The 206,933-nt window shown below is 39.6% G+C and overlaps 7 protein-coding genes across 14 annotated transcripts; 4 read left to right on the top strand and 3 right to left on the bottom strand.

Annotated features, from left to right (window-relative positions):
- The first annotated feature begins 9,029 nt into the window (after positions 1 to 9,029).
- Positions 9,030 to 34,337, top strand: ppp1cc (protein phosphatase 1, catalytic subunit, gamma isozyme). The gene is made up of 7 exons (XM_073065639.1): positions 9,030 to 9,258; positions 21,855 to 21,986; positions 23,786 to 24,016; positions 25,710 to 25,814; positions 26,019 to 26,242; positions 27,660 to 27,794; positions 32,745 to 34,337. Exons 1-7 carry the CDS (start codon positions 9,039 to 9,041, stop codon positions 32,832 to 32,834), a joined length of 1,137 nt encoding a protein of 378 aa, XP_072921740.1. The 5' UTR covers positions 9,030 to 9,038; the 3' UTR covers positions 32,835 to 34,337.
- A 7,957-nt stretch (positions 34,338 to 42,294) lies between these two features.
- Positions 42,295 to 53,652, top strand: hvcn1 (hydrogen voltage-gated channel 1). Of its 5 annotated transcripts, none has more exons than XM_073065633.1 (6): positions 42,295 to 42,562; positions 43,712 to 43,906; positions 49,708 to 49,812; positions 51,836 to 52,067; positions 53,222 to 53,334; positions 53,408 to 53,652. In XM_073065633.1, exons 2-6 carry the CDS (start codon positions 43,745 to 43,747, stop codon positions 53,495 to 53,497), a joined length of 702 nt encoding a protein of 233 aa, XP_072921734.1. In that variant the 5' UTR covers positions 42,295 to 42,562; positions 43,712 to 43,744; the 3' UTR covers positions 53,498 to 53,652. The 5 variants fall into 5 exon arrangements, with proteins under 5 accessions (XP_072921734.1, XP_072921733.1, XP_072921738.1 ...); XM_073065632.1 differs by lacking the exon at positions 42,295 to 42,562 and adding an exon at positions 42,713 to 42,912; XM_073065637.1 differs by lacking the exon at positions 42,295 to 42,562 and adding an exon at positions 42,973 to 43,298.
- LOC140738390 (tectonic-1-like) lies at positions 53,603 to 96,246 on the bottom strand. 2 transcript variants are annotated; one of them, XM_073065629.1, is made up of 15 exons: positions 95,727 to 96,246; positions 93,758 to 93,878; positions 91,464 to 91,570; positions 89,887 to 90,044; positions 88,262 to 88,349; positions 80,039 to 80,151; positions 77,861 to 77,887; positions 76,451 to 76,579; positions 76,159 to 76,284; positions 71,972 to 72,053; positions 70,292 to 70,436; positions 63,901 to 64,057; positions 62,225 to 62,350; positions 60,560 to 60,650; positions 58,538 to 58,653 (listed from the first exon to the last, which is right to left on the bottom strand). In XM_073065629.1, exons 1-14 carry the CDS (start codon positions 95,956 to 95,958, stop codon positions 60,588 to 60,590), a joined length of 1,674 nt encoding a protein of 557 aa, XP_072921730.1. In that variant the 5' UTR covers positions 95,959 to 96,246; the 3' UTR covers positions 58,538 to 58,653; positions 60,560 to 60,587. The 2 variants fall into 2 exon arrangements, with proteins under 2 accessions (XP_072921729.1, XP_072921730.1); XM_073065628.1 differs by lacking the exon at positions 60,560 to 60,650 and having other exon boundaries at positions 53,603 to 58,653.
- A 130-nt stretch (positions 96,247 to 96,376) lies between these two features.
- LOC140738394 (protein phosphatase PTC7 homolog) lies at positions 96,377 to 126,802 on the top strand. The gene is made up of 6 exons (XM_073065631.1): positions 96,377 to 96,927; positions 110,358 to 110,537; positions 113,480 to 113,678; positions 120,295 to 120,418; positions 123,345 to 123,474; positions 124,246 to 126,802. The coding sequence occupies exons 1-6, from the start codon at positions 96,726 to 96,728 to the stop codon at positions 124,302 to 124,304; spliced, it is 894 nt and encodes a 297-aa protein (XP_072921732.1). The 5' UTR covers positions 96,377 to 96,725; the 3' UTR covers positions 124,305 to 126,802.
- Positions 126,803 to 128,237: 1,435 nt separating this feature from the next.
- Positions 128,238 to 153,426, bottom strand: LOC140738391 (cell cycle checkpoint control protein RAD9A-like). The gene is made up of 11 exons (XM_073065630.1): positions 153,307 to 153,426; positions 151,935 to 152,005; positions 150,932 to 151,084; positions 149,928 to 150,042; positions 145,853 to 145,952; positions 144,157 to 144,263; positions 143,952 to 144,058; positions 138,260 to 138,324; positions 136,821 to 136,946; positions 134,305 to 134,563; positions 128,238 to 130,414 (listed from the first exon to the last, which is right to left on the bottom strand). Exons 1-11 carry the CDS (start codon positions 153,326 to 153,328, stop codon positions 130,250 to 130,252), a joined length of 1,290 nt encoding a protein of 429 aa, XP_072921731.1. The 5' UTR covers positions 153,329 to 153,426; the 3' UTR covers positions 128,238 to 130,249.
- Positions 153,427 to 157,282: 3,856 nt separating this feature from the next.
- On the top strand, positions 157,283 to 173,749 carry vps29 (VPS29 retromer complex component). The gene is made up of 4 exons (XM_073065638.1): positions 157,283 to 157,353; positions 162,582 to 162,773; positions 166,461 to 166,696; positions 173,224 to 173,749. Exons 1-4 carry the CDS (start codon positions 157,351 to 157,353, stop codon positions 173,339 to 173,341), a joined length of 549 nt encoding a protein of 182 aa, XP_072921739.1. The 5' UTR covers positions 157,283 to 157,350; the 3' UTR covers positions 173,342 to 173,749.
- A 3,614-nt stretch (positions 173,750 to 177,363) lies between these two features.
- On the bottom strand, positions 177,364 to 205,694 carry LOC140738389 (protein FAM216A). Of its 3 annotated transcripts, none has more exons than XM_073065625.1 (6): positions 205,512 to 205,694; positions 203,416 to 203,456; positions 189,337 to 189,485; positions 183,338 to 183,464; positions 182,402 to 182,582; positions 177,364 to 180,395 (listed from the first exon to the last, which is right to left on the bottom strand). In XM_073065625.1, the coding sequence occupies exons 1-6, from the start codon at positions 205,598 to 205,600 to the stop codon at positions 180,368 to 180,370; spliced, it is 615 nt and encodes a 204-aa protein (XP_072921726.1). In that variant the 5' UTR covers positions 205,601 to 205,694; the 3' UTR covers positions 177,364 to 180,367. The 3 variants fall into 3 exon arrangements, with proteins under 3 accessions (XP_072921726.1, XP_072921727.1, XP_072921728.1); XM_073065626.1 differs by having other exon boundaries at positions 203,412 to 203,456; positions 205,512 to 205,571; XM_073065627.1 differs by lacking the exon at positions 205,512 to 205,694 and having other exon boundaries at positions 203,380 to 203,456.
- Positions 205,695 to 206,933: the final 1,239 nt, after the last annotated feature.

The raw sequence follows: 206,933 nt of genomic DNA, 5'->3' as shown, positions 1-206,933 counted from the left end.
TGCCGCCTTGATTTGGCCCGAACTGGACTTTTCCAATTTGGCACGGCACTTCTGTCCTCTCTCTCGGGGCCCTAGCTCCTCGACTCTGCCTCACTTCGGTTCTGCTGCATCGAATCACCTCCAAGTCTACTCTAGCAATGGCTCACTCGGCGGAACCTGGCAGATTTCATCAGAGCGAAACAAACACGCACACGCACACACACGCACACACAATGCTGGAGGAACTCAGCAGATCAGGCAGCTTCTAAGAAAAGGAATAAGCAAGTCGATGTTTTGAGCCGAGTCTCCTCATCAGGTCTCATGAAATCCTGCCAGGGATACCTCCCACAGCAGCTTAGAAGGCACTTGTGCAAAACCACTGTCATCCCAGTAGTCACAGACAACACAGGTGTTTCCACATTGTAAACCTGCGTCTCTAGAGATCATCCACTTTAGTGAAAACCCTCTTGCTGAAGCCAAGGAATCTGCCAGCATTAGTCACAGTTAATTTTTTAAAAAAGAATGCTCTCTAGACATCTTCTGGGGCTGTCCTCTTCCACTTCTTCTTTCTGCTCTGTCTCCTTCTTCCAAATGCAAGTCCTACTTTATATTCTTCATTTGTCAAAATGTTACACAGGGTTAGGGATAATCAGAATCAGGTTCATTGTCACTAACATATGTGTTGTTTTATAGTAGCAGTGCAGACACTTAAAAACTTTCACTAAGTTTCAAATATATTGTGCAAAAGAGCAATGACAATGCCGTGTTCATGGGTTCGTGGACTATTGAGAAATCTGGTGGTGGAGGAGGAGGAGGAGGAGGAGGAGGAGGAGGAGGAGAAGCTGTTCCTAAAATGTTGAGTGTGGGTCTTTAGGCCACAGATTAGTACCTCTAACTTTCCTTCAAATTGCTGGGCAATTCCCAATAAACCAGCTTGCGTGGGTCTGCAGGCACAAACAAACTAGGCTAAATAATTAGAAAGCAGAGGAACTGCAGATGTGGGAAAACTGAAAATAGAACAGAAATGCAGAAGTGCTCAGCAGAGCGGGCGGTATCTACGAGAACAGAAAGAGAGTTCAAATTTCTAGTCAATGATCCTTCTTGTTCATGATCACTAGTCACCTCCTTAAAATATTATCGCTCTTTCAGTTTCCACAGAGGCTATCTGACCCAGCATTTTCTGGTTTTGGACTGCATAATGGTGGCAGCTTTCTTTCCCGTGAAGGACATTAGTGAAATGGATAGGTTTTTAATAACAGTCCAATAGTTTCATGGTCATAATTATGGATGCCTACACTTTAATTCTGATTCATTTAATTACTTTAATTTAAATCTGCCAGCTACCCTAGTGAGGTTCAAACTCATCTATGGATCAACAGTTTAGGCTTCTGAATATTACACTAATAACTTCATCACTGGATAGAAAAGCTTGCATCCCATTATTTCAAAGAGCAGATCAGTTATTCTGAATGCATGGGTTAATAAGATAAAGGAGCAGAATTAGACCATTTGGCCCATTGAGACTGTTCCACCATTTCATCAGGGCTGATCCATTTTTCCTCTCAGCCCCAATCTTCCGCCTTTCCCCATGTATCCCTTCATGCCCTGACTGATCAAGAATCTGTCACTCTCTGCTTTAAATATACATAAAAACTTGGCCTCCACAGCTGCCTGTGGCAATGAATTCCGCAGTTTCACCACTAGTCTAAATAAATTCCTCCTCATCCCCATTCTAAAAGGACACACCTCAGGTCTTAACCTCCCCCACCATAGGAAACCTCCACATCCACTCGATCGAGGCCTTTCACCATTCGATAAGTTTCAATTAGGTCACCCCTCATTCTTCTGAATTCTAGTAAATGCAGGCCCAGAGCCATCAAACACATGAAAAGCCGTTCAATCCTGGTGTGCTGTTAATTCGCACTGATGATGTCTCCTGGTATGGTGACAAAACATTTGCAAACAGATCACCAACGCTGGAGAACAACTCAACCCAACCATCAACTCCCCGAGTTATATCCACCGTTAGTTAGTATTTATCCTTCATTCATCCTTCATTGCCTAAACATTGTCTACTATTGTGGGAGTTTGACATGCCATAAATTAGTTCAAATATTTCCTACATCACAGCCATAAATTCATTTCAAAAATTCTTTCCTGATTGTTAAACTTTGGAAACATGTATCCTAGATTTCTGACAATAGAATTCCAATGATGTCCAATGATTATATTCAAGTCTGGAATTGATTTTTGGTGGAAGATTCGAAGGATATAATGGCTGTGTGTATAAGCTTTTGAAAAGAATTGACTAGAACCTTATGGAATGCAAAACAGACTCAAGATACCTTAACGCCAATTACCAGGTCTATTTCCTATTTGTCTTTTCACTCACTCTCTTCCTCATATTTTCACTTTCATTTAACATTTATATAACATTGATCTCATCTACTCTGCATTTTCTTCACAGTGAACTGCTGTTAATTTCATGATCTTTCAATCTGACTGGTTATGGAGCTGCATGTCAATATCAGCTCACACTTTTACAATGTTTCCATTCTTAAAAATTGAGCAAGCTGAACAAGCTTATGCAAGTCACATTACCACTGTCTTACAGGATGGGAAAACTGTGGCTTTGCATCATCAGTACAGTACAAAGACAGAAAAGTACTTCATATTACAAATAAGAAGTGCGAAAATAGTGTCCATGGGTTTTGGAAATCCGATGACAGAAGGGAAGAAGTTGTTACTAAAACACAGAGTGTGGGTCTTCAGGCTCCTTCACCTGCTCCCTGACTGTAGTAATGAGAAGGCATGTCCTAGATGGTGAGAATATTTAAAGATGGACGCTGCTTTTAAGAGACACCGCCTCTTAAAGATGTCCTGGATGGCAGGGAGGGTTGTGCCCATGATCGAGCTAGTTGAGTCTACAACCCTCTGCAGCCTTTTATGATCCTGTCCAGTTGTGATGTATCCAGCCAGAATGCTCTCCATAGATATTTACAAGTCTTTGGCGACATACCAATTCTTCTCAAACTCCCAAATGACGTAGAGCTGCTGGCCTGCCTTCTTCATGACTGCATCAATGTTAGCAAAACCAAAATGCTGGTCATTGACTTTCACGTGGTCCTGTTTACATGCTGAAGGAATGGTGCTGAGGTCGAGTGGTTTGAGTGGACATGACCAATGGCCCGTCCTGGTTCAACCACGTCGGCACCATGGCCAAGAAAGCCTCCCAGCACCTTCAGGAGGCTAGAGAAATTTGGCATGTCTCCTTTGACACTCAGCAGTGTTTACAGATGCACCATGGAAAGCATTCTATCCAGATATACAGCCGCTTGGTGTGGCAATTGCTCTGCCCATGACGGGAAGAAACTGAAGAAAATTATGGACACAGCTCAGCACATCATGGAAACCAGCCTCCTCTCCATGGACTCTGTCTATGGTGCCTCAGTAAAGCAGACACCATGATCAACGATCCAACCCCATCCTCGATACTCCTGCATCTCCCCACTCTCAACGGGCAGAAGATACGTGCCATCAGGCTCGGGGACATCTCCTACCCTGCTGTTATAAGACTTTTCAATGTTTCCTAAGGGCAATAAACCACGGTGGCGTAGCCGTTAGCGCGAAGCCGTTACTGCTCAGGTGTCGGAGTTGAGAGTTCAATCCTGGCGTCCTCTGTAAGGAGTTTGTACATCCTCCCCGTGGAATGTGTGGGTTTCCTCTGGGTGCTCTGGTTTCCTCCTACAGTCCAAAGAAATACCAGTTAGTAGATGAATTGGTCATTGTAAACTGTCTCATGATTAGGCTGGGGTCAGATCAGTGGGTTGCACAGCTTGAAGGACTGGAAGGGCCGATTCCATGCTGTATCTCTAACTAAACAGATAGATTAGATAGATAAGTTGGGCTCTTGACTTCTCAGTTCACCATGCTGTGACCTTACACACTACTGTTTACCTGCACTGCACTTTCAAAGAAATGGGAACAGAAAGGGAAGCAAATTTGTGGGAGGTGTTCCAAAGCACCTGCCACGTCATATATTAAGATAAGATTAGCTTTATTTGTCACATGTACGTGGAAACGACATACAGTGATGTGCACCATTTTGCGTCAATCGCCAACACGGTCTGAGGATTGTGCCAGGGCAGCCCACAAGTGTCACCATGCTTCCAGCACTGGCATAGCATGCCCACAACTCACTAACCCTAACTCTAACCGTGTATCTCTGGGATGTGGGAGGAAACTGGAGCACCCAGAGGAAACCCATGTGGTCACAGGAGAACGGACAAACTCCTCACTGACAACAATGGGGATCAAACTCCGATCAATGATCACTGGCTTTGTGAAGTGATTGCACTAACCACTACGCTATCCTGATTTGCACACACTTCACCCATTTCTCCACAGGTTTTATGTCAAAATGCTCCGAGAATCCTGGAAGTACCACAATCACAATGTGGACTCTAGGTGTTCAAGGAGGTGACCATCCGCCATCTTCTCTGCACTGGTTGTCAGTCCCATTAACATCACCATTCACATCCTGAAAATCTTAATACTTCAGAAGAAAACACCAGAGTTCAGATAATATTTAGATTAATGTCCAGGCAGCAACCAAGCTAACAGCGTAAGCAGGATTTTCCAGTGGTCACCCATTTCAATTCAGCTTCCAATTCTGACATGTCAGTCTCCTCTACTTCCATGATGAGGTCTCACTCTTGTTGCAGGAGCAACACCTCACATTCTATCTGTGTAGTCTCCCACCTGGTAGCATAATTTCTCTAACTTCCAGTAATTTCTCTCCCCCTCTCTTTTTTTACATTCCCTATTCTGATTCCACTCTCACACCTTCTCCTCTCCTCATCCTCCCTCTGGGTGCCCCTCCTCCTTCCCGCTCTCTGGTCCACTGTCTGTTCCTATCAGATTCCTTCACCCCTTTACGTCTTCCACCTATCACCACCCAGCTTCTTACTTCAATGCCCCCCCTTTCACCACCCGCCCACCTTCCCCTTCACCTGCTTCTACCAGCTTGTACCCCTCATTCTTATACAGGTTTCTTCCCCCCTTCCTGTCTAGTTCGGATGAAGGATCTCAGCCTGAAATGAGGACTGTTTATTCCCCTCCGTAGATGCTGTCTGACCATCTGAGTTCTTCCAGCACTTTGTTTTGTTCAAGATTTCCATTATGGCACATCCTCTCCATGACCTACTGAACAAGTGGCAGAGCACCCCTTTGAACAGGCTCATTCAGCTCCGCTGTCACAAGGATCGTTACAGAAAGTCTTTCCTAACAGATGCAATAAGCATACACAACAGTACATCTCTGTGCGACAGGAGAACGCACATCATAGTAGTCTCTGTTTTAGTATTTTGTACATTATTATTGCACGTTGGTAAATATTATTGTGTATATTACTATTCTGTACTTTATCATTAGCTAATATTACTATAAATATAGTTATTATTATTGCTAAGTGTGTTTTTAAATGTTGCATTTACCACCTGGGGTGGTATTACCAGTCAGGAAAATGCTCAGTCAGGACAGACTGGAAGGCCTGCTTAGTTAGGGTGTATGGGTAGAATTGAGTTATAAGAAGGCTATAACCAAGTTAATGGGATTATATAGACCACCCAACAGTCCACAGGATTTAGAGGAGCAAATTTGAAGAGAAATCACAGACTGTTGCAAGAAACATAAGGTTGTAATAATAGGTGATTTTAACTTTCTACATATTCACTGGGACTTGAATGCCGTAAAAGAGCTGGATGAGAGATGTACATTCAGGTAAATTTCTTTATTCAGTATAGAGATGTCACAATTAGAGGGAGTGCAATTCTGTACCAGATATTCTATGTATGGGAACACTTTGCATCTAGTGGTAATAATCCCATTACTTTCTAAGTATTATGGAAGAAGATAGGTCTGGTCCTGTAGTTGCGATTCTAAGAATTGGAGAAGGAGGAACTTTGATCATATTAGAAAGGATATGGCAAGTGTGGGTTATTTTCTGGTAAAGGTGTACTTGGTAAGTGGGAGGCCTTCAAAAGTGAAATTTTGAGAGTACAATGCTCATATGTGCCTATCAGAATAAAAGGTCAAGGTAACAAGTTGTGTAACTTTGGTTTTCGAGAGATATTGAGGCTCTGGTTAAGAAAAAGAAGTAGGTGCACAGCAGCTGTAGGCAAAAAAGAACAAATGAGGTAATTGAGGATTGAAGAAATGCAGGAGAACACTTAAGAAGGAAATCAGGAGAGCTAACAGAACTTGCTCTAGCAGACAAGGCAGTAACTTTTGAAATGCGGCTTAGTTTTAAGCTGGAAGAGAGTTCAAGGAGCTTCAGTAAGGTTGCAAACTTTTGTGAGCATGAAGATCCAGAATCTAACTCCGTGTGCATTGTTTATTGCACGAACTTCAAATGGGAGACAAAAAGCTGCTTGTAAAAGTAGGCACAGAGGCCAAAAGGGAAGGAGTCAATGGAGATATGAAAGCAGAGGATTCATCAGATGCTGTGGATGAGGAAACCAAGAGTAGAGGTCAGATTGTAAAGGAAGCAATGGAAGGATTGATAAGAGAATACTTCAGTGAACTAAATGCACCTTCCCGAGATCAAGACGCACAAAGTAGAAGAAGAAAATGGCAGGAGGAGGAGAAAGGAGTCCACAGCAGTCAGAACCACTTTCTGCTGTTTCAGTGTTCCCTCCGACAACCACCGGGTAGGAAGCCCCAGATTGTTTTCACAGCCATGAGTCTCAAGCAGAATGATTCCCCCTTGTCAGGAAAGACGTTATCCCACAAGAATAAAAAACCCTCCACAGCGATTAAATCTTTAGGCCTGAATGAGACAATTTATTATGCTGTGGATGTCTGTAGGTAGTATTTGTATTATATAGCATACTGTGTATATAGTTGAGATGCATTCTCTGTTGAGTCGGAGTTTATAGCCAAGCAGGGAGAAGTCTGTTGTTCCGCCTGGCATTGGCACTTCGAATTGAGGTGTGGCCCGGGAGGGGTAGATGCGAGTTGGATCGATCTTCGTCTGGCATCTCGTCCACAGCTGCTCCAACGTGGGTGGCTCTGAGTTGGCACCGCCTGATGTTGTCCTTGAAGCACACAAGCTTCCACACGACGTGTTGATCCAGCTTGTGGAGGAGCATCGTGTATTTAATATTTCAGTAGTATTTCAGCAACCTTTTTAAAATGTAGCTGATTAAGTATTCATGTTCATTTAAACAATTCACTACGGGTTATATGTAAAAATAAGTAAATTGCATACACCATGACGCTATTACGTGTAAATGCAAAAGTAAAAGACAAAGTTCGACTCGCATCTCTCGGCTCCTTGTTTTCTTCCACTTAGGTTAATGTTTTGATATAACACTGGAGCATCAAGAGAAACTCACGCAATCAAGATTTTTCTTGTGAGTTCGAAACAACCTACCTCACCTTCTGAGACAGTGGCTCCTTGTCCAGGGAAACGTTCTTCCTGCATCCAGCCTGTTAAGATATTTAAAGTTCAATCTGATCCACCTTCAATCTTCTAAGCTCTTGGAAATAACAGTTTTATTTTATTTAAGAGGTACAACACAGTATCAGGCCTTTTTGTAACGAGTCCACGCTGCCCAGTTACACGAAGGTGAGCAAATAACTTACTAACCAGTATGACTTTCTAACGTGGGAGGAAATGGCAACAGCTGGTCATAAATACAACTTACAAACTCCTTACCCACATTGAACCTGGGTCACTGGCACTACGAAGTGTTAGGCTAACCACTATGCTATGCTGGAACTAATCTGGTAACCCTTTGCTGCATTGCTTCTAAGGCAAGTATGTCCTGCTTAAGCGAGGAATCCAAAACTGCATGATAAGCTGTCTGCCTCCATTTAATGTCCACCTGCCTCAGTTTACCAGTTCCACTTTTCCCCCCTCCAAACCCAACCTGGCTGCACCTGCCTGCCATCTTTCACCCCCCTCAGTTTACCAATCACTTACCCCTCATTAACCTCTCCCTGTATCTCCTCTTTCCACCCTTAATCCCGATACTGGTTCCTGACCAAAAACGTCACCCATTTCTATTCTCCCCACAGTCGGAGTGGAGGAGAGGCCTATCTACCCAACTCAAGAGCAAGGCTTTATCCACCTAAGTGCCAGGCCAACTTGGAAAGCTCGAATACGGGCCCCGAACATGGTGGTGGGGTCCAGGCCCAGAGCGTTTCGACGTGACAGGGCCCAGGTCCTAGTGCAAGGAACAAGCTGATGCTTGGGTGCTTTAAATGCCTGGCCAGGTGGATTGAAAAGACAGGGCTTTGAGACAAGAGGCAAGGGTTGGGCCAGTTCCACTCGGTGTTTTGTGCCAAACTGAGGCCGAGGCTGTGGCCTGCTCTGGGCTTCATGTCTACGAACTTGCTTTTGTTCTGAATGCTATTTGCCTATACTTATTATTTGCATAATTTGTTTTTTCCTCTCTCTGCAGATTGCGTGTTTGATGGTCTTTTTAATGGGTTCTTTTGGGCTTCTTTGCCTGTAAGGAGACGAATCTCATATATACCTACTTTGATTACAAACATACTTTGAACTTTGAGACACTGCTCAACTTTCTGAATTGTTTCAGAAGATTGTTGGTTCAGCTTCTAGCATCTGCAGTCCACTGCATCACCAAGTCGAACACTTGGAAGCCTTTAAGGACAAGTTGGACATTCTACAGCATCCCGAATTGCTTCACTCCACATTCTTTGTAATATGATTATCGTCCGACCCTCAGTTAAAAGTCCATTCTTTTTCAAAGCAACATGCTGGAGATACTCCACGGGTCAGGCAGCATCTATGCAGAAGAGTAATCAGTAGGCGTCTCCGGCCGAGACTCATTCTTTTTGATCACTTAACTTAGCCTACGGTGTAAGAATCTTGATACTCCTGGCACGAGAAGTGCAAAGGTTGCACAAGCAGGACAGTAAATGCTATTTAGCGGCGATAAGTACAACCACAAAACCAACACAAAGAGGGACTTTGTTCCGGTGCAGACAACTCGCCCGCGCGGATGTATAAATGCCCGTGGTAGTACGTCATGGGCCGAATAAATAGTCCGTGGGCCCGCGCTGGTACCCTTCCGCCGAGCGGTGACGCCATTTTCTGGAGGATTTTTTTTGAACAGGGAAGGGAGGCTCGGGAGGCGAGGAGGGAGACGCGGCCGAAGGCGAGGGACCGAACACCACCACCACCACCCCAAACCATGGCCGATGTCGACAAGCTCAACATCGACAGCATCATTCAGAGATTGTTAGAAGGTGAGGCCGGGGAGGGAGGGAGGGAGGGAGGGAGCAGGGGTGCGCCTCTCCCACAGCCGGCCGCTTCCTCTCACCGGTTCCCCCGGCGGTCGGCGCGGCCTACGTGTAAAATAACGCCGGCACCCCGTCGATCAGCAGGCGGGTCCTGACCTGGCTTGCCCCTCTCGCCGTCCCGTGTGAGCGCGTCGGCGGGCCCCGGCCCTGCTCGCATCCGCATCCTTCCCCGGGTCGGGCCGGCGTGCGTGCTGGGCCCGGTCCGGTCCGGCCCGGCCCGGCCCCTCCACAGAACGGGGATCTATTTTAATGTTGTGGGGGAGGGGTGGTGAGTGAGGGCGCGGGGAGTGGGGGCTGTGGTGGGATCGGGGCTGGAACTGCCACCGAAATGGCGGAGCACTTGGTGATTGGGGTAAATTTCACCACTCCGCTTGCATGAGCTCCGTATAACCCATATCTATTATCGGCAATTCTCTGCTTCCTCACCATTACCCCGTTTTCGATTATCTGTAGAATTAGATTACTTTCAAGCGCCTTAGAGACTACCGGTGTGGGTTTTTTTTGGTTAAGAAAGGTATATATATATGCCAATATATATATATATGGCTTATTACTTAACGCCCTAGAGCCACTGATGATGATGGCATTCTCACCTTTTATGTTTGGAAGACAACTGTTTCTCTTTCACCCTGTCTCTGGAAATGTAGGGCAGGCTAACTATTACTTGAAGAGTAACCATCTATTTCTTTCCGCGCCCTTTATAAAATGTAATTGATGTTTTATCGGTGGAAAGTCTATGCAATTACAGGATATAATAAAGATTGTGATTATTTTAGTTGGAATTCGTGTTGTTGAGTTACCCATCGCATTAAAGGAATTAAAATTTAACTGACTTTTATTTTTGTTGCCGCCTAGTAAATCTTTACAAGGAGTAATTTCTGAGCACATCCTTCCAAAGGGAAGGATCTTCGGAGCCCTCACACATCCTGTCCATGGAAATGTAGGTCAGCAATAAAATGTAACCTTGTGCGTTAGATAAAGTTACCCCTTTTGTGGTTGAATTACTTGGAGAGTAACCAGATAACCATGGAAGTTTCCTTTCAACTGACCTGTATAAAACTTGATCAGTTTTATGTAGTTGGAAGGTCCACACTTTTATCAGAATGATATCAGATTCTTGTATAAGGCGACCACTTTTTGTTTGAAGAGCATATTCCCTCATCAGTGTTTGGATTATTAGAGAGTTCAGCATCATCTGAATTTTGATTTCCCACTTGGATAGAAATCTTTACAGTGTGTTTATTTGTGTGCATCCTTCCAGTAGAATGTGACCATTAAATCTGTATGTGTTATTTTTCCCACATTACAGCTGTGATCAGTAGAATATGCTGTTATACAAGCCTGCTATTTAAAGGATGGGGAGGTGTCTCTCTCTCTCTCCCCCCCCCCCCCCCCCCGCTATGACCAGTACCCCTTTCTGTATCTCCCTTCCTAGTTGCACTGTTATTTGTAGTATCTTTGATCAGCCTAAGGATGCATTTTGTTTTTAACTCCTTGACCTCTTAAGGATGAAGTGATTTTAAATCTGTGCATTGAAAGATTTTGCAATGCATTGCTGAGAGTTGGATATACTTAATCTACTGCAGCTCTCTCAAGATATCTGTGGTATCTTGCTCAAAGTAAGTTACCTGTACCTGAGGAATTACTTACAAGTTGGGTGCTATAGGTCATCCCGAGAATGTGAAGAATGTACTAAAATGAGGTAATTCTACAAAATATTAGGTGCTGTGAGGTCTGAAGTAAATAATGTTTACTATGTTTAAGAAATGTGAATATTCACCCAAAGTCTCATTTAATGGAATAAATGGATGCTGATCCTGAGGTGAAAGGAAGTGAGGTAAAAATTGAAGAGAATTTCAGATTGGTAGATTATTAAAGCCTTGTAGCTAATACATGGGAGTAACATGACTTGCCAACCGATATAGAGATTTTCTTAAGCAGATCGATCAACTTTGAGAAAATAAATAATATTGCTTTGTGCAATGGGTCTGTAAATAACAAAACTGGGGATATTTCTAGATGTTGCTAAATTTCCTTAGTTTTTTATCTTGTGTTTTGAGTAAAATGGTTCCAGGGAACTGTATTGGGTTAACTTTAGTTTCAACTATCTGTTGAAATAATAATTTTTCATTAAGATTAGAAATTGGCTGCTTAAACAGCATTTAAAGTTAAAATAATGAAGTGGAAATGCCTCATCCAAATGCAGAGTGGTCACTTGTGAATCGGTGGCTGTTTGTTGAATCTGTTTTTTAAGACTAGGTTTATTGAATATTCTTTTTGGAATTTAATCACCTGTTAAACAGTGAGGGGCAACCAGTTTTTCTGTGCAAATTATTAGGTAGATAGTTTATTGATCCCAAAGGAAATTACAGTGTCACAGTAGCTTTACATGTGCACAGATATATAAGTATTAGAAGTAGAAAGAATAAAAAATAAGTTGCCTCAAACAGGAGGAGATCATCACTTCCCTGACTATAGGTTGACTCATAGAGCCGAGACTGAGAATGACCTCTTATGGTGCTCTTTGCAGCAGCACAGTTGTCTTAGTCTATTACTAAAGCTGCTCCTCTGTTCAGCCAAGGTGGCATGCAGAGGGTGAGAAACATTGTTCAGAATTGGCAAGATTTTCCATAGGATCTCTTGTTTTACCCACAGCCTCCAGAGTGTCCAGTTTGACTCCTATAACAGAGCCAGCCTTTCTGATCAGTTTGAGCCTGTTGGCATTATCTGTGTTGATGCCATTGCCCCAGCACACCACCACATAGAAGATTGCATTGGTTACAAAAGACTGGTAGAACATGTGAAGGAGAGGCCTGCATACTCCAAAGGATCTCAGTCGCCACAGGAAGTAGAGGTGACTCTTGTACACGGCCTCTATGTTGGTGCTCCACTCAAGTCTGTTGTCCAGGTGCACACCAAGGTACTTGTAGGTCCCACTAAATTGGTGTGAATATTTGACATTAAATGTACTTGTGCAGTCTGTAATCTTTGTTGATCTAATGAACTTTGATCTAATATCCATGAGGAAAACCTCTGTAATCTATTTTAGCTGTAGCCTGTATGTGCAGTCTTTTGTGAAAAAAGATTTGGGTAATTGTATTCTTGGGGGTTTAAACATGGAAATTTTCATAGATAAGTACTGAAATAAATAGCTGGCACTCTGCAGGTATTGTGGTTCAACAATAAAGTTCAATGTCACAGTTTAAGTAGGGCCAATTTTATAAGTAGCATAATCCATATTCCAAAGCTGTTTGCATCCAGTGACACGCATGCCACTGTCATGTTGGCTGGGCTTCAGATTTTTATTGCATAAACTTAGTTCAGTCTTGCACTGCATTCTGCCCTTGTATAGTAGATCAATATTTGCAAACTAATCTAGTTTCTGTCAGTCATGTTGGTCTTCCCTGACCATTTTATTGTAGTTCTAACTGAAATCCAAGCTTTGGATTTGGAGATGCCTTTTAAATCATGTTGAATGTTTTTGCTTTCCATAGAAATACTCAGGTCTTCACTTCCTCTGTTCCAAATTAGATGACTGCTGAATCGTTTGAAGCTTCGTTTGCCAGACCATGATGCACCACAGATGCCTAATGTAACAGATAATTTAATGTGAAATTTGGGAATTTGTCTTAAAACCTAAGAAATGCCCGCTTTGAGATCTAAATTAATCCAAAGTTTACAAAGTCTGATTCAATGAGTAAATCCTTGATTAATTTACTAAGTCTTTTTGTAGCTGGTAGTCTCAATTTCGTATTCTGTCATTCCAGTTAAGACTGTTATTTGCTGTTGTCCAGTAAAACTTCTGGGCAAACTAGCTCTGCACATCTTGTGTTTATTTTGGTAATGATCACATGCAGGCTGGAAACCTATAAGCCTTGGTATACCATTTGCATTTTTGAGTGCTGCATCCAAGAGCAAGTTAACTTTCTCACTGTTAATACCAGGTAATGAAGTGACATGTTATCTCAGCTGCTAATCCCTTGTGGAAAACTGCTTTGAGTTTGAAGGGCTTTGGTAGGGATGGTGTGCATCTCTTCCAAATTTTAACACGGCTGCTTTATTTGGCGTATATCCCATGAAGAGTCAGTCCAACATAAGCTCTGTAACACTAGTAGTTTGCAGGTAGTGAATTGAGTTGGAGGTGTTCATTGTGTAAGTTGGATGAAGGAATCTTGGTTGGGCCCCTCTAAGAAACAAGAAAAACTTGCGCCCACTCTGTTGTGGGATAGAGCAAGAGAGGGATCCTTAAAATCCCTTTTTTGGAAATTGTTAATGTTCTAAAGCATTACACTCACAGATGCAAGTGGAAAAAGACTAAACAATGTGAAAGAATAGACAAGGAAAGAACTGTGAGAAATAGATCAAAATGGTGATTCTATTAGAATGCTCCTGGATCTTGGGAGGAGGTGGAAGTAGGCTGGGCATATTGAGGGAGCTTAAATCAGACCATGGAGTGAAGATCTCTAGAAAAAATTAGGTCTGTGTGATAGGCTGGGTGTTGCTGGTTCTTCTGTGGGGTGTACGAAAGTGTCTTGGGAAAGCTGTTCAGCCTTTGCAAAAAAAACATCAATATTGTCTCCTGTTTTTTTTTATCTCCTTGTTTACATTTCTGGATAGACCAGCTGCTAACAAAAAGCTTTTCCCATCCCCTCTCTTCTGGCACCACCAACACTTGTCAATCAATGTCTTAGCTTTTTTCCTCCCTTACCCTCTTGCCTTGTTGCCATTTAAAACATTTCTGAAAGCTAAGCTGAAATGTAGCTTTTTATCTGTCCAGCTGCTGTCTGATTTGAAGAGTATTTCTTGCATTTTTTTTGATCAACAATATGTTGTGCCTGAACAGGATAAATTTTAATAACAACCATGGTGCTTATAATGTTAAGTGTGTGCATCAGTAAATTGTAGTAACTTGCAGAAGTTAATGTGAGGTGCACTGTGTGAAATTAATTCAGAATTAGAATCTTTAATTATTTCTAACCCTTGACTTAGCTGATTGCAACAGTGGCATTGCCAGAATAGGAAAAAATCCATTTCCATAATTCCTGCTAGCCGTGCTTTATGTGGGTCCTTTAGAACAGTAGTGGAATGGTTTGTTGAACCTCCTGAAATTTATTCAGCGCTTATTACGGAGTATAAAAGAGAACTACTTGCAAAGATCTGTGGGATTGGTTTGCTATTTCCTGCTGCAGTAGTAGGAGCAAAATGATAAGGTGAACATTGATTAGGGTAAACTAAACTGACTCACTAAAATTATGTTAGAAACCGACTTTTGTAAAGTCTTGAATCTAAAATCAATTTGTTGCAAAACCTCAAGCATGTTGTCTACAAAGCAAAAGAGATGGATGAATTTTGTTTGAATGAGAGCAACAACTGTTGTACTATAAATACCTTTCCATTGAGATTTTTGGATTCTGCTCAATTCAAGGAATAAGTCTGTTCTGTTGCTCTTAAATAACATCTATTGAACTTTGATTATCGAAAAATACAATGGGGTTGCAGATGAAATGGGCATAATTGTCCATTTTTGTAATAAGTGGTAATTCACTTCTGGAAGCTTAAACTCTAAATACTTAGTGTAAATCAAAACTCTAGATATTGGGAAAAGTGAAATAAAAATGCTAAGTGTATTCAGTATGTCAAGGTAGATCTCTGGAAAGGGGAAACAGTTAATGTTCCCTCCTGCCACCTTCTTACTCTGACTTCACTTCTCTTTTTCCCCAGTCCTGATGAAGGGTCTCAGCCCAAAACTTTGTTTATTCATTTTCATGGATAATGCCTAGCTGCCTGAGTTCCTTCAGCATTTTGGTGAATTTGCAGCATCTGTAAATTTTCTCATGTTTGTAATGTTTCTGTTGACTCTTCATCAGTGTTGCCCTAACAGTTTTATACCTTAACATTTAAGTTATGTATATAGAGCTTTGGTCTTTAGACTACCTTTTCCATATTCCAGTGTTTTCTTGGTACACTGGAATTCATTGGGTTGTAGAATGGGCTGGTGCCAAGTTCCAGGAGTGGCTAAGATGGAGGACTAATTTTATTGTACCCTTGTAACTTATTAAATATTGCATCACGGTGGTGATTTTTTTTTTGAAACTAAGCGAAGTTAGTCCTCCAGTTTAAACACTCATGGATATTTTCCTTTGTGCTTTAAAAAAATACTTGACTGACAAATCTTGCATTGATCCCTGCTCTCTACTGGTGCAATGAAATCACTGCGAAGAAGCTGTGAGTACTATTGGGTGGGCTAGCAGTATAACTACTTGGTGTTCAGTTTTATGGTGAGTGCAGGACATTACCAGGAAGTAGCAGCAACTACCCCATATGTTAGCATGTGCCCTGCAATAAATGATCAGAAATATTTTTTTAAAATCTGGGATTAATACTGGAAAATCTTAGCAGGCTAGGGAGAAACTATGGAAGGAGTTAACGTTTCAGGTTTTGACAATCTCAGTACAATGAAACCTTGCAGATTTTTTGGAACACTGCCATAACTTGAGATGATATGTTCTGAGAACTTTCTCTTACGTTAAAAAATACTTTGATAAATTACAGAACTTGTATCTATGGTTCTGTCTACTTAATTTTCCATGTTCAAAGTTTACTGCTGAAAGTCACTAACAGAACTAACTATATATGTATGCCCTTGAGTTTTCTAATTTTGTGAAGCCCTTTTAAAATATACTCTGCTTGCTCATTTCCTCTGACAAGAGTTGGCTTTTTTTACACTAAGTGTTCATTCTTGGAGAAAACTCAGTACTATTGCACTTGAATCTGTGTTTCACCATGTGCAATTAATCCTTTCTACTTGACTCCCTCTGACTGTCTTTCTGTTCATGCACTATGATAACTGTTGAAAGAACCACAGTGACTTGCTGAAGTGTGTTTTGGAGACAGTAAGTATATGCCAAGGGTTAGGCAGTTAATGTTTAGGATGATGAATAATGAACTAATCAAACAGGTTACCTTGTGCTTGATCTTTGTTGGAGTTGTATTCACTGATGAAGCTAGGAGTACTCTACCACACTGCCTTGTATAAATGGTGGACTGGCTTTATGATTGAGAATGATTTTTTAAAAAATTCTTGTTACCAGGTACCCAGGCTCTGCTCTCTAGGCATGGTGTTTAAAGTTGTTAACAAAGTTAAGGTCAGTGGTTATTGAGCCTTTCAAGGTTTTGATGGCTGGGGCCATCAAATATTGTTTTGAGTGGTTAAATTTATATTGAAGATAGTTTTTGTTTGTGAGTGCACTTGACACTTAATAGCTAAATGAATATCTAGATATTGCACAGGTGTGAACGATTAAACAAACTTTATTCCAGTGTGAAGTTAGATAATTGAAGATGGTTGAGCCTATAACATTGAAGATGTCTTGTTGTATTGTTGCGGTTCTTAGATAGTTGACTGTCAACAACCAGAGCTATCTTTAATACAAATTGTTGGAAAGTTTTTCCCCTGGATTTTTTTGACCAACACCAAGACTCTTTAATTTCTCCTTATGAGAAAATGGTGTCCAGGTAAATTTTCTTGCCTAATCTCTGGATTTCAGCTTTCAGTCTGTTTGAATTAAAACTATAGTGTTTGCAGTTGAGTAGTCCTAGCTCGATCTAGACTGAACATTGATCAAGGTTGGTACTTAATGGCACTGTTGACATCATCCATTAATTAAGAGTACACAGATAGCTTTGTGGTTAGCTGAATTGGATTTTCCTACTTTATCTGGGCTTGTATTTTTCCACATGAAACATCCATTCAATATTTCTTATGCACTCTGGCAGATACTGAGAGAACCTGCTTACCCTTGTTTTTGCCAGTCTTTAGCAGATTTACTTGTCTGTGTTGACGTTGATGTATGTCCACAATGGATCAGGAAAAAGCCCCCAACTTCACCACTGTGTCACAGCAAATGTGTTAAATAGGGAGAAATTAACAAGATCTAGGAATCGAATACTGGGCATGCTCAAGGCATGGTAAACCATCAGCTCTAGAAATGTATCTTATCTATAAATACATAACCAGGCATATTCCACTGGCTTGAATGACAATCAGGTGCGAGACTAGTGGAATACAATATAGCCAACATGTATGTTAAACAGTGTGTAATTGGTTTTTTAGCAATCCTGAAACCAGCGGATAACTTGAAACATTTCAACACTTATGCATCTGGTGGGTAATTAAACATCTAATGGGGGTTGGAGGAAGCGCCAGAATTGTGCTATTCTCAAATGATTTCTAGCGTGTGAGCTCTAAAATGACTGAGTATTTGCAGTCATGTTGCGTCAATCCTTGGGGCAGTGCCCTAGGCTGAACCATCTTCAGCTGCTTCAAAAATTTCCTGCCATAATATATTTCCTTGTAGGTTCTCCTTCATCATACACAATCCTGACTTGCAAACATATTCTTGATCCTTCATCGCTGGGTTTCAGTTTGGGAGTACTTTCGCCATGCAGTATTCAAAGGCTCTGGTGTGCTGCCACCTTCATGAGGGTTGTGAAAGATGAACAATAAATATTGGCCTTGTCAAAGTCCTGAAAATGCATTGAATTCTGGTAAATTGGGACCAGTACTTTTTGGCCCAAATAAGCAGCTGCCCCAATTAGCTGAAGTTTCATAAAAATAGCTAAGAGTATAGTGAAGAAAAATTACCATTTAACTGAGTAACAGATTATGTATTTAAATGAAATACAGAACAAATGAGAACACTATTGCTACTATAGAAGTATAAAACTAATTCTCAGTAAGGCCCATCCCATATACTGGCGTGTTCTTTTGACTGTAAATTAACAAAATCTGTACAGACACCTAGTGTAGATAATGAACTGCCTTCATAACAATGCTTTGTGATTACATGCTCCATATTTTAATTTTTTATTGTAATGATCAAGATGATTGTATCTTAATTCTTCGTAGTTCCTAACTTGAAGTAGTGAAATCATTTCATTTTCACTCCCAGTCATATCTGGCATCTAAGCCTGAATGCTTGAAACTGCAGTGAGCAAAACAGTTCTAAATTGTGTTGCTGCTTACTTCTAGCCAACCATCAATGTCAAAAATCACCACTCTTTGAATACACATAAGCAACTGACACTTTTAAAAACCGTTCACTCTAGGCACGGTGTAGTGACTAACGGCCACAAGTATATGGAAACTGGCAACACTCTCCTGTCCTAATCAAGTGGCATAATGTCCAAAATAAGCGAAGGAGATCACAGCTATTTCTTCAATTAGTTTTTCTTTTAAGAATTGTCGCAAATAAACAGCTGCCCCAGTTAACTTGTATTTCCATTGCATACTGTGATCTGTTCAATTTAGTGATGGTAGTGATACACACATGGCTTCTCAAGTACAAGGAGTTTCTGTGATGGTGTCATGGGGCAATGCGTGGACAATTGTTTTGGTTTTTCTACTGGCTGCTTTACATTCATTCTAGCAACTGTCTTTTGGGATTTAATCAACTCATTTTTGATGCCTTTGTGACTTCTGGGGATCACTATTGAGGTCTTTCCCCAATTAATGTCTTTGTACCCATATTGCTCACCTTTGGAAGAATTTTGGAAACAAGTACCATTGTTTAGGTTTCCATGTGAGTTTCTTCAATTCTCCGGTGTTTTTTTTATCAGCTTTCGTTCCCTGAGTAATTGTAGCATTTATACAAGGTCAAATTTTGATGTTTATTAATGTAAGTGGCGTTACAGGCAGGGGTGACTGACTTAGTTCCATCAGCCCAGGTTTGAATCTGACTTCTGGTGCAGTGTGGGGATTCTCTGGGATTGCTTCAATATCCCAACTACATGGTGTTTTGTAGATTAAATGGTATACCCTTGTGGTATCCCTTGTTATCCCTTGTGGTAGCTGGTGAGAGAATCTAGGACAGTGGGGATGAAGATGGTATAAGTTGGCCTGAGAGGGAATAAATTAGAGCACTAAATTAGGAATGGGGCTTTTCTAGAAGATTATCATAGACATAATGGGTCATTTCCTAATGTCATCAGAAAAGATATGAAAAAAGTGTATGAAGCTTTCATAAGTGTATACCTATAATGGATCGTTATTCACTCACCTTGAGTTGAATTACCCTCTTTTTTCTGTATGCAAATACATCTTACAAGCTTGGCTTTGTATCTCTGCATTTAAAATGTAGGTAACACATGTAGGTTTCAATAGGTACATTTAATATCAGAAAAATGTATACAATATACATCCTGAAATTCTTTTTCTTCACAAACATCCACAAAAACAGTGCCCCAAAGAACGAACTGTTAAAATGTGCCCCAAAGACTGTTAAAATGTGGCAAGCTCCCCCTCCCACATACAAGCAGCAGCAAGGCAATGACCCATTCCCCCCACAAGCAAAAAAGTATCAGCACCCTCCACCAAGCACTCAAGCATTAATAAAGACACATTTGCAGTACCCCAAGAACCACTCGCTCACCTGGTCATTTGACATACCATAGGCTCTCTGTCCCTAATAAGGGAGAAAGAGGTGTCCCTGTTTCACAGCGAGAGACGAGACCTAACAAACTGCTCACTGATTTACGATGTTAAAAGTCTGCTGCTTTGCCTTTTCTGAACTCTGCGTCCAGAGAGTTGGCACCAAAAAGGCACCGCTGTCCAGACACGCAACCCTGGCAGCTAACCCACTGCTCATGATGTTTTGCGTTCTCCCACAACGCTTCAGTCAGGGGCACCAGCCTAGAATCAGCAAGTCCCCAGAGCCACGAAAATCAAAACCATGAAGGCATGCTCACCTTCCAGGCCACGTCCTTGGGATACCAAAACCCAGTCGGTTGTGAGGCCCTGAGAGCAGGTCCCATTCCTGCAAAGAACTGAAGTCAGAGTGTAACTCCAGGTCAAGGTCTTCAAAAGAACCTTGAAAAGGAAAAAGAAAGATGTCTAGATAGATAGATACTTTATTCATCCCCATGGGGAAATTCAACTTTTTTTCCAATGTCCCATACACTTGTTGTAGCAAAACTAATTACATACAATACTTAACTCAGTAAAAAATATGATATGCATCTAAATCACTATCTCAAAAAGCATTAATAATAGCTTTTAAAAAGTTCTTAAGTCCTGGCGGTTGAATTGTAAAGCCTAATGGCATTGGGGAGTATTGACCTCTTCATCCTGTCTGAGGAGCATTGCATCGATAGTAACCTGTCGCTGAAACTGCTTCTCTGTCTCTGGATGGTGCTATGTAGAGGATGTTCAGAGTTTTCCATAATTGACCGTAGCCTACTCAGCGCCCTTCGCTCAGCTACCGATGTTAAACTCTCCAGTACTTTGCCCACGACAGAGCCCGCCTTCCTTACCAGCTTATTAAGACGTGAGGCGTCCCTCTTCTTAATGCTTCCTCCCCAACACGCCACCACAAAGAAGAGGGCGCTCTCCACAACTGACCTATACAACATCTTCAGCATCTCACTACAGACATTGAATGACGCCAACCTTCTAAGGAAGTACAGTCAACTCTGTGCCTTCCTGCACAAGGCATCTGTGTTGGCAGTCCAGTCTAGCTTCTCGTCTAACTGTACTCCCAGATACTTGTAGGTCTTAACCTGCTCCACACATTCTCCATTAATGATCACTGGCTCCATATGAGGCCTAGATCTCCTAAAGTCCACCACCATCTCCTTGGTCTTGGTGATATTGAGACGCAGGTAGTTTGAGTTGCACCATATCACAAAGTCCTGTATCAGTTTCCTATACTCCTCCTCCTGTCCATTCCTGACACACCCCACTATGGCCGTGTCATCAGCGAACTTCTGCACATGGCAGGACTCCGAGTTATATTGGAAGTCTGATGTGTACAGGGTGAACAGGACCGGAGAGAGTACGGTTCCCTGCGGCGCTCCTGTGCTGCTGACCACCGTGTCAGACCTACAGTCTGACACTATTTCTAATATTTCCAATATTTCTAATGAGTCTATTTCTAAGATAGAATTAGAGCTGTTTCTGAAGATGCAAGCAAAGGATTTGCTTTTTAATGCCCTCTTCCAGTAACACAGTGCTGTCTTGCATTTTATTAAGTGAAATTTTGTCCGGGAGAATCTTACTGACTGTAAATTCATGATTTTGTGCGTAGGAAAAATGGAAAATTTCTATGTAGCTTTTCTCTGTAACATTAAACAAGAGTAAGTTCTTTTTATAAGCCATGCTGAAAATGCTGGATGGTTGTGATATAGACCTGATTAAGTTATTTTACTTGTACTACTACTAATGGATGATGGTAAATTGAACCCGTAACTGCTGGTCATTTCAGTTGCGTATCAGCATAAATGAATACTTTTAATGTTCTGGATTTTTGTTTTCTATGGAGTTCGAAGCAGGAATAATTTTCAGCATTATCTGTCCACTTGTAGAGGACGTATAGTTGCATAGCTGTCTTTGGTGTTGCAATGTTTTCAGAAACTGCTATCTTAGTATATGTAGTGGGGGCAGAAAACTGGCAGAGCTATTCAAACAAAATGTGTTTTAGAGCTTGCACGACAAGCTCACAAATGCATACCAGCAGTTAATTAACTAATTTTCTTCCACAACTTAGTGCGAGGTTCAAAACCAGGAAAGAATGTGCAGCTGCAAGAGAATGAGATCAGAGGCTTGTGTCTCAAATCACGTGAAATCTTCCTCAGTCAACCTATTCTCCTAGAACTCGAGGCTCCATTAAAAATTTGTGGTAAGAAGCTTCGTACCTTTTGTTTGGGTTTAAGCATTTTTCTTAAGATGTCCAAACGTAACCTTTATAATTTATGCTCGAAAATTGGCCTTTTCTTTATTTGTGAAATCATATTTGAATGCACTTAGAAGCCAACAATTAACAATGAAATTTGTAGCTTAATACTGCTGTTATGATTATGGTATGTGCCCTTGATTAGAGCCAAAGTTGCTTGTTTAATATCATGTTTTATTACATTTTGGCTTATTTTTAGATGAGGCATTTGCATGCAACTTTAAAATAACAAGTGCAATTAACCTGTCTGTTAGCACAATTGTTTGAGTTATTTGAAGGTGGTGAGAAGCTTAACCTTTATTTTCCTATCATTTGGAGCATGGGTAAACTTTTTTAATTATTCTATCAGATGTGTTTGGGATTGAAATGCACCTTCTGTGATTCTGTCTTCTGTTATGCTGCATGTGGTTTTTTCGTCTACTTATTATAGAAATCTATAGGGATTTAACTTTCCATTTCTAGTAAACAGCCTTATCAATACATTCTCTGCAGATATATGGGTAAAAAGCATATTCAACTATGGATATGTTGATTGTACTATATTTTTATTGCAAGTTTTCAATAATTCAGTCCATAATGCAGATTCAGGAAATGGTGGTTTTCATGGTTTGTTCTTGATGTATATCACACCATTATTGTGTTTGTGTTTATTAGCTTTTAATTGTATGTTGTTGTTGTAGTAAGGCCATCTACAAAATTGCCCTCCCATTTCTTTCTCTCATCCTCTCTCCAACCCCACTCTTTAATATTTTTATTGAGGGGATGACACAATACAGAATACATAATGGATTACATTTTCCTCCATTTGCTTTTATATCTTGCCCCTAAACAAACCTCCCCTCACCTGCCCTCCTCGAACATACCATGGCAGCTAATGTATTTACAATACAACACTTCACAAATACAAGTACGGACATTTCACAGCCATACCCCTACACTACTTCAAGGCGAAGACCCACACACATCTACGACATGTCAGGTGATCCAGAATACACTCATACTACAATTCATCAACCACCTTGTGAGGTAAACCATATGCATTTTAAAAGGGAGGCAACTTCCTAAGTACAATCAAATGCCCTCAACTAGTAGATAATTCCTTAAGACTCCCAAAATATAACAGGAAAGGTCCCCATTTCGAATAGAACTTTTTCACAGACCCCCTCAGAGTGAATTTAATCTTTTCTAATTTCAGGAAAAACATTACGTCTTCTAACCAAGCAGTGGCAGATTTCCAGACCAGCAAGATTCTGCTACAGGCCAAAAGCGATGTAAATGCAATGATATCCGACTGGCTTGCATTTAAACCCAAAACATCATCCGCCACACCAAATACAGCTATAAGCAGGCAAGGTCTCAGTGTCACCCCAAAACCTCACTGATAATTTTAAAAACCAGTGCCCAATAGCCATCAAGCCAAGGGCAAGACCAAAGTGCATACACTAACCCAGCTGGAGAGAAGGAACACCTGTGACAGCCAGCGTCTGTCCCAGGATATATGTCAGCAAGCCTAGCTTTACTTAAATGTGTCCTGTGTAAAACTTTAAATTGTATGAGCCCCAGTCTAGCACATGATGACAAGAAATGAACCCTATTCAATGCTGTTACCCAATATTCCTCAGCCAGATCCATACCAAGGTCATCCTCCCACCCTCCAACCCCACTCTTAGAATGGTGTTAGTTATCTAGTCTGCCACTTCACTGTGATTTTTTTTCTCTCTAATTTTTCTTTTTTCTTTTTCCAGGTGATATTCATGGTCAATATTATGATTTGCTTCGACTGTTTGAATATGGTGGCTTCCCACCAGAGAGCAATTACCTGTTTCTTGGTGATTATGTGGACAGGGGGAAGCAGTCATTGGAAACTATCTGTCTTCTGTTGGCTTATAAAATTAAATATCCAGAAAATTTTTTCCTTCTGCGTGGAAACCATGAATGTGCCAGTATAAACAGAATTTATGGATTTTATGATGAATGTAAGCAAACTTTTCTAGTCTACTTTTGCAAAAACCAAGATGAATCTGCTTAGCATTGGTTTCAATTGTAATATATTTGGAAACAATTGAAGAAAACACTTAAGTACGTGGCTTAAGAATGCTTAAGTTTGTTTTCTCAAAATAATCAAAAGCATTTCACTGACTAATTTTGATTCCAGTGCTCCTGTTACGACAATTTTAGAAGATGAAGCTGCTGGGTGTTTAAGTAGCGTATAGTACATGGGACAGTCATTTAATAAACAGTGACTTGAATAATACTTAAAGGCACAGTATGAAGTTTTGTATGAAGTTAATTATTTCTTGGAAATTTTTAAATTCCAAATTGGTGCTGTGCTAAGCAAAGCCATAATAAGTTAAAATAAATAGTCTAATTTCTGTCTTTTAAAATGTGATCAATTTGGCTGGATGCTGCCTTGACTTTTTGATTGAAGCCTTAAAATGTATTCCATATATAAGGATAAATGTCAGGCTTTCCATGATAGTTGTCATACAACTAGAATTCAGAAGGTTTTTGAATATTAGATTATTGGGCTCATTTTAAGCAAATAATGTGATCAAAGTGCAGTAATTTTGCTACATTATCTACATCAACACATTCTTTTTTTCCCAGCCAAAAAAAGACTACAAACACATACAGTATAATCTGAATTGAAAAGCTTAGATTGCTAGAAATGTTTAGCAATTTGGGCTGTCACTCTGAAGAAATGTTGACTGTTCTGATGACGTTGAAATTGCTTTTACCTGAAATTCTTGAATTTGTTTTGTCCTGAGAGTAGTAATATGCCAAATCAGAAGAGCATCCTTCGGAGTTAGTTAGTGACCAGAAATGCAGAGAAAGGGTACAGTGGAGAATTAAAGTGACTGACAACAAGATCCCTATCACATTTGCATAGCAAACTGAATTATTCTGCAAAATGGCCATTCAGCTTGCTTGGTTCCAGTACCCGCGAACTAAATTGAAAGGGGAACATTTGAGTTACTGGTGTGTTTGGGTCTCTGGTGGGAATGGAAGAGGCAAGTTGTAAGTTCTGCATCTCCAGCAGACTTATTTCAGATTTACAGCATTGTTTTGTTCATTCTTCCATACCTTTCCAGTGATATGGTTAACAAGACTTTGCTCCTCTCAGCCAGCATCACTGTCACTTTGTTTTTTAGAGATACAGCAAGGTAACAGGCCCTTCTGGCTCAATGAGCCATCCCACCCAATTAACCCACTAACCTGTACCTCTTTGGAATGTGGGAGGAATCCGGAACACCTGGTGGAAACCCACACGGTCACTGGGAGAACGGTAAAAACTCCTTACGGACAGTGGTGGAATTTAAACCCAGATCACTGGCTTTGTAATAACATTAGACTAACCACTGTGCTACTGTGCCACCCAATTCAGTTTCTGTTGGTCTCTATCCTATCATGGGTGTTTGTTTTCTCTGTAGCCCTGGGAGCTTTTTCCATCTTGGTTCTGAGAGGAATTTAAACTGAAAACATTGTTTCTTTCTATACAAGCTGGCTGTCCTGAATATTTCTAGCAGATATTTTCTTCAGCTTTCCCTGCCACGTTTAGTATTTTTATTTTCAAATTACCAATACGCAAATAAAAGGCCTCAGAAATAATACTAATCCCCTATTTTGAGAGCCACGTTATCAATTAATTCTATTACTTTTCGCCTTAAGGTAAAAGGAGGTACAATATTAAATTGTGGAAGACCTTCACAGACTGTTTCAACTGCTTACCAATAGCTGCCATTGTGGATGAAAAGATATTTTGTTGCCATGGTGGTATGTATAATTTATGTACAAAGGTCACATTTCCTCTTTGACTAATCTTTTTTTTAAGTTTGTAAATGCTTGATATTTGTGGCATACCACGTCTGAAATGCTGAAGTAGAACTATATTTTTAAATTGTGCATTTATGGAATATTAGTAATCGAATGGTGGATAAAATGTGAGTACTGATCAATTTTATTTGTGGTTTTAATCAGGTTTGTCACCTGATCTTCAGTCCATGGAACAAATCAGACGAATCATGAGACCCACTGACGTGCCTGATCAAGGACTTCTTTGTGACCTTTTGTGGTCTGATCCAGACAAAGATGTATTGGGATGGGGTGAAAATGATCGAGGTGTCTCATTTACATTTGGGGCAGAAGTAGTTGCAAAGTTCCTTCATAAACATGATCTGGATCTGATATGTAGAGCCCACCAGGTATGGTATGGAGGGTTCATTTTGACAGCCTGAATTTACAGCTGGGGTTTGAAATATAAGGAATTTAAAGTTAAATATTTTAAATCTCGTGTAACATAATTCAGTCATACTGATAACTCAAGTCAAAAATAAAATTCTGTTTTTCGTAGAAAAGGATGTTATAAATGGGGCATTAGGTCAATCCTTTTGTCCTGTAGAGGACAACCTGGATTGTGGATGCAGTTCGATTGCAAAGAAAATTCAGGTCTCGGTGATCCTGTCATCGTCATCTGAACAGTAAGATTGCTGAACTACATGAGGCAGCTGTTCTCGCTGTTAGTAAACTCAAATTCAGACTACATCAGTTTACATATTGTCTGCTTGCTTTTGTTATATACTACCAGACTTATCTTTTATTTCCCAATATTCACTGTTTCTATAGCTACAGTGTTGTAATGTGAAGACATCACTTCCTTTTGAATTTGAATCTCTTGCTCAAGTTTAATGTTTTAACTTGCCCAAGGTCGGATTTATAGTCATGCCAAAAGTCATTATTTCACAATGAACATTGGTGGTTTAGCATAATGAGGAAGTCCAGTCATGTAAAGTCTATTGAACAGGGATTACTTTTAATTGGAGTAAATTTTCAATAGTTTGTTCCAGATACTCAACTTCATGATTTGAACAAATGTCCCTCATCAATAGAGCCAAGACTGAACGCAAATGTTGATGATTATTTTTATAACACAATATTATCATGCTAAATATAACCAGAAGACTTGGAATTAGGAATAGGTGTCCCATATTCCACAGTTGAATTTAACATTCTTTCATTTGGAATGTAATCATTTAAAATTACTATGTAGATGTGTAATATCAAGGTTTGTAGGGAAGCATAATTGTTGTCCTGTACACAGGCATGTAGCAGTTAGTGTAACATTATTACAGCACCAGCAAGCTGGGTTCAGTTCTGCAGCTTTGTGTACAAGTTTGTACATGTGGGATTCCTTCAGGTGGTATGGTATCCTCTCACATTCCAAAGACATTAAAGTTAGTAAGTTGTGGTGCTGAAGGTATGACTACTCTTGTGGAATGCTGCCAGCACTGTTGGTCATTGATGTAAACAACTCATTTCACTGTTACAATGTACATGTGACAAATCAAGTTAATCTTTAATCTTGCCTTACCAAATTTTGTCAACCAATAGCTGACAAAGCTGTTGATTTGAGTTGAGGCAATGGCATTTGTTACTCCATTATATGCCGTCTACTCTTAACTTTATTCAAATTAAACAGTGTTATGAAAAAGTCAAGACTTCTAATGCAGTTTAACAGATCCAGTGATTTGGAATGTGTATTAGTAAGCAATAGTCTTTAACATGAAGTACATAGTTAATATGTGAAGATTCATGTTCATTTTGTTTACTTTGCTGAAACAGGTTGTAGAAGATGGGTATGAGTTCTTTGCGAAGAGACAATTGGTGACTTTATTCTCTGCACCCAATTATTGTGGGGAGTTTGATAATGCAGGTGCTATGATGAGTGTAGATGAAACCTTGATGTGCTCTTTTCAGGTGAGACTATCATCAAATTTAATCTGCATTTTTCTGTACTGAATAAAATGTAAGGGTGTGGGTGGTACAACATTTAGTTGAGTACCTGGGTCTGCTAATCAGATTGAATTTGAAATATGCAACCTAATTTTAAACCTTGCTTTTGGTACTGTGTGGTATTGCTCAAACTTGATAGATTGTACAGGCTTGTAAGATTGGTATGTGCAGATAGTGCTTTTGCAGACACCGTCCACTTAAGTGCATAAGATTTTTGAACTGAGCACTTTATTTAGGACAACTCTTATAGAACAAAAGCTAATGGAGAAAATAACCAGTGTTTCCTTTGTTCATTTGGGGCTGTGCTGCTTAATAGGGACAGCATTCTGCTGCTGAACAGTTTCTAATTAGCATCAGTCATATGTACGTGTGGCTGGTAAACACTACAGTGTGCTTATTTGCTGACAGTCTTTAAATAGTGTCGGTTGCATATGCTTATTCTTTTGGACCAACTGATGCTGAATTTAAAAGCAGTGATATTTGACACTACTTCATGTAGGAAGGCAATGAAAAAGCAGTCCATTACCTGCGATAGGTGTCTGTGCTAGAATTTCTCTGATAACTATTAGGAACTAATAGACTGTAATATTAGTAGTGTTATAATTTGTTATGCATTTCATTTAAATACATCATTTGTTACTCAGTTAAATGTAATTTGTACTTTTAAACTACATACATGAACTAATATGGGGGGGGGGGGTGGAAGCAAGTACGATAGAGCTGAGGATGAGCCAACAGGTTTACAAGTATAATTGGATGCAACTGCAGACAGGGCAAAGAGTTCAGTTGGATCACGGAGTGGCAGAATTCATAAGGGTGCAGGATTGAGCATGCTGTATTTTAATGCATGTGGCAGGGCTAGGCAACCATGGCTGACAAGGGAAATTAAGAACTGCTTAAAAGCCAAGGAAAGGGCATATAAGGTAGCAAAAGTGAGTGGGAATTTGGAAGATTGAGAAGTTTTTAAACTCTAACAATGCAACTAAAAAAGAGCTATAAGAAGGAAAAAGATTAAATAGGAGGGCAAGTGGGTGGATAATATAAAGCAGGATACTAAAAGTTTCTCCATTTATATAAAGAATAAGAAGGGGGTGAGAGTTGATATTGGACCACTGGAAAGTGATGCTGATCAGATAGTAATGGGGGACAAAGAAATGACAGATGAATTCAATATGTACTTTGCATCTTTCTTCACTGTGAAGACACTAGCTGTGTGCCAAAGGTCTGTGAGTGTCCAGGAGTAGGAGTGAGTGCCATTGCTATTACAAAGGAAAAAGTGCTAGGCAAACTCAAAGGTCTAAAGATGGATAAGTCACCTGGGCCAGATAGATTACATCCTAGAGTCCTGAGAGAGGGTGCTGAAGAGATAACAAATGCATTGATCATGATCTTTCAGGAATCACTTAATTCTGACATGGTCCCTGAGCACTGGAAATTGCAAATGTCACTCCACTCTTTAAGGTGGGAGGAAGACAAGAGGAAATTGCAGACCAGTTAGCCTAACCTCAGTGATTGGGAAAGTGTTGGGTCTTATTAAGAATGCAAGGCTTATTGAGAATGTAAGGAAGCATGGGATCCAAGGAGACATTGCTTTGTGGATCCAGAACTGGCTTGCCTTCAGAAGGCAAAGAGTGGTTGTAGACAGGTCATATTCTGCATGGAGATCGGTGACCAGTGGTGTGCCTCAGGGATCTGTTCTGGGACCCTTACTCTTCATGATTTTTATAAATGACCTGGTTGAGGAAGTGGAGGGAAGGGTTAGTAAGTTTGCTGACGACACAAAGGTTGGAGGTGTTGTGGATCGTGTGGAGGACTGTCAGAGATTACAGCGGGACATTGATAGGATGCAAAACAGGGCTGAGAAGTGCCAGATGGAGTTCAACCCACATAAGTGTGAATTGGTTCATTTTGGTAGGTCAGATATGGTGGCAGAATACACAGTCGGCCCTCCCTATCCGCGGATTGGGAAAACCTGGAAGTTCTCTCTCCACTCATTGTTTGAGCATGTACAGACTTTTTTCTTGTCATTATTCCCTAAACAATACAGTATAACAACTATATACATAGCATTTACATTGTATTAGGTATTAAGTAATCTAGAGATGATTTAAAAGTACAGGCAGTCCCCATGTTATGAACGAGTTCCATTCCTGAGTCTGTTTTGAAGTCGGAATGGGTACATCCGGTATTGTTTAGCATCAGTTAGTTAAATGTTTTAGTATATATTTTACCTTTCTATGCATATAAAACACTTAAGAAATGTATGTATTTCAATAATTAAACCACTGTGTTGCTCAGTAATAATTGTAGCTTTCATCAGGGCAGGGCCTTTCACATGCTCCATTAAAATTGTTCAGATCATTGACCGACTGTAGCCTAACGCTTTTCCAATGACTGATGGCATTTCATCTCTTTTCGATCGCTTTATTACTTCCACTTTATTTTCAATCATGATTATTTTCGTGAGCAGAAGCACTGTGGAATCGGAGCTATGCCAGGTCCTAAAGTCAACTGCACTGAGACAGGTTAAATAAGGGACTTGAACATCCGCGTTTTTTGCAGGGAATCTTGGAATCAATCCCCCGCGGATAAGGAGGGCCAACTGTAGTATTAATGGTAGGACTTCTGGCAGTGTGGAGGATCAGAGGGATCTTGGGTTCCGAGTCATTGGGACACTCAAAGCAGCTGTGCAGGTTGACTCTTTGGTTAAGAAGGCGTATGCTGTATTGGCCTTCTTCAATCGTAGAATTGAATTTAGGAACCAAGAGGTAATGTTGCAGCTATATAGGACCCTGGTCAGACCTCACTTGGAGTACTGTGCTCAGTTCTGGTCGCCTCATTACAGGAAGGATGTGGAAACCATAGAAAGGGTGCAGAGGAGATTTACAAGGCTGTTGTCTGGATTGGGAAGCATGCCTTATGAGAATAGCTTGAATGAACTCGGCCTTTTCTCCTTGGAGTGATGAAGGATGAGAGGTGATCTGATAGAGGTGTATAAGATGATAAGAGGCATTGATCGTGTGAATAGTCAGAGGCTTTTTCCCAGGGCTGAAATGTTTTCCACAAGAGGACACAGGTTTAAGGTGCTGGGGAGTAGGTACAGAGGAGATGTCGGGGGTAAGCTTTTTACTCGGAGAGTGGTGAGTGCATGGAATGGGCTGCTGGCGATGGTGGTGGAGGTAGATACATAGGGTCTTTTAAGAGACTTTTGGATAGGTACATGGAGCTTAGAAAAATGGAGGGATATAGGTAAGCCTAGTAATTTCTACGGTAGGGACATGTTCTGCACAACTTTGTGGGCCAAAGAGCCTGTATTGTGCTGTAGATTTTCAGTTTCTATGTTAATGAATGAGGTTTCGGGGTACTTGGAAAGCCAAAGTCAGCATGGTTTCTGTAAAGGGAGATCTTGCCTGATAAATTTGTTAGTTCTTCAAGGAAGTAACAGGGTGGAAAAGGAGAGGCGGTGGATGTCATTTACTAGAATTTCCAGAAGTTATTTGATAAGGTGCCACACATGTGGCTGCTTAACAAGATAAAATCCTATGAAAAGATACTAACATGGATAGAGGAATAGTTGACAGCCAGGAGGCTGCACTTTGGAATAAAGAGGGCCTTTTCTAGTTGGCTGCCAGTGACTAGTGGTGTTCCTCAGGGATCGCTACTTTTCACATTGTCAGTGATTTAGCTAATGGAGTTGATGGCTTTGTGTCAAAGTTTACAGATGATATGAAGATAGTGGAGAGGTAGGTAGTGCTGAGGTAGCAATGCTTGAAGCAGGACTTGAACAAATTGGAAGAATGAGCAAAAAAGTGGCACATAGAATACAATGTCAGGAAATGTATGATAATGCATTTTGGTAAAAGGAACAATAGTGCAGACAATTATCTAGATGTGCAGAAAATTCAAACATCAGAGATGCAAAGGGACTTGGGAGATCTTGTGCAAGAATTCACAGGTAAAGAAGGTATGTTGGCACTTGTATCAAGGGGAATAAAGTATAAAAACAAGGAGATAATACTGAAGCTTTGTAAGACACTGCAGGCTGCACTTGGAATATTGTCAACAGTTTTGGTCCCTATATCTCAAAGAATGTGGTTGTTGCAGAGAGCACAGAGGAAGTTTGTGAGGATGATTCTGGGAACAAAGGGGTTAACATGTGAGGAGTGTTTGGCAGCTTTGGGCCTGTACTCACTGGAATTTAGACTGTGGGGATCTCATTGAAACTTACTGAATGTTGTAAGGACTAGGTAAAGGTGGGCATGGAGAGGATGTTTTCTCTGGTAGGGTATCCAGAACTAGAGGGCCTAGCCTCAAAATTGAGGGGTGACCTTTTAGAACAGAAGTAAAGAGGATTTTTTTTAAAGCTAGAGTGGTGAATCTGTGAATTACTCTGCCAGAGACTGTGGTGGAGGCCAAGTCCATCAGTATTTTTAAAGTGGAAGTTGATAAATTCCTGATTGGTCGAGGCATCAAGGGATATGGTGAGAGGGCAGGTGTATGGGGTCGAATGGGATCCAGGATCAGCCATGATGAAATAAATGGCAGAGCAGACTCGATGGACTGAATGGTCTAATTCTGCTCCTGTGTCTTAAAGTCTAAACTCCAGCTAACTGGGGCAGCCACTTAATTGAGCCAAAATATACTGGTCCTGGTGTGTCCAAGTTCACCTGAATCCACTGTACGTGAATTCTCAGTGACATGTTTATATCCAATCTATTGTTAAAGATCCTGAACTAAATGTTACATCAAATGTGAAGTTTGTAATGTGGGATAGTAATGCTGTTTTTTAATTTATTTGTGTCCTTATAAAAAAAGTAATTTATGCTGGTTAAAATCAAGTATATTTCCTGTTTCCTTGCATTAATTTACTATTGTATATTGAAAGAAATCTTTAAGTCCTGTGTTTTTTTTTAGATTTTGAAACCAGCAGAGAAAAAGAAACCCAATACAAGCCGGCCTGTAACACCACCGAGGAGCATGATCACAAAACAAGCCAAGAAATAAAACCAGGAATTCTGGTGTTGCCTATTTGGACATGTATTATACCAGATTGTTTCCATTTTTAACTTTTTTTTTGTGTAAAGTGTACCTGTCAGCTTGCTTGGGTTAGATTACTACTTGTTGACTTGTGGTTTATCTGCTGTGATATGCTGAATCGTATTTGCTGCTGCAGAGCAACAAACATGAGTCAGCCACTTGAGATGGAAAATTATTAAAAATACAGTAGCTCTCTAACCTGCACCAGTGCTCCTATTTGTTAGCACAGTCTGCTAACAATAGTGTGCACTTGATTATTCCACAGTAGGCTTCAACATGGGGAGGGTGGGGATAATTGAGGGTTAGTAGTTGAGAGAAATTTGACATTTTTGGTACAGTTCAGAAAGTATTGTAAATGAAATGTGAAGAATGTTGAGTTTTCCCTTTTTTAAAGGCCCAAAGAGGTGCTTGAGCTGGTAATTTACTTTTTTTGGAAAACAAAATTCGCTAAATGTAGGAAGTGGCATACTGTTTATAAAACCAAGTTATAGTTCAAAACTTTTTGTACTTAATGTTTTTTATTTAGAGGAATGCATCTGCTTTTTTCAAGTCTTCATGTCTGTCATATAAAGAACTGTCTTGTATAGATGTCACGATTAGAAGGATCTGCCTCTCCACTCTGCCAGCATCACTGAAAATGACGTAAATTTGATTAAGCACACTTCCTGTACTATATTTTCGATGATGAAATAAAAGCCATTATTTTACATTTGGCATTTTGATTTGTCAAATATTAAGTTCCTTGTGTTTTTAATGGCTAACACGGATTAGTTAACTTCTGGCAAAGATGGTGGAGAACAGATTAAGGAATGTCTAGCATAGAATATTAATGAACTTTTATTTGTCATTCACTCATTCCTATAATGGGATTGGGAGGTTTCCCTGTTCGTCCATGCCATTATCATCCCTGGCCTTGAAGCCAAGCAAGCAATTTGAGGATCTGTGTCATTAGACAATTGGCCACTGGGCAAAAAATAAATTGGAATGCTCAATGTTTAAACTTCCCTTCAGACGTTTCTCACCGTGTATTGGTAGCTGAGAGCATAAAGTTTTAAACTCTTCCAGGTCACTTGTATGCAATGGACATTTTGTCCCTTCATTGCGGTCAAATTTCTTGTAGGTGAATAGATATGATACTTGTTTCCCCTTACTTAGTCATCCCCTCTCCTCCTATACCCCAAGATTTTTGCCTTTTCTCACTTAATTTTTAAACTTGGTACAAAACCTTGTCCATGCTCTTTGTTTTTGACAACATTACTGCATCCAAGAGGAGATACTGATTTGGCTTCCTTCATCTCCACTACCATGCTGGGAAAGTTCAAAATTGGGCAGTCCACTTCAGCCTTGTGGCTGGTTTAAATGTGGCAGTGGCAGATCCCTGGGCATCTATTTGAATGCCTGTACTGTCAACTATGTAAGTTAATTTCATGAAGATCAAAATTGGGAAGAAAAATAAAGCCTTTTTACAAACCTAGACTCCTGTGATGTTTGTGTGTGGATGCTTCATAATTCTTCTGGAATGATTCTGAACTAGGAACAAAAGAGACATTTCGGAGACTTGGCTTTTAGCTTGGTTTGTGTAACTTGTTCTTTATCTCTAATGGCCTCTACTCTTCCTCTTCATTGCCACCAGGTCATCTATTATTACTGGGAAGGTTTAGTATCCTTTAAAGTTACAAATAAAACATTTAGAATTCCTTCCACTAATATTTTCCATGAATGATTCTGCAGTATTACCCTTAAGAAAATAAGGTATAACCTCTCTTCTATACTTGTAGAAACTCTTGCTGTCTTGTTAATTCTGCCTTTTGGTCTCTGAAGTTACCTATTCTGAGTTCCTTTATTCCACTTTTGCCAACTCTTGTCATAATGCCATTGTAATTGCTTTTATTTGATTTGGACACAATTTGAAAGATTATAATGCTATGGGGGAAAGCTTTGCATTTTGCATGTATGGATTTACTTGTGCTTATTTATATGCACATATTTTCAAGATTGCTGCTATTTTTCTGTTCCATTTCATCCAAAAATCTCCTAAATCACCATCTTGCATTTGTTATCCATAAAAGTTGCTACATTTTAGTGACCACCCATTTGATCCTTCCCAATATTTTGCAGTAAAACCTATTGGTATTATTCCTTATCATCAAGCTTCTCTGGGCTCTTCAGTGATCACCCCCTTTAATTTTCACCCTGCCTTTAGATTCTTATTTTTGGAATTGTAGAGTTGGACTCAACTGCAATTTCTCCACCTTGGGCAAATCAGATAAGATGCTACATGAAGGGCAGATTTCTAGTCTTTCTGAGCTCTTTTGGTGTCAGTCATCATTTAAATCTTTTTTCCTGTGTACATATACCATCATAATCATTTTGCTGCAGGAATTAGTTTAGCTATGGTTAGGATCAGTTGTGTGGGCAGATGAATAAATGTTTTCAGTACTGATCAACAGAAGAAAAACTTGCCAAGTGAAAACAGATCTTTATAGAGTGATCTAAATTAATTACACATATAAAACACAAAATGATTGATTGCGTAAGTATTCACCCCCTTCAAGACAGTATTTAGTAGATGCATCTTTGGCAGCAATTACAGCACGGAGTCTATGTGGATAGGTCTCTATCAGCTTTGACACTGCAATTTTTCCCCATTCTACTTTACAAAACTGCTCAAGCTCTTATCAGATTGCAAGTAAGCAGCCCTTTTCAAGTCCACCCACAATTTCACAATTGGATTGAGATCTGGACTCTGACTTGGTCACTCCAGGGCATTAACTTCATTATTTTTAAGCCATTCCTGTGTAGCTTTTGCTTTTGGGGTCATTGTATTGCTGGAATACAAAACACATCCCAAGTTGCAGTTCTCTTGCAGACTGCCTCAGGATTTTGCTGCATTCATTTTACCCTCTGCCTTCACAGGGCTTGCTGCAGTGAAGTATCCCTGCCACCATGCTTCACAATAGGGGTGGTGTGTTTTTGATGTGCTATGTCTGGCTTGTGCCAGTGTTTAGTCTGACCAATTCTGGTTTCTGGAAAGAACTTTTTTCCACCAGACTTGAGTTTCCCACGTGCTTCCTGGCAAACTAGCTGAGATTTCATGTCAATTTTTTTTTTTCAAAAGTGGCTCTCTCTCTGCCACTCTCCTTTCAGGCTGTGACTGGTGAAGCACCCGGTTGTTGTATGTGCATCTCTCCCATCTCATCTGGAAGCATGTTGTCACAGGTCTCTTAGTGGCCCCATCACTGGTCCCTTTCTTGCACAGTCACTCAGTTTTTGCGGACAGTCTGCTCTAGGCAGATTTACAGCTGTGCCATATTTCCATTTCTTGATGATTAACTGTACTCCAAGGGATATTCGGTGACTTGAGATTTTTCTTTTATCCATCTCCTGACTTGTGTTTTTCAATAACCTTTTCACAAAGTTGCTTGGTGTGTTCTTTTGTCTTCCCAGTGTAGTTTTGGCCAGGATACTGACTCACCAGCAGTTGGATCTTCTAGATACTGGTGTATTTTTTTACTACAATCAATTGAAACACCTTGGCTGCACACAGTGGTCTCAATTTAGCTAATATGTGACTTCTAAAACCAATTGGCTGCACCAATGATCATTTGGAATATCATATCAAAGGGTTTAAACCTGTGCAATTATTTTATATTTGTAATTACTTTATAGAGATCTGGTTTCACTTTGACATGAAAGTGTCTTTTCCTGTTGATCAGTGTCAAAAACAAATTCACTATGATTCAATGTTCATTTTGTTTTACAAGGGGAGGGGTGGACACATTAGAGGAACTGTACAAGGTATTCCTTTTATCCTTTCCATCTTATCCCTTTATGACTTTTATTCATGTTTCTGGATCATCATTGACCTTCTCTCCAGAAATACTGCCTGACTTGCTGAATATTTGGGGAGTTAAATACTTTCATCAGCAATATTATTTTTGCCCCCTACTTTGCATCCATTTGGGATCATCATGCTTTCTGGCTAAATTACTCAATATCTGAACTTGTAATACCCAAGTTCAACCGATGCTCCTAGAATGGGGAGTAGCAAGAGGATGTTACCTGAAGCTCTTGTCTTTTACCCATATTTGAAACTTCAAATCTGAGCATTGATTTTCTTAGCAATGTCTCAAACATTTTACCTCATGGCATTTATTTTAGTTTGTATGAATATTACAATACACAGGCATATTTCAAAAATATCACATTTGTTTCAAAGCTTTGGAAACCCTGAAGTAGAAGATTATGCCTCTCTGATCCCTGTAATTTCTTTCGAGTACTTTATTGCACCAGATACCATTTCTTCACATAAGACTTGTCTGAAACCCTTCAAAAACTTGCTTCCAGACTTCAGACACCTAACAGTTTAAACCACTCTTGCTCATCATTCTCCCTTGTCTGTTTCCTCCAGTTTGCTTAGCTCATGCTGTTTTATATTTCAAAAATAATGTACTGAAATTGCAGCTTCAATTACACCGTCTCTTATCCTGCCTGATTTTCTCAGTGTCATAGAGCATCCCTGCACTGTACGGGATTGGTGGATGAGCTGTTTTATGAAGACAGGAATTATACACCATGGAAACTATGAAGACTAAATTATTGCTTAAACAACAGGTGTACTTTGAGTTACAAAGGAGAATCGTGTCTGGTGTGCATTGGTACATTGGAAGCAGTGGAGAATCTTCACGAAAGAGCTGAAATTGGTTCTGTGATATAAAGCAAAAAATGTTAATCCAAGTATAAAAGTTTCAGAGGAGTCTATTTGTATCTTTTGGTTTTCACTCTTTAAAGTGCAGGTATTTTATAAACAATGGTTTTTCTTAAAGCTGTCAACTGATGTTGGGTTACGGCTACCACAAGCTTCTCATTGGAACTTCACAGACAATGCACATTTCTATTCATACTGACAATAATTGAAGCACAACACTCCACACAAAATTGATGTGGAACATTTCCAAATCAACTTGGCACATGTTGCACAAGTACATTGAGTTTCTTGCTGTTTAAAGGGACACCATTGACACTCAATACCCAGTTTTACAGCTTCAGTACTGAATGCAGGCCTATTAGGCAATTTCCAAAGTCCACATAGTGTAATTAAGCTTTATCTTGCATTTTAACTGCTAAGGCACCAAGTCAATAGCTAGTCACACAGAAGAGGTCTGGAACCTCATGGCTGAAGCCATGTGCCCCTCTACCTATCACCCAATCACACTTCAGAGACACCACAACCTCAATGGACCTCTGGTGAGAAATATATTTGCTAGCTCAGGTCTTCCAAAGTGGCCATCATGGGGATATGTGTGACTGGGTGTCTCATTTTATTCTGCAAACTATTCAAAGCAGGCATGACAAAAAAAAATCACAACTGTGGATGGTGGAAATCTTACAGGGATTGTAACCCCCAAAACAATCTTTCTCTTTCACAGGACCTCCTGACCTAAGGTTTTTTCTAGCTTTCCTTATCTTTTTTTTATTGCTTGGCCACTGGCACTGCCAGAGGGATGGTTCTGGTGTTCAAAGGCTCTCCTTGGCTCCTCACAGCAGTGCGCTCTCCAGCTACAGTAGCTGAGTGCCATCTCCAGGCCAAAACAATTGGAAAGCACCATGGTCCATCAGCAAGTCCACAAGTTGTCTTAACGCACCTAAAATGAAAAGGGCATCAAGTACATATTGACAGCACACCAACTTAATTTGTAAATATACATTACCCTTTCATAGATGCTATTTGATGTGCTATGTGGGGCAATTTCAGTTTTTATTACTGTTTTTTCTTCAAGTATATGCATTTGCAAATATGACTTAAATTAGGTTACCATAAACATACGTAAATTATTTTGGGTACATTTTCTGGAGTTTATGCTGTGATACTGAGACAAACCTGTAGTCTTGGGTGGTGTATATATTGATCAACTGTAGAGGACCGACTCTGCCCCTCAGCTTTCACAATCTCTGATCAATACTCCATTCACAGTCTGACCAGCATCCTTAATAGTTGTACCAAACTTTTATGCTCTGTATTGCTTGTAATAATTACCAACATTTCACTAACTTTGTATGACAACCTATTGCATTTCTTGCAATCATCCTAGGTGCCTTTGCATGATTTATAAACCATTACAAACAATAATATGCTTTTCTCTTGTTGCCCCTTCTTTCTTTTTCCATATGCTTTCCCCTTTCTCTATTCCTCCATTCTTCATTCTGGTTCCCTTCTCATATCCTCATCCATCACCTCCTGATTTTGCCCCCTTCCCTTTCTTTCCTGGTTACTGTTCTCTCCCATCAGACTCCTTCACCCTTTACCTCTTCCACCTAACACTTTCCAGCTTCTTACTGGTTTCTGAGCAAGGGGAAAGGGATGAAATAAGGAGCTGGGAGCTTCTACCATCTTGTACTTCTTCCCCTCTCCACCCTCTTATTCTGGCTGGTGCTCCTTCCCACCCCCACCTTCTTAATCTGACTTTCACCCTTTTCCTTTCCAGTCCTGATGCAGGATCTAAGCCCAAAGTGTTGACTCTTTATTGCCCTTCATAGATTTTGCCTGATGTGCTGAGTTCCTCCAGCATTGTGCGTGTGTGTTTCTCAATATTTCCAGAATCTCATGTTTGTATTTTTTGATTTTTTCCCTTCCATAGGGTAACCTTATAATTTCCTACCTGATAACTCTGTATGCCAACCTCTTGCCTACTCAACCTATTGTAGTTCCTTGTACTCACCTCAGAGTTGGCACGTGGCCAAGTGGTTAAGTGATCTGAAGGTCGCTAGTTCGAGCCTTGGCTGAGGCTGTGTGTATGTCCTTGAGCAAGGCACTTAACCACACATTGCTCTGCGACAACACTGGTGTCAAGCTGTATGAATCCTAATGCCCTTCCCTTGGACAACATTGGTGGCATGGAGAGGGGAGACTCGCAGCTTGGGCAACTGTCAGTCTTCCATAATAAAAAAAAAACCTTGCCCAGGCTTGTGCCCTGGAATCTTTCCAAGGTGCAAATCCATGGTCTATCAAGACTAATGGAGGCCTACACATTCACCTCACAACTTGTTAGAATGCCTATCTTTGCATCAACAGCAAATTGGACTACAGTATGCTTAGTCCCTCATCCATGTCACCCGGTTCACTAACAGTCTGTGAACATAGCACTGGGATACCTCATAGTTACTGATTATTAACTTAAAATGGTCTGTTTATTCTGATTGTTTGCTGTCCTAAACTGCCCTTCACCTACCCCAAGCGCTTTTAAAGTGTGTTCTGTTGTGAACCCAAAATTAAGTGAAACCTCTGCCATTTCCTATTATTAATTCCCCAGCCTCATCTTCCAAAGGACTAGTGCTCGCTTCAGCTACTCTTTTTATATTCACCCCTAAAAGTTCTTAACATCTGTTTTTTTAATCATGTTTGATCATTTCCTCACCTTCACTTAACTTTTGCTTCTATGTAATTCGTTTAGAATTGGTGATGGGACTCCCACTATACACTACCAATCTGGATAGGAAGGCAGGGTGTATGATTGGTAAGTTTGTAGCTGATATGAGAGTTGATGATACAGAGATAGACGTTCTAACGAGTTGTGAGGTGAACACAAAGATGTGTAGGCAAGAGGCTGTGCATACAGGTGAGAAATTATGACATTACCCCCCTATGGAAGGAAAAAAATCAAAAAGCAAAGTCCAAGTATCCCATAAGATAGTAAAGAGTGCATGCAGGATACCAGCTTTCATTAGCCAGAGCACGAAGGTCCTGGTAGAACATAATGAAACATTGTTTTTTTTTTTTGCTGTGTCCAGTTCTGATCTCCACACAACAGGAACGGTGTGATTGCACTGGAGAGGGTGCAGATGAGATCCACTAAGCGGCTGCTTGGAATGGAGTGTTTCATTTCTGAGGAAAGATCAGATAGACTGGATGCAACATACCCAAAATGCTGGTCGGGTAGCATCTAGAACCATAGAACACTACAGCACAGAAAACAGGCCGTTCAGCCCTTCTAATTTGTGCCGAAACTTTACTCTGCTAGTCCCACTGACCTGCACCCAATCCATAACGCTCCAGACCTCTCCCATCCATGTGTCTATCCAATCAGTGTATTCTTAAAACTTAAATTAATACATAATCGACATTTGGACCGAGACGTCAGGACTGGAGTTGTGTTTTTCTCGGAGCAGATGAGGCTGAGGGAAGAATCTGACTGAGGTGATACATAGATCACGAGGTCACAGACAAGGAGGGTGATAGTAGGAAACTTTTCCCCCACAGCTGAGGTGGGAAAGCACAGTCTGTGAAAGAAAAAGAATGTTTTGAGGGTTACAGTCACTGTGAGATTTCCAACATCTGCAGTTTTTTTTTCTGTCATGCCTGCCTTGAGTAATTTGCAGTGAGGAAGAAGAATGAGAGAGTAGTCCAGTCACACACATGACGGCCACTTTAGCTTCAGGGTAAGAGGGAAAATGTTTAGATGGGACCTGAGGAAGAAGAATGAGAGAGTAGTCCAGTCACACACATGACGGCCACTTTAGCTTCAGGGTAAGAGGGGAAATGTTTAGATGGGACCTGAGGAAGAAGAATGAGAGAGTAGTCCAGTCACACACATGACGGCCACTTTAGCTTCAGGGTAAGAGGGGAAATGTTTAGATGGGACCTGAGGAAGAAGAATGAGAGAGTAGTCCAGTCACACACATGACGGCCACTTTAGCTTCAGGGTAAGGGGGGAAATGTTTAGATGGGACCTGAGGAAGAAGAATGAGAGAGTAGTCCAGTCACACACATGACGGCCACTTTAGCTTCAGGGTAAGAGGGGAAATGTTTAGATGGGACCTGAGGAAGAACTTCTTCACCCAGAGGATAGCTGCAGTCTGGAACCATTGTATTGATGATGAAAACAAGCACCTGAAGACACAGAGGGCAAAGGACCAGGAGCTGGTAATGTTATGGGTAACTGGTGGTCGGCAGGGGCCCGATGGACCGAATGGTAGCCGGGAAAGAAGTTTATCGGTGTACGCAGAGGCTCGAAAACCGGGCTTACGGGCGCAGTGGGGCTGCTCGCGGTCGCCGTTCTCCCAACATCAGTCATCGGCCTCCAGGGAAAGGAATGAAGGTCCTTTAAATAAATGTTGAACCGCTCGCTGTACCGCGGCAGAGTTGTATTGGCGACAGCGGCCTGGAGTTTGGAATACAACCCTCTGCGGGGAAAAAACCGTCCACCTTTCGAGTCCGGCTCAACTCAGCGTAATTTCTAGGGTCGTATTTCACACCAAAAAAAAAATCAGAACTCAACACAATATTGTTTCTATGAGTAGCCAGGATCTCGTTATAGGGCTTCGCCATCCGCTCGTTTTGGTTTAAAACTTCATCCAAATCAGTAGGTGGCACTGATGCAGAAAATGTAACTGCTTCTCGGTGTATCGCGCAAACGACACCAAGAACAGAAAACGCTGTGTTTTATTTTCTGTGTGAATATATATTATGATGAATAAGATTTATTTTGGAACGAGAGGCACAGGCTTAGGTACTTGGCGAGGTTTGAAGCAGTCGGTGGTGGACGCGAGTCTAGCGGGTCGGAAAAATCAAAACCGGAGGCGCCTGCAGGACACGGTCCCGGTGCGTGAAATTACCTCGCGAAACATGAGCCTCGCTGGAGGCGAAGGGGAAAACAACAAAATCCCTAGGCTTCAGTCAGGAAAAGCGGAAGGAAACGGTTAGTGTTCGGGAAAAGCGTGAGCAGTACCGTATTTGGGTCAAAGTGCATCTGAAAATCCAAAAGTGTGGAATATATATTGAAACCCCTTGTGAGTGAGAATAGTCCGTTTTCGATCTCTGCGTGTGCTTTATTCGCATTTTGGACTTCATCCTCTTGTGACCGGCGAAAATTATTAAATGGGCTGTTTTTAGTGCGGGGTAACATTTCAGAGTTTCACAGCGCGGGACTAACACGGTCCTGGCTGGGTTCAGATAAACGGCCCTGACTCTTAAAAGCTGTTTGCGACAGGCAGAGTTGGTTCCGCTCGGTCACATGATCCTGAGAGCTTCCCCGCAACAGTAGCACCGGTGAGTCGTTTAATTCGCCCCTAATTAGTGCAGAAGGCGGTTCATAATGAAGGATTACTGCACCGTTGCTGAGATATTACCTGGTGCCCTACCTTTCAATCAGCATCGCCGCAGGGTGACGGTCTTTGCCCGTGTACTAGTTGTGTGAAATTGCTGTGGTCACATTTCCTGCAAGACTAGAGCTCCGTGAACTTTTTTCCCCCCAGAATTTGGACTCCTTTACAGCCAGGTTTCAGCGTTCTGGTGGCTAATCTGGAATGACAAGTCTATTGGGGTCCCTCCGAGGCCAACCAAGAACAAACTGGGTTGTACCTGGCGTGGCAGTCCGCTGGTATCCCGAAGGTAGCCGGGTTCTCAGTGGTGTACCAGGCTTGTTTTTGTAATCAGTGAGTGTTATTGGTTGCATATTTGAGTCACTAAACCAGCAATTTCTGTTCCCCAAAAGCTATTTGATGCATTTCCTTTCTGTTGGAGCCAAAGTGGAATTGGCTGCGTTATCTCAGACAACGACTGACGGTTATTTTTAAACGCGTCCTTGTTATTTTGGAGTTATGTACTTCCCAGTTTAAGATGTGGTTTTAACCTCTTTTATTACAGATTGAAGTCGTCTTTGGCAAACTTAGAAACTATGAAGTGGGCAGCACCTGTTGAATGCAGATGTTTTAGTTAAAATTAAATAATGTTCGTTATTGCTTCCTCTGTCTCTGTGCTCTGTAATCTGTAAGTACGCCTGAATTTTTAGCTTGTCTCGGGAGGCAGGCTCTCAAATCTTGAAGCATTTTATCTGCTTGTTTTGTAGGACTGAAGTTACTGTTATCATATTTTTTGATCAATGGCAAGAATCTTAAGATACTTCACCACTGTGGGCGATGACTACCAGAAATGGCAAGCCGAAGATGAGTGTGAAGAAGATGCCGATGAAGAAAGCGTTCCTTCCAAATTCAGTTCTCTCAGGGATGTTCTTAAGTGGCTTTTTAACTCCAAGAAGTTCCAGGTACTACTTGCATTTAACCACAAGGATTGAGAATTAGAAGTACAGGAGTTTTACTGATCTTGAATCCTTTTAAGTTTATCCTTAACTGATCTTAAAATATACAATCTTAGGGTTGCAGAAATATTGTGTGCTGTTCAATAAATGCACACAAATAGTAACAGGATTATGGCATAACCTGCAGTGGTTTGGTTGCCTAGCAATGCATTAATTACAACATTGGTTTACACTACATTTGTGTCTTTATCAGCTTGTCTCTAATTTGGATAGAAGGAAAAATTCTTTTTGAGTCCCTTGTATTAACTGTAGCCCACAGTTCTTTAAAACATAGAAAGTGAGATTTAAGCCATTTCATGAAGCTTGCCTAAACCAGGAGGCAAATTGCACAAGCTGCTATAATTCAAGGGCTCTTCATCCTTCCCCTTAGTATATGAAACCTGACGCACATTGAATACATAGTGTCTTTGTCAAATTTAATAAAAATTGATTGTGGGATTGATTTTGATATTATCATTAAATTTATTTACTTATTGAGTTACAGCATGGAGTAGGCTTTTCAAGCCATGCCATCCAGCAATTCAGCAATTCCCTGTATATGTATATTACACACACACACACACACACACACACACACACACACACACACACACACACACACACACACACACACACACACACACACACACACACACACACACACACACACACACACACACACACACCTAACCAGGGGACGATTTACAACGATCAGTTAACTTACCAACCAATACACCTTTGGACTGTGGAAGGAAACGGAGAACACACAAACTCCTTCCAGGCAGCAGTGGGAATTGAACCCTGGTCGCCTGTACTGTAAAGGGTTGTGCCAACCACACTTGTGCTGCCCATTGGCTGATCTAATGTTACTTGCTGGCTTGACCTGGCATTATCGTTGCAGATGTGGAGCTGGGGGATGGAAAGAATAAAGAAGCAATGTGATATTTGAAAGCATTTTTAATTCTGTAGAAAATGAAGTTTGAAATGTGTTTCCAAACTAGCAAATATAGTGAAGATTTACTGTCCTTAAATGATTTGGCCAAAAGTAGAATTGAAGTCCGCAATATTTAATGCAATGGAAAGGTCAGCTGTAGCATGCAGTTGGTCAGAGTTGAGCAACCTCAGTGCACACTAGAGTATGATATTGGATAAAAGACTGCATTTTTTTGACTAGGAAAAGATTTTTATCATTGGGTTTATTTGCTTCATCAGGAAATTAAAGTAGCGAGACTGATTCCAAGGCTCTTTGAATTATTTATCTGATGGCGACTGACATTTTTTCCAATACAGTTTTGTTCTTGTATTGCCCTATTCATTGTGCATTACACAAGCATTCTGAAAACTAATGGTTATGAAACAGGAAATCAAAGCTGCCGACAGTTATATGATTTATTTCACACCAGCAAGCTTTCTATAAATCTGGAAAATGCTTAGTTTACAAAATCTGCAGATGCTGGAAATCCAAGCAACGCGCGCACACAATGCTAGAGGAACTCAGCAGGTCAGGCAACATCTATGGAAAAGAGTAAACAGTCGACATTTTGGGGCTGATGAAGGGTCTCAGCCTGAAACGTCGACTGTATTCTTTTCCATAGATGCTGCCTGGCCTGCTGAGTTCCTCCAGCATTTTGTATTACTTTGATTTCCAGCATCTGCAAATATTTCTTGTTTAGCTGTCAGTAACGTCCATTCATTTTAATTTTCATTCACAAATAAGGGGAACAAATAAAACAAAATACATTTTTAATGGTAGTCAGGTCTAATATTAATTACTATTTTAAATGTCTATTTTTAAAATTGATGCTGGAATAAATGTCGGACTCTGTCAAAGGAATCAATCTGACCTTTGTTACCTGTCCTTTTCTACAAATGGAGTGTGGGTCATTCACGCCATTTAATACATGGAAAGAGTAGAGCTTGTCAGATATATTTCATTGTTCCCAAGCTGCAGATTTTTGTATATGGAGAATATTTTAATAGAATGAGCAAGAAAGTGGCAAATGAAATACAATGTTGGAAAATGCATGGTCATGCACTTTGGTAGAAGAAATAAATGTGCAGACTAGTTTCTAAATGGGGAGAAAAAGATTTTAAAAAAAGATACAAAGGGACTTTGAAGTCCTCATGCAGAACACCCTGAAGTTTAATTTGCAGGTTGAGTCGGTGGTGAGGAAGGCAAATGCAATGTTAGCATTCATTTCAAGAGGTCTAGAATATAAGAGTAGTAGGGATGTGATGCTGAGGCTTTATATGGCACTGGTGAGGCCTCACCTCGAGTGTTGTGAACAGTTTTGGGCTGCTTTTCTAAGAAAGAATGTGCTGGCATTGGAGAGGGTTCAGAGGAGGTTCACAAGGATGATTCTGGGAATGAAAGAGTTATCATGTGAGGAACGTTTGGCTCTGGGCCTGCACTTGCTGGACTCTTAATTAAGAGCAGGTATCTCATTGGAACCTTTTGAATGTTGAAAGGCCTAGACAGAGTAGATGTGGAAAGGATGTTTCCCACGGGGGGGTGGGGGGGTCTAGGGCAAGAAGGCACAGCCTCAGGGTAGAGGGGTGTTTATTTAAAACAGTGATGCGTAGAAATTTCTTTAGACGGTGGTGAATTTGTGGAATTTGTTACCACAGGCAGCTGCGGAGGCCAAGTTGTTGGATGTATTTAAGGCAGAGTTTGATAGGTTCTTGATTGGCCACAGCATAAAAGGTTATGGGGAGAAGGTCGAGGAGTGGGGCTTGGGAGGGGAAGGGGGGAAGAATCAGCATGAGTTAATGGCAGAGCAGACTCGATGGGCCAAATGGCCTAATTCTGCTCCTATATCTTTCGGACTGGTTTTTGTATTGAGCTAATTATTCTGTCGCATTACTGGTTATGATCAGCTAAACGCATTTGAAAAGTCTCAATTCAATAAAATTTTGAGTAAGTTTGCAGCCCAAGGAAGCTATTAAATATTACCATCAACTTTCCATCTAATATTTTATTATATAGCTTCTGGACCAACCATTGCTCTGAGCAGGAAATTTTTACACCACCTGAAAACTCCACAGCACTTTATGTGTACTTTTTTTGTAATATCCACGTCAAACAAATACCAGCCACAACTTGTAACATAAATAAATGATGTTGGTCAGTCAAAGCAACTGACAGGCACAACGGCAAATGTAAAATGTTTTGACGAGATGGCGCTGGCGTTTAGCAGGTTGGTGGTTTATTACCAGTGAGTTATTTGCTTCCATTCTGTGTTTACTGTTACAATTTGTAACAGTGTTGTAACTTGAAACACTGGCAATGTAAGCACATTGAAGCTCTAAAATGTTTCAAAGTAAAGGTTGTGGTATGTTTATTATTTAGAAAATGTATGGATTATATTCATTAATACATAATTACAGGGTATTTCACAATTATATTAGCATAATTTAAAAATTATATTAACATTATACAAAAGAAAATTCCAGTTATGCAGCAATGGCTATGTGCATAGGAGCATTTCAGTTGTTGCATGACTGTGCACCCACACAGTTTAGAGGGAAGGGTGATTACCATCATAGAGGAGACTCTTTAGTCTGTTGAGTGGTAGCTGTCTGTACAACTACATTAGTCTACTTCATTCCCATGCTCTTCCCCCATAGCCCCGCAAACTGTATTCTCTCAAGCACCTGTCCAATTATGTCCTTTTGTACGGTTCTGACTTGCTCTGATCTAACGCTCTCCAGGACTCACATCCACCCAAAAGCCTGCTGTCCAGAATTGGATAAAATATTATACTAGTTCTTCTCTCTCTGTGGAGTGTGTTTCATTGAATGTAGTAGTAGGCAGCCGTCGACCCCAGGGTATCATGGGTTTGCGCCTCTGGTGGTCTCTGTCCTCGACAGGGTGCAAGCCTGGCTAGGAAGATTTGAAGAACTGGCTGTTGCCCATGCAGTGGGCTCCCCCTCTCCACGTCACTGATGTCATCCAAGAGAATGGCAAGCCCCGATACAGCTTGGCACCAGTGTCGTTGCAGGGGTTGCCAGAGTGAAGTTGTAAACAACATCAAACTGCCTTGGGTACCCGTACCCTGGCTCCATATTTCTTCCTTGGTGTTTACTCCCAAAGCCTTTCCAACAGGGGTGGGTATGGCTGCAAGGCTGTGGTAGTTTAAAGTCAGAGTTTTCCTTCTCCTATGCAGGCTGCCGTCCAAGGCTGAAGCAACTGGTTTTGAGGCACCAGTGTCCACCTTTGCCCCTTCTCCTGTCAGCAGAAACAGTTCCGCCGGGCCTAGTAGCTAAGCCACACGTGAAGGCCAAGAGTTGGACTTGGTTGTCAGAGGCTTTTAGAGACGCACACCATTTGGAGCACTTCATAGATAGTGGGAGCTTATCCCCACCACCAGCCCCAGCTATGACAACCTTAGGAATCAAAGTATTCAAGCACAAGGTTGACAGGATTTTGGAGAAATGTAGGGTTAAAGGGATTAGGCAGGACAGGAGTTGAGGCCTGACTCCATGAATGATGTTGCTCTGCCTGAAGTGAGGCATAGCTGCCTCAAACTTCTATTTCTTAAGTACTAGGTAAGCTGTAGTTCAAAATCCATTTTGAAATAAAAAAAATATGTTTACATTTTAATCCGTATGCTCTAATTCATTAATGTTTTTCTGTTTTAACCAATAAAATTCATTATGAACTTGTACATCTCTTAAATCTCCCCCCTGCTGCCTTTCCTCCATTGAGAGCAAGTGAACCCTCTCTGTTTAGAGCAGGGGTTCCCGACATGGGATCCACAGCATAAAAGTTCAGGACCTCTGGTTTAGAGTTAAAAACAAAACTCCTCCTCCCCAGAACAATTCCAGGAAGTCTTTTTCTGAAACTCTCCAAACTGTGGCAACTAGAATTCTACATGGTGCTTCAGTTGTGGCAAATGAATTTGTTCTCCACTAGGCTACATTGAAATTATTTGCTTGTGTGAAGTTAACACCCAGTATTTTGTGAAGGTTCTTTGTAAACTCAGTTAAGCCTTGTGATACAATAACCAAAGATATGTAATTACTTTTATTTCTCAAATGTTGAACATTAATGTAATTTTACTACCTCAATAACAGTAATATTAAAGATCAATGTAGTTGGTACTAGAAGAGATTTAAATGGCCTTCAACCAATTAAACTTTCTAATGATGGCCATGTTTTGTAGCCAACACTATTTTTTGGATAATATTTTTTTAAAAATAGTAAGCTGCCTCATCACTAAAGAACTTTTTAAAAAATTAAGATGGAGCTAAATTTAGCCATCTGTGTACCCACTATTTTAATTTCTACTATTAGCTGCTAGCAGTGAAATGTTAATTATTTCTGAAATGAAATTAACATTTTAGAAACGTGGAAGTGAATAACCAGAGAAGACCAAGCTTGCTGAACCATTTTTTTTAAAAAAATTGTGTGCTACAGTCCACCTTCTGTTTTATTTTCCCATATCCATTAATTCTGTTAGTAACTGTTTTTGAAATCTCTGCCTTGAATATATTTGGTGTTTCTTAAATTAGTCAATGATTAAAAATGGTGAAGGCTGTACAGAAAGGAATTGGAATCAAATTTATCACTAATATTGATTTTCTTAAAAATTATTTCTAAAGCAGACTTCTGTTTCCAGGCAGCCAAAGTTGATTACATTGAACTTGAGCGGGGAAGTTAAAAGCCTGCTTTGAATAGGATTAGCTCAAACAGTGTGTAATGGTCATGTTTGCTGTACCTGTTTGATACACTGTATTTTAATTTTGATTTTTTTTAAAATAAACAGATTGCCATTGTGTGTTTGGTCATTTTGGATGCCCTGTTCGTGCTTTGTGAGTTGCTAATGGATTTATCTATTGTTAAGGCAGACAAGGAGAAAATAGCCCCCCAGGTATGATTAAATACATTTTTTTAATTATATCTGATTTGCACAGTAATGCCTTGCATTTATAAACCATTGAAGCACATAATAGAGGAAAAGCTGAAGGTTAGAACCCCATTGGGTATCAGCTATCATGTCAGAGTGGCAGCTGTTCAGAATTTCTGGGGACAACATTCTGACTTATCATCACCCTTTCTTTTGTGTACTTACTGCCCATTACGCCACGGGTGTTTAGGGCAGCGAGGAAGGTCCAATGCCTCTGGCGGTGTTCAGGGCTTCCTTCATTGTGTCAATGGCTTCCTCTTGGGTTTCGCCACCGTCAGTCAAGCACGGCCCGGGTAGAGACTTGGGAATACCACCACTCTCTGATGTAGAATGATTCTTCATTACTGTTTTGTTTTGCCAGTCAGGGTTGTTGGAGCTGAGCTGAGCCCCCGAACCTGGAGGACTGGTGGATCACTTTGAGTCTGGCCTCTACCCTTTGACCTGTTTGGCATGGGTGACCCCACCAAAACAAGCTACCTTGTTATTTTTTTTTACTCAAGATGTTTATATTGGCATTTGATTTCAACCCTCTTGCCTTTCCACAGTTGAATCTAATGAAAACCATTTCAGAAGTCTGAATGATTGAGTTTGAAAAAGCACGTTGCTGCCATCATCAATACTTCAGGCTCCACTTCTCAAATTAATTCATCTCAAAGGCGTCACTGTGTTCTGTTTAAATTCTATTGCTACTAAAATTTTCACTGTCTTTTATCTTGAGGTCACTATAAATTCAAAAAAAAAGTCTTCAATCTATTTAAAAAATAATCCCAATCCCTTGTCAAATTTGTCCATTCTAATCTCCACTTTCAACTAGTGCAGTAAATTCCTTATAATTTTTTTTTGCCTGATTGAGGAATATGGAGCCAAGGAAAGTCAAAAGAAATTATTTGTATGAAATGTATGCTGAAAAATAATTTTCATTATTGCTGTTGTCCCCTGTGTGGTCTAGTACGTGGATCTAAACTCTGCAGCCTTGAAAATCAATATGCTGTTGATTTGCACGTTTGAGTCGTAGAGCACGACAGCACTGAAACAGGCCTTTTGGCCCATCTAGTCTGTGCTGAACTATTACTCTGCCTTGTCCCATCGACCTGTAGCTGGACTATAGCCCTTTATACCCTTGCCATCCACGTACTTATCCAAACTTTTCTTAAATGCTGACATCAAACCCACATCCACCACTTGTGCTAGCAGCTTGTTCCACACTCCCTCCACCCTCTGAGTGAGGAAGTTCCCTCTCATAGGCCCCTTAAACATTTTATCTTTCACCCTTAACCCATGACCTCTAGTTCTAGTCTTACCCATCCTCAGTGGAAAAGGCCTCTTTCCACTCTTTACCTCTGTTAAATCTCCCCCCTCCCATTCTCCTATGCTCCAGGGAATAAAGTCCTAACCTAGTCAACCTATCCTGTGACTCGGGTCCTCAAGCCATAGCTTCTTTTAGTGTTTAGATGCCACTCGCTATATTAAGATCTTGCTAATGTAGACTGTGCCACAAAGAACTGATGCATCTGTATATTTACTCTATGGGAAATGAACAAACTGGTGATTATTTGTTGTGTCAGTGGATTGTCAAGGTCATTACTAAATAAAAAGGTCCGAAGGTTCATTTATTATCAAAGTGTGTAGAACTCTGAGATTTGTCTTCTCCAGATAGCCATGAAACAAAGCATGGAAGTCATTAAAAGAAAAGCAAATCTTGCAAACAGCAGCACGATTATCAACTCCCCACCCCACGCAAAAGAACTAACAAATCGCACCAAACAGCAGCAAGAACATCAGACACCCATCCCCCTCACTCACACAAAAAGGTTTGCAAGTCACGCCAGATGGCAACAAGAAAGCACAGAAAATAATGTGCGTTGTAAAGATTGTATAATGAAATGACTGCCAGTAGGACAATCTGCCTTTTTTTTTGCTCCAAATCAGTATTCTTTTATTTAATTGCTTTGTTGCCGTGGATTTAATAATGTTCTGTCTTTTACAGGTGTTTCACTACCTGAGTATTACTATTCTGATCATTTTTATTCTGGAGTTAGCTGGGAAACTGTATGCCTTCCGCTTAGAATTTTTCTGGCACAAATTTGAAGTTCTGGATGGTGTCATAGTAATTGTATCATTCATTCTTGATATCGTCTACATTTCCCGGGAAGATGCTTTTGATGGTCTGGGCTTGCTCATACTACTGCGACTATGGAGAGTGGCAAGAATAATAAATGGTACATTTTATTGTAGAGTATCCTTAAATGTAGTGAAGAGGTGGGGAAATGGATCTCTTTGTTATAAATATTTTTGCTTGGCATAGGCTGCAGAATACCATAAGAGACACAAGCAGAACACAGCCATTCAGCCCATTGTCTGCTCTGCCATTCCATCGTGGCTGATTTATTATCCCTCTCAACCCTATTCTCCAGCCATCTCCACGTAACCTTTGACTCCCTTACTAATCAAGAGCCAACCTCCGCTTTAAATATACCCAATGACTTGGCCTCCAGAGCTATCCATGGTAATAAGTTCCATTTGATACACCAGCCTCTGGGTAGAGTTCCTCCATCTCTGTTCCAAAGGAATGTCGATGTATTCTGAGATTATGCCCTCTAGTCCTAGACTCCCCCACTGTTGGAATCAACTTCTCCATGCCCACTCTATTTAGGCCTTTCAATATTCAATAGGTTTCATTGAGATCCTCCCTCATTCTCCTAAACTCCAGAGAGTACAGGTCCTGAACCGACATGTGCTCCTTGTATGTTAACTCTTTTGTTCTTGGGATAATTGTCCTAAACCTCCTCTGGACCCTCTCCCATGCCAGTACATTCTTTCCTAGATAAGGGGTCCAAAACTGCTGACAATACTTCCAAGTGTGGTCTGACCAATGCTTTAAAGCTTCAACAATACATCCTTGCTTTTGTATTCTAATCCTCTTGACACTATATAAAATAATGTAATTTGAATAATGAATAATGTTTTGCTTACTAAATGTATTTTTAACAACTTCATGATTGAAAATTACATTTTTTAATGTAAAATCAGTATGTGTATTAGCTGCTGTTAGGTTTGTTATAAATTCTAACTTTCTTGAGGCTTGTGCCTGAAATTTTAATGTCCTAAAGGAATTGATTGTTCAAGCTGAGGCTTTTACGTGGTGCCTCCAATCACCACAACTCTTCATGAGAAGATTGCAAAGAGAGTAAAGTTAAAATTTTCAAGCTGACCAAATGGAGTCGGGTCAATTTTGTAAATTACCTGTATTGCAGGGAGGTTGTTATAATTGCTGCCTACTCGGATTATATCGTATTGGATATGGCTTCTAAAATTTAAGGACAACTGACCATTGTGTGAAATTCATAATTATCTCTCAATTCTTGTTGTAAAGGGATCTTTCTGGCTATGAAGTCACGGCAAAAGAAGAAAGAAATTGAACTGAAACGAGCCAACAGCAATCTCAGTCAGAAAGTGGGTGAGCTGCAGAGTCAGTGCACTGAACTGGTAAGAGCACCCACCTTGAAGAAAGGTATTCATTTTTAAATGACTAGATTTTAAATGGTCATTCCTTTTGCAGACACAAGAAGTTGAGAGACTTCGTCGACTGCTCCAGGAACACAGAATAAACTACCAGATCAACGAAGAAACTTCTTTAAAGGTGTATTAAATGAAGACTGCATTAAGAATAGCAGATGAAATTACTTTGTAACAGTATCTTGCAGATTATCAACTGAGACTTTCCAGTTTTCCAAAAAAACCAAATGACCACAAATTGTTAATTAACCTTGTATTTCAAAATAAACCAAAGACTTGGCAGCGACAGTTTTATTTAAGTTGTAGTATTATCAAACAATCTATGTTGACTAGCAGTCTGTTATTTACAATACCAGTGTGTTATTTCAATAGAGTCGGCATTTAGAGCACAGAAGTGGCAAATGTTCAGCTCAACTTGTTTTGCCAGCTATGAAGCCAATGCACACACAAACCCATACCCCTGTATTCCTTTCCTAACCAAGTATCTGTCCTAATGCCTTTATAATTGTATCTGCCTCTTTCACATCCTCCTTGTCGCCACTATAACTAAAATGACAATTTATTTAAAGGGCTATTTTTATTTCAATAACAAGTGATTTGCATTTTGATTTGATTTGGAGTCAAATGTCCTATTTTCCCTTTGTTACTTCTGGTAAATTACCAGATGTGACTAAATTTCTGTCAGAGCTTTGCCTTGTACTTAAATTTTTGTCCCTGTAAATAGGGATGTGTGCTCTCTACAAAGAATGACTCATCCAAGTGCCTTAAAGATGCAATTCCTTCTAGGGGAATAATTATCACAGCAGTAACCATCCTCTGGTATTTCATGTGTAACCTTGAGATAGTGGAATTAATTGCAAGTCATTGCACCCACAACTGGATATTATTGAGCAGATCTAGACTTGTATCTACACTTTCTCAGCAATGTGGCTCAGTTACGTATTTGCAGTTTCCTTGATGGACTTTAAAGCCCCAAACTGATTTTAAGCTTCCAAAACAGTCAAAATTTTTAAAGAGAGTGTAATTTAGACTCCCTCAGTATATTCACTTGGAAAATCGGTGCCTTTTTCAGGTGTGTGAAATCCGTCTGTGTACTTTCTCCTTTGGACTCTTGATGAAGTTTGTTTTCTCAACACTTTGCAGAAAGGGAAGGTGAAGAGCAGATGTAGAACTTTGCTTTCCATTTGAAGAGTTGCATCCCTTTGTTTAGAAAATATACTGCTTTCTAGTGAATGGGTTTCAAAACTAGGCCATTTCAATACTGAATAGCAATCTGTTTGTAATTATTGACTAGTGATAAGGCTTATATACAACATTGCAAGATAAATTACATGCCACCTGTATTTAAATATAATTACATATTCTTTCATCAATTTGTCATAATTCATAGTGAATATTCAACTGGAAATTTTTGAATTCTAATAAATTCAGTAAGTTTAATTAATGTGCTTTCAGGTTCATTGTTTAAAATGTTAATTTTGCAAATATTGTGGAAATTAGCATTATAAGATTCACTTCAAGTGGATTGTCATACATTGATCTATAAAGTGTCTTTTCCTTTGGAATATATACACATTTTTTAAAAATTGGGAATAGTAAACTGCTGTTTATCCAATATATAGGAAGTAAAATTCTCAGATAAACAGCAAACATCTTTGAGAATATTAAGCCTTTGACTTGTTGATGTGCCAATAAGGTAGCCAGGATATAGTGGAAAAAGTTGCACCAATTTTGGTTCAGGAAAATGTGGCCCAAGTGATGTGTGTCTATGTTAGACTGAATTGCTTTTATGAAAATCAGCTCAAAATGTGAATTTTGTTTCAAGTGCTATGCAAAATAAGCAAGTAAAAATAAAAAAATGTTTATTTACTTAAGAACTATAGACTGATTAGCAGCAACGTTTTTTTGAATATTTGCTATCTATGGTCATTCATTTTCTATATTTTACATTAACTGTTTAGTCTTATAATAGAATTGCCATGTAAAACATTATTTAAAAATATGTAGCTTGGTGATTTATTTTAAAGGGTTATACATAGAACATTGTGTAGTGTACAGCAACATTTTTGCAATTCTTTTTCAGCACTCTATTTTCCCCATCCATTACAGACAGCTGAAAGTATACTTTATAGGTTCTCCCTAGGTAATGACAGGGTTCCGTTCCTGAGCACCCCAAACAGTCAGAAACAGCTACAGGGTTCCTACAAGGCAGAAGATGAATTGCCCCATAGGAATGGATAGTCTAGAGAAGCATCTTAAATCCAGTTTTGCCATTCTAATGATAAAGTTGCTGTTAATGAATTTAGCCCAAGCCTATTTCAGGCTCATGATATTCTTTAAAAGATTTTACTGCAGATGGTGTGTTAAATGCTAATGATAGTTTAAAAAGGACACCAGGTGATGTGCCTTTAAGTAGAACCTGTATAAGGACATGGAAGTGTTAAACAAAATTGTTCTTTTTGGGTTCAATATGTCAAAATTCCAACTCATTCAAGAATAACCACAGCAGCTGATAAAGGCATTCCCCAAACACACTTGTATGTAGGGCTCAATATACAAAGCATTCATAAAGTGGGGAGGATCTGTATATACACTTCAAGAACCCGCTGGGACGCCCTCCAACGATCACAGAAGGAAAAGAGAACATACCCATGATATTAATGCAAGTCAACATCGATGATGGCCCATTCACCATTGAGGAACTGAAGAAGGCTAAATATGCACTCAAACAGGGCAGGAGCGCTGGACCAGATGGGATATCACCAGATGTCCTGAAGAACTGCGACCTGGACGACATCTTGCTGGACATATGTAATATGGCACTGATGAAAGGTGACAAACCAGAACAGTGGTCACTCTCAAACATTATCCTGTCCCCAAGTCTGGATCCCTCATGAAGCCAGATAACTACAACAGTATCAGCTTGACCTGCATCTTAGCAAAGCTATACAATTGGATGATCTTGAACAGGATTCGCACCACAATTGACGCTGAGCTAAGATTCAATCAGAATGGTTTTCGGCAGAAGTGCACAACAGTAATGCAAATATTTGCTCTCCATAGAATCATCAAGGAAGTCTAGAAGAACAACCTACCAGCCATGCTTACTTTCTTCGATTTTCACAAAGCTTTTGACTCCATTCACCGAGATAAAATGTTGAAGATCCTGAAAGCTTACGGAGTGCCAGACCATCTACTGAGAGCAATAGAGTCCAGCTATACCAAGACCATGGCGAAAGTTGTATCACCAGACGGAGAAACAGCAGTGTTCGAGCTCCTAGCTGGTGTGCTGCAAGGAGATACTCTGGCACCCTATATCTTCAAAATCGTCCTTGATTACGCTCTACATCAAGCTACCAAAGATCATGACAAACTTGGTTTTACCATAAAACCAGGACGAACTAAAAGGGTCAGACCAGTTATGCTCACAGATCTCGATTTTGCAGATGACATAGTCCTGCTCTCTGACCAGATGGAGGAAGCACAGCATCTACTGACAAAAGTGGAAATTGAGTGCAACAAAGTTGGACTTCAACTAAACGCTAAAAAGACGCGTACACGGCGTTCAACTGCGACAAAATTACTCTCAAGACCGTAAAGAATGATACCATTAAGGAAGTCTTAGACTACAAGTATCTCGGGTCAAGAATGATGAGTTCGGAGAAGGACTTACAGATACGGAAGGCGCTGGCGTGGAAGGCTATGAACAACATGAAGGAAATATGGAGGTCAAATATGACCAAAGGGCTCAAAAAGAGGATCTTCATAGCAGTCATAGTCCATTCTCATGTACAGTTGCAAGACATGGACACTCACCAAGACCGTACGAAAGTCACTAGATGGTTGCTATACACGAATGCTCTGGATGGCTCTTAATGTGAGTTGGCAACAGCACGTGACGAACGTTGAGCTCTATGACGACCTACCGATGCTCACCACTAAATCGAAGCGAGAAGACTGCAACTAGCGGGGCACTGTCTACGCCACCCTGAGCTACCTGCCAGCCTAGTCATCACATGGGAGCCCAAGCATGGGAGGATAGTCTTGGCACCCTCCCAAGACTATGGTCAACACGCTCCCAGAAGATAGCGGCGCGGCTAATGTAGATAAACTAAACACACTGATGAGGGAGAGGGAGGAGTGGAGAGTCCGTCATTGTGCCTGACGCCGGCCCCCTAGGCCTGAGTCGATGTAAGAAAGAAGAAGGAAGAAAGATCTGTATAGTTTCAATGTGCATAAATAATAAATAAGGCTTAATTCCCTTTCTATATGAAGCTTTTATTTTTTTAAGAAAGCAAAAGTATTGGTACCAGCCCAAGTAATAAAACACATTACCTTTAGCATTTAAATTAAGCATAGACTACAGATGTTACAAGTTTGGAGATGATCAGTGGGACAGATGGCATTCTGGGGATAGAAATGGTTTTTCAGGTTTGCAGCCCTTTATCAGAACCAAACAATGAGAAAACCAGTTTTAAGCAGCAAAAAAAGTGATACATAGAGAAAAAAAAGGGAATGTCTGTGTATAAGGACATGGGTTGTCTAGATGCCACAATACTTTTGGAGAAATTATATTTATACATGAATGAGAATGAAGAATGAATAAAGCCAGGAATATGCTGAAACTGAGAGCAAGAACTCAGCAGATGTGAAAAATGTTTTTTCTCTTCAAAGATGCTGCCTTATCTGATAGATGTTACTGGCAATCTTTTGGTTTCAGATATATTTGATGCACTTGTTTCCTTCTCTGAGTTGTAACAGATCTGTTTCTTCATTGGTTCAGTTCTGATGCAGTGTAACTGACTTAGCATGTTAGGTCTTTCGCTCCCTCCACAGAATGCAGCCTGACCTGCTGAATATTCAGTGCAAATGTATTTCAGTCATCTAAATAAACTTAATTGTACTGTAAATGCAGTCCATTGAGAAATTTATGCTGAAGCAGGTATTCATATGTACAGTTGAAATAAAAGCAAATGACTACCTGCAGAACAGTATTTGAGAAAATTGCAATTCATAGTTTAACACCATTATAAATCAGTACATCTACTGTAAGTTACTATACAAAGCAGTTATTATTTAAACAATTTCATGGTACAGTTTCATTATAACTCCAGATCCACACAAAAAAAACTAGTTGAGAGTATTTCATACAAAAGGAAAGAAGAAATCATAAGGTAAATTGATATAAAGCATTGGTTTGCTTTTGTATCCAGGTTGGGCAGATGTAGACACATCTGTAAACTTAACTGAGGTAGAGATGTATAAATTTGTTGCAGTTTTCAAAGATCTCTAGAGAAAGAAAGCAAAAATTAATTGCAATTGTGCAGTGTAAAATTAAATCTGTAAAAAATTTGGCAATTTGAATTACAAAAATCATGAAATTGGCTGTTATTCATGATTGTCACAAGTCTTACTCTAACTTTAAAACAACTAGATTTAGTCAACTGAAAGGTTTTGAACCAAGTGGTGCAAACCTCCATATAGATGCTATTTCCAAGAACTTCTGTCCTATCTGTTATCAACTCCCAAGATCACTGGGTTTTTGCTAAACAGATTGTCACTTAAGTTCAAAATACTCTGCAGATGCTTTGGTTAAAGCAACACGTGCAACACTCTGGAGGAACTCAGCAGGTCGGGCAGCATCCGTGGAAACGAGCAGTCAACATTTCGGGTCGAGACCCTTCGTCAGGACTGAATAGGGAGGGGGCAGGGGCCCTATAAAGAAGGTGGGAAGGAGAAGGCTGGTAGGCGCCAGGTGAAAAACCAATAAGAGGAAAGATCAAGGGGTGGGGGAGGGGAAGCAGGGAGGGGATAGGCAGGAAAAGTGAAGAAGGAATGTAAGGGGAAAGCTTTTCCAGTTTCGATTTTATATTGTTGAGAGGATCGGAGTTGACAACACTGATGATTTTGTATTTTTGTGAGATATTATTAACAGCCCTTTTTTTCCATTTTTTCTTTTTCTCTTTTTTCTTGTTTTTTTCCTTATTAGTTATTAGATTATTAGATTAGTTTTTTTGCATAATTTTTTTTCTTTTTTTTCTGTTTTTTTTATTATATATTATGATATACCTAGGTTTGCCTTGTTTATTTGTATATTGTATCGTCCATGATTTGGGAATACTCATTTATACTGTAATCATTGCTTATGTATTCTTTCATGTTCAGTTGAAATGTGTATGTTTGTAATCCCATTATCTATGTATCAATTTTATTTTGTTGATATTAATAACAATAATAAAAAGATTGAAAAAGAAAGAAAGGAATGTAAGGGGAAAGCACTATGGGTAGTAGAAGAAGGCGGAATCATGAGAGGGGTGATAGGCAGCTGGAGGAGGAGGCGGAGTGAAACTGGGATGGGGGAAGGGAGAGGGAGGGAATTACCAGAAGTTGGAGAATTTAATGTTCATGCCAAGGGGCTGGAGACTACCCAGACGGTATATGAGGTGTTGCTCTTCCAACCTGAGTTTGGCCTCGTCATGGCAGTAGAGGAGGCCATGTCTGGACATATCCGAATGGGAATGTGAAGCAGAGTTGAAGTGGGTGGCAAGTTCACATTCCCATTTGGATACGTCTATACATGGCCTCCTCTATTGCCATGACGAAGCCAAACTCAGGTTGGAGAAGCAACACCTCATATACCGTCTGGGTAGTCTCCAGCCCCTTGGCATGAACATTGAATTCTCCAACTTCCAGTAATTCCCTCCCTCTCCCTTCCCCCATCCCAGTTTCACTCTGACTCCTCCTCCTCCAGCTGCCTATCACCTCTCTCATGATTCTGCCTTCTACTACCGATAGTGCTTTCCCCTTACATTCCTTCTTCACCTTTCCTGCCTATCCCCTCCCCCACCCCTTGATCTTTCCTCTTATTGATTTTTCACCTGGCACCTTCTACCCTCCCCCCACCTTCTTTGTAGGGCCCTGCCCCCTCCCTCTTCTGTCCTGACGAAGGGTCTCGGCCTGAAACGTTGACTGCTCGTTTCTATGGATGCTGCCCGATCTGCTGAGTACCTCCAATGTGTTGTAAGTGTTGCTTGTCACTTAAGTTCCTTGCTCACTACAACACAAATCCGAGATAATGTCACTGACTTGAATATCATACATGTCAATCAATTCTCTGAACTTCAGGAAAATGTTTCTGAAGCAATACTGTGGACTTTATTTCCTTCTGTTACCAAACAGTTGATTTAGCACTTACTGTAATTTATCAACCCAAGTTCCTGAGATTAAAACATTATGGAATCCAGTTTTCTCACAATTTGTTGAATTGTTGACTTCATTCTATTATGCTGAAAAAAGCATATTTATTTTCTTTTGGTTCATAATCTCTCCATAAAATAAACATAAAACATTATTTGGTAATCATAACCTTTTCAGGTCAAAGCAGAAATGAGCACTTTCAAAACATTAAGGTCATGAGATTTTTCAATATTGATGTGAATACAAGGACAGCAAAGATTAAAAAAAAACGAAGTGAAGTTGAGATGGGATGCATTGAAAATCATGAACAGTTTATGTTGATAATGAGGCTGAATCAATTCAGAAAATCTAAAAAAGAAATGGGGGCAAGAGGCTACTTGGCTGTTTCAGACTGTCATGCAATTAAAAAAATGGCTTATTGTCTACCTCAAACTCTATTTTCCCAGCTGAACCTGATTTCTTTAAATCTGAAAACAATTAATCTTTGTGTTGAGTACAAATAACTGAGCCTCCACAGCCCTCTGTGTTAGCGAATCCCACTGATTCACTGCCCTCTGCATGCCTGCATTTGTGGGGGAGGGGACATGGGGAGAGAAAAATTCTATTGAATTTTGAACTAAATATCCTACCCCTTATTTTGAGAATTAGTTAGTTCTAGACTCATTAGTCAAGTAAGATATCCATCCCATTTCTAACATGTTCAAGCTGCAAAGAATTTTCGACTGTTCAGTGAGATCACCACTCATTTTTCTAAATCCTAGAGAATAAAACCCATCCTCTTTAATTTCTCCCCTTATAATAAAGCTAGCATCCCACTAACTGGTCTAGTGAATCTTCACTACATACTTTTATATTTTAAGGCATGAAAACTTAAAACTGTGCTCAATGATCCAGGTATGGTCTTCAGGTAATTGTAATAAGCTGTTTTTACTCTTTTATTCAAATCCTTTGGACTGAAGGTTATCATTTGCCACCTTAACTACTTGCCTAATCAACATGTCAGCTTTCATCTGGATGTCTTTAAACATAAGTTCCTAATTTCAAAAATTATACTCAGTATTTCCATGTTGCCTTCTGGTGGATTAATTTCTCCCCCCCCCCCCCCCACTCCCATTGGATTCCAACTGCCAGATTGCTGTCCACACACTCAGTTCATCCATCTTTCCTTGCAGCCTCTGTGCTTCCTCATAAACTAACATTTATTTTTGTGCTGTTAGCACACTTAACGATGTTATAGTTACCGGTAATCCCTTCAACCAAATTGTTGGTATACAGTAGATTGTCAATAGTTGGGTTCTTTCACATAAGATCTTGTAATACCCCCACTACCTGCAGCCTATGAACGTGGGAAGGACTTTTTTCACTTCTACTTATTACCATCTGCTAACCAACTTTCAATATATGCAGTTATGTCAGCCCTGGGTCCCATGTGCTGTAACCTTGTTCATCATCATCCTGTGTACTCTTTCAACAAAATCCAACTATCTAGTGTACTAGATATCTTCAAAGTACTCCAATAGTTAACTTGTTATAAATGTTATACAAGGATGATGTTTTTTCTGTCAATCAATAAATTCTAATTTTCAAATGTTATGCCTTGAGTTGATGATACATTGTTATTGTTTTAGAACAATTTTTTCTTTCAAGAAAACTTACTACTTACCAAAATGCATGTTTCTCTGATTGTCTGTGTGACTTCTACAATTTTAGCTTGTGGGTTTATGAAGGAACCATATTTTGTCCACTTCACCTCCAGCATTAAAGATTCAGGAACTTCACAACCACATCTCTGTAAGAAGATGGTGCTTCAGTTATTTTGCTAGTTGGAACAAGCAATGAAATCATGCAAATTGTCAACCTATAAAAATATTAGAAAATGACATATCAAAACCCTGTGTAATAGTTGTACAGCAGGGAAACATGCAATTATGATGCCCCATCCAACCTAGTTCCATTTGTCACTGTTTGGCCCTTAATATTCTAAATCCTTCCAATCTATGTACCTGTCTCCCTGTCTTTTAAAAGCTGTTATTTGTACCTGTCTCAACTACTTTCTCTGGCAGCTCATTCAACATAGATACCAGCTTTTGTGTTTTTTTAAAATGTTGCCCCTCAAGTTCCTTTTAAATCTTTCTCCTCTCACCTTAAACCTATACCCTCTGGTTCTTGATACCCTAATTCTGGGGGATCAAGTCCACTCAATCTATGTCCCTATGTCCTCAGCCTCCTGCACTCCCAAGAAATAAAGTCTAAGTCTGTCCAACCTCTCCCTAACTCAGTTCCTCAAATCCTGGCAGCAGCCTTGTAAATCTTTTCTGCACTCTTCCCAGTTTAATAACATCTTTCCTGTAGAAGAGCAACCAAAACTGAACACAATACTCTATGTGGTCTCTCCAGTGCCCTGCTCAATTGCACCATAATCTCCCAATGCCATTACTTCTGAAGGCCAGTGTGCCAAAAGCTGCTTTCGTCACCCTGTCCACTTTCTAGGAATCATGTATTTGTAGTCCAGAATCCTTTGTTCTGCAATACCTCCAGGGCTCTGCTGTTCATTGTGAAAGTCCTACTTGTTTTTGACTTTCCCAAATGCAATATGCATTAACCATGTTGGCTACATTCTTGTCCAAATTGTTAATTTGGATGACAAATGATAATGGGCCCAGCATTGAACCCTGAGGTACACCATTGGTCACAGGTCTCCAGTTTCAGAAACAACCCACTATTATCATCTTGCTGTGATTTCTAACATCCAGCCAACTGTGTATCCAATTAGCCAGCTCTCCCTGGATCTTGTGTGATCTAATCTTTTATTAAAGTGAAGTCATGTCTTAACAACTGCCAAACAGCTTCCATGCACCAAAAGCAAACACTGAGTCTCATAGAGTCTCTTTCCTTCAAATTTAAAGTATCGAATCACTTTTTAAATGTATCTTTAAGCTCAATCTTCCTTGCTTTTATTTGGCTTTACAACCAGATATGATTAAATATTCTAATGCTTGCTGATTTTTAAAACCTGTCTAACTCAGAGTCAGTCATACAGCATGTGAACATCAGGTCCTTATTGGCCCAATTTATCACATGACTAGGATAGCCCATCTAAGCTAATCCCATCTGCTAGCATTTGGCTCAACTTTTTAAACCTTTCTAACCTATGTACCTCTCCAACATCTTGTTGCAAAAAGCATATTTGATTAATGATTTTTGAATGTGTTTAAGCAGAAACATTTTCAGCCCATGTGATCCTGCTAGCCGTATTTTGTTGCTGCTATTAGCACTCCGATACTTTCCATCAAGATGTAGATTAAAAACTGACCTCTTCATATTTCTTCAAGTTATTACCTGAATTATTGAAGTAGCTTTTTGGATGGTCACCCAGTCTTTCACATTCTGCACAGGAGTGTTTCCAAACGATGCCACACTTTGAGGAAAGTTTTGTCCAATTAACAGATTTCTGATGATAAGTGACCACTGATGGCATGTTGTGACGTTGGTTATTCTTTAGGGATAAATAAGAAAAATCTCAGTAGTTCATCCATGCATGTTGTCAAAAAGGCTGTATTGCTTGTGCTCCCTCAGATTGGATGGAAAATTTTGCCCATGAGATTGTTTATTTATTTGTTTTGTTAAGTGGAGTCAAGTCACTTCTATTGTCATTTCGACCATAACTGCTGGTACAGTACATAGTAAAAATGAGACGACGTTTTTCAGGACCATGGTGTTACATGACACAGTACAAAAACTAGACTGAATTATGTAAAAAAAAACAACACAGAGAAAGCTACACTAGACTACAGACCTACACAGGACTGCATAAAGTGCACAAAAACAGTGCAGGCATTACAATAAATAATAAACAGGACAATAGGGCAAAGTGTCAGTCCAGGCTTTGAGTATTGAGGAGTCTGATAGCTTGGGGGAAGAATCTGTTACATAGTCTGGTCGTGAGAGCCCGAATGCTTCGGAGCCTTTTCTCAGACAGCAGGAGGGAGACATTAGCAAGGCCAGCATATTTCACCAAGGGAGGTATTTCTTCCCAATCCTTATTGCCCTTGCAAGATAAACTGAACTTTCAAATTAGAATGGTGCAGAGCTTAAAGGAGAACCTGAAGGTGATGTGCTTCCACACATCTGCCAGTTTGCCATTCTTGGTAGCAGAGTTCGTATGTTTGGAAGTTGCAGTCAGAAGCCTAGGTAACAACTTCACATGTGTAGATGGTACATATCACATTTTTGTGCTGTTAGCAAACTTCACAATGTTATATTTAATCCCTTCAACCAAACTGTTGGTATATAGTAGATTGTCAATAGTTGGGTTCTTACACACAAGATCTTATAATAGCCCTGCCAGCTGTAGCCTGTGAATGTTGGAAGGGCCTGTTTCACTTCTACTTTTTACCATCTGCTAACCAACTTTGAATATCAGCCCTGGGTTCCATGTGCTGTAACCTCGTCCATCATCATCATCCTGTGTAGACTTTAACAAAATCCAAATACACTATCTAGTGTACTAGATATCTTCAAAGGACTCCAATGGTTAACTTGTTATAAATGTTATATAAGGATGTTATTTTCCTTCTTCTCTGTATCAATCAATAAATTCTAATTTTCAAATGTTATGCTTTTAGTTGATGATATATTGTTATTTTTAAAACAATTTGTCCAGATGGTACACATCACAATCTTTATGCATCACTGCAGACGGCATATATAGTTAAGAGCTTAACATGGTTCCAATCAAATAAGTTGTTATGTCCTGAACAGATAAGAAATCTTTGAGTGTTGCTGGGCTTGTAGTTACCTAGGCTGGGGGATATTATTCCATTATGTTCTTGACATGTTTTGTAGATGGTGCATTCCCTGAAATAATCAAACAGGGAATATGTGTTCTACTCCTTAAAGAACGTGGAGATTAATGTAGTAGAGATCCACAAAAGTTTTCATTTAATTTTCATTTAAATCAGAACATTACTGGTCTATTATTATTGAGCATATCCTTCCTCCCAATGAGCTTCAAGACTTGAGGCCGAGTAACAATCCTTAATAGTGCCATAGTCCAAAACTTCAATTCAACTGTCAGTACTATGTCACAATGACTCGGCCCAAAATATTCAGGTTTTCAGTGACCTATTAATTTTATAATTATGATCCAACATTCCCCACTGCTTGTCTTTGGTCTTTAATGCTATTTCAATTCCAGATTTGTACAGTCCTCTAAACCTTAACTTTATTTCTCCTGTTAAGAACTTCTTTTACATCATCATCTCTTGCCTATTAACCATTCTTTGCTACATGCTAATTTATAGCAGTTGCATAATATGACAGATACAGAAATAACAGAAAATACAGAAGATACAGAAAATAACAGAAATAATTATCACAGAGAAATGCAATATAAGCATTACTAAAGAATTCCATCACAGAACAATCAGGCAAATTAAATTTAGAAATGTGTTTTATAAATTTGCTTGAATCCATTTAAAATTTTTCATTGTATAGTGATGGATTTTCACTTGCTACCTGGCAAATCAAACTCTTGGTAGGAAGGCCTACCACCAAGTCCCAAGTAAAGAATATTTTACTTCTCCATATGCATTGGTGCAATATCTAATCAGCTCAACTCCACCTACCTTGGGTAATCATCAGCAGAGGAAGGAAGTGAGGGAGGCAAGCACAACTCAAGCTTAGAAACATTATCTCACTCTTTTTCTCTATTGAATAATGGAGCCCCTCCAGCACAGGTGTAATATAGTTTGATTTTCCTGGGATTAGATTATATCACACACAGGCTCACAAGATTTCTGGTGTAAAATAAGCTCTGTGGTGATGCTTCAGAAGTACTTGTTAAAGCTACTGCAACAAAGAGGAAGAATGCTCAGTTAAAAGAGCTACAAAGAGTGAGAGGTACAGTGCTAAGGCTTGGTAAAGACTGGAGCCTTTGCCGGTACTTTTAACCATATTGGAAGAGCAAGGGATATTCTGTGTAAATTTATTTGTAAATTCAGTGTCTCAATTCTACTATCATCCCCATTGTTTGACTATGGATGTCCTGGTAATAGAAACAAGGTAGAAAGAAATTGTACAGAAAGCTGTGCCTCCTCTCTTAATTCTTTCCATTGCTAATGTTTTACCTGAGAAAGGTGAGCCAGATATATCCCTTACATTGATATAGGAGGAAAATTTAGCCTTGTCAGTGAGTTAGTGGTAGGTCTTGTTATGTTTCTTAACTATAAAACATAAAACTAATCAAAAGAAAAACACAGGGAGACCGGGAGCATGATTCATTATTACTTTAAGTGAGGTGCCCACTTCTGACGTGGTGGCATCATGACGTAAGCCATTCACATACTTTTACACATAACCCACAATTAATTATTTAAACAAATAAAAAAAAGTTAAATCGGACAATATTTACAATATTACTCAAATATTAAATGCATGACACTGCTCCCTACTTAGTTATACACTCCAACTCAATATAGAATTCTTCTCAACTATCCACAGCATAGCAAATTTGAAATTGCTACATTCAGGCCTAACAAGTTCATCGCCGTGGAGGATTTCTTACTCTTGTGGGATAATGTCTCTCCTGACAAGGGAGGTTGTTTGGCTTAGCAGGAGAGACTTGTGGCTGTGAAACAATCTCAAGTTCTGGACCCTCATCCACGGTGGCTGTAGGAGTTGGCTCTGGGGCTACAGAAGTGGTTCTGACAGTTCTAAATACCTTTTCTCTGGACTTGTTGGCATCCCAAGCAGTGCATGGCAAACTGCTCAATCAGCTGATCTATCCTAGGCCACCAAAGCTTTCATGTTGACCACACCTAAATGACTAGCATATAGCTCCTTCAACACTTTAGCTCTTAACTTGGATGGTACAAAAACTTTCCACATAGGGCAACTCACGACAAGAGCAAGTTCATCCTGACACTGGTAAAAGTGGGGGAACTGGAATTTCTGCTGCACATTCCAGCCATTTTGGGTGGCCATGCAGATCTGAGACAGTGCAGAGTCTTTACTGGTTTCCCTTTGGATCATCCCTGCCAAGGTAGAGAGATTTTTGATTTGTGTTAGGGAGAATACGTCAAGAGGAGTGTCCGTTTTTATAAAATTTTCCTGTATTTCCAAGGGTAAACAGGACAATCCATCAGCAAATGCGTGATTGGTTGTCCTCTTGAATTCTATATTGTAACTTGTGTCCTCCAAGAAACAGAGCCCATCCCTGCACATGTGCTGTTGCTGTTAGTGGGACACCCTTCTTTGGATCAAGAATGGACACTAGTGGTTGATTATCAGTAATGAGTGTAAATTCTCTCTCATACAAGTACTGGTTGAAATGTTTTAACACCCCAAACCAGACTCGAGGCCTCTGTCAGTCTGTGGGTATTTTTTCTCTGCTGTAGTAAGGGAATGTAATGCAACGTTCAATTCCATCACTCATAATGTGACATGACTACACCTATACCATAAGGCATCACAGGCAAGCTTCACTGGACGATGTGGATCATAATGTGTGAGTACAGAGTCTGATGTCACCATTTCCTTTGCCTTTTGGAAAGTCAGCTCACACTGCTTTGTCCAATGTCATTTATTCCCCATCTGTAGTAATCCATTCAAGAGGTGGAGCACAGTAGCCAGGTTTGGCAGGAACCTGTTATAGTAATTGACAATTCCTAAAAAGCACCACAACAGTGACATGTCCTTTGGCCTTGTGGCATCCACCACTGCTTGAATTTTCTCAGCACACTTCTGTAATCCTTGTGTGACCACAATAAGTAATGCTTGGTTTAAAGAATTCACATTTATTGCATCATGCTCTGAGCCCCTAATCTTCTAATTTTTTTAAAACACCGTCCTGAGGTTTTGGAGATGTTCCTTGTCATCCTCACCAATAACAATAATGTCATCTACAGTTGAAGTCAGAAATTTACATACACCTTAGCCAAATACATTTAAACTCAGTTTTTCACAATTCCTGACATTTAATCCTAGAAAACATTCCCTGTCTTAGGTCAGTTAGGATCACTACTTAAATGTCAGTATAATAGTAGAGAGAATGATTTATTTCAGCTTTTATTTCTTTCATCACTTACCCAGTGGGTCAGAAGTTTACATACACTTTGTTAGTATTTGGTAGCATTGCCTTTGAATCGTTTAACTTGGGTCAAATGTTTTGGGTAGCCTTCCAGAAGCTTCTCACAGTAAGTTGCTGGAATGCTGTTCCATTCCTGAAGTCAGGTGTGTAGGCCTCCTTGCTCACACACACTTTTTCAGTTCTGCCCACAAATTTTCTATCAGATTGAGGTCAGGGCTTTGTGATTGCCACTCCAATACCTTGACTTTGTTGTCCTTAAGCAATTTTGCCACAACTTTAGAGGTATGCTTGGGGTCACTGTTCATTTGGAAGACCCATTTGTGACCCAGCTTTAACTTCCTGGCTGATGTCTTGAGATGTTGCTTCAATATATCCACATAATTTTCCTTCCTCATGATGCCATCTATCTTGTGAAGTGCACCAGTCTTTCTGCGGCAAAGCACCCCCACAACATGATGCTGCCACCCCTACGCTTCATGGTTGGGATGGTGTTCTTCAGCTTGCAAGCCTCACCCTCCAAACATAACGATGGTCATTATGGCCAAACAGTTCAATTTTCGTTTCATCAGACCAGAGGACATTTCTCCAAAAAGTAAGATCTTTGTCCCCGTGTGCACTTGCAAACTTTATTCTGGGCTTTTTTATGACAGTTTTGGAGTAGTGGCTTCTTCCTTGCTGAGCAGCCTTTCAGGTTATGTCAATATAGAACTCGTTTTACTGTGGATATAGATACTTGTCTACCTGTTTCCTCCAGCATCTTCACAAGGTCCTTTGCTGTTGTTCTGGGATTATTTGCACTTTTCATGCCAAAGTACGTTCATCTCTAGGAGACAGAATGCATCTCCTTCCTGAGCTGTATGACGGCTGCGTGGTTCCATGGCGTTTATACTTGCGTATTTGTACAGATGAACGTGCTACCTTCAAGCGTTTGGAAATTGCTCCCAAGGATGAACCAGACTTGATATCATTTTCTGACCTCAATCCAATAGAAAATTTGTGGGCAGAACTGAAAAAGCATGTGCGAGCAAGGAGGCCTACAAACCTGACTCAGTTACACCAGTTCTGTCTGGAGGAATGGAACAAAATTCCATTCATGTACTTTTACATATTACCTGTAATAAATTATTTATATAAACAAATTCTTAATCAACCAATATTTATAATATTACTCAAATATTACTAGGAATATTAAATACACAACAGGTCTTTTCACCAGGAGTTTGATTTATAGATATTATAGTTTCCATGGAAGTTTGCATTAGATTACCCAATGAAAATTACTTTACATTTAAAAAGAAACATCTTCTATGGGCTTTTAAACTCAAGAAATTCTGCAGATGCTGAAATCTTGATCAACACACATAAGTTGCTGTAGGAACTTATCAAGTAAGGCAGTGTCTATGGAATTGAATCAACAGTTGACATTTCCGGCTGACACCATTCATCAGGACTGGAATGGAAGAGGACTCAAAATGTTGACTGTTTATTCCCCTCCATAGATGCTGCCTGACTTGCTGAGTTCCTCCAGCACTTTATGTGTGCTTCTACAGGCTTATACACGGTATCTCACTGAATAAATGCCAGGATTGTATATCCATTGACGTGTGTTAAAGAAAAATCAAATTATTTCACCAGACCTACCGCATAATGCAGCCAGAGTTTAAGTTGTATCCAAAAAGTACTGGCGTCCGGAACCCTACCATCTGTAGACAATCTTGGTTGGCTGAACTCTTCATGACTGTCAGCTGCCCAAATCTGTTTTTGCTTTGAATTATACCAACAGTGGAAAGACTCAGTTAAGCAAAAATATTTGAATAAAGCAAGGAAAAATGGGATTTCTGGAAAAATACTAAAATGAATCCTTCTTAATTAAAATTGTAGGATGCCAAACACTGCAGCTTTGGAAAGTTTAATTAAGTCCTGATATATTAGTTTGTAAACCATGCTTGCTTTGAGAATACCTACATTTTTTTAAATTTGTAGATTTTGTTGTGGCCTTCTGGGCAAGATGACATGGATCTGCTTACTTCCCAAAGTTAAATATAAAATTGAATTAATTTAAAATGAAGACAAAAAAAACAAGATAAACCAGCCTGTTTGAATGGAAACAAAAAATGGAGTAATCTTGATTTGATGTTGTCAAAACTTTCAAACATATTTCCACACATTATTGAATGGAGTATTCCTGTTTGAGGAACAAATATAGATGTCAGATTGTTTAGCAACTTAGTGTAGAAGGAGATGAATTACTTTTGCATTATGCAAGTGGCTGAAAGCAATGCAGTTTTATAGAATGACACTGAAAAAATTGACTAAAGAAAGCATCACCAAATCAAAATTCCAAAACTGATAGAATTGAAATATAAACAAAAAGATTGAAATACTCAGCAGCATTAGTGCAGAATTACTGAGACAAGCAAATAAATAAAATCTAGATGAAGAGGAGCTGTAATTAGCAAAAGCAGAATTGTTACCAACAAAAAAGAGACATTGTAATGATGTCCAATTGTTGAACTTAAAGCTACAATTTGCGCACCTGAAATAGAAGGTATTCTTTCCCAAGATTCTGTTGAGCATTATTACAACAGTGTAGGGGACCAAGAAGAGAGATCAGATTGGGAGTAGGTTGGAGAATTAAAACGAGTGACTATTAACTGAGGATCATGTTTGCAAACTCATCAAAAGTTCAACATTTGTGGCAAGAGACTGCATCGTAATAAGTGAGTGCTAGATGCTAAATTGAACAATTTACAATAAAATCACGATCATCTGGAAGAAACACTGAGGTCTGATAGGAAAGGAAGAAGGTAAAAAGGCAGGAGCTGCTTTTTAGTCTTCAAAGGAGAAAAACTCAAGTTGAATTATTCAACCTCCAAGAGGACCACAACCTTGTTGAAGGGTTTGGAGACTTGCATGTCTCAATGACCCAGAGAGCTACGTTGGCTGGTGTAAGGGCTTTATGCTTTGGTTTTTGGTAGGGTCACTCATGCCAAACAGGTCAAAGGGTAGACGCTAGACGAAGAGTGGTCCATCGATGATCTAGGTTTAAGGGTTCTGCTCAGGGCTAACAATCCTGACTGGTCAAACAAACTTGTTACAGAAATAACAATGAAGATTCCCTCTACATCGGATGGTATTCCGGAGCCTCCACCCGGGACTTGCATGACTAACAGTTGTGAAAAACAAGAGGAAGCTACTGACACCATGAAGAAAGTCCTGAACACCACCAGAGATGGAGGACCTTCATTGCTGCCCTAATCGTTGTGTATACAGTATTTAGTTTATACTGTAAAAGATAACTTGCATGGAAAGGATATGTGGCATTTGGTCCAAATCCAGCCACTAGAGGGAGTCCAACAATGTAGCCAGGATTTCCACTGAAGGGAACTCCCACTGTGTTTTCCTACAATTTAAAAGGACATTTATGAGTAAACAAAAAAAATCCTTAAAAAGCATCCTTAAACGTGACAACTTTGAAAATTACAATAAATACACTAAGCTGGATGTTGGTCTGTTAAAAGGATTAATGCTGTTGTTCTTTAGAGTAAAATACATACAAGTTTAATAATGTCAGTCAATTAACAATTTCTTTCAGTAGGCTTTAAATGGCACAAATATATTGGGGGATTTCCTAGTGAAGGTCATCCAAGGCTTTTAAACTTTAAAATTCAGGGGCATAACATAATGGGTTTGAGCTCCATACAGGATTTGAATACAGCTATAAGGAAAGCACTAATGAAGTTGCTGTCCTTTAGTTTGATATTAATGATGGCAACCCCACAACGGTAAAGTGAGGGCTTCACCATTGTACCAGTGAAGTAATATCATGAAAAAAATGTATTATTCATCTCCTTACTGCTTGAAGAATTCTGTTTCTTCACTTTGCTACGTTTTCCCACATAATAATAACTCATCACATGTGAAGTACTTTGGGACCATTGAAAGCAGATAAAATGTGATGCAAGTGCAAAAGCAAGTTTTCCTTATTAACTTTTTTTCTATACATCAGGAATAAAATATAATGTTTTTGCAACTTGCCTATTTATTAAAAAGATCCAAGAACAAGTCTGTGTGGTTAGACTTTGAACGTGGGTACAGAATGACCTTTCATAATCTTAGAAGAAGATCATCTTCAGAGAATCCTTTATTTATTTCTCATTCTGTTTTACAACTTAAGTTATAAACACTCAATATGTCAGGTAACATCTGTGGAAAAACAAAGCATTGAAAATGCAGGGGTTAGAGGAAATTGAGAATTGTGGTGAAATCTCGTTGAAGGCTGAAGAAATTGCAAAGAATGATCCTTTGAATGTGGAGGCTGGTGGGGTGGAAAGTAAGGACCAAAGGATCTCTATTCTTTCTCTGTCAGGAGGTGCAGAAAAAGTGGTCAACTATGGTGTAGGAGTCCACAGTTCAGGAAAGAGAATATCTCAGACCCATGTACAAGTTCTCAATATCACAGCTGATATGATGGGTTTAGAGGACTGGATATAGAATTCAACTATTTATGATAATGCACTCTATCCATTTGCACAAATAAATAAGTAAACCTATTATCCAAGTGGGATCCAGGTGCACAATTTGCAAGAGGCTAACAAATAGATACAGCAAATAATTCAGGAAACTAACAGTAAGTTACTGCTTACAGTGAGGGTAATACAGAAGGAGCATTCTACTTCAGTTATCCAGGAGATTCATATGTACTGTATTGGTTGCCTTATTGTGAAAGGTGTGAGTGTTTCGGAAACAGTCTGAAGAACATTTGCTGGCTGGAATGATCACATTGACTCATCAGGGAAGATTGGACAGGCTAGACGTAGCTACTAGACTTCAGAAGAATCAAAGAGAATGATATGAACATAGAAGATGCTAAGAAGTCTTGGCAGGATGGTTGTGGAGAGGATATTTGATTTAGAGATGTACAGCACAGAAACAGACCCCTTGGCCCAACTTGTATGTGCCACCAAGGTTCCTTCATGAGCTAGCCCTATTTGCCTGCAAATGGCCCATATCTCTCTAAACCTTTCCTATTCATGTATGTGCCCAAATACCTTTGAAATGCATGAGGTCAGTGGAAAATGCTACAGCTTTGGTGCTCAATATGAGTCTGGGCCAAGCAAAATCATATTTCTGTAACAGAATGTAAGATGTCTAATCACCCCATCAATGCCCACCAGAAAGGTGCAAGAGAAATCCAGTTAGTCTCATTTCCTAATGCTTTCCCTATGGCCCTACAATTATTTTTCTTTCAAATATCTACCCACTTTCCTCTTCAAAGCAACAAATCAGTCTCCTTCCACCACTCCCTTAGGTAGTGAATTCCTGATCATGACTTTTTTTTGTCACATCACCTTGGTCTTAAAACAGTTTTTGCTCATAATATTTCCCCAAGTTAAACAATAAGCCTGACCTTAGAAATCTGAAGAATTTAAGGAAGGAAGAAAATAGAAAAAAAATTATAAACCATATAACAGTTACAGCACAGAAACAGGCCATCTCAGCCCTTCTAGTCCATGCCGAACGCATACTCTCACCTAGTCCCACTGGCCCGCACTCAGCCCATAACCCTCCATTCCTTTCCTGTCCATATACCTATCCCATTTCTTTTTAAATGACAATATCAAACCTGCCTCTACCACTTCTACTGGAAGCTCGTTCCACACAGCTACCACTCTCTGAGTAAAGAAGTTTTCCCTCGTGTTACCCCTAAACTTTTGCCCCCTAACTTTCAACTCATGTCCTCTTGTTTGAATCTACCTACTCTCAATGGAAAAAGCCTATCCACATCAACTCCATCTATCCCCCTCATAATTTTAAATACCACTATCAAGTCCCCCCTCAACCTTCTACGCTCCAAAGAATAAAGACCTAACTTGTTCAACTTTTCTCTGTACTTAGTAACTTAGGTGCTGAAACCCAGGTAACATTCTATTAAGTCTCCTCTGTACTCTCTCTATTTTGTTGACATCTTTCCTATAAATCAGTGACCAGAACTGGACACAATACTCCAAATTCAGCCTTGCCAATGCCTTGTACAATTTTAACATTACATCCCAACTCCTATACTCAATGCTCTGATTTATAAAGGCCAGCATACCAAAAGCTTTCTTCACCACCCTATTCACATGAGATTCCACCTTCAGGGAACTATGTACCATTATTCCTAGATCACTCTGTTCTACTGCATTCCTCAATGCCCTACCATTTACCATGTATGTCCTATTTTGATTAGTCCTACCAAAATGTAGCACCTCACAGTTACCAGCATTAAACTTTATCTGCCATCTTTCAGCCCACTCTTCTAACCGGACTAAATCACTCTGCAAGCTTTGTAAACCTACTTCATTATCCACAACACCACCTATCTTAGTATCATCTGCATACTTACTAATCCAATTTACCACCCCATCATCCAGATCATTAATGTATATGACAAACAACACTGGACCCAGTACAGATCCCTGAGGCACACCACTAGTCACCGGCCTCCAACCTGACAAACAGTTATCCACCACTACTCTCTGGCATCTCCCATCCAGCCACTGTTGAATCCATTTTACTACTTCAGTATTAATACCTAATGACTGAACCTTCCTAACTAACCTTCTGTGTGGAACCTTGTCAAAGGCCTTATAGACAAAGGTCTATATAGACAACATCCACTGCTTTACCCTCGTCAACTTTCCTAATAACCTCTTCAAAAAATTCAGTAAGATTTGTCAAACATGACTTTCCACGCACAAATCCATGTTGACTGTTCCTAATCAGACACTGCCTATCCAGATAATTATATATAATTATATAATTATGTAGGACAAACTAAACAATATCAAATGAGATACAGTATACTGTTCAATATACAGTATTTTTGTTACAATGGTCCTGAAGTTTCAATAGCTTTGTGAAAACATACTGAAAAAATTGTAATAATTGACAGGCTGCATCACTGTCTGGTATGGAGGGGCTACTGCACGGGACCAAAAGAAGCTGCAGAAGGTTGTAAATCTAGTCAGCTCCATCTTGGGCACTAGCCTACAAAGTACCCAGGACATCTTTAGGAAGTGGTGTTTCAGAAAGGCAGTGTCCATTATTAAAGATCTCCAGCACCCAAGGCATGTACTTTTCTCACTGTTACCATCAGGTAGGAGATACAGAAGCCTGAAGGCACACACTCAGCAATTCAGGAACAGCTTCTTCCCCTCTGCCATCTGATTCCTAAAAGGACTTTGAAGCTATGAACAATACCCCACTTTTTTTAATATACAGTATTTCTGTTTTTGCACACTTTTTAATAATTTATTCAATACATGTAATTGATTTATTTATTTATTATTGTTTTGTTTTATTTATTTTCTCTCTCTCTCTGCTAGATTACGTATTGCATTGAACTGCTGCTGCTAAGTTAACAAATTTCATGTCACATGCTGGTGATAATAAACCTGATTCTGATTCATCATTGAGTCAACTCTGTTTTTTCCAAATATCAAAATAATTTTGAAGTATTGTACCTGAATGAATTTAATCTGGAAGCGCTGTCGCACTGGTACCAAGTTACTGTCAATAGTTCCAAGAACAAGAGCAGCCAATGCATTTACAATGGTCCCTTTACTGTTATACACAATGATATATTCCACCTACCAATAAAATAAAGAACAATGCATCACTGAAATCGTACGGAATTGCTTACTTGAAAATCCAAACATAAACAAATTATTGCATTCTACTGTACTTGGAAGCACTGATGAGGCTAAAAATGTATGAAGCATAATAAGGCTTTTTTGAGTGATCACCATAACTTACCTCTAGCACAATATTTCTGCATAAATTAACATCTTGATTGGGTAACCAGTTATTAACAGCAAAGTCTTTCAGGCGTATTAATGTTCCATTTAAAGATTTCAAAGTTATAGAGCTAAGAAAGACTGGGATCTGGAAGAAAGCCAAAATTAATTAGTAAGTGAATATATCTAACCTTCGTATTTTACCCACTTTTAAGCATTGTAGGCTCATTACTAAAATATATTTAAGCACAAAATTAAGTCCCTAAAACTAAAAATCAAAAATCAAAGCTCTTATATATGTATTTTTTAAACAACTGAGATTCCTCATGTTATAAAGCATGTTAAAATTGAATGCATTTTTTATATTTATGCATGTGGTAATTGCATTTAAAAACTCTTTCCTGTTGTATGGGCTTCAGCACAATTCATATAAAAAAGTCATCAGAAACAATATTCAATAACACCATAAGACACAGAAGCTGAATTAGACCATTCGGCCCATTGAGTCTGCACCATGTTAACTAGAGAGTACACTTCTGCTTTCTTTAAACGAACTGTTGCAAACTGCATGCCAGGATATAGATTACTGAATAAATACTCAAGCAAAGCACAAATCTGTAATAGTGGCATCCTTTTAGACTGAAATGCTGCAATCTCAGAGTAGCAGCAAGGAATCCAAATCCTGCTGTCAAAGAATTAAAAAAATTTAACAAATACACTTAATGGTAAATCATCTAAGTATGGTAATCTATGAAACAACTTGCCATTTGTATATTAAATGCATTGCTCATTGATTATTTTGTTTATGTCAGCTGATTGATTATCCCAATCATTATACAAAAACATTTTGAGCATTGTGTTGGACAAACGATTACCCAATATCTTAATTACATTGTAATTTCACTGCTACTTTTGGCCATCACAAGCCTATGAAATCTGTGAGCTTAAAGATAGCTTAAACTGAATAAAATCAAAAGATGACAGCTATCCTTTCTGCATTATTTGTCAAAAAGTCAAAGGATATTTCAGTCTGTTATATATTTAATTTTTTCTAGTTCTGAAATAGGTAGATACAATGTATTATACAAAAAGCCACAAGTTTTTGTAAAATATTATAAAGGAAAATAAGGTAGCATGTGGATAATACAAACAATTCTATAGAACCACATACCAATGTGAAAAACATTTCTCTACCCACACATACAGTATATGATTTAGAAAAACACTCAATCAAACCTTTTCTCCTTTTAACCAAAATGTCAAGACTCTAAATCAGTAATTTCAGTTTTCCTGTAACTTCATTATGTGGGATTAATAGTTCCTCCAAAGCAACACTAATAAGTCACAAAAATAATTAATACTTTTATCCTGTTCACTTTTATAAAACGTAAGAACACAAACCAGTAAGATCTAAAAACTATATACTTACTCCACTATTCAAATTTGCATCAGGACTCTGAAAAATATAATATATTTCCATATATTAGTTTCTAGGTTCAAAGAATAATTTCATAAAGTTTAATCACAAAATATATTTCTGTCAGAAGTTGTAAATACATTCACAGCTTAGAAACTTTATACATGTATGAGTATGTTACGTTGAGTGTACTTGGCCTTGGAGCGACAGGATGAGAGGTGACCTGATAGAGGGGGTTATGATGATGAGAGGCATTGATCGTGTGGATAGCCAAAGGCTTTTTCCCAGGGCTGAAATGGCTAACACGAGGGGGCATAGTTTTAAGGTGCTTGGAAAAAAAAGGTACCAAGGGGATGTCAAGGGTAAGCTTTTCACACAGAGTGGTGGGTGTGTGGAATGCACTGCCAGCAGCAGTGGTGGAATCAGATACAACAGGGTCTTTTAAGATCCTCTTAGATAGATACTTGGAGCTTAAAAAAAGTAGAGAGCTATGCGCTAGGGAAATTCTAGGCACTTTTCTAGAGTAGCTTACATGGTCGGCACAACACTGTGGGCCGAAGGGCCTGTAATGTGTTGTAAATTTCTATGTTCTATGTACATTACACATAAAGCTTTCTACTTTAATTTATGAACTGAGAATCAACTTGCCAAGGCATAAATGACTAAACAACATGGTACTTCCCATGGTCAATTTATATATACAAACACACAACAGCATATTCCAGTTAATTGGGATACATTCAGACCAGCACATTTTGGTCCAATTAAGTGGCTGCCCCAATTAGCCAAAGTTTCATGGATATAGATAAAAAGGAATAAAAAAAACAAACTACTGTCTGAGTAACAAATTATGTATTTAAATGAAATATAGAACAAATTAGAACACTATCAATACTACTACAGTATTATAAAACTATGTAGAAGCTCATGATAGTTATTGACAGAAGAATTCATCCAATATATGCTGCCCTGTTCTTTTGATTGACTGTAAATGAACAAAATTAGCACAGAGATCTAGTGTAGATTATAGACTGCCTTCATACAATGCTTTCTATGATTGAATCTTCCAAATCTTCATTTTCAATGTAACATTCAAGATGACTGTTGATACCTTCAAATTCTTCATAGTTCTTAACATGCTGAAGTAGTGGTATAGTTTCATTTTCACTCCCTGTCATTTCTGGATCTCCAAGCTTGATTGCTTGAAACTGCACTGAGCAAAACAGTTCTGAATTGTCTCACTACTTTTTTTCTTGCTAACTATCAGTGACAAAAATCACTACTTTTTGAACACAAACACACACAACTGATCCTATTTAAAAACTGTTTGCTCTGAGCACGGTGGCAACAGTCTCCTGTCCCAGTTAAGCAGCATTGTATCCCAAATAAACAAAGAGAATCCCAGCTATTTCCTCAATTAGGTTTTGCTCTTTGAGTTTTCCCAAATAAACGGCTACCCTGATTTAAAAAATGACTCAATTAACCTGAATCCACTGTACATATAGGTGCTTACAGAACTTGTGTTCATTTCTACATGAATAATTAATTAATATTAATGATGAATTCGTTATTTAATGAATACTGGCCCAGATCTTGATAGACTTGACCTATTGCCCACAATCACCATTTTTGTTCCCCACTGTGCCCATACTTACCTGGGCTGCTAGCAACCCTATACTCTCGAGGTCAATGCTAAGGTCAGAATAATGATTGGGTAAACTCAGAGATTGTGGGACTGGTACAAGAGCTGAGTTCACCAAGCATGACAGAAGATAAAGCTGCGGCTGGACTTTGCCAACAGTGGCGACTGCTAGGCATTTTAACGTCTTTGAAATCAATAACAATAGCAATACACTACAAATTAAAAACATTAAACAGAAGCAAAATATTTTAAAAAGTGCATCTTCCTCCTTTGTAGGTCACTATAAAGTTGGAAATCTTAGTAAGCCTGGGCTCTACGATTGGTTTCCGTGTCTGTCCAATAATGAAGCAGTGTGCCAGATGCAGCCAACATTCAATAAATCCTGGATATGAATGTCTGATGTCTCATACTTAGACATTTCAATTACTGAACTCTAAAATTTTCAATTGGGAACATTATCAAAATTCAGTGACATTCATCCCATTAGTTTGTACATTACATTTTGGAACTATCACTGAACATGAAATATTAAACTGTGGAAAACTTACTGGAAGAATTTTTACATTCAAGTAATTGCTTATACTGAATGCTGGAAGACTTGTGCAGTTTGTTGATTTCTGTATCCTTCGACTGCAGTGTGTTGTTTGATCTATCAAAAAAGCTATGATACAAAGAAATAAGAGTCAAACATCACTAACTAAAACACTATAAATACATCTTAATGCAGACTTGTTTTCTTGGATACTCCTGCACCCTTAGGTTATGTGGAAAACCAGTATCTCATTGACAGATTCAAAACTGAAATACATGGAAGGGCATGAAGTTACTTTGCTTTTGTGTTAGATACACACTATAATAGACCTAGACCTAGAGTTCAAGCTGATCCATTTCATGGCAAGTAATTTGTTGACATCATTCTGTTTAATAATGGCCAACAAAACTCCCTCAGAGTCCCATTTTTCTAAGTTTTAATTGTTGATGTTAGCTTCAAAATAAGGAATGAATTAATATATACATTTTTAAATAGCTTTCCTCATCATAGTCTTCCAGAGAAATTCAGGAGGTCCAGCAGCATTTATTTAACTTCACAAGCACCCTTATACAATGCGTTCCTTATACCTACATAAATAGCTTTAGATAAACTTATCACCCTTGAATGGCACAAAAAGGGAGCTTAAGGCAAAGGAATCCTTATGAGGCAGTGACTAAAATATGATAGAATTCACCTTGCATTTTGAGAGGGAGAAGCTAGATGTATGTTACAATGGAGTTAAAGTAATAACAGAGGCATGAGAGAGGAGTGTCGTGGTTTCTTGTGCGCCACAAACGACCAGGAGACGCAGAAGATTCTTCAAGAAGTGTTAAACTTTAATTTGCAAACCAAAGCTGAGACAGTGAGCTAGTCGCTGATTGCCCACCGATCCTTGTGCATAGCATTTTTTATAGCAATCTCCTGGTTTAGTTGTATTAGCATATCCAATCGGTCTACAGTTGTGTATCACCAGTACATCAGCTCCCGACTTCCCACTATTGTTTCTACCCATTAACTTAATCATGTTCTAATCTACTTTTTGGGCCACGTATTACCTCATCCCTGGCCACAGTTATCTCTTAGCCAGCCTCTCATTAACACACCATTATCTTCTTATTTGGCTACATTCTTAAGTCACTGATGTGTTCTCATTAACACACCATTATCTTCTTATTTGGCTACACTCTTAAGTCACTGATGTGTTCGATAGTACAGAGACAATACAGAGATTTCATTCTCCTACTAAATTGGATACATGCATAGCAAATAGCAAATACCAAGCTGACTACATAGTTTTGGTTACACAGCAAACAATGCAACTTTATACTCCAATATATCCCCCCTTTGAGACCCATAGGGTCTCACACAGAGAAAGAAGACTAAGAGTCCGCGCACAAAAGCCCCAATAAACTCAAGCACTTATTCCCAAATCTCGGGTTAAACTATAATTTTCTGCGCCAAGACCTCAAAGTATTCTCTCCCTGTTACCCTGGGCCGCTGAGCCAAAAACCTGTCCCTTTGTACCTGAGACAGGGAAAAAAAACTCAGAAGCCCTTACAATCTACTCCCACACTGTCGTTTTGCTCTTGTTCATCCTGCAGGCGTTGTAGGCTGTAACAATACATCTTCGGTGCTTCTTTCTCCACTAAGCTTGCTTCAGTAATCACCACGAGCATCGGAAATTGTTTGGTTGCAGCACGCACTACAAGAGACTTGAGACAAGGAAGAAAACAGCACAGCACAAGCGCACAGCTCAACAATACAATACTGACAGTTATTGCCATTTTAGTCAGCCATGCTCCGAGTCTACTTTCTAACCAGTCAAATAACTGACGTCCAAACCCTGCATTCTGTTTAACTTCCTTTCTTAGACTTTTCAACTTATACATTGCCTTAGTAAACGATCCTTCTGGACTAGTGTTATTTGGTATAAAAGTACAGCACTTCTCTCCAAACATCACAAACTCCTCCTTTTTCTGCCAACAGCCAGTCCAATGCTTGTCTATTTTGCCACGCCATTTCGCTAGTTGCATCTAACTGTTCTCCCAAGGCCTCCAGTGCATCATTGGTGTAGTTGATGAATCTTTGCTGATTGTAATATATATAATTTATCCATTCAACATTCTTAATAGTTCCTATCAAAGGTAGAAATGTTTCGAAGCCTGCAGCAATCTCATTTCTCGCCTTAAATTCGTTAGGTATACCTCTCGGCTGTCCTATACTATCTATCCAGATCGTCCAGTCAGGTTCATATTTTCTCCTTTTCCACAATAGTGTCTGCTGTTCAGAGATATCAGTGTTGAAGTGTACTTCAGGGGATACTATAACTTCTTGAAGTAGCATAACACGTGTACATGTACCTGCCCAACTGATGGGAAGCGTGGATCTTAGACCTCCTTCCTTACCACACAGCCACCAGGTGTCCGCTAAGGGGATGGTCTGTGCATCCAATGCACCTTCGGGTGGAGGGGAACCTACTATGCGTCTTTCGCCTGGGGTTACATCCCACATCTGAGTGCAGCTACCTCTGAAATGACCCACTGGACGAGCACCTTTCCTCATAAAACATTCATAGCTCAACTTATACTGCATTATAAGCTGTTCCAGTGTAGGTGTCTTGCTTCTTTTGTTTACAGCCCATGGTCTGCTGTAGTTGCAGTCAGAGGCAAGCTTGCGTTGATCAAACTGCGAGGAAGCCTGATATAACATACACCAATATGGGCACATTGGTGCGTTTCTCATACAGCTTTGATAGCAGGGATCTGTTATAACACAAAGCTTCAGGAAGCAAGCCTTAATCAAACCGTCGTTCACATTGCTCCCTATACTCTCTTCGCCACCGCATGCAAGTGGAGGAGTTATAAGGCATGGGAACTACATGCTGAGTGGGGCTTTCCCTTGAGCATAGGTAACAATTCTGTCTCTTCATCATTCCTGCCATGTAAGTTGCCCATTGATACCACTGATTAGTACGTGTCTGTAACCATGGCGAGGAGGTAAGTGTTGTGCTCCTCTTACTTCTTTTCTGTAGGTTCTGTGGGGACTTAACAGTCCCATTCCATATCTGCCACACTAATGGTTTCCAAGTCTGCACTGGAATATGTGGGTGCTTTGGATGAGTGAAGAAACTGAAAATCACACAAGAAAGAAGCCAAAACTAAGGGAAAAAGGGTAGTAGTAGCTTTCCAATATTCCACTAGGCGAGACAAGGAAAACTACTACAATAACAAGTGTGAAGTAGAAATGGAAAATAAGAAAGGAAGGACAAGATTAGTTTTCTTAAAGCTACATGAACTGAAGAGAAAATTCCAGCCTCGCACAGGAATGCTACAAGATGCACAAGGTGCCATGCTTAATTAATTTGAGAAGATTAAACAATGCTGGAAGGAATATTGTGAGTCATTATACCAGTAAGATCAACTGGATCAAGAATATCACCCTATATCTTACCATCAGGAGCTGACAGTGATGAAGGAAGAAGTTGAAGCAGCATTAAAAGCCTTACCAAAGAACAAAGATCTTGGCATTGATGGAATTCTAATTGAAATACCACAGCAATCAGTCACAGCTGTTGCAATACTGATGATGCTCTGTCAGCTGATCCGGAAGACAACACCATGGCCAAGTGAATGGAGGAAATCAGCGTTTTTACCAATATTGAAGAAGGTGATTCGACAGAGTGTGAAAATTATCATTCAATCACCCTCATTCCAGCAAGATTTTACTAAAGATCATTCAGAAGAGACTTCAACCTTATTTGGAGTGGGAGCTTCCTGAAGTGCAAGCTGGTTTCAGGAAAGGAAGGGGAACAAAAGACATCATTGCGATTATTATGGATTATCGAGAAGACGAAAGGATACCAGAAAGACATCTATATGTGCTTTATTGACTACAGCAAGGCCTTTGACAAACTATGGATCACATTAAGACACATGGTTGTACCAGAAAATTTGATCATCCATATGTGAAATCTTTACATTAATCAAGATGCAAGTTTGAACTGAACAAAGAGAAACAGAATGATTCAGCATCTGTAAAGGGGTATGACAAGACTGTATTCTCTTTTCCCCTGCCTTTTTAATTTGTAAGTCAAACAAATCTTCAGAGAAGCAAGAGTATACAGGGAGAATTGAGGAGTGAGAATTGGCAGCAAAATCATCAATAATCTTCATTATGCTGATGACATGACAATACTGGCTGAAGATGAAGAAGACCTGAAGCAACTGCTAACCAACATTAAGGAACATAGTCTCAAGATGGGTCTGCACCTTAACCTGAAGAACAATAAGATTATAACTATTGGCAGCACAACCAATTTCAATCTCGATGGAGGAGAAATTGAAGTGGTTGACAGTTTCAACTTAGTTGAATCAATGACTAACACCGAAGTGGTAAGCAGCCAAGAAACCTAATGAAAAATCGTCCTTGGCAGAGCAGCCATGAAGGATTTAGAGAAGATCCTTGGGAACAGAAATCTATCTCTAAATTCAAAGATTCGGCATGTGCAGGTGATGGAGTTCTCAACGACATTATATAGATGTAAAACTCAGATGGTAAAGAAGAATAGGAAGTGTATCGATGCCTTTGAACTGGGGTGCTGGAGGAAAATTAGCACATCTCATGGACCTCTCACGGAACAAACAAATTGGTCCTAAGTGAGATCAAACCAAGTCTCTCTCTGAAGGCTCAAAAGACAAGACTCTGCCTATTGAACTTTAGGCACATCATGTGAAGAAACTGCTCCCTGGAAAAGGATATCATGCTCAGTAAGGTGAAGAGAGGAAGGCTGATATTCAGATGGATGGACACAATAAGGACAACTGTGATTGCAACATTATCAACAATGAGTCATCTTTGCGAGGATCAAAACACATTTAGGGCGACTATCATTCAGGGTTACCATGAGTCAGCTACGACTTGATGGCACTTAACAGCAACAGGATTGGAAGCTTTTAAAAAACCAACAGAAGGCAACTAGCCAATAACATAAAAGAAGATACAGAGTGTTTTTTAAGATATATAAAGAGTAAAATAGAGGCAAGAATGGATAGCAGATTGCTGGAAAATGAAACTGGCGAAGGTACTAATGGGGGACAAAGAAATGGTGGACAAATTCAATAAGTATTTTTGCATTAGTCTTCGCTGTGGAAGTCACCACAGCATTATGTCAGAAGTTCAAGAGTGTCAGGGGTTAGGAGTAAGTGTAGTTGCTATTACTAAAGAAAAAAATACTTGAAAACCTGATAAGTAGTTACTGGAACCAGATATACCCCAGGGTTCTGAAAGACGTTGCTGAAGAGATTGTGTAGGCATTAGTAGTGATCTTTCAAGAATCACTAGATTTTGGAATGGTTTTGGAGGACTAAAAATTGTTATGGGAAACAGAGAAATAGCAGAAGAATTTAATGAGTACTTTAGATCTGTTTTCACTAAGGAAGACACAAGCAATCTCCCAAATGTATGGATGGACCAAGGACACAGGGTAACAGAGGAAATGAAACAGATTGACATTAGGAAGGAAACGGTGATGAGAAGACTGATGGGACTGAAGGCTGACAAATCCCCAGGTCCAGATGGTCTGCATCCTAGGGTACTAAAGGAGCTGGCCCTGGAAATTACGGATGCATTGGTAATCATTTTCCAATGTTCCTTAGATTCAGGATCAGTTCCTGAGGATTGGAGAATGGCTAATGTTATCCCACATTTTAAGAAAGGAGGGAGGGAGAAAACAGAGAACTATCGACCTGTCAGCCTGACATCGGTGGTGGGGAAGATGCTAGAGTCCATTATTAAGGATGAAATAGTGGCATATCTAGATAGCAGTGATAGGATTGGGCCGAGCCAGCATGGATTTACCAAGGGTAAATCGTGCTTGACTAATCTGTTGGAGTTTTTCGAGGATGTAACCAGGAAGTTAGACGGGGGAGATCCAGTGGATGTAGTATAACTCGATTTTCAGAAGGCATTTGATAAGGTCCCACATAGGAGATTGGTGGGTAAAATCAAAGCTCAGGGCATCGGGGGGGGGGGGGGGGGGGGGGGAAAGACATTGACATGGATAGGAAACTGGTTGGCAGATAGAAAGCAAAGGGTAGCAGTGAATGGGTGTTTCTCGGAATGGCAGGTGGTGACTAGTGGGGTGCCACAGGGCTCGGTATTGGGACCACAGCTGTTTACAATTTACGTCAATGATTTGGATGAAGGCATTGAAAATAACATCAGCAAATTTGCTGATGATACTAAGCTGGGTGGCAGTGTGACATATGATGAGGATGTTAGGAGAATTCAGGGTGACTTGGATAGGCTGGGTGAGTGGGCAGATACTTGGCAGATGACGTTTAATGTGAATAAGTGTGAGGTTATCCACTTTGGGAGTAAGAACAGGAAGGCAGATTATTATCTGAACGGTGTAGAGTTAGGTAAGGGAGAAATACAAAGAGATCTAGGAGTCCTTGTTCATCAGTCACTGAAGGTGAATGAGCAAGTGCAGCAGGCAGTGAAGAAGGCTAATGGAATGTTGGCCTTTATTACAAAGGGAATTGAGTACAAGAGCAAGGAAATCCTCTTGCATTTGTACAGAGCCCTGGTGAGACCACACCTGGAGTACTGTGTACAGTTTTGGTCTCCAGGGTTAAGGAAGGACATCCTGGCTGTAGAGGAAGTGCAGCGTAGATTCACGAGGTTAATTCCTGGGATGTCTGGACTGTCTTACGCAGAGAGGTTAGAGAGACTGGGCTTGTACACGCTGGAATTAAGGAGATTGAGAGGGGATCTGATTGAAACATATAAGATTATTAAGGGATTGGACAAGATAGAGGCAGGAAATATGTTCCAGATGCTGGGAGAGTCCAGTACCAGAGGGCATGGTTTGAGAATAAGGGGTAGGTCATTTAGGACAGAGTTAAGGAAAAACTGCTTCTCCCAGAGAGTTGTGGGGGTCTGGAATGCACTGCCTCGGAAGGTAGTGGAGGCCAATTCTCTGGATGCTTTCAAGAAGGAGCTAGATAGGTATCTTATGGATAGGGGAATCAAGGGATATGGGGACAAGGCAGGAACCGGGTATTGATAGTAGTTGATCAGCCATGATCTCAAAATGGCGGTGCAGGCTCGAAGGGCCGAATGGTCTACTTCTGCACCTATTGTCTATTGTCTAAAATAACAAATGTCACTCCACTCTATAAAAAAGGAGGAGGTAAATGACAGAACATTATAGGCCCATTAGTCCGACTTCAGTGGTTGGGAATATTCTGGAGTTCATTATTAAGGATGATGTTTTGAGATACATGGAGGCGCTTGATAAAATAGGCCAAAGCCAGCATAGTTTCCTTAAGGGAAAATCTTGCCTGACAAATCTGTTGCAATTCATTGAGGAAATAACGGGCAGGATGGACAAAGAACAATCTGTGGATGTTGTTTACTTGGATTTTCAGAAGATCATGGACAAGGTGTCACACATGAGGCTGCTAAACGAGATAAGAACCCATGGTATTACAGGAAATATATTAATATGGATGGAAGATTGGCTGACTGGCAGGAGGCAAAGAGTAAGAATAAAGGGGGCCTTTTCTGTTTGGCTGCCAGTAACCAGTGGTGTTCCGCAAGGGTCAATGTTGGGAAAACTTCTTTTACATTATACGTCAATGATCTGGATGACAAGATAGATGTCTTTGTGGTCAAGATGGCAGAAAATACAAAGGTAGGTGAGAGTGCAGGCAGAGTTGTGGAAGCAGGGGGGCTCTGTAGAAGTTGGACTAATTAGTAGAATGGCAAAGAAATGGCAGATGGAATATACTGTAGGGTAGTATGTGATCATGCACTTTGGAGGAAGGAATAAAGGCGCAGACTATTTTCTAAATGGGGAAACAATTCAGAAATCAGAGGTGCACGGTTGTATCCGTGGTAATGAAGGCAAATGCAATGTTAGCATTCATTTCAAGATGACTAAAATAAAAAAAGCAAAGATGTAATGCTGAGGCTTTATAAGGCATTAGTCAGGCCATGCTTGGAGTATTGTGAACAGTTTTGGGCTCCTTATCCAAGAAAGATGTGTTGGTATCGGAGAAGAACCTGAGGAGGTTCACAAGAATGATACTGCATGGATTGTTCCCCAGTGAACTATTTCTGACCCAATGTTGCAAAAAAGTTAAAATAATCACCCCAATTTTACAATAACTGAATGATTTTTAGAAATAGTTGTTTTTAAATTAAACCCATTTCAATTGCCCTGCCCCTCTCTTACCTGCAGGGTTGTTGTCAGTGCATGTAGCTGTTGCCAAAGGAGCAGGAAGCTTCAGATAACCTCCTCTGACTTTAATAGGCATACCATACTGGGGTTCAAAAATAAAGTGGATCAATAATAGATTTTAAAAACAGGTAAGGAGAATGACAAATAAATTTGCATATGATACAAAATATTCACGCAATGTAAACAGCTATAGGCTTCAGGAAAATATCAATGGATAGGTTAAATAGGAGAAACGTAGTCAATGAAATTCAATCTATAGAAATGCTCTATCATCTAATTAAGTTCAAAGTAAGTTTATTATCAAAGTACATACATGTCACCATATACAACTCAGATTCATTGCCTTATGGGCATACTCAATAAATTCAAAGACTAATAACCATGACAGAATCAATGAAAGGCCACACCAACTTGGGTGTTCAACCAGCATGCAAAAGACAACAAACGGTAAAAATACGAGCAGAGGAAAATGACAATAATAATAAATAAATAAGCAATAAATATCAAGAACATGAAATTGATAATCCTTGAAAGTGAGTCCATAGGTGGTGGGAGCATTTCAATGATAGGGCAAGTGAAGTTGAGTGAAGTTATCCGTTTGGTTCAAGAGCCTGATGGTTGGGGGGTAATAACTGTTCCTGAACCTGGTGGCATGAGTCCTGAGGCACTGTACCTTCTTCCTGATGGCAGCAGTAAGACGAGAACATGTCCGGGTGGTGAGGGTCCCTAATGATGGATGCTGCCTTCCTGCGACAGCATTTCATGTGCATTAAAGTTAATAGAATATACAAAATATGAAAGGATATTAAAGGAAAGAAAGCTAAAGGTACTTTGATATATCTACAGGGCAAATAGATAAAGAGCTCAAGAAACCATATGGGATTCTTTTTTTCTTTGGAAGAGGAGTAGAATGCTAGTTAAGCCACAGAGTACTGCATAGTTCTGTTTATCGCATCACAGGAAAAACATGCTAAAACAGGCTCAGATAATGATCTTCGAGGATGTTGCACAGCGTGGAGTGGTTCAGTTATGAGGAAAGGTGACTAGGCTGGGATTTTGTTTCCTTTGGGACAGAGGTGCCTGAGGGGAGATTTTGGTGGGATGATTACATTATTAATGGCCTACATAGGATGAACAGAGAGGATATATTTCCCTTGGCAGATAACTGAAAGCCAAGAGGGAAGCTGAAGACTTATAAGGAAGTTGGCACTTTGATAAAGGTAATATGGAAAATTGACTTCTTGATTCTAACTTATCCAAAAAAATTATAATGTCCTTAAATTTAACAGATTAGTTACATTTATCTATATTGATCTTTACCACTAGCTACTTTCTGAATTTAAATAGTTTTGTGATTTCAAAATACTCTTTTAAATTTTAACAAAGAACTATGTGATCCAAGTGAACAACCTGCAGGGTCCGGAATTTTGTATCTCGCATCAAAAATCAAGTGATCAATTTTAAGGAACATACTTGAAACAAAATGGATAGTCTGAATCAAGAAGACCAACTACAACTGTTTTGATAGTGTTAGTACAAAGCTCAAAAAATGGAGACCCGAGAAAAGGCAGAATTCAAACTTAATTAGTATTATTTAGCAGAAGACTAGATATTGCTACCTGATAGCTACTTGAAGTTGAACTGGATGCACTTGTAGGTGACAGAGTTGGAGACGCTTTATCAGTACTGAAGGAAAAACCACTGAACTGTTTCATTAAACTGTTAAAATTACTAGTACTTGGCACTTCTGGGGCAAAAAACGATGAGCCTTTCTTGTCTGAGGATTAAAACACAAACATACAAACAGAAAAAGGTAGATTAGAACATTTGAAAACAAACTTATATATTAAAAATATACACATATATTGTTGTTCAGAAAGAAATGGTGAAAACTATAAACATACGCCTTCATTTACAAAAGCTGCAACCATTGGTCAGATATGATGCTTTATCTTGAACACACAAGGGACTGCAGATGCTGGAAGCTGGCGCAAAAAAACAAACTGTGTCCAGCAGCATTTTGTTTTGAGATCCTGCCCTTCATCCAAAACATTGATTATTGTCCTGCCCCTTCTCCCACATAACAGACACTGCTCAAACTACTGAGCTCCTCCAGCACTTTGTTGTTTTGCTTCAGACCCCAGCATCTGCCACTTCTCATGTCTAAAGGATGCTTTTCTTTTCTGTTTTGTGCCTAGAATTATAAAAGGTTTATATGGTGCCATTACAATTATTTAAGTTTTCATTAATTTTTTTAAGCACATTTATCGTTCTAATTTGGTCTTTATCTTCTGGATCAATAAGTTTATTTGCCACATTTCATCAAAGAATAAATACATAATATAATACATAAACTAAGTGAAAAAACTAATCTAAATACAGAAAAACAACAATCTGCCATCCGACTACATGGAAACTTCAACGGCATAGTATCTGGGTCACTGGATGCAGATTCCCTCAGTCCCTTTCACACACAGGACCCATGCTCCCTTCTGTATCCAGTGCTCACTTGAAACTCACCTAGTTTTACTTCCAGCATTCTTTTGAAATCTACTGGGTTCACTAAAAAAAATTATTATATTGCATAAAATCTAAAAAAAACTAAGTCTCCTTTTAGTTTTTTTGGAAACGTGACTGAAGAACAAAATCACTGTCTTCTCTTAAATGCTTTTTAAAACCTGTGTGTGAGTGAGAGTGAGAGTGATCAGCATGCTAGAATAATTTATCATACAATATTTTTGTAAATATGCATGAAGCAGTGCCACATGACTACAATATACATTTTCTGTACAGTAATACTATTCATATCATCTATTCAGGCAAAGATAAGAGCCTCAGTAAAAGCAGATCAGAATTTGGAGGCTATGTGCAGAAATTACTTCCTAAATTATTCTTTAGAAGTCAATTTATTTTCAATTAGATCAATTAAAGAAAATCACAATAAGATTTTTTTCAATATTTGAAATATAATGAATACTTAATAAATGAAGCACAAATAGATCATCGATACTAGTTGAGCATATTAATTTCCACTAAAAAATCTCATATATGAAATCCTGGGTTTCACTGCGATACATAAAAACAAGATCATTTAGTTATGCAGCACTATTAACAAGTGTGGAAGTTAAGTGCCATTTTGCATTGCATTTTAAAACAATTATGAAATACATCATACACTGTCCAAAAATACACTTACAGTTGTTTGTCTCAATGCAGAATAGGTTGGGGTTGATCAAAGTCACAACTTCACTACTATTTGTAGAGTACATTGCTGCATCTTGTCTGCAAAGTTCATTGTCACCCCTGCACAGAAATCAAGAAATGTTGATATAATTATCAATTGATGTTTTAACTTTTATTGAATAAATGGACATCAAGGAATTAAAATAATGTGGGTGGCATTTAATAGCGATATAGATCAAGTACTGAAATTATACCTAAACTGAAAAACACAGTAGCTTGATCAATAGAATACCAAGCATCCATAAGACCAGAATTTCTTTCCCAGTATATTACAACATTCATAATCAATTACTCTCCCAGGAGCTCCCCTCCCCAATATATCTGTAGATTGCTAGATGAGACTTTTGCTAACGAGGCAATAGTTAAAGTCTGCACACCTTTCTGCCTTCTGAAAAACAAGCTCTTTGAAGATCAACATCTCAAACCGGTACAAAACTCATGTTCCACTGGGTGGCAGTGATTTAGGCGTTCCTCCTATGTGTTTATGAGAACTGAACTATCAATGGCAGGCAATTCAAAGCACAGGAAAAATATATGAGATGGTAGCACAGTTGGGGAGAAGGGTGGTGGTGGGTGGTCAAGGTCAATATGAGATATGAGCACAAGAAGAGGAGCCAGTGTAAGGAAGTCAGCAAGCAAAATGGTGATGGATGAGCTGAGAGTTACTTCAAGATAGAATGGAAATAGTACTTACTCATGAGCTGTTTTGAAATCTCATCCCATAATCAAACAGCATACTAATTTAAAAAAAAGCCTGGCTTAACCTCAACTAGTTGTCATGAAGAGAAATAGAATAAGAGGGCAAGCTTTGGGATTGGGACCATAAGAAATACTATCAATCCACCCAATGGCTTAATTTCTTTAAAAATCCCATTCATATCATATGATTTGTGTTTGAAATAGTGATAAATCAGACAAATCAGAAGAATTTAAAAAAGAACAAGGTCATTTGTGTACACCTGGAGTCCAATTTTCTGATGTCAAGGAAAAACATTTAAGAGAGAAACAGAAAGGGTTCACCACAGAACCTTGCGTGTAATGTTCAGAAGTATATTAAAGAGGATACCAAAAGTTTCTTCAGAAACATGAAATGTAAGACAGACGAGAGTGGATATTGGATTGCTGGAGAGGTAGTAACGGGGGACAACAAGGAAATGGCAGATGAACTGAATAAATATTTTGCATCAGTCCTCACTGCGAAAGACACTGCCAGTATGCCAGAAGTTCAAGAGTGTTAGCGGGCAGAAGTGTGTGAAGTTGCCATTACTAGAGAGAAGGGGAATGAGAAGCTCAAAGGTCTGAAGGTAGATAAGTCACCTGGACCAGATGGTGTACACCCCAAGGTTCTGAAAGAGGTGGCCGATGAAATTGTGGTGGCATTAGTAATCATCTTTCAAGAATCACTAGATTCTGGAATAGTTTTAGAACACTGGAAAATTGCAAATGTCACACCACTCTTCAGCAAAGGAAAGAGGCAAAAGAAAGGAAATTATAGGCCAGTTAGTCTGACCTTAGTGGTTGGGAAGATGCTGAAATCAATTCTTAAGCATGTGGTTTCGGGGTACTTGGAGTTATATGATAAATAAGCCGTAGTCAGCATGGTTACCTCAAGGGAAAATCTTGTGTGACAAATCTGTTGGAATTCTCTAAAGAAATAACAAGCAGGATAGACAAAACAGAACCAGTTGACGTTGTGTCCTTGGATTCTCAGAAGACCTTCAACAAGGTACCACACACGAGGCTATGTTCAATGCATAGAAAATAATCCACCTTCCATCAGCCTACACTTTCACAATCACAAAATAACTTGCCCAAAGATCCAAAGGACTCTTGACAGATTTTTCAGGTGATAATAAATTAAGATGCTAAACTTCAACACTGATTCATTCTAACAATATCCATTTAGAAAAAAAAATTGGTTTTGAATGTTATATCAGTTCTTCAAGATTTGGAAACTCCAAAAAGGATCATAAATCAAGTATGATAGTGACATGGAAAGTGGAAAGAACAACAAAGAATTAGATGGCAGAAGATGGGTGTGGATACTGAAGCAAAGGCACAGACACCTTGTGGGCATCTTCAGTCATTTCATTCCAGCCTGTAGAATCACACATCAATAAAATAATTAAAATTACATTTTATATTGATGATATACTATATTTATTGGTTACAAGTAGAAATGCTGTAATTGCTTTCAATACAAGTGTAAGTAATAGATGAATTAACCCATTTCCCAGTTTAACTTACGTGACAATATGAACATCACAGGTTGAGAAGGTAGATCGATCTGATGACGTACAGTCTGGATCACAGCAGCAATTTACATCACATTGTCCAACTAGTAAGTTACAGACACACAAAGTACGAACTGAAAAAGCAAAATTATATTGCTGTTACTTTAGCAATGACTTTTTAAGTTAAGAAACACTGAACCTTAAACAAATAACTGTTATCCGTAATCCAGTTATAGCTGGTAGCACTTACACTTTCTTCAAGGTTTAGTCAATGAGCATATATTTTGGCAGATACTTCATTGGATTCCCAAGACTGTGCTACATTATTTAAAGAGCTCATTTTTAGATGGGTGATTAATTCAACACCCCATCTATTCTCAGATAAAGGTAACTGACCCCTGAGTTTACCAGAAACCTGTCCCGGCAAAGCACAAGTGCTACCTGCTACAATACTGTGCAAAAATTTAATAGAGCAAAAATATGTTTCCACCTCCACTTTGACTACTTCTAACGATCTAGCTTCTACCATCCACCAGGAGTTCCCTCTATGAGAAGAAATTTCTACATATTTCACCCTTAAATAATCAGATTCTCGTAGTTATATACCCTCAATGGAGATTCTCCCACGAATGTATACACCCCAATATTCCCTTTAGGATTTTATATGCTTGAATAAATTCACCCTATTCTTCTAAGCTCCAAGGAACACAGGCCCAAACTATTTAGACTCTCTTGGTAGGATAGCTCTCTCATTCCAGAAATTACCCTATTGAATCTCCTTTCTACAGCCTCCAGTGTCACAACATTTCTTTTTTGGACAAGGAGACCAGAACTGAGTGCAGTCCAGCTGAGACCTCACTGACACCCCGTAAAATTGCAACAAAACCTCCCTATTTTTAAACTTCAACCTTCTCAACAGAGAAGAGGAAGCTAGCATAGGTCAGCCATGATCATGTATTTGCCCTCTTAGATGCGTGTTGGACCTGCCTGATAGCATTTGTGATTCACGTACTAGAACATCCAGATCCTTCTGTTCTTCACTCCCTTGCAGTCCATTTAGCTAATTATCTGCCATTGATTTCTGACCAAAGTGCATGATCTCACAACTCCCCTAATTAAATTCCATCTTCTCTCTCACCCAATCTATCTACATGCAGGATTTCATCAGCCTTTTCACACCATACCCTCCCACCTATTTTTGTATCACCAGCAAATCTGGAAACCTTACCTTTTTGTTCCTTCCTCCGGGTCATTAATGCAAGCAGTGACCAACTGCAAGCCAAGAACTATCCTGTAGTACACTAGTTTGTTTATTCCAGTCTGAAAAGGACCCATTTATTCCAATTGCCTGAGACAGTCAGTTCTCAATCTATTATAACTCACTTCCTCCAATACCATGGGCTTTTAATAAATGCTCTAACCTCTCATATGGTACCGTGTCAAAAACTTCTTGGAAATCTAAATATTCTACACCTACAGGTTCCCCTCCATCGCCCTCCCCAATTCCACCCTCAAAGAATTCGAGCAAATTTGTTAAACAATAATAGAAAGCCAAACAGGCAGCAATCATGGAGTAAATGTTGGGGTGACTGTACAAATGAAGTATGACAGTGAAGGGGATTCATGAATAAAAATGTGCACGTGGTGGGCATGCAAGTACAGTGAATTATAGCGGGAAATCAAAGACTGGAAATGTTGATCATCTGAAATGGTTGGGACTCGATGTTGAGTCCTGAAGACTACAACATGTAAGGTGAGATGATGTGTTGTTTGGGAAATGTTACTGGAACAATTTAAGAGGCCAAGGAGAGAGATCATTGGAAAATTAAAACGCCGGCATTACGAATCATGTTTGCTATCTCAAGTTCTCACAGCAAAAGTAGGACTTGCAGTGAATTTCGCGAAAATCTGCTGACAATGCAAGATTCTGTGAAGTGATCCTAAGAGCAGGCAAGCTAGCTAAAAACCATAAAGTTTCCTACCGTTTATTTTAAGATCTGGCAAGGTGTTTGCCCGGGGCAGAGCCACCTTTGGGGCCACTTGAGTAGTTGGTTTGGGTTTTGTTGTATGTGTGGGGTTTTCGGTGCTGCCAGAGGGGCTCGAAGTGCTGACTCGTTCCGCAAATTTATCGGCTCGCACTTCAAGCACCGCGTCGGTCGGCCCCTGGACGAGGAACCATCCCCAAACCATCCACAGGGAGACCGGCCCGTCCATCGCTGTGGGCAACCATTAAACAACCGCCAACATCCGCTTCCTGTACACCACCGGGGAGGACTGGCAGAAAAAAATAATCGTTCATTTGCCACAATAGGACTCGACTTCCACACAAGTTTTGTCAACGCGAGTAAATAAATCACATCCGTTAGTGCAATGCTATCATCCTGTGAAGAAAACCCCCGCTCGCTTTTTTTTTGGAAAAAGCAATTCGTCAGGAATTTTCGACGGCAAAACCGCTCGCAAGGAGTTTCTTAGTTTAAATCTTAGCGTTGAAAATTTTTTTTTTTAAAAAAAAGCACGCAGGTTGGTGGGCTTTTATTTTTGATTGACTGATTTTTGGAGGCCGATGGCGGTCAGGCGGAGGCGATGGTTGCGTCAGAGCGGGCGAATGACGCAGGGTCCCTGCCAGTGACGTTGCCAGGGAGTCACGAGAGCGGCGAGCTCGAGCTGCACCGGGAGGTCGGTCAGGTTCAGGCGTCTCGCGGTGTGTGTGTGTGTGCGCGCGCGCTCTCTCCGTGTGAGGAAGATGGCGATCGCCAGACGGAGTTTCGGCGCTGCGCTCCACCTCAGTCGGCGACTTTGAGCGGCAAAGAGTTTTAATAAGCACGCGGGTGGACGGGGAAGGAGGAGAGCGAGTAGGCTGCGTTTACTCTTACCCCCCCCCCCCCACCTCCTCCACGGCGTGTGAGTGATCGAGCCGGCGAGGTCCCTTCGTGTGCCGTCACCGTGGGCTGGAAGGTCGCCGAGGTCCCGGGCTTGCGGGGATGTTCTCGGTTTTGTCCTGTGGAAGACTGGTGGCCAGGGCGGTGTTGGGAGGACTTTCCCAGACGGACTCTCGGGATTATAGCCTGGTTACGGCCAGTTGCGGCTTCGGGAAGGACTTCAGGAAAGGGATTTTAAAGAAAGGAATGTGCTACGGAGACGACGCATGTTTCATAGCCAAGCACAGGAGTGCCGATGTTTTGGGTGAGCAAGTCACTTATTTTTGTTGTTGTTGATGACTTATTTTTCGGTAAACTAAAACGAAGAAAAGGAAATCCCGTATGAAATGAAAGCAAAACTGGTTTCAGAGAGTCCTCTCTCATGGCAAAATACACAGGCCTGTTCGATATCATCGGGCTTAGAAAAACTAGATTTAATGAGTTCTGGTTGTAACGCCGTCTAAAATGTCGTTTGTCTTTAAATAACCTGTTAACCTATAAGTCACAGTGCCAACGGTCAAGTCCCGAGGTCTCTTGTCATTCCGGGGCCAAAGATTGTAGGTAATATTTCATATACGCAAACTTCAACCATTTCTCAATCTTGCCCTTTCTCGTTTAAAAAAACCCTGCGATCCAAAATACTAAAATAGCTTCTAATTGGCTGAGCCAGTACTCCGCCTTTCTTCATCTAGATTATGATCCTGTTTGAGGTATAATTTTGCCGGTGTGTGTGTGTGTTTGTGCATCAAGTAGTTTTCACCGAGCATTTCAACAGTTAAGATACTGCAACTCAAACCACATATTTCTTCATTTAGGCTTAAGTTCTGAACATGACTTCCGCATTTATAAATTCAAATGAAGCAGAGTGCATGTTGGATATCAGTTTATATAACTTAAATGAAAATGTTATCGACTTTAATATGAACGCGAATGCCTTCAACTTCGTTACGAAAGTTAATTTCATTTAATTGCATTTGATCCAATGAGCTGAACTTCACAAATGCATTCAACGTTCTGCCGGCCTCGTTGCGCGGCCATTCCGCGAGATGGAGCAATGTGTGAGCCCTTCCTAGGCCACAAGCATCGGAAAGGAACAGACCGCCCTGATGGCATTCTGACAGTTGATGTTGCCATGGGTCTTTTCCACTGTTTATAAATATCTCATTGACAGTTATAAACTTTCAAAGACAATTTAAATAACTGCAATTAAATTGCATTCAACGTGCAAATTGAATTTTTCAAATACTCTCCCAACTCTTCTCAGTGTTTTTATTTGCACAATTTATCTTTTGCACATTTGTCAGTTTTTGTTTACATATGGTTTTTCATGTATTCCTTTATCCCCCTGTAAATTAATTTCAAGGTACTATGTGGTGACATATAGCTACTTTGACTTTGAAATGAAAATCAAATTAATAAAGCACACTGGGGGAGGCTTTCTTTTATAATGAAGGTCATCAACTCTTACAAAACGAATGAACAGGCTGGATGGGCCAGCTTTGATCCATGTAAGGCTGAGGGGCCAGATGTAAAATCCTTGGCCTCTATTGAGTTCAGGATGGATCAGGAGAGCTGATGTAACTGATCTCCAGCATTTTGGATACCTTGGTAGCACAAGCAAAGAAATCTAGAATTCACTGTAGTCAGCTGGTTGGTGGTTCTTTGTGAAACTTGGCTAGCTGTCAGTTCAGTCTAGCCATGCTGTCAAAAGAAGGAGCTAAATATTGTAAAGGATTTTAAAATTCATTTTTCAGCATCTGGTGTTGCTACCAGGGCCAGTATTTATCATCATTATGGGAAGGGGAACTGAAATGGCGTATAACCATTCTCTTTATGTAGAGAATGGAAGAATGCAGACTTGGGCTAAAGGAGCAAATTTAGTTAGGCTTTTAATCACTAGTTTAATTCAGTACATTATTGTTTCTATGTTCCATCCCTCCTCACTGGTTCTTCCTGTCAAATGCCTGCACTGGAGTGCCTTCAGTCTCCTTTTAGAAGAGTTCATCTGCTCAAACTATGAATTTTATTACTAATGACTCTTGATGCCCTAGCTGCTAGGGATCATGGTTGTATGTCTGGAGTCAGAACATATAGGATAACAAGTTTCCTTTACTGATTTAAATTACTGAACCAGGTAGGCTGCTAAGACTCTGGACTCTTGACTCTTTTCGCCTGCCTATCACCTCTCTCTGGTACCACTAGTCTTCCCCTTTTCCTCTCCTGTCAGATTTCCTTCTTCAGCTATTTACCCTTCCCACTCATCTGGTTTCACCTATCACCTTTCAACTAGCCTCCTTCCTTCCCCCCCCCCCCCCCCCACCTTTTTATTCTGGTGTTTTCCCCCTTTCTTTCCAATCCTGAAGAAGGGTTTTGGCCTGAAATATTGACTGTTTGTTGATTTCCATAGATGCTGCCTGACCTGCTGAGTTTTTCCAGCATTTTTGTGTGTGTTGCTTTGGATTTCCAGCATCTGCAGAATTTCTCATGTTTATGATTTGCTGTAACACTGCAGGATAGTTTCATTGTCACCATTAGCTATATTCCTTGCTAGATTTATTTAAATTAATGAATTTAAATTGCCTTGATGGGATTTATACATGTCTAGTTCATCGATGCTACTGCATTACCAGCCCAGAGCCATTTTCCTCTGTGCTCCATAGTTGCTGCAATGATATCATTATCTTCCACAGTGATTCCTGTTAGTGCACATTTTTATGCCCTTTTGCCCACATGCACAACTATACAAAAAGTAGATAACCAAGTTATATTTTCTTAATTATGCAGCTTTTGTGTTTTACAGTTTGAATGTTTCCAACTACAGTTATTCAAAATAAAAACAAAACATTGAAGCTGTGGAGAGGGAAAGAGAAAAGATTAACGTTTCAGGCGGATAGCTGAGTATTAGAAAGAATTGGACAGAAAATTTGTTCTGTTGAGAGGTCATTTATCGGAAACATTTTTTCTTATTCACTTTCTATAGAAGATGTCTAACCTGAGTATTACCAGTGTTTTGTTTTTATTTTAAGATTTCCAGTGCCTGCAAGTTGGGTTTCAGCTCCATTTAATCAAAACTCCAAATTAAAATGCTTAATTTTAAACAAGCATTCTTACTGATGGGGGAATGGGGGGGGGGGGGGGGGTAACTGGTTACCAAAGTTGTGTGCGTACTTCCTGTGTGATTTTTTTTCTCTCTATTTCAGTAGCACATACACCTATGCTGTAATACTGCTGCTCCTGACACCAGCTTTCATCCCATGGCGATAGTCTGTGACACTACACTAAGTACTGTCTGCCACATGTGCAATCTATTTATTACCAATCTTTTGTTTCCTGTTTGCCCATCAATTCTTCATCCACATCAGTATTTTACTCACAGTTCCATTGCAATGTTGGAGATTGGAGTTGGGAATCCTATGCCTGGCCTGAGAGTGGCATGGCCTAGCTGAGGATGCTGAAGTCGGCTTACCCTATCCATTAGACTTTAGTGGTTTTTGTGAAGGTGGCTTTCAGTTGCCTGCTGTAAATAGACCATGTCTCTGAAGTGAAGTCATTGCTGCCGCTGGTGAGTTTTCAATTGGTGCTAGCTTTCTTCCTTTGCTGATAGGTGGAGGCTGTGAACTGCTCCGGCTGCTGTGCTTTGTGTCTGCGAGCTTCTTGGTGGTTTGTCCCGCTAATATGATGGACTGAGATGAAGGCTTTGGGCCTACTCTGGGCTGCTCTGGGGATTTGCATCTAAGGACTCAGTTTGGTTCACTTCTATCATTTGCATGATTTGTGTATTTTTTCTTTCTCTGCACATTGGTTGTTGTTTTTTTAATAGGGTTCTTTCGAGTTCTTTGCTTTGTGGCTGCATGCGTGTGTGTGTGTGTGTCTCAGAGACTCCTGGTGGAGTCGTCAGGGTGTCGTCATGACAAGCTTTTTGCACTGATCTTTTTAGTGATTGCTCGTCGTACGGCATGTCTTGGGCATCTGAAAGCTGGCGGAGCCCATACTGCTCCAGGTTTTTTTTTTAATGAGGTCGAGTCGCTAGCTCGACACTCAACCCAGGCACAGATGGAGGATTGTGACTGCCTGTAAGCAGACAAATCTCAAGGTTGTATAACTTATGCATTCTTTGAATCCTGAGACATGAAATGACCCAGATTCTTCCAAGATCATCTTGTGAGCATTTAATGGCAGGGTTGTATTGTTCAGAGACTTGTTTTGAGTGTTAAGTGAAAGACCCATCTCCTGGATTCTAAAGTGAGCGAGCCTCTAATTTGGGGTTGGCTCTGATTGTTCTAAAGCGTTATCTACACACTGAAGTTGGGTGTGATATGTTTTGGAGTGGAGGTGAGATAGTTTGAACTGCTCATTTTGCATGTAGTTTAACTCTGCTACAGCAGGAAGCATGGTGGAGGTGAGGTAGACTATTGTTGAGAGAAAAATTGAGAATTAATATAATGACACTGCCTTACTTGACCCCATGCCACACTGCAATTTGGTCTCCTGAGGATCACTAATACATTGCCATAGTGCAGATGTAGAGTGGACACAAATTTTTAAGGCAACCACATTTGTGAAAGATCTTCCACAATCTCTCTCAGTAGACAGCCAAAGGCTTTTGTGAAGTCGGTGAAGGATGTGTTAGTGGTAGGTAGTGCTCCTTGCAATTTTTCTGCCCTGTTGAAAACTGCTGATGGTTATATATGCCCTTGCAAATTAGAAGCAAGTAGTCTACTCAGACTCTTAATCTTTGCTCTGTTGTTTAATACAATGGCTGATCTGATTACAATTTTAATGCTGCATTTCTGTCTGACTGTGGTATTATTTCACTCCCTTGCTATCTGCCTCTGCCATCAAAAATATTCAGACTGGTTCTATCCTTTTGAGGAAGAAAGTCTTAAAACCTTATGATGGAAATAAAGTAAGTTTGAGGATTTGGGTTAATGAAGTTACACTAAGGTTACAGCAGTACGTACACCTCCTCCCTCACTACCATTCAGGACCCAATCTTTCCATGTGAGGCATCACTTCATCTGCGAGTCTGTTGTGCTCATCTACTGTATCCAATACACTCAGTGTGGCCTCCTGTATATCATTGTGACCCAGTGTAGATTGGGAGATCGTTTCGCTGAGCCCCTACGCTCTGTCCACCAGAAAAGAATGGAATTTCCATGTACCCACCCATTTCAGTCCCACTCACCATTCCCATTCTGCCATGTCAGTCCATGGCCTCCTTTACAGCCGCAATGAGGCCTACTCAGGTTGGAGGAGCAACAGTTTGCATTCCATCTGGATTGTTTCCAACCTGATGGCATGAACATCAATTTCTCTATCTTCCGGTAATGGCACATCCTCACCCTTCTCCTTCATCATTCCCCATTACTGTTTTCCCTCTTTCACCTTATCTGCTTACCTGCCCATCACTTCCCTTTGGTTCTCCTCCCCCTTCCCTTTCTTCCATGGTCTTCTATCCTCTCCTATCAGATTCCCTTTCCTCTACCCCTTCATCTCTTTCACCAATCAATTTCCCAGCTCATTACTTGCCCCTCCCTCCCTTCCCCTCCTGGTTTCACCTGCCAACTTGTACTATATCCTCCCCTCCCCACCCACCACCTTACTCTGACTTCTCCCCTTCCTTTCCAGTCCTGATGAAGGGTCTCAGCCCAAAATGTCGACTGTTTACTCTTTTCCCTGGATGCTGCCTAGCTTGCTGAGTTTCTCCTGCATTTTGTGTGTGTTGCTAAGGTTACAGCAGGGTATTTTGTTAATGTATAGTAAATGACATGAAGATTAGCAAAACAGTAAGACTAAAATACAGTATAAAGATTAATGAAGTAACAAATCTCTTGCCCTTTTGCTTGCTGGGGACTCTCTAGCTTCACGGCTGTCAATATCTCTGAGGATCTATCCTGGACCCAATCTATTAATACAGCCAAAAAGAATGCACGACAGTGGCTATATTTCATTAAGAGTTTGAGGAGATTTGGCATGTCACCAAAGACACACACAAATTTCTACAGATGTACCACGGAGAGCATCTAACTGACCACATCACCAGTATGTTGTGGGGGGAGGGGTGCTGCACAGGATCGAAATAAACTGCAGAGAGTTGCAAACTTAGTCAGCTCCATCATGGATCCAGGATATCTTCAAGGAGTGATGCCCCAAAAAGGTAGCATCCATCTTTAAGGACCCCCATCACCAGCCAGAAGGTACACACTCAATGATTCAGGAACAGATTCTTTCCTTCTGCCACCCAGTTTCTGAATGGACATTGAACCCATGAACACAACCTCACTACTTTATAATTTCTATTTTGAGTTATTTAACTATTATATACTTCAATCCACATTTACTTCTCTATTGTACTGCTGCTGTAAAGACGACAAATTTCACGACATATGCCGATGATATAAAATCTGATTCTGACAGCAAAGATGGAGAACTTAAAAGATCCTTGGAAGCAATCACATTTCTGGTTTGAAGAGAAATCTGATGAGCTTGCTCACTACCCATGCTGTATGTTCAAAAAGCCCTGCTTTCCTAATCTACAAATATATGCCAATTATAATACTAAAGCTAGTCAGTTTTAATGACGCATACGTAGACCATTCAGTACATTGTCAAATGAGTCAATCTTGCTCATTGCCACAAAACAAATTTATCGTCTGCTACATTTCTGCTTGTTTCAAGGCCTCATGATTTCTTTTAACTTCGTAATACTTGCCTGCTCACTCAGCACTGAGCAGACAACATTTTAAGTAAGTCTTAGTTTTAACCCTTTCATTACAGACTTGCTACCCACTGAAAGAGATTAATCTCTTTTGTCGTAAATGTGATCTCTTATTTTTAAACACTCAACCTTAGTTTCATATTCTTCCATAAGAGGAAACATCCTCTCCACATCCAACTTGTCAAGACCTTTCAGAATGCTGTATGTTTCAATCAAATTTCATCTTGCCCTTCTAAAGTCCTTGAGGTGGAAGGCTGGTTTGTTCAGCTTTTCTCTAAGACAACTGTCCATTGTGTTCCAAACACAAACATATTGGATTTTGTTACTGGGCATGAAATATTCTTGTGATTAAAAATCCTATTTAAAAAGTAATCCTTGTGTGAAATAGCTATGTACTAGAAGTGGCTTATTGAAAATTGCACTTAATTACAGCTGATCAAATTCTGAAATTACAATTGATGGCTTTCATTTGATAAGAGGTTATTTTGCCCTCAAGTCTGCTGGCTCTGAGAATTTCCCCACCACCACCACTCACCCCCAATTCCCCTGTGAGCCTTCTGTATTAAAGGCAGTAGATAACTAACCTGCTTTGGGATGCAGTAGGAAACTGAAGCACCTTGGGGAAATGCATGTTGTCATCGGGAAAATATGTGAACCCAACACCAGAAGATTGAGCATGTGCTAGTGGAACTGAGAAATAGTAGCTCCATCTGCTCTGCCATTGCAGCAGATTTAAAGGGATGGGGGGGGGGGTCTTCATAACCCCTCTTATGAATTGCAAATGCATTCCAGTATTCTTAACTATTTGTGTTCATGATTTATTTGTTAACTTTACATTCACTTCATGGCTATTATCATAAGGGTTGAAAACAAAATCCTCCAAAATGCTTCAAATCTTGCCATTCTTGGAGTTGATGCAGTATGTTAGGCAATATTTTGAAGTTAAGGAATTATGTGAATATAGCACTTATTAATTCAAACAAGAAACAGTCTTCATTCCTTAATGTAAATTGCAAGCAATAATCAGTTTGCAGTTTAAAGGACAGCTTTACAAACAGTACCATCTACAGAGCAGAGGCTGCTGGCCCACAGCAGGGGGCTGGCTGCTCAAGACATATGGTTTGCAGTGCGAAGTGACGGTGAAACATTCTCAATTACATCAGTCAAACATAAAACAATGCAGTTATGTTAATTGGGCTACATCGAACCAGGTAATGTGGGCTGTTAAATTGCACAATTGTTAAATTGCACAAAAGTTCAAGGACGCTTGTGGCCCAGACTGATATTGTCACTTAGCACATCAAACATAGTTATTGTAACTATTGAAATTGCATTAAATCACCTTTGATCTTAGGGATATGACTACTTGTGATAAATAAAGACCTTTATATCAACAGCTTTACTGCCTTGCCAGTAACTCAGATGATGGTCACAATACAATATAGATGTTATTATTTCTTCTAGCAGCTGCACGAAAAGCACTTTCCTCCTTTAAACCTATCTTCTTTCAAGTTCCAAAATCATTACATCTACTTTCTGAACACTAAAACTGACTTGCCCTGATTCGCTGTTTCCTAATTAGCTGAGTACCTATTCCTCAATACATGTTCTCCCCAGTTTACCAACTCCTAACTTGTGTACATACGAATATTTGCTTGAGTGTTTGAAAGACTGGCAGTATAGATTTGCCAATAGCTGCAGTGCTGAAGGAATCTTCTACCATGTGGTTTATGGCTGGGGTTTTTTTCATAATCTGGGAAGGACCAATATGATTTTTTAAAAATCTTGCTTCTGTCTGTAGTTTGACATTCATTTGCAAATTTAATGAGCCTTGTTCAAAGTTCAAAGTAAAATTTATTATCAGATTACATTCATGATACCACATACAACCCAGAGATTTATAAACTTATAAAACAGAAACTAAACGGTGCAAATGCAGATTATAAATAATGGGCATAAAATAATAATATAAGAGTTCTTAAATGAGTGGAGCTATCCTCTTTTGTTCAAGAGCCTGATAGTTGAGTGGTAGTAACCATCCTTGAAGCTGGTGGTGCAAGTCCCGAGGCTCCTGTAACTTCTACCTGATAGCAGCAGTGAGAAGAGAGCAAGGCCTAGGTAGTGAGGATCTTTGGAACCTGCTTTTCTACGGCAACATTTCATGTAGATGTGCTCAAGGGTTGGCTGTGGTGTACTAGATTGAATGCACTACATTTTGTAAGATTTTCTGCTCAAAGGGATTGAGGTTCCCATACCAAGCCATAATTCAGCCAGTCAGCACACTTTCCACCACACTCCTTTAGAAGTTTGCTAAGATTTTCCATGACATGCGGAATCTCCGCAAACTTTTGATGAAGTAGAGGCGCTGACGTGCTTTTTTTTTTGCAATATTTATGATGGGTCCAGGATAGCTCCTCTGAGATAATGACACTCAGGAATTTAAATTTACTGACCCTCTTCACCTTTGATCCTCTGATTACTGGCTCATGGTTCTCTGGTTTCCTTCTGAAGTCTACAGTCAGTTCCTTGGTCTTATTGAGTGAGAGGTTGTTATTACACCACTCAGCCAAGTTTTCAATCTCCCTCCTGTATGCTGATTCATTGCCCCCTATGGTACAACCTACAACAGTGGTGATGTTAGCAAACTTGTGGAGGTGATGTTTTTGCCTATCTGAACTGACTGGGGTCTACGAGTAAGGAAATCCAGGATCCAATTGCAATAGAGGGTGTTGAGGCCAGGACTTGGAGTTTACTGCTTAGTTTTGAGGGGTTGATGGCAAGCAGTAATCAATAAAGAGCATTCTGATGGAAGACACGAGTTAGAGAATCTACCTTGCTCCTGTCTTCCCTTTTCTCCTAACTACACATCTCTTTCACTAACTAACAGAATCTTCAATTACTGATTTTTCACAAACTCCCTCTATATTATTCTTTGGAGACTGCCTTTGATTTTATGTCAGCTCGATTTACAAGGTCAAATACCTTTCTTTACTGTTATAGGTAGGTAATCTGAGAGATCTACATCAATGTTAGTTAACATACTAACATTCCACTCAATTGCTATTTATCCATTCCAGCTTTCTTTCCTTTTTAGTTCTTTCCCCCATCCTCTTCCCTCTAGTTTTCTGTAATGTCTATTAATGGGTGCTTTAAACTTTTGTGCATTAAGGACTCTTAGCACAGTTACTGAATATCATCGATGTAATTGAATACTTTCAGTATAATTAGCCCTGACCATTTTTTCTCCAGTTTTTTGTTCAAATTCTATAAATCTATAATCTGTATTGCATGTTCCATTCTATCAAATGATTTCAATCTGCAAAACCAAGATGGTCACAGTGTGCTAAACTGTAGTGATTAGGATTTTGCCTTGTCATTTGAGTTATCCTTAACTATAGGTGATGTAGCTCAATGGTTTAACAAAATTTTCTTGGAATTTTAGATTGAGTTTTCCTCTCTTTTTTAGTGTGTAAATAGATATAGAACAGGGTTCCAACCTTTTATATGCCATGGACCCTTACCATTAACTGAGGGGTCTATGAACCCCAGGTTTGAACCCCTGATCTAGAAAAATCTTCAAAAATGTCAGGTAGGTAATATATTTCCATTTTGATACAAAGGATAGGAAAGAATATTGCTTGCAAAGAGATGCTATCCAGCATGATCTGGAATCCTTGTACGTGAACTATGACAAGTAAATAGATAAATGGATTGATGGTCTTTCTGCAAGCGAAATGAGAGTATTAAATAGATACATCCTGTAATAACTACATGCATCTTTGAAGCCATACCTGGAGGACTGCATTGTTTGCTTCTTTATTTAAGAAGGTAAATATCTGCATTGGATGCAGTTCAGAAAACCTTTATTGGATGGATTCCCAGATAAAAAGGATTTTTTTGTGCGTGTGTAAGGAATGATTGAGCAGGTTGAGTATATTATTCTTGTGAGATGATTTTATTGAAATGTAAAATAGTGGTTTGAGAAGGGAACTATATTTTCTGCTGGGAAAATCCAGAATTGATTTTCGGATGAAGACTTGCCAATTAAAATGGTAGCTGCAGAAGAATTTTTGAGGGTCTATGGATCTTTGGAATACTCAATCCATGAGAATTCCAGAGGCCTTCATTAAATATGTTTGAGGCTGAAAATAACCGCCTTAATTTGGTTAAGGCTCAGGAAAGGGACTTGGCAATCCTTAAGCAGGATTCCCTAAAGGTTAATTTGCAGGTTGAGTCTGTGGTGAGGTAGGCAAATGCAATGTTAGCATTCATTTCAAGAGGACTAGAATATAAAAGCAAGGATGTAATGTTGAGACTTTATAAAGCACTGGTGAGGCTTCACTTGGAGTATTGTGAGAAGTTTTGGGCCCCTTACCTTAGAAAGGATGTGTTGAAACTGGATAGGGTTCAAAGGAGGTTTTCAAAAATAATTCCATAATTGCACGGCTTGTCGTATGAAGAGTGTTTGATGGCTCTTTGTCTGTATCGCTGGAGTTCAGAAGAAAGAGAGATGACCTCATTGAAACTTTCTGAATGGTGAAAAGCATTGATAGAGTGGATATGGAGAGAATGTTTCCTATGAAAGTAGAGTCTAAGACCAGAGGACATGGCCTCAGAACAGAGATGAGGAAATTCTTCAGCCAGAGAGGGGTGAATCTGAGGAATGCTTTGCCATAGGCAGCTGTGGAGGCCAAGTCTTTCTGTATACTTAAGGCAGAAGTTGATAGATTGTTGATTGGTCAGGGCATGAAGGTTTATGGGGAGAAGGCAGGAGATTGGGGCTGAGGAAAATTAGATCAACCTTAATAAAATGGTGGAGCAGATTTGATGGGCCAAATGGCCTATTTCTGCTCCTATATCTTGTGGTCTTGTTGTCTTAGGTGAATTTATAGGAAAAGTAAATTGAGGACAGGATTAGACCAGCCACGATCTTAATGCTGAAGCAACTTGTCTGACCCACAAGCACTCCTATTTATGTTCTAAAATACTTTGAATTTGTAATTAGCAAACTAATTAAATATATTGATTAATGTTAACACTCAATTTGCAGAATGTTTTTGGAAACAATTTTGCTTATCCAAGTTGCAACAATATTCATTAATGTAACAATTACACTTTATTGGATAATCATGTACCAAAAATCATATTAATCTGCTGAAATATGAAACATTGTTTCCTGGATCTGTCCAGTAGTATGAAAGCTGTTTCCATTCAGTTGGCACTCTGATACTGTAATAATTTCTAAGATGAGCAAAATTGTTTCAAAATCATTCACATCTTTGAACCATAAGAACTGAGATAATGAGGCTAAAACGTTACATAAGTGGATATGAGCTTTTTGATGCTGGAAAACTTTTCTGAAATATTTGAGCAAATCGTGGACCAACTACTCTTGTTGTGTTGTGTGATTTTTCCAGTAACCAGCTTTGCTCTTTGCTGAAAAGAGATTGAAAGACTAGTTGCAAAATTATGCTAAACCATATCTGAGTTGTTGAACAGAATCGTGCATTTCAAAAATCAAAAGCTTTGCAAGTATTCACTGTCTGTGTTGGAAAGCAGTGTTGGAAAATTTGACTATTGTAATCAGAAAATTTGCTAACAAGGCATGGCCATTGAAGCTGATAAACATCTGTAATTACTCTCAATTTTCCAACAATGTGTATAATTTAAGGAACAGGATAGATTTGTGACTTGAATTTTGGGCCTAATTTTTTTTAAGACTCTCCCCCCCCCCGCCAAACCTAACCATAAGTTTGGCTTTTGTTCAAAATATGTAGTAAAAATGGTATTTACTAATTTGAATGGCTGCCATCTTGGCTTTCAGATCATTAAATACTCAAATTATTAGAAGCATTCTTGGTGCACAGATATGAACTGGAAATAATTATAATCATTCTCTAAAATGGATATGACTGAAGCAAATGTCCTCTTTTAGGCATTAGTGATAACTCCTGTTAACTCATGCATCCACCTTCAGCTTATTGCCATACAAGCAACAGCTCCTGAGTAAGTCAAGGTTACAGCACAAAGCCATACAGATATACTGTGTCCAGTATGTTTGTACTGTAATTCCAAAAATTTGAGGTTTGTTGCAAAATTTCATTTAAATATTTGAGAAAAATAGCTTTTGAAATGTATTTTCCATTAAAAATGGAAGTAGCTACAGCAGAGGGGGGGTGATGTTGTGATTTTTCTCCACAACATTAGTAGGGGGGTATTTTGGTTTTTTTTTCTTTATATTTTAATTTTTTTCTATCTTTTTGCCTGGATGATTGGTGAGGACACACATAGCAACATGGAGATTTTTATAAAGATTTCCCAGGATACCACGAAAGTGGAAAGATTAGGTATTATTATAGATTGGAGTAATATAATAATAAAAAATAATGACTAATCTACTAAATTTTTTAAGTTTTAATGTTAATGGGCTTAATGGGCCAGTAAAAAGAAAAAGAATTTTAACATATATTAAAAAAATGAGAACTCCGTGGGGCATGTGGGGATCTTCCAACATCCAGGCATTCCCTTTTATTTTCTTTCTTATTTCTTTAATAGGGATGTTAGGGGGGAGGGGTTAAGGGGAGGGGGCTGGGTAACACTTTTTTTTATACACATTTATTCTGTAACTATTTGAAAACAATAAAAAAATATATTTTTAAAAAAAATGGAAGTAGCTAAAATAGAACTATATCCGTGCTTCTGGGTCTTTGTTAATTTGTTAATTTCATTTTAGTGGAAACAGAATTAGTTTAGTACATACTTTATTCCAATTCAGAACTTTCTCCCATCCCATAAAGTGAAATTAAACAATAAAACAACAACTGCTGGAAATGTTACAGATGGTGGGGGGGGGGGGGGAAGAGGTTAGGGGTGGTTCTACACAAAAATAAGTTTGATTTGATGGTTTACTGCATGGGTTTTACAATTTTTGACAATGAACAAATTTTATGTTTGTATACCAACTGATTTTCTTTCAGGTGTAGCAGATGGAGTTGGAGGTTGGAGAGATTATGGAGTAGATCCTTCCCAATTCTCAGGGACCCTGATGCGAACATGTGAGCGTTTGGTACGGGAAGGGCGCTTTGTACCAACCAATCCTGTAGGAATTCTTGCTGCAAGCTATTATGAATTATTACAGAACAAAGTACCGTTGCTAGGTAAGGATCTGAAGGTTTGTTAGATTACTTTAGACTTTAAAAAGGCATTATTCTTGTACCTCTTAGAGTTGCTACAACTTTGGTTTAAAACTCATTGCATTTATTTGCATTTTATTTCAAATGGAAGTAATCCATTATTGAAAGATCATTTAATATTTTTGCTGATAAATTTTACTTTAACATGGCAATAGATCTTGGTAAGATAGTGTTTAAATATAACCCAACCCTTAACCTATTTCAATGGGTAGAAAGAAACTCAAGCCTGCTCTTAGCTCATTTTATTTGAACTCTGAAGTAAGCCTGCAATTTGTTTAGCTCCAAATTCGTCATATTCTTTAATGGTCAGTGTTCTGAACTGAGTGGTTTTTGTAGAATCATATCTTTATGTGCCTTGTGGATATTAGTATCTTAGCTTTCAGTTCCTGAAAGCCATCCTTCTGGAAATTCAACCAAACAGTGACTCTTTCTATGTTTCAATAAAATGTTCCTAGAACTATAGCTATTTAAACTTGGAAGGAGACGGTTTTTCCTATTGAAACTCACTTTGAAATATCTCAGTTTTCTTTAAATTTTCTTGATTTCCCCTTTAGATGTTGTAATTAGTTGTCTTAATAAACATCGTATTTTGTATTTTGTTTACAAGAAAATTTTGTTTTTTTTATACAAAAACATTTTGTATTTTTTTCTTGATTATAATATCTGGAACTTAAGTAATACTTCAGTCATATGTGGAGTATTGTCTTTAAATGCATGCATCTGTTATTTTCTCTTGTATACAAATAGAAAATATTAGCTATCATTGAAATGATTTTGATATAGGAATAACAATTTTAAGGTACTAACTGTGCATGTGCATTCAGGACCAAGAAATGTGAATAAAGTGAATATTACATTAAGAAAATTTTATCTTTCAATTTGGCTGATCTTCCTATAAAGTACTGTCGTGTAAAAAGATTGCAGAAAGAGTTTTTTTGAGATTGTGGCCTAAAATTGTACAATTGTACATCTGAAACTACCACCCATGAACATTACAAATTATACTATTTTAATAAAGCAACTGTAACTTTCAATATTAATTTATTCAGTAACACAGCCCTGTTTCTCTCTTCCCTGCCATTCCTTCCATTTTAATTTACTAAAATACCAATTGTCATATACTACAATGTACAATACATTTTCAAAAGTCTTATTTTTCTTTCCTTAGGATTTGGTTACTTATAAGACAAAGTTCTATGTTTTGTAATAAATCATTTTCAGTTTTGCCAGATGCTGCATCATGTCATCATATGTGTAGCTATGAATATTTTGATTATGTAGATTAGAGCAGACAGCTGAACTATAACCTAGGTCCCAATATTTTCAGTTGTTTCGTTAGCCCTCTTCTAAGGATAAATTGAATGTTCCATATGAAAAGTACACAATGTATATTTGATCAATGAAGTAGCTTGCTTATGTAAAGGAAAGCCTAAAGAATATATAGACATAAATTAATCATAAATGCCAGAGCATTCCTTGCCATCAACATTGTGGGTCTCTTCATTACCAGAAACTACTCTGGACCAGGTTACACCAATACTGTGGCTGCAAGGAAAGGTTGCAGGATTGGTATCCACCACTGAGTGACTTTCCTTCTGATGCCCCAATTATTTTACACTTCAGAGTACAAAGAATGTATTGAAATACTGTGCACTTGCCCGAATGATTTCTTGCCATTCAGGGCAGTGCTTGATAGACATCCAAAGCATTGAGGTTAATTTTAGTTAATGTAGGTTCTTTAGGTCATATATCCAATTCTTATTGCTTTATATTCCAAGAAATCATTCAGAGTTGCTTCACACAGTAAGCCTATAACAGCTCTAAGACTTGTTGTAATTTATGAATAGTGAATTTGGGTTAATTGGGACACATCGGGACCAGTATATTTTGGCCTAATTAAGCGGTTGCCCCATTTAGTCAAAGGTTCATGGAAATGGTTTAAAAAGGTATAAAAAAGACAAACTACCTTTTCACTGAGTAACAAAGTATGTATTTAAATGAAATACAGAACAAATTAGAATACTACTGTACCATAAATCCTCATTAGTTCTGAATAGTTATCAACAGAGGATACCACGTTTTTTTGACTGTACATGAGAAAATTCAGTGCAGACACCCAGTGTAAATAATGAACAGTCTTCAAACAATACTATTGACAGTTGCATCCTCAATATCTTTTTCATTGTAACATTCAAGATAATTGTTGATACCTTCAAATTCTTCATAGTTCTTAACTTGTTGAAGCAGTGAAATTGTTTCATTTTCACTCCCAAGCAATTTCTGACATCTCCAAGCCTGAACGCTTGAACCTACAGTGAGCAAAACAGTTCTGAGTTATCTTGCTGCTTATTTCTTGGCAACTAGCAGTGACAAAACTCACAGCTTTTTAAACACAAACGCATGCAACTGATGCTATTTAAAAACTGTTTGCTCTAAGCATGATGTATTGTCTAATGGCCACACAAGTTCACACAACTGATGCTACTTAGAAGCTATTCTTCAACAATCTCCTGTCCCAATTAAGAGGCATAGTCCCAAATAAATGTAGGGAATCTCAGCTGTTTTCTCAGTTAGCTCTTGTTCAAGACATGTCCCAAATATGTGGCTGACTCAATTAACTGATGACCCAATTAAATGGAATTCACTGTATGTGTGTGTTGAGATGGTGGTTTTTTCCATCCTTGCTGTGTGAGTATCTAATTGTGCTCAAATTAAAACAACTAGTAATTCTATACTTTGAACAAATACATACCCTTCCAACTAATACAGAGCAGGTAGCAAAATGTACTTTTTCACCTTACTATAATAAACTGGATTTATTTGTAATCATTTTCTCTTTGCCTTTTAACCAGATTTTCTTCCCCCTTTCAGAATTCTGTTTAATTTGCTTCATTATTCCCTTGCAGGGAGTAGTACTGCTTGTTTAGTAGTTCTAGACCGAAGTAGTCATCGGTTGCACACAGCGAACCTAGGAGACTCTGGCTTTCTGGTGGTCCGGGGTGGTGAAGTGGTTCACCGGTCAGACGAACAACAGCATTATTTTAACACCCCTTTCCAATTGTCTATACCACCACCTGAAGCAGAAGGTGTAGTTCTGAGTGACAGGTAAAACACAGGTCTTAAATGTTTATCAGAAATGTAGCATGAGATTATCTAGTATGTGTCCAATTACAATCTACTTAGAAGCTCTCTTCTATTATCCATAAAGTGTCTAATTCTCTGCTGGATATGAACCATTATGATTTGCCTTAGCTTTGTATTACCGTAGATTCCGGACTACAGAGCGCACCTGATTAAAAGCCGCTGGCTCTAACTTTAGAAATAAAATCAATTTTTTAATTGTAAAGGCCGCACCGGATTTTAGGCCGCACCGCTACTTTTAAATATACATACGTATCGGTAACACAAATTACGTTGCATATACTTTTTTACTGAACAGCACGAACAACATTCCAATATCTCCTAGCGACTGGTAAAAATATATATACTGCGAGCCTTTAACTTAAAAGCAGCGTTTTCGCTCGGGTCTGACGCGCTTGCGTAACGCGATCGGGTCTAATCGGGTCTGATGCGCTTGCGTATCGCGATCGGGTCTAATCGGGTCTGACGAGCTTGCGTAACGCGATCGGGTCTAATCGGGTCTGACGCGCTTGCGTAACGCGATCGGGTCTAATCGGGTCTGACGCGCTTGCGTAACGCGATCGGGTCTAATCGGGTCTGACGCGCTTGCGTAACGCGATCGGGTCTAATCGGGTCTGACGCGCTCGGGTCTTGCTTTTCTTCGAGTATTTTCCATGTTGATGAGGGTGAGTACAAATGACTGATTTACAATAATTTAATTGTGAAAGTGCGCTTGATTTATCGTACAATTTCATTGGACCTCTGTGAACTACTCATCAATTTTATTGGTCTACTGTTACGAGGCAAAATGTTTACGAGGCGGCATGAAAAAAAAACCATGTATTAGCCGCTCCGGATTAAAGGCCGCAGAGTTCAAAGCTGTTCAAAATGTGGGAAAAAAGTAGCGGCTTATAATCCGGAATCTACGGTAATCTATAGCTAGATTGCAGATGATTCAAATTCTAATGTTAATGTATGTATTCTGCATTCTAGGAATGGTTTAACCTTTTTCTCCTATATGCTCTAGGGATACCAATTCATTATAATAACTTTAACAACACCTGTGACAGATAATATAGAATAGAGCATGTGTTTGCTACAGACTGCATGAATGGCATAAGGGTTGTTGCAAGATTTTCAGTAAAGTGACGTGGGCATCATTGCATAACAGTTATTGCTTCAGGTTATGTATTTTTGTAAGGTTAAAAGCATTGTAATATAAGAGATACTATTGTCTGCTTTTTTCCCTCATTGTAAGAAAACTGTGCTTGATTGATGCATTCTATGCTGATTTGGTAATATTAAAGAAGGAAGTGGTCAATGATGAAGAATTAGAAGGAAAAACTTGGGTTCATTGAGTATCTAGGGTAACTTTTTGGGGGTTACCTGGAGAAGGTTAGGAGTTAGAAAGATAATCTGTTGCTAGAGATGTTGATAAATAAGGGTGGCTTTCAGAAAAGAAATCAGGAAGAATGTGGACAACTTGGAAGGTAAATGAAAAAAATCAAGTTTAGGATCCAGGTGTTTTGGGTAAACAGAAGGTGGAGAGAAATCAGGAAAGTTGCTGAGGTAACTGGATGAATTCCATGTGTTACGAACCCCATAACTGGGTCACTTACCAGCAAAGATAGAGAGGTCCGTTGAAGTCTGATGATACTATTTTTAACAGTATTTATTAGTAAAAATGCACAAAAATAATATCAATGTAAATATACAGATAATATATGTCGTCAATACTAAATCTAAAAGTGCGGGTATAATAATAATAAGAAATAAGCTCTATCGTTGTCTAGGGGATAATGTATTGTCCGATGGAAATATAAAAGTCACTCGGTTCATGCAGGCTGCAGCCTTTGGGGACCGCTGGGTTTTCAATGGTTGGAGAGAGAGAGAGAGAGAGATTTGGAGAAAAACTTGCCGATTCCTTTTATGGTTTCGATCTGTCGGAATCTCGTTAGTGTGGCCGTTCACTTGTGGCCTCTCCTTTAGCTAAGTCGTTCTTCCGTGGCGAGCCCGCCAATCCCAGGCAAGGGAAGGACGCACACGAGCCCCCCACCGGCTGTCGCTATTAAACGCTGTCACGTGATTTCTAGCGTTTCTCCTGGTGCGTCTAAAGGGGTTGTTCCCCAGACCCTCTTTTATCCTTACTCACGGGGTCTCAGATGTCAATCAGGTTGGGATGATGCAAGCCCACTCTGGTCACCCCCTGAGGGTTTCAATGAATAGTACTGTACTCAATACACAATTCCGTCTCCAAGAGACAATAGCCTTGGAATCAATGGTTCCTCCTTGCGGAGGCCAGGACACATTCCAAAAACTGTGTATTCGGGACGTCTCTCTCTCATTTCCTGGGTCCCAGACCCGAATTAATAGCGATCTTGCGATTCTCAAAAAGGAGGGGGCGACTTTGTACCCTTCGGCCCCTCAGAGTTGTGGCACATTCGTAATACATGGGACAAAAACAAATCCAAGTTTCAAGATGATAAGGTAGAAGGTACCTAGAGGTGGCAATTTCTCCCAAGATATTTGGCATTGTATATTGCAAACTTAACCAGCTTCATCATAGGCACTAGCCTCCCCAGCATCGAGGACATCTTAAACAGATGATGCCTCAAAAGGTGACATCTGTCATTAAGGACCCCCATCACCCAGGACATGCCCTTTTCTCATTTCTCCCAACAGGAAAGAGTTACAAGAGCCTGAAGGGACATGCTCTCAATGTTTTAGGAGCAGCTTCTTTCCCTCCACCATAAAATTTCTGAACAGTCAACGAACCATCCATGATTGCTACTTCATATTTTTGCTCTTTTTTTGCATTAATTTAATTTTTCATTATATGCATTGTAATGTACAGCTTTTTTAATGTATTGCTCTGTAATGCTGCTGCAAAACAACAAATTTCACGACATATGCCAGTGATATTAGCAATGTCAGCATTCATTTTTGAGAGGACTAGATTGCAAGAGCAACGATGTGATGCTGAGGCTTTATGATATGTTGGTCGTACAACACTTGGAATATTGTGAGTGATTTTGGGTCCCTTATCTAAGAAAGCATGTGTTGGCATTGGAGAGGGTCCAGAGGAGCTTCACGACAATTATTCTGGGAATGAAAGGGTTAAAGTATGAGGAGCATTTGATGGCTCTGGGCCTGTACTTGCTTGAGTTTAGAAGAATGAAGGGGGAATCTCATTGAACCCTATTGAATACTGAAAGGCTTGCATAGAGTGGACGTAGAGAGGATGTTTCCTATCACAGGTAGGTTTAGAACCAGAGGACATAGCCTCAATAGAGGTGTGTCCATTTAGAACAGACATAAGGAATTTCTTTAGCCAGGCGGTGGTGAATCTCTCAAATTCATTGCCATGGACAGCAGTGGAGGCTAAATTATTGAGTATATTTAAAACAGAGATTGATGGTTTCTTGGTTAATCAAATGTTATGGAGAGAAGGTAGGAGAATGGGGTTAAAATGGATAATAAATTAGCCATGATAGAATGGTGAAGCAGATTCGATGAGCTGAGTAGCCTAATCCTGATCTTGTGTCTTATGGTGTTACATTAAATCTGATTCTGTTTCGACCATTTCCAAATGCATAGATCTGAGGTGATAAGTATTTAAATACAGAATCCTTAATTCCTCCTCATCTTGATCTGAAATGAGTGACTCTTTGTTCCAAAGCTAGATACTAGTGATAAGTTCATAAAACTGAATAAAATCCATGATACCACATCAAACCTAAAAAAATCTAAGTATGCAACAATATTGGGAAACAATTACAATTGTATTATGTTTAACAAGTGCCGGTGATTTAACTTTTAAAGAAATTAGTTTATAGGCTAGAAAGAGATGGATATAGTGGAATTGCCTTGAGATGCAATGACTTTTTTTAAAGTAACGTGTCCGTCCCCCCCCCCCCCCAACCACCAGTGTGGTGTATTGTATTCTGAGCTGGTTGGAAACTCCTAAGATTTAACTTTATTTCTAGTTTATTGCAACTGTCATGTTTACTTACTTTTCAATACAGCACGAAGTAGGCCCTCCTGGCTCTTCAAGACTTGTTAACCCAGCGACCCTGCAGCCCTGATACTAATCAAGAGATAATTTACAGTGACCAATCAACCTACCGGGTATGAATTGGACTATGGGAGGAAAGCAGAGCATCCTGGGGTAACCCATTCATTCCACAGGAAGATGTACAGAGACTTCTTTATAGACCAGCACTGGAACTGAATTCTGAAAATGTCGAGAGCCCTAATAGCATTGTGCTAGTCACTATGTTGCCATGGCATCCAAAAGCAATACACAAGCCCCTAATAAAAGCTGGAATCGAACCTTGATCTGCGATCACTGGTGCTGTAAAGCAATTGCTCTAACCATTACACAGTCATGCCATCCATGATAAAGTATTGCAAACCTTTCTTCCACTACTCACTCCTAATCCCCACCTCAACAATTGCAAGTGCAAAAGATTTACAATACCCAAGTAGCTGAGGGCTGCTTGCATAGGTCATATGTATTCTGGTTGATACTAAATTTTGCCAGCAGCACATGGTGTACAGCCAGGAATCAATTAAAATAGTATCTGATGGTATTCCGGTATGCATGAGGAAATCGAGAAGAGGGTAATACAAGGCTCCATGTGGTATTGATAATTATGCAGAAAATAGAAAAATGTGCCAAAAACTAGGTTACTGGAATACAGTTGATTTGTGTAATCAAGCCGTATATGGCGAAAGTTAAGGGTTTTCTGTTGCTGAATTAAATATTTTCCCACAACAATTGACTGGAAATTGTGTGTGTGTGTGTGTGTATACTATTTGCATTATTTCTCCAAGTACTTGTTCAATAGATATATTATCACATTAATGTCTTGGGGGGGGGGGGGTGGAATCAACAAATAAAGTTCAAATATAGGGCAGGTTATCTACTTTTAAAATAGAAGCTATACTATATTTTCTCTGCAATATTTTTGTTGGTCATTGTGTAACTTTTGCTGGCAGTTCATTTGTTTTAAAAGTCAGCCTGCATGGCAGCATTCATCCTTTGCTCAACTATTTGAGATCTACTTACCCTTTGCACAAGTATCTTTACATTCTGCATCATATCTTTAGCTTAAGTTGATCCTTGCAGTTTAAGTCAATGATTTGTCTTTTACCTCGATTTCATGCCAATCAGTTCTGACTTCCTGGGCTTTGGACTGTGCTGGTTTAGCAAAATTATGTCCCAATCTCGGCCAGAGGGCATCTCTGCAGGAGTTGCTCAGAGTAGTCCTAGGCCTAATCATCTTCAAATGCTTCAACATAACTTTAATTTATTTGTAAGGTCAGAAGTAGGGATGTCTGTTGATTGCACAATGTTCATACTATTCACAGCTGTTCAGATAATAAATACTGCCCACGTCAAAATGAAGTGACCTGGAAGGTATCCAGCTGACAAGTGACTTTTGTGTTATAGGTACCGAGCACTGGCGATACCTGACATCAGAAAGTCCAAATGTCACCCCTGTCACAATATCATTACTATCTCTGTGCCTTGAAATATCTGTATTCTGGGGGAAGTACCACTGAACTGGAGTTGTCATTTACACAATACAAGAGGCTAGAAATAAGGAGGTGAGTTACTTGCCTCCTACATCTCAAAGCCTGCCCACCATCTTACAAAACACAAGTCAGGAGTATAATGGAATCTCTTCATTTGAGAGCAGCTCTAACAGCTCCTGAAGCTCTATACCATACTAGACATAACAGCATAACATCATTCACACAATTTATCACTGCAGAACCCACCAAAACCTCAATCCCATTACCTTTACCAGTTGTAGGACAAGGGCAGCAAAAGAATGCAACACTAACACCTGGAAGTTGCCCTCCAAGTCAAAGTTCAAAGTAAAATTGATTAGAGTGCATACATGTCACCAGATACAACCCTGAGATTCTCTTTCTGCTGGCATACATAGCAAATCTGTAGAACAGGAACTGTAAACAAACTGCAAATGTAGATAATAAATAACAAGCATGAAATAACAAGATAAAAATTCTTAAGTGAGTGTAGTTATCTCCTTTTATTCAAGAGCCTGATGGTTGAGGGGTAGTAACTGTTCTTGAACCTGGTGGTGTGAGTCCTGAGGATTCTGTACCTTCTACCTGGTGGCAGTGAGGGGCAAAAAAGCATGGCCTGGGTGGTGAGGAACTTTGGATGTTGCTTTTCTACAGCAAAGTAGAGCATCTTGAATTAAAAATGTATCTATCAATGACCCTTCAATGTCACCAGACCAAAATCCTCGAACTCACTCCCTCCTAGTATGGTACTCTTTCCCCACAGTTCAAGAAAGCAGCTTCTGCTCAAGGGGAGCTGGGGTGAGTATTAGGTGCTGGCTCAGCCCACAAATCCCACGTCCCATAAATGAATAATTAAAACTAGAAATGCCATGAATCAAGTCTTTAGTGCTTTATAAACAAAACATATTTTGAATGTGGCTGGCACTTGAAGTTTGAACAGTAGTAACTTTTATAAGTTTGGTTCTATCAGTTGGAATTGAAATGAGCTACACTGCCATTTATTCTTGATGCTCTGGAAACTTCAATGTATCTGTCTTCACAGCCCTGAAGTTGCCGACAGTACTTCCATTGATGTCCAAATAGGCGATATCATCTTGACAGCGACTGATGGTTTATTTGATAACATGCCTGACTACATGATCTTGCAAGAGTTAAAGAAATTAAAGGTATCTATTTTGTTAATCCAATCCACTTTGAATTGACCTATTTAGTGAAAGCCATCAATGGTTACATTTAAAATCCCTAAAGTGAATCATACTACATTGTGGAAATAACTAATTTACAAGTTAGTGTTATTAAAAAAACATTTTTCATGATGTCACTTAAAACCTTTAAAATGTGAAGATAGCTAAAGTGTTCATAGGGCTGTTCTACAAAATAGAACTTATTCTCAGTGGCTTTGTAGACATCAAGGGAGGAAACTATACGTAAAAAAGCTGGATGAACTCAGCAGGTTGGGCAGCATCTGTTGAAATGAGCAGTCAACGTTTTGGGCCGAGACCCTTCATCAGGACTGAAGAGGGAGGGGGCAGGGGCCCTATAAAGAAGGTGGCGGGAGGGTAGAAGGTGCCAGGTGAAAAACCAATCAGAGGAAAGATCAAGGGGGGTGGGGGAGGGGAATCAGGAAGGGGATAGGCTGGAGAGATGAAGAAGGAATGTAAGGGGAAAGCACTATGGGTAGTAGAAGAAGACAGAATCATGAGAGAGGTGTTAGGCAGCTAGAAGAGGAGGCAGAGTGAAAGTGGGATGGTGGAAAGGAGGGGGGGAGGGAATTACCAGAAGTTGGAGAATTCGATGTTCATACCAAGGGGCTGGAGACTACCCAGATGGTATTTGAGGTGTTGGATACCAAGGGGCCGGAAACTCTCATGATTCTGTCTTTGGAAGCTGAAAGCTTTATCACAGGTACATTTCAAGTAGCACCTTGAGGGCAAGGGAGTTAGAGAACCTGACTGGAATTCAGGTTCCTAGGGCATAATTGGTTGAATGGATGACTTAAAAGTGGAGGGATGAAATCAGGTGAATGCCCCAGCTTCTTGAAGAAACTTAAAGGGGTGAAAAGACAGTGATTCAACAGGTACGGTAGATGAGGACTAGAAGTTGATGTCAGCAAAGATGGTTCAGAACAAGAATGATTTTTGTGTAGCGTAGAATATAGCCAAATAGTTCCTGGTGTGGTAACATTTAAATGGTGTCAATTGAATTAATTGATTCAAACTGGACAGCATAGATGAAGATGCCTGTGAAGAAATAAGAGAAGTGAAAGTTTGGTTCGTGGAATCAAACACTATTTGTTATGGAGAATATATAGATGACCAGATTTGTGAATAAATCACCTTAATTTTTCAATTTTGATTCAAATAATAAATCCATGAAATCTGAAATGCCAGAAGTGGTATGAGGGGGAGGAGAATGGATGGTAAGGCAAAAGACTTTTGACCTGGTGAAGGCTGAAGTTTTGTTTGGATTTTTGGGCTGAGAAGACCACCAATCATGGCTGGAGCAAATGCACCAATGACAATTGAAGAATGAAGTGGAGTTGGAGATTAGAAATAGAAAGCTGTACTGTTGTAAGTGGGAGAGGATCATCTATCTTACAGACAGAGCTTGTTCAGAGGGTAGAGGATGAGAGGAATTACAGGAAAACATCATATTCTTGAATTTTTGAGATAGGAGCCTGATCTGACACAAGCATCTCATGAATGTAGTCAGATACTAGAGACAGCTAATCCTTGTGTTTTACCAAAAAAAAATCCCGGGTTCTTCTCATGTTTTAATATGAGAACTGAAGTACTTTTTCCAGGCAACTGTCAGCTTCTAGGTTTCTAGCAAACTTCATTTTGAAGGTTATGATCAACCAATTGCACACTCACCCCTCCTTTTTATTTCTATAAGAGACCAAAAATCTTAGCTTATCCTAGCTGAATATCCACATTTTAAAAAAAAACACATACAAGTGGGAAAAGCACAGAAGCAATGGGGCATGCCAGAACAGTCCTGTTTTATGGGTCTTGGGTAACAGACAGAAGTGGGAAATGTGGGGTTGAGTCACAGATTAGAGGCTGTAGAAGGAAGCTCTTCCGACGGAATTCATTCAATATTCACATTGTTACCATTGGGAAGGAGGTACTGGAGCCTATTTCTAAATGGGCATTGAACCCATGAACACTACCTCACTACTTTTTGTTTATTTTGTGCTACTTATTTTAACTTAACAATATATATATATATTCTAATTCAGTTTTTTTCCTGTATATTTAATTACCATAGATTTCATTGTACTGCTACCATTAACAAATTTCTTGAAATATGCTGATGATATTAAATCTGATTCTAATATGATCCCCAGTCATCTCTACCCATTCCCCAATTTCTATGCTAGCTATCTCGCCTCTCCACTCTGTCGTCATGCAGGGTTTCAACCTGAAATGTTAATAATTTTTTTTTCCATCCACAAATGTTGCATGATTTTGACATTTTTAATCCAAGGTTCTTTTAGAAATTAGGGAAGGGGCACAAAACTTGATGCTTCACAATCATTTTAAGCATTAATAGAACAAAAAGAATTGAAAAAGAGATGGCAATAGAGATGTGGTAAATGAAGAGAGGGAGCAACAAAGGATCAAATAACACCTGTTTTACAGAGAGCATAATTCATCTCTGGAACAATGCTAAATTTTGTCTGATTGTATTTAAAGAAGAAATGCTCTTTAATAAATTGTAATATTGCTATGAACACCCAAAATGGATAACAGGTGTTCAGGTGTACATGCATGTGAGGGCATCATCTTGTACTATATCTTTGTAGGTCTTCTGATAAGGAAATGGAATAATTGCTGGATATTATGAGCCATTTAAGTTATACAAAAGCAAATTTTAGTGAACTGTTTAATATGTCTAGATTCTAAATGAACTTGGTTGAGTCATGTGATTTACTTCTGATGTACAAGATTCAATTTACCAGAATTTAAGAGTTATATAATGATTATAACAACTAATATAAAATGCTATATTGCTAGGCATGTGGTATCTTTTAAAATGTATTCCTATTAACTGATGTAATTTAATTTATTTATATCAATGTAATTGCAGAAAACAAATTATGAGAGTATTCAGCAAACAGCAAGGAGCATTGCAGAGCAGGCTCATGAACTAGCTTACGACCCAAATTATATGTCACCATTTGCACAGTTTGCTTGTGATAATGGACTGAATGTACGAGGTAAGTAGATATTGGTGTGAAATATTATGTATAGCAGAAACAATTGGAATTAATACTTTTAAGTTTTGTGCACAAGCAGTATTTGAGGGTTGAAAGAAGTATCTTGCATACACCATGGGGGTTCAACCGTGCAGATTTGGTAGATGGAGATTATTCTGATTTTGTCCATAACCCCAACAGATTCTGGTGTTTTCATGCCATGCATTAGTTTTGCTTTGGCATAAGTATGAAATGCTACACAAATGAGCTTGACAAGTAATTTTAGGAATGTACAATATTGTATTCTAACTTTGTATGAATTGGTAATCCCAGTGAAAATAACTGGTTTAAGTGTCTTAAATAATTCATTGTAATCATATTCTGGACACTTGTAGAGATCTAGTTTATGCATCCTTGACCTCAATACTTGGGTTTCTGTAGAACACCTGTAGTTTTATTTGCTTCAAGTGGTCAGTTAAATTGTGCTTTTCAATGACTAGAAAATATAGCTAGAACATCCTCCGTTTTGACAAAATCATTTTAGTTGCTCAGAGGACTAAAAATGAGAAGTTTTATGCTATGACATCTGTCTCTGATTACAGCAGAAGCCATTGTTTTTGGGAAGGAATGGGATAAAAATCTTAAGATATAGTCTGTGTCTTAAAGATAGAAGATATACTTAAGTTTTGGGGTTAAAAAAACTAATATTCCCTGTGCTTATGTTAATAAAATTGATGATTAGCTATCTGGATATTTGCATTGCAATTTTTTTTTGTTGTTGCTTTTTTCCAGGAGGTAAACCAGATGACATCACTGTTCTACTATCAATAGTAGCGGAATATACAGACTAATCTCTTCAAAGGCGTGGATACTTTTTACCTAAATATCCAATTCCACTATTTCCTGCTGGCAGGACATCGTTTCCTTGACTATAACTTCTCAAAAGGCTAGTCATTCTCACGGCACAATTCCTCCTTTGTTCAAGCAAGAGCTTGATACTTTAACAAAAATGCCAGCAAGATATTCTAAATTATACAAGGGAAAGCAAATGCACGTCTCTTCCAGCAGTACTTCAGTAGGGCAGTAGTTCAGAAGGGATGGTAGCCTGTTACTTGATGCCTGGGTCTGTAAGAGTATTGTGGTTAAATAAATTGTCAATCATTTGATTAGATGGCATATAAACATGAGGGCATCAGCAGTAGAATACAGATGAATGCTGTTATAGTTGTTGGGTAATGGAAACTTACCCTTACAGAATTAACAAATCAGAACCAAGACATTTGAAATATAGAATTTGCTCTCAGAATCTGTGGGGAATAAAATAAATATATTTTTAAATTAGTATTTCTTGATGGGACTAAATGATACAGACCATTTTCTAAGAAGACATGGAAAAATGCAGGAAGGGGTTGACTGAATTCAACTTTCAAAATTACTTTCTGATGAAAAGCTTAAAATTTTGGGATAATGGCACATGACATCATATCAAAACCTTTTCCCCTTTACCCAGCTACTGAACGACTTGAATGTTTAATTTCAAATAGTTGAGATTAATTTTGCTGATGGCTGGATGATGTAGAGAACTGTGAGGGTGGATTAACATAGCTGTTCTGAATGGTTTTGTGTATAGAACAATTGGCTGTAAAATGTTAAGGCATGCAGCCCATGGAGTGATTAAAGCCATGAAGCCATGTCTAACTTTACATAGTAAATCGGGTAAATTTTGAGGAAGGTGTTTAGTGTAATTTGTTTTACCATCTTCCTATATGGTGGTTACTATTTCATTATGTATACTGTACATAATACAATTTAATTTATTTACATGTACTGTGTACATGTCGATTTCCTATTTAAACATGCTTGTAACAGGCATCTTGTTTGGTTTTTTGTTAGTCACATAAACTAGAATACTTTGTACTTTCTCACAGGTTTTGCACATTGCTTGCATTTATGTATGGAGGTTGAATTTGAGTTACTATTATGTTTTTACATTTTGGATGTCTGAATGCTTTGAAACAGAATTACTACTTAAATACAGTATTTTGGTGAATGATAGATACTTCAAGCTTTTTGTCTGCTTATATTATTATACTTAAATTATTCAGGAAACATTTTTATCAGAGCTTGCTAATTTCAGGAAGGATGTGACTTGCTACTAATTTTTTGACTGTAATTTGTTCTGATACTGAAAATATTCAGATTGGAAAATTGTAAAAGCAGTGACGCATTTGCAGCTCACATTAAAATTTAGGAAAAAGTTTTGAGCTGTGGTCTAAATTTTTAAAAAATGTCCTTTTTAAATTTAATTCTGTAGTTTACTAAATATTTTCAAATTTTATTCAAGCCAGAATAGAGCTCCAAAACAATTCCATAATGGTCTTCCTCTTATTTCTAATTTCAATTTTCTCTGTGGAGTTACTTTATCTGGCTGTGTGCACTGAATTATGTTTTGAATTTTCCTAATTGCTTAATACAACTTTTTGTGTAGATTTCCCAACAAAGCAAAAACAAAGGTAGCAACAGTCCATTATTTGTGCTTCTTTGCAGATCGTGCAGGTTTCCACCTTGTTAGAAAATTAATGTAGTATTGACAACGAGGCCTTACATTTTACCAAAAAAAAATTGGAGTAGGAGGAGTTGGCAGCTGTGTGTCAGAATCCACTAGAATGATGGTCAAAATGAGCTTTATTTCAAATGGATATTTTTGTATGAAGTTATCCAAGTATAAACACTTAAGTGTGAAGAAAAACTGCCACACTTAATGGATAATCACAAAATAAAATAAAATTGTATTATTACCAGTGGGAAAATAAACTTTATGGTCCCAAGTACACACCAAAGACCAGAATGCATTTTCTTCCCTGGCGCAAACTCCACTTTTTTTAAGCAATACTGTACTGATGTTATAAAATACCTGCTTTAGGCTAGTGTTTTAATTTTAGAGTATGTTCTATAATGCACTACTATATTTGAAAGAGATAATGCTCAACTGAAGCAAATCTCCATATTTTTAAACAAAAAATGCTCCTTGCGCACAAAATAATTGGACAGTTAATGTTTACAGGCCTTTGACAATAAGGCACGCTAACTTTAATTCTCACAATTATTGTTGAAATTGTGAAAATTCATTGTCCTTCAAGTTTGTTTTGGACTAAACCAAATTTTAATTGGTCTGTGTAGATAAATATGTAACTTGGTGAAGGAGTACAATCCCTCCCAATAATGGAGTGTGTTTTGATCATGTAAATTAACTGTAGCTATCATATGCTTCAACTGTAATGTAAATGCAGGAATACTTGTGTACATGTTGAAAACTGTCCAGATATTTAATAAAAATATTGGATCTAAACACTTGCCTTGTGTGAAAAGTAGGAAATAGCAAGATCTCTTCATAGCATAGTTAAAAGCAATATCTATCACAACATTTTTTTTACATAAAAATCTATTGTACTGGAAAGAATGGGTGAAGAAATGCATGGGCAAGCATTGTAATGTCTTACTAATTTGCAGTTTTCAAACTGCTAAAATATGCCCCAAAGCATCATCTGTAGGAAAGTCAGGACTAAGTCCTGACGAAGGGTCTTGGCCCAAAACGTCAACTGTACTTCCTATAGATGCTGCCTGGACTGCTGCGTTCCACCAGCATTTTGTATGTGTTGCTTGAATTTCCAGCATCTGCAGATTTCCTTGTGTTTGCATCTGTAGGAATGGTTGTTTCCCCAACTGTATAGGCATTTGGGACTTGGGGCAAATGGAAATCCAGAACTTCTATGTAGCTGTTTGCTTGATAATTTCTTCCATGTTCCATTGAACTCCTCTGATGATTCACCAGTAGATTTGATGTACTATTTCATAAAGCAGATTCATTTTAAGGAGGACCAGCAACAGTAATTTGCATTTTTAATTCTATTAAGTTAAATACACATAAAACTTATTTCTTGCTTTAGTTGTACACTTGGTTAATCAATCTTACACTTTTAAATTGAATGTTAGAAAAAAATCAGTGGGCAGAAGCCCTTGGGGTTGGGTAGAATTGATTAACAAAAGTTTGTAAGAGAACATGTATAACTGGAAAGAACCTTGAGGGGAGTTAGTTTCCTGGAGGAAGATTACAACATGAGACCTATTCAGCAGAAGATGCAGGACATGAAGCATCAAGCCATATTCCAAATACAACACTCTTCTCAAAATGCAAATTATAAAACTTGTATTAATTTTTTTTTGGTTTAACATTGCAGCCCAACTAATACAATTGCCATAGGACAGTTTATAATTGCACTTTCTGGAATAGGATTGCTAGAGAAGATTGCTGGATCAGGCTTATGGTGGTTGGCCCTTAAGAGTGGGTGTTGGGAAGCTTAAGTAGAAAATGGCATGGTCTAAAATAAGCACAGTAGAATATTCATCATTGTATTCTAGATGCTACATAGAAAGGTAAAAACTAATCAAAACAGGAACAAGAAATAAAAACCAGGAAAAATGTATCAAGACTGCAAATGTCTAGTCTAATGTATGACATCACTAAATACAAATGGAGATATAATATTACCAAGAATTATAAAACTTGAAGAGCCATCAACATACGAACACAAATTATTTTTTCTTCTGACAACCTGCATTCCACCAAATTATTAATCATAAACATGTAAAGTATTAAAATGTGCTTTAATCAACTTCCCATTTCTGATCCCAGGTTTTTTCACACCAATGGTTAATACTATCATTCCTCTCTCCCCTCCTCTTCCCCTCCCGCCCCGTACTGCACATCTCCACAAACCAGACAGAAAATACTTAGAATATATGTGCCATTCCTTCTGAATACCAAATGTGTTAGGGATATTCTAAAGGATGATTAGATTTGTGTACTTATTTCCAGCATTAGAGATAAGTTTGGAATGCTTTCTGTTACTTTAAATTTGGAGACATAACTTCTTGGGAATTAACAGGACTAATTTCCAGGGATGCCTTTATGAAGAAATCCTCCTTTGCATTTCAAATATTGAAGCACATCCTAGTTCAATATGCCTACCAGCATTATGTGGTCATTATATGCTGTTTACAGTATCAAACACTACATCATTTTATATTTTTAATGTTGAATGCAATGTTTTCAAGAATAACATTTTTGTAATCTAAACAGTAGCTTAAATTCCAAAAAGCTTTGTGCACCAATATATAATTTATTTCAATTACAACTTGACATATTCATATTTAGCCAGTTGGTGATTCTAAATACCACACTTAAATATGGATTAGCAAAATTTCAAGGTTAGATACTTGGTTCTTTTTGTCCAGTTTTTTTCCATTTACTATTTAATACTCAGATTTGTCAACTGTCAGAATCCTTGCAAGCACTTTTTAAGAGAATAATATGGACTATAAATGCACAGATGCTGAATATGCAAATAGTCAACTCTTATATTTCATTAATTTTTCATTGACAATAAAATATGGATGATACTTTGTGAATAATCTGTGATGTATTTGAATTCTATTAACTTAGTAAATTGAATACAATATATAGGCAATAATCTTTTCTGCTGTGCATAACAAACTTAATGCTTCACTGGTAGTGCCAGGCATCATGTGTTATTTTCAGACTAGGAGTTCTGTATTTCTCTCCCTCTGGCAAAGCCTGTATGCTTAATAGGCTAAGTGGCATCCACTGCTGTAAGCATCACTGATTTGATTTTTAAATATTCATAGAAACTGCTTAGTTGCCAGAATTTTCTACAGATTAATTACCTAAATTTTGACAAGCTCAGAACACAAATTCCATGCTTCACAAAACATTTTGGATACTTGTTAACGGCTATCTTGTTTTGACTATTACAATCAGGCATACTACAGCTCAGTAGAAAAATGATTTGGCAATTCAACATTGAGTGTATAATTCATAAACATGCTTCCACTTATTGGTCATCCAGTAAACCATTCATGTATTATGCTGAGATAATAATTGTAATTTGGGACCGTAAATACACGTCAACGAATCTCAATAATGAAATTTTAGAAATGCATTGAACCCTGCTAAACTGCTCCAGCAAAAGCTAGATATTGTATTTCCCACCATTTCAAGGATTTAAATATACTTGGGTTTAATATAAATAATTTAACATTTTGCTGTACTGTCTCAGTTACTGAAATCTCGCTGCTGTGGGAGTTAGTATGTCTTGAGGGACTACTGCATGACTTTAAGTACACAGACATGGAAAAACTGTACAAAAGAACTCACATATTGAATTTCAAAGATTTACTATAATAAGTTAAACTATTTTTAATAAGTCCTGTTTATTTCTTTAGTCCCCGAATGGCAGTTTAAGGTTCTACATTAGCTATCTTCCAAAATAGAAAATTTATTGAAACATCACTAAATAGAAAGTTGAGGTCATGAAAGCAATTGCATAGAAATTTTTTCCAGGTTTCTTGTTAGTCTAAGTATGGATCAAGGGATTTAATTTGCAATAAGTAAACATTTAAATTTGATTTACATTTCAAATATTTTAAAGAAATTTGAACTTGGCATTCAAAATGGTATCTGCAGGCAGGTAAGAATCCAAACTCATTTTGTACTGTTATGCCCAAAAAGGATTAATGTAATCAATTGATAACTTGTGGCATTGAACTTGCTTTTGTTAATGCTGTAATGCTTTAGAATATGAAAACTGAATTGCTTTCTGTCCTTTAACTCATTGAACAGCAGTCTGTATCTTATAGTTGGAACAGCAATAAAGTACTACAAGATTTTTGCTTTAGATGCTTTACTGCCCCTGGGCTTTCGAGATCCAGAAACCCTTTAGCAAGACATTGCCAAGGCTGCCATTTCTGAATTGTTAGAATTTTGCCTGTATTTTCCTTCCTTGATCTCCTCCTCTTCACTGTCATTTGCCAGGCACACTAAAGATTGATGACTGTTCTTCTGATATTTAGACAGCACTTCACTGAAGAACAGTGTACACAACTTTTTTTGGAAAGAATACAAATATGATTAATACATACAAATCAAGTAGGTCTTTAAGGTAATAATTCCATTAACTCCATCTACAAGTTTGCATATGATACCACTGTGGTGGGCTGCTCACAATACGATCATAATATGATATTCACCTTGCAACTTGAAGGAGAGGCTAAAGTCAGGTTACAGTGTAATAAAAGGAATTACAGAGGCACGATAGGGCACCTGGCCAAAATTGATTGGAAGGGGGCGGTAGTAGGGATGAGGGCAGGGCAGCAATGGCTGGAGATTCTGGGAGGAATTTGGAAGGTGCAGGATGGGTACATCCCAAATAAGTAGTATTCTAAAGGCAGGATGATGCAACTGTGCTGTCAAAGCCAAAGAGAGGGTATATAATAGAGCAAAAAATTAGTGAGGTTAGAGGATTGGAAAGCTTTTTAAAAACCAACAGAAGGCAACTAAAAAGTCATAAAGATGGATATGAAGATAAACTAGACAATATTAAAGAGAATACACGTTTCTTCAGATATGTAAAGAGTAAAAGAGGTGAGATGAGATACTGGACTGGTGGAAAACAATGTTGGAGAGGTAGTAAAGGGGGACAAGGAAATGGTGGATAAACTGAATCAGTATGTTGCATCGGTCTTCACTGTGGAAGATACTAGCAGTATGCTGAAAGTTCGAAAAGTGTCAGGAGGCAGAAGTGAGTGAAGTTGCTATTACTGGGGAGGTGAGTGAGAAACTGAAAGGTCTGAAGGTAGATATATCACCTGGACCAGATGGTCTGCATCCAGAGTTCTGAAAGAGGTAGCTGAAGAGATTGAGGAGGCATTAGTAATGATCTTTCAAGAATCAATAGACCCTGCATGGTTCTGGAGGACTAAAAAATTGCAAATGTCCCTCCATTCTTCAAGAAGGCAGAAGAAAGGAAATTATAGGTCAGTTAGTCTGACTCAGTGACTGGGAAGATGTGGTTTTGGGGTACCTGAAGGCAAATGATAAAATAGACCATAATCAGCATGGTTTCCTGAAGGGAAAATCTTGTCTAACTAATCTGTTGTAAGTAATAAGCAATATAGACAAAGGAGAACCAGTGGGTATGTACATGGATTGTCAGATGGCCTTTGACAAAGTGCCACACAAGAGGCTGCTTAACAAGATAAGAGCCCATGGTATTGCAGGAAAGATACTATCATCAATAGAGCATTGGCTAATTGGCAGGAGGCAAAGAGTGGGAATACAGGGAGCCTTTTCTGGTTGGCTACCAGTGACTGCTTTTTACATTATGTCAATGATTTGGATGATGCAACTGATGGCCATGTGGCCAAGTTTGCAGATGATACGAAGATAGGTGGAGAGGCAGATAGTGTTGAGGAAGCAGAGAGGTTACAGAAGGACTTAGACAGAATTAGGAAAATGGGCAAAGATGGCAGGGAAGTGCACTTTGGTGAAAGAAATAAAAGTGTAGACTACTATATAAATGGAGAGAAAATTCAAAAATATTAGGTGCAAAGAGACTTTAAAGTCCTTGTGCAGGATTCCCCAAAGGTTAATTTGCTAGTTGAGTTAGTAGAGACTAGAATACAAAAGCAAGGATATTATGTTGAGGCCTTATAAACCATTGGTGAGGCCTCACTTGGAGTGTTGTGAGCAGTTTGGGCCCCTTATCTAAGAAAGAATGTGCTGACATTTGAGAGGGTTCAAAGGAGGTTCGCAAAAAGGCTTGTATGAGGAGCATTTGATGGCTCTAGGCCTATACTCACTGGAATTCAAAAGGATGGGTGGGGTGGAATCTCATTAAAACCTAGTGAATGTTGAAAGGCCTGAATAGAGTGGATGGGGAGAGAATGTTTCTTTTGGTGGGGGAGTCTAGGACCTGAGGACACAACCTCAGAATAGAGGGATGTCCATTTAGAACAGAGGTGAGGAGGAATTTTTTTTTAGAGTGTGGTGAATCTGTGGTATTTGTTGCCACAGGCAGCTGCGGAGGTCAAGTCACTGGGTGTATTTAAGGCACAGATTGATAGATTCTTGATTAGTCTGGGCACAAAGGGTTTCAGAGAGAAGGCAGGAAATTGGAGCTAAGAGAGAAATGGATCAGCCATGATGAAATGGCAGCACAAACTTAGTGAGCCAAATGGCCTAATTGGGTTCTTATATCTTATGGTCCTGATGATGACTGAGTATAGGAGGGAGATAAACAGCTCAATAGCATAGGGTTAAGACAACAAACTTTCCCTCAATGTCAGCAAAACCAAAGAGATGGTCACTGACTTCAGGATGGGGGTGGTGCACAAACTCCCATCTTCCTCAACAGCGCTGTGGTTGAGAACTTCAAGTTCTTAGAAGCGAACATCACCAATAACCACAGAGAAGTACTGTCTGAGTGCACTGCAGCTTGGTATAGCAACTGCTCTGCACATGACCTCAAGAAACTGCAGAGAGCTGTGGACACAGCTCAGCATGTCATGGAAACCAGCCTCCCCTCCATGGACTGTCTAAACTTCTTGTTGCCTCAGTAAAGCAGCCAGCATAATCAAATATCCCACCCACCCTGTACATTCTCTCTTCTACCGGGCAAAAAGTACAAAATGCATGTAAGCATGACCCAGTAGGCTCAAGGACAGCTTCTACCTATTATAATACTGTGAAATGGTCCCTACAAGAGTCCATTACATATTAATAGACTCTTGACCTCACGATATACAGTGATATGAATTCATACCTTATTGTTTAATCTGCATTGCACTTTCTTTGTAGCTATTATACTTTATTCTGCATTGTTTTATGTAATTGATCTGTATGAACAGTATGCAAGACGAGCTTTTCACTGAAACCTTGGTACATGTGACAATAATAATCCAACTCCAATTCTAAGGAAATACTCCAGGAGCTGTCCTTCTTTTCAAGTATATTGTGGATATATCTGCATAATCAACAATTACAGATTACGCAAGTCAGAAGCTTGGTGAAATAGAACCAAGGTGAAATTGCAAAAGGAAAGGAAAGTTCAGTGAATCTTGGGCCATTTCAGAATTAATTGTTAATTAAGAATTAATGTTGCTCTGGGTCTATAGTGACAAAAGGCAAAAATGGGTAAGGATAGCAGATCTCCAACCTTGAAGGATGCTGATCCTCAAGGAGTTAATTGATGAGTGTCAGAACAGTAGCAATCAGTTCTTTCTAAATCATAAAATGTTCTTAATTTCATGTTGATGGCTGCAACACCATGTATATTATCATGATGTTTTGTTTCTAATAAGAAATGCAGGCCATAAGATATAATTTAGCATCTGTAACACAAAGGCAGAAAAATACTGGAAAGGGAACTAGTGGAGAAATAATAAACAGAAAGAAGTCACTTAAAAGTAGGTCCAACGGTGAAATTCAGAAGATCTAGCCAGGAAATAAGGCAGGAAAAGGAAAAGAAATAAAATTCCTGTTGATTGTTTTTATTTATATAAACATAAATAAGCCTTACCATTTGGGTTTAATGAAATATTTGGCTCTTGGCCAAGAAATGCTAGGGTACTGACAGCTAATCTTACTTATGGCTACAGCAGAATACTTTTTTCCTAACTGGAGGAAAAGCAGTGCTGGAGATTGGAAGCTGCCGAGCATTGATGGGTATTCCAGCCCAATAATTAGAATGGAATATTTTCTGTGCTAGCTTTTCTAGATTCAGAACTTGTTTCAGGTTAAAAAAAAATTTTTGGAGGGCTAAAACATGAGAAAAGGTAAGCATAGATCTATTAAGAAAATTTAAATTAAGCCAGTTGTAGGGATGATCTGCTGTATAATTTTATAGTGTCTGAAGTACAATATTTTACAATTTATAATTCAAAGTAAATTTATTTCAACAAAAGCATTTCATATTTTATAAATCAATACTCTACCTTTTTATTTGGTGGTGTTCCAGCCAGCATTTCATTTTCAACTCCATCCTCTGAACAACTGTTACATACAGAGAATGTTTCAACATTTTGTTTCAGCTCTTCAGTTAATTTGGGGCTCCTGTCGTTATCTTCTCCATCCTGAATTTGGCACTGAGCATCTTTTTGTAAAGTGGTTCCTATGGTTATAGCTGGTGCATTGATTTCTTCAGTAATCAATTTATTCACATCTTCAATCTGAATGTCTGTCAGATTAACACTGCTGGTAGATGAATGTTAATTAGATCCTAGTAGTTAAGAACTATTTATATTAATACACAGGTGTATAATATCAAAGAACTTAAATATGAGATCCAGCAGCAAACTAAAAACGAACTGGGCTTACATATTCACAAATCTTAAAAGTTTATTCACCAGTCTGAATCCAGTTACAGTATCAGTTTCCTAAAAACTAAAAGAGACATCCAATTTTCATTGAATCAATTTTGCAAATTATATTTTTAATCACAAGTATTTTTGATTCTTTAATTTGACTTTTACCATTCCACAGTAATAAAAAATACAGTAAAAATTATTTCTGATTCATAAGTGTTGGAAATATGCATTCATTGTGGATATTGAGTGGTGTGGACCTTGGTATATTACTATCTGTCCAAATATCATCACAAGGTTGCAGGAATGGTTCAGCAATCTAATCAGGAAAGCATTTTGGAAACCTACCTTTAAAAGGTAAGGCTGAGAAGGTAATATTTGAACAATGTACAACCCTAGTTAGATCACAGCTTGAGTATTGTATACAGTCTGGTACAGGAAGGATGTGATTACACTGGACATGGCACAGGAAATTTAGGAATATTTTGGACTGAAAATTGTAATTAATTAAGGAAATTTAAATTTGCTTTCTTTAGAACAAGAGGCTTAAGGGTAAATTAATTGAGGTAATTGCAAAGACAACGGGCCTAAATTGAGAAAATAGAAAGGATCTATTTCCATTAGCACAAGGATTAAAAACCATGCTCCATAGGTTTGTAGAAACTGTTAGAAGACTTTAAAGATCAAATGCATTTTCACTCAGAGGGTGTAAAAGTCTGGAATTTGAAGTCTATATAGATTGTTGGTGTAAACATACACAGTGCAAACACTGTGTGCTTGAGATAAAAAACTGCAGGCCTACAGATCAAGTGCTTACGGCTGGGATTAGCAGAAGAGTGTTTTGGATTGGCAACAGACATCACCTCTGCTCCTGTTGTAAATCTGGTATGATTCCATAACTTTTGCTATTACTCTTTTAAAAATTGAAACAAAGTAAGCATTGCCAAGTGGCTGAGTGCTGTTGCACTGAAATAACCAAACAATGAGAATTGTACATCTTTAGCTTAAAAACTTGTTTAAAAAGTGATGAATGGGAAGTTGTGGGCAGTGGAAAATAAACAAGTCATGTTGTCAGTGTCTATGATTGACTTTTCTTTAAACTTAAGTAAGAGAAATTTAGTTCCAAATGTGCTGATGGTAAACTTGAAAAATCACACTATTTCGCATGCACATAGGAATTCAGTACTTATGGTTGTCTGGAATTTTATCATAAGTTCAACATGATTAGCTGTTTGTAATAGGGAGACTGAAAACTGCATGTTAAGTAGTGAAGAAGGATTAACATACATAGCTTGTATCCTAAAGTAAAAGAACAAAGTGAAAGATATTTCATGCATGAACTAAGATTACTGTTACCTGCAAGATGCACAAGAAAAATATGGTTACAGCAAGGATCCACAAGCCTTGCTTCACAATACCACCCCCCTCCACTCCGTAAAACACTTGTTATAAAGAGCACCTGTGTTGTACCAAAGGCTAAATATTTGTTTTAAATAACTAATACTTAGTGGAGTTCAATTAAATCACTTCAGATAATTGCCAATTTATGATAATCAAGGGTGCATATATCAGTGAAACAGAACGATCATATTGTGAAAATATTAGTTAAGAGAATGTAGCATCTCAGAGAATATTTGTGAACTGGATAATATAACCAGGATGCTGCCTGGTTTACAGGGCATATGCTATCGTGAGAGGCTGAATAAACTTGCATTATTTTCCCTGGAGTGCCAGAGACTGAGGGGAGACCTGATGGAGGTTTATAAGATTATGAGAGGCATAGATAGAGTGGGCAGAGCATATCTGTTTCCCAGGGTTGAAATGTCTAATACCAGAGGACATGCATTGAAGGCCAGAGGGTGTAGGTTCAAGGGGCATGTGAGGGCTAAGTTTTTTACTCAAGAGTCATGGATGCCTGGGATACACTGCTTGGTATAGTGGCAGAGGCAAATGCATTAGAGGTTTTTAAGAAACATTTGGATGTAAGGAGGATGGAGGGATATGGACATGGCGTAGGATAAGTGTTCGGGTGTTTTTGATTTGCTTTTTAGCTGGTTCAACTCAACACTGTGGGCCGAATGGCCTGTTCCTGTGCTGTTGTACATTCCATATTTTTAACATCCAAAAGTATATCCATAAAGCTGTACCTCTTACTGTCAAAGGTTTTTGAGTTCTGTGTATGCTGTGATGATGACTGACTCCCTATGTCAGTTAACGTAGCCAGAACGAAAATAGCTTCGAGCATCATGTTATCAATGATAAATCCAACTGGCCTGTAAAATCAAATAGATGAAAAGACTGCAATTTCATGAATATGAAGCTTTGCGATATCTCCTGACTTGAGAAAAGTAGCCTGTACCTGAATTTAGATGCAAATCATTTAGAAAATAATATCTCAATATTATGTAATTAGTAGAATTATGTTTCTTTGAACAAATGGTCCTTATGAACAGAGATTGGCTTTAAAAAGTTTTAATGCTTCAAAAATTATAAAATCAGATTTGATTATTCTGTGGCAAGGACTCCAGATATCAGGTACTTGCTCTGATCAAGTTTTGATACTTCTATAATAGGGATTCCCACCCTGGGATCCATGGACCCCTTGCTTAATGGTATTGGTCCATGGCATATGGTTGGGAACTTCTGCTGTATAAGATTATCAAGATATCAATGGATTGGTTATGTTGGCAAGAAAGGGGCAAATGGAATTTAATCTGAAGTTTATGGAAATGGATGTGAAAATGGAAAATAAGGCAAGGTATACAGTAAGTCTCAAACATTTTTGTGCAGGTTGAAGGTTACTTCAGAACTTACAGAAAAGGTGGTTCAGAAAGCTATAGAATATGTTACTTTCCATGATTATGCAAAAACTAAAATGCTTATCAGACCACAGTTTAAGTACTATGTACACTCTAGCCACAATACGTGAATGTTGCTAAGGTTAGAGAATTTTAGATGCGAGGAAAGACTAACTTGTTCCTTTAAAACGAAGAAGCCTTAAGGGAGATTTAACTGAGTTGCATAAAATTTCACAAAGGCTAGACTACGTGAACTGGAAAGACATTTTCCATTTAGAGATATCAGTCTCAAGGATTAGTTTTTTTTTCAGCAAATAGTAGTGGTAATACGGAATTCACTGTCTGAAATGGTGGTGGAAGCAGTAGCCTACATTGTGACTGCAGAATATCTGGATGTGTACTGAAGTACTATGACATGAATGACCACAGACAGATTGGTCTAAATAACTTTTCTTTTTTAGCCAGACTGGCTTGATAAACAAAATGGTTTACCTCTGTGCTATCTACTGCATTTCTAAACTTCTAACCACCCTCTCCTTACACCTGCATCCACGTCGTCAATTCAATCAACCTGCTTTGAAATTCATCTTTTTAGATGAGCTTTTAGTCATCTGTTCTTGTAGCTCCTCCTTTCTGTGAGAAACTTTAGGATAATTTTTAGAGAAATGTGCTATATAAATGGAAATATGCATATTGTTATACAGCAAGCACAGCCTACAATAATTACAAACAAACACAAATATTGCTGGTTTTGTTACTATAAAGTTGTTGATAGAAAATAAACTCACTTCCCAGCTGTTCCAAAATGGGCTGAAACAGAAAGGCTCATTGATTCTGCAAATGCCAGAAGACCCTTAAAATACAAAAAAAAATCTATCTGTAGCAAAATATAATAGCACAGATTTTTAAAATAATGTGTTATTCTTAGCAGTGCAATGCAAAACAATATAACAGAACATTTTAAACTAAAATAAATGTAATTTTTTCAATTTTAGAGACTACATTTCTCAGCTCCCAACCATGGATTAGTAAGCCATTGGATGATCAAATAAAATTTTGGCAATTGAAAATCTATTTCAAAATAAAACTGTCGGATTAATATGTATAATGCAGTAATGTAAATACTTCTGGTGAAATGAACCAATTACTTGTGAATTTTTCTGTTATGGTACAAGTTCAACTGATGAAGAGGACATTTTGAAGTCATAATATTTATGTTGAAAGCTGCTGTAGAACATTAAGACTTATGCAAAGTATTGACCATGACTGGTTCTCCCTTCAGTCAAATATCACAACCCATTTTTGCATGTATATAAGAATGTATGAATGACGCATAATTGTGTAAGGAACTGGAGGCTACAAAGAGTTAGCATCTCTGGGGGACTAAAAAAGCTGGACTGATAAGTTACTATCAAAACTGGCAAATTATCTCTAAAGCCATAATTTATTGCAACACAAACCTTGAGATACCTTACGTATTTAAATTTAGTGCATATTTATTATATAGGCCTGTAGCAAAGAGATAAAAGAATATGAAAATTTTAATAAAATGGTAAACCACATTACAATTTGCATGGCATTCATAATTGTAAAATGTTTTTTACAATATGTAGATTCCTGTAAATCCTATAAAGATAAGTAGTATAAAAAACAAATGAATATAAATGTAATAGTAAGTGTGTAGCTATTAATTTAAAGTATTTAAATGGTCTTGATAGGACATAAAATGGAAATATTGATGAAGCACGTTTTGCTCTGTTCGAAGAGCAAACTTTGCAACACACTGTACAGGAGCTGTAAGCACAAATGAAAATTAAATGGCCATTTAAAGTCGTCATCCTTTGTGGCAGCTCTGCTGATGTATTAAATCCTGCCTCTCCAATTTATCCCCAGCTGAGGATGTTCAGTAACATCTTCCAGCCCACTCGCTAACTTCAAAACAATATCTCACATTTTGAATTACACAGTTCTAACATGTATAAATTACTTGTTTTACAATGTAACTGACTACACGCCAGTCAAAAATCATCAAGCCCATTAGAAGAATGCTATCCATCATAAGTTGCATTTTTTGCTAATACAGTAATGTGTTTTCACTAGAGTGAAATCTACAAGCCCTTCCTAAATTAGGAGACCTTGGCTCTTTTTAATGAAGAAAGCCAGTCACAAATAAAGGTAGCTCCTCCACATAAATGATATGTCGAAAGAGGCACAAGATGAATAAAAAAAAGTCAAAAGAACAGAACTCTGTTCAGCTTTGAAATTTGTGACTTCATGCTCCAAAATTTTTAGAACTTGTAAATACGTTGCCATTTCTTTCACAAAAGCTCAGACTAACAAAATTCAAGTACTCTCAGTGGCCACTTTATTAGGTACAGGAGTGGAACCCGTTGTGGTCTTCTGCTACTGAACCCCATCCACTTCAAGGTTCTACATGTTGTGTATTCAGTGATGTTCTTCCGCACACCACTGTTGTGACAGGTGGCTATTTGAGTTACTGTCACCTTCCTGTTATCACGGATCAGTCTGGCCATTTTCCTCTGACCTCTCTCATTAACAAGACATTTTCACCCACAGAACTGTCGCATAACTAACATGACTGAGAAAGCAATTTCTGTTATACAATATTAATTGAAAAGCCTACTCAAATTAACTTAAGAGGGCCTTGGGCATCAAAAAGATATCTAAGGTGCCGCCATAACATTTCCATACCAGTCATTCCTTTAGATGGAGTGGAAGCTTAAAATAGCTTGCATTAATTCAATTCTAAATGACAAATATTGATTTAAATACCAGGGTTTGGTTGGAAATATGCAAAGTAGGATGATTAAAAAAGGAGCTTTAACACATTTGTTACTTTACTCCTGTGGGTATTAATTAAAATGACAAAAACTACATAATTAAAAGAAAGTAGTAATGTCAGTATAAAGCATACTAGCAAAAAATCAAAAAGTCTCCTACCTTGTAATACAAAGCCTAATTTTAACCTTACTCACAATGCCTCACGGAAACACTCTATTTCAGACCAATCTCCTCAGGGAGCTGCTCCACAGACATCAGCAAGCAGCTTCATGCAGTCAGCAATAATTAGCATCCTTTTCAATCCAATTTTCAGCACAGGCTGATATCATTACGTAGCTAGCTATCTCTGAATTTTCAAGTTCTGCCACCTTCTGAATCATTATGTGTCATCTGCTCTGAATTCTATCTGATCAATCCTATGGATGTAGCAAGTAACTTATAAATAAATCACCTGCAGCACTTTTGGAAATTGAATAAAATAGCCTGGATGCCCATGCCAATTCTTCCAACTAAACATTCAAGTTGTTATTTTTCTCTTTTGTTCAATGCTACCTTGCTAAAAAGGAGATATCCTGATATTTTTCCATTTCAGAATCCCAAGAAACCATTTCTTACCACTTGACAGTATGGTGTCATTATCTGTTTTATCTAGTGCATTAATAAATAAAGCATTCAACATACAATGCTACACAAACAAAACAACTGCCTCAGGGTACCTAAGATGTGACAGTTTTCTTTTATTACACATTTTAGTGTGGCATTTTACGATTAAAATAAACAAGTTAGATCAATACCTTTGAGCGAGAATCTAAGAGTGCTGTTGGTTATACTTGACAGTAGAAATTATGCAGTACAGAATACATCTCAAAGTTTTAATACTTGTGACAGCGTGGCCAGATTCTGTTCTAACTCCATCTGCAAGTTCGCAAGTGATACCACTATAGTGGGCCAAATCTTAAACGATGACAAGAGATAGAAAATCTATCTTTCCCTCAATGTCAGCAAAACAAAAGAGCTGGCAATTGATTCTAGGACTACAGACAAGATCTTGGCTGCATCACTGAAGACTTGTACTCCAAAATAAGTTGTGCCATTAGCCATGCTACAGTACTGTGCAAATGTCTTAGGCACCCTGGCTAAATATATGTGCCTAAGACTTTTGAACAGTGCTGTAGTAATTTAATATATTGCACTGTACCGCTGCCAAAAAAAAATCATGACTTATGTGAGTGATGATAAACCTGATTCTGATATGTGTCTCTATTGTGGACTGAGAGTGAGAAGGGGGCAGGGAGAGGGAAATCATGGTTGGGAAAAGGGGAAGGGAGAGAAGGGAGCAGGATGCACTAGAGAGACATTCTATTATGATCAATAAACTAATTGTTTGAAATCAAATGACCCTACCTGGTGTCTCAGGGCTGGGTGTGTCTGCACCCACATCAGTCCCCGCCCCAGTGCTACCCTCACTATTCCCAACATGCTTTGCTCCTGCTAGATTTACAAACTCACTCTCCACTCAACATTGACAAATATGTGCAAAAGTTTTAAGCATATACATATAGCCAGGGTGCCTTAAGAGTTTTGCACTGTACTGTATACTGTTGAAAAATATCCAGATACATTTTTGTTCATTAAAAAAAGTCAATTCCTATCCCAATAGTTAACGCTCAGTGTCCCCTCAATCACATGCAAAATAATAGAAATTATCGATACTGTGCTATCAAGTGGCACATTCTCTTTGATAATGCCCTTGCCAAATCCCAGTCTGGATTTTGCCAGGACAAACCGGGTTTCTTTAAGGAAGAAAAACAACCAAGAAAACCAGTCCAATCACACTTGAATGCAAGAGTAAACTAATGAGAAACACAAGGCAGACTGCAAGTTTTCTAAGTAACTAAAGGCAAAAAAAGGCTAGCAAAAGCAAATGTGGATCTGTAAAGGAAAGTGGCAGCAGAATTTAAAATGGGGAATACAGAACTTGCAAAGGAATTAAATATTTTGTATCAACACACACAAAATACTGGAGCAACTCAGCAGACTAGGCAACATCTATGGAAAAGAGCACCCAAAACATCAACTGTACTCTTTTCCACAGATGCTGCCTGGCCTGCTGAGGTCCTCCAGCATTTTGTGTGTGCTGCTCGGATGTCCAGCATTTGCAGCTTTTCTCTTGTTTTTAAATATTTTGTATTTTGTTTCACTGCAGCTTACAAAAATATTTTCACGTAAATACTGGAAAGCCAAAGGTCTAGTGCATATGAGGAGGTAAAGGGAATTAGTATTACCAAACAAAATTCTAATTGGAGTGTGTGAAAAATGATAAATCTCAAGAACAAAAATATCTGTATTTCAGTCTTGTAGGTGACAGTACAGTAATAGAAAAAGTGAATGGTCTAGTTACCATCTTCCAAAATTCTATAGGTTTTGGAATGGTCATGTATTGTAGATTAGCAAATCTATTTAATGCAGAAGGGAGAGAGAGCACAGACACCCCCAGCTTTGTTAGCCTGGTTTTAGTAGCTGGAAAATGCTAAAATCTATCATAGATAATGTAAAGTGGAGACAATTAGAAAATGATAAAATTGAACAGAGTTAACATGGATTTATGAAAAGAATGTGACTGAGCTTCTGGGTTCTTTGAGGACCTCAAGAAAAGCCTGTTGAAAATAAGGTTTGGTGAATAAGATTTCCACACAAGGTTGTCGCACAAAGGGAATAATAAAGAAACATGGAAGCAGAAAAATGATAGAAAAGAAGGTAGAAATAAAAAGGTCCTTCTCAGACTGGCAGGCTGTTTTGAGTAAACTACCATGGCAATTTGTGCTTTAGCTTAACAATCTTTATCAACAATTTGGCTGAGATCAAGTGTAACATTCGCAAGTTTGCTGATGACATGAAGCTAACTGAGAATATAAATGGCATTGAAGGTGCAAAAATGGGATATAGATGAACTATGTAAATGGTAGATTGTGTATAATGTAGGATCAAGTGAGGTTATCCATTTTCAGTAGGAAACCACAAAATGCTAAGTATTATCCATGCTATCCTATGTATTTTTTAACTGGTGAGCAATGAGCAAATGATGGTGGTGTAAGAGAGCTGTTTACCCTTGTACATAATTCATGAAAATTATGAATTATTTTTAAAATTGTCATTATTGTAAAAATCATGAATTTTTTAAAAATATGTTGTAAACTTCTGTAGTGACATATTAATTATGTACATAAAGCATTGTGGTGTAATCATTTCACTTTCCCATTTGAGATTACAATTGTCCCTTGGGCATAATTCATGTTTGGACATGCTGTCATTATTCTAGTTCTACACTTAGGAAGCTTGTTTGTCTATAGAGTATGAATGCCCATCTGTCTGTCTCAGCAGTAGAGACCTGAAGCTCAGGGATAATGAGAGCAAGTGTTGCAGAAAGCAAGTAACAAGAGAATAGAATTAGAAGGTATATGTTTTAAGGAGAAAATAAAACTGTCTTTTACAAAAATCCTTGGCACATGTATTTTTAATGTATTTAATCCTTTCATATATATTCTAAATAAAAGCAATCTATGATTCAGATATACAGAAAGCTGGTCTATATTTTAGCTCTACTGCATTGAATTTTTGTGATTTTGTAACACTAAATTCAGAAACATCAATGCACTACAATAAAATAATTTTCCATACCCTAAGCTCCTTTAAGCAAAATGTTATCTCAGCATCAACTCCAACCTGCAGATATTCAAACTCACTGGGTTTTAAGCTCACTTCAGTTTGCATTATTTTTGAGAAATCTATATATTAACAAGAAAAAGTCAACATGAGGACAGAATTTAAAAGGTATTTGAACTCTATTTCCTTTGAATTACGGTAATGATTGAAATTAAGTTACCTTTGTCTTCATCTACATAGCTCTTGAACAATGCTTTCAAAGGAGTTACGGTCAAAGTAATTTCTTCTTGAGACATTGGAAAATGAACGGCTATGTCAGAGAGAAGCCTTTAAAAATTAAATTACATGAATTATTTTGTTTAAGGTTTTCTCCTTTCAATACTATAATTCCAAGCAAATTCATTTCCAAACAGCTAGAATGGGACTCAACACTTCCCTTTGCAGCTGGATCCCTGATTTCTTGACCAACAGACTGTAACTCAAAAGGATAAGGCAGCAAAACCTCCGCCACAATTATTCTCAACATTGGTGTGCCACAATGCTGCATCCTCAGCCCCTACTTTACTCCCTCTGCACTCGTGACAGTGTGGCCAACACTAGCTACAAGTTTGCAGATAACACCGTCATGGGTATTATACCTCGATGATGATGAGTTAGAGCACAGGCTGGAGAGAGAGAGGCTAGTGACTTGGTGTCATGGTAACAGCCTTTCCCTTAAAGTAAACAAAAGAGTTGGTCACTGACTTCCAGTACACACATTCCTGATTGTGTCAACAGTGCTGCGGTGTAGAGGGCTGAGAGCTTCAGGTTCCTAGGAGTAAGCATCATCAATAGCCTGTGCTGGCCAATCATGTAGGTGGCACAGCCAAGAAAGGTAACTAGCTCCTCTACTTCTTCAAGAGGCTAAAAAAAATGGCATGTCCCTTTTAGCCCTCACCAATTTTTATCAATGCGCTATAAAAGCATACTATCTGATGTACCATAGCTTAATGTGGCAACTGTTCTGCCTGTGAATGCAAGGAACTACAGAGCTGTGGACACAATGCAGCACATCATAGAAATCAGCCTCTCCCCCCACAGACTCTATCTACACTTCTCACTTCCTCGATAAAGCAGTCAACTTAATCAAAGATCCGACCCACACCGACATTCTCACTTCTCTCCTTCAGACAGTTTCTAAACTCCTTTTATAAGACGGACTCAACATCACAATGTTCCTTTTTATGGCCTTGCACTTTATTGTTTACAGCTGTACTTTCTCTGTAACAGCAACAACTACTCTGTTTTTTCTCTTGTACTATCTCTCTGCACTGCTGTGATGAAATGATTTGTGGGGATGGGAAACAGAAGTCACTGTACCTCAGTACATTGTTGTTCCATTTCACACCTTGAGGTGCATCAGCAGCCTTTTTTTTGCCTTTTCCATAGAATTTGACTGTTTTGCACAAGGCCAAGTTGCTAGCTCAATGCTCAACGGATGGAAAGCGTGCAAGGAGATGGCCAGATTCAAACTCGGGACCATTCACCTTGAAGTCCGGTGTTGATGCCACTACACCACCAGCTGGCTATCTCAGTACATGTGACAACATAAATCAATTTACCAATTTAATTTCATTTGTTTTTCTTCCAGTAGTGTTTCAGTCTAGGGTCTGTTTCTGTTTTGAAACATTGATAAAACATCTTATCATTTACAACTATTATGTTAATAAAGAATTAATTATCTCAGTGTTTGTGTGCCAGACCCTTTAGGGATATTGTAATGCTCCAGCTAATATTTTTGTCTGTCAAATTCCCAATCTACGAAACTAATAAAATACCACATAGAGTCTGCTTCTTATTCATCTTAAATTTCCTTGATAATAATAATGCTCTTCACCCACAAGTTTATTCCAGCTGGAAGGCACGATGGTTCCTACCTTGCATGACATCGCACTATATTTGGGCTTAGCTGCTTCGAAAACACAGCCTGAAGAGACTCACATTCCTGAAATGCCAAATGGTGAGCTTTAGTAATTCCTGCAAGCAGCAACATAGAAAGTTATTTGGAACAAGATCCACTGAAAAAGTAAAATAAAATGTTCAAGATATCATTTGACACACTGACATCTTCTCACAGATTATGCAACAGAGAGGCGTTATTTTATCTCTAGAACTTAACAGAAATAAAATGCGCAATTACCAAGTGTAGCTTTCACAAGCTCAGAATACTCCTTAACATTTCATGGCAAATGAAGTACTGTACCCTTGGAGGTGATGTCATGACCTTATGCGTCACTTTGGAGACCCGTACACGAACTAGGCTGACGTTTCTAAGTATTAATAAGTAAATGCTCCCTGGTCACAGTGCCAGTTTTCATATAAGATGCTAAACTGAGTTCTCATGCTTTCTTGACCACCCATAGCCCATTGGCAGCACTTTCACCTTCAAATCAGAAAACTGACAGCTGAATTCCCACTCTGAAGACTGGGAGCACAAATTTTAGAAAAAAAACTCCAATAAATTATCGAGAGGGTTGTGAGGTACTATTCTTTTAGCTAAGCTGTTTAGTCATGCCCCTGTCAGGGAACTTTTTAAATGGCACTGTTTCTAAGAACATAGATATCCCCAGTGCTGGCAACTCTTTATCTCTTAATTAACTTCAGTAAAATAGATTAAACAGTCCTTTCACATAGCTGTTCATCTGGCATGCTGTGCATTCCCTGTATTTCTTCAATAGATTTATAAAGTCATAAAGCATAGAAACAAGCCATTTGGCCCATCACACCTATGCCAACCAGTGGGGATCCACTGGTATTAAACCCACCCAAATACTTCCTTTGACTAGCAAAACTGCTTCAGGCAGTGTATGCAAAGTGCAGCTATTCTGCACAAGGATTCCATTCCTGAACATAGTTGTAAACTGATTTCTCAGAATTTAATACTTTCAATGAGGGGGCGATTAACATCAACACTGATTTATTTTCTTCCACTGTCCGGTGAGAATGGTACTGAATTAGAATGCCCCAAATACAATGGATAGTTTAGATGATCTTAAAGTATTCATGGATGTTACATTGTTTAATAAAGTATTTACAAGAATAAAGCTCCTATCTAATGGTAGTCTGGAGATTAACTTTCTTGGAATTACAGTATTACAGGTAGAACTGTGATCAATAGTAGTCTGAGATAGGTGCCTTTACTATCCAGATGTTCCAGAGATGAGCATAGGGTCTGGGAGATGGTGACTGCAATGGACCTGTTTTGTCAATAGGTGAACTGCAGTGGGCTGAGGCTTTCTGAGAGGCTGGGGTTTCTGTAGGCCTCTCAAAGCTCTTTATGATGGAACTGGGCATTAAGGAACATTATCTTCTCTTTGGAACTGGGATGACAGTGGTCTTCTTAAAGCAAGTGGGAACCTCAGATTGAAGTAGGGAGGAGTTAAAAATGTCTGCAAATACCCTACCAGCTGATCTGTGCAAGGTCTAAGGACCCTACTAGGGACTCCACCCGGGCCAGTTGCTTTCCATGGACTGACTCTCCATAAGACTGATCTGACATCTGCAACAGTGACTGTGGGTACAGGTGCACTGGAGGCTGTCAGGGCTGGTGGTGATTTCCCATTCCTCTCCTATTCAGAGATCCCCTCTAAATCTCTTCACCCTAACCCTAAATCTATGTCCTTAAATCAGTCTTCTCTGATATGGGGAATAGTTTCCTGTAATTTACCCTATACCCTTCAATTGTACATACCTCAATCATGTTGATTTTGACGATTTCCACTCCAAGGTAATGTTCAACCAGTAAGTTATAGAGTTGGAGCATAACCTCCATGCTCTTGCATTCAGTGCTCTGACTAATACAGGCCAGCATTCCATATACCTTCTTAACCATATTATCCACAGGCACTATCATCTCCAAGGATATTTGGATTTGTACACCGAGATCCCTCTGTTGCTCAATACACCTTATCACACTACCATTCTTGATATATATCACTAGTACTCTCAAAATTCATCACTTCGCATATATCTGGATTAAACTCCATCTGCCATTTCTCAGCCCATCTCACCAACATAAGATCATAAGACACAGGAGCAGAATTAGGCCATTCAGCCCATTAAGTCTGCTCCTCCATTTCATCATAGCTGATATATTATCCCTCTCAACCCCTTTCTCCTGCTTTCTCCCCATAACCTTTGACGTCCTTACTAATCAAAAACCCATCAACCTCTGCGTTAAATATGTACAACAACTTGGCCTCCACAGCCATCTGTGGCACTGAATTTCACAGGTTTACCACCTCAGCTTAAAGAAATTCCTCATCATTTCTGTTCCAAAGGGAAGTCTTTCTATTCTGAAGTTGTGCCCTTTGGTCCCAGACTCCCCAACTATATGAACCATCCTTTCCACATCCACTCTATCTAGGCCTTTCAATGTTTGTTAGGTTTCAATGAGATCCCCTCTCATTCTTCTAAACTCCAGTGAGTACTGGCCCAGAGCCATAAAACCATAGAACATTACAGCACAGAAACAGGCCTTTTGGCCCTTCTTGGCTGTGCCAAACCATTTTTCTGCCTAGTCCCACTGACCTGCACCCAGCCCACATCCCTCCATACACCTCTCATCCATGTATCTGTCCAAGTTTTTCTTAAATGTTAAAAGTGAGCCCACATTTACCACTTCATCTGGCAGCTCATTCCACACTCCCACCACTCTCTGTGTGAAGAAGCCCCTCCTAATGTTCCCTTTAAACTTTTCCCCCTTCACCCTTAACCCATGCCCTCTGGTTTTTTTCTCCCCTAGCCTCAGTGGAAAAAGCCTGCTTGCATTCACTCTATCTATACCCATCATAATTTTATATACCTCTATCAAGTCTCCCCTCATTCTTCTACACTCCAGGGAATAAAGTCCTAACCTATTCAACCTTTCTCTGTAAATGTTTCTCAAGTCCCTTTCATTCCTTTCATTCAATGCCAGCACATTCTTTCTTAGATAAGGGGCCCAAAACTGCTCACAGTACTCCAACTACGGTCTGACCAATGACTTATAAAGCCTCAGCATTACATCTTTGCTTTTATATTCTAATTCTCTTGACATGATCAGTATCCATCATCAAAGATCTTCACCACCCAGCCCATGCTTTTTTCTTGCAGCTGCCATCAGGTAGAAAGTACAAGAGCCTCAGGACTCATGCCCACCAGGTTCAAAAATAGTTCCTACCCCTCAACCATCAGGCTCTTGAACAAAAGAGGATAACTATACTCATCTATTGAGATGCTCCCATAAGCAAAGATCTCATTTTAAGGACTCTTTATCTTGTTATTTCAAGCTCTTATCATTTATTGCTATTTATTTATATTTGCAGGAAAAAGAATACCCACAGAAAAAAGAATCTCAGGGTTGAATGTGGTGACATGTATGCGCACTGATAATAAATTTTACTTTGATTTTTGAATGAACGCTAACACTGGATTTGCCTTCCTTACTGGTTGACTCAACATGCAAGTTAAATTTTAAGGAATCCTGCACAAGGACTCCCAAGCCCCTCTGCACCTTTGATTTCTGAATCACCCTCTTACACGCCATCAACAACTCCACAGATCTTCGTGAACTTACTAATCTTGTCTCCTACAATCAAATCCAATCTATTCATATAACAAATAGCACGTGTCCCTGCACTAAACCCTGTAGAACACAACTAGTCAGATATCCAATCACAAGAAGTAAATACCTCAATGACTGCAAAGTGCTTCGGGGTGACCCAGGATTGTGAAAAGATCATACCATACAAGTAATCTTTCTTTCATTATACTTGGACATCAGCCAAATATCTTACTCGTTAGTTCATTTATCTGTGGAAAATTGCTTTGCATGAATTGACCATCACATCTCTCTACATTTCATAATAAATTGCATCTACTGCAGTATTAATTACCAATACTATCTTTACCTCTACAAAATCATAAAACTAGCTACAATTAAATCTAAAGACAGATTAACTATTTTCTTACCATGTTTACAGCAGAACTGAAAAACTATTCTGCAGTCCTCTGAATTTACATAAATCTTGCATTTCTCCACATTCCTCTCTAGTGTAGTTAGGCATCGAAACATAGGAAGAATATACTAAATAAAAGAAGAAAAGAAAAGCCCAGACAGCCAAGAAGTAGTAATAAAATTACCTATCATAATAAATAAACTCGGTAATGTGCTTTCTGGATGTTTGTCATTTGAAAGGTAGATTACAAATACAGGTTCCTCTCAAATCATTAGTATGATTTGAATACTGTAACAAGACACTGGTAAGAACATATACAAAATCATTTTCTAGATGCTCTTAAAAGGGAGCAAAATATGGGCAAGAAATTTACCCTTAAATAATGCTTTTGCTCAATAGAATCAGGCTTGTAAGAATTGAATGATTATTTTAAAAATACTATTTAAAGACTTGTGAATTTTCACATTTGTTCACATTTTATTAAATTATGTCAAGTAATGAGAGCAACACATAAATAGTGCATTATCAGTGGAATACAGAGGACTGCAAAGCCACATTTGATGGAATATTATTTTGTGGTAAGTTATTGAGGAAATGAAAACATTCAGTAACAAGTATAAACTGTAATCTTGCTGAATATGGTTTAAATTTAGACATTAGTGACACCAAGATGATTAGCTTGCTGGCTTCTAAATAAGGCATAATAAAGATTAAGAAGATTCTTTTCCAACTTAGGCAATTCCATATTTCACCACAAGAGCAGGCATATTGTGATTTCCATTATTCAAGCCAATAGAATTCTTATAAACTGAATAAAGACCATGCTCAGATTTTCTGCCTTCCAGCTAACACTAAAGAAACAATATTAACATAATGTTGTACCGACATATCTTACCACTAAACAAATTTTACACAGTGTATTGAGAAACACATTTAAATCCTGTTTAAATAAAAAATATTATTTAGGTGTCTATGTCAACCATTTTAACCTGTAGGCTGTGAAAACACAAACTGTACCTTAACTGCTACTTTACAGTTGAGGGGTACAACCTCAGCTTCAGTGCAATCTTGCTGCTGCTTGTTATCCCGACTATAATGCAGGAAGAAGAGGGGAGCGAATAAAAAACAAGCATATCCTGATCCAGAAGAATTAACTGATCTCAGTGCAAGCTGTGGAAAAAAAATAATGATTAACTATTCTAGAATACAACGGAATATTCAAAGCTCTTTGACCAATTAAGTAGGAAAGACAATTACTTTACTTAAAAAGATTCATGATCAGGGTATAAAATTTTAAAGGAGTTTGCCATTTTTCAAAATTAAGGAAGTGATCCTTTATCAATTTTCTTTTCTTTTTTAAAAATCTAATCTTTGTTTCTCTTTTGAAGGACCTGAGCCATAATGAAATTCAGTGCCAGCCCCCTTTGGAATAGTATAATATAAATAGTGTTTTCCAATCAGAATCATAAAACAGCTAATATTATGGCTGGGCCATTATACCTTGAAGATATTTAAGTTATGAAAGTATACTTTAATGAAGTACTGAACATGCCAACAAGCAGCAAGGAAATTTAAAAACGTCTTTGTTCAAATTCCTGCCCGACACTAAAGAAAATATCATATAATGAATCATCACCAAGGTCCTCAGGCAAGCTGTCTAGCTGATTGTTGCTCAAAAATTTTTTTAATGCTCCATGACGGTTAAAGGGGAACAAGAGGAATGGTTTATTTAATTTCCCTCCTAACCTGCATGACTACTGAAGTAAAATTTTTAATACAATTTATTTACTTGGGCCAAATTTGGTCCCAATTCCTCTACCTAATATGTTGAACCAGCAGGAGAAAGCTTAGCCAGTTGGTCATCCATTGCACCCACCCCACAATGCAATAATTAAGAGACCACTACATATATGAAAAGATTAAAATCAGAACATTCTGAAAGAAAGGGTATGTTTTATCCAATTTTAACACTTCCTAGAAGTTAAGGCTCACAAATATATTGTCAATTTCTACAACTTACACCGTTTTTCAAAGGATCAAACCATAATTCATCGCCAATTCGGGAAAGGGCATGGATTGCTTTTCCAAAAGCTGCAAAGTACAGATAGCATTTTTCATGATTAAACATTAATTAACATTTCATTTTCCTTCACTGTTTAACATACTCATATTCAGATTCAGTTTATTGTCATTTAGAAACCACAAATGCAATGCAGTTAAAAAATGAGACAACGTTCCTCCAGAATGATATCGCAAAAGCACATGACAAAACAGACTACACCAGAAAATCCACATAATGTTTGGCAATCCCCAATCCAGAGTCCAGAGAGGCTGCTGTGTATTAATATTGCATCTTACCATCTTAGCGCATTCCCCAGAAAGGAGCTCCACCACCAGACAAAACATTATATGTATGGATTATACGTAGCATTATGAAACAAAATCACATATTATAGCATGGTTAATTATGGCAATTACAGCTGACCTGAAAACCAGATTATTTTGCCCACCACCTGGGTGATTAATTTGTAGGATTAAAAGAAATCATTTAAGCTATTGAAAGTTCAGTTTGGGCTCACATCAGATGCCAAACAAAAACAACAGAGAGATGAGGAAAAAGTCTTAAAATGTTACCTTTAATAATGATGTTAATGAAAGCCATGCTTCTGACAATTCTGATCATAGATCTAGAAAGCTAAAAAGTCTACGCTATATTCAAAAAATGACTGGTAAAGAAGTTCAGCGAATGACAGGTCTGAAAACAAAATTGTGATTAATTAAATACAATCCGTCCACATTTATTCAATTTATTCCTTTGAATAAATGTAAACTGACTAAATATGCCGTTAAAGCATAAATATCTGTTACATTAATAAAAACAGTGAATGTTTTAGAAGCTACCTCTCAGGTTGTTTGCGGGAATGATGCATTTCATGGTGCTGTCCTTATCTGGTTTCACCTGTCACTAACACAGATAAGGCTTGATTTTAACAATTGAGACGGTAAAATTGTTTTAAAATAATAATCTTAAATGAGGAGTTGTATTTTCTCTATGCAGCACATGAGCATATTCCCTGATCCCGGGGAAACTGTCCATGGAGACGGCGGGCGCGATGGACGCTCGAGCTTTCGCGCCATCCGCCGGGGCCTCGGGCCTCGGCCGTCAATTTCTCCACAGGACGAGGCCGGGTTCCGCATATCGCCGGTCACCGGGCTCATCAGCTGGCCCAAGCCCTCATGGCTTCCGACAATCCCTTCAAATCCACTGCAAAGCCTGCCCCTACCCCTACTCCAACTCCACGCGGACACCGACAGTGTTCCTGTACCAGCCTCCCTCTGCGGTTTGCATACCGCCATTAGACTAGTCAGTCAGGTACCAGTTTATCAAATACCTTGTAAGGAATTAAAATACATTCACAAAGGATGAACAACCGGGTACATGACGTGTCTGCAGTTTAGTGTTACTTCATTCACACGTTGTTAAATTCAAGTTCCTTCAATCTGGCTTTTGGTCCATTTCCAATACAAGATGTGCTTTTGGTGGCTACTCCAGTACGTGCAATAAATCGGCACTTGTAATTTTTACGCTCTTTGACGTGGTTTTTTTTTTCTATTTTTGAAGCTGGGGCATAAAATTGTTTTTTTTTAACTGGCAACTGACGTATTTCAAAAATTATCTACCCACGCTCTTAGTACAGAGAATAAAAATGGGCATTATCAATTGCTGGCTACCTCAAACATGTTGCGTTTAAATTATACTGCTAAGATTCTGGGCGGAAATAAAGACACATCAAAGGTAAATGCTATTGTGCAGTGTGCCTTTGATATGTCATTTAATGTGCTTTGATTTAGCAGCGAAAAGATCAGATAATCCTCTGAACAAATAAAGAATGAGTCTTGGAATCAAGGGAGATAGTTGACTGTGGGAACTGTTTTGAAGATAAGCCTTATGGCATTAATCATATCTGTTTTTATCTCTTGCCTCAGAAAATTAACCAAATGATTAATTCTGCACTCAACTTGCCAGTATTGAATGCTAAAGTCTCCTGAAATAGTGTTGGAGTTCTGTGGTGTTAATGGGATGACATTGTCTGGAGCACCTGCAATCCCACCATCTCGTAAGGGATGGAAATATCTCCGCCATACAAAACCATTTCCAGCCAACATAATTGACAAAATAAGGAGCACGTTGAATACAGTGAACCGATTCATTCCAGCTCTCGAGTAAACGATTCCCTGGCAGAACCTGAGAGAGAGAGAAGCAATGGATCATTCTGCAACAGCCTGCACAGAAATAACTTCCTCAGATTGATAGTTCTACCTCATTGTGAGACTAATAAAGTACTAAATTTAAGAGCGATCAGGAACTATCAGTCTGTCACCGTGTTCTGACATTGGAATGTTTATACTATGACAGGAGCTGATAACTCACGCAAGATGAGATGCAGAAAGTGGAGATGATATTCAGTATTTGACAAGCAAAGGGCAGAAAGTTTGCATTTATTTATTTATTTACATTTATTGAGATACAGCACAGAATTGGCCCTTCAAGCCGTGCTGCCCAGAAATCCCCCAACTTAAATCATGAGACAATTTACAATGACTAATTAACCTTCCAATGTACTTGGACAGTGGGAGGAAACCGGAGCACCCAGAGGAAACCCACACGGTCACAGCAAGAACGTATAAACTCCTTACGGGCAGTGGCAAGATGTCTACCTTGTTCAATTTAATGCCAATTAAACAAGGTAAAAATCCTACTTGGCATTAGATAAGATGAGGTGACTCAAAGCAACTGATAGCATTAAGAATGCACTAGAATGCTGGGGAGAAGATTGAATATCCTTTTTAATGTATCATTGGAAGAACTTTCACGTGAAAAACTATGGAAGAAAACAATACTGCCTTTCCGCAAACAATAACCTCCTCACAAACATGGACAGCACACACTGTTTCCTGAAGCCCCATATTGCCAGCTGCTGTGTGCAAAACAAAGACTTTGAGAATGTTAGACAGGATGAAGCAGTGAAGAGAGAAAACTAAAATAATCACACCTTCTGAGTTTCTCCAAATGAGTGACTCTTCCCACTCAGCAAAGTGCAAACAGATTATTTCATAGTTGGAGGATGAACTACAGGACATTTGCCATTTGCCATCTCCTTTCATTTCTGTGTATCAAGACCAACTCTTTATTGCACCTCCAATATGGAAAATGTAACTGAATTCTTTTCATTCTTAGTTGGAAGAAATGTTTCCCAGAAGGGCAAATATCACATTGCCGTTGATTGTCAGGGTGAGCATAGCACCTTACAGTATCATACATTTTGTCTTATATTTTCCATTCCAACAAACGTGACTTATTTTCAGAATCAAAATTAGATTTAATATCACTGGCATATGTCATGAAATTTGTTAACTTTGCGGCAGCAGTACAATGAAATACATGATAAACAAATATAAAGAACAAAACTGAGTTACATTAAGTATATATAAGTCTCTTAAATAGGTAAGTTAAAATAAGTAGTGCAAATAATGTAAAAGTAGTGAGGTAGTGTTCATGGTTCAATGTCCATCCAGAAATCGGATGGCACAGGGGAAGAAGCTGTTTCTGAATCACTGAGTGTGTGCCTTCAGGCTTCTGTTCCTCCTTCCCAATGTATGAAGAGGACATGTCTTGGCTGGTGGGGATCCTTAATGATGGACGCTACCTTCCTGAGGCACTGCTTCAGTTCCATTTTATTAGTGTTAGGAAGCACACAACTTTACCAGGATTAGATAGTGTAAGATGCCATCAACTGTGCAAGTATCACTGTGAGTGCTACATATCAACTTTGAGATCTACGTTAACTTGAAAAGATTCCAGTCCCTCAAAGAGCAGCTGATTGGTATTAAGATCAATGCCTTATAAAATGGCAATAGATTATAGTACTATCTGTAACTAAGGCATCATGGAATACTAAAAGATATATATTTTTGTCAATCTGTGCCTATCTAAATTTGTATCAAGTTTCAACCCCTCTTTCAAAATTTTCCCACTTTGTTTGATTTCCAAACACAACCAAACAACACCATCCTTGCAGCTATATAGGACCCTGGTCAGACCCCACTTGGAGTACTGTGCTCAGTTCTGGTTGCCTCACTACAGGAAGGATGTGGAAGCCATAGAAAGGGTGCAGAGGAGATTTACAAGGATGTTGCCTAGATTGGGGAGCATGCCTTATGAGAATAGGTTGAGTGAACTCGCCCTTTTCTCCTTGGAGCAAAGGAGGATGAGAGGTGACCTGATAGAAGTGTACAAGATGATGAGAGGCATTGATCGTGTGGATAGTCAGAGGCTTTTTCCCAGGGCTGAAATGGTTGCCACAAGAAGACATAAGTTTAAGGTGCTGGGGAGAAGGTACAGAGAAGTCAGGGGTAAGTTTTTTACTCAGAGAGTGGTGAGTGCGTGGAATGCGCTGCCAGCAACGGTGATGGAGGCGGTGTGGTGAACTACATATACCTGTCTGGACACGCCCCCTCCTGCCGACTGCTCCTGTGGCTCCTCCCACAGACCCCGGTATAAAGGCGATTGGAGCCACAGACCCTTCCTCAGTCTCCAGGATGTTGTGTGATGGTCACTTGCTGCTTGTGCTTTCTCCCAGCCAATAAAAGCCTACCTTAACCCACATCTCAGAGTTATTGATGGTGCATCAGGCAGATAAGATAGGGTCTTTTAAGAGGCTTTTCGATAGGTACATGGAGCTTAGTAAAATAGAGTGCTATGGGTAAGCATAGTAATTGCTAAGGTAGGGACATGTTCAGCACAACTTTGTGGGCCAAGGGCCTGTATTGTGCTGTAGGTTTTCTATGTTTCTATTTTTCTATCCTTGTTCAATCATGTCAGTGCTACAATATCAGAAATTCACTGATTAGTCCCATGTCTTTCCTAACCCCAAACGGAAATTGAATGAACTCAATCTCTAAGCTTCATCCCAAATCCGGAGCTCTCAGTTTCCTCTCTTCATTTTCTGTTTGGCATTAATTTCTTTTTCAATAAAAAGCACTTTGACAAGTCTTCCTAAAGATGAAAAATGCTGTAAAATGCAATGTGACACTACAAATGGTGAAGACATAAAGGGAAATTATGCTATAGGGAAACTGAAATGCAAGAAACAAACAAAATAGCTGCTGAATGTTTTGCCAGTATATTTATTTTAGATTTCCAGCATCTGCATTAATTTAAAAATTTTTATTCAACTGACACTACCATCACTTGTGTCATTCAATCCCCAAGCAAAAGAAATTTAAAATTCAAAACAATGATTTCATATTTCAAAGATTGTCCTGTTGGCAGCGCCGTCGGGACCGGTTCCTAAACTGCAATTTGATTGGTTGCCCCTGCACTGGGTGTTGCGTTTGTTCATTGAGAAGCTGGTCTTCGTTCGTACGCTGGGAAAATGGTGAGTTTATGGAGCTCGGGAGCCGTTTGTTTTCCTTTTGTCTGGTTGTCTTGATAACAACAACGCGTTGGATCTTTCAACGTGCCTAATGTTCGAGCAATGGGTTTAAAAGGTCCAGGGGCGGTGGTTGGTGTCTAGGGCCTGCAAGTGAGTTTGGGGCAGTCACATGATGCCTGTCAGCTGGAGTGGACGAGCCTCTGCTCGGGGGTAGGGGCTGTACAGGCAAGTGGCGGTGGTACCATCCAGCAGCAACAGCCCAGCTGCCTCCCCTTCTTCTTGTGTTGTATGAATGATCTGTGCAATAGTCAGTCCCTGGTCATGCGATTTTTAATAAAAGACTATATGTCTTCGGTGTTCAGGAATATCCATTAAAGTATGACCAATTTAAAATGTTTAATTGTTTTATTTTGTTTACCGTTTCAGCGAAACATATTATTGACCTAACTCCAGAATGACTTAAAACTGGGGTTACCAACCTGGGGTCCATGGACCCTTTGCTTAATGGTGTTGGTCCTTGGTGTAAAAAAGGTTAAGGCTTAAAGCCTTGCAGAATATGCCTTTTTATGCTGCAGGAAGTAAAATGAAGCGTCATTGTAGACCTCTTGACCCCCTCCATAATGCTTTGGAGGAAGTAAGCCTTCCTGTCTGCTTAAAGTTAATTGCCAAACAATTGAAAGTTATGCACGTGTAAACAGCTGTTACAAGGTCAGGAGAATTTAATTTACACCCCATATGTAAAGTATTATTGGTTTCATGTAGACAATACTGTAGTTACCTTGTTAATAGTTGCTGTTGATGATTGAAACCTATTGAATGGTGAAAGGACTTGATAGAGTGAATGTGGAGAGAATGTTTCATATGGTGGGAGAGTCTAAGACCAGAGGACATAGCAGAATAGAGGGGTATCCTTTTAGAACGGGGATGAGGAGGGATTTGTCTAGCCAGAGAGTGGTAAATCTATGGAATTCATTGCTACAGGCAACTGTGGAGGCAAAGTCTGTATGTATATTTAAGACAGAGGTTGATAGATTTGATTGGTCAGAGCATGAAGGGATACGGGAAGAAGGCATGAGATTGGGGCTGAGGGGAAAATTGGATCAGCCATGATGAAATGGTGGAACAGATTTGATAGGCCAAATGGCCTAATTCTGCTCTTGTGTCTTATGGGCTTATTATCAGCAATGTTTACTTCATTATTTTTAAAAATCTTTTACATAGTGGTATTTAAATATGAATTTGTTAAATTGCAATTTTTTTATTTTGGGAATAATTAATGTTATAAAATTGAACTTAATATCCTTATGTACATAAATATTTCTACCACGTTTTCCAATACCAGTCAAGGAAGGTGCATCCATTAACCATCAGATGTTTTTGGTGTGATTAGTGTCATTTCTGGTGTTAGATTGTGGACCCATCAGAGCTATATCTCAAATAATGTTAATTAATCAGTCAATATTGGGATTTAGTAAAGTGACTACTTGTAGGGGCAGTTTTACTGAATAATCATGCAGATATTCTTTTGGATTTTATATATGTTGTGTTTTAGAGGTTTTTTAATTATCTTGAAATGGAAGTTAGGATCATATTCAAAATTGGCAGTTCGATCTTGGTCTAGCATCTAAAATGAAGATATTGAGTGAACTTGGTGAACTCTTATTTTTATTCTTTTGGACCACATCCAAGATGATTTGCCGTTAATCGTAAGCCATCATGCATTTACTTTCTTGAAAGTTAACGTGATAATTGATTTTAGAAGGATGGCAGTAATCTTTCAGCCTGTCCAGCTCCACTAATTGTCATTAGGGATTATGCGTTTCAGACTATGGACATGTTACCTTTGTGGGTAGTTAAATGTCCAGAGAGGTCCATATCGATGCAAAAACATTCTTAGCATTTGACGCACTTTTGTACGCCCTGGAAAGGAATGTTCTCAATCCACAGACAAAGTTGAAACTGCTCACTGTACAAAAAGATGCTTTGTTTATTAGGCAGTCCTGCATTTTCAGTTGTGAAAATTGGATAATGCTTGTCCTATTAAGAAGCAACCAATTTCAATTATGCTGTTTGTCAAATCAAGATTCTTGGTGTTGAAATTCTTCAGCCTGACTTGGCAACTTTAAATGCTGTCACTGTAAGTTCATGGGGTGCAGTTATCTGATGAAGAAAATGTTTGACACGTACACGTAACCCTGTAAAAGTATCAGCAACAATAAAACACACCTGGAGTCTGGTTTTGCTGTTAACAAAACACTACTTTATTAGTAACTACGTCATATAGTAACTTAAACCAGGTAAATCAAGAGTTAACGGTGTTATGCATATTTAGGTGTAAATAAAGTTCCCTAACTTATTCAAACTTGGGTGGCAAGAGTTACAGTCTTGGTATGGTATGTAAGAAAAGTTCAGTTCAAATGCACAGGTTAATTAGTGCGAGATGTTTGTAATCCAAAAGTGAATGTTGTGAGAAGGCAATTATGTCAATATTCCACAGATTCCACAACTGCAATACAAAATAACAATAGCGGTAGGTTTTATCTCCGAAGTTGTTCCACTCCACATGTGAAGTATCACCAACAGTGATCTTCAATGAATATCCTTTCAAACACAAGTGGTACTACACCCGAATTCAGCTATGGAACATCTCAAAGTGGTGGCCACAGGATACTCAAATGGAATCCACTTATGGATTATAACCAACAGTAGCTTATCACAAAGGGGACCATCTTCAAGGGGACCTTCACCCAGGCAAGGGCCGACACACCAGTAGATTCCACAAGGTTACCCCAAACACACAACGTGATAGCCACTTATCCAGTTCCACGACATACAAAATAACTCCAACAGTGATTTGCCACAGGGGTGCCTTTCTTCAGTGAACTACCACACCCAGACAAAGGGTAAACACACACGTGGTATTCACAAAGATTTTCCCCTCACCAGAGAACCCACTCCTGTGGATTAACTAAGTAACAATCATACTTTCGTATTTGATTGGAAACAAACTCACCCTCATGGGCTACTTGGAGAGAGTCATTTAACAATACTCTGGATCGATCTCAACTCACCCCTTTTGGGCTACTGAAAGTTTAAACCAGCGACTGTCACACTGGTGTTTTCCATTGACCGAATCCATCTTGGCTCTAACTGTGTGTGTCTGTGTGTCCTTGTACAACCTATCCTCGTTATATGTGGTGAATACATTCCTCGCAGTTGACACATAATGTGAATAATTATTTAAATGGAGAAAATAGGGATGCGTTCCAGAGGGCTTCCTAAATATGTTTTAACTGTAAGTTATTCACATTTTCATACCAATACGATGCAAAAGCAGTACCACAATGCAACATTTGTATTATATTTCATCAATTTAAGGTAATATTCAATGTAATAAATCATAGAAAGTTAACATACTGGGGTGTACAGTACTCACCAACAGTGGCAGGTGTGTTTGCTCCGGGAGGTGAGTGGTTGTTGTGGTGTCGGGCAGCTTTACATGGATAAGGTGGATGGTTGTGGTCGTCAGGATCATCAAGCACAGCAAGGTGTGAAGGAAGACTCACAGAACTCTTAGAACTGCCGGTAGCAGGAGATGACACCGGTTTGAAGAAAGTGGTGAGGGTTGTTTGCTTGGAAGCATTTTGTTTTTCAGCATAAATTTGCTTGTAGGGAAGAAGGGTTGACGGCAGGGAACGACTGAAATGCTGACTCCGTTCTAAACTTGGGTCTACATCCATTGCCATTTGTGCCAAGTGTTCTGACTTCCACCATTCCCTCACCGTTGGGAAACTGCCGGGATTTTCAAAATCGTCTGTTGCTTGCAGCATCTGAGAGATAGTTCGCCGTAAAAAAAAATGCCTTGAATGTGCATCACGCCTTGGTCGAGTGGCTGAATCAGCAATGTTGTGTTAGGCGGCAGGAAACGCACTGTTATGTTAGGATGAATGCTGTTGAAATGTTTAGGATGGGCTGGCACATTGTCAAGCAGCAAAAGAACTTTAAAGGCAAGATCCTGTTCCTGGCAGTAACATCCCAGAACTGTGTTACCTTCACTTGATGCTGCTCTGTTTATAATTTCCAACTTTTTTTCAAGTGTTAAGGCGGTTCTCTGTCGCTCGGCGGATGGCCCAGGACGTGACATCAGATGCTTAGGAGGCATAGTTAAATATTTCAAGCACAAAATCATTGCACCGTAGGTAAAAACTCAAAAGTTTAAGAGCGCAAGATTGCATATCCACACCTTGCCAAAACCAATGTGAGACTGGTGGGAGTGAGATTGTGAGGCGCGCGCACCTGACTTGTATTGGCGGGAAAGTGGTGCTCCTTGCATAACTGAATCGGCATTGTCTGAAGACGCATATAATGAGGATAGGGTGTATATTCAAAACAAGCTGCAGGGAAACCATAACATTGATTGACCATCAAATAACCCCATGTCTGTCTCTCTGGAGCAGCTCAAACAGTGTCCAAAAGTCAGTCTCATTCTCCCAGTGTTTCAAAGTGACACTTCAGAAAATATGAACCCTCGGGGTACATAACATGTTAAAAGTCTTTTACGGTATGCTGAAACTGGAAAGTGAATTTTGTGGACCTGGAAAAGAGTGAATGGCTTAAATGCTACTTTAGACTGTTAACTGCATATCCATGAGTTGATCAAATAAATGTCATACAAAATCCATGAGGAAAATCCTGAGCCTGATGCTGATGTGAAATATAAACAACTAAAAGTTTTAGCTTCAAAAATTGACTTCCTAACCTAGCGTATCCAGGATCTAAGTATTTCTCCAAGCATGGTTTTGTTAGCCACGAACTGATTATTGAGAGTGAACTCTTTCTACTGTTACCCTTGAATTCAAGGTGATGAGAAAGACTTGATATTGATCATTGCCAAGAACAGCCTTGTAAGCACTGTGATTTATTCATTTGTGGCAGGATTTTGATTTTGAATTACATCGTGAAGCAATATATTATGCTCATTATAGTTATCTTACTATTAAAACCTTACAATAAAACCATAATGTTTGAAGAGGTGTTTAGACAGACACATGAACAGGCAGGGATTGGATGGATACAGGCAACATGCACGCCGTTGTGCAATTTAAGTTGGCATCATAGACATCGTGGGCCACAGGGCCTTCTGTAATGTACTGACCTGTTCTATTTATTCCTGTTAATATGCATGTGTAGAAGAGTTTATAAAAACTTCTTGTTTTCCATTTTTCCTACAGTTGGTGCTGGTATTGGGAGACCTTCATATTCCTCACCGCTGTAATACTTTACCAGCCAAGTTCAAGAAGTTGTTGGTACCTGGTAAGATCCAGCACATTTTGTGCACAGGAAATCTTTGCACCAAAGAGAGCTATGATTATCTTAAAACACTGGCTGGAGATGTCCACATTGTCAGGGGAGACTTTGATGAGGTAAGGGATACTCTAAATATCATATTTTTTGGCTGCTATAGAAATTCATCATCTCTGAACAATCAATGGGAAAGAATAATAGCACCATATTTGTAAATCAATTATTTTCATGCCCCCAGTCTCCCTTCAAACCGTGATTCTTTGTTGGTACATCATTGAACTTTTTCTTTTCTCAGTAGTTTGTAGAATAGGTATTTGACCACAGGAATTATGACAGTATATCCTTCACCCTTAAGAGTAAAGATCTTAGCATTTCTGCATGTTTATCCGTGGTGTTACAAAGATCAGCTCACTTAGACATACAGTACTGTGATAAAAGCCTTAAGCACATACATACGTAATGATCAGTAAACCAATTGTTTGAAATCAAATGACCTTTCCTGGTGTTTCAGGGCTGAGTGCGCCTGCACCTGCACCACCCCCCACCCTGGCACTCCTTCTCTGCCACCTGTCCCACACCTGCAGTACTCCACCCTCACCATTCCTTTGCTCCCATGAGATTTACCAACTTTTTTTTCCCCCCTCTAAGTTTATTCTCAAAATGTTTTCAGTTTTACCTCTCCCAATTGTATGGATAAGATGTCCCACTATTAGGAACACTCCATTCTGTTTATGACCATGCTGACATGATCAATGGTTGTTTGCTTTGAATTTATAACAATAGAAAACCTTATTACATAATATTGTAGTATCTACACATAGATTTAAATATAATGCCAGAAAGTTATAGGATTAATTGGCATACATGCTATGCCAGAAATAAGATTGATGCATTTAAGCTTAAATATTTTACTGGTAAAAATAAAACTGCAAAGCATTTCACTAGTTGTGGAAAATATTTTTCATTTTGTTCTTTCAGAAGTTGGTATTGGAAATAATTAAAAATTACAACTCCTGTATCAATCCATCATTTTCACATACAAAAATTCCTATTTCTTCCCAATCTGAATTTAGGTTTCTGTGTATTTAGTCTACTTCACTCTTCCTGTTTAGTGAGTAAAGAACCTTGCTAACTTTTGCATTGCAGAGTTGCAATATTTAACCTTTGAGTTGTGTGTGCTAGATCAGAAACTGGATTACAGCAAATTGCTACTCTACACAGCCATTGGAAACTTGGGACAACCAACACGTCTGACTATCATGCAGATCAGATGTGTTACCTATCAAGGCTAATTTTCATTATTGCTTCTTCTTTGCCTGATATCAAATAGAACATTGCAAACTCCCAGTTTTCTCTACCAACTACTAGTTTTCCTGTGAAAGGCTAGAATATCCAAACTGTAGGCAATTTATATTTTAATTGACATTCATGCACTCAGACAGAATAGGTATGTAATGAACAATTCTCATTTTTAATTAATTTCCTTCTTGTGTAATACGATATACTATTTCCTGAAAATATTGCTTCACCTTGCAAAATTGTAGCAAATTGTTTCATTGGTGTGTGACACGATGAGCAAACTTGTAGAATCTGTACTTAAAATATCATTCAAATGTTAGTTTTCTAATTGCACACTGATCCTGTTGGGATTAAAGATTTTCAAATCAACACGGTACCAACTTTTTTTAATATCAGGTGGATGGTGCAAATGCATGGAATACCCTTTTTTGCTGCTAGATATTATTCCTGCAAAATATCCAAATTATAAATAGAGGCTGTTAACAATAAGATCAGTATATGAGACAGTTACATTTATCAAGTACATAACTCATCTCATTGTCACGAAAAGATCTGCAGTATTATGTGTTGGTTATCAGTTGATTTCAACAATTACGATAGGAATCTGTGCGGGAAAGCCTTTAAAATGAAAAGGCCGTTGCACTGAGTTAGTTTTACTCTCTCAACCTCGGAAACCCTATTCTGGTGGTACGAGCTATCGACACAACTGGAGACTTCTCTGTTTGCAGTGGATGGCCATGATGTCTTCAGTATCTCGCACGCCCTTCGCTCTCCATGGAGCACTGCAGAACTGCCTTCCTAGCTGTTGGATCTCACTGTTGATCTCATCTGCCCAGTCCACTGAAACTGAATTCACATACTAGGATAGGCGTATTCTGACCGTCTCACCAGCATTTGAGGCAAACGGATTACCCCACCTAGTTTAGTCTGTCTGTCGAAGCAGTGTATGAGGGTGTGGCCACTGTCACATACAAATAGTCACTTGGAGCAACAGGTGGGAGTTGAGTGTCCAGTGAGGACCAAGCGTGAGTGAGCTGTCCCAAGGAGGACACGACAATCCCTTTCACCAGAGAGGCTACCCCTTCCTGGACACTCCATAGAGTATTATAACTTACCAATTTAAAAACAGTTTTAGGGGCATGTTAAAATTGTTTCATATTATTTTTCTTTGACCTCTCTGTTGACTATGCACAATCAGCTGGCTAAAGAAAATAATGAGGTTGTAAAAGAACTGGGCATTTTTTCCACGCACTTTGCCTAATAAGCATAAAGCAGATAGCAGTGAATGATAGATAGATAGATACTTTATTCATCCCCATGGGGAAATTCAACTTGTTTTCCAATGTCCCATACACTTGTTGTAGCAAAACTAATTACATACAATACTTAACTCAGTAAAAAAATATGATATGCATCTAAATCACTATCTCAAAAAGCATTAATAATAGCTTTTAAAAAGTTCTTAAGTCCTGGCGGTTGAATTGTAAAGCCTAACGGCATTGGGGAGTATTGACCTCTTCATCCTGTCTGAGGAGCATTGCATCGATAGTAACCTGTCGCTGAAACTGCTTCTCTGTCTCTGGATGGTGCTATGTAGAGGATGTTCAGAGTTTTCCATAATTGACCGTAGCCTACTCAGCGCCCTTCGCTCAGCTACCGATGTTAAACTCTCCAGTACTTTGCCCACGACAGAGCCCGCCTTCCTTACCAGCTTATTAAGACGTGAGGCGTCCCTCTTCTTAAATGCTTCCTCCCCAACACGCCACCACAAAGAAGAGGGCGCTCTCCACAACTGACCTATAGAACATCTTCAGCATCTCACTACAGACATTGAATGACGCCAACCTTCTAAGGAAGTACAGTCGACTCTGTGCCTTCCTGCACAAGGCATCTGTGTTGGCAGTCCAGTCTAGCTTCTCGTCTAACTGTACTCCCAGATATTTGTAGGTCTTAACCTGCTCCACACATTCTCCATTAATGATCACTGGCTCCATATGAGGCCTAGATCTCCTAAAGTCCACCACCATCTCCTTGGTCTTGGTGATATTGAGACACAGGTAGTTTGAGTTGCACCATATCACAAAGTCCTGTATCAGTTTCCTATACTCCTCCTCCTGTCCATTCCTGACACACCCCACTATGGCCGTGTCATCAGCGAACTTCTGCACATGGCAGGACTCCGAGTTATATTGGAAGTCTGATGTGTACAAGGTGAACAGGACCGGAGAGAGTACGGTTCCCTGCGGCGCTCCTGTCAAAACATGTCAAAACAGTACGTGCATATTTGAGTTTGCAATTTTTCTCAGTAAGTTTGTGTTCATATCCAGAGGAGAATGAGGAAGAATAAATCATCTCTTTTTTTTCTATCCTTTGTATCATTTTCTTTGGCTAGTCCTCCATCATAATAATTAAGTGAGATGAACTGGATTATGACATTGTGTGTATTGGCATTCATCTTTTCACATTTAAGAATGATTGTCAGGTAAACACTGTTGTGTTCATTTCAGAATTTGAATTATCCAGAGCAGAAGGTGGTAACAGTGGGGCAGTTCAAAATTGGATTGATCCATGGTCACCAGGTGATTCCCTGGGGAGACATGACTAGTCTGGCTCTACTGCAACGGCAGCTAGATGTAGATATCCTCATATCTGGACACACGCACAAGTTTGAGGCCTTTGAACAAGAGAGCAAGTTCTATATCAATCCAGGTTCAGCCACAGGTGCCGGTAATGCACTGGAAGGGTAAGTACTTTGGATATGGAGTAAAATAAATGACATGAAAATAATTTAATTTGTATCTCATTAATTTTCTGCCATAATACTTCTAGTTACTGCTGTGAAAATTTTAAATTAACTCGTTGAGTTTATTCTGGGAGGGGTTGGGGTGTTAAGATTATCAATTCCCCATATAAAGGAAGAATCTTGCCCTTGGCTACATTTGAGAGAAAAATGGTATGATAGTTCCAGGTACCCCATCCACAAAGAAGCAGTCACCATTCTAGCTTGCAGTTTAATATTGCCAGGTACAATTTAGTCAAACATGAATACCATTCATATACTGTAGATTTGCATTCTTCTGTGTCATTTGACTTTCTAATGTCTGGATTATTGAAGCTTTAATTCAAACAACCTATGTTGACATTGCTCAGTTAGCACACCTTTTGAATTAGTCATGAATTTTAAGTCCCAAGTTTACCAATGGATTTGCAAATCCTCTGATTCAAGTGGACATCCAAAAGTATCATGAAAATTCAAAAAAGATGGCAGAAACTTGGAATTAAAAACAGAAAATATGGATGAGGTAGCATGTGGGAGATGAAACAGAACGGATCTGAGACACCTCATCTAAAACATCTAAAGAGAAAGCTGCTGGTTTTCAGTTGCAGAGAAGGAGGATATGGGAATGGGTAGAAGAAAGGAAATATTTCATACAATGACACTAAATGTGTTAATTTGGTAGTTGCAGCAAGCCAAATGATATTAATAAAGGAAATCTGAGTCAAAAATTAGAAAAGCCTGTTTGGCAGAAATGGCTATTGCTGCTACAACAGAATGAGTTATCTAGGTCTTCATCACTTTCACTGAACTGTGAGAGGACAGGCCTTGCACTCAGTTTTCCAAATTCACTGAAAGCACCAGCCTAAAATCAGGCTGACAACACTGGTATTGAGGCTTTTGCTATACTCAGGCAACTACGTTGGGCAGCCATGTTATCACATTCAAAAATGTACAGTCTATTCTGAGCTCTGTTAGGGAAAGATTGCCAAGTAGACAAAAAAAAAGATTTGTGGCAGTAGTCAAAAGTTTCCTTGAAGAAATGCAACAAATGGACAGGATTTGAAAAAAGCGACAGAAAATTGTAAAAATACTCAGCTCCATCATGGGTACCAGCCTCCATAGTATCCAAGACATCTTCAGGGAGTGGTGCCTCAGAAAGATGGTGTCCATCACCCAGGATGTGCTCTCTTCTCATTGTTACCGTCAGGAAGGAGGTATAGAAGCCTGAAGGTACACAGTTAGTGATTCAGGAACAGCTTCCCCTCTGTGATCCGATTCCTAAATGGACATTGAACCCTTGAACATTATCTCACTTTTTTATATATTATTTGTTTTTATACTTTTTAATTTAACTATTTAATATACATATATACTTACTGTAATTGATCTACTTATTTTCTCATGTATTGCATTGTACTGCTGCGGCTAAATATTTTGATTCCTCCTCGGGAATCTGGCCCATTTTGTGCTTGAAATGCAAAAACGTGTGGGATAGATTTGACTACCAGCAGTCCATATACCAGGAGATCAGAGGACTGTGGAAGGAGCAAATTGCCACACTACATGCTTGTCTGCACTCATTAGTCACGAAAAGCTTGTGGGACATTGCAGCTGTGTTTAATTAGTTTTGGCATTTCAAAGGTGTTTATCTGTGGAATTTTCCAAGATGAAATAATGTACAATATTGACATGGATCCCATTTCATTAGTGAAGTGAACCTAATAAAATGAAGGTAATAAAATTGCCATTTAAAACCAATTATGAAACATTGGAAATTTCCTTTATCTTACATTCTGTTCCTTGAAAATGTAGGTGGATTAGTGTATTCATTCAAAATTCAGGAATTCTACAGATAAAATGAAATATCAATGGGCATAGTCAAGAATGCAATTTGGTCTGTTCATTTGATAACTAACTCAAAGACAACTTCAGTCTTGTGTTTCATATAGTTTAATGAGGTACTGTAGCGGTGTGCTACACGCAGCGCTGCAATAACGACACGGAGTTGGTGAGCTGCAGTTACAAAAGGGGTTTATTCAAACTTCGCGGCCTCGCTTTAAAACCTTCCTGATCCCGCCCTCCCCAGGCGGGAATGCTGTAGGGGGCGCGTATTCACAGTCCTGTCCCGCACGTGGGCTTTTCCCCTTGCTGGTGAAGCAGGCTTGGCGCCCTCTTTGGGACCTGCTTCAATGCCGGCGCGCACCGCTTTGTGAGCCGATTCAAGTGCGCTGGGAAGTGGGTCGCCACATAACCCCCCCCCCAGAACCGGCGATACACCCCCCCCCCCCCCCCAATGTCCACAGTCTGGGTCGGACTCTGTTTGGGAGGTCTGCCTCTGCGCCGCGGTGCCTGAATCTCGACCGGCTGCGCCAAGTCCACATGGGCTGGTTTGAGTTGGTCCACCGTGAAAACCTCCTCTTTCCCCCCAATGTCCAGCACGAATGTGGACCCGTTGTTTCTGATCACCGTAAACGGCCCCTCGTAGGGCTGCTGTAGCGGTGCCTGATGTCCGCCCCGTCGTACAAAAACAAACTTACAGTTTTGCAGTTCTTTGGGTACGCAGGTCGGGTTCTGCCCATGCTGTGAAGTGGGTATGGGGGCCAGGTTACCGAGCCTCTTGCATAGTCTGCCCAGGACTGCTGTGGGTTCTTCCTCTTGCCCCCTTGGGGCTGGTATGAACTCTCCTGGGACGACCAGGGGTGCGCCGTACACCAACACAGCCGACGAGATGTGCAGATCCTCTTTGGGCGCCGTGCGGATTCCGAGCAGGACCCAGGAAAGCTCATCCACCCAGTTAGGCCCTTTGAGGCGGGCCATGAGAGCTGACTTCAGGTGACGGTGGAAACACTCCACTAGTCCGTTCGACTGTGGGTGGTAGGCAGTTGTGTGGTGCAGCTGTGTCCCCAAAAGGCTGGCCGTAGCTGACCACAGGCTGGAGGTGAACTGGGCGCCTCTGTCGGAGGTAATGTGGGCCGGTACACCAAAGCGGGACACCCAGGTGGCAATCAGTGCCTGGGCGCAAGATTCGGAGGTGGTGTCAGTGAGCGGGACTGCCTCTGGCCATCTTGTGAACCGGTCCACGATAGCCAGGAGGTGCCGCTCCTCGCGACATTGGCAGGGGGCCCACAATATCCATATGAATGTGGTCGAAATGCCGGCGGGTGGGGTGGAACTGCTGCAGCAGAGCTTTGGTGTGCCGCTGCACCTTGGCTGTTTGGCAGTGCATGCACGTTCTGGCCCATTCACTGACCTGCTTGCGGAGTCCGTGCCAAACAAACCTGTTGGCTACCATCCGGACGGTTGTCCTGATGGAGGAGTGCACTAAGTTGTGAATGGAGTTGAAAACGCGCCGCTGCCAGGCTGCCAGAACGATGGGGCGGGGTTGGCCGGTAGTGACGTCACAGAGTAGGGTCCTCTCACCTGGGCCTACGGGGAGGTCCTGGAGCTGCAAACCGGAGACTGCAGTCCTGTAACTAGGGATCTCCTCATCTGCCTGCTGCGGCTCCGCTAGTGCTTCATAGTCTACCCACGGGACAGGGCTTGGATGTTAGGGCGGGAGAGGGTGTCCGCCACAACATTGTTCTTTCCCGAGACATGCCGGACATCCGTCGTGTATTCGGAGATGTAGGACAGATGTTGCTGCTGGCGGGACGACCAGGGGTCGGATGCTTTCGTAAACGCAAAGGTAAGCGGTTTGTGGTCCGTGAACGCGGTGAAGGGCCTACCTTCTAAGAAGTACCTGAAATGCCCGATTGCCAAGTATAGCACCAACAGTTCCTGGTCGAAAGCACTGTATTTGAGCTTGGGTGGTCGTAGGTGTTTGCTGAAAAACGCCAGGGGTTGCCAGCGACCCTCGATGAGTTGTTCCAGCACTCCACCGACTGCCGTGTTGGATGTGTCCACTGTGAGGGCAGTAGGGACGTCCATTCTGGGGTGCACTAGCATCGTGGCGTTTGCCAAGGCTGCTTTGGTTTTAATGAAAGCGGTGGCGGACTCCTAGTCCCAGGTAATGTCCTTGCCCTTACCCAACATCAGGACGAACAGGGGGCGCATGATTCGGGCAGCTGAAGGGAGGAAGCGATGGTAGAAATTCACCATATCCACAAATTCCTGAAGGCCTTTGATTGTGTTGGGTCGGGGGAAATGGCGGACTGCATCTACCTTGGCGGGCAGAGGGGTTGCCCTGTCTTCAGTAATTCTGTGGCCCAGGAAGTCGATGGTGTCGAGCCCGAACTGGCATTTGGCCAGGTTGATTGTCAGGCCGTATTCACTCAGTCGGGCATAGAGTTGAAGGAGGTGGGATAGATGTTCCTGATGACTGCTGCTGGCTATGAGGATGTTGTCCAAATAGATGAAAGTGAAGTCCAGGTCGCGTCCCACCGCGTCCATTAACCGCTGAAACGTCTGTGCGGCATTCTTTAGGCCGAACAGCATGCGGAAGAACTCGAAAAGGCTGAAAGGGGTGATGAGTGCCGTTTTGGGGACATCGTCCGGATGCATCGGGATTTGATGGTATCCCCGGACGAGGTCTAGCTTGGAGAAGATCTGTGCGCCGTGCAGGTTTGCTGCAAAGTCCTGAATTTGCGGCACAGGGTAGCGGTCCGGTGTTGTAGCCTTGTTCAGCCTGCGGTAGTTGCCGCATGGTCTCCAGCCCCCCTGTTGCTTTGGGCACCATGTGCAGGGGGGAGGCCCATGGGCTGTCGGACCGCCGTATGATCCCCAATTCCTCCATCCTCTTGAACTCCTCCTTCGCCAGTTGGAGCTTGTCCGGGGGAAGCCTTCGAGCACAGGCGTGGAGGGGTGGTCCTTGTGTCAGGATGTGGTGCTGTACGCCATGTCTGGGCACAGCTGCCGTGAACTGCGGTGCCAGAACCGATGGGAAATCCACCAGGACTCTGGTGAAGTCGTTGTCGGACGGCGTGATGGAGTCTAGGTGTGGGGCCGGCAACTAGGCTTCACCCAGGGAGAACGTTTGAAAGGTCTCGGCGTGGACCAGTCTCTTCCTGGGCAGGTCGGCCAGTGTGAAGTCCCACGTGAACCGGCTGGAGCTGAACTGTAGCCGCACCGTACGGGTGCCGTAGGTCCTTACTGTGCTGCCGTTCGCAGCCCTCGGGGTGGGACCCGGTTCTCTGTTGCAGGTGTCATAACTAGTTGGAGGTAAGACACTGATCTCGGCTCCGGTGTCGACCAAAAAGCGGCGTCCCGACTGCTTGTCCCAGACATACAGGAGGCTATCCCGATGGCCAGCCGCCGTAGCCATCAGCGGTGGCTGGCCCTGGCGTTTCCCGGGAACTTGCAGGGCGGGCTACAGCGGCAGGCTTCTGCGCCCCACCGCTGGTGGTAAAAACACCATTGTTCGTTGGTCTCCTCACCCCTGCCTCTGGGGTTAGCGGGCTGTGTGGCTGGGCCTGGTCTGGTTTTCTGCTGGGAGCGTGGCCTGGTGATGCCCCAGGTGCCCCAGTGGATGCCCCACTCACCTTCTTGGCGTTCCACAGCACGTCCGCCCAGGCTGCCGCCTTCTGGGGGTCACTGAAATCCGTGTCGGTCAGCAGCAGGCATATGTCCTCGGGCAGCTGCTCCAGGAATGCCTGCTCAAACATGAGGTAGGGCTTGTGTCCTCCAGCCAGGGAAAGCATCTCATTCATCAAAGCCGACGGTGGCCTGTCCCCCAAACCATCCAGGTGCAGTAAGCGGTCAGCTCGCTCGCGCCGTGAGAGTCCGAAAGTCCTTGTGAGCAAGGCTTTGAATTCTGTGTATTTGCCATCCGCTGGGGCGATTGTATGAACTCCTCAACCTGGGCGCTGTCTCCTGGTCGAGGGAGCTCACCACGTAGTAGTAACGTGTGGCATCCGAGGTTATCTGCCGAATGTGGAATTGGGCTTCTGCTTGCTGGAACCATAGGTGAGGTCGCAGCATCCAGAAGCTTGGCAGTTTTAACGAAACTGCATGAACAGATGCGGCGTCGTTCATTTCCAGTCCAAATATTGTTTGGGCCGTCGGGGTCACCAGATGTAGCGGTGTGCTACACGCAGTGCTGAAATAACGACACGGAGTCGGTGAGCTGCAGTTACAAAAGAGGTTTATTCAAACTTCGCAGCCTTCCTGATCCCGCCCTCCCCGGGCGGGAATGCTGTAGGGGGCGCGTATTCACAGTCCTGTCCCGCGCGCAAGCTTTTCCCCTTGCTGGTGAAGCAGGCTTGGCGCCCTCTTTGGGTCCGGCCTCAATGCCGGCGCGCACCGCTTTGTGAGCCGGTTCGAGTGCGCTGGGAAGTGGGTTGTCACAGTACCAAGTTAGATAGTTAATATTTTCTTAGTATTCATTTGTTCATAGTGGCCTTGGTGATGTTGAACAGAATATTCATTTCCAGTTTTCACTGAGATTTGATGCAAAAAACAAGTAAAGCAATTTTGCATTTAACTTACATGCTGTCCATAGTTGAAAAATGGTGGTTCATTTGTATAGAGACTAACTAATTTGTTTTCTTTTCCAGAAATATCATCCCTTCATTCGTACTAATGGACATTCAGGCATCCACAGTAGTCACTTATGTTTACCAGCTGATTTCTGATGATGTAAAAGTAGAACGGATTGAATACAAGAAGTCCTAATTTTTTGTCAGCTGTTTTTTATATGTATAATTTCACTCCTTTTCCCTTTCAATTTTATTTCCCTTTTCAACCTTGATCAAATTAATTGTATTATGTATGTGAATTGTATGTTTAATTTCCACTAAAACTAGTTGTTAACTATTCCAGCAATATGAAAGGAACTTTATTGAACAAACTGATATAAAGATAGGTTAGATCCTTGATGGAAAAAGGTGCCACATTCTTGAATTAAAGGGTTTTCAATCCTGTAAATATTTCCTTTCAAAAATGGTGTAGTTTATCATGTAATTAATATGCATGACATTCTCAGCCATTGTTTTTTTTTTGTTTCTGCTTTTTGAAGCCCTACTGGTCCATATAAAATGCTTGTCTACCATTCCACAAATAAATGTAATCTCAAGCTCTTAATATTGATTCTGTTTTCTTAATGAAAATTTATCCAGTTACATTTGTTTACTCTTGTGTATTTGTTTATTCTTGACAAAATTGTTTTCTTAGCACTTTGAAATACAAGTATTCCAAAATATCCTAGTTACTGATTTTTGATTTCAAATACAGTACACTAAAGAATGACAACTTTTGAATTTGTTGACTGAGCTTGGTATTGCTCTTCTGATACTTTTATTGTAATGGTTATTATTAAAGATTTTTGGGAATTGGGGAACTTGTTGACTCGAGTACAAATGAGTACAGTGAACAGCTTCAAAAGACATCACTCAAGGAAAAAATGTGAACGCTACAATTTCTTTAGTCTACTCTTACAATATTTGAGATTCTGGTAAGGCAAAGGGAGGTGGTGTGTGTTTTATTATCAATTCTTGTTGGTGATCCAATGTGGCAATTGTGTCAAACTCATGTTCCCCCAACTTGGAACACATATCGATCAAATATAGACCATTCTATTTGCTTTGAGGGTTTTTCTTTGTGCTCGTGACCACAGTTTATATACCACCAGCAGTCAACTACAAGCAAGTAGCTACCACACTGCATACAAGAACCTGCCAAACACCAATGCATTTCAAATTATAGTCAGGAGACTTCAACCGGGCCCTGTTTGAAGGAAACCCTGCCCATTTATCACCAGCATGTAGACTTAGCACCAGAGGTCCTATCACAGTAGACCACTGCTACACTAAGGTAAGGTTTGCCTATCATTCCTTGCATAGACCACATTTTGGTAACTCAAATCACTTCCCTGACCTCCTCCTACCTGCATACAGACAGAACCTAAAAATCAAAGTTCCAGAGATTAGGACAACTAAGAGGTGGTCATGGGAGGCTGAGGAACAATTACAGGATTGCCTTGAGTCTTCGGACTGGGTCGTGTTCAAGCATTCATCAGAGGATCTGAATGACTACACCAGGGTTGCAACAGACTCAGCTGTAGAAGAGTGTGACCCAAAAAATCATTCACCGTCTTTCCCAGTCAGAAGCTCTGGATGAAACATGAGATCCGAAATTTGCCGAGGGCCAAATCAGAGGCAAGTCAGGAGATCAAGAATGCTGCAAGAGGTGCAACTATGATCTCCAGAAAGCGATCTCACAGGTGAAGTGGAAATTCCAGACCAAACTGGAATCAATGAGGGAAGCTTGACAGCTATAGCAGGGTTTGAATGCTATAACCTCCTACAAAGTTAAATCAAGCATCTTGGGGGACAGCAGGGCTTCGCTTCCAGATGAGCTCAAAACCTTCTATGGTCTCAGTATCTGAAGCTGACTTGCGGGCTTGCTTCAGGAGGGTGAATCCAAGGAAAGCATCCAGACCTGAAGGGGTAACTGGCTGAGCACCTGACCAACTGGCTTGGTGTATTCACTGATTATCTTTAACCTCTTGCTTCAGCAGTGTGTAGTACCCCATAAAATGCTGGAGGAACTTGGCAGGTCAGGCAGTATCTATGGAAAAGAGTATACAGTCAACATTTCAGGCCAAGTCCCTTCATCAGGACCACTTTATCGTGTTAATGTGTACCTGCTTCAATCATACCAGTGCCCAAGAAGAGAATGGTAATCTGCTTCAATGACTATCGTCCATTTGCAATTACATCCACAGTAATTAAATGTCTTGAGTAGCTGTTGATGAAACATATCCACTCCTGCCTGAGAGGTGACTTGGATCCACTCCAATTTGTCTACTAGAGCAACAGGTCCACAGCAAATGGCATCTCATTGACTCTTCACACAACTCTAGAACATCCGGACAGCAAAGATGTGTACATCAGGATGTTCAATCAATCACAGCTCAACATTGAATACCATTATCCCCTGAAAACTAATCAATAACTCCCAAGACTTGGGTTTCAATACCTCTTGTGCAATTGGATCCAGGATTTCCTCACTTGCAGACACCAGTCAGTTCAGATTGGCAAAAACATCTCCATGATCTCCATCAGCACAGGTGCACCACAAGGTTGTGTGCTTAGCCCTCTGCTCTACTTGGTTTACACCCATGAGTGTGTGGCTAAGCACAGCTCCAACACCATTTTCAAGTTTGCTGCTGTGGATCGTATCAAAGGTGGTGATGAATCAGCATACAGGAATGAGATTGAAAATTTGGCTAAGAGGTGTCATTACAACAACTTCTCATTCAATGTCAACAAGACCAAGGAACTGATAGTAGACCTCAGGAGAGTGAAACCAGAGGTCCACAAGCCATTCCTCATTGGAGGTTCAGAGGTGGAGAGGGTCAGTAACATTAAATTCTCAAGTGTTACTATTTCAGAAGACCTGTCCTGGACCCAGCATGTAAATATAATTGCAAAGAAAGCACAACAGCGCCTCTACTTCCTGATGAGTCTGCAGAGACTCAGCATGATATTAAAAACTTTGACAAACTTCTATAGATGTGTAGTGGAGAGTGTATCGACTGGCTGTTTCACAGACTGGTATGGAACACCAATACCTTTGAACAAAAAATCCTACAAAAAGTAGTGGATTCGGCCCAGTCTATCAAGGGTAAGGCCCTCCCAGCCATTAAGAACATTTACATGAAATGCTGTTGTAAGAAAGCAGCATCCATCATCAAAGCTCCCACCACCTAGACCATGCTCTTTTCTCACTGCTACCATTACATAGAAGGTACAAGAGTCACAGGAGTCGTACCACCAGGTACTACCCCTCAGCCATCAGGATCTTGAACAAAAGAGGATAACTACACTCACCTGACTATTGAGATGTTCCCACAACCAATGATCTCACTTTAAGGACTCTTTATATTGCTATTTATTGATATATTATTTATATAAATATTTATATTTATGTTGTCTTTTGTACTTGATCTTTCACTGAATCTTGTTATAGTTACTGTTTTATAGATTTGCTGAGGATGCCCGCAGGAAAAAATCTCAGGGTTGTATGTGGTGACATATATGTACTCTGAAAATAAAATTTACTTTGAACTTTGATTTGAAATCAAAATCCACTGACTAGGACAGATTGGAATATTTGTGTTCAAACATTTTAACCTTAAGACACAGGAAGACCAGAGGCAGCCTGTCCTGGGGTTACAGGTCTTTCTGTCTGGAGGGAGTGGATGGTTGGGTGGGAAAGGGGTTATTTTTCTGTTGAACATTATAGGTGTGCTATGTTGACTCTAGAACATGTGTGACACTTGTAGGCTGCCCCAAGGACATCCTTGGGTTGGGTGTTTCTGAGCCGAAAAGGATGGATGCTATATTGTAGAGGCTGTCAAGAAGCTGCAGACCGCCTTGAGCTTCATGCCTGCTGGGGACAAAATTATTAGTAGAAAGCACTGTGAGAGGATCTGATGACAAAATATCTTGAAAATCAGTATGTCTTTTACACTATGATCATTTAAAATCTATATTTGAGCATTCAAAATGCTAGGCTTGAGTTTGTGTATTTGAATAAACTTGCTGCCTCTGTTGATTAAACATCTTGATTGCTTATTGCTCTGTGACAATTTTAGTAGTTACATTCAGGGTATTTCTTAACTAACTTCTCTTTTATTATCACTCACAATCTGAGCTGTAACTCATCAGTGGGCCAAAATAGGAAAAATAATCTTTTGGGGCAGTAAAATCTTCCAAATTTAATATGCTATGAAAAGTTCAAGTTCAATAACAATTAGAATTAAAACAAGGCAAAGTACTCCAAAATGCATCACAAGAAATTAATCCAATTCTGAGAGTAGTTTACATCTTGAATGCGCTTCAAGTCCTTTTCTTTTGGTACATTTGGAATTGTATTTTCATGCTGATCAGAAGCTGGATGAAGACCCAAGATCACCAATGTTCACTTTCTGTGAAGATTTTTTTTTTGTAAATTTATTTGTTCTTGAACCACATGAATGATCATGATCAGCAACTGTCCATCTTAAACACTCAAAGAAAATAGATTTTGAAACTGCTTATGAAAATGAACTAATAACACAGATTAGACCTGAGAATAGAGAAGCTTAATGTACAAGTCTTAAATATACAAAGTGCTATTGAAATGCATACTGTGTGTGAAATCAATGTCAATTGCAGACAGCCCTTTTTGGTTTAAGACATGGATTTAACAATTCAATCAAGAAGTAGCTCATCTGTTTATGAATGTTGCTGGGTTTCTATTGGAAGTACTTCAAATGGCTCCAAATCTATACATAACAGACATTTCTGACCTATACTTAGGTCTACATTTGGTTGGAAAAGTAACCAGAAACTTGGAATTCGCTTATGGTCAGCAGTGTACAGTCTTAAATATCCCCAGTCAACTTCTTTACAAACTCATGTTCTGCTACTAATATGTAGAAGTCACTTCTCTTTCAAGAGCTCTGAGGTTATGCTTTGGGAACTCAATTTTCTTTGTATTTCAATCTTTGATTCATGGAATATTTATTCAAACATGAAATGGAGAACCTGGTGATTTGCTTCATCTTCTGTTGTATCAACATTAAATTGGGCACTAATGCTAAGGAAATACTACAGTTTAAAATTTTCCCGTAGATACATGCATTTCAAACTGCATGTAATAAAAATATAACATTTTGTCCAGTTTAAAGGAATACATTTATTACAAGAACTAAACTTTCAGTCTGTGAACTTGATAAAATGGTGATTGGCAATGATACCAACCAGGACCAATGAAGAACAAATCTGTTAAATAATCTTAATTTCCTACTTTTGTTTCCTAATCAATAATCATCCAGCTGATAACTGAAGGCTTCCCACATTAATGTGTAATTTTTGCCACACAAACCTTCAGGCTCATGAACTGTTAGCTACCAACTTTTGCAGGAAATTTTGTGGGAAGTGAGAATTTCTCTTAAGTACTGTCAATCATTACAATTGAGAATATCCTAGATGTTAATTCTGGTTTTAAAGTGTTTCAATATCAGTTGAATATTTTGCTAGGGACTGAGAAAATGACCCATTTTTAACTACTTTTAGAAAATTAATCCAAGGTCAGTTCAGTAGCCTTCGTCTTCCCCCACCCCTCCACTTCAAATTAAAAGTACTGTATTAATATACTTCCATGTATCAGCAGGTAGCCATTTTTTTCTGTTTTGTACTGGTAAGGAAGCAATAACTAAGGCATATTTGTATGCTGATTTTTAAAAACTTGGGATGAAATAACAACTTGGATTAATTTCTGACTAATGTTAGTTTGTAGAGCAGTGGATACAATTTCTGTAAAGACTATTTTTAGAACATTACTACACTGGTTTAAGGAATAATTTTATTATAGGAGCTTCATTATCTTCAGGAGAAAAGAGATACCTGACTTCAAGAAGATGCCCTATTTTACCAGCCTCATGATATGTTAAGAAAATATTAGCACTGTTATTTGTGTGTGTGTGTGTGTGTGCGTGTGCGCATGCATGTTGATTTGTCAGCCATTTGGACAGGTTGCCACATACACTGAAGCAAATTACTTCACTGTATGTGGGCAGATTTGAGGGAATTTTCTGCTTCTGTCTAGCATGCATCACCTATTGAGGCAGTGCTGCCATTTTGGACTGTTTTTTTTACCTTTTCACATAACTGCATTTGCACTGTGATTATTTACATATTCAAATTTCATTTGGACCTGATCTTAGTTGCTTTAACCATGGCTGAAGCTCCAAAATACAACCTATAACTTTGAAACAATGCAACTTCTTCTTTTCTGTTACACCGTATCTTGTGTATCTCTGAAAAAGCAAAATGCTCTATCCTTTATAGGTATGATCTGTGATGACAGTACCAGAAACACATAGAACTTCATCACACTGAAAGATGCCCTTGCGTTCGTGTAATGTGTTGTGCAGCAATCCACTCATTTTAAAGAGTTTGGTCTTCCTATCTCAATAAATTAGAATCTTGACAAAATCTAGTGTCTATTATGCTTTTGTAACCTGAGATCAAGACATCAACTCAGCACAAAACTTGAGGCACCTCTGCCCTCCTGTGAGATTTTGATTCTTGGATTAGCAAATACGGCACTATAAAATTAACTACCGCTGTAAAATGCTCCAAATTCAGTGGGAGAACCTGCATCGAGCCGTGATTTGCATTGTTGGCTTGATTGGATAAGCCATGTTGCCCATCTAAAACCAGACTCACAAAACAGGCACATTGTTCCGTTTGCTGTCACAGGAAGTGATTACCAAGAATCAATTCAAAATCACCTCACTAGGAAAAAAATTGCCCACAGACTCCTGGAAACTCCAGGAGAAAGAAAGTACAGGATGTTACTGAGAATGTCTGCCATACACAGAGAAGCCAATATAAACAGTGAAAGAAGGGAACTCTCTCAGGAAACTACCACCTATCTACTGGAGCACCTGTTGTCTCAGGTGTTGTAAAATGAGTGGCTCTCATCGGCCACGAACATCATGTCTGAATCCAACTGGAATAGAAGCAAGTTCTGTCAATCTGAGGGACCACCTTAATATCTTAACATTACATGTGCAATCTAATCTTACAACCTACAGACACATTTTCAAGGACACTTTACAACTCTAAGTATTTTTTATTTGCAGTTTGTCTTCTTTTGCACTTTGGTTCTTTGTCAGTCTTTGTTTATGTAGTTTTTCATGAAATCCTATTGTATTCTTTTTCCATGTAAGTGCCTGCAAGAAAATAAATCTCAGGGTAGTATAAGGTAGCATATGTACTTCAATAACAAATTTACTTAGAATTTTGTACTTTCCTCTTTACTTGCTGATTAAATATGCATAACAATTTGTAGGTTCTTTTAAATATAACATTTCCTGATTTTTCATGACCTCTTGTTTTTTCACAATATAGACCACAAGACATAGGAGCAGAATTAGGCCATTTGGCCCATCAAATCTGCTGCCATTTAATCATGGATGATTAATTATCCCTCTCAACCACATTCTCCTGCCTTCTCCACGTAACCTTTGAAATCCTTACCAACCAAGACACAATTAACCTCTGTTTTAAATATACTCAAAGACTTGGCCTACACAGTTGTCTATGACAATGAATTCCACAGATTCACCACCCTCTAGCCAAAGTAATTCCTCATCTCTGTTCTAAATGGATGTCTCTATATTCTGAGGCTGTACCCTCTGGTACTAGACTCCCCCACTTTAGGTAACTAAACTATCTATGTCCACTCTATCCAAGCCTTTCAATATTCAATACCTTTCAATAAGAACCCACCCCCACCATTCTTCTAAATGACATCAAGTACAGGGTCAGAGCCATCAAATAATCCTTTTGTTCCTGGAATTTTTCTTGTGATTCTCCTCTGAACCCTCTCCAATGCCAGCAAATCCTTTCTTAGACAAGGGGCCCAAAATTACTCACAATATACCAAGTGCGATCTGACCATTGCCTTAAAAGCTTCAGCATAACATCCTTGCTTTTATATTCTCATTCTCTTGGCACGAAGGCTCACATTGCATCTACCTTCCTTACCACCGACTGAATGTGCAAGTTAACCTTTAGGGAATCCTGCAGGAGGACTCTCAAGTCCCTTTGCACCTCTGAGGTCTGAATGTTCTCCCAGTTTTGAAAATAGTCTGCACCTTTATTCCTTTACCAAATACTTCCTTCCTTTACATTCCATCTGCCACTTCTTTGCCCATTCTCTTAATCTGTCCTTTTGCAAACTCCCTTCTCCCTCAACACTAACTGCCCCTCCACCTAACTTCAGAAACTCACTAAATCACAATTTCTCTGCTTGGACTTCATTTGAGTAAGAATCATATTGTTTTAAAGTAGTTTGCCTTAGGAGGAACAGTGATGCTGTAACAGGGCAACTGTCCTAATTAGTATCCTTAGCAATAATGGTACTGTTAAATTTTTCTCAGCTGGATTAGTAGAACCTCACGTTAATTCTATGACAAAGATCCAGCAGGATATGCAGTATACTTAGAAAAGTTCATTAACAGGTAGGTCAGAACAAGAGATCCTGAAATAAATAGTCCCTAATTCTGGTTATGTGTGGCACATAGCCAAGTGGTTAAGGTGTTGGACTAGTAATCTGAAGGTGGTGAGTTCAAGCCCCAGCCAAGGCAGTGTGTGTGTCTTTGAGCAAAGCACTTAACCACACATTGCTCCAGTCCACTCAGCTGAAAATGGGTACTGGCAAAATACTGGGGGGGGTTAACCTCATGATAGACTGGCATCCTATCCGGGGGGGGGGGGGGGAGAGAGTCTCGTACTCTCAGTCGCTTCACGCCACGGAAACCGGCATAAGCACCGGCCCGATACAGACTTTAACTTTAATTCTGATTACAAAGTTTTTTAATTACACATCTGTAACTAATTGATAGGCAGAATAGGTATGTTTTGTTCTATAAAGAGTTGACATGGATTCCAAATGCCAATCCTACTCACAACTGCTTCAATCCCCACCAATCAGATAGATTACAAGATCAATTGAACAACTAGCAATGTAATGCATGTGAGGATGTTACATGCGAACCTCAACTTGGTGATATTCTGCCTTTCAATCAGTGGACAGTGTTAAAATTGAGATCCAGAACATCAGACGAAGAGTTGGGATATTTAAAACCAGTAGTTCTTAATTGTCCACTGGTTCTATGCTGTAGTTTTCATTAAGATTCAAGACAAACATGAAATTAATGTAAACTATACAGACCTCTGACTGCTACCTCCCAGCATAGGGAGAGAAACTGGTTTTCCGGGTTGCAAGGGTGGTGACCCTTTCACTGAGCTCTGAGCTGTAGACGACTTGCTGCTATTTTGCCTCCATGTTTCTTTTTGGGATTGCTTTTTGATATAATTAGAGTATTTCTGAGATTGATGTGAGGTTATGTACCCTGAGATAAGAAAACATAATCAAATTAGTTGAGTACAAGTTAAAAAAACCCGGTGCCATTGTAGCATAGCTGGCTGGTGGTATAGAGGCATCACCACCGGACTTCAAGGCAAGTTGTCCCGGGTTCGAATCCAACCAGCTCCTTGCATGCCTCAGAGTTCAATCCTGACATCCTCTGTATGTCCTCCCTGTGGAATGAGTGGATTTTCTCCAGGTGCTCTGGTTTCCTCCCACAGTCCAAAGACCTACTCGTGAGGAGGTTAATTGGTCTTCGGTTAGGGTTAAAAGGCCGGCTGCCGGCCTATTCCGCACTCTATCTCAATAAATAAAACTAAAATAAAATAAAATGGAATTAAAATGCATTCATTGCTTCTCCGCTCCTAAGCTGCAAAAAAACACTTTAAAAACTCTCCCAAAATTTTTACGATTAACTAAGACTGCATGCAATTTCAAGATTAAGATCAAGCACGGTAAAGCAATCAGCTTAATGGTCAACAATGTTAACATATCAAAGAAAATTAATTTACCCATCTGTGCAACTAACACAAGTTCGTGAACCTTGGTCTCTGCCCCTTACTAACGGGAATCTTTCTTGCTTCTCATGTTTCAGCTTTCTTCTTTTCCAGTTGCACAAACATCAAGCTAAGTGTATACTTAGACAACAGGGTACAAAAAACCCCCCCTCAAATTAGTTGGTTTAAATTTTGATATAAAACACAGGAAATGCCTCTTAATTGTCATATGTTCATTACTTACCAAGCTTTGTGCGGCACTGCAGCATATTTAAGTATTGCTTCTCCATCAGCCTACGCATATGATCTGTGCTGTAGATGTTAGCAATACTAAATAGATATCGCTTCTGCCCTGTTTTCAAGCTCGGGTGCTGGAATATAAACAACAATATGCTAAAGGGACTCATAACTCCTTTTCAGAGTATCTGTCCATTCTTATTAGAGTGAACACAAATTAAACCAGTTGCAGCAAACCCCAAGTTAATGAAATTTTAATTTATACACAGATTAAAATTCTGTAACATTGGACAAGTATAGGTTCCATTATCCACTAATAAAAATAAAGGCAGAAATCTTCCTTATTGACCATTATTTCCCTCTGAATGTGACTGCATAATATGAAAAACCTTTGCCTCTCTCAGTAATGTATAAAAGGGTTTTGTATCTACTGAGCCCCCATTCGAACTACAGCATGGAATAGCAGAGTAGTCTGACATATTTTATCATCTCACATGAAGGAATGCACCTTCAACAATGCCTGTGTTTGCATAGACCATCCAACTCTTGTTACTTATTGGTTTCAGTATCACTCTGAAGAAAGAATCAAATATTACAGCAGTATGGTAACAGACAATATTAGCCTTCTTTCTTTTGACCAATGGTGCTAGCTTCTCATCGAGGGGAACCAAATTACAATTTAAACATCGATCATGCAAATAAACATCAAAAGTGGAACAATGCTTTGGTTATTTAAAAATGCTTAAATTGATCACTCCATCACTTCAAATACAGTACACTGGCAATGGTTAATCAATTTAGAGGTGGTGTTATAACCGCAGTCGGCTAAAGCCAAAAGCAGAAGGACATAATCATTCATTTTACAAAAAGCAAGGCTGTAGATATTCACTATTTCCAGAGGATTTCAACCCCAGATATTGCACTTGGCATCAAAAATCATCAATTAAACAATTATTTTAGTCATGTGACCCTCCACTGAGCAAGTCCTGAAAGGAACATCTGGTCCTTCACTAAGTTTTACAATTACACACATCTCAACATATACATATGTACTCTGAAGTCACTAGACTCAGTCATATCGTCCTTTATTCATTCGGGGAAGGGCAAGTGTCCGTGACTGAATAAAGTTCATCTTCAAAAATCTAAAATTGTTGGCAGCATGGCTCCGCCCAATTTCTGCCTATACTACTGGGCAGCTAACATTCGTTGTCTCATCTTTTGGTCTCATTTTTATGATCAATCTGACTGCCCATTATGGGTGACAATGGAGCTGAACTCTACTAAGAATGTTTCCATCTCCGCATTTCTTGGATCTGCACTCCCTTTTTGTACGTCTGAACCAATTGCTAATCCTGTCATCAGGCAGACCCTGAGAGCATGGGCTCAGTTCAGAAAGCAAAGTAGTCTCCATGTCTTCTCTCTTTCAAGTCCTGTTCTATATAATCATCTCTTCCAGCCTTCTATACATGTTCCAACATTTCAAGACTGGTACAGAAAGTGCATCAGACACTTTAAAGATCTTTTTTTTAGACAACTGTGTTGCATCATTTGAACAACTGTCTGCAAAGTTTAATCTACCCAACACTCACTTCTTTAGATATTTGCAAATTAGACATTTTATCTGCCCTCTGATTCCAAACTTCCCTGAGATACCCAACACAAACGTCGTTGATTTGTTTCTCTGTATGAATCCATTGCATAAAGGTCTAATATCTTTTATCTGCGACAAGCTGGCGTCTCTGAGGCAAGCCTCTCTTGACGAAATTAAAACTGCCTGGAAGCAAGATTTAAACTTTTCAATGTCAGAGGAGGTATGGGATGAAGTCCTCAAATTAGTTAACTCAATCTCTTTATGTGCCCGTCACTGCCTGTTACAGTTCAAGGTCGTACACAGGGCCTAGATGTCTAAAACTAAATTATCTTGCATTTATCCAGATGTTAATCCGTTGTGACAAATGCAAAAGGGGCGAGGCTTCCCTTATCCATATGTACTGGACAGGCAGTACTGGAAAATACTGGAAAGATGTCTTCCAAACTCTATCCCAAATACTTAATTACAATCTGGAACCAAACCCTTTGATTGCTCTTTTCCGCACCTCCGGAGAGGGGGACACGCACCTAAGTCGCACCAAACTTCGCATACTGTCTTTTGCCTCTCTGTTGGCCAGGCGCACAGTTTTGCTCAGGTGGAGGGATGCTGCCCCGCCCACCCACGCTGAGTGGCTCAGGGACATCATGTCCAGTCTACACCTTGAGAAGATCCACTACTCAATCCTCATTTCGGAAATAAATGTTCCAAAAGGTGTGGGGACCCTTTCTTGAATATTTTCAAAATTCCCAGCCAGACTAAAGGTCCATTCTTTCTCCCTTTCTTCAGTACATAAATCCCTGACCTCCAGCGTTTTCCGGTAAAACTCTCTGGACTCAGATTTGTTATCATACAACAGCCTATTTACTAGAAAAATACACCCTCTCTGTACCAATGCAGCTCTGTGGGGACAAAGGTTCTGTTTAACCCTTTTTGCCAATGCACTGATGGCTTGGAGTTGGGGACTGGGAGGGGTGGGGTGATAATGTTTGTACTATGGGTGCATCTCTTTCATGAATGTGAATTGTACATTTGTTATACACTGCACAATTCTCCTTTACACTATGTTCTCTTTATTTAAAAAAGACAATAAAAATATTATTGAGAAAATGTATTCTGAAGCAATAATTTAATAAGCATAATGGAATTATTTTTGACTAATTCTGTTACTATTTTGTAGCTTTTTTCTGAAATGGAGCCTATTACAATAACGAGCTTAAGTATTTGAATGGGGGCAGCATGGTAGCGTAGCAAATAGCACAATGTTTTACGGTACCAGCGACCTGGGTTCAATTCCTACCACTCTCTGTAAGGAGTTCGTACACTCTTCCCGTGACCCTGTGGGTTTTTTCCACAGTCCAAAGACATACCAATTGAGAAGTTAATTGGTCATTGCAATTTGCCCCATGGTAAGGCTCGGATTAAATTGAAGGTTGCTGGGCGGTGTGCCTTGAAGCGCCAGAAGTGCTTTGCTCTGTGCTGTATTGCAATAGATAAATATTAATCACAAATACATTTACATCCACAGTGCATCTCAAGAAACTTTGTAACCAATAAATAACTTTTGAGCATCAGTAGTTAACATTTTGACTGCAACATAATTTGTAGATCACAAAAATAAAAAAAAAAGTGAGATTAAGGACAATTTAATTTATTTTACGGTATTGTTTGAGGATTTATTCCTGGATAGTTTTCTACTCTACGGACAGTGTCAGAAGAGTTTGTATGTCCACCTGAGCAAGTACACCTGATATCTGAAAGATGGCACCCCCATTCAATGCAACACTCCCTCAGCATCGACTGAGGAGTCAGGCTAGACTCTTGTGTTCAGTTTCTATACTGACTTTAGAGTCACAGTCACTAATTCAGGAAGTATTCCCACTGAAACAAAGCTGTCAATATTGACGTAAGCATAAATTTGTACAAATAGTGACTTCACCAGAGCCATTATTCATTTCTCAAAGGACCCGTCACTTTGTATAGAATTCATTTTAAGAAATGTCAGTCTGTATGTACTCTAGTTGATAAATTTACCCAACCATTATTATACCATGGAGCCTTATCATTAACAAAATAGTCTGTGGACCCCAGGTTGTGAACTCCTGTATCAGGTGTTTTAACCAAAACTTGCAACACGTTTTTACAAAATGTATTGAACATAAGCATAGAAAAGATTGTCCAAAATATAATTGAATACATTAAGTTTCTTTACACAGTGCATGAAGTCAATTTGTTTTGTTTACCACTACTATTGAGAAAGGCACAGCATTGAATGGATTGCTATGTTAGAGGAGTTATTCATTGCTAAGCTCATTAAAATGGATGATGCCGTTCAGCAAGCCTAGAAAAAGTTCAGAATATGAAGTGAGCTGGAAATTTTATCGTATTGCACATTTTTCAGATTGTGCAACTAACAGCCTATTTTATTTTCGATGTCAGTCCATCAGAAATACTTCCCATAAAGTAATGGTTTTAAAAGGGGTGGCTGCAGAGTTAGTGAACATATTTTGCTCTTAAAACAATTCATTTAATTTCATTCCTTTAACAGTTTTTGCTCTTTAAAAAATCCTTTAATTACAAAGTAGCCCTTATGGGTTGGAATATGACAAGTGTATCCTTGACGTTTCAGAAATTCTTGTAAAGTTTGTTTAATTTATGTTTTTCTGTATGTTGCTGACATGGTGCTATGTGCCTGTGGTGCTGCTGTAAGTCGAGTTTTTTCATTGCACTTTTACAGACATTGTGCACGTAACAATAAACTCAACTGCAACTTCGATGAAGGAGAGGGAGAACAGGCCAGTTTGTCTGACATCAGCACCTGCAAATCTATGCAGTTTTTGTTTGACAATTAACTGAGATGTATATTTGATTTTTGAAAAAAAAACACATTTGATACACTACCCAACAAGCAGTTATTGTACAGGATTTACAACTTATTGGAGTAGGAATTAACAAGGGGAAAACAGTAGGTTGGTATAGGTGGTAGAACATAGGGCAGTAGAGCACAGCACACTGCCCATATCTCTCCAGCTTCCTCAATCCATGTGCCTATCTAAACATCTCCTAAAAGCCTCCTGATGTATTTGCCTCAACCACCATAGCAGGCAAACCAAGCCTCCAGCCTCTCATGATAGCACATCCCCTCTAAACCAGGCAGCATCCTGCTAAACCTCTTCTGCATCCTCTCCAGAGCCTCAACATCCTTCCCATAGTGGGGCAACCAGAACTGTACGCAATATTCCAGATGAAAGTCAGTTTTGTGCATCTTATATATCACAATGGTAACTACCCTTAAAAACTACTTCAATGATTCTAAAGCCTGAACTTGTAGGAGACACCATGCAAGTGTGCATCTTTTTTTCCAATGAATGTCAACCCAAGGAACTTTTGGAGTAAGAGCAACACACATAAAATGCTCCATATTTCCAGCATCTGCAGATTTTCTCTTGTCTTGGAGTAAAGACCGGTATGTCAACAGCACTCATAGTAAGGACTAGACCTTTATCCTGACCCCAAAGTGCAGCACCCATCGTATTAACAAAGTTAGATCCTCCATTAATTAAATTTTTTTTTAAAAAACAGAAAATGTGAGAAATATCTTGACCTGAAATGTTGGATGTTTTTCCTTCCAAAGGTGCCTGACCCTCACCCATTTTTATGAATATCCTTTCTGACACATTTCAGCCTGGTATGGCAACTGACTACGAGTAATTGCAAAGGGCTGTGGATACAGCCCATTCATCACGAAAACCTGGCTCTCTTCCATTGACTGTCTACACTTCCTCTCACCCCAGCAAAGCCGCTAGCATAATCAAAGGCACTTCCCACCCTGGCTAATCTCTCTCTTCTCCGCACTTCCATTGGGCAACATTTGAAAACATGATCCAACAGGCTCAAGGTCAGCCTGCAATAAAGGAGAATTCTTAATTTCACAATCTTACACTCCTTACACCTTATTGTCTACCTACCATGCACTTTCCGTGTATCAGAAACATTATATTTAAAGTTTTATTACTTTGCTTTTTGTACTGCTGCAATGTGGTTATGGTTGGAATTATATGTATGGATGACATACAAAACAAAAATTTTCACTGTGCCTTAGTACATGAGTCAATAATAAACCAGTTACCTACTGAGCATTTTCTGCACTTTACGTTCCTATTTTAGATCTCCCGCAACTGCAGATTTTTTATTGCAATTTCACTGACACGACTTTCATTTATTTGCCTTCAATTTCTAAGCAATTGATCAGGAAATATCTGTACACACACACACCCCCCCCCCCCATATGATTGCAAAAGGACATTTTTGCAGTATATTTGCCGCAGAATGCCCCAAAATCCTCAAGTACATTGCCAAATTATTGGGATTAAGAAGTTGTTGCATATATTGGCTTTGGAAGCATATTGATTAGATACCTGCAGAAAAGGGGCTGTCTCCATTGATCTGGGAATGTGTATCGTTTTCAGCTGTGGACTGAGCGACAATTGCTGCAATGTGCCACGATTCTCCTTAGCTTTCCATTCCTTTGTTTCAGGTGCTTTTACCATCGGTGGACACACCAGCCCTAAAGGGCAGAAGCAGAAAAAGGAGAACGAGCTCTCAGTGCACTTGCCAGATACAAGTTTATATTTGTCATGTAGGTTGTGGTTGGCAGCAGGGTCTGGATCAGCAGAATTAAAATCTGTCCAGAATGAATTGTTGTCCTTTACGTTACTGCAACTTACTTGAAAGAATATACTGTATTTAACTTACAGAAAGACACAAGTAAAACATGGTCCATTTTTGTATTTTATCTATCTTTTGTTAGAAAATAATATTTCATTTATAAGTATCTTGTTAGCAAACTAAGAGCATTAACACGAAGTAAGTAAATTATGTTTAGAGAAACATAGAAAACATATAGCACAATACAGCCCCTTCAGCCCACAATACTGTGCCGAACACGTACTTACTTCAGAAATTACCTAGGGTTACCCATAGCCCTCTATTTTCCTAAGCTCCACGTATCTATCCAGGATTCTCTTATAAGACCCAATTGAATCCGCCTCCACCACCATCGCTGGCAGCCCATTCCACGCACTCTCTGCATAAAAAACTTGCCCCTTAACATCTCCTCTGCACCTAATTACTGGCAATTCATTGTTGATGTTGTTGTTTCTCTTTTCTCCATAAGGGGCTCGTATACCCTTAATCTCAGGATCTGACCAGCAAAGCAAACACTTCCAATGGACCTCCCTCAAAACTAGACCATCAAATCTTCTACTGCTAAACTGTTCTGTGTTCTGAACCAGCTGACCAGATCATGACGGCTAATCAATTTCCAGAGGAGTGTGTAAGCCAGCATTCCGAGAAGAAAACACCCTCAACTGTGCACTGACGGTGGCTTCTCGACTGGAGCCGAAACGTCCGCAAACATTTTGCCAAGCTCAATTCCAAATGTTTATTATGTGGCTGCTGCCCGTGATTGGAGAACAAAGCACAAGAGGGAGTTCCAAAGTTTTCGGACGTTTGTAAAGAAAGCTCTGACGAATTGGGCAGTGTGGGCTCCCTGTTACCATGGCTGTATCTCTATGTATATAAAATATACATCTAGACAGGAAAAGTAATATAATTCCAATACATGGTTATGTTAGAAGTCGTATAATGCTTCTTCTATCATATTGAAATATGAGATTTAATTCTTAAGCTACCATGCCCTATCTAATACACCTTGTACTTAGTACATGATGTCATCTCCTTGTGGTAATGAATGTTCCTACACAGGTGCACAGCACTTACTGGGATGTATTTAAGATGATCCCCAAGCAAGACAAAAGCACACACTTTTCAGTTAAGGCTTGCAAAAGTTTGTGATGGATTACAAGATAGACCACTTCTAGATTGTCCAGTCTGCATCCCTTCCATTTCCATCATAAAAAATATGACGGGGGAAAGTTTATCCATAAGCCATTTGATTACAGAAATGGTGTGGCCAGGATGATATCTCATAATGTATTAACTTTTGGACAAACATGCAAGGCTAAATCTACATTAAGGGGAAAAACATTTTATTGGATACAATATCCTTACAAGAATATAGCATCAAAAAAAGGTTATGAAACAGCTTGTACTTCTTCATTCTTTTAAACTTTAACTTCAGTAATTTTACCTCCAATCAATTGCCTACTATTTCCCCCCAGATTCTTAGCAAAAATTACTAAGCTGAACCATGAAAACTTTAATCTACCAAAAGTTTAAGGTTTTAGTGAAACCAAAATATAAGCTTTTCAATCTGTTTGATAAGATTTCACTGGTAATTTATATTCAGATTATTAAAACTAGTTTTGATGAATTCCTTCTTTATCATTGCTAGGAATTGTTAATAGACTATCCCATAAACTTCTGAAAGGTTATACAGCCAGTGGGTCTGATGTATTGTATTCTGAGGAATCTGACTTATACCCGTACCTAAAGGTAACATTGAGGTGCAGCACCCTAAAAGTGAACACACTATTCTGCATGGGTTCGAATAAATGCTGAAATGTCACATTTCTATTCCAATCCTTAAAATAAAGGTTAACATTCCAGTAGCCTTTTGGACTTCCTTACGTATCTGAGCTCTTTTAACAACTTGGTGTACAAATGCTTAAGTTTGTTCAGTGGTCAACTTCTAATTTATAATCTGATTTAAATCATAACACATTTGGAAATGCCCAGGATGAACCTGTGAGGCACAGGTTTGCAAAATGGGGCTAGTCTCAGCAACAGAAGTGGTCACATTCTGAGTTTGAAGTATCTACTGCCTTTCTTAAATGCAAAATTAATGACAGAGTTCCCCATTTTCAATTCTATCTACCACAATTTCCCTATTCTCTAATCTGATCCTGGCACATTCTGTTCTCAAATGTACAATTCCCTGTTGTTATGTTTTGTGACTTCAAAACATTTAACTAGCTCAAAGGAAAATAAGAGAGTTGAGAGATGCGAGTCTTAAGTTTCTTTTACTTTAAACGAAGTGTGCACACCTCACGTTGTAGTGTTATGACATAAGCAATTCATGTATTTATTCATATTACCATATAACTGGTAATGAATTGAATTAAATCAACAAGAATGTATACACACAAGATTACTCAAATATTACTGAAATGTTAAATATACAACATGTGGAATGAGCTGCCAGGTGAAGTGGTAAATGCGGGCTCACTTTTAACATTTAAGAAAAACTTGGACAGGTACATGGATGAGAGGTGTATGGAGGGATGTGGGCCAGGTGCAGGTCAGTGGGACTCTGCAAAAAAATGGTTTGGCACAGCCAAGAAGGGCCAAAAGGCCTGTTTCTGTGCTGTAATGTTCTATGGTTCTATGTCTATCATGTAGGGTCATCTGCAAACCTGGATATATATTACTTTGGATTTTATACATCTGTTCGATGTTTGCATAGTTGTGGAATTAAGGGTTATGGGAAAAGGCAGGTAGGTGGAAATGATCAGCCGTGATCTTATTGAATGGCAGAGCAGGCTCAACAGGCCAGATGGCCTACTCCTGCTCCTACTTCTTATGTTCTTAAGTTCACTGACAATAGTCTTTGAAGAATGCACAATACCTGATATAAGGAAGACATCAAATCAGGGGAAGAAGGTGTTTCCCCACCCCGAAGAGGGCAATAGCACCTGTATTATGTGAAGGAGCTGGAAAATCGGAGCTTGTTTTTCCATTATCAGAGAAGTTTAGGGATGGTGGCGAGAGGTAGTTTGACAGAGGCCTTCAAAATTATGAAAGGCTTAGACAGTAAAAGGACATATAACCATATAACAACTACAGCACGGAAACAGGCCATCTTGGCCCCTCTAGCCCGTGCTGAACGCTTACTCTCACCTAGTCCAACCGACCTGCACTCAGCCCATAACCCTCCATTCCTTTCCTGTCCATATACCTATCCAATTGTACTTTAAATGACAATATCGAACCTGCCTCTACCACTTCTACTGGAAGCTCATTCCACACAGCTACCACTCTCTGAATAAAGAAATTCCCCCTCGCGTTACCCCTAAACTTTTGCCCCCTAACTCACAACTCATGTCCTCTTGTTTGACTCTCCCCTTCTCTCAGAGCCGCAGCATTGGTAACTGAGATTTTGGCCCATAACAACCTGACAAATGTTTTGATGGCAAACACAATGGCATATGTTATTATTGAAGCACCTAAATTAGATATTTTCCTGGTTATTTGTTGTAAATGGATCCAACGTGTTCTTGTGCCATTAAACCAATATAACACAAGGAGCAAGATGTCCGATAGTTTCCATTGGACATGTTTTTTCTGGGAATACACATTGAGTGAATCCTGCTTTCTACACCAGAACTGTCCAGAGAGTCTTGATGAAGGTTCTAACTTACTGCTTCTCTAGAAATCCAACACTTAGGTTCTGGCACAGCCACCTGACTAGAGAAGCAACTTCCTTTCTGAGCTCCTAGAACCCAAATTCAAGTTTCTTACAGCTGTAGCAGATTGCAATTAATTGTGGCTAGCTTTGAATCCATAATTTGTAGTGTGGTCTCAACTGACTCCACAGCAGAACTCAATTCCACCCCCCGCCCCACAGTAAATTCAACCTATTATTGAGTTCATATTCATTCTGAGGCTTATTCAGCCCAGTTTGAAAACCGACTTGGCCCTCATCTAGCCTAGACTGCAAATTCTCATTCACTTCCCCCATTTGCATCAGTCCATCTGTCTGCAATGTTACCAAGTTGGCTGGAAGATCGGAATCGGCACGATCTTTTTGAGTTTTCTATTCCTTCTCCCTCAGCTAACACATTTTTGGTTCCTTTCTTTGGCATTTCAGTGCTAAATTCCTATGGTTTGCAGGGTCTCTGAATCAGACAATGGTCTGGGGTGGAAATTGCCACCGGGTTTAGTTCTCGCTCCTGGCTCCTTGCCACCGGGTTTAGTTCTCGCTCCTGGCTCCTTGCCACCGGGTTTAGTTCTCGCTCCTGGCTCCTTGCCACCGGTTGGCTGGCACATTCTGGGCTTGTTGCCTGAACCCCGCTGTAAATATCAAATTGGCAAAACAACTTTGCTGCTCATCATTTGTAACATTACCAGAGCACCTGCAAGAGAAGTTGAACTGTCACGGGTGGCATTTCATGCACTGGTTGTTCCTAGTTTGATCTACAGCAACTTACCAAGCAGAACCTGGTCAGAACCTAACCAAAGTCTATATAGATTACAGCCACTGCTCTACCCTCATTGACCTTCTTAGTCAGTTCTCCCAAAAACCTCAATCAAGTCCCTGAGACACAATCTTCCACACACAAAGCCATGCCGATTATCCTTGTTTTCCCTAATGCATGCCTATCTTATCTCTCACAGTCCCTTCTAGTAAATTAGCTACCATAGATGTAAGGCTCACTGGTCTATTGTTCCAGGTTTTACTGCGAAGCTCTTTTTAAATAAAGGGACAACATTAACCACAGTCCAGTCTTCCGGCACTTCACTTGTCGCTAACAATGATGTATGTATCTCAGCCAGTATTTCTTCTGTTAGCTTCCCAACTGTGTTCTTGGATATACTAGAGACTTATCTCCCTTCACACCTTTTAAAAGGTCCAGCATCTTCTCTGCTGTAATGTGGATCATCTCCAAGACGTCCCCGTTAACTATAGCAAGCTCTGAAGTCCTTGTGTCCTTCTCCATGGTAAAAACAGTCCTTCACTGCAGTCCTCATCTTTCTCCTGTGGCTCCAAGCAAAGATGTGCACTTTGCTCTCTCCCAAGCTAAACTTTTCCCTGAAAATACTTACAAAATCTATTTGGATTCTCCTTGACCTTCTTGGCCAAAGCTATCTCATGCCCCTCCTTATTTTCTTAAGTCCCTGCATCCTCTGAACTTGTCCAGAGATTCACCTGATGCCAGCGGCCAGAAACTATCCTGTGCCTCCTTTTCCTGACAGAGAGCAATTTATGATGGAATTAGAAAGGATTGGCTAACTGAACTAAACAGAAATATGCCTTTTGATTTTGTATTTTATATTCTATGTTTTCGCTCTTTTTTTCTGCTTGCGTGATTTTTTTTTGTGCATGGGGGAAGGGGGTTTGATGTTTGATATTTTTCTTTGAATGGATGGGCTCTTTGCTTTGTGACCGTCCATGGGGGAGACGAATCTCAGGGTTGTATACTCCATACGTACTTTGATAATAAATGTACTTGGAATTAAATAACTGATTTCATCTACGGATTGCATTTGACCTTTGCGAAGTCAAAGGTCACTGACAAGGATAAGGTGTTGATCCTTCATTTAATAGGTGGGCCGTATAATTGATTTATTCACAGAATATAAATAAGCAATAGTATTGTGCAAGCAGGAAGATGGAAGAAGAATGGCTCTTAAACCAAATCTCTCCTTCACCAATGCTTGCGTGTCTTATCTCCACTCAGTTAATTCCCTTATGAAAAGACTGCAATCTACAAAAACCGCTGACACAGCGCAAGAAACAACCAAACAAACACTGTTATACAGTCATGTCTTCTTTAAGTGCTTTCATGAACACGTGAATGCCCTTTTTTCACATTAAATCTGCATAAAACACGGTTGTGGCATTTTCTTTTCTGGATCTTTTCTCCTTATTAGGACACAACCCGTTCAATTAATTCAAATAAGCATTTAATTTAAACTCACAGGACATCAGTATAATAAATGCACAGTTCAAACCATCCTATTAACATGTGGAAGATGCCAAATTTCATCAAAATCATGCATCCATTCTAATTCTACTACATATTGAAAAACTGACAGTTCTGAAATGCTATGAGTTTTAAAAGTTAAGCATTGTAGAAGTCAAATCTATCATTTGACTATAAACACATATGCCATCCAATGAGACAGCGTTTCTCTGTACCGAAATGTAAAACATGTAACACACATTATTATGAAAGTAAGGATGAAATCTACAGGTGGATTATACATAAATAAACTAAGGTGCATAAATTAAATATTGTCAGGTACAGAACAGATTGACCAGTGACACTTCGAATGAGATGCCGCAGGGAGTTCAGAAACCTAATGACCTGTGGGAAGAAACTGTTTCCCATCCTGACCGTTCTAATCCTAATTGATGCAGCTATAAAGAAGGCAAGACAGCGGCCATATTTCATCAGTGGTTAGAAGAGATTCGGTTTGTCACCTAAAACACTCAAAAACTTCTATAGATGTACCATGGGAGAGCATTCTGACAGGCTGCATCACAGTCTGGTATGTGATGGTGGGGGGCGGGGGTGCTACTGCGCAGGACCAAAAGAAGCCACAAAATTGTAAAATTAGTCAGCTTCATCTTAGATACTAACCTCCATCTACAGTGAGCGGTGCCTCAGAAAGGCGGCATCCATTATTAAGGATCCCCATCACCCAGGACATGCCCTCTTCTCATTGTTACTATCAGGAAGTTAGTATCAGAAGCCTGAAGACACACATTCAACGATTCAGGAACAGCTTCTTCCCCTCTGCCATCAGATTCCTAAATGGACATTGAACCCTTGAACAACACACACAAAATGCTGGTGGAACGCAGCAGGCCAGGCAGCATCTACAGGGAGAAGCGCTGTCGACGTTTCAGGCCGAGACCTTTCGTCAGGACGAAGTCAGTGTCCTGACGAAGTGTCTCGGCCCGAAACGTCGACAGTGCCTCTCCCTTTAGATGCTGCCTGGCCTGCTGCGTTCCACCAGCATTTTGTGTGTGTTGTTTGAATTTCCAGCATCTGCAGATTTCCTCGTGTTTGCTCATTGAACCCTTGAACACCATCTCACTTTTCTCTTTTTTTAATATATATTATTTCTCTTTTTGAACTACTTTTAATCTATTCACTACATATATACATATACATACACACACATACTTACTGCAATTGATTTATTTGGTTATTTTTTTTCTTTCTACCGCATTGTTCTGCCGCTGCTCAGTTAACAAATTTCACAGCACATGCTGGTGATAATAAACTTGATTCTGATTCTTGTTTTTATGCATCTGAGTCTCCTGCCTGATGTTATTGTTACGTACCCCGTAACTGGGTCACTTACCAGCAAAGATAGAGAGGTCCGTTGAAGTCTGATGGTACTATTTTTAACGGTATTTATTGATAAAAATACACAAAAATAATATCAGTGCAAACATACATATAATATACGTCGTCAATACTAAATCTAAAAGCCCGGGTATAATAATAATCAATAAGAAATAGCTCTATCGTTGTCTAGGGGATAATGTATTGTCCGATGGAAATATAAAAGTCACTTTAGTTCATTCAAGCTGCAGGCTGCAGCCTTTGGTTGGAGTCAAGAGAGAGAGTTAAACTTGCCCATTCCTTTTATGAGGTCAATCCTTCGAGAGTCGGTGGGGGCTGGATTCTCCTTTGTGGTTAGCTAAAACTGTTCTTCCGTGGCAAGACCCACCAATTCCGAGGCAAATGGAAAAGGACGCACGTGGGCTGTTTCCACCGGCTTTCGCTGTTACGCTGTTACAGGAGTTCTAGCGTTTCTTCTGGTGCGTCTGAGGGGCTGTTCCCACAGACCCTCTTTTATCCTGACTCACAGGGTCTCAGATGTCAATCAGGTTGGGATGATGCAATCCCTCCACCAACCCCCCTCGGTTCATTGCCTGGGGGGGCTTCGATGAATCGTACAGTACTCAATACACAATTACATCTCCAAAAGACAATGACCTGTTCCATGGCTTTGAATCGCCGAAGGGCCAAACATTCCAAACGTCTCTCTCTCATTTCCTGGGTCGCCTGACATGAATTAATAGCGATCTTGCGATTCTCAAAAAGGAGGGGGCTCAGGCGTAACACCCCCTTTCTTCAACGCGTTTTTTACCATCGGGAAAAAACGAAGTAATACAGAGTCTTACAGGGTTTTAGAATCCAACACAATACAAAAGTTTTTTTTTCTACAGAGTAATACAGTTATACATTCAATTCAGCATCTAGATAAACAGTCCGTGAGCACATTATCACTTCCTTCAATATCTTAACATCTTGTACCTTACTAAAGTCTTGTAGCATCAGACTCCAATTTAATAACCACCTATTTGTAGGTCTTATTTTTCTTTAGCAAACAAAAACTAAAGAGTTGTGATCTTAGCTTACGGGTATACTACAAAAGTTCATGCAAATACTAATCTTTATGTTGCTTTCAAATTTAACAGGCAGGCTTCCATGGGGTTGTCTTTATTATTCACATGCTTTGTCGAAATCCTGTAAAACCGGTTTCTGCTATTTAAAAATGGCGTCCTATTAACCCTCGCCTCTTTTCCGGTTAATTCCCACATGGGGATTTTGTGCACCCTGGCGAAATAGGCTTTCATCCGCTCCTTGCATAGGAGTTATTTTATCAACAATGTGTTCCAAACTTAAACCATCTTCCGAATTTCCACCCAATTCTTTAATTTTACGCAAGTTGCTAGTTTTCTCTTCAGGACCCTTCAGGCTATTAATTTTCAGTTCAACCTTTGTTCAAACCGCATTTCAAATTCTGCCTTTTCACACCACAATCTGGAATAACAATAGCGTGTGGGGCCCCGTTACCTTCCAACTCAACCTGTAATTGATTCACAGGCTTTGTGGTACCACGCCATTGTCTCTGTAGCCTGGTTGCTGCCTTTGTTATCAGTCCAGACTTTAAATTTTCTTCATTCAATTTGGGAACTACATATTTCCCTTTTCCTTCAATAATAATATTCATCTCCCCACTAACTCTTAACACACCTTCGAGCACAAACACCTGGGAACTCTCACTTCCCACTATTAACAAGGTTAACCCTTTCTTCACTGAACCAAGTCCATCTGACCCACAAGGACTGCATTACTTTTCAACTGAATCAAATACCTCAGACTCTTTCTGAGCTCCATTACTAGGTTCAGTACCACGTGCATCCACATCTTGGACACACTCAAACGGGACATTTGCCCCTTCCAGGCTTTCAATACCCGTATCCAGTCCAAATTCTAAATTCCCCTGATTCTCCCAGCTACTCTCTGGGCAACTCCCTTCCGGAGTAAACTCAACCTCACGGGTTGAAACAACCTCATCTGCCAACCCAGCAGACTTCTTCAAGGTAAGGGCATCCTTTTCATCTAGGACTGCCCTCATTTCATTATCGGGAACACCTTTAGAATTTTCAACTTCTTCAAACAGTTCTGCCAAACCAGACAGATCATCCATGTCCAACTCTGGACCTTTTAACATCTCTATCTGTTTCTCATCTTTATTTCTTGCCTCTAGAACTTTTCTCCTCGCTAAGGGCAGGTCTACCCCCTCTCCCTTCCTCTCTTTCACTTTCCTATTCTCCGATTTCCCACCCTCCTGGTACAGGGTCGGTAAAAACGTCTCGGCCAAATCGATACTGGCCTAATTTAAACTGCTCTCTGTCTCAGCTGCCTTTCTCGACATGCTGCGAGTGACCGTGCATGCAGGATAGATCTTGGAATCTAGGGGCGGGACCGCAACGCTCACCGGCCGGCTCGTCAGCGTCATTGCTGACCAAACCTTACCACCGACTAAATCATTACCCAGAAGGACGTCCGTGTCAGTTCTCGGGAATTCTGATCGCACCCCCATTTCAACTGGTCCAGAGACTAGCTCGCAATTCATAATGATCTTATGCAAGGGCACCATTTCCGTCCCTTTTCCTACTCCTTTCACAGCTACCACTCCCGTCTTGCGACCAAAATCTAGTACCTTACTGCTAATCAATGACAGTTCAGCGCCCGTGTCTCTCCAGATCAGCACTGGAACTGGTGTATCTCCCTCCCTCACAGACACGGTTCTGTTTGACATACAAGTCTCAGACCCTTCTCATACTCTGTTTACCCGGGGATTTCTTGTCGATTTACTGATTACCACGGCACATCCGATAGGGACCGCTGCTTTCCCTCTTCCTGTCTCCTTCCTCAGAGTAAAGCACCTAGATGCAATATGTCCCCCCTTTCCACAATTAAAACAGGTCAAGCCCGGAAATCTCTGGCCGTCTGGCCTCCCCTCCCCAATCTTACCACTAGCTCCCGGCGGGACCTCTGCCTCAGCCGGTGGACTTTCTCTATCGTTCCCACGGTCTCTCTGGGAACTTTTATTCGAGGAAAACTTTGTCTTGTGGGTTAGGGCATATTCATCTGCGAACCTAGCAAATTCGGAGATGGACTTATTCGGCTTCTCATTCAAATACGTCCGGATATCCTCCGAAACACCACCTGTAAATTCCTCAATCAGAATTAACTCCCTGAGACGCCAAAAATCCTCTTCCACTATCTCTGCTGTGCACCAACGGTCCAAGAGCATACCCTTCTCATAGGCAAACTCGGTATACGTCTGATTCCACCCTTTCTTTAAATTTCTGAACTTTTGTCTATACGCTTCAGGTACTAATTCGTAACTCCGGAGAATGGCCGCTTTTACTTTGTCATAACTCTCCGCCTCTTCCTCCTCCATGAACAACGCCGCATATGCCCGCTGTGCCTTCCCTTTTAACACACTTTGTAACAACGCCACCCACTGCTCTTTAGGCCACTTCTGATTCACTGCCACCTTCTCAAAAAGCAAGAAATAACTATCAACATCCGTCTCCTCGAACGGAGGTACTAACCTCAACTCCCGACTAACATTAAACCGCTCCTCTCGGTCTGACCCTGAATCTCTTCACTCTTGCCTTAACTTCTCCATCTCCAAGGCATGTTTCCTCTGTTTCTCTGCCTCCTCATACTCTCTCTCCTTCTCAGCTCTTTCCTTTTCTTTCTCAGCTCTCTCCTTTTCTTTCTCAGCTGCTTCCAGCTGCTTTAACTTAATTGCATATTCCAACCTTAATTTCTCCAACTCTAACTGAGCCGTCCCACTAGCTGGTACCTTTTCAGGGATATTTTCCAATACCTCTGCTGCAAACACATTCTTCTCAATATAATACTGAGTTATGGACCTTCGCACCTCCCGCTTTTTCATTGACAACCTCACCTCTGCGAGGTTTAACCCCTTCGCCATATTTATTAAGTCTGATTTGGTGGCCGCCTCTAGCGCCTCCAGAGTCGGGTTTTCTATAAATTCACCCATGTCCATCTTTGCTGGTTTCCCGTCTGGCTACCCACGTAACCAGATCCAAGTTTGGACTTACAAGCCCGATTCACTGGCCTCCCAACTTGGTGTCAAATCCTGAGATGAGAACCCCAATTGTTACGTACCCCGTAACTGGGTCACTTACCAGCAAAGATAGAGAGGTCTGTTAAAGACTGATGGTACTATTTTTAACGGTATTTATTGATAAAAATACACAAAAATAATATCAGTGCAAACATACATATAATATACGTCATCAATACTAAATCTAAAAGCGCAGGTATAATAATAATCAATAAGAAATAACTCTATCATTGTCTAGGGGATAATGTATTGTCCGATGGAAATATAAAAGTCACTTTAGTTCATTCAAGCTGTAGGCTGCAGCCTTTGGTTGGAGTCAAGAGAGAGAGTTAAACTTGCCCATTCCTTTTATGAGGTCAATCCTTCGAGAGTCGGTGGGGGCTGAATTTTCCTTTGTGGTTAGCTAAAACCGTTCTTCCGTGGCAAGACCCACCAATTCCGAGGCAAATGGAAAAGGACGCAATTGGGCTGGTTCCACTGGCTTTCGCTGTTACGCTGTTACAGGAGTTCTAGCGTTTCTTCTGGTGCGTCTGAGGGGCTGTTCCCACAGACCCTCTTTTATCCTGACTCACAGGGTCTCAGATGTCAATCAGGTTGGGATGATGCAATCCCTCCACCAACCCCCCCTCGGTTCATTGCCGGGGGGGCTTCGATGAATCGTACAGTACTCAATACACAATTACGTCTCCAAAAGACAATGACCTGTTCCGTGGCTTTGTATCGCCGAAGGGCCAAACATTCCAAACGTCTCTCTCTCATTTCCTGGGCCTCCTGACCTGAATTAATAGCGATCCTGCGATTCTCAAAAAGGAGGGGGCTCAGGCGTAACAGTAGAAAGTCAGAGAGGATGCTGGATGGATGGGTGGGATCCTTAATAAGCTAAAGGCCCCTGATAAATGTCCACTGTCTGAGTAGAAAAGCCAGCAGCAGGTGACTACAGCGAAAATGAGCTTTGACCAGCACCCAATCGGCATCTGGGATTGATTAGCAAGAGCAGATTAAAGGCAGGCAGGGCCAAGAACAGCGGCCATCATCAGAGTGGATAGAGCTAAGGAACTGCAAGGGTAAAAGACCTTGATGGGAGTTGTATACAGACCCCAGAACAGTAGTAAGGATGTGGTCTACAAGTTATGACAGGAGATAGAAAATGCAAGTCAGAAGGATTTTGGCAGAATAGTTGTCTGAAACTTCAATATGCAGGAAGATTGGGAAAATCGGGTTGGTGCTGGATTCCAGGAGGGGGAATTTCTTGAGAGCCTATGAGATGGCTTTTTAGAGCAACTAAAGGTTGAGCCCACTAGGGGATCAGCTATTCTTGATTGGGTGTCGTGCAATGAACCAGAATTGATTAGAGAGCTTAAGGTAAAAGAACCTTTAGGGACAAGTGATCATGCTAAAATCGAATTCACCCTGAAATTTGAGAAGAATCTAAAGTCAGATATATCAGTGTTACAGTGGAATTTACAGTTACAATTCCCTTTACAGTGTTAAAGGGAATTACAGAGGCATGAGAGAGGAGTTGGTGGAATTGATTGGAAAAGAACACTCGCAGGGACGATGGCTAGAATTAGTTCTGCTGTGGAGTCAGTGTTAAAGAGAGGTGAGAGTGGATATCAGATGGCTGGAAAACAATGCTAGAGACGTAGTAATGGGGAACAAGGAAATATTATGTATCAGTCTTCACTGTGAAAGACACTGGCATTGAAAACCATCAAATGGAAAGAGGCTTTGATAGAGTGGATGTGGAGAGGATGTTTCCTATGGTGGGAGAGTCTAATTCCAGAGGGGACAGCATCAGAATAGAAGGGTATCCCTTTTAGAGCAGAGATGAGGAGGAATTTCTTTACCCAGAGAGTGGTAAATCAGTGGAATTCTTTGCCACAGGCAGCTAGGAGGCCAAGTCTTTATGTATATTTAAGACAGAGGTTGATTGATTCTTGATCGGTCAGGGCATGAAGGGATACGAGGATTAAGACAGGAGATCGGCGCTGAGAGGAAAATTAGACCGGGCACGATGAAATGGTGGAGTAGACTTGATGGGCCAAATGGCCTGATTCTGGTCCTATATCTTATGGTCTTATATCCCCAGTGGTTGTTAGGGAGACTCCTATAATCAACATCCATATATTCCACTCTCTACATTAACACAAAACCACTTAAGCAGCTGAGGCATAATAAATAAAACAGCACATCAGTTTTCAGCTACAAAGCCAAGTGAATACATGCTTATTTATCAAATCTAACAAACGAGTCAACTCTTACAAAGGTAACCAAGCCACCTTCATAAATGATTGAATTACCTTGACGCATCCAGGAAAGATGAAGTGCCTACCTACCAGCTGTATCATGAAGTTTCAGAGTTTGAAATCCTGGTGTCCTAAAATGAACAACATTTTGAGATAATATTACATCTGATGTATGAATATTCCAGTGAAAGAAAATGGAATGGGAAATGCAAAGTGAAACCCTACATTTGCACCAATCCGACATTGGTTAATAATATATGACTTAGCATAATAAAATCAGTAATATGGAAGTTATTTTATTCTTTTACTAATTCTAAATTTCTCCTCGTCCATTTTTCTTAGATTCTCATTAAATTGTCTTTGCAGATTTTGTCATTGGTGCTTTTTTTTTTAAACTGAGATTTTTTGCAGAATAGTCCCTCCCAGTCCTTCAAGTAGCTCTGCCTAGAAATCCCCCAATTTAATCCCAGCCTAATCATGGGACAAATCATAATGATCAATTAATCTATCAACCGGTACGTCTTTGGACTGTGGGAGGAAACCAGGGCACGCAGAGGAAACCCACACAGTCATGGGGAGAACGTACAAACTCCTTACAGGCAGCAGCAGGAATTGATCCCTGGTTGACTGTCCTGCAAAGTGTTGTGCTAACCACTACACAACCGTGTTGCCCTGAGGGCCTAGATTATCCCGACGTGGATAAGTTTTGTTGTAATAATATTGTTGCTTGAGGGAACTCATTGTGCACAAGTCAGTTCTCACCTTCACTGCAATTGGACCTCAGAGTTGACCAAAAAAAAAGGTCTTGGAAAATGTTTGAACAATGCAAGATTTTAATGAAAATTTTACATCGGATTAATTCTTTTCTGCAGTTTGCTCTGATAGGAATGCCATTCACTCTACCTCAATAGTTCCAGTGCAAACTTCTAGCCTCCCATCAGAGCGTTCAGTAGTTTGAACTGACAAACTAACCACTACGCATTCTGTATGTTGGAAACACCAAACAAAGAACTCTTGCTGGGTTCTGTGTCTGACCCTCATTAGATTGAATGAGAACCCACAAATCAATAACCAATGGTTTATATTTCTCTGCGTCCACTGTTTCTACTGATGAATGAATGCTCAGATTTCTAATACTGGAGCGGACAACCGGAGCGGTCTTTCTTCAAAGTACTCAACAGAAAATTTTGGAAAGCTAAGTCTTACAGGGAAGAAGTGGAATTCTGAATCTGATCCTGGGGAAAGTCTTTGGAGTCCAAACACCAATTACTTTTAACCATCTGGAAATACTTGCATTATAAGACCTAATGATAGAGGAGCAGAATTAGGCCATTTGGCCCATCGAGTGTTCCACTTCATCATGGGTGATCCATTTGCCCTCTCTGCCCTAATCTCCTGCCTTCTCCCCATATCCCTTTCATGCCCTGACCAATCAAGAACCTATCAACCTCTGCCTTAAATATACCCAAAGACTTGACCTCCACAGCTGCCTCTGACAATGATTCACCCATCTTTGGTTAAAGAAATTCCTTATCTCCGTTCTAAAATGTTAATGTTTGGGGGTGAAACCAAAGTGACTCCAGAATTGTGTGTTTGTTTTGCGTAGATAGATTTTCGACTTCGGAGTTTCGTCACTGATACCAGACACCTGAAATTGGAGAAACCGTGACGATGGCGACGCAGCAGCAGCAGCGAAAGCGAATTTCATTGTCCACCTCTCGCAACATACCGTCCGGATGTTCACATTCCCCGCCGCCAACGGGAATGCTAGAGTACAGTCATCATAGGATGGAGTCAACACTGCTCTTTTCACTTGTGGGAACCGTAACAAGGCTAGCCAAATACTTAGTGATCCCAGCACACAGAGGAGTGAGAAGTGGCCTGGGAGAAAGGGCACTGCACGGTGAAAACTGAAACAGGAAGGTGCTAAGTTGCCCGGCAAAACATTCTACTGAGAAGTTGAGAATCAGCACGACTCCGCTCGAATACAAAATTAATTGGGTTTTTTTTTTAACCAAGTAGGCCGAATCTTGTGAAGAGGAAAGCACGCAAAGCGCCGACTGTGTTTCAAAAGCGGAATCCACGGATGTATTCCGAGGAAAAGCAAACAGCCTCCGTTTGATTCCCTGTACACAGAGCCCGGAGGAGGACGAAAATAAGCAAGAAATTATAAATGCATTCCTTACCTTCTTGCTCTGCTAGCCTTGGGTGGCTCCTGTGGATCTTGCCAAACCGACCCTCGCTCCTGAAAGGTGACCTGTTTCCTGGGGTACATGGTTCCTGCAGCCCAGCCCAGCACCTGATGCGCGAAGCATCAAGCAGGTAGTCTAGAGCGAGTCCCTGCCTCTGCTGAGGAGGGACGATGTGCGCATGCGCACCAGCACGTCCCTGATGAACATTTTGAACAATGTTTCCAAGCCGAATGTAACAACTTGAGGTTTCAGACCCTGAAATGATTCTCAGGTCTCAGGGAAACCCTGCATAGAAGTTATCACATCTACAGCTAGCGTGATCAGTAAATTGTAGGTATAATAATCGAAAATACAATTGTCAATGCTCTTTTGAGTAGAGATAGAATTTTTAGCTTACCTCTCTCGAAATTAATCTCTTACTTTCCCCGTCATAAACCTTAAAGGCAAACATAATAAATTTCTCGATTCGAATTTGAGATAAGCACAGACGGATTTCACCTTCAACTGAAGTGAGATGATTTCTGTCCTTGAAGATGCTTGTTAAACAAGAAAAAGCTTAGCCACACACGTAAGAAGTTGAAAACCGCAGCAACAAGTCCGTTGCTTTCCAATGAATACTCCTCTTTCACAGAAATCCAGAACTTGTCCAGGTGCAAGTCAGTAAATCTCATCTTTGGTGCAAGATCAGAGCACATCTCACAAAGTTCTCGATTCTTCTCTCAAAGTCAAGTTCTCAGGCTGAGCAGAAGATTCAGAGAAAGGGTCACTCACCCACTCATACACTTGTGTTGAAAGGGAGGAAAAGTACTGTGACTTTATTTTCGAAAGCTTTAATCTGTTTGTTTTGAGATTCCAATATTTAAAATAATCAGCACTTTTATGTGTCATATGGCTGTGCTTTGTAGTTAACTGTCTTTTCAGCTTTACTGGAGCCATTGCTACATTTGTAAGTTGTTTGCCAGGGACTAGGCACAATGGAATAGGACAACTTGGTTCACCAGTCCGTGTGAAACCTGTTGATAAGTAGCTTTCATTGTGAAGTCGGACATTTTTGTGTCCGTTGTTGCATTAGTGCAGTGAAATGACTGAGAAGGTTGTAATTCTTCAGCTTTAACCTTATCAGAATTGTCTGCAGGCCTAAGTCTAGAGTTCCCCTATTCCATCTCACACTTCCTCTTCAGAATTCACCACACTGGACCACCTTCAGAATGAAAATTTCCCTCCAGTTTTCTACAACACCAGTAGTTTGTTCCCCTGACATACCAGTGGTGTGTCAGGGAAAGTTGGGGGCGGTAATTTCAGGAAGGAGAGGCTGACGTCACAGCCCAAGTTAAGTGTGTCCATTCAAAGCTCGGAAAACAAACTTCACACTCATCAGTCTACCTTCCTCCCCTCGGTGCAATACAACATTCACCA

The sequence above is a fragment of the Hemitrygon akajei genome, chromosome 14 (assembly GCF_048418815.1).
Source record: "Hemitrygon akajei chromosome 14, sHemAka1.3, whole genome shotgun sequence".
NCBI classification, from domain to species: Eukaryota; Metazoa; Chordata; class Chondrichthyes; order Myliobatiformes; family Dasyatidae; genus Hemitrygon; species Hemitrygon akajei.
This window is presented reverse-complemented; position numbering and strand designations above follow the sequence as displayed.

Excerpts from the sequence above, each read along its gene's own strand:
- ppp1cc (XM_073065639.1), top strand. The coding sequence starts at position 9,039 with ATGGGCCGAATAAATAGTCCGTGGGCCCGCGCTGGTACCCTTCCGCCG. Across the intron at positions 24,017-25,709 it reads TTATGGATTTTATGATGAAT|GTAAAAGGAGGTACAATATT; the intron begins GTAAGCAAACTT and ends TTTCGCCTTAAG. Across the intron at positions 26,243-27,659 it reads TGATATGTAGAGCCCACCAG|GTTGTAGAAGATGGGTATGA; the intron begins GTATGGTATGGA and ends TTGCTGAAACAG.
- hvcn1 (XM_073065633.1), top strand. The coding sequence starts at position 43,745 with ATGGCAAGAATCTTAAGATACTTCACCACTGTGGGCGATGACTACCAG. Across the intron at positions 49,813-51,835 it reads AGGAGAAAATAGCCCCCCAG|GTGTTTCACTACCTGAGTAT; the intron begins GTATGATTAAAT and ends TGTCTTTTACAG. Across the intron at positions 53,335-53,407 it reads AGAGTCAGTGCACTGAACTG|ACACAAGAAGTTGAGAGACT; the intron begins GTAAGAGCACCC and ends TTCCTTTTGCAG.
- LOC140738390 (XM_073065628.1), bottom strand. The coding sequence starts at position 95,958 with ATGGACGGGCCGGTCTCCCTGTGGATGGTTTGGGGATGGTTCCTCGTC. Across the intron at positions 80,152-88,261 it reads CACTGACAACAACCCTGCAG|CTTTTTTGATAGATCAAACA; the intron begins GTAAGAGAGGGG and ends TTTGTATCATAG. Across the intron at positions 58,654-62,224 it reads TCAGAGAAACATGCATTTTG|AGATCTTTGAAAACTGCAAC; the intron begins GTAAGTAGTAAG and ends TTCTTTCTCTAG.
- LOC140738394 (XM_073065631.1), top strand. The coding sequence starts at position 96,726 with ATGTTCTCGGTTTTGTCCTGTGGAAGACTGGTGGCCAGGGCGGTGTTG. Across the intron at positions 96,928-110,357 it reads CAGGAGTGCCGATGTTTTGG|GTGTAGCAGATGGAGTTGGA; the intron begins GTGAGCAAGTCA and ends ATTTTCTTTCAG. Across the intron at positions 110,538-113,479 it reads GAACAAAGTACCGTTGCTAG|GGAGTAGTACTGCTTGTTTA; the intron begins GTAAGGATCTGA and ends ATTCCCTTGCAG.
- LOC140738391 (XM_073065630.1), bottom strand. The coding sequence starts at position 153,328 with ATGTATTTTAATTCCTTACAAG. Across the intron at positions 144,264-145,852 it reads ATAGTGCGATGTCATGCAAG|GCTTCTCTCTGACATAGCCG; the intron begins GTAGGAACCATC and ends TAATTTTTAAAG. Across the intron at positions 144,059-144,156 it reads CTATGTAGATGAAGACAAAG|ATTTCTCAAAAATAATGCAA; the intron begins GTAACTTAATTT and ends GTTAATATATAG.
- vps29 (XM_073065638.1), top strand. Across the intron at positions 162,774-166,460 it reads TCAGGGGAGACTTTGATGAG|AATTTGAATTATCCAGAGCA; the intron begins GTAAGGGATACT and ends TGTTCATTTCAG. Across the intron at positions 166,697-173,223 it reads GCCGGTAATGCACTGGAAGG|AAATATCATCCCTTCATTCG; the intron begins GTAAGTACTTTG and ends TTTCTTTTCCAG.
- LOC140738389 (XM_073065625.1), bottom strand. The coding sequence starts at position 205,600 with ATGTACCCCAGGAAACAGGTCACCTTTCAGGAGCGAGGGTCGGTTTGG. Across the intron at positions 203,457-205,511 it reads AAGGCTAGCAGAGCAAGAAG|GACACCAGGATTTCAAACTC; the intron begins GTAAGGAATGCA and ends TGTTCATTTTAG. Across the intron at positions 189,486-203,415 it reads GAAACTTCATGATACAGCTG|GGCTGGTGTGTCCACCGATG; the intron begins GTAGGTAGGCAC and ends TCTGCCCTTTAG.